General features: G+C 37.3%; 12 protein-coding genes and 2 long non-coding RNA genes across 17 annotated transcripts; 8 read left to right on the top strand and 6 right to left on the bottom strand.

Moving 5' to 3' along the window:
* Positions 1-19487: 19487 nt before the first annotated feature.
* LOC124172589 lies at positions 19488-22801 on the bottom strand. The gene is made up of 4 exons (XM_046552034.1): positions 22414-22801; positions 22243-22317; positions 20196-20297; positions 19488-20054 (listed from the first exon to the last, which is right to left on the bottom strand). The coding sequence occupies exons 1-4, from the start codon at positions 22513-22515 to the stop codon at positions 19572-19574; spliced, it is 762 nt and encodes a 253-aa protein (XP_046407990.1). The 5' UTR covers positions 22516-22801; the 3' UTR covers positions 19488-19571.
* Positions 22802-25248: 2447 nt separating this feature from the next.
* Positions 25249-27190, top strand: LOC124172591. The gene is made up of 3 exons (XM_046552036.1): positions 25249-25606; positions 26234-26307; positions 26388-27190. Exons 1-3 carry the CDS (start codon positions 25318-25320, stop codon positions 26592-26594), a joined length of 570 nt encoding a protein of 189 aa, XP_046407992.1. The 5' UTR covers positions 25249-25317; the 3' UTR covers positions 26595-27190.
* A 6248-nt stretch (positions 27191-33438) lies between these two features.
* On the bottom strand, positions 33439-33995 carry LOC124172594. The gene is made up of 3 exons (XR_006868202.1): positions 33917-33995; positions 33627-33839; positions 33439-33527 (listed from the first exon to the last, which is right to left on the bottom strand). It is a non-coding gene; the product is annotated as an uncharacterized LOC124172594 (long non-coding RNA).
* Positions 33996-48462: 14467 nt separating this feature from the next.
* Positions 48463-61874, bottom strand: LOC124172465 (gastrula zinc finger protein XlCGF26.1-like; the record flags this gene model as incomplete). The annotated part of the gene is made up of 5 exons (XM_046551905.1): positions 61863-61874; positions 58967-59134; positions 55318-55437; positions 52153-52225; positions 48463-49898 (listed from the first exon to the last, which is right to left on the bottom strand). Coding segments are annotated over exons 1-5 (1809 nt in total), but the record flags the coding sequence as incomplete, so codon positions are not given.
* A 20260-nt stretch (positions 61875-82134) lies between these two features.
* On the top strand, positions 82135-103967 carry LOC124172584 (zinc finger protein OZF-like). The gene is made up of 6 exons (XM_046552026.1): positions 82135-82169; positions 84262-84381; positions 85453-85584; positions 94409-94534; positions 95551-95623; positions 101449-103967. Exons 2-6 carry the CDS (start codon positions 84313-84315, stop codon positions 102723-102725), a joined length of 1677 nt encoding a protein of 558 aa, XP_046407982.1. The 5' UTR covers positions 82135-82169; positions 84262-84312; the 3' UTR covers positions 102726-103967.
* An 8532-nt stretch (positions 103968-112499) lies between these two features.
* LOC124172464 lies at positions 112500-115099 on the top strand. Its single transcript, XM_046551904.1, has 2 exons — positions 112500-112772; positions 113490-115099. Exon 2 carries the CDS (start codon positions 113492-113494, stop codon positions 115097-115099), a length of 1608 nt encoding a protein of 535 aa, XP_046407860.1. The 5' UTR covers positions 112500-112772; positions 113490-113491.
* Positions 115100-117079: 1980 nt separating this feature from the next.
* Positions 117080-121121, top strand: LOC124172588. The gene is made up of 6 exons (XM_046552033.1): positions 117080-117587; positions 118115-118468; positions 118612-118829; positions 119071-119230; positions 119823-119934; positions 120954-121121. The coding sequence occupies exons 1-6, from the start codon at positions 117362-117364 to the stop codon at positions 120970-120972; spliced, it is 1089 nt and encodes a 362-aa protein (XP_046407989.1). The 5' UTR covers positions 117080-117361; the 3' UTR covers positions 120973-121121.
* Positions 121122-125083: 3962 nt separating this feature from the next.
* LOC124172463 (zinc finger protein 2 homolog) lies at positions 125084-142697 on the bottom strand. Its single transcript, XM_046551902.1, has 8 exons — positions 142668-142697; positions 141824-141943; positions 140621-140752; positions 139325-139456; positions 137745-137870; positions 136662-136734; positions 126909-128146; positions 125084-125152 (listed from the first exon to the last, which is right to left on the bottom strand). Exons 2-8 carry the CDS (start codon positions 141890-141892, stop codon positions 125084-125086), a joined length of 1839 nt encoding a protein of 612 aa, XP_046407858.1. The 5' UTR covers positions 141893-141943; positions 142668-142697.
* An 11135-nt stretch (positions 142698-153832) lies between these two features.
* On the top strand, positions 153833-186662 carry LOC124172462 (zinc finger protein 260-like). The gene is made up of 8 exons (XM_046551901.1): positions 153833-153858; positions 154572-154691; positions 159219-159377; positions 165943-166110; positions 169882-170001; positions 178460-178532; positions 180859-182500; positions 186611-186662. Exons 4-8 carry the CDS (start codon positions 166054-166056, stop codon positions 186660-186662), a joined length of 1944 nt encoding a protein of 647 aa, XP_046407857.1. The 5' UTR covers positions 153833-153858; positions 154572-154691; positions 159219-159377; positions 165943-166053.
* Positions 186663-199686: 13024 nt separating this feature from the next.
* Positions 199687-214753, top strand: LOC124172582 (zinc finger protein 658B-like). The gene is made up of 8 exons (XM_046552025.1): positions 199687-200118; positions 200233-200370; positions 202255-202422; positions 205257-205370; positions 208424-208555; positions 208963-209094; positions 210137-210209; positions 211010-214753. The coding sequence occupies exons 1-8, from the start codon at positions 199957-199959 to the stop codon at positions 213697-213699; spliced, it is 3609 nt and encodes a 1202-aa protein (XP_046407981.1). The 5' UTR covers positions 199687-199956; the 3' UTR covers positions 213700-214753.
* Positions 214754-231343: 16590 nt separating this feature from the next.
* Positions 231344-254718, top strand: LOC124172587. Of its 2 annotated transcripts, none has more exons than XM_046552031.1 (4): positions 231344-231403; positions 231533-231612; positions 237111-238553; positions 254419-254718. In XM_046552031.1, exons 3-4 carry the CDS (start codon positions 237234-237236, stop codon positions 254431-254433), a joined length of 1335 nt encoding a protein of 444 aa, XP_046407987.1. In that variant the 5' UTR covers positions 231344-231403; positions 231533-231612; positions 237111-237233; the 3' UTR covers positions 254434-254718. The 2 variants fall into 2 exon arrangements, with proteins under 2 accessions (XP_046407987.1, XP_046407988.1); XM_046552032.1 differs by lacking the exon at positions 254419-254718 and adding an exon at positions 241088-241247.
* Positions 250037-250808, top strand: LOC124172593. The gene is made up of 3 exons (XR_006868201.1): positions 250037-250185; positions 250342-250553; positions 250633-250808. It is a non-coding gene; the product is annotated as an uncharacterized LOC124172593 (long non-coding RNA).
* Positions 254719-255025: 307 nt separating the features above from the next.
* Positions 255026-266029, bottom strand: LOC124172461 (macrophage metalloelastase-like). Its single transcript, XM_046551900.1, has 4 exons — positions 265055-266029; positions 259479-259709; positions 258303-258584; positions 255026-255058 (listed from the first exon to the last, which is right to left on the bottom strand). The coding sequence occupies exons 1-4, from the start codon at positions 266027-266029 to the stop codon at positions 255026-255028; spliced, it is 1521 nt and encodes a 506-aa protein (XP_046407856.1).
* A 74-nt stretch (positions 266030-266103) lies between these two features.
* Positions 266104-272539, bottom strand: LOC124172581. Of its 3 annotated transcripts, none has more exons than XM_046552024.1 (3): positions 270693-272539; positions 270302-270601; positions 266104-270206 (listed from the first exon to the last, which is right to left on the bottom strand). In XM_046552024.1, the coding sequence occupies exon 3, from the start codon at positions 269962-269964 to the stop codon at positions 266104-266106; it is 3861 nt and encodes a 1286-aa protein (XP_046407980.1). In that variant the 5' UTR covers positions 269965-270206; positions 270302-270601; positions 270693-272539. The 3 variants fall into 3 exon arrangements, with proteins under 3 accessions (XP_046407980.1, XP_046407979.1, XP_046407978.1); XM_046552023.1 differs by having other exon boundaries at positions 270302-271070; positions 271207-272539; XM_046552022.1 differs by having other exon boundaries at positions 270302-272539.
* Between the last annotated feature and the right edge of the window lie 451 nt (positions 272540-272990).

Genomic DNA, 272990 nt, shown 5'->3' with positions numbered 1-272990 from the left:
ATATTTTACTGTACTAAATTACTCTATATTCTCTTACCGTAAGAATTTAGGATTTCGTTGGTGGAGTTAATAAAATCAAAGTTTACCTACCAAACGTTTCTACGGAGCCTTTTGTTTCAGATGGCTCGTATTCAGGTGAGTAACCGTTATGTAGCTGAAAAGCTGGTTGATCGATGGCGAATCCAGAATTTATTTCTATGGCGGAGTAAAAAGGGTCTGACAGGTAAGCGGTCTTCTCATACTTGAGCTTAAGAACAATGTATATCCATTACGAAATATACTTCTAGTATTAATCTTAAAGTTATTTTTATTAAAACATTAGTAAGTACCTTAAATGTATGATAGCGACAGTTTTCCTAAATGTATCTTTTACACACCTTATATTTATTAATATTAAGTCGTGATCAATGTCAGATAATCCGGTATGGATTACTTTCATCTTTGCATGGTATGCTCTCTACCGCTTAAAAGATTTTCTGAATTTCGCGTCTCACCATCTCCGTTCGCGGCTTTTTTTTCATTTAAATTGGGATTTAAATTTTAATCCCTGAATTTATGTGCGAAAGAAAAGCTTTTGAAGTACCTCTGCCTTCAACTCTGCTTCTGATTGCACGAAGCTTAGGGAACGTAATGATAACGGAACCAAATTAAAGATCTAGTCATTTTTTTCCTATTCGCGCCAAACCCGGGGTGGAGCCGACGGACAGCTTCCAACACAGCGCACCGGACGTCGGGTATAGCTGTCGCTGATTTTTAAACACGGACGCACGCTCCGTCCGACGTGCCTTAATTGTCGGATACATTTAGGCCTGGCCCTAGACCCAGGTTATCGAGTCCTTAGGGCCACTCCTCTGCGATTAAACCCGATCCTCCCACTCATTTATGACCATCCTCACCGCAGGAATCCGATGCAAAGTGGTTACATTTTCAATAGTTCGTTCAACGATGTATGTTGCTGCATACTACTAATTTTTATTTTGAAATGAAGTTTTCGTCTTATCCTATGCGAAAGCAATATTTAAGATACATTTAAGCGTTAAAAAATAACCGACTTCCGGACTTATAGCCTTTTTACTTTATGTTTATTATATTTGATGTAATCAACGGTAGAAATCCGCTTAAAATTCCACAGTGCTTAAAAAATTTAGTAATTTTTTAGAAGAGTAAACTGTAGAAAATCAAAGGCAATGTATATTTGAAAAAAATACTAGCAACGTAACAAGTTAACTGTGGATTTAGGCTGTGATAGGCTTTTGGGGTAGTGCTGAGGCAATTGGGTAAGGGACGAATCTTAGGGACGTACATATATATTTGGGTAACTCCACCCAAAAGAAGTTCCCCGCACATAGATTTTAAATATTATTATGCAACTCGTAATACGTTTACCAATACGGTTATTTCCTATCGTATTTTATTGCATAATTGGAAAGATTATTACTGCTGGAGTTCGTATTTCACGCTTTGAGATACTATTTAAATACTGATATTTATATTTTGCGTTTAATGAAAATGAAAATTTTGAAGCGCACGAAAACACGACAACTAAGTATGAATGCTGGGAAAAGTCCGTCTGATATCATTCTGATTCCGGTTGCCGCTGTGTGCAGGGCTTTGAGCACCGATTGGTTATTCCCCTTATTTTTCTTCTATTTTCAAGTTCCTCCAATATGATTCTTTGTGGAGGTGCTTGGTAGTGATCAAGTGTGATTTTTCCACGATTTCTCCTGGGGTCACTTTAATTTTCCGTCTTCTTCTCTATGGCGAACTCTTGTTTGGATTTTGACGACAGGCTTGAAGATAATTTAAAAAATGAAGCACTTACTCTTGTAGGAGTGTCATTACGATCAATTTTTATGCATCCGGAATTCAACACTAAACTTCTTTGGGTTTGAGTGGCTCCTTGCAACATTTTTCGAACCCTGATATGATGTTTGAGTTCATTTTACCTTCTTCATCCAAAGCACTGAGTTTTTTTTGCGAAAAGTGTTGGAAATGATTTATTTTCAAGACTTAAATAACTAGTGAAGTTCAACAATTTATGGTCTGTCAGTATGGCTCTCCATTAATTTTTTACAAGGTTTGAAGACTGAAACACCAAAGGTTGACATAAATGATTGGACGATGACGTAAGAACACAAAACGAATCAATTATCAATCAATGGCATAAAAAGGCATTCACCGGTCAGCATAAACAAGCACTCGTGGATCTCTTATTACTAATCCTTGCTCAATGCCGTCTGGCGCGCAGGATTCTTTGAATGGCGACACTTCACTTTACTATCAATTTTCCTATGTGGAATATTATATTTCAGGGCTGCTTTTCCATTTCTCATTTCATTACTAATCACTGCAGTGACAGCAAGTTGCAGCATGGTTTCATCACAATTTCGATACCTGCGGCCTCCCAAATTGGTATTAAAGCGTCTTGGCATCGGGACGGTCTATAAAACGAGCATGAAAAACGCACCATTAGGAAAAAGTGTATTAGAAACTGAAAAAAAAACAATATTGTCAGTTAGCAATGTTGTCCCATTTCCACCAAGCTTCCTGGTGAAACATTGCCAACTTACATTAGTAAACCTAAGCACTGCATACATTTTACCATTGAAAGCGATTATGACGGTAAATTATATGCTCTATTGAACGATACCAGAAATTTTTACTTACGTTTGAGAAAATGGGCAGGGCGAGTTATTCAGTTTGGGATTCAGTTATATTATATGGAATATTCAGTTTGGCGCAACGAAAACAAAACACTAATAAATACCTGAAAAAAACTCGTAAGCCTACAAGTGTGTGGAAAAGCTATCACTCAATATCTTTTCTGTGTGATGAAAATATAGGCCCTTTCTCGGATAATTTGGGAACTTAGTAGGGCTCCAAAGATAATTTTTTTTTCAAAATCTGGCAAAGTTTACGGTACCTATTCTGCTGTTTGGTAGGTTTTCAGGCTTTATATGAGAATGTCATCAACTGGCTGTTCGAAATGGTCCGGCAGGTGCTGCCCCTCTGGGGGACGCCGAGGAACTTGGACGGTCGAGCCAGTAAGGAGGGTGACGCGCAGTCAGTCGCGCGGAATGTGTGTAGAGAGACGGTGCGAGTTTTGTTAAGGGAGTACCACTCGAGTGCTGTAATAATCCTTGCTACCTCTGTTAATAAATGAAGCTACCTCACAGTTCAGAAGTGGGATTGACCAGCGAGCTGCGGTGGAGTTGTTCGTGCACATCCAGCCATCAATAGATAGAACGTCAAAAACCCCAGTGCGGACTGAGTAAGGTGAGAGAGTGTGGTTCTAGTTGTAGCAATGACCAGTCCGACGAATGCGTCGTGGGATGGCGAGTGTCGCGTAGGTAGCTTCAACGGGGTCCATTCTGCGGAAGGAAGGGACGCGACTGAATTGGCGGGAACATGTCGAGAGCAGGAGAGCGAGGCTGGCGTGGCCAGGGAGCGTAGTGAGATGCACCGAGAGGCTACCGCCAAGTGGGTTCTGCCTGCGTCGACGCCGTTTGCCGCGAGAGACAAGGCTAAGGAGGATATACAGGCAAGAGGACCCGGTGAGCAACCGCGCGAGGCTACTGTCGTGTGGCCTACTAAGGGCAGAGAACCGTCGTTGGGAAATTGGCGGTATCCTGTCGGAGAGAGTAGCGTCCTTAGAAGCGCAGCGGAGAGGGAACAAGCGCTCTTGCAACACGAGAGAGAATTGCTAGAGAGAGAAAGGAAACTTCTAGAACGTGAACGAGAGCTTTTAAATGGGCAATCGTTAGTTCTTGAGAAAAGTATGGTGTGTTATCGAGAAATAGCAGAGCAATTATTGCCGGAGTTTGAACCTTCGCTAACCCTGGGGTTCACGGCGGTACAGTGGGTCAGGCGAGTAGAGAGCATTGCATCAGCCTACGGATGGGACGAGTCGATGTTGTTAGCCCAATCCGTTAGTAAGTTACGCGGAGCGGCGAAACTATGGCTGAATAGCGTAGCCGAGGAAGTACACTCTTGGGAGGCGTTCAAAAAAGGACTATTATATTGTTTCCCATCAGTGGAGGACCAAGCCGACGTGCACTTGAGTCTTACAAAGAGAAGAATGCAGCGTGGCGAGACGCATGAGTCATATGTTTACGCGATGAAGACTATCGCTAGGCGTGGTGAAGTAAATGAAGCCTCCCTTATCAAGTACATTCTAAATGGCATGTGGGATAAGGAACTAGTGAAGCTGCTGACTATGTGTGACTTTGAAGATGTAGAAGGACTATTACGCAAGATAAGACGATACGAGAGTGTCACTGATAGGGCCAAATTGGGAGATAGGGCAAACTTTCACAATCGACCTCCTGTGACCATTGACAAAAGGGCTGAAGTCAAGGAAGTGAGGGGCGAAAGGACGCCTACCCAGGGCGTTTGTTTCAATTGTGGAAAAGAGGGGCACCTCGCTAGGGAGTGCCGAGAAGCTGCCCGTGAGAGAATTTGTTACCGGTGCAAGCAGACGGGACATATGCAGAAAGATTGTTTGCAGGCAACACCGAGAACGACCCAGAATGAGAAAAAGTGGAACGTTAGGAAAATCACTAGACCCAATTGCATCATAAAGGACGATTACCACAAGTGGATAGAGATAAACGACGACAGGGTGGTTGGCTTCGTTGATTTAGGAAGCGATGTTGTCACCCTGAGAAGAGACGTTGCACAAGAACTAGGAGTCGAATATGAGGCGAGCCAGAAGCGTTTAGTTGGGTTTGGATCAGGGGGTTGTGAAGCTATTGGCACGAAACGAATGATCTTGAAAGTAGACGATGTGAATGTGGAAGTAGAGGTTTTAATTGTCCCAGAAAATTCTCAGGAGGATGCTATCATTGTAGGGTGGAGTGCCTTAGACCAACCAGGAATTCGGGTCGAAAAGGAGTTTGGGAGACTCACCATTTCCAGAGAAAACGCCGACCTTAGTGAAAGAAAGAATTCTCAAGTGCGGAAGGTGGAAGAGGAGTCACGGATCCAGAAAGACGAGATACACATGAACGAGAACCTGACGACGCAAGACGAAGGGGCACTATGCGACCTCGTAAATAAATTCAGGGGATGTTTTGCTAAAAACTTAAGCGAGTTAGGCAAGGCGAACTTCACCAGCATCAGCATTGACTTGAATGACGACAAACCCGTGACGTCACGTCCGTATCGTCTGCCTTACGCAAAAAGAGAGAGCATGCAAAAAGCGGCGGAGGAGCTGATGAGGATTGGAATAGTCCAAGCTTCTACATCAGAATATGCTAGCCCGGCTCTGTTGGTGAAAAAGGCAAATGGAGAGGACAGATTATGCATCGACTACAGAGGGCTGAACCAGAAGACCCGGAAGGAGAAGTTTCCCATGCCGGCGATTGATGAGCAGTTGGATAGCCTCGCGGGAAACCGTTATTTTTCTACTTTAGACTTCGCGTCGGGTTACCATCAGATACCAGTGGCGCCTCAGTCAAGGCATCTTACAGCGTTTGTGACGCCGGGAGGGTTGTTCGAGTTCAACAGTATGCCCTTTGGTCTGGTAAACGCACCAGCCGTGTTTAATCGGGCGATGAGACAAGTTATCAGGAACACAAAACCAGGGGATGTGTTGATATATATGGATGATGTTCTGATACCGAGCAGAACCGTGAAGGAAGGACTTGAGAAGCTTGAAAGATTTCTAGAAGCACTCAAAGAGACAGGACTAACATTGAAGTTGGCGAAATGCGAATTCTTCAAGGAGCGCGTAGACTATTTGGGGTTCGAGATAAACGCAGATGTAATAAAACCAGGCGAACGAAAGATTCGAGCCGTGAGAGAGTTCAAGCGACCGGAAAATGTCCACGAAATCAGGCAATTCATTGGATTGGCCGGGTTCTTTAGAAGGTTTGTGCCAAGATTTGCTGCGATTAGCCAACCGTTGACAAAATTGACGAAGAATGGAGTGGATTTCAAGTGGAATGAGGAACAAGAGGTGGCATTCCAAGAACTCAAGGCAAGACTGGTCGAAAGACCTATGCTGACGCTTTTTGATGTGAGTGCAAAGCATGAGGTTCACACAGACGCCAGCAAACATGGATTAGCAGGCATTCTTATGCAATCGCAAAATGAGGGACCATTGAGACCTGTGGCGTACTACAGCCGACAAACAACGGATGCAGAGAAATCCTATCACAGCTACGAACTCGAAGCCTTAGCGGTAGTAGAGTCAGTTGACAAATTCAGGATGTACTTGTTGGATCGAATGTTCAAGGTAGTAACGGACTGTAATGCATTAAAGACGGCGATGACTAAGAGGGAGCTGTTGCCAAGAATCGCCAGGTGGTGGTTGAGACTACAGGAGTACGACTTCGAAATCGAATACCGACCAGGCAGGAGCATGAGCCACGTAGACGCCCTCAGCAGAAACCCGGTGGGAAAGGCGGTAGAACCTGAGATGGTGGACTCAAAAATATTCACCACCAGAATTCAGCAGGAGGATTGGCTGTTGACCATGCAGCTGCAAGATCCGAGTCTCCAGGAAATATATGCGACATTGAAAAAGCCAGCACAGACAAACGAGGATAAGCAAGTGCACACTGATTATGTAGTAAGAGACCATCGAATATGTCGAAGAGTGGAGGGGGGAAGTCGTTGGGTGGTCCCAAGAGATGCGATTTGGAGAATCATAAAGGGGAGCCATGATGACATGGGACATTACGGAGAAGAAAAGACTCTGGAACACCTGAGAAGATATTTCTGGTTCCCGAGGATGAGACAAAGGATAAAGAGATATATCGCAGCCTATATCGAATGCGCGTACCACAAGAGACCAGGCGGGAAAAGGGAAGGAATACTGTACCCAACTAAGCGCGAGGGTACACCTTTTCATACCGTTAACATAGATCACCTAGGACCATTCCCTCGTAGCAAAAGAGGCAGTGAATACGTCCTCGCGTACCAAGACAATTTTACGAAGTTCATAGTACTACGAGCTGTGAAAAACACGAGGTCAAAACCAGTCTGTGAGGCCTTGAGTGAGATAGTTAGCTTGTTTGGTTGTCCGGACCGTATCATCTCGGATAGAGGAACGGCATATACGTCGAGAGAATTTGAGGAATTTTGCGAAGGGCATCAGATAAAACACATCAAGAACGCCACTGCAACGCCTAGGGCAAATGGACAAGTAGAGAGATCAAACGCCATAATTACTCGAGCTATCACTACGATGAATTCAACGGAGGATGGAAGTGATTGGGATGGGCGCTTGAAAGACATTCAATTTGCCATGAACTCGATGAAGAACAAGACGGTGGGAGCCAGTCCACATGAACTGTTGTTCGCGTACCGCCCGCGGAATGCGTTAAGGAACCGAGTTGTAGTGACATTGCAGGAAGATGAACATGAAGTGAGCAAAGAAGTGATAGAGGAGGTTAGGAAGGAAGCTTTAGGCAGGATGGTAACATGTCAGGAGAGGCAGAAGAAAAGGTTTGACGAAGCTCACAAGGAGCCAAGAAAATACGTGCGGGGAGAGTTAGTTTTAGTCGAGCGAGAAGCCCAGGCTACGGGAACGTCTCGAAAGCTAACACCCAAATTTAAGGGACCATACAGGGTGGAGAAGGTATTCCCCAGGGATAGATATTTGCTGACAGACATCCCAGGAGCAGCCAGAACCCAGAGGAGGTTTCATTCGGTCTTTTGTGCAGATCGAATGAAACCATGGTGCCAACCTCCACCAGACTACGACCCCGATGCTGTAGAAGAAGATGACAACCCACCCCCATGCAGCCCCGGAGACCAGGGAGCCCACGAGCAGATTCAAGAGGACCCCGATGCTGTAGAAGAAGATGACAACCCACCCCCATGCAGCCCCGGAGACCAGGGAGCCCACGAGCAGATCCAAGAGGACCCCGATGCTGTAGAAGAAGATGACAACCCACCCCCATGCAGCCTCGGAGACCAGGGAGCCAACGAGCCGATTCAAGAGGAATCCGATGCTGTAGAAGAAGAGGTCAGCCAACCGCAAGAGCGGGCCGAGGACGGCCCTGAAATCAGGAAAGGCCGACTGTCATCAACTGGCTGTTCGAAATGGTCCGGCAGGTGCTGCCCCTCTGGGGGACGCCGAGGAACTTGGACGGTCGAGCCAGTAAGGAGGGTGACGCGCAGTCAGTCGCGCGGAATGTGTGTAGAGAGACGGTGCGAGTTTTGTTAAGGGAGTACCACTCGAGTGCTGTAATAATCCTTGCTACCTCTGTTAATAAATGAAGCTACCTCACAAGAATATGTTTGAAAAGTCAGAGAACAAGCGATGATCATAAATAAGCAATGTCTTTCTGTCTAGGAGTAATGGTGTGTTTGATAGTTATTTCATTTTATAACGTTTTATAGATTTATTTGGCCATTGATTACTGTATGTAATCTAATAACGACTTTATAATGTCTTCTTATTGTAGTGCTGGATGCTCTTCTATTCCCAGTGGACTAGCGTCTTTTTCATGGAAATCTAGAGTAAATAGTGAAGAATGGAGAAGTCAAACAGAAAGACTGTGCTGGCAGGAAAATCGCCTCCTTGGCATTAAAATTAATCTGCAGAAAGTTTAATGCAAATTCAATTATTCAATCACTGTTTTCCTGTAGCACATACCTTAAAAGATGAAATAGAAACTTAACCCAGATAATAAGGCATTTGTATTACATCAATAATACACAAAAAATACGTGACCAACTACATATGTATAAGATGGAATACGATCGTATTACATCGGTATATTTCACGTAAAAGTGGTTCAAAAGTCCCTCAGGATGTATGTATACATGCGTATTACAAATTGGAAATCTATACGGAATACCCATACATGAATTGTACATAAGTATACGATGGAATAAAATCGTATTACGTCTGTATATTTCACGGAAAAGTGGCTCAAAAGTCCCTCAGGATGTATGTATACATGCGTATTACAAATTGGAAATCTGTATATCCTTACATGTAATATACATATGTATCTGCAGGCCCTCGTACACGAATTATACATATTGATTTTCTGACCCACATCCAATTAATATCAATATGGATCTAACAGATTAATAAATATAAGGAAAGAAGAACATACAGATAATAAAACATTTATTCAAAGAGAAAAATAAAATAATACACACAAATAACAAGTGTGGCCATGAATATTGCTAACAAGCATTAAGGGCCAGCAAACAGTAGGTGAAACTTAGTTTAAAAATGGCACAAAGATAAATCAAGTACAAGCAATGGTATGAGTTAGAAAATAGAAAAAAATATTAGCGCGGAACAAGCGTTGTAACCCATTGCACAAAAAGAAACCTGAATTCAGGAACTAACTCTGCACAATTAGCCACTTTCTGAAAGGAGAAAAGGAGAAGTCAACTTTAAAAGTCATGCAAAAATATATCTTTTTGTAAGATCTGAATAGGAGCTCAAGGCCTTTCAATTTTATTTTTTTTCAATTCATATAGGCAGTCAGTATTCTGTGAAGTCTGTAATTTTAGTACTAATTCTGTATTCTGAATGCAAATGAAAGTTTGGCTTCTCTGTTAGATTCCAGACATAAGCTTTAATTTTTTTCATTTACCAATTATGTCGAGGTTCCAGCTAGCACAGATTTGACCTTGTCCTTTGAGAAATCATATATTTTTGGGATATGCTTTCATTTTACAAAATTAATAGCCTTTCTCTTAAGAATAATGAAAAATATGAGAAAAGATCATTTGACTAATTTAAATATAAATTAACTAGGAAAACGTGAATCCATTGGTATGCTTATTTAGTACATGATACTAATATATTAGTACCATGATTTAGTAGTGGATGACTCACACATAAAAAATATAAACATGTGATATCAAATTTTCAAACAAATAAATTTCATACATAACCGATAATTTCAGGCTTAACTTTAAGAAACCTCTCCATCATGGATATAAAAAAATTTTCCCTCAAAGCTTACCTTGGTATTAACAATTCCACCTGGTCTTCTGGCTTTGCTTCGTCGTTTTTTCCGTAATCCATTCTCCTCTTGTCCAGGCCAAGCTATTTACATCATCGCCTGCTGGTATGCGCGAAAGAGCATGAAAAGAAAATTATAATTAATTCATTTGGCCCGTACGCACCTTTTTCTTACATATAATGACAAACTTTCGCATGAAAATTACGTATTAATCTTGTGTAAATAATAACGACGAAATGCACCTTGATTGACTGCAATTCAAGATGAAAGAAATATTACACTTTGCTTTAAGGGAACCGATATTACACGACCAATACTTCTTGTTCGTTAAATAATTAGAAGTAGAGGGCAAAACGACTCGGAACCTCGAGGAATCTATTAGTGACAAGGCTACGCTGATAAGTCTACGGTCAAAGATGTTATGACTAAAGCATAGGATAACTAGGAATGCAAGTACTACAATACAGTAGGTTGTGGTAATAAACAGCGATAAAACAACTTACACTTGAACGAAAACATTCCTCTAAACAATTTTTTCTGCTCTTAATTAAGAGAAGAAAAAATGTAACTTCAGCCGCGAAGCACGGAATAACTATACGACGCATAATCTATTAATTTATACGTACAAGATTGACATTACTATGTTTTACCATATAATTTCAATGGACACCAGTCTCCTCGATACATAACTCAACAAAAAAGGAAAACAATAGCCAAACATAAACAAAATAATTACCTCTATTGGCGCAATGTGTTGACCGGAAATGTGTTGTCCGTGTTGACCACATTGCGCCAATAGTTGTATCCAAATATACTCAAATAACATAATTAATGTAGTCTATGTAGGCGTAAAATACAATAAAAGATAAATCACACCTTACCTTAATAATCCAGTGACAGGAAACTGCTGGAGCTGGCTTGCACGAATCGCAATAACGTGTGGGATTGAAGCACATTTCCAGCAAAACATGGCACACCATCCACACGCACCGGTTATCGAGGATTAAAACACTATGTCAATTCTTCCAATAAGTAAAATAATACAAACAAATATAAAATTAACTATACATCAGTAGCTAGTTAATAACGGATTTCCTTTTGGTTATTAGCGTAGATGCCGGAGTTCCTCCTACAGCACGTTCTCGTAGTCTCGAACGAAATGCCGAGGTTTACTGTCAACGAGATTATTACTGCATCACTCTCGACAGTGAGCCGCGGAATTGAGAATTTAATTTTTTGTTTAAACAGTTACATTAAAATATTGTTAAAAAATTAAACTTCGCTTTTACTTTTGATCTGTGCAAGTAATATGTTTTGTATTTTTCATGTATTGTGAACCATTTTTCCATGTGTATATTTCGCGGATATAAACTGAATTTTACATATGTAATACGTCTGTATTTCGCGTGCATTTACAAATTAACATAAATGGCCGTCATCTTTACTACCCTTGCTCACATCGACCAGTTTATGATTTATTTTTAAGCTTTCTGGGTATAAATTCGAATGGATGAATGATCATTAAAATAAGGAAATCTGGCGTTTGCTGTGAACATATTATTTCTGGAAAAAATGTTTATGAACATTTCGCAAGACGCCACGAAAATCTACCTCCCAAGTATTACAGGAAATATACATAATGGTGATTTTGTGTATTTTTGACCACATTTACATATGTATTTCCTCCGTATTCATACATATGTAAAAGTGATACGTGTTACACGATAAATACATTTGTATTTTTGTGTATTTTTGACCACATTTACATAAGTATCCAAATTTCAAAAATACACAAAAAATACAAATATATTCCCCTATGAAAAAATTGTATAAAACCGTATAAAATTTCTATACAGTTTATACAGGTTGTATACAATTTGTATACATTGTATACAATTTGTATACATTGTATACAATTTGTATACATTGTATACAATTTGTATACATTGTATACAATTTGTACAATGTATACAAATTGTATAAACTGTATTAATTCACATGCTGTATACAGCATATACAATTTGTATACAATGTATACAATTTGTATACAATTTATACAATTTGTACACAATGTATACAATTTGTATAACAGTAATTCAAAGTAGGCCTCAAAAACTGAAGTCCAAAAATGAACTTAGTAGGGGACCAAAATAATGTTCCACATTCGAGAGTTCAATTGCTTCTAAAGATCATGAATCGCGTTTTAAACTAGATTCTTGGAGATCCATCAATGTCAGCCATTCAATGCCACTTGGAAAATTTTCAACCGAGGCGTCAAAAATTTAAGTCCAAAAATGAACTTAGTAGGGGACCAAAATAATGTTCCACATTCAAGAGTTCAATGCTTCTAAAGATCATGAATCGCGTTTTAAACAAGATTCTTGGAGACCCATCAATGTTAGCCATTCAATGCCACTTGGAAAATTTTCAACCGAGGCGTCAAAAATTTAAGTCCAAAAATGAACTTAGTAGGGGACCAAAATAATGTTCCACATTCAAGAGTTCAATTGCTTCTAAAGATCATGAATCGCGTTTTAAACAAGATTCTTGGAGATGCATCAACACTAGTCATTCAATGCCACTTGGAAGATTCAATGTCACCAGCGGGCGTCCATATCTCCATAGTGTCCCCGTGTCCCGTTTGTACGAAGCGGTACGAAGGTTTTAAACAGTACACTGACAAATTCATATGCAGCGATAAAATTGTATCACATACGCCCAAATTTCCTAAAAACTCGTGATTTAATATATGACACAGTAGTCATTTCGTTTCTGGATACTCTGGATAAAAAAATTCATATCCGGTGTGGGACTATTTTCTTTTGCGGATGGGGCCATAGCCACCGAGAAAGAGAGGCCGCGGAAGGATCGCCCAGGATCGCCGTTAGAGATTACGTGGTTTATGTTATGTTTCACCATATTCCTTGGATTTTTGTGGTTAAGTTGGTGAAAATTAGAGTTTTTGTGAATAGTGAAGTTTCCGTTATTCTTTAATTTCATTCGGTGGGCTTCAGAAACTTGTTTGTGAGGCATTTTTGTTAAATATGCCTTTCTCGTGTGTGGTGCCGGATTGCGAAGGAAACTCCTGCAGGACTATAGACCCAAAGTTCAAGTTTTTACCTTTCCTATAGATCTTCATGGATTGAAGAAGAGGTGTATTTTGGCGATAAGAAGAGGCAATTTCACCCCTACGGAAAACATTAAGGTATGTACCCTTTCTCCCTGAAATTCTTTGGACGTAATTTCTAGATAAAAGTGGCTTCATGATGTTGATGTACAGGACTGAAAGTGGTGATTTAAAATATTGTAGCAGCAATTAATTTGGAAATTCTTGCATTTTAGTTGTGTTCGTTGTATTCTGTCGTTCGGATCTGTCGTGCAACAATTGCTCTATGAAAAATGTTCTTAATTATAATATATGTATTACTAGTATATTTTATAACTTTCATTTATAAATATGTAATATATTAATATTTTTACTTAAAATCTTTTCTTTTTTAAGAAGAAGAAAAATCCAAAGAAAAGTTTCTAAAATGTTTACGGCCTAAAATGGACAGGTTTCCTAATTTTGAAACCTTAAGAATGTTAAACTCGAGACTAATAAGACTGTAGTTTCCTGTCTTATGTAATCTGCTTGTTACCTACAAGAGACAATTTCTTGCTACAATGAAATTTTTATATACTTCATTACTACAGTAGCAGTGCAGGAGAGCATGTCAGTCCCTGAAAAAGATGTGGAGGTGGCTATCAGAAACTCACTAAGGCACGCCAAGTGACAGCAACAACACGGTTGCAGGGGGAGAAGAAAATTAAGTACATAATACTTATGTAGTTTCTTGTGTTGTATTATTTCACCAAAGAAGCCCAATAAATATTGTGTATGGAATTGAAGCCTAATTTATTTAAATTCTTGTCTGGACCTATTATTTAGATACTAGTATCGAACGAAATTCAGTCCTAACCTAAACGTGTCTTAAAGGTTTCCGTGTTCTGTGTGGGAAGTACCTTGTAGACGTTTAATTTTTTATGAGTAAGTGATGTTTTACTTTGAATTAATTACATGCTATTCTTAATTTCCACTGTTTAACTTGAGAATCCCCTATTTATCATTTAAAAATCTGGTATTGAATGGTTGGTTAGTTTTCAGTTTAACAATGTTTAAAGGATTATAATGTTATATTTTGGACAGCATTCACTCCATTTTTATTTATGCCTTTGTATGCATGTGGGTTCCTAGAGGAAGTGTGGTAAGGGAAATGGTCTGTTGGAATAATTTTTATGAGTGTTTCTTTATGACCTGAGATGAAATGAGGAAGAAAATGGGTAGTATTACTCCACCTATTTTGGATGAGGTATTCCTAGGTCTTCTTTCATACAGTTTGTATACAATTCTTATTCAGCCCGTATACAGCCCATGTACAATTCTTATGCTGCCCATGTTTAATTCTTATACAGCCCATGTACAATTCTAATACAGCGTGTATGTAATTTGTGTAAAAATGCATATTTTTATACAAATTGTATATGTACACTCATTTTTGTATATAACTTGTATACAGACTGTATAACATCTGTATAGAGATTTTATACAACCTGTATTGAGACTGTATACAACTTGTATAACATTCTATACAGAATGTACCTATACAAAAATTTTATACAATTTTATACAGGTTTTATACAATTTTTTCATAGGGTAGGTCTTCTTTCATACAATCCGTATGCAATTCTTATTCAGCCCATATACAATTTTATACAGCCCACATACAATTCTTATACAGCCTGTATATAATTTGTATAAAATGTATATTTTTATACAAATTGTATACACTCATTTTTGTATATAACGTATACAGACTGTATAAAATCTGTATAGAGATTTTATACAATCTGTATAGAGACTGTATACAACTTGTATATAATTCTATACAGAATGTATACAAAAATTTTATACAATTTTATACAGGTTTTATACAATTTTTTCATAGGGGTTTATCGTATAACAAGTGCCACTTTTACATATGTATGGATACAAAGGAAATACATTCAATAATACATATGTAAATACGGATGTAATACATAACAAAAATATATATGTATGTGACCCATGAAAATACAATACATATACATATGTATATCCAAATGTGTGTTGTTGGGGATCTCTGCTAATTGGCCTATCTTGATTTAATTCTGCTTCTTGTTTTCAATAAGATATACACGGAATGCAATAGCCACATCAAGACTCAATTATTGATTCATGGAAAGAGTATTACAGTAAAAACTGTGCTATGGCAGCTGAACTGTGGCTGTGCTATGGCAACTGCACTATGACTGTGCTAAGGCTACTGTACTCCCCTGTCGATTTCTGAAACAACAATGCCTGTTCACTGTCCGTTTGAAGTCTGTTGATAGCCTGTTGGAGATTAGTGAACAGAGTATTAACAGCCAACGAACAATCTAGGGTCACACACAAGTAGGAACAACTTACGAACAGCCTTGCAACAGTTTCTACTCTGTTTGCAGCTTGTTCCTTAACAGGCAGGCAACAAGCATTTCGGGAACAATAGTGAACATGCTTTTAACAGGCAGGGGCCAGTTGGTAGTATGTTTCACGGAACAGGGAATGAACAGACAACAGTGAACAATCACTAAACACCCTATCGATTTACGTAAAAATAATGCCTGTTCGCTGTCATTTTGGAGCCTTTTGGAGATTTTGAGAACAGATTATGAACAACGTACGAACAATTGTTTTAACAGACAGGGGCTGGTTAGTTATAGGATATACCTAACAAGGAACGGACAGTGAACAGGCACTAAACAGACAGGGACAGGTTGGTTATCTGTTTCACCTAACAATGAACGAACAGTGAACAGGCAATAAACAGACAGGGGCAGGTTGGTTATAGGATATACCTAACAAGGAACGGACAGTGAACAGGCACTAAACAGACAGGGGCTGGTGGGTTATCTGTTTCAACTAACAAGGAACGAACAGTGAACAGGCAATAAACAGACAGGGGCAGGTTGGTTATCTGTTTCACCTAACAAGGAACGGACAGTGAACAGGCACTAAACAGACAGGGGCAGGTTGGTTATAGGATATACCTAACTAGGAACGAACAGTGAACAGGCAATAAACAGACAGGGACAGGTTGGTTATCTGTTTCACCTAACAAGAAACGAACAGTGAACAGGCAATAAACAGACAGGGGCAGTTTGGTTATTTGTTTCACCTAACAATGAACGAACAGTGAACAGGCAATAAACAGACAGGGGCTGGTTGGTTATATGTTTCACCTATGAAGGAACGGACAGTGAACAGGCACTAAACAGACAGGGGCAGGTTGGTTATAGGATATACCTAACTAGGAACGAACAGTGAACAGGCAATAAACAGACAGGGGCAGGTTGGTTATAGGATAAACCTAACAAGGAACGGACAGTGAACAGGCACTAAACAGACAGGGGCTGGTGGGTTATCTGTTTCACCTAACAAGGAACTAACAGTGAACAGGCAATAAAGAGACAGGGGCAGGTTGGTTATCTGTTTCACCTCACAAGTAACGAACGGTGAACAGGCTATAAACTGACAGGGGCAGGTTGGTTATAGGTTTCACCTAACAAGGAACGAACAGTCAAAAGGCAATTAACGTGGTCCAATAACACAGATAATATTCTTTTTTCAAAAGCACTTGTAAAAATGTACTCTTTATTTAATATATGTATAAATACCCCAACAAAAATTCTTTCATATACTCTGTACAAAAATTATTTCAGAGTAACAGTATTTTTTTAAATCTAAATTACTTTTTATAATCTTGGATCATGGAAATGTTTATGCAGACTAAATCCTCAACCATGGAAAGCATGGCTACAAATTATTTTGTACAGAAATTATCTCAAGTGTAGCAATTTAAAAAATTAACTTAATTTATTGCAAACAACATTAGGGCAATGAATATGCAGATTAATTATTATACCATTGAAAGAGTTACTTCAAATCTACACTACACTAAGATAATATTTCAAGAGTAGCAATTTTTAAGAAATTAACTTCATTAATAACAAACAATATCACAGATATGTATATGCTGATTAAACACTCAACCAGGGAAAGCATTGCTACAAATCACACTATACAGAAATTATTTCAGAGTGGCAATTTAAAATAATTAACTTCATGCATGAGAAACAAGATCAGTGAAATGTATATGCACATTATACACCCAAGCATGGAAAGCATTGCTACAAATCACACCACACAGAAATTATTTGTAACAAAATTAAAAAAAATTAAAACATAGCAAACGAGATCACAGAAATTGAAAATGCAGATGAATGTTTTTACCATTGAAAGAATTACATCAAATCTACACTGTACACTACAGAAATAATTTCAGGAGTAGCAATTTTAAAAAATTAACTCAATTTATTACAAAAAAGATCAGCGAAATGAATATGCAGATTCATTACTTTACCATTGAAAGATTTGCAGCAAATCACATGATACAGAAATTATTTCAGGGTAGTAATAAAAAAAAATAACTTCGTTTATTACAAAGAAGAACAGTGAAATGAATATGCAGATTAGCTATTCAACTGTGCAACCAAACGGAATAATCGACACATAATTATGACACCATTGAGACATGCGAATGCACGGCTGTGCAAGGTTTGCAGGATTTATGCACTGAAGTTTTCCAGAATTTTCATAGAATTTGATGTGATCAGTATTTGCCATGATATTTGAAACCACTCTGGTATTTGAAATATTTAACACCTCTACTATAATCGCAATAGAGCCATCCATCAAAAGGAGAATACGATTCACTGACACATAGCGCCCATCAGATAACAATGCACATGAATCATCATTCTTCTTTCCCTTGCTGTACACAGCTGTGCAATATTTTGTACGGCCACAAAGTATTCTCTGGTAGCATTTGTAATACTGCGACACATTGGCATGCTCTGTAAGACGTGTTTGTTCATCCTCAGTTAGAGCACACAGATCTCCACCCCCTAGGAGAACGAAACCATCCTCGGACTGCAAACACTTCTTCAGTCTTGATGAATTTTCTATTTCGGAGCAAAATTCAAGTTTTTTTTGACTTCACCAGCTTTGATTGCAGCTGTGGTAATGAGCGGAAGACTATGAATTTTTTGGCCATTTCCAGAATAACTGATGATGGACACTTAGGTAATTTTCTGAGGTACCTGTTTTGAGCCTCATACATGAAAGCATTGTGGGTCCAGAGAGGTCCAAAATTTTGAACGCCCGCGGCTACATGTGAGAGGAGATGAACATTATAACGCATTTCCTCTGGGCCAAAGTACTTCTGGAAATAGAAGGTGTAAAGCATCAATAACTTGTGGGCTGCATTAATTTCTTCCGATGTTATTGATTTCTTTAAAAGAATGTATGTGCTACTGCCTAGCATAGCCAGATGACTTAAATGCTTTTCTTTTAACAGATCTTACAGGCTAGGAAACATGTAAAAGAGTAGCCAGGCCCTCCATTTACTCGCTCGCCATGTTGCAATATCAGTCAGAGGGCGAGGGTCCCTAATCACTGAGGAGTTGGACTGCAATCTGGAAATCCTTTTATCAATGATGCACTTTAAGTGCTCCATTCCCATTCTGTCGTTCATGCCAACCCAAAATTTATCTTTCCGTTCTGAGGCCAGAAGCAATTCCATGTGGTGCTTTGTTGTCCCAAGTAGAATGTTGTGCATATAGTCCACAACAACACTACATTCAAAATTAAAATTACTCAAATGCATGAGAGGAGTCAAACCGTTGACACCTCTGTAAGACTTGTCTTTGACCCCAGGCAAATTCATACGTTCAAGAACTTCTTTTAAATCCCCACGGATGCTCTCATTTGATCTCAAAGGTGCAATCTTGCCAATGGGGTATCGAATCCCCTTTCTCGTATTTTCAGCCCGTTTGTAACAAAAAGTACAGCCATGATAAGCATTAAACTTTTTCATGTTGAGTATTTTGTGCCGAGCCCCAGAATCTGCTATGCAGCATAGCGGTATGAGACAGCTTGTCACAGGCTCACCATCTTGGAGCCATTGGACTCCGTGTTCACTTTGCTCATTGGCCTCAGTCACAAATGGTTCCAAAATGTTTTTGAAATTGGGCTCCTTTTTTCCTACATAAAGGCCAGCTAATATTAAATATTTCGACCTCTGACCATAAGGCAATTCATTGATAGTGACATATATATGCCAAACACTTTGAGTAGATGAATCTCCATATGCCAAGCCATCAAGGAAATAAGAATAAGAGAAGTTGTATGGGTTGGACAATATTCCTCCATTATCAAAATATTTCCTGTACACACATCCACCATAAATGTCTGAGTATACTCCATCACAGGTTGGCTTCTGAAACCTATATTTCAGAACCATTTCTATGAAGTTTTTGTCCTTCAGATATGAGAGCAATTGCGACTTCATAGAAAGTGATAAAAAATAGTTCTGGGAACTTTTCATTTTTAAATTTGCCTTACACTCCTCATTAGAACAATTTCCATCTAGCAATTCATCTCTGGGCCCTAAATATTTATCACATACATGGCAAAACATATGAAATTTAACATTTCCTTCATAATTCTCAAAATTCTTGAACAGATTGGATTTTCTGTGGAAATCTCTTACCAGAAATTGACTGGAAAGCTCTCAGAATGTCATTCTGGGCTGCCCAAGTTAATCCATGCCTACAACCCAAAGCTAAAGTCATAAAAATGACATCTCCAGCAGTTACATCAGTGCATGGGCATAACTTTTCAAAGTACTGTTTATTGAATGGGTCATCATCATCACTTTCGGGGGGAACACTGCGGGGGTTCTGAGATTCAACGTTAGTTGGAGAGTGGCAGGGTGACAAGGTGGATTGCATTCCAAGGGGTGTTGGTGGTGCAGATACCGATGACCAGGAATGGTTCAAGCCTTGCGAACCTTGTGAAGAGTAAGAATAGGATCCATCAGAAGAAATGCCACCAGAACATTCTTCTGAAGTATCGGGCTGAGAAATGTCCTTTCTATACTGACAAGGAGGCTCCTTGTATGACTTTCGCTTCTTTCTCCTCCTCTGTCCCTGAAAAATCTAAGAAATAAAATTATCAGCTGTGAAACATATAATAACCATTTCATTATGACATGAAATATTGGTAATCAATTTGGTGAAAAGTTAACCCCCAAAATAGTCAGATTTACAGAAGGAAAGTGAGACACTTACTTCCCTAACTGCCGTTGAAGGAACATCACAATCAGAGTTACTCGAGGATGTTGAGCCATCGTAAGAGACATAAGAGCAACTGGATCTTTCGGAGTCTCCTACCTGTGCATGAGAAAGTGAAAATAAGCAACACACTATCAGCATCATTGGATGATGTCTACCACAGTCATGGCTCATCATTACACTTAGCACTGAAGCAGTCTTCTTTAATCTCTGGGGGATTTCACTTCAAATCAGGCAGAGGGGTGTCAGGTGACCATCACCAATTTCTCCGAAAGTTATATACTTATATGAAAGCAGTATCCTTACAATGAATAATGATCACTTTATGTCAGCTCAAAACCGAACCGTTACAGAGTTATTATCCCTTGAATGTTGATAAGTTAGGCGTCACAGTAAAAAATGAAAAATCACATAAATGCTGATTATTGTTTCATTTAGAAGAATATGCATTAATTCACATTAAGACATAACTTTCAAGTAATTTTAAATAATAATGTACAAATAGGACTTGTTTAGTAAAAATGAGTGATTATTTAACAAAGTATTATTTAAAAAGGCCACCTTTTATTTTCTTTTAAATTTCTCTTATATACTCTGCATAAATATAAATTTGTTAGTGTCACAGCTTGTATGCATGTGTGGTTTGACCCACATTTCTGAATGTACTCCCCAGAATTGAAGTTTCTCAGGTTGTAGTTTGTGGCATAATGCTTGTCCAATTTACAACTCCAACTTATAAATTCAGGTATAAAGACACAGTATTCAATATCCCACCATGAATGACTTCATTGGGTGTTAATATACCCGTACATACATTTAAAGATACCCTAACATTCAATTTTTTTTATGTCCCAATCGTCGTCGGTTCACATACTTAGTTAAAGGTTTCCTCCATTATTCAGTCAGTTTGAATTGCGTTCTTTGTGTTAAGTTCTATGTATAATATTTTTTAAAAGTGAAATATGTGTGAATTTAAAAAAAAACTTTGGGCGCTGATGGGTTAAAGATCTAAAAATATGAACTCTGTTCAATATTTCTTGTTGTCTTTTCCATAAATACTATGGTAACAATATTTTAGGAATGAAGGATCTAAGGTTTTCCCGGTGAATAGATTGGAGGAAGAGTTCTCGGGTTTCCAGCCGGGTCCAAGGGTTTATCAGCATCGACGTTTCGAAGGCTAAGTCTGAGCCTTCGAAACGTCGGTGCAGAAAAACCATTGGACCCGGCTGGAAACCCGAGAACTCTTCCTCCAATATTTTAGGAAACTTGTAATATTTGCAAACCTTATTAGTATCATAATTAACCTCAGCTAATAAAAGTTAAGTGATCAAGACAATAATGCTTATAAAAATACTCACTTTTAATATTGAAATTTGCTATCAACCTTCTGATAAATGTATTTGAAATACCACTTTTCATAACATGAGCCAAACAAGTGGTTGACCCGGCTTGTCCTGTACATAACGGGCACTTCTTTAACTAGCAACAGTAACAACAAATGGTTAAAGCAAAAACTATATCTTGAAAAATGGTTTAGGCCAACACATAACAGTAAATAACCCTTTCAACAAAAAACAAAAATTATTAGTAGAAAATAACATTTTGATGTTGAGTTGAAAAAACAGTACAAATGTCCCGAACGCAATATTGAAATGGCCCTTTCACTTAAATAACTTTCAAAGAAATCGGTGATGGTCACCAGATATGATTCTGCAATATCTGCCTGATTTGAGATGAATAGGCCCCTCTGATTTGCAATTCAGTACCACAGGTTGTTAAAAACGAGGCAAGGGAAAGTATTGGTAATTTTACTTACTTGTAAGTCATATACCTAAGTAATCTAACCTCAAAATAAACTTTAAATGCTATAAATAAAGGCAACATTAAGTTTTTAACGCTTTACTACAATGAAGTCAGCCATTTACTTCAGCTGCAGAGAAATGTTTTGGAAGAGGCAAAAAGTCATAAGAGTGAAAACAACTCTACTTTAATCTCTCTGCCATAACCGTACATGCCCACAATAAGCTTCTTTGTATTCACTTACATTGTATTCATCTTCCAGGGCCCCATTTTCATAATCAGTAGAATTCCTGGTACCTCGTCTCTGGAGGTTCACTCCCTATACAAGAAAAAAGAACTTGAGGCGTTAATTTTTTCTCCTTTGTCTAATTTGCCTTGGCAGTGTAAAACAAAACATCAATTACAAGAAACTCACCTCTTGAAGCGCTGCTCTCCGCTGCTGAACTTTTCTTCTGTTGTAAAGCGTAGTTCTCGGGACTTTCCCTCCATTTAGCAAATACAGCCGGTATTTCGGCATTTTTTTCACTATCAAGCTAAAGTTGTGCTGACCTTGTCGTCAGTTGTACCTCGGGATCGTAATATGTATAAATATATATATACATATATTTAACAGCAAATTTATGAACGCAAATAAATGCCAATAGCACAAGGTGGGGAACGACGATGTTTAAACCATACCAACTTCAACATCCGCCCACTACTATTTCAAAAACTGTAACAAAAACTGTTTGGCGTTCTCACCCTTGCCTGTGCGCTTGTGACTTTCTTTTGTTAGAATATGAGAAATATTCAAGAAGAATATTCTAAAAATTTACCAGCCCCCTCCAACTCGGCTGTTACGCCGCTGGTTGGCTGGCCCCAAAATCCTCCCACGTTATTCAATTTTTTTAGTTCGTTACAGAGTGGCGCTGCGAGCCTGTCGCGCGCCCAGTATCGCGTTGCTGTTACATTCATTTCAATGGTGAACCAGCGAAGCTCATCACTTGGAAGATGTGTTATGTTGCTAAAAAGCTATTAAATTTGAAGATGGTTCGTGCATCGCGCTTTTGATATGTGTCTAATAATTCTACAAGTTACAGGAAAACCAGGAAGGAATGCTGAGCTGAAAATAAAAGTTTTTTCAAAGCAGTGGTAAGTACTCAAAATGCGGTGGGTTACCGATGTTAGTTTTATGGCTCTGTTATCGTTAATTTGGTAATTTTTTCGTGGTTTTAGATCTCAGTGACCTCGTTTTTTATTTGAAAATATGTGTTATTCGCCAAGAATAAATTAGCGGTGCAAATAGATAGCGGAAATACTGCAGTATCTGCAATGGCGGCTTTGTTTACTCTTCCATGCATGCCCTTTCTCTCGTATTTAAAGAGGATATGGCAAAGCATCCGATATTTAATTACGGAAATTTTTATTTTTATCTTCGCGGGAAATCAATGGTTCATGTTTTTCACATAATACCGAGATAATATCATGCCATGTTGCCGTGGAGGCATAGTTCCATCAGTTTTTACTAATTGTGTTATTGTACTTAATTACAATTGTATAACCTCGGTGGTTTCGTAGCTCGCTTTGCAATTAATTGATGGCTTTAGATATTTAGTGAAGAATTTTGTGTCAGTACAGAAAGAGGAGGAAAAATATCGCTCCACCACGAATTGAAAACTTGTATTGTTTCATTCCTATTAGATACAGTTGTGCAGTGAATTAATGTTTTTATGATCATGGTGAAAGTGTTAATGTGCATCCTACTCTAGTTTTAGGACTTAATGACAGTGAAATTATAATGGTAGCTTCTGTTATCTGGTGGGATAAGATTTATGGCGCCCTAGCGATAGTTATGCTTGCATCCATGCTCATTTTATGCAAGTATTGATGTTGTTTAGCGTACAATAATATACACGGACTAACGGTGATCCGCCTACGGATGTTGAAATATAATTAATTTCATATTTTTTTTACTTCTGTGGATTTGCTGCCATTGCAGTTTAGAAATTGTTGTAGTTGTAAACAAAGTGCAACAACAGTAATGTGGTCATGATATTTTTTGCTGAAAAGGGGCAGGGGTTACTATCTGTAATAAAAAAGGAAGTCATGAGAATAGAGTAAATGGTGGTAATATTAAGAATTGAAAGGATGAATTTAGCTCTTGATATTTGCAATCGAAATTTACTCACTATATATATTATATAATGTAAACAAAGTATACCAAAAATGAATTGATCATAACTCAATTTTTAATTAAACAAGTATGACATGTGGAATAGGTATAAAAGATAACGTTGATAATTTATCTGTATGAAAAATTTTCTGTGACACAGGTACATTGCCAAAAGTTAATTTATAAGGGACGTAGAAAATTAAGACAAATCCAATGGTAAATAACGAAACGTACTACTGAAATTTAATCTCTCCAAATTTATTATTACTTTTTTGTAATTCATAAGCTTTCATCTTTACTCCCAAAATGCACTTGGCTTAATCCCGCGCATATTCTTGTGACGCTTGTGACCTCATGCTGCATGACGCCATTAGCACTGATTTTGTTGTCACCATAGAGTCATATAGCTGTAGCTGCAACATTTATCGCTCTTTGGGTTTAGATACTGCGTCTAGTGAAAGATGGCCGATGTTCCATATAAATTAATGTACGCCACCGTGAAGTACAAGGATGGAAAGGTGGAAGATGTGCCCGTTGTGGATATTTCGGATGTGGACCATAGCAAAGGGTATGCAAGAACCCCTTTCCTCCCAAAAAGTTGTGCCGACTTCGAAGCTGGAAAATGGTACAGCGTCAGAACAGCTACGGGCAGTGCTGACGATCGGAAGCATTCCTACTATGCTAGGATCGGAAGGATAGCAGGTAAGGTTATAATATCATACAGGCCCATCCTGTTTTCATGTGTTCACTTTCATGTGAGATAATATTTCATGGTGAATTAGAGATTAGTGGATTTCATTATTATCGTAATTGATTTCAGGTTCTAAATCAGAATTGAGGGATTCGAAGCGTGTAAACTGGCCCGTGATGAGGTCTGAGGTAGTATCCGGAGACCCTTTGACGTCCGGAACGGAAGATGAGCTCTTCAATGCCTCCAAAGAATTGCAGGATGCCAGAATGGTGAAAGTAAGTGCATTTTACTATGCGAAACTGTAGGATTGAATTTACTTTTAACTGTATTTATTACTTAAGCGTGATTTTTAAAAACCATAACGAAATAAATTTTTTTCATTTAAAAAAATATTTTTGCAGAAACATAAGTCGGCGCTGCGGTGGAAAAATAATAAGCTTTCCCTTGAGAAGCTATCGGAAGATGGTTTTTTCTCCATGCGAGAAGGTGTAGGTGACGCCGAAAGTAGTGGGTCTTCCAAAAAGGGTTTAAACGGGAAAGAAGAATTGGTAAGGCTCCAGGAGCGTGTTAAGGTTTTGGAGGGTGAATTAAGGAAGGAGAGGGATTCGTCAAAGCTGAGGGAGGAGGAGTTACGAACAGCTAAGGATGACGAGTTATTTTTTGAGAGAGTGGAGGCCATGATAAGTTCTAAAATGGAAGCCCTTCGCGAAAGCCTTGCGGAGGAAATAGCCGGTGCCGTTTGTGCTAGGATGAGCCCCCTCCTATGTAAGTGCCTTTCCTTAATAACATGTGCGGGACTTGCTTTCCACCCTACCTCACTAATTGTTTGAGTTTTGGGCTCAGAAGAGTACCATTAGGGTAAATGAGAGGAAAGTCATGGTAATAGAATACTTTAATTTCCTTGCTATGTTTCTGTGAACTAGTCCATTGATACATTTAACTCGTTGGCATGTGTCATTGTTATGAAAAAATCTAGTTCTTGCTAATCATGTTTTGAAGGCTACTAAATTTTATTCCATATTTAGTCTTCATTTATGGAATCAGGATATTTCATACATTGCCATTTTGATCAATTATTCCCTAGTAAGTATGTAACCTTCTCTGCAAAAGGGTTATTCCAGGTCAAATCACCATTAATCATGCTAGATTTTGCCCACCATCTAAGAATTTCTCTCGCTGATATGTTGAACCATGTAAATTATTTCCTCTCTTTGCAGTTAAACGTGTGCTTGTTGCCTTGTGGCACTCTTTTCCACTTAGGAGAGTGCTGTAGATTAGTGAGATTGATTCTTGTCAATTTGTGATACTTATGATTCATTTAAATGTAGTCACTTATCTTCTTACAGGTGATAATTTTCACTCAATTATATGCATTCTTTCATCTTCTTACAGCCGACCGTGGTAGTAGCTCAAGTGAGGCCAGCTCTGACAGCAACCTTGCATTGGATGGTGCTGAGTCTTCCAAGGTGAAAGCCTCTTTCAATACGTTATTTCATTATGGTATTTAAAACTATGGTTTCCTTAATGTTTTCCTTTTCTACTATAGGTTCTAATTGGGGACGTCTGGTGCAGTGGGGGAAGCTATAAATTGCTGAAGTGCAATCCAGGCAACCTGAGTTTGTGGCATAATGCCCTCTTAACAGGCTGTTATGCTGAGCCTCATAAAATGAGGGTGCGTAAAACTGCAAATACGGAAAAGTTCTCAAGAAAGTTTTTATTTGCTGCCCAAGGTAAGACAGTGAAATCAAACTGATTACAATCAGGCTTATGTTATTAGGACAATAAATCTAATGATGAATTATCTTTACACAGATTTTCATACGGAATGGCTGGAAGGCTGCAAAGGAGAAGGAGGAGAGAGGAAGTACAGCCCTTCCAAAGTGGTGGAGCTGGTGGCAGACTTGCCTCGCAAGTTGGCGGAGTGTGCCACCAACATGGGACCGAAAAGAGGCATCGATGCCAGAATTAAGGCAGCAGTAGCAGAGGGGCGCCGTCCGAATGAAGTTTTGGCAATGGTGTCTCCCAAGGCAAGAGCTAAATTTGAGGAGCGCCAGGTAGTGAGGCAGGCCAAGAGGACTGCAAATGATTTACTGGGGCAGGCTGAGGCCCCTTCAGATAAGCAGGCAAGGGCCTGTGAGGACCAAGGCAGTGAAAGAGGCAGTTTCAGAGACCATTCCCCAGTAGGGTCCCCTGTCTCACCTCCACCAACGTCCCCTGTTTTACCGCCACCAAAGTCCCCTGTCTTACCACCACCAACGTCCCCTGTCTTACCGCCACCAACAGGTGGAATGAATTTTTTATGTTAAAACAATTTTACTATGGAATTAAATAATCAATTTTTTATCTTCAGTTTAAGTGTTTTGATTGCATCAGAATCCAAGACCTTTTCTTTTTGGTCACCACCTTAACCTAAACATGGTGTGTCTGTGAGGTAAAAATACTTGCCGGTTATCAAGATGGACGTCGTATCACATGATTATTAGCTGGGCTCCTTTAGTAAGATTTAATGCTGCAAAATATGTTGTCTTTTAAAAGGAGAAAACATTGCATCCTGGAATAATGAGAGTATAAGCATAATTTTCATGGTTTAATCATGTTGAAGAGGAATTTGAGTAGAGATTTGTACTAGTTTTTGTGTCACTGTCTTGAAGTATTTTTTGCTGGGGTAAAAAATGATTAGTTGATCAATAAGTGCTTAATACTCCAGTGTTAAATAATCTCAAAGGAGTGGTAAGTTCGTAGTTTCATTTCTGCATATTTTGGCCAGCTATAGTAGACCAACGAACTTGAACAAACAACTCTCAGCTAGAGCACTTGTTACATAACGCCTTGAGAACGGGCTATGAACAGCATATACACCATCAGCAAGCAAAAAGGTAAAAGAATATTACAAGGTAAGAACCGTCTAGTAATAAATTATGTGGCCAGGGAGAGAACAGACAAGGCATTCCAATTTACATTCTACGAACAGTTGCCTGCCTGTTCTCTCTTGGTCAAGGAACAGGGAACTAACAGCCTAAAAAACAGGCAATGAATTGACAGTGCACAGTCCCCCACCTGTTCACTGGCTGTGTTCCAACAAGTAAGGAACAGAGAGTGCTGCTTCCTTAACAGGGAGAGAACAGACAAGTAACCCTTTTCTAACAGACAAGGAACAGAGAAGGCGTTCCAATTTACATTCTACAAACAGTTGCCTGCCTGTTCTCTCTTGGTCAAGGAACAGGGAACTAACAGCCTAAAAACAGGCAACAAACTGACAGCGCACAGTCCCCTACCTGTTCACTGGCTGTTTTCCAACAAGTAAGGAACAGAGAATGCTGCTTCCTTAACAGGGAGAGAACAGACAAGTAACCCTTTTCTAACAGACAAGGAACAGAGAAGGCGTTCCAATTTACATTCTATGAACAGTCGCCTGCCTGTTCTCTCTTGGTCTAGGAACAGGATACGAACAGCCAACTGAACAGACAACGAACAGACATTATTGTTACAGAAATCGACAGGGTCTGACTGTGCTATGACAACTCCACTGTGACTTCGCTATGGTAACTCCACTGTGACTGTGCTATGACAACTCCACTGTTACTGTGCTATGGCAACTGCACTCTGACCGTGCTGTAACTGTACTGTGATGTTTCAATTCAAGTGCAGTTTAAGTAGTCACAGTACAGCCCTTTTAGCATAGTTACAGTGCAGCTTTAGTACAGCCACAGCACAGATTTTTTTGTATGGGACATTATGTATATGGGCAGTCTGTATGCTCTCATCAATAGGCGGTTTAAAATTATAATGCAGACTACATGTAAAGTAGTGCATGCAGGAAGCATCAGCAGAATCGATAGCAATGGAACAAAACTGCAACACAAGTGCAACAAATTAAGCACACAGAATTAAGGTTACGAATACATTCTAATCCTCTCTCACATGATCAAGTGATAGTACCCCTGGGGGAAATTTACATTGAACAGCAAACAGCCATGTTGTTATGCATACCTTGAAATGGAAGTGTATAGTGAACAAATTCTATGTGAAGTAAGTAATTTGAAAACCAAAATAACATTATGATATTATAAAATCGAAGCATTCAGTCCGTCCCAGGGATCTCCTCATCCTGGTGCCAGTTTGACGGAACCACTCTCCGATCTTCTTATTTATCTTGTCTACACCCACATGTGCCAGAGCAGGTTTCTTACCAGCATCTGAAGAAATATGGAAGAACATACATATAACACCAATGGATACAAAATATGCTATGAGTACGAGATCAATTTAATGAAGGAAGGAATAAATGGCAAGAGGATAGATGTACCTAGTATTGCTTTGTGCAATTTGGTATCACAAAACCTTTTTTTCATCACCCCGTCAGCTCCTACTTTTCCTGTAAGGCTGTACTCTTTGGCCACAGAATCCTTCAGGAGAAAGTACAGAAGTTTATAAACAAAGGACGCATCTTCCTCCCTGGAGCAACGAGCAAGTTCTTTCACCTGAGAAGGAAGAGTTTTCATAAAAGTTAAAACTCTTGACAGATGAAGGAAATCTGTAGAGAGGATGCTTCAAAGACCACTTTGAATGGTGCACCTTCAAAATCATGGGTATTCTAAGTAAATAGCCATATGTGTTACTCTCCAATGCTTTATGTAAAGAGTAATTACTCTGAAGCTGCTCCTCCAATTCTTCAAATTCCTCAATTGAGGACAAGGGGAACTTCTCTATGAAGGAAGGCGCCTCTTCACTACTGCTCAGATTGATTAGCACCTTATTCCCTGTTTCCGCCATACTGGTGAGGGCATTAATTTTTTCCTCCAGCCTCATGTGCCTCCTTTCCCACACCACCTCTCTAATCATTAGTTTTTCTACAACAAAGGAATTCCAAAACTATAAATATGAAAATCAACAATAAAAGTCATGGTGAAAGAAACATTTACCTGGCAACTGCTCTATAGATTTCTGGAGAGCAGACACTGACGCCACACAGTGATTTGATTTGCATGACACTCCTGCAAAGAAAACAAGGCTATAAATTTTCTCTCAATTAGCATTAACCCATTAATGCCCAGACGTATCTTTAGATACGTCACACTTTAAAAATTCCTAAATACTCTGTGGTTTGTTGTTTATGCGATTTCTTTACGTAATACGACAAAATAAAGTCTTCAAATGGTATACAAGTGATTTGGATTATTTAAGCCAATATTTGCAATTTTTATGCTTACTTACACATGGCTGGTCATGAACTACTCAGAAATCGCTACGCAATGGTTTATGTGAAAATTAAATTTTCACATAAACCATTGAGTTATCTGAATCCAGTTTTTACCTGTTTTATTTTAAATGTATAAGGAATATTACCTTTTTTAAGATATTCGTTTTTCTTTCAAGCTCATCACAAAACTAATCAGTAAAGTTTTGACGTATCTAAAGATACGTCTGGGCACTTGTGGTACTAAAAATTCAAGTTTTGACTTATAGGTATGTTTCATTCTATTTATTGATTAGATGAATAAGCAATAATTTTATAAACCTAATTATGTGATGGATCGAAGACAGTTTTATATTCCTGCCATTTCATGAAGTATAATATTAAACAATTAGGTAAATACAGCAAAACAGGAATTTTCTCAGAATTGCTGTGCATCCTCATTTGAATTGTGATAAAGTACCTTCATTGGAAGCAGAAAATGAGTCAGTATTGGATTTCTGGAAATGCAAAAACTCGCAATATCAAGTTGCCTATCCTGGCACAGTAGCGGATACAGAAAAGAATTCAAGGGGGGCACAAAAGATATCTTGAGCTATCTTTACTTGTATCGTAATGAAAAATAATCAAGTCACGTGCGAAGTTTAGGAAAGTTTTATTTAAAATGATTATAAACAAGGCATTATTATTATATATATTATATAATTATTTTATATACAAGGCAATGCCATCTTATGATATGAAAGAGTTACAATTGTAGTTCTGCCCTGTTTGGCAATGTGGGCGGCCACGTAAGAGGGGGGCGCGCTCCCCTTCGTCCCCCATATGTATCTGCCACTGTCATGGCATTATTTGTATTCTGTATCGCCGACGGTGGAATGGATTGATTACTTTGTTCCTCGTTCAACTTTCCCCTGGCAATAATATCCAATTTGCAAGCAGGAAATCAGTGCACGAAATAAGCAACTTTGGTGAACATTGATAAAGAAACTTTCTACTACGCTCCATCTCCAAAAACTCTGTACTTTGTATTCAAATTCGAGTCTCGGATAGATATACCTGACATAAGGAGGAATCTGCGCTTTAGAGACTTTTCAACCGTCTCTTCTGTAAATACTTTTTTGTTACTTTTGTTGCACACCGCTTGCTATATAAGTCAAGAAAACAGCATAGGGGCTCCCATTTACCGCTGAGAAGAGAAGACGTACCTTAGTGATGGAACAGAGGTGAAACAAATCTGAAATAGCTCTAACATCAGTGCTGTCAGCAGATAAAATTCAAGACAAATTTTATGAACAATTGTTAAAAAATGTTAGTACATTCTTAGTACGTACAAATCGAAGTGATTTATGAAGTGTTTGGAATATTGCTTCTCTCTGGTCACCGTCTACTTAGTTGATGGCTTTATCGGAGGTCATCTCCAGACTGCACCATCGCAATAGTTTCTCAGTCAATGCGAAGGAACAGGTTTGAAGAAATGTTAAGGTTTCTGCATCTGGCAGATAATTATTATAATGGGAAGAATGATGGCAAGGATAGGCAATATAAAGTTCAACCTTAGTTTGAGGTTTTGAACTAGACTTTCAAAATTGTAAGCGCTGGAGAATACTGTTTGGTGGATGAGTCATCCAACCTCTACTATGGTAGATATGGCTGCAAGCAATGTATTAGAGGGAAACGAGTAAGATTATGGCAAAAATTATGGTGTATTTTCGAATCAAGTCAACCTTTATCATGCTGTAGCCAACCTTCAGAGAACAGATCTTGGTCAAGGAGATGTACTTTTAGGACTAGTGGATGAGTGAAAATTACCACCAGGTACAAACATATTTGCTGACAACTTATTCATATCAGAATTGATTACTATTAGCATACATAAAAAAATGAAAACTCCTGTTTGTTATTCTGTTTCCGAAATGCCAGCGGCGATCGCGGACTACAATTCTCACATGGGTGGAGTGGATCTGTGTGATCAATTCCTGGCAAATTACCGGACAACAATTAGGAATAAAAATGGTGGTTCAAATATTTCAGATGAGACTTGCATGTATCAGTTGTACAGGGATGGATACAGTATAAAAAACTCGGATACAATATCAAACTGCTGTAACATTTCAAAATGCAAATGTAAATTGTTCACGTTATAATACTATAATAATACTCAAAATTATATTCTTTGATGCATAATAATTCTAATTCAAGTATTAAAAACTACTGATGAAGGCATGGGTAATGAATTATATAGCAAAAACGTGCATAAACACAATTAAATGATAATGTGCATTTTTGACCCCTTAAGTGCCCAGATGTATCTTAAGATACGTGTAGGATTAAGTACTATGCAAATGTTAGAGATTTTTTAAAATATATTTTCCCGCATCAGGTATGATGCCTAATCATAATTTAAGCAAAAAAAGTAAAATTTTTAGAAAAAAATCTTCTGGGCATTAATGGGTTAATAAAAACACCATGATATAGGTAGACAAAGCTTCAGATGCTCAATGTTAAATCACAATTCGTTGAGTCTTACTGCACCCAAAGTATAACTAAGGCAATTGTAAGTATTAGGAAATTTGCTGTGTTTAATTTATGATATTTAATGTATCACCAATTGCGTTAAGGTACTAATAACCTTCAAATGTTCAGCACATGACAACTAAAAACATACAATAAAATTAATGAATATTTCCAGCTTTGTGGTTAAGAGAAGTGGCAGCAATAACGTATGTAACCAAAATTACCAAGTCAACAATTATTGGTGGATAACAATAAGAAACCAAAATTTAAGAAATATTTTACTTTCCCAAAATGCTATGGCCATGAACAATCACACTTTACCTCAATACCAATGGTACATCATTCAAATTATTCATCAGGACTCAAAACACTTATCACTTGTCTCCCCAACCAATTCTAAGTCACATCTATTGGTGACAGATCTTGCTTCCTTCCCAAGAAAATTTGGAGGTGGTGCCTGAGTTATCTATGTCTGAATCAACCAAAGAAAAATTGAAAATTAGTAAATTATGTTCATAGCTCTGTCCAGACAATCCATTAGTCACTTTGAAAGATATGACTAAACTTTACCAGCACTAGGGATATTAGGCCGTACTATATTTCCCTTTTCACGCCGAGGTACCTCAGACGGCAATGGAGGAGGAGACTGTATCCTACACGATGCACCACGAACATCCTCATCAGAACTGCTATAAGCTATCAAGGTAAAATAAACCAGGAAATAGTTTTAAAATGCACACCGACTGATTCATCCACAATAATTATAGCAATAGACAATATCACTACAGAGCTGAATAAAACATCAAACATTACATGAATTAGCCATCGCATGTAGAGATGGCAAAGTCTCCACATGCCCAACGATTTTCTCTGGGCGCCTCTTTCCGCGTAAACCCCTTCCCAAAGGTTTGGAGGCATCAATCTCCGATGACTCCATACATTCCTTTTCTAGCTGTGTTGCTAGCTCATATTTTCCTGAAAAGAATGAACAAATAGTTCTTTTACCACTAAGTTTACTACTGACTTTCATGTTCAATAAACCTTGAAAGACTACCTTTCATCAAATATAAATACCTGTTCGAGATTTTTCGAACACTCGACAAATGTGTGTCTCCCAAGTGTCCGTTGGCTCTTCCCCAGTCCTTAGCTAGGAAGTCATCATCTTATATGAAGTACTGTCTGGAGGATAGAAACATATATCCTCCTCTACCCCAGGTACAACCCAGGAAACTGGCACTGCCTTGCACTCCCTCGTCTGAGTGAACTCCACAACTACCCACTCCATTCCTGTAAAAGATGTATATTCATCAATATATTATTCTCGAAAGCCGAAAATTCAAATCCAAACATGTTTATTGTAGTACCATGTTTCAAATTTGGTGCAATACTGTAGCAATGTAGTGCCGAGAGTCCTCAATGGGAATGTTGACCACTTTGCATTCAAAGTCTTCTTCACGAAGTAGGACCTCCACATCACACAAGTTGCTTGCAAGCATGACCCCAACATCAATTGATGGAGATGGGGAGTCAAAATAGGATCCCACAGACAAGAACTTTTTAAATATGAAGCTACGGACACCAGCTTCGCAATATATACCATTTAATAGCCCTACATCACCACTTACTGTTTTAACACAGTTGTCGGGACTTTTGACATTTAACCTCCCAACCTTGGTTTGAACATAGCGGTAGCTTTCCTCATAGCTTGCAGACTTACTGCCACCACCCTTAACTTTGAAGTCACCACCAACACTGTCACGCTTCAATGTATGTTGCCTTTCCTCAATAATCCTACGCAGAACTGTTTGCAGGGGAAGACGAGCATGTGAGATTTTCTTCTTCAACACCTGGAGGTAATTTTCATACTTAAATGCACTGTAAGAGTCCATGGCACCAAATTTCCTTACATCTGCAACCACATGTAACAAACAATGAACATTATATGAGCAATAAGCTTGCCCATAAACTGTAGGAAACACTTGCACAAAGTACCTCAGTAAGGTGTCGGCATAGCTCAAAAATCTCTCACTTATGCACAGAGAGCCACAAGCCAGTATTCTGAGGGCATTGAAGTATGACATGATATGCTTTTGTGCTACTTCATTAGGGAAAAAGCGGGCAATCAATGGAATTAAATATAGAGTGATGTAGCGGAGCTCTGCTGCTTTCCAGCGTAACAGCTCACTTAATGGCCGTGGTTTACGATGAAAGCAATGGGGAGTAAACTTCGCTACACGAACTAACTCATTGTCTATGGCTATCCTCGTTCTTGCTCTCAGCTTTGCCACACTTGCACCCTGAGTTAAGCACGTTAGCATTTTTTTAGTAACACCCAAACAAATTAAATGCATGTACTCAAATGGCACATTTTGTACAATGTCAAAAGCTCTGAGGTGACACAATGGGGACTGTCCTGCATGGTGGTCCTCATCCTCCAACTTTCGGAATGTGTCATCATTCCTTAGCTCACTGTCCGACGTCAAGAAAACCATCCTACCTTCAATCCTTTCTCCCTTCACATAACATCGATGGCATGGATAATAAGAGTTATGACCTTTTATCTGGAGCAGGAAAGCACGGGCAGGTGCATCACATATAAAAGAAGTCACATTCACTTTCACTCTTCTACCATCGAAAATCATGCCCTCATTCATAAGCACAACAAGTTCATTGATGAGGGGGCCGAGATAATCTTCCACAGATACTGGCTTAACTAAACCCCAGTATATGCCGACAAGGAAAGGATCACCGATGAAATTAGTAACAGAAGCCAAGATAGGCCAAAACTGACTTCCAGAACTCTTGGTTATTGGTATACCATCAATGTTGAACGGTAAATCAATTGAGTCTAAGGTGTGTTCCCTGGTTAACTGAGTCTTCAATGATTCAGCCACCCCAAAGTAGAAGAATTCCACAGAACCAACTTTGCTTACAGCTAAGGACAGTGGAGGTTTTGTCACAGTCCTAACATCAGAAGGAAGGTCCTTGAAGCAGGAATGCTTTCTCAATATTTTCAGCAGAGAGGTGACTTTATGACGCGGAACATCTGCAGCCCATGCTGAAATTTCCTCCCTCAAATCACTGCATGACAAGCTTTCATCACAACTGTCATCAAATGAAGAGCTGGGGACAGGTGAATCAGATAATTCATGCGGAGAGGTTATTCCATTGTCAGAATCAGCTTCAAAAGAAACTGCTGGGCCTGTCATGACATCAGTTATGGCATCAGACTCCCCCAAATCATCCTGATGGAGAAACTCAGCTCGCACTCTATTTCTTTGCTGTCGCTTTGACAGCAAGTGAAAGCTCTTGTAGCCTCCTTTAGGCATTCTTAAATGAATGAGCAAAAGAACTGCAAGTAAATGAACAGTATCAATAATGGTAATATTCATCTGACAATGAAAACATCAAGAATAAAACAGTGGTTATGCATCAGACAACTGAACAACTAAGTTTTGCATAGTATAGCTTACAATAAAAATATTGAAATTATTTCTTACTGAGTAGAGGAGCAATAACCTATGAAAAATGCCTAATTGTTAATAAATGTAGAATTATTTACAGACCTTCCGAAAAGTTGACTCACAAAGAATGCCTTCTACAAAATGAAAGACTTACGCCATCCCCACCATCACTTGGGAGAGAACAATAAAAATTCATCCTTGAAGTCTCATTACATCCTATCACCATGATTATATTGTCTTAGAATGCAAAGAAACTGCCCTTAAGTGGTTATCATTAGAAATAACCTTTATTAAGTCTTATATGAATTCACTGGAATAGAGGGATCAACAACTTTGGCATTTCCACATAGTAAGGTATAGACACCGACCATGGTTTCGTTACAGAGTAACATTATCAAGGCGATAATGTTACTCTCTAACTTTGATAATGATAATGTTACTCTGTAACTGTAGAAACACCTTGATGTTACTCTGTAGTGAAACCATGGTCAGTTTCAATAAATTACTATGTAGAAATAGCAAAGTTGTTGATCCTAATTCTACTCCTTTGATTATGGATTTCCGCCAAGTTACGCCCGCTACTTTTAATTAAATGAATTCGTATTAAGGAGTATCTACGTTCTCCCTTATATGTGCATCATGTACTAATTTAATACTGTATAGGTCCATAATTCTACGAACAGCACCACACATTTCCACTGGGAAATGTCATTCATTTCAATATTTCTCTTCCTAATCCTCCCATAACCGTACCTGGCCAAACACCACTTAAGAGTACCTTCAATTAACAATTTAAAAAAGAGTACCTTCACAAAGAAATGAAGCAAAAGTTACTAGGCATAAAAGTTTCAGCTTAACGTAACATTTTACAAGATTGGTTTCACTTAAACTGACACAGGTAGAAACTTGCTGAATTAAATGCTGGTGAACGACTCATCACGGGTGAAGGGATAGACTCATAACTGAGCAGAATCATTCAACATCTACATTGTAGCCTTTAAATAACCTCGGATGGCATGGAGGTCAATCACAAGCATGCAAGCGGATTCCCACATACACACCACACGGTCACAAAAATGTTAGATACACCAGAAAACTTCCACACTCCATACAACTTACACTTACACAGCCATGAAAAGGCAAAACTTGCCAACCACTCAAAGTGATTCGCCCATAAAGCTAAGACAATCAAAACATTGTCAACACTCTCGAATGAGATAACTGAATGCTTAGTGAACACACTCTAATGTATGAATATAATAAATTGGCTTTATCGGAACTGTCTAGTAATACTTCACTATCGTATCTCAGCGAACTACATATATTTTACCTTTAACTTCCTTCACATCAGACCAAAAATGATTTAGAGTTACCCCCTAACCGTCCAACAAGTGTTTCACTTTTAAAATTCGTGAATGCATTTCTGAACGCTTCCTTTTTGGCGGCTTTAGACAACTTACATTATTTAATAACTAACTCGATATAATCAGCATACAAATCAGTGCCGATTCTTACCAATTGAGCATGGCACTATGTAACCTTTTTGATTTTATCACATCCAGGTCATATAATCTCGGCGGGCTACCTTTATTTTATTGGCGACATAAATTTTCATTCCTGAAGTTATAAGCTATGGAAAAGCCCTTCCTTGTACATGAAGCATGTACCCCTTACATTTAACCCTATATTTATTCTTGAAGCGCTAGGAAAGCATTCCCCAAACGATTCTTGGACCAATCATATAATCAGCTCTTCCAATAATGAAAAATTAGTTCTTGTTATAAAAACGAGATACTGAAAGATGACTTAGCTGCTATAACCCAACGGTCACAGATTCCCTCGACCGTGCTCACGTTTATTACCTCATGTGGTATATTTATCGCTAATAAATCAAGAATACTTTCTACACTTAAACGCAGACAAGCTATTGAAAGTCATGCATTTCATGAGAAAGCGTGAACATAGATTTAAGACCAGTGGTTCAACTATTCCTATAACGTGCGTAACAAATTTCCTATTTCACCATTAGTAAAAACAATGTACTCAACATTTTAAAGCTTATTCTCAAAGATTCTACGCTACGACCACGTGGGTAAACAAAACCAAAACTTCATAAAACGCGTCTAGATTCACCATGTCAGAATACCAATTTCGACAAAAGCTTTCCATGTACCCATCTAATTTACCCCTTTTAATGATTCTGAAACTGGGAAAGCATTCCTCAGATGCCCCTTCATCAAAATCGGCTCTTCAGCAATTAAAACATTGCCGTTCCGGAGAAATAATTTTCACAATATATAAAGAAACCTTTGCTATTATATTCCCCTGTCAAACACTAGAGAGGTAGCAAGCGAGCCATTACGAAGACGAACCCTATGGTCACAGATTCTTCGACCGTGCAAACGTTTACTACCTACCTCATGTGGTAAATTTACCGCTAATAAATCGAGAATATTTTCTCCTCTTTTAGTTAAAGAGACTATTTCAAACGACGCCTTTTACGAGAAAGCATGAGCAGCACAGATTTAAGATGAACAGTAGTTCTTTAAAAAAACTTTTAAACCGCAAAATTTTCCTCAGATGCGTTGCAAATTTCCTATTTCACTATTAAAAGCCATCGTTATCCGCATTTTAGAGCTTATTCCCAATGGTTCCTAATCATAACTACGACCACGTGGGTATGAATACCACCACTTAAAACGCGTCTAGATTCACCAAGCAAGAATACATATTTCAAGGATAATAAAATTTAAAATACATAAATGTTATATTTTAAAAAACGAGATGATAAAATTCTTACCAAATGAGAATTCTCGAGAACGAAAGTAGCACTCAGCAACTCCACAAGGTAAGCCGCCTCAGCCAGTAGCTCAGGGATCTCTTTCCAAAGAACTAGGTAACCAGACAACCGCACCAGTACCGCGTCGACAAGAAAGTGAACGAGGGTTGCTGAAACTCGCTTTAGCAGCGTCCCGGCAGCGTGCTGCAGGCATGCTATGCGCATGCGCTGTTGATGCGCTGCACTTGCATGTTTCACCAGCGCGTTGCGAAAAAGCGCTGCACAAGCGCTATAACCGCGCTTCATTCAAACGGAAACGAACTTGCAGCTGTGAAACCCCCGTGCAGCGCTGCTGCAGCTATTAATGTTTACAGGGTCCCTCCCGGAAAGTGACCGCTCTGACTGCAATTTGAAAATCTCTTTATCAATCACTGCGTTCGTCAAAAAATAATTGTTTGCGTCGCACTTCTGCTAAACAAGTACGTCTTTGAACCGTGTTTCCGCGATGAAAAGTGACGATTTCGTTTACTTTGCCAAAATGGACAAGTAAATAAAATTGTCATTTTTCATCGCAGAAACACGGTTCAAAGATGTACTTCATTTCGTCCACTAAAATCTCAAATTGCTGGAAATCGGCCGGATTCCCTTTGATAGCGCATCATGAGGATGTTCTCGAGGTTGGTATTTGATACAACTAGCCTACTAGTAATTCTACTGCTATAATATCACGGCTATGGTTGATCCGTTACGTTATACCTTGGGGAAGTTGCAGCGGATAAAATCGTGGAGGAGATTAAAGGCATAAAAGATGATTTTGAAGAATTCTTGGAAAAAGCAGGAAAGGCAAAGCGCGCAACATCAAACGCCTATATTGCCCTTTTGCATTTTCCGGGGGTCCGCAGGCTCGTTTTTATCATAGAATCGTTACTTTTCATCGCAGAAACACGGTTCTAAGGCGTATTTGATTGCTTCATTGGCAGGTGTTCGATGCAAACAATCCTTTTTTTGATGATCGGATTCATTGATTGATAAAGATGTTCAAAATGCAGTCAAGGCAGTCACTTTTGGGGAGGAAGTCCCCTCGCTTGGAGGGTCGAGGAGAGGGACCAGCGAGGGTGAGCTCGGTGAATGAGCATGTTACACCCTTCCGAGGGTGTACCATGCCCATCCTGGTAGTACCTTCTCCATGGCTCTACGAAACGCATTTTAACCTTTTCGCCACATGAGAGAAGAAAGTTTTTGGAGATCGAACATCAGTGAAAGGGTTAACCAGCACTGTGAATATGTCACGTTACACATTCATACTGCTCCAATGCAAACATTATGTATGTTTTTAACTTCATCTGACTCCCGATTATCCGGCTGCACCGTATCCGTGCTGTGGATTATCCTTGCATGATATTCACTCTCACTCAACATTTTCCGTGCTATTTAAAAAAAATGAAATCGTACGCAAATTCATCGGAATTACTTCATTAATGCTAGGACACATCGTGCTTATTATTTCCGTTAGAATCCATTTCGTAAAACAGAAGCGATATGACGTTACCTGCGTACATGGAAGATCCGTGATCCTGTTTTTTAAGCCTCGCAGTGCGCGACCATGCTCTGTGATCACTGATACACGTCCCGCAGCAGTTGCAACCCATAGCATGGTGTCTGACTGCGTAGTTTCCGACGTCGAGCAGTGGTTTTGTAGCATTCGTGCAAACCAATTTTCTGGATCTGCGAACACAGCCACGGATGTGTGGTTTTCGAAACCAGGCCTTACATGGAGGATTGATAATACGAGTACAAGCATGATGTCGTCGCTTAAAAGATCGCGAACTGGCGAAGAAAGCTGTCAATGAGTCCGGGAAGCACTCTTAAATAAAAACAACGGCATAAATGGTAACAGCATATTCCCGTTTTTTGGTAAATTATGAGCAAAAGACATTAAAGTGAAACTTTGGGTTATCCGTGTTTTCTCTCCCCATCATTTGCCCAGATAATTGAGAGTGTACTGTAGTTCCATTTATGTTCCTTCTTGGCCATCTCTTCACTACAAACTAATATAAATACATTGAATATACATATAGTCGTAGCACTTTTTACACACAACAGTTATTTACCCTCTCTTTACTCTTCAAAATATTTGTTTTTGCATTTTGTTTTGCTCTATACCCTAAACCGCTTACGTCAGCGATCACCTGTCTCATCTGATGACATTTTTGCGTATGTTCCTCTATTTTCCGATGAAAGAGAGTGTCCAGGATATAACTTGGGAGGGGGCAAGCCATGGTTGTTCAAGTAGTAAAGTTTAAGCATGAAACCAACATTTCAACAAAATAAAACAGTGCCTAAATAGTTTCAAAAAAGGAGGGGGCAGCTGTCGCCTCCTGCTCCTTGCTGGGTACGCCCATGTTTGTCGGATCTCCCACAATATGCCTTCAGGTACATTCCCTGGCCATCTAGTATATCCTTTTAAACTCTCTTATATCTCCCCTACTGTCCCATCCTTCTGTGCTTCTTCTTCTCTTAGCTGCCTATCTCACCTCTCATGTTCTTCTGCGAATGTTTTAGTAGTACCTGTATTTCAATTTCTCTCCTCTGTTCAGTCTCACTCATAAATTCATCCATTTTTATATCGAGGCCTTCTTTCACCAGTTTCAATTAATTGGAAATTTACCCCTGAATCACTGATCCTCGTTCCCTCAGCATGTTTTTCAAATCTGATTATTTTTTTCTCGTAAAATCTCTAGTCACGCCTGCTATTATGAATGTTCCACAATCTACGCAACTATAATTCAGCTTTCCAATGGCATTTGTCTGAAGGAGTTGTCGTACCCTACATGTTGTGGTGCCAATAGTAAACATTTTAATTAATAATAATAATAATAATATGTATTTTTTCCACATTATGGTACATGAAATTTTTATAGGTTACTCAAGCATGAGTTTTTACAAAGGTGGAATATAGGCACCCCTGTGGTAAGAACCAGTGTTGGGGTTGCCATCTCTTAAATTAAACATACAGCTGGCTGGTGCGGCCAAAAACAAAAGAATATACCGTAAGTAATGAGTCAAAGTGCGTTTTTCTTTAGCGTCTGTTCCTTTGAGAAAAATTATGAAAAATTGAAACATAAAAATAAATGAAAACAAATACATCAATTACCATGATACATAGAAATATTTCATACACTGTACAGAAATCATACTAATAACATACAATACAATGTAAAAAATAATGTGCAAAGATAAAATTTAGAAGTACACTTCAATATTGTCTATAGAGAATAACCATATTTTTAATTCATGTAAAAACAACGTGAGGGACTTTATTGATGTGATACGAAATGCTAGGAGGTTAAACATCTTACTTGCACAATATAAATAAAATCTTCTGAAAGCTTCTTTATTAGGTTGTGGAATAGATACTCTATTCCGTGACCTCAAGCCATGATAGGGAATATTTGCGTAGCCATTGACATTTCCTCCTCTGATAAAAAACATGCGTAAAACTCTATAAACATATAAATATCTGAGTGGTAAAATACCTAGTAATTTAAATAATGGGTAAGAAGCGTCGTCTCTTTTTGCCCCCATTATCATTCTTATAATTTTCTTTTGTGATACTAAAACTGGATTTAGATTTGAGATATATGTTCCTCCCCAACAACAAAGACCATACTGCAGTTTGGAATTAATCAGTGAGTAATATACACTTTTAGTACAGGTAAATTACAAATTAATTAAACAAATCAAATAAATAGAATGGATAAATTTTCAGGACGAATTATCTTGAGCGACAATGCATTTGACCTAACACCACAATTTCCATTCCTTGACTCCATTTTTGTTAATTTTGTAGTGGACAACAAGAATTGTAGTCAATGACATTTGACCCTTGTTTTTTTTTCTTCCGTTTGACAAGGAGAACTTAAACAATGTTCTTCTTCAATCAAAAACAACTTCAAAGATCATTACATAAGTTGAAATGAAAGCATCGATTTCTAGGACTTTCATTCAAATTTTCAAGCATTGTGTCAATGATATTTTTTCTCGTATTTATTAATTGAACTATTGTGAATGATTTAAATAGACAGTCCTTCACTTCAGCCACCATTTACTGACCTGCTTCAATCTTGCTTCACTCAAATGTCTAATAATTCTATCATTGTGTGGTAGTTTAATATGTCGTACTATCACCATGCAACAATTTGCTTGTCAATTGAATGTGTTCACTTGTTTTATATTCTTCTGTGTTGGCCACGGTCTTAGAAATAGTGGTATTGGTGCATGTGGTTTATTAGTTGCATGTATATATTGGGTCGCAAGGTGATGACACACAAGCAAAAGACAAAGAGCAGTGAGCTAATAACAAAGACATCTCATGCCAAAAGGAGTTGACACCTTTTGACGTATCACTAGCAGAGTAGGCAGCAGTTTTCCAGATACTACAGTTGAAGGAAGGCGTTTACTTTTCAGACCAAATTCGCCAACTCACCAGTGTGAAACCAAAAGTCATGGAAAACTACAAAATAAATTTTTTATTAATGAAATCACAATGAAAATTTATTGGAAAGAAAAAAACGTTCCTTCAAAAAGCACAGTAATCTTTTTAAATTCAAAATAAAAAATTTCAATGAGAAAATTTATGGCATGAAGAAGATCAGTAGGCGTACTTGGTGCATATCACAGTGTTGAGGGGTCAAATATGCCGTATGTGTAACATTTTATTAAAAATAAAATAAATGAACACACAGGTCCAGCCACGAGTTGTCATCCTTATGATATGCAAGGCTCCTCTATTCGTAGGAAAGGCTTCAGTGCATAAGATTCACGATATCCTTGATGTTTCATCAATGGTTTTTTGTTATGTGTAGCACATCAGCGGTTTATTTTTACAGACATAACGAGAAAAATGAAAAAATGCTACAAAAAAATACAAAATACCGCTCCCATGACTTGGGGGTCAGAATATCAAACTACGAATTACTGTGTAATTACCTTTTAAAATATAAAAAAACATTTCTATGGAAAATAAAGAATCTTAAAAAAAATACAACCTCCGCGGCTAGTTATGTATAGTTGGAAACATGAAGAAAACTATTATTTCAAAAAATAAGTAATCTTTGAATCATAATGTTACGGAAGTGTTATCAGAGCTACTTCAAAATTATTTTAAAGATGTATTTTTTTATTTTAGAATGGGTAAATACCGAAACTCTGTACATATTTGAAATGCAAAATAAAATATACACTATAAGCGCTAAGCTTAATAGGAAGGGCCAGGTTCGTAGAAGGCAGAATGAGATGACAAGTCAGACGTCTGGTTCCACAAGTTTAATTCACAGAGCAAAGGTACAATCTCCCCTTCCGACATACAGCCACTAGTTGTCATCCTTAATTATATGCAACACTCCTATTTTCGTAGGATAGGCTTGAGTGCATAAGATTGAGGATATGCTTGATGTTTTATCAAGGGTTTTTGTAATGCGTAGAACATCGGCGGTTTATTTTTTACAGGCATAACGAGAAAAATGCTACAAAAAATGCAAAATACCGCTCCAAATGTATTCGAAATGAAAAATACCAAATACTTTTGACTTGGGGGTCAGAAAAACAAAGTACGAATTACTATTTAAATACCTTCAAAAAACACAGGATTTTCTTTAAATTCAAAATAAAATATCTCAATGAGAAAAATTTTTGCATGAAGAGGATCAGTAAGCGTACTGGGCACACATCACAGGTTGAGGGGTCAAATATGCCATATGTGTAATATTTTGTTGAAAAAAATACATCTACAATCGGGCCTGCAATTTCCAGCCACGAGTGGTCATCCTTATAAAATGCAACACTGTTAAATTCGTAGGCCAGAGTGGACTGCATAGCATTCAGGATATGCTAGGTATTTTGTCCTGGGTTTTTGTAATGTGCAGAAAATCAGTGGTTTATTTTTTACAGTCATAAAGAGAAAAATGTGAGTACAGTCGAAAACAGATGAGTACAGTCGATAACAGATGAGTACAGTCGAAAACAAACAGTCGTTGATAAATAGGAGTTCAAAGGATCGGCCTTATTTTATCGCTTCTGGAGGTTTCTTTCTTACCCAGATTTCCGCATAAAAAGGTTCTGATGAGACACCTCTAATTTACAGAGGTACAAATAAGGGAGTAGGGGGTAAGAGCGCAGGGAATCTGCACATATTATGTATGCAATCATATACACCCTTTAAATTATTCACAATGTTTACAAAGGAAGCTATATAAATAACATTTGTAAAATATAATCTATAAATATCTTTTAGATTGTCCTATGGCATTATTAATTAGTTCTTTCGATCCCATAAATCTCATTTAATTTTTTTTCCTGTTTTAAACAACTCTACAGCACATCTCGATTCACTGGATTCAAAGATTTTAACTATTGAAATTTTCTTCTCATCCCAGCGGTTCCAAACCATTTTTCCTTAAGATCAAAACCTTGTAACTCCCTTCAGAATGGATGTAAGTTAATGATTGCTTCACTAAAGATAACTTTGCAGTCTTCTGCTAATTGGAAACATCACCATTTACCCAGGTCTCCGTTGATGGGGATTCGAAGAAATGCATTTCAGTACACCATAATCATTCATGCTGAGTGGTGTTCTTTCAGGTTGTGATGTAATTCTCCTTGGGTGTACTCTCTGTGTGGGGTTATTTTTAGGCTTGGGGATCGCTATGATGACTTCAACAGGTACAAAAAGATTAGAATTATCAGGTGTCAACAAAATATTGAAGAATTAATTATTTGCAAGTTATTCTGATGAAAGTGCATCTTTGACAAGGGAGGATGTGTCACACAAGGATGTGAGAGAAATCACTGGTATGGTTTCAAGTACTTAACCACCAAAACCATCGCATTAGTCTTCACAACAGATTGTGAATGCAAGAGGAAAACTCACCTCATTCCCTTCCTTTTCAATTACCAGTTCACCATGCAAAGATACCTCAACTTTCTCAGATTTCAACGTATCCTCCTTCAAGGAAAGCACTAAATCATTAGAAAAGAAAAAATTGGAACGATCTCGGAATGAAACAGTGAAATTTGAATAATACTTTATCTCATTAGGGTACAAATACTTTTGGGTATATTCACTAAAGGGAGAATTTCCCTGCAGCATCAGAAATTCTCTGCAATAAAATCATCTACCTTCTCATGGAATTTGAAATGTGTTCCTCCATATTCTGTCAAGCAAGTACAGTTAAGCATTCCCAAGTTGTCTTTACCCTTTGCAGTCCACACAAGAGGAACACGTGACACTCACCTCATCACTGCATAATGAAACACTTGCACTCTTTCACAAACTTAATCACTTTTTCCTACATACCTATTAGTCTCTTGCCAAAACCTAATTTTACTGACTGTTCCATTACAGAATAAAGTATTATATTGCTTTTGCTTGACCTGAAAGGAAGATTTGGTTCCAGGATGATGGTAAAAAATATCCTACACTTCAGCAGATAAATCTTTCTAATTTAGAAGTTCACCATTGAGATATCCCATGCTCGACACATTCCACATTCCCTAAACATGATTATGGCTTCAAATGGACTGAATCTCAAGATAGCTAACTAACTATGCCTTTGTCCTGCAATCTTCCTTCCTTAAATCAACTAAAGAAATAGCCAAATCTCATTTCACCTATTTCTAATTATGTTACTGTTACCTAATTATTATTTACTGTGATGTATCTTATGTGAAATGTTTTAAAAAAACTTTTGTTAAGCTCTCAGATGTCGTGATGGCAAAACCCCACAAAGAGGCACTGCTGTAGCCTGTGTCGCCTCTTGTCAGAGATTGGATCACAAGATTATTTTGGTTGTCTCAAGGAACCTCTCCTATTGGGAAGTAAGGATTTAAATTCAACTACGGTTGCATCAAAATTCATTACTATTTTCTCTGCATAGTGTTTGCGCTCATATACTATCTTACTTATGAGGTAAACATAGTAACTACTAAGTACCATCCATTTAAAGTCAGTTTACCTAGTATGTGCATTTCATGTGGCTCATCATGAAGTACTTCCTCATACATGTAGTCCTTCTCCATATTATTTAATTTTGTCTTAATTATTTCATATCTTCCAGATTTTTTTCTTCTATGAATTGATGCCCAAACTTCATGCTCATTGCCTACTAAATGGTTTATTGCTCCAACATTGCTTCAATTTCCTGTCCCATAGCTGTAGTGAGACATATCTCACCTCATATCCTGTAACCCTGTCTCAACGTGTGGCTTGTTTACTTAGTGATCGTATTGGTCTCCTATCATGTGGAGGTTGTCATTTATCATTTGAGTCACAACAGTTATTTTTGAAATTTTCTGTGATGATTGCATTCCGCTAACTATCTATATCTCATTGCAACAAACTGCTGTCACTGATATATGATGCATGTGCATGTCAAATGTCCATGGAATTGTAAACTTCAAGTGAATTCATTTCCAATATGTCATATTTTAATTGATATTATTTTACTTCTGTTTTCAGTTATCTTATAAATAAATGACCATTCACATAAAAGTAAGAGTTACCAAGATTTCTCATATTATTAACTCCCAGAATGCCAATTAACTAAGGTAAAGCAAACTAAGGTAGGTAAATAACTTAGGTAAATACACTGAGTAATTTTGTCATAAGACTATATTCATGAACATAGTTTCTTATGTTGGAGTAGCATTAGTGAGGATAAATTACACTGTGTGAAAGATCAATACTACTGATATCTTTATTCTAACTTCACAGCAGCACTATACCACAGCGTAGGGATATACAGAGATGACAAAATGGCTGAAGGCAGTAATCAGCTCATTGTGCATTTCACCATGTTCTAAATAAGGAAACGTGGCTTGAGTTGCTATCGTTGCTATCATTCGCCAATACCAATTATGTGCGTGCGACAGTGTATGGTGCGAAATTCAAAGCATTCAAGATTTTAGCTGTAGCATAATTAATCGAGATCTCGAATATGGAATACTTTCTAGCATTTGAGCATTTGCGGATACTGTTTGCACATCTCTGCAAAAACGGTTTCCCTCGAAAGTGTTTTTGCATGTGATTGGAGAGAGAAGAACTCGAAGTGAAAGACTTGCCACAAATCTTGCATGTAAACGGTCTCTTGTCTGTGTGTGTATGCAAGTGTTGATGAGACTTTCTTTTCTATTGAAAGATTTAGTGATAACATGAAAAAGATTTCTATCCTGTGTGCATATGGATGTGTTGGATGAGACTGTCCTTTCTAGTGAAAGTCTTTGCACAATAATTACATGAAAAAGGCTTCTCTTCTGTGTGAACACGCGAGTGTAGGATGAGTTTCTCCTTTCTAGTGAAAGCCTTTGTGCAATAATTGCACGAAAAAGGCTTCTCCCCCATGTGGGTGCGCAAATGCGTCATGAGGGTTCCTTTAAGAGAAAAAGACTTCATGCAATCACTACATGAAAAAGGCTTCTCTCCTGTGTGCACACGCGAGTGTTGGATGAGTTTTTCCTTTCTAGTGAAAGTCTTGGCACAAAATTTACATGGAAAAGGCTTCTCCCCTGTGTGTACACGCGAGTGTTGGATGAGATTTTCCTTTCTAGTGAAAGTCTTAGCACAAAATTTACATGAAAAAGGCTTCTCCCCTGTGTGTACACGCGAGTGTTGGATGAGTTTGTCCTTTCTGGTGAAAGCCTTTGCGCAATGATTGCACGAAAAAGGCTTCTCCCCTGTGTGGGTGCGCAAATGTTTCATGAGGCTGCATTTAAGAGAGAAAGACTTTGCGCAATCACTGCATGAAAATGGTTTCTCTTGCGTGTGCGTGCGCATGTGTTGAGTAATGTGAGACTTCGAGGCAAAAGACTTGCTGCAGATCTCGCATGTAAACGGTCTCTCCCCTGTGTGTACACGCAAGTGTTGGTTGAGTTTGTCCTTTCTGGCAAAAGCCTTTGCGCAATAATTGCAGGAAAAGGGCTTCTCCCCCGTGTGGGTGCGCAAATGCTTCATGAGGTTGCCTTTAACAGAGAAAGACTTCATGCAATCACTACATGAAAAAGGCTTCTCATCCGTATGTGTGCGCAAATGTTTAGTTATGCGAGACTTCGAAGGGAAAGACTTTCTGCAGATCGTACAGGGATAACATTTTCTTTCTTTGTGTGAACGCATGTGATTGCCAAGACCACTCCTCAGCGGAAACGACTTGTTGCAGACGCTGCAGTTGAAAGGCCCTCCTTTTGCACCTCCTAGCGCATCATTTCTGAGGTTTCTCGCGCAAGAGATGGTGGACTTTGAGGACATATTCTTCGTGTATGGTTTCCCATCCTCATCAGAACTTCCCACTCGTTCTGCAGTTTCCCTCTCTCCCATTCCACCACAGATTTCTAAAACAGGCGCATTTACTTTTTGCATTGGCCCTCGTATTTTCCTTTCCAATCCCATCAATGTCTCAGAGGTGGATGACTCACAAGAATTATTACTTCCTTCTATTGATGCAGGGACTGTAAAAGACTCATCTTTTCCCATAGATGATTCATCATTAGGATCCAAATTGCTGGTACCAGAATGAATTTCCATGTGTTTGATCAGATCATCATTGGTGTTGAACTCATATCTGCAGTGGGAGCAATAATATAACTTTTCGTTTGAATTTTTACCATTTCTAGGATTTTTGATGAAGCAATAACTAATCTCTTTTTTGTTTTCCATGACTGCCTCAATGCCAATTTTTCTGTTTTCACTGACACTGATCAACCTAAGGCTACCTGTGATATTTGGTGCATCCCTTCTATCCCCTACAACAGTCATTGTGGCTCCATTTCCACTGTTTCTAGATGCTGGAATGTGTTTCATATAACTGTGTCCATCATCAGGAATTGAGTTAGACCGTACCTTGTCAGCATGATGAGCAATGTCTTCTTTCAAATCTTTATCCATCACATTCGTTCCATCCCCACATGGGGATGCCACAGTCATGGATTGAATGTGTGTCACTGAGGCTGATGAACCAATACAATCATCATTAAGATCAATCCATACATTTCTTTCTGCCAGCAGGTGTGAAGTTGGTGTCGTTTCAACCAGCACTTGGTCAGGAGTTGACAGCCCTAGAAAAGAAAATCATATTACAATCCAGGACTCACAGATCTAATTTTTAAAAACCATTTGATAGATAGGGAACTATTCCTTCCTATACATATTCCTATACCTGTTCCTTAAGGAAAGGAACGCATCCATAATAATTAATATCTTGAAATTGTTGATGAAAAAAGAAATCATACCCTATAAAAAGTTGTTCATTCAAAAGACAAATTTGTATTCAGTAATTTTGTGTTGTGCATATTGTAATGTTCCAAAAGCTGATATTTAAAACGACAATAATATTTCATTTAGGAAAACTTAAGGAGAGAATAATGTTTTCCTTTCACTCCTATGCAAGTAGATCAGATGTCAGTCTTTTTTGGACATTTCAATATTGCTATAATTTTGTCCAAAATGAAAAGTCAAGCATCAAAAATTATGTCATATCAAGCTTGAAAATTGCTGAAGAAAAACGAAATCATGCCCTTTTAAAAAATATTCATTCAAAAGACAAAAACGTGTGTTCATTGGTTATGGATTATACACATCAAAATGTTCCTTAAGTATGTATTTAAAATGGCATAAAATTTTCTTTTGAAAATACCTGAAGAGAAAATACTGTTGCCCTTATCCTCCTATGTGAGAGAACAACAATTATCAAAATCTTTAAGGAATATAATTTATTGAATGTTAAAATTGCTACAGATTTTTCAACATCAGTTTACTTTTAGCAGCTACTAGTTTTGACACCAATAAGTAAATATTTTTCATAAATTACTTAGCAACTGATATCACATATGCCATTGAAGAGGCCACAATTCATGCATTTTTATTTCCAAATTCACAGCACATTGTTGTTGAAAAAGAAGAAATACATCAACCATGAATCAAGTCTAGTTTACAATCAGAGGTAAATTTGATGAAAAAAAATAAAATTTGTTAAAAATTATATAATTTCCTACTTTCGTCCGTTTGAGGATAACAGTTAAAAAGCCATAATGGGAGCAATTACATTTTTCCAGGTTGAATATGATATCCATCTAAATCATTTCCTGATCAACCTCCTGATGAGATCCGCATAAGTACATAGAAATATAAGTGATTATAATTTTTTTATCAATAACAGCAAGCTGCTACACATAAGTTATTAAAATTGAGTTGTGCTGCATCTTAGCTGCACTGATTTGTCTTCTGGTGTTAACTTCTGAAATCCATAATATATCTACTTACTTTCTGTTACAAAGTATTTTCTGACATGATTCACCGTGAAACCTAACACTGTTGCCAAGCCCATGCTAATTTTATGAATTCGATATGCTAATACCACTTCTGGACTTACAGTCTCAGTAACTTGTGATCACTAATTTGGCTGTTTTAATGCTAGAAATCCATTTAAAATCCAACAGTGCTTAAATAATATTAGTAATATACCAGGGTATAAATAATACAAATAATATTCTTATTTGGGACCGGTTCGGTTCCAAATAAAAAGAAAAAGAAAACCAGGGTAACTCAACCCCAAAAAAAACTCCACACACAGAGGTTTCAAATATTTTTATGCTACCTATAGCACAGAAAACGTTATCCTTCTGTAGACACAGGCGGGAAAGAATTCAGAACGACATTTGAGTGTCAAAACTAGGAAAAAAATAGGGAAGTGGAGTAGTACATAAATGGGTGAAAAATACTACTGGTGTTGTATTTCAACATGGACAAATCACATTTCTACCAAAAGAAGTCGGTAACAATTTCATACAGTCATTTCACCGAATTCCACCCACAGGTTTTATACAAACACAGACTTCAGTGTACAGGCACTGGTACCTCATGCTAAGCCCCCGTAATGGATCATTAATAACTAGAAAGTTTTGTCTATAACACCAGCCATAAAGAACTCATTTGTTGAAGACCATTGACTGAACTAGAGAGGAGATCTTATATGAATCTTTCACTGCCATAAATGCAGTATGTCACTAAATATAAATGAAATTTCAGTAGCCAATCTAAGTCAAAAATCGATCGACTTCAGCAGAACAAAATATTTTACATTAAAAGGGCTTATAGTATAAATAAATGTTGAAGGAAATTATAATATTTCTATAGAATACATTACACTTCATATTATTAGAAATCTAGACCACACAAATGTGAAGATAAACGTAAAGATAAACTAAATTAAACAAAAGTTACGCATGGATGACTAAATTAGGTTCTTCATACTTCAAAAAAGTTACAACAACCTCTCTACGCATATAATTGCAAGACCTAGAGTTTACTCACCTATAGCCTCAGTCGTAGAGTCATTGGTCATTTTAGAATTACCAATCAGTTTTTCATCCTCTGTAAACAAAGGCTGAAAGTAGGAATCAACTCATTAATCATGAATGCACATAAGAATCAGTATTATTTTGATAAACGATTCCTTTACAATATAGAACTATCATCCACACATATACAGCAATGAACACTTTGCAATTTCTTTCAACAATGAGACAGTTTTTGAATAACTCTCATTCTAAATTGAATAACTGTGCCTTAAATACTGTGCAATTCATGTAATCATTTATACAATTTTTATGTTGACTTCATTTTCTAAGGATTCATACCGAGTGTAGATTTACTTTAATAGCAGATAGTAATTCCATTACCCAATGGAAAAGTAGCCACTGTCCATGGAAGCGATATACATTAATAACATTACCAACCCTACAAAGGTTATAATTCCTGATTCTTCATTACTCCTGTGGGTACACATCAGACTCCCTTGAGAAAGCGACCAGAATCGGTTGGTTATGTTGGGTCATCCCAGTAATTTATGCGTGACATAGCCCAAAAGTTTTTATTCAACGGTAATAATTCCTGTGCTGCAAAGAATTAAGGCTATAGTTTGGTACAGGGCAATCCTTTTGTAAAGTAAATATCTGTGTAAACGAAGCAACAATTCTTCTTTTTTGAACCTACAGTGAGTCATTGTTTAACATCACTTACCGTTCCTGAAAAATGTGACGATAAACGAAATGACGTTAATCGAAGCACAATATCCCATAAGAAACAATGTAAAAAGTGATTATCGGCTCCTAGACCTCACAATTCCTACGCGAAAAAATTTTAGCGTGTCATATTTGGGCCATTTCTTACGATGAGAATGCCAAACTATGGCATAAACACGAGTCCCTGTCTTCCTTGACGGCAACACCAGCAGCGACGTACATCCTTTTCCATTTTTGTATCTTCCCGCGTTTGTTTTTTCAGCTTCGCTATGGTGGTCACCTGGGTATCATCATCGCTGAAACATCGTCGCAGTTACAGGAACCAACATTATTGAGAACACGGCGAAAAAGTGACGACAAATACTCCGAGTTCTACACGGAAAAATTCCTAGAAATCACTTTTCATGTTCCAGAAAACCGTTATGTCAAGTAAAATTTGCTAAAACTTTACTTGACATTTACGCACTTAACATTTGCGCACCTACCTAAGAATTTATTTTGCATAAAAGTTGCTATAAACGTAATCGAAATTGACAATAAACACACCGTTTTACACTTCGTTCAGACTGACTGCATTACCGCCCACAAAATGAACAACCTGCAACGCCCGCCGCTCCGCATTTTTTTCTCGCGCGAAATTTAAAAGACCTGACCAGACCTGACGTTATCGCGAAGCAAAGGTGCGATAAACGAATGACGGTCTCAAAATTTTCGTGACGTTATCGCGAAATGACGTTAAACGGGGTGACGTAGACGAGGACTCACTGTATATACAACTAGGAGACGCCATATTTATTTAAGAAAATCATTCACTTAATTGTTCACCCAACCGCGGTCTTAACCATGGTCAGTAACACCTTAGGCCTACACCATCATCTGAACAGGAATAGGGTGGTTTCCTATTATTTTTATTGCCTAAATCGAAAGATTATTACCTCTGGAGTACGCATTTAACACTTTTGGATTTTCATATGACAATATCTATTTTTTGGGATTAAATGAAGTGAAAATTTTCAAGTGCGCAAAAGTGTGACAGCTAAGTATGAATGATGGGAAAAGCCCACGTGACTTCATTCTGGTTCACGCTGCCATCGTGTGAGGTGGCCTTGAGGCGATGATATGTGAGCCGCTGTGATGCAGGTTGCTAGCAGGGAGCAGAGTACCCTGCTAGCTAGTAGTGCTTGGCTTAAGTAAGGATTATAATAACCTTATCAAACAAAGAAAACTTTCCAACTTTAGCCAGTTTTAATAGGTGATTTGTAAGACATGTTTCCTTTGAGCTCTGTGCCTCGTGCATGCATTGGTAATCTCAGAGATTGTAAAACTCCTATAAAAACTAGGTCCCAGTGATGTCACATGGATTGGCATCGCATGGGTGCCAATCTGGCCTTTTTCAAATCACTTTATAATGGACCATTGTCATGCGTCTAAACTGGGATTTCTAAAACGAAATAATTTGTATGTTATGAATTCACTAATGGTGGGAAATGAATTGTACCAATGCCTTTCCTTTTCTATGAAGGAAACTACCCTATTGGTTACCTATACATATAACAGTATTTTTAATGCTACCACCAGATTATGGTAAGCAATGTTGGTGTGGCCATAATTAGCTGGAGGTATGAAGACAAGAATGAAATTATCATTTTAAAACAATAAGTGTGATAATGTACACCAACGAGGCTTCAGCAGAAAGGCGGAGATTTTGAAGGAGGAAAAGTTAAGTTATTGGTAAAGTTATGAAATTTTCCCTTGGGATTGATTGGCCACTGGAGTGCGACTACTGCTTCAAAACCCTATATTCCGTTCACATCTGTCATAGTCAGCTCTTGGTACCGTGAATGCAAAGGATGCATGTTCCTTCAAGTGCCAACCGTGCAAAGTTTTCACAGACCCAGCCCCATGAGTTAAGTGGGATTTACTCAGATTAACTCCTGTTACGCCGCCAGGCGGTGCCCCCCCGGGAGATGCTGCCTCCTGAAGGAGTGACCGTGAACCAACTGAGGTGGCTCAAGGGGACGCGTCGAGATGTCGTCACAGTGGAGTCGAGTGAGCCGAGGGACATGGAGAGTCCCGTTTGTATAAGTGCGAAGAATAAAGTGTCATAGAAGTAAAAGAGAGCGAGGATCATTTCCAGAGTAACCCAAGGTCACTTTAACACTCCCATGCCCCCCTCTTTTCTCCCCAGATAAACATTATTCAAATCCAAACGCAGAATTTAAAAGTCAGAGCGAACACTAGTTTGATATATTTATGACATTATCATCAGCAAATAAATGCATTTTACTGCTTCTTCAGGAGCAAAATTCAAACATGAAGGTAATGAACAAAAATGACAGATTACATTACCATGTGAGACAAAAAATGAGTGATTCTACTGAATGATGTCAAGAACGTTCCAGAGAGGAATGAATTTTTGAGACAGAAAAACTTAACATGGTAAAAGTGCACTTACCTCGTCATCAACTTCCAGGGGGTCTACAGCATCACTTGAGATGCCAACTGCATTTGGTGAGTTAAATACAGGATAACTCTCCTCATTGAGGAGCTCTTCCTTCTCCCCTTTCTCATTAAACTAAAAGGGAATGTTGAGTGTCACTCAATAAAAGCTATACAATAATTATAACATCTCTAATGCATAATAATAGAACCATGTTCTATTCCAGAGGCCACTCAAGCTGGTCGAAACTGTGGATGCCTGAGATTCTTATGACCAAACTTAACCCTTTCACTGCCAGCCAATTGCAAGTGGGATGTACGAAGACTGCCAAGGCTATTTTCTGAAATTAGCATCATTTCAGATTTTAAAAAAATTTACAGCTACTCAATTTTATTTAATACGTATAGATTTTTTCCCAATTCTTAAGATATATTTACCTCTTATAACCACAGAAAGATTATGGGGGTTTACATAAATTACAGCCATTGAAAAGGCCACAATCAGGAAAAAAGGGAAATAATGGGGAACATGCATGAAATTTGTTCATCATGATAGTTAGTCTCATTGAATAGGAAATGTTCTCACGAGTCCAAATATATGAGCCAAAACTCTCCTAGTACTCTGCTTACGTCAATAATTGCTAATTAAAAGTTCTCGAATGTCGCTTGAAGTCACGTTACCTGAAACGCCTCCTGACGTCATCGCACGGTACACCATTCACTTCGCTAAAGAGAGTCTTAGAGTGGTAGAGCATTGAATGCAAGATATCAAAGTAAAAATCTTCGTTGAGCTGTGTAGTAGTTCCTAAAAGGACAAATTGACTCAAGAGGGATATAAGAAACCAAAATACTTCAGTTTACTTTAGCTCGATTCCCTTATGGTGGCTAATTTTATTTTCATTCCAAATCTCCCCAAACAATCCCCTTTATTTATTTCAACAACGCCTTGGCAACCCAAAATATTCACAGTCTGCATTTTGTTGTTACAACAGCAATTATTTTCGCCGAATTTGCATTTGAGCCCTCGTAGATCGATTTTCTATCCACTTCCTCAGTGTGTCATCAGTGGATACCGTGCCGTGACGTCACGCTCCGATGACGTCTTGTTTTCAAGCAGCCGATGAAGATCAATTTTTAAAGACTCATAACTCAGCTGAGAAGCATTATTCATAGGCGAAATTTTCGGCAAGTACATTTGAGGTAGAGGCCTTCTTATTCCAGTACTTAAAAAAAATTGTGCATGCTCCCCATTTGGGCCGATACATTGGCCCCTGGCATTTTTCGCTCAACCAGCGAGGGCAGATATATCGGCCCGATGGCAGTGAAAGGGTTAATACACTTGATGACTCAGCAACAGCAAGCAAACATCGTCGCCTGGCAACCCAGGGGTTGTATATTTTGTTCTTCCAGCTTCACCAACCTAGATGTTTCAACATTCTCAATGTTGGCGAAAGATGCTGGTGGTCTTGACACCAATTCTCTTTTCGCTCTTTCATTTCTTTCCACTATTTCCAATTATAAAATGGAGATTCGTAATAACGAAGTTCGTATGAACGAGTCTGTCAGGAATCGTCGAAAACTCCGTGGATGATAAATGCGATTGAATTACGCGGAAATATATATAAACAGGAAAATTGGTTTCAGTTTCGGCATGCGGCATGACGTAATCGAGGGTTGATATCCTCCCGAATACAGTAAGTACCATTTACGAACTCGATGCGTTCCACGACCTTGGTCCTAAGTTGATAAACCCACGGTCCGGCCACCGAGAGTTGTCTGATGACTGGCAGAAAAGTCTAGGTCTGGGCAGCGTTGCCAGGTGAGAAAGTGAAACGCCTATAATGGCTTCCGTGAAGAAAGGAGACGAAAAGTACGACGAGCGTGAAGGACCCAGCGGAAGAATCACTTGCTTTGGGGATTCGAAGAAAAGGCATGTTTTATGGGATAAGGCTAATTTCGCTGCTCTGTTTGCATTTGACGTTATAAGACATTATAAGATAATGTGAGGTGCGTTTGGGGGACAGCGATTGGCTGCAAACCGTGCTGGAGAAGGGTTATACGCACCTCCTATTGTGCCGTCATCGGACCGGTCGTACTTTATGGAAGGCATTGAGAAGTACGGTTATCCTGCACAATGCAACACTTCACAAAAATCATGCGCTAACTCACGATTGTGAAGAAGTGAACTAAAAGGGCGTGCAACGCAGCCGGAGCCGAAAAAATCATTCTCCGCGGCAAGGAACAACGGGCGAAACGCTAGTCAGTTCCTAACTTCACACCGGAATGAATGATACTTTGTTCAGATTATGCCCAGAGTACGATTTCCTCTACGCCACACTGCGTAAAACGGCCAAATCAAAAGGCGCCAAATTCCAAATTTTAATGCTGTCATACCTAAAAATTCGTAAATCGAATGTGCGTAGGAAGAGCACTAACTGTACATCAAATTGACGAGCTGTAATGGGTCTGTCACCATGACCCCCCAGGAATGAAGCTTATGGTATATCGTTGCGCGAATGTTGAAGAAATACCATAAATGACGCTCTCGGTCACAGTACACGAGGACAACTTAAACGTGGCGTGATTATTAAAACTTAGTGTAGTGAATATCGATCTAAATGCCATAGCTTATGCGTGGAACTTCGTAATAAAGTTAATTTTGTAACCACCAGAACCGGGACTGAGGCTCGTAATATCGTAAAAACGAAAATTTCGTAATAACGTTTCTTTTCCTATAGCTAGGATAGGCCTTTTCGTTGAGGCCAACGATTTTCTTTGTAAGAACGAGTACTTCGTAATAACGTTGTTCGTATTAACGAGAGTCTTTGAACATCTAAATCTTTCATCATCATCATCTTTCCATCGGAATGGAAAATTTTTACACCAATTTTAAAACCACGAGCACCGCTAAGGTGCAGCGAATGCATATAAGGGTTAAAGACCTCTGGCGACTACTATCACATGCCTCATGAGTGTGGAGACATACACATTGGTGAAATTGGAATAACTATTTAAACCAAGATATCAGAGCACAAACGTTGCATAAGACTTAGATACCCTGAGGGATCTACAGTAGCCAAACACTGTATTGCATATAATTACGCCATTCTGATTAATGAAGCCATATCTTTCATCTATGCAGATATATATTGGGATCGGCTCAACAAAGAGGTGATTGGAATTGGACTCTCAAAGAATGGAATTAATAGAGATGCAAGGTTTCAACCAGAGGAAAACATAATTAAAGGAATGGGATGGAATCACCTTTCTATGAGAAAATTAGCAGGATTTTACAACAAGGATCTAATCAGGTGAAAAAGATTCGTGTTTAGGCTCTCTGACATAGCAAATACTTTTACCTTGAAAGTAGACAAAATAAAGTTCACCACTGGAGTACTCAATGGAATAGAATTTGAATTATTTTCTGTCAGAAGAATAGTGATGTTGCACAAAAAAGATTGACATAAATGAAAATAGATAAAGATCTCAATGGTTTTGCAATATATTGTACATTTGGAAAAGTTGCACAACAGAAACTCGCGCATTTGAGGGTGACATCCCATACAAACGCATACATACACTCAACGCAATCCTAATTTTGTCATACAACTACGAATTTTACTCAAATAAAGGCCATGCTGCTCCTAGATGAGAATAAAACTTACCACAATATTGGCTCTGGGTAATTGGCAGTCTTGCACGGGAATGTATATTTCAGTCATTTGAACGGAGCATGCAAACTGTGAAGTTTCTTCAATCGCATCTCGAACACATTCTTTTGTGCCAGCAGAAGATCCAGCATTATCATTAGCTGCCTCCTCCTCTTTGATGATCTGCGCAGAAATCAAAATTGGTAAAAAAGTCACCTACATCAAAATTAACAAATGAGTCATTCTCATCAGGCAAGGCCATTGCAAGGGCGGGGATCAAGGGGGATTGATCCCCCCAAAATGAAAAAAAATTAAATAGATACTTTATGCTCGCTTGGTGCTCACACGACGATATGATATAGCTGTGCAGGGACATCTAGTAGTCCAATGCGACTTAAGTCAATAATTATCTAAGCAAATTTGTAGGTGCAGTGTGCGCAGTTGTAGTGCAGTGTGTGAAATAATAGAGTAGTGAATTAGAAGAGAGGTAGGTGACTTAAGGGCCTCCTGAGGGACCGCAGAATTGACATCGACACCGAGGAATTGATTCATCGTTTTACATTCATTACACGTTTTTATCTGAAAAACATCTCTATTTCGCGTCATTTATCGCATGCATAGCGTAAAATGAGACGGTTTGCAGCGGGTTGCCTACCTTGAAAACTGCTTATGGGGCCACGAGAAAAGGTCATTTTCTCGATAATTAGAAGGAAAAGAGCTGTCGCGTTTGGTCTAAATATCAACGAAAGACCAATGTTACACACAATTGGAAAAAATGAGTGCTTGCCAAAACTAAATTTAAATTATTTACATTTATAACGTTTTTTGTCAAAAATTTCGAAATTTCAAGACAAAATGGCGAAAAGAAGATATTAACCGATTTTGAAAAAAAAATCATATCTGTAATACCCACCCGGGTACGCAACTTTTGCCGGGTATTACGATTCGCTCCTAAAAAAAGTGGCAAAACGAGGCACCCTAATGGTCAATCCATTTGAAGTGATCCAAGGTAGGTTGCTTAACCATTTTTCATATTTTTAATTTTTTAATATGTTTTACTGCACAAATGGGAAGTTCAAAACTGATTTAAAAAAATTTCATTCTACACCGTTAACATGGGGTGGACATTTTTGTTTTGAATCATAGAGCGTTTTTTTTTCCTTTGAAGACGTTTGTGTTAAATTGATTATCCCTGGACTGCATCATGCTACAAGATTGAAACTGGCATCATTTTTTCCAGTACTTTCTTCCATTCAATAGAGTTTAATAGCCATAATTCCCCATGCAAATCTTACCTGTCTAAATGGTCTCCAATGTAGGGGGTCGAAAATTGAAGAATTCCACTCTTTAGAAATTTAAAAAAAACCATGAAGGAGAAATTTATCAGAGTTAACATTTTTTTATAGTAAGATATCATTGGGTACACACATTTTATAGAGTATAAGAATTGACAACTCACTCGTTAATTGTTAATGAATTTTTAAAATTTGGTTTTTTTAAATTTTTGTTAAGTTTGAGGCTGCATATCTCAGATGGGACTGGATAAAAATACACGATTTTTACACATTATGTAGTCCTTTGTGATAGCAAAGTGAAATAAAAATTTCAGTTGTGAAAGGGACATCCATCCTGCTCTTAAGAAACCCTATGATGAAAACATGTCCATCATTAATAGAACAAAAAAAAGGAAACCAGTCGTGAGGGCTTGCCTCCCATTCATCTACACTACATCCAGTAAATTATCAAGAATTCTAGGAATAAATTGAATTGACACAATCAATAAGCCACCTTGGAAACTAATGATGTCTAAGAAAAAAGACAATGACAAGCTTGGAATAGGGAATACTTAAACAGGTACTTCAAGTACTGTACTTTAGCATAGAAGAAGGGCTCACCTTAGTTATGAAAACATGGAAATATTAGATAAGGTTGTTAATGGGTTGAGCAGTGCTGAGAAGGATAAAGATATTTGTGCTGTTTGTTGGAAGGAAAACAAACAAAGCTGCTACACAATACATCAAGGATACTGTATATCGTCCATTACAAAATATTTTACTTTTGCCATTTAAATTATGATAAGACATCATATCTAATGGAGGAAAAAATGTTTTAGAAAATCTCTAACATTTGCATAGTACTTAATCCTATGCATATCTTAGCCTCCAGATATTAATAACCTCCTCGATCACATAGGATTTAAATGTTTCATTCATCTTTGAGCGTGTCAAGAGGTGTGCCTACGTGTCTGGATTACCAGAAATTGTGCGATGTGATGTAACAAAAGGCAATGAGATAACGACGCAAAAGATGTGTCAAGACGCAACAAAAAGTTGCACTAGGGGGCTCGGGCACATGCTATGCACCTTTCTGTCTGCTTTGGTTGCGATCCATGCAGCCATAAGGAAACGCAAAAGGGGACATACAAATGATGAGAAGAGACGGCACAAATAATCGGAGAACACGGATAACCCAAACTTTCACTTCATTGTATTGTTATTTTTATAATTTACATAAAACACAAAATATATTATTATTAATGACATAATTCCGCTATTTTAAAGTGTTTCCCTGACACAATTGCAGCTTTCTTCGCCAGTTCGCAATCTTTTTAGCAGTGATAACATGGTTGTACTCGTGTTTTTAATGCTCTATATAAGGCCTGGTTGTGAAAACCATACATCCGTGGCTATGTAATCAAGGAAACAGAAAATTGGTTTGAAATAATGCTTTAAAACCACTGCTAGATGTCTGAAGTTACACTGTCAGGCACCACGCCCCGTAGTCGCATCTGGCACAAGTTTAACTGTTTGCAATTGCAGCGGGACTTGTATCCATGATCACGGAGCGCGGTGGTGCGCTGCAAGGCTAGGAAAACAGGAACACGGTACTCCCGTGAATGCAGCTAGCTCACTATTGCTTCCATTTCGAAGGGGATTCTAACAGAAGTAATATGCTTGGTGTATCCTAGTATTAATGAAATTATTCCGATGATTTTGCATCCAATTTTATTTTTTTATAAAGGTCGCTAAAAATATTGAGCAAGAGTAAAAATCATGCACGGATAATCCACAACACAGATACTGCAGCCGGATAATCGGGCGTCTGTTATATTTACAACCTCCTTGTACGCATTCCTTTTTCTGTCACTCGACATGCCCCTTTTCCGTCCCCGCAATCATCTACAGAGCTGTCTTTCTGCCAAAGAAAAAGTATGGACACTAATAGCAACTATAACACCATGCTTTTAATCAGGGATGGACGGATCCAGGATTTTTTTCTGATGCGGATTCGGATCGGATCCTTGATTCTCGGAGCCGGATCTTTCGGATCGGATATTATCGGATCCAAATGCATTTTATTTCATTAAATACTGAGGGAGAGTGAAAATCATGCGTGGATAATCCGCAGCCGGATTATCGGGAGTCTGCTGTACTTAGTATACTAAAAAAACTGTCGATCAGGGAGTATCTCAAACTCACCACGTTGGTTCCAGCATCACTGCATTCATCCCCTTCATCCGAATCGCTCTCCAGCATTGGACAGAAGCTCTCCTCCTCATCGTCTTCCTGAGATTGCTGCTTCTCAGGAAGATCGCCTTCAGGTCCATCCGCCTCCGCACAACCTTTGAGGGCCTGTCAATGCACAAGGTATTCAGCATTTATTAAAGTTCAACGAGTTCAAAGACCACACCAAAGGTTTTTGGGATTGCCTCACGGGTGAAATGGAGTTGGAACCCCTTATTTGACCATTGGTGGATTGGCGGCGGTTTCTAGAACCATTTTCTGGATAGGTTTCTTCTCTGTTTTTGACTAATTTTAAAGCTTCATATCCCCCAGTTACCTCATGGTTACCTCATTATTTTCAACAAATCTCGGATTTATTATCAAAGTGACCCATTTATAAAACGTTCGAGCATGATTTTGAGAAAATCTGTGGATTATAAATAGAATTTGGATCAATATTTTTTGAAAGAGGTGAAATATTCTAGCGGATATTTCGCATTGTTGCGTGTATAAGGTCAAAAGTATATGTTAGATTTGTGTATGAAAGAAGGGAAAGAAGGTTTCAATGCCCAAAATCAAAGTCAAATTCATTGTTTTTTTCTGTAAAATTATAAATTTCTTATTATTTCTTTTTGGTGTAGGTAAAAATAAAATTATGTATTAAAATTGTATTTTTGCAGTAATTTTACATATTTTTCAAAAAATTCATTGTGCGCTGACCATGGGGTCCAACTATCCTTGCGCCGGCCTCACAAAGGAAGCTATAGAAATAAAGCTGGTGGGAAATAACTTCAAATTTCATTCTGAATACTCCATCAGCAATACCTTATCATGTCACCTGCCTCACATTAAAAATACTTTCTTCTGCTAACCTGCCATAACAGTACAAAAGATTATTAAGGAAAATAAATATTCATTCAACCTTCAACCATTTCCAGATGGTGGAGTTTTCGCCATAGCATTACTGCTACACTGAGCCCAAAGAGGCTCTTCAGTGCCCTTCGTACAGAGCTTTTTTGCAGCTAATTCGTTAAGAAGGGTCGTTTGAGTGGAGTCGCAGAGCAGTGAAACCGGGTAATTGAAACTTAAATCATCATTGGGTCAGTTCATCCAGGCATGACACCCACCGACTCGTATTTTGATGACACTTGAAAATTTTCATCCTTCCATGTAGGAATAAAACAGTGTAAAATATTTCTTGTCTTTCTCTTATAGTTCTTTTGCGACTATCTGAAGTTTGGGTGAAACTGCAGTTTTTCAATGAATGCGGTCTCCAGAGGCACTTGTACCTCCAGAGGGAAATAATTTGTCCCAGCCATAGTTTTCATCAGATTCACTATGAAAATTTACAGGTTTACTATAGAAGTCATGAGGATTACAAAAACTAATTGAAAAATATCCTAAGAATGAAGAAACCTAAATGTAAAGTGATATTCTGCATGGAAAGGATAAAAACTGCATACTGTGAGAGACACAATATACTCTAGAGCCAATGAACCAACAATGTATGTAGTCATAACAATGGCACAAGAGAACTTGGTAGAGGAGAAAGACAACACTATGATATTTGGATGATTAAATAGAAGATCTAGACAATGATGACCTCACAGCAGATGCCCTAACAACTGTAGACTAAAAGTAGCATTGATAAGTAAGTCCAAAGCCATAGTTTTGTTCTGCCATAGTGTGATAAATGTTTGTTTGTCAACATTAAGGAAGCTAATGTGATTAATATTCTACTTTCCAATTTGCTCGATTTGTTACACAACTTTTGCAAATGATAGTACCTACACAGGGAAATAATTTGTCTCAGCCATATTTTTCATCTGATTCACTATGAACATTTACAGGTTTACTATAGAAGTCATGAGGATTCCAAAAACCAATTGAAAATATCCTAAGGAATAAAGGAAATTCTCTAAACTCATCCCCTATGAAAAAATTGTATGAAACTGTTTCAAAATTTTATACAATTTATACAATTACCATGGCAATTGTATAAATTGTATAAAATTTTGAAACAGGTTTATACAATTTTTTCATAGGGGATGCTTCATAAGATTTTAGAAAATTTTTCCTAAAAAAATATGATTCTACTTTGACCTGAGGCAATATTTGAATAGAGCTATGTTATTTTTCTAATATTCCTTAATGTATGACCCACCACCTATAAAAATAAAAGTCATGGCTTTTTGCTTGTTTTGTTGTTAAAAAAATTATTTAAAATAAATCCATTTTCACAACTCTGGCAGTCAGTGTTGGGTTCTACTTCAAGTGTGATGAAATGCTTGTGTTAACTGTTTTCTTTATCTAAGTAAATATTTATGACATGAATCTTGTACATAATAAGTTCCAATATTAAACCATTTTTTATGTGCACGTTGTTTTTCTCCTGATAAGAGAAATATACTTTAGAAACAGGATATTTTAAGGAATTCATAGCACTTACCCATCATTGCTGGGGATAACTTGATCGTTGCTTTATAGAACACATCAAAATACTGGATACATGTCAGTACAAGTTAACTTTCTCCATTTTGTATTGACAAAAACTTCACCAATATGTTTTACTTTATGAATGAAGTGCAACTTATAAGAATAATGTGAGAAGATACATTGTCTAACCTTGACAAGCATTTACTCTAATGAGGATTAGACATTAACTTGTTGCTGTATCTCCTTTGAAGAAATGATACTTTTTAACTTCATAGTGGAGCTTAGAAAATGATCAGATTACATTGGAATATGGCAGCAATGTAACCACATATTTTTTACCTGAACAGGGTTCATTGAACAGAAAGCAAAAATGAGCTGAGTAAGGCCTGCCACTTTCACCATTTCTACAATGTAGTTTTTCTCTCGGAAGGTAGCTATTGTTTACCCTTTGTCTTCCCCAGTTGCCCTCCAACTTTGGCATTGTGATCATCAAGTTTTTTTTCCAACAAGTTCTGTAGTTAATATTTGTGTCCATCTCTAGAAACCAGGAATGTAAGCCTTATGGAAAATATTTTGACAAAATTTGTTTTTTTCTATCTCAGTTAACAATAATTTTTCACTCTCATATATTGATTTATCATTCAGACTGATGTCTTTATAATGGCCCAGTATCAAGAGCCTGGTAACTGTAGTTGAGGAGAACTTACAATTAGTGGTACAGAGTACCATAAACTAGCTACACTAAGTGAATCTCCTAAAATTTGAAGAATTAAGTACACTGGAAAGAGAAATGAGTGAACACAGGCATGGAATAAGTTCTGGACTTCTTTTGAGTAATTGTGAGCACCAAAAAACCTACTTCTTAGAAAAATGTAAAACGTATCAAATAATTTGCTGTGATCCATTTAAATGTCATAGAAAAAAAGGAGTAAATCACTACAAACAGTAACACCAGCATTTTCATTCATGATAAGTAGCATACTACAAACTGTTAAAAGAAATTCCGGGACAAAAGATACGTGATTCATGTAGAGAAAAAGTGAATAAATACATACACCATACATATTGAAGAAAACTGGCATTTAAGAGCTAATCCCAATTGCTGGCAGTGATGATAGCATTGTAGATGTCGACAAAGATTCATCGAAAGAAAAGTATTGGAGGAAATGAATTCATCGTTCAAGGAAATGGATGCATCTCCTTTGAATCTCCATGCAGTTGCATCTCACAGCAAATCAATGTCTCCTAAAGGTAACTGAATGTTGCAACTTCTACTCTGAACAAAAAGGCTTGCAAACTATTGGATAAAGATTTCCTTCCAGAGCATGATTCAAAAGTTGTTGATAAAGCAAGTGATATGGATGTGCTAGTGGGGTTACTAAAAGAAAAACTGGTGACAGCAGGCAGTCGGGGAGAGATAATTCAGATATTAACACTAGCTCCTACTTTGTGGAGCACGAAAAATGTAGCCACCAGATTTAATGTTAGTGAATATGAAATGCTATACCAGATCCAAGGAGGGGCAAAAACTTAGAACAAACTACTGTGGACTCAGTTCAGTCATTTTACCAAAAATAAGGATATTCCTGCCTTATGCCAGGAATGAAAGATAAGATGAGTGTGTACAAAAATGTCTAATAAATATCCAACAATAAGCAAAATATTAAATTCATAGTGGAAGGTTCTCAAGACTATGAACAACAGCAGCAGAAAATTGAGTGAAGGTATACAAAAATTAGTTCGTGTCACTAACTTTTGACGTGTTTTGGTAATCCATTTGAATTGCAAAACGTACAACACCCCATGCAAAAGTGGTAAAGAAGGACAAATCCCTAGTCCTTGTTTTAAACTCCTGTTCACTTTCATCAAAATATCCAAACTTGATCTGATTCCTGTGAATATCAATCTCTCATAAGGAACAAGCTGTGTTGTTAGACCGTGCTAGCAGCTGCATCATGACGTCATGGTCATGCTATGAAACTGTTCCAAACTCAACAGTACTCCACTTAACGCTCAATTCCTAATCACCCATCTACTCTGTCATGAACAGAAGTGAAAACTGTGTTTTATAATCAAGAGAACAATAACTGCTCACCAATGTGAAGACAGTGTGCTCACTCGCTTAGTAAACAAATTTGAAGTGTCACTTTAGAAAAAAAAACGTTCATTATTACGAATAATTAATTTTAAATGACTCACTCATGAAATTATTCTGTAGTTGGTCATTATTGATCAGCTGAGGGAGAATGGTTTCCGTTTCTGCTGAGAGGTGTTGCTAATATTCCACAAAGGAATGATATTATGCAGTAGAAAAATAGAACTGTACAAGGCACAAGTAAACTCACCAATTCATCAGTGGCTAATGGATCTGACACATCAGTTGAAATTCCTGTTGGATCTGATGTGTACAGCACAGGATAATTCCCCTCGTCCTCGTCTTTCACATGAAACTAGGAGAGAATAATGGGCTTCACTCAATAAAAGGAAAACATTAAGAACCTAATTCAATAATAAAAAATCCTCTTTTGCTTGAAACCACTTCAGCTGGCCAATGTAGTCATGAGATTCTTGCCACTCACAGATCAAACTCCAGAATATCAATGTTCATCTAAGGAGGGGGAGTTATATCACAAAGGGAATGCGGTTTGAATGAGAGTTATGGTCACTTAGAGCAGAGGTAAAACAGCTGGAACGATAGATCGAGGTTCCACTGTACATTTAATTGCCTTCATCTTTTGTTACTCAGTCTTATAAAGAGGTGCCACAAGAGTTAGAGCTGGATCCTTCATTGAAATGAAGGAGGAAGGTGGCTTAAAACAAAGACAGGGCAATAATGAGACAAAGCCCACTTATAGCTAAGACAAATGGCTTAAGCAGACATTTCACATAGTTATCAACAAGTCTACTCCATCAGATACTCTATCCGAGGATTTCCGGTGTTGTACAAGTGATATTGACAGAAAAATTTAGTGCGGTCCAGCTTTCTGCCTCATACATTACAACTGGAAAAGACCTCAACTGACAGTGGCATTACTGTGAGTAACTTCCCATAAATATACTCATTTTTATAACAGGCATACTCTCTTTCTTATTGCAACTGAGAAATTTGTATAACTGAAGGTGGTTCAAATCAGGTTTCACTGTGTACTACAACATAACTTACCAACTCATTGTCCCTGGGCAGTACCAAGTCTGGCACAGGAAGGTATATTTCAGTGGTTTGGGATGAGCAAGTGAGCTGTGAATTGTTTTCAATCACATCTTGAATGCAGCCCTTAGTCTCCACATAAGGCCCCGAATTGTCATCACCTGCCCCTCGTTCTTTAAAACTCTGCAGAAAAAGTAATAGAAAAAAAAATTATCTCCTTAAAAATAATTATATATGGGATGCTCTTAAGCAATATGAAGAAGGATGTTCAACATACTGTCCATGCTTTCATATAAAAATAGAGTGGTGTCTGCCTGCCTGTTAATCAATCACTGAAAATCTATCTTTCTGAATGAAACAAATTCTCGCAGGTAGATCCCTAATATTCTGAGTTACTGCTGTGCCTACTTTAAATTTATTTGGGACCATAGTAGCTGGTCCTTCACTGCAAAATATACGATAGAGAATGGGGATCACCCAGCGGTATTATTTTCAGTTTTTTTTTTCAAATTACACGAAATCAAATTAGAGAATGAGGATTTAAAATTTTTGCCGTTCAGAAAATAAAATGACACAGTTTTTGATTTTTATACTTCTGATTCTTTCTTCTGAAGTCATAATATTTGTATAAGTGGCTTCTAAAAGGCTGAAATGTCAATTTATTCTTTTTTCGAAAGAGAAGTAGAGGAAAAAACATGATGAACATAATGTCAATGTATTTATTACATTCTAGACCTTCTGCTAACATTTAAATATTAACTCTGGAAGAGAATACTCGTTGCAATAGGTACTGGGTTATGTAGAAGAAAAGAAACCTTAAAATCATCTTTTCTTACAAAACCATTTCATGAAACTGTTTTTAAATAACCCTGATATTATTATCCTTAAAACTTGCAAAAAAAATCATGCAACAATTATGTATTACCCTCTAAACAAAGTTCCTGCTGTTAGTTAATAGATGGATATCGCACTGACAGATGGTCAATTTTGAAATATTAGTAGCATCATTACTTAAGCCTAGACATTTGGAAAACAAGCTGCTCGACGACCATGATGAATTTGTCTTGGCATTGGATACTTAGTGTTGTGAGAAAATTTCTGGGTTTGAGCCAATTAACCATCATTTGCAGGAGCAGTTGATTTCCTTCTGTCATTTAAATAAAACGGAATAAAGTGCTTCAAGAGCCCTATAAATTTAACCAAGATGCTGATCTAAGAGAGACAATGTGACATGATTGGTATCACTGCTTCAACAACGGTAATTTCAATGACGACAACTGTCCACGTAAAGGAAGGCCAAGCACCTTCAAAGAATCATTATTGGAGACATTTCTTGAGGAAGATCAATGCTAAACTCAAGAAGAGTTTGCTTTTTAGTTGGAGTTACCAACCAAGCCATTTCCTAGTGATTGCATGTGTTGGGAATTAAAGATTAGGCAAGAAACTTGGGTTCCCAATGATTCTATAGTGATTCCACAGCATAAAATGCTTGAGCTAATGTTAGAAAACCTAAAACATTAAACATGAAAACCTATTTGGAAACACTGTAAAACAAAGGCTGAACGCACCAGTCAAATTCCACAGACATTGTACCATCTGATTATTATTTGCTCCGTTCCGTACACACCCTTCAAATTGGTAGCCCAAGAAAAATTAAGAATGCAATAAACCTGTCAGGCATGCATAGCATATAAAGAATTATCACAGGTTTTCCCAGTGTATAGTACTGTGTAACGTAAGTCGGGAATTCCACTGGGTCAGGTTATCAAACTCCATCTAACAATCAGCCAAAGTTTCGATGAACAAGTTGCCCATCGTCATCAGGGCACCTGGGCAACTGGTTCATAGAAAATTGAGTTGAAGAATCTGGCCCCGTGTAATTCCTGGGTAACCCTCTGCACACCATATCCTTAGCCAAGATTTTTAAGGCTGTTATGTAGGATAAGCATCTCAGTACCTAAAAAATGTATTTCCCAACAATGGTAACAACCAAGGTACAGGTAACTTATTAATACTGAGGTCATATTTAAACTTTAACCACAATATAATTTAACATAATATATAAAATAAACTTGTTAACAACAATATTAATAGAATACTTTCACAAATTATGATGCATTTTTAAAACAGGATAGTGTTCATCTATTAAATTATTTACAGAAACCAATAATTTCATAAAAGGCATGAACAGGAATGAATCTTATCTATGTATTTAGCCATATATATTTGGGATGTAATCAATCAAAATTGATGTGAATATTAAATTTATATTCAAATATTAGAAAGTAGTATTTACAAATTAACTAATCAGCTATAGAAAAGATACATCACATCAAAATTCCTGATTTCTTTCTAATTTTACAATTTTGATGAAATTATTTTCATGGATAATTTTGGCGCACTAAAATTAATTTCTAATACTTTGCCAAATCTCGCCTTTGTGGCGCAATATCCGCCACAACACGCAGTAGAGAAAATTGGGAATATTCCAGGAACTCCCAAAGCAGTGTTCCGCGTTTGCCGTAGTATATAAACAAGCGATCTCGGCCAACAATGATTCAGTTGGTTGAGTCTGTACTACGAAGTGAGAATAATTGATTCATAATGGAAATGACACAAGTTCGTCATTTAGCGTACAGAAGTATTATTCAGTGTAGTAAATCGCTACCCCTTCATTGTACCCACCATCTATTCATGTAAGATGAATTGAAAATAAACAACCAATTTCTCAAATGTTGCTAAGATGTTTTTAGTTGTACATAACCTTAGCCTCATAAGATCATAGTTAAACCTAAAGGAGAGGTCAGCAAAAAGAAATATAATATGTTTGCATGCACTCGGGACTATATTTAACAACCGACCAACAAACTATTTTCAAGTTCTCTCACATTTTATTATTTAGCAGCATAGGTCAGGGAATTCTTTGTTCTTAAAAAAAAGGAGTATGGTAGAGGAGTCATTCCATGTCAAATCAACCAATATTTTGTCCAAATGACACTCAACGACTCACATTTTCCTGAAACTTTCCATACTTCCTGGTATAATTAGAAATTGTGTACAATATTTGCCTCCAATTTTCAATTGTTAATGAAATATGAGCAATTGCAATTTGGGAGTGACCCCTTAAGTGCCGCAACGTGCAACACATGGTGATTTTTATTTTCATCCATAACTCCATTCCTGTGAGATGAAAAGGCAAGATTTTTTCCTAAAGCTAAGTGTCCCATAATGATCCCACGATTATCATTAAATATTCACTGCATGAAGCAATTCATGCAGTGAATATTGAATGCATGACCATGGCAAGTTTCAAGAAAATCCGAATCGGTGGGTGTCATGGCCTGGTTGATTTTAAATGGAATGACCAAGAGCCAAGTGTGTGGATTACCTTTCTAAGTCGATAAATGGTGAATTTAAATCCCATTCTTCCTGAATATTATTGTCTAGTAAACACAAAGTTTTGCCAAAAGACGACATGTCTTCAGTCTTTGACACTGAAAAACCAACTGCACCATACATAGCATCTTGCCAAGGGCTCACATATAGGGAAAAACCGTTTCAGGGAAATTAGACTTTTCCGTTTACCAAGGACGAGGGTCTTTCATGTACCCTTTTATTGTAGATTAACAAAATGTATGCTAAATTATCTTTTGATCGTTAATCGAAGTACCTTTTTAGTTAATATTCGATTTAATGGCCACTGGCAGTTCTACAACATTATATTTCTCCATTTGTGTCACCAAGAAGTTAATCGATTACAATATAGAGTTTATCCTCAAAACTTCATACCATAACTATTTCAGTCCGCAAAATTTATCTTTCTAGATTCCTACTGTTGTCGACAAAAGCCGAAGAGTGTCACCTTTAACTGTGCCATACCTATACTACGCCAGTAATCAAATACGAAAAAAGGAAAAGTACTCACCCTGCAACAATTACTCTGCAAACTTTTTCTAAGAACTGCGTCTGATTCTAAACACATCTTTTTGAAGACACTGAATTCCGTAAGTTTCTTCCAACACAGTGCACAAATGGTAGTGGGCAGGCAATCTCCCACAGCAATCTGAGATATTAATATACAAAATATGGGTCAACAGAAGTCGTAATTATCTTGGAAAAAAACAAAATGATATAAGCACAAAAGAAGATCGATAGCATTTGATATGCCACTCACATGTAAGCCGACTAAATCATGTATGGCATCATTTACAGCTATATTGTATACTACATTCGAAGTGAATATGTTATAATAATAATCATGATTCTTCCTACAAAGTCTGCAATTCCTTCCTGAAGATTCCGTGAAAATCCCGCTGGTGCGACTCATGTTTTCACTTCAATATCTCATTCACTTTTTAAATCAGGTCTATCGTCAAAGACATCATCTACTCACTAACAAAGATCACAAAATCTCACAAGGAAACTACATTCACTACATTGGTGTTTGAAAATGATAATGCTTAATAATGCTCAACGAAAGCACCAACGACGCCAACAAAAATCGCCCGAGAGACATATCACTACTCGATAACATGGACTGAGAATATTTTCAACAATATATGACACGATTTTAAATCCCATGAAGACAACATGCACGACAATTATTGATCCGCAACGTTTACTTGTTAATACAAGACCATGCAATCAAGCCTCAGCATAGATTCGATGATATTTAGTTGCCATTTTATCCGCAAACAGCACACCTATAGAACAGGCCAAACATCCGCGTTTCAAGACAAATTTCTTTCCATTTGAAAAAATAAAGGGACATTTAATTCATATTCGTCAATTTTCTTTCAATTTATGGCAGCATTATAATTTATGTTTGATTATTATTCAATGCTTAGGCCAGAAACTGAATTTAAGCCCGACTTCAGCTTCCACACGGTCACAGTTAATTTACGGTCTTTAAATATGAAAAAGGATACAAAATATCTTGAACGTTGAATGATAAATATTATCATAACATTCATGTTTTAAATAATGCAATAGAGCTCAATAACGTATCACCCATCGTTGCAAATACCTCATTTATCGATTGTAGGCCTATTGCGTACGTTATCCTCTAGTGGTCAAAAACGCAACTAAAGTCTGGTATCTGAACTAAACCTTTCTACCCTGGTCTGTTATATTGTAGAACGTCAATAAACATGGAATTTGTCGAAGTATTTGCTGATTATTCTGCTGCGATGTGATTTCTTTTTGAGGTCATATTTAAATGTGAGCTTAACACGCCCTTTATCTTAATAAGTCTGATGTTTTTGCATTGGTGTACTTCATGGAAATGATCGTAATTTAGTTGGAATTTAGTAATCACTGAGTGCTGTGTGGATGATTTTCTTGAGGAGTGAACTGGTTTAGAGACTGAATTAGTTATTGCTGTGAAACCATGAGTGCTACCACTGGGAATTACTCAGAGTCTTTAGACAGGAATTCCGAGGGCACCCCGTGCAGACTTTGCATGAAGAAAAATGATTATTATTATAACATATTCACTTCGATTGTAGCAAGCCAGATAACTGTAGAGGATGCCTTATATGATTTAGTCGACTTAAAAGTAAGTGGCGGGTTACATGTTATCGATTTCCTTACCTCTTGTTTTATTCCGTTCTATGAGTACATATTTTCCTTGGTACGTCTGAAATCTCTTGCATATGTTTTCATTCCTTTCTTAGGTTGCTATGGGAGATGGCCTGCCTGCCACTTTATGTCCACTGTGCTTGAAAAAGATCATCGAATTCTACGATTTCAGAAATATTTGTCATGAATCGGACGCAGAACTAAGAAAATTTTCGTCCAGAAATTACTTCAGGGTGAGTGCTTCATATTTTTTTTCATTGGATGCCTCGTGTAACTTCCACATGATGTTAAATCATTCTCGCAAACAGATATTAACTTGTTCGTGATTATGTACCGTGTAGCCCGGTATTAGTAGTTTTAAGTTTATATCAACGAGAATGAAAAATGTAGCAAGATGTTTGTATTTGTTGGTTGAACTGGTTATAACAGTTACTTTAAAAAGTAACTTAATTGTGTATTTGATGAATCATTTGCTACGACGGGGTGAGTATAATGCTTTATGACTGTAGCAAACTGGTACGTGCAACGTTTGTTAAAAATCGCTTTGATTAGGCATCAAAAGTTAATGGGGTATTAAATTTTTTAATGAACAACATTAGATGGTACTAGAGGCTCTTGTGCAATGATCGACTGAGCAGTGAAAAGAGTCCAATGTCCCACATAGTCCTTCTGAATTAGTTAATCCTGACGAGGCATTAGGTAACGCGCAGTTGGTTACTCAATGGCGACGAGTGAAGTCGTTTTTTTTTGCTTTGATATAACTAAGTGTTTACAATTCAATCATAGCCGAAAAAGTGAATCATTTGAATTCATAAATTCAAATGACCAACTCAAAAAAAAGATATCAATGATCGTGAAAATTTTTGTAGAATATGTTTTCGATGTATTTCTTTTGGTTTTTGCCTCTTGTTTGGTTTTAAATTCCAGCACTTACAGTTTAGATAATTTATAGAATCGTACTTGCGGACTTCAAGAAGTTTATTTACCATTTTGAATTTGAAATGCACGAAGATATATCCAATGAAATATTTCAACAAATCGATCTAAAATGTTTAGAACAGATTAAGAATATTTATTGTACAAACCTGGCTATTTAGTGTACTTATTCGTTGCAATGTTACAATATTAAATATATGCATTTTCTTATATTTGTAACATATCTGATTGATTTAATAACAATATTATTTGCTAAAATTATCTTTGTCAGCTGTTTATGAAAATATTTTATGTCTTTGCTTATATAAACCGTTCATTCATACAATTCTTCAATAATAATATTTTGCATACATGATTTTGGTGCTATCAAAAATCATGTACACAAAAGTGTGTTTTTTATTTATTGAGAGTTTGGTTTTTCGTTATTACACTGTAAAAATGGGTACATTTCTACAGGTATCCAAATTTTAAGAGACGTTTCTCGCTGTGAAATACTATTTTTTATGTATTGAGATGTTTTTCCCATGTAAGAATGGTAATATTTGTGGCTGGGGATATTAAACACTGTATTGCTTTTTAAATCGGTAGGGGTTGTTGCATTACAGTTCATGGTTAAAGGTCTGTTAACTCCATGAATTTACTTGTGCTAGTTATTGTCTAAATATATGAATCCAGAAATGTACACAAGAATGCATTGTGTAACACACCCAACTTGCGTGAATGCATGAATAGAAAATAGAATCTGTCTGATTTGGTCCTTGCATTCATTGTTCATGCATTCACACATTAACTTGCATATGTTATTGTGTGGTGTAAACAGGCCTTAAAAATATGAGGTGATGTTTTGATTCTCGTGATATATTTTTTCGGTCTACTTTTTTGGAAATGCTTATTATTTGTACAGATAACTTTTTTGCAAATAGCTTCATGGCATAGGGAATGGGATGTATTTCATTTTATAGATCTATTTTGTTTAATGAATTTGAAATGCATGGAAAAGTTGTTGGAGTAAAGATTGGAATGAACTACATGAATGGGAAGGTCTTCTTTCCTTGTATATTTTTGGGATATCTAGTATTTTAATTATAATGGCTGTCTTTCCAAAATCACCACCAGATTATGGCATGCACAAAAAACTTTAGGGAGCAGCTTTCCTGAGGCTATAATATCACACTCTGTGATGTATGAGTGTGTTACTTTGCTTTGTGCATTATTTCTTTAGCAGATGCTCGCTTGCTGACATTTATTTTTGCATTGCACGATTCAGTGTCTCTTCTTGAAAGATGCAACCCATGAAGCACTGGCTTAGAATTCAAATCCTGGAGATATGTGCTGAAATCACCCTGAAATAGCCTATTCTTGTAAAGCCCACATCATCACCTGTTCATTCCTGTTCCTGGCTTCCACAAAGCGATCGTATACCCATCTTTCTATCATTTCAAGCTTGTCAATTTTCGTTCTCCCTGATTTTATATCTTTCTCGCTCATGGTACCTGGGCAACTCTTCAAAGATAGTATGTTTAAAATGTTTGGCTCTTAAAATAAGTTCCCTTCATTTTGATGCCAGCACCACAGTTTTACCACTCCTGCTTGGATGAATCTTGACGATATCAGTGTCAATATAGGCCTATTCTCAAGAAGCAGTCAAGTAAAAAAAATGTAAATCGTGTGAAATCAACTAATCTGAAGAGAATGGAACAGATAACAAAATTGGAGGTGGCAGACTGGAAAAAATTTACTCTCTCCGAGTCTTGGACCGTGATCTTTCAAAATGAAAGTGCGGTGGGCTACCACTAGGCCTAACTGGCATTGAAACAATCAGCCAAATTATTTAACTAAAATCAATGTGATCGTATTTTTAAATTTTAAATGCTTTTTTCCCTCAAACCCGGACTTATATGGACGAAAGCCTTCTACAGTATTCATATCTAAATGCGTACTTTCAAATAAAAAAGGTTTCATCTTCTTTCTTGACATCACTTGCACAAAGTCTCCATGAGACTGTCAGAGATACTTCATGGTGTTACCAGGTTGCCTCAGCAGATCCCATTTTTTATTTGAAATCAATTATCTATGCTTTCATTAAACAGCCATAGCAGACATTAACATAAAATAATTTTTACAAATATACTTTCCTCAAAATTGTAATCTGCATTGTTATCTCCTAGTTATCTTAACAGAATTTAATCATTAACTTCAGTTTTATACAGTTATAAGAAGTGATATAGCTTCAATTGAGCAAAGTGTATTTGAGTAATGTAAAGGAACTCTACTTGATTCATTTCATTAGAGAAACCTAAGAAACGTAATGTTGTATCCATATAAGGATACATTAGTAACGATTTTTTAAATGAATTAAACGCTCTCATGAGTAGATCTGTGTATGAAACTAGGAACTGTTTTATGGTCTTTATCCAAATCATTATGTTCATTGGTAGTTTCATTGTTCCTTGAAGGAGTTATTGTTGTTTATAATCAATTTTCTTTGCTTTGAAAAGTTTTTTTAATAATGGGACTTACCCTTGATCAATGTTATGCTGTCAGGTTCTTAAGTTTAACAATGTCAGTACAATTATTTTTCAAAATTTGAGTTTTTTTAATATTTCTTTACTGTAACCATCATTTAAGACACGTGAATATCGCAAAAGCGATATGGATGCGATGTGCGCAAATGAATGCAAGATAGATGTGGTGACTGGACTTTCATGATATTTTACGAAAATTTGCATTTTAGACGGCAAAATTCATACCTTATATGCCATGCACAGTTTGAATGCTCTGCCGACACTTACCGCTTAAAACATGTGAGCCACTTGCCAGCTGCTAGTTGGCTGGGACTCTACATGGCCGCAAACTACAAGTGGGCAGAGGCAAGCTACATATCTGCCACTATATGTCTCGTTCCATAATTTATTATTGTTTTACTACATAATTATTTAAAATATTCTGTAGTTTGTCATATAACTGTGTTTCACTACATTTTATCATCATCTAACTCGATATGAAAATAAATAATAGACACTACAAAATGCAATAAACTGTTATTGAAAGTGCAATAAAATAGAAATGAAGGTGCCATTTTCACGCGATGTCAGTTTTAAGTATAATAATAGTATAATGGTTATTTGAACAGCCATCCTGTTTTTCGAAATAGTTTAGGCATAGGAGATAATTTTTTTGCTTTCAAATTGTATTAATTTGGTCATTGGTAAATAAAATAAATAGAGTTTAGGACATAAGATGCTCTGACCTAGAAAAGTAGTACTCTTAAGTAGCAGGTATTATTTCAGATGCTGCATAAAATCTATCAAAATCATTATTTGTAAATGTATTTTACATGTAAACAAAAAATTGTAATAATTGGTTAGACGAAAGTAGTTTTACCAAACTTTATACCAGTCTAGTTCATCAAAAGTGAAGCAAATATAAAACAGTGTATTATAATATTACAACATATAATCAAGTAACTAACAAACTAAAGGACCTTAATTTTTAGTTCCCATATAACTATATGCAAGAGTTAATGAAATGTAAGGAAAACTTATTCCACATCAATGATCCTATTCAAAGACACCGTAGGTGAAAATAGAGAATTTGGTGGTTTTGACACAAGAGATCTTTGCAGTTTGCAGGGTGTGTACTAATTACTAAAACATACATTCCTGTGACAGACTGCGAACTACCCAAAGTCTATATCTTGGTAAGTTAGTTGCTCTTCTATATTAAAAACAGAGGTGAATGACCTTCAGTTGTGATAGTGTAAATATGTGTTCTTATGGGTAGTCTCTCTAAATTGTGTATCCTTCAGTTGGGCCACTTAAGTAATTCTACAATACTAGGCAAAAAGCATAGCCATGCTTTTTGCCTGGGGCGGAATTCTGTACACGGATACCGATGATCGTCGGTGTCGGTAGCTACCGACGATCGTCGGTAGCACCGATAGAAATGTGATTCACAAAACGGCGCTTCCGACAGATTGTCGGTGCAACCGACAAATTCGTGACGTAATGCTTTTGTCGGTACGAAAGTGGCACCCGCACGCGAGGCTAGGCGCCTCGACCAATCATATTTCTCCTTTGTTTGCATTAAACAAATGAGGCTCCGAAAACGCCATCTGTTATTCGTCAGCCCGCGATGAAGTTAAAAAGAGTTGATCACTGCTTTGTGAAATATTTACGATGTTTAATCACTGTGCGAACACAATTTCTTACTCCCGTTGGTGCGATGTGGCTTGTATTCCGAGATTTTGCTGTATTTACCATCGGATTTTTTCTAGTCCAAGTAAAAAAGCCTTTATATTCAAGGATTCAACGGTCGTTGATAGAAGAACACCGGCAACATTTGGTGGAATTTTCAAGTATAATTGTCTTGAAGAGGACTTTGTCTGCTACATAATTGTTCACCTACGCTTATTATAATTGTATTCTTGCGATTAGCAGTGACGAAATTATTTTTATTAGTATTGTAACAATGTACCTTCATCTTGAGCCACGGCTTGTTTACATCGTTTGCCTCATTGTTCGCCGTAAGTCCGATACTTCCGCAAGGGTAATTATTTAATTAGAAAACATTTTTGTCGCTTGAATTCACATTTTGGGCTATTTAAAATACATTCGTTGAGAAAAACACCGAGATTCCGCGGATGTCACGGAAGGTATCATCAGTATCATCGCGTCAAGTGTAGTGATTGTGAACTTGAGTGACATACTTTACGACATCTATTTGGAAGTGTTAACTTTTGCATTTTGATACCATTTGTGTGTTATTTCAAACTTTGCGTTGATATGACTTTGACCAAATATGCCTGATCAGTGTTAATTTGTGATATACCGTTGAAAGTATGAAGGTTTTCTCGTGTTGAAATGAAATTTTTGTAGTTTTATGATGAATAATTCATTAAATGTTTCCTTGTTTCGTGCAATCATTCTTTTTATTTGCCCCTTTCTACCGATGGAATACACGGTACGTACCTACTCAGTGCTCTTATAGTAATAATAAAAATCTATCTTGAAGTCCCGTACGGTGTTTGGTTAGTATGGTGAAGTAAATTCAGCATTAATTTTACGGGAAGTTTTGTGCACCGGTAACGACGTCAAAGTGAGAGGAGTTAAGTGATGCCATTTATATTCTTCTAAAATATAGTAGCAATATGCTTTTTCTATTTCGTCGTTGCTGTCTGATGCTCTCAAGAGTACTTACGAAGGTAGGAGAGTTATTTTCATTATAAACCCCATTCTCAGATGCCCACATAGGGTATTGAAGTTAATATGAAAGTGAACGAAATGTCCACGTATATATTTCATTGAAAGTGCATCAATAGGCTTTCGTTTTTATTGAAAATATAAATTAATTTCGGATCCAAACTTTACGAATCAACAATAGATACCTATCGTGTCTTGTTGTGAGTAATTAAAAAGCAAAGCAATACGTTACATACTTAAAATTACGGAATATTTTTAATGTAAAATACCTTACGATATTGGAACGCATAATGTAATATACGTGTAACATTGGTTAAGTTAAATACTGCTCCCACTATGTAAATTTTACGTTTCAAGTGTTTAATCAATCATTTTTATTATAAAAAACATACAATTAGAGCGCTTCCACGGATCTAGCGTCGTAGATTATGATTTAAAATCGTCAGCTTAGGCCGAAAAGTGTAAACAAAAGTCCGCCATGTTGCTAAAAATTTGTCGGTAGGTCCTACCGAGCGTTTTGAAATCGTCGGTATGTATCGACGGGTTTACTGACAACTGTCGGTGGTAGAACGACAATCGTCGGTAAAACGTGTCACCGGAATCGCTCGTACCGAGACTTATCGGTAGGACCGGCTTACCGACACCGACAATCGTCGGTACGGTGTACAGAATTCCGCCCCTGGTATTGTAGAATTACTATTGCTATTCTCATTTAAGCAAATCCTAGCTTCACAAAACTGCTTATCTTCTGTCAGAAATATCACACGCCACAGGGAGTAAGCCTATGTTGATCGGTGTCTATTCTATTAAGAAGGTAAATGTCTTCATTTTGGACCCCATATTTACTTCAGTATGACATTTTTAGATATAAATCCGGGTCATCAACAAAAAAAATACATTCCTCTTCAGTTTCTAAGACACCACTGTGTAAAATTATTAGTTAGTGATTTTGTCCTTATAAACGCAACTTCTCTGACAATTATTATTGCAGAAGCAAATTCAGCATTAAAAATTAAGTTTTTTTTGTTCATTTAACAATGATAATTGTTACCCTAAATCTCTATTTTAAGTACAAGCTTGTAACTTAAAAAAAAGGAAGTTGGGATACTTCGCATGAACATGATATTCCAGGGGTAACATGAATTTTCTTTGAATAGGACGATTTGAAGGCCATTCTCCTGGCTCCAAGGATTTTGTGATAAAGCCATAATATGAGCGGAGTTTCAACAAACTTTAGCTCCACCTGGCAAGGTCACCAGGTGCCACACTTTGTTACACTTAAAGAACTGCATTTCATGATCCAGTGCCCTTTTCCAGTATGACCTTTCTGGGCCAGCAAAGGCCTCATTGACTGAAATAGGATCCTTGCCACTAAAAAAACTACCCAAAGCTAGAATGAAGGTACAAAGTCAGGGTAAAGTTTAGGGGTCCTATTTCTTAAAGGATATTTTCTCTCCCTCTCAATACTGGATTCCCTGACTTCAATGGATTCACCACAATTTTCAATACCAAGGAAATCGTTATTGGAGTCTACTTCCCCATCCAAAACACAACCTTGACTTTCTGTCATTGGTCCTTCCATTCTAATCTCATTAAACCCATTTGAACCACAACAACCTCCCCACAACTCTTGAGGAGTCTTACCTTGAATAGCTCTATGTGGTACATAGTTTTTAATGTAGACTGCTGTGTTACTGGTCTCCACCCATAACCCTTTGGTAAGCCTGAATCAAACAACATGCATCTAGTCATTACACATATTGTGCGATTAGCACGTTCTGCCACACCATTCTGTTCAGGGGTGTATTGGGTGCTAGTATGATGCTCTATTCCATTTACCCTTAAAAAATAATCTAACTTTTGATTAGGTAAATCAAGACCGTTGTCAGATCTTACAACCTTAATCCTTTTATCAGTCTTGTTCTCAGCCCAAGCTTTAAATTCATTGAATATATCAAATGTTTCACTTTTGGATTTCAAAAAAACAGCAAAATGGCTTCCTGGAATAATCATCAACAAGCACAAACATGTATATTGCCCCACCAACTTAAACATCACTTATTCGACCACAGAGATCCATATTTACCAGACCCAAAACTTGATTAACAGGCATGCTGACACCACTCCATTTTTATATGCAAGCAAAGAAAATATGTTGAACATCCTTTTTCGTATTGCTTTAGAGCATCCCATATATGTATTTTTTTAAGGAGATGAGTGTTTTTTCTCTCTTTCTTTTTCTGCAGAGTATTGAAGGAGGAGGAGCTGCTGATGACAAATCAGGGCCTTCTGTGGAGACTAAGGGCTGCATTCAAGATGTGATTAAAAACAATTCACAGCCCACATGCTCAGCCCAAACCACTGAAGTATACCTTCCTGTGCCAGACTTGGTACTGCCCAGGGACAATGAGTTGGTAAGTTATGTTCTAGTACACAGTAAAACCTGATTTGAACCACCTTCAGTTATACAAATTTCTCGGTAGCAATAAGGAAGATGATGTGTCTGTCATAAATATAAGTATTGTGGCATCATACCCCCGACTTGCCCGGATACCACAATAGAACCGGGGGGAGACGTCGCACAAAAATGAAAAGAAATATACAAATCCGCAAAAATCCCTTCCGAATGGGACCTACGGGACAAAACTATGCCACTCACTTCTCGTAATTCACATAAATGAAATATATTCCCCTTCTTTGAAGATGATTGTGCGTGGGGGGTTCCCGATTCAAACTGATGGGTGACGTTCGGGCGCTGATGCACTCGTCCAACATGCATTTACGGGAAGGAAAACGGACGGGGCGAAAGGAAGGGCGAAGGATATTTTCCTTGGGGTGACCCGTGGAGGAATCAGAACAAAACACTTACTCAAACACTTTCACTTAATCAAAATATAATTCACACAAATAAGGTTGCATATGACAAAAACAAAAGGAACCCTCTTACACGCTAATGAAATATGAATTGGTGAAAGCCACTTATGAAACATCAATGATAAATAAATAAAAGAAAACAACAACAATATAACTTGGTTTCTAGATGAAAATCAATATAGAAAATGATGACAGCAAAGTAAAGTTCCGTGGTGAACATGTAAATATGATACAAATTCAATGATTTCTTGACTGGGGAGGTAAATGATAGTCCATCCCGCCGAATACAAATTTGGTTGCAAACATTAATTGTACTTGGTGATTAATTTCACTTTCACTAATGTAATGGGTGCATTCCGTGACTGTTTGTCTTAACTTGGCTTGGCAGGAGACACGAGGGGGCTTCGGGGGGGGATAGCTGCAATCTTACTTTATCATAGTCCGAATTTGGACCAGGTTGGATCCAACAAACTCTCGTTCCATTTACTGCACTCCTTTCTCCCTTGTTGGAGGAAGCTGCATCCGGAACGGAGGTAATGCGTCCTCTTCAGCTGGTCCTTAGCTCCTTCGGACAGGGGGGATTCTTCTTCCAGATCAATCTTTCTGAAATAATGTTTGGGCCCCTTGTCTCCTCCTGCCGTGCGTCACACTGATTTTGGGCATAGGCTCCGCCCGACAGTCACTTAGGAATTCTCTCGCTTCTCTTACGCGCACCACCTTTTATTATCCCTCAACTTGGGGTGGGGGTAACGCACAATGAACAAAAAAGGGGGAGTAACATGCCGTTCACTCAGGAAAAACCCGAGCTCCCCTCCTCCCACACACACACACTCACACACAACCATACAAAAATCGGCGAAAACTCATTCATCCCCTCTTACTCATCCAGGCCTTCCTCCACGGGCCATGGTCTGGGGGTGGGGTTTTGGGAAAGGTCGTGGAAAGAGCGGGTAAAATGGTAGGGAAGAAAATGCTCCGAGTAAAAATGCATTGTAATGGGGCTTGAACCATTGCAGTATATTTACGGGAAGTCATTCACGGTAATGCCTCCGTCAGTTGAGGGCTTTTCCAATTGTAAGGTATGAGGCCGAAAGCTGAACCACACTAATCTTTTAATAGTCAATATCACTTGTGCAACACTGGAAATCTTCTGATAGAAATTACTTGTATCTGATGGAGTAGCCTTGTGGATAACAGTGCGAAATGTCTGTTTAAGCCATTTGGCTTAGCTATAACTGGGCTGTGTCTCATTATAGCCCTCTCATTGTTTTTGCCATCTTCCTCCTTAGTTTCAATGAAGGATCCAGCTATAACTGTTGTGGCACCTCATTACAAGCCTGGGTAAAGAAAATATTGAGACAATTCATTGTACAGTGGAACCTCAATCTACCGTTCCAGCTGTTTTGCCTCTGCTCCAAGTGGCCAAAACTCATTCAAACCACACGCCCTTTGTGACATAACTCTCCTTCCCTAGTTGAACGTTGATACTCTGGAGTTTGATCCGGAAGTCACAAAATATCATGAGTACATTGGCCAGCTGGAGTGATCTAAAGGAAATGAGGATTTTTTATTATTTAATGAGCTTATTATTGTTTTTTCTTTAGTTGAGTGAAGCCCATTGCTATCTTCCAGTTTCAAGTGAAAGACGAGAATGAAGGTAACCTCAGTGAAGGGATTTATCCTATGCTGTACACATCAGATCCAGCAGGAATTTCAACTGATGTGTCAGACCCATTGGCCACTGATGAATTGGTGAGTTTACATCTGCCTTGTATAGTTACATTTTTCTACCGCACAATGTCATTCCTTAGTGGAATATTCCCAACACCTCTTAGAGCAAACGTAAAGCATTCTCCTACTCCTTATCAATAATGACCAGCTACAGAATACATTTCATGAATGAATCATTTTAAATGAATTATTTATTGTAATGAACCTTTTTTTTGCTTTTTTTATGCAAAACTGACAGCATAAATTTATTTACTGAGCAAGTTAGAGCACTGTCATCACATCACTGAGCAGTTATTAATGTTTTGATAGTATAACACAGTATTTAAATCTGGTTTTGACAGAGTGGAAGGGTGATTAGGAATTGAGAGTTAAGATGAGTACTGTTGAGTTTGGAACAGTTTAATAATATGACCATGACATCATGATGCAGCTGCTAGCCTGGTCCAACAACATAGCTCGTTCCTTATGAGAGATTGATATTCACAGGAATCAGATCAGATATGGATTTCGTGATGAAAGTGAATGGGAATATATAACAAGGACTAGGGATTTGTCCTTTACCATTTTTGAATGGGGTGTTGCACGTTGGCAATGCAAATCCATTACCAAAAGACATCAAATTTTAGTGAGGTGAACTGATTTTTATTTACTTTGACTCAATTTTCTGCTGTTGTTGTTCATAGTCTTGAAACTCTTCCACTATTGATGTAATATTAATATTTTGCTTATTCTTGGATTTTATTATTTTCTTAGAAATCAGTGCTTATGACTTGCTCATTTTTGAAAATTAATTATAATGCAAGGGGAAATCCACAATTTTAAGAGCTATTTACTCTCAAGATTTTCCCAATAAAGGGGTTCCTTCTTCTTCCCAAGAATTTCATTAGATTAAATTGAAACAATAAGAACTATATTGGCCAAATGTTGTTGGTTGATTAGGTAAATCTATTTCTACTTGGAGGCAAGAATCGTTCATTGGGAATAATTTATTTTGTACTGACATCCTGTAATTAAAGCATTCTTCATTATAACTTTTGCTTCTTGTACCAATTGATTATAATATGTATCAATGGAGGTTCCTCTTTCCAATAGAGTAATCCGGTAACATACAAGTGCCCTTCTGTTAAAGAAGATCATATCAGCGATGATGAAGATGGATATAGACTCAATGATTGCACTGATGGTGCATCAAGCAAACTGATACATCAAGACATTTCTGGTCAGGTAATACTCTTTATGAACTATGTATTGTCTGTTGACCTTGAGTTACATATAAACTGTATTTGCATCTTCCTAAAATTGGTTGTTCTTATATTTAAATATTTATTTTCTTTTTCTGTTATAAATCCTTATTAATCTAACTAATGATTTATGTACATCTAGAAGCAATCTTTTCTCTTTTCCCATCCATTTCTCCATTTCTCTTTTTGACTAATGTCTTTATAAGTCTATCATACCTCACGCTGTGGCTGATAAAGTTTTGTTTTTTTGAAGACTTCTCCATCTATTTTCTGTACTTCCTTGGTACTTCCTCATTCGATCCCTTTTACCTTCTACATTATTCACGAGCAACACATTTTCAATTCTTTCACTTATGACTTTCATGCGGCCGTCGATTTAAAATCTTGCTATCATTTCTAAATATGCTCAGAATGTAGTGTCCGATGAATGTTTTCCACATTTTTGTATTAGTACTCTCAGCTGTGTGGAGATTCCTCTTTTCTCTAGAGTGCTCTTTGTGCAGAAGCTATTCTATTCTCTATTTCTTTCTTGCTTCATCCATCACTGATAATTAGGCCTCCTGTAGCTTGTCTGCTTTTAAGGTTAGAGATATGAAAATGACATTGTGTTGAAACCATGGTCAGGAGTGGAGATATATGTTAAAGTTTTGGAAGTTATCATTTGTTGTTTATATTATATCATAGATAATAAATGCATTTACACCTGAAACAATTTCATACGCTTGAAAGCACTGTTATATAGCTTTTGATCAAATAAGTATGTAAAGGTTTCAGATATTTTTGTGCAAGATAATGACATTCTTCTTAAAACCTCAGTGCTCTTTGCTTTGCTCCTTTTTGGAAATTAATCACAATGATCGGGGAAGTCCACAATTTTAAAACCTATTCATTCTCAAGGTGTGTCCAATGAAGTTGTTCCTCCTTCTTTCCAAGGCTTATATTAGATTATATGAAAAGGAAGAATAACTTAATTGGATGAATCTTGTTCGTCAATTAAGTTATTCTGTTTTTTACAAAGTGATCAGAATAGGTCATCAGGGATTATTTGTTTACTACAGACACCCTGTAATTCAAGCTTTGTTCATGATTACTTTTGCTTGTGCACCAATTGATTACAATGTGTATCAAAATGTGTTCCTCTTTCCAATAGAGTGATCCGGTAATGCACGATTGCTCTTTTGTTAAAAATTATCAGATTAGCAGTGATGAAGAAGGATGTGTGGTTAAATATTGCACTAATGGTGCCACCAGCAAACAGATGTATCAAGACTCTTCTAATCCGGCAATACTATTTATGAACTTTTTATTGTCAGTTAAACTTGAATTGCATATGAACTATGTTGCCATCATTAATCCACAGTCCTAAAATTCGTTTCATACTCTTCAATTCTTGTCTAACATATGCTTATATATTCATGTTTATGTTATTATTTTATATATCCTTAATAACCTGACCTATAAAAACATTCAGAGCCATCCTTTTCCCTTCTTTCAGTCCACCTGCCCTTCCCTTTGTCTGTCGATTGTTCTCATATGGCCATCATATCTCATGATATGCCCGATTAAGTTAAGGTTTTAAGAAGACCTCTTTGCTCCCACTATTCTTCATGCATATTTGTTAATTTGTGAAATTTTTTATTGTCAACATTCTTTGGGAGCAACACCTTTCCAAAGCTTCCACTTTTGACTTTTCTGCAGCTGTCAATTTTAAACCTTGCTACCTTTTATACATATGTTCCATATGTGGTGTCTGCTGTATTGTTTCCTTACTTCTATATTTTTATTCTCAGCTGTGAGTATATTATTCATTTTTGTAGAATGCTCTCTTTGCCTGTGCTATTCTACAGAGTATTTCTTTCTCGCTTCATCCAACACTGGTTTTTATGCTTCCTGTAGTATAACATGTTATTCAGTTGATAAGGTTATGAGAAGTGAAAATGACATAGTGATGAAACCATGGTCAGTAGTGGAGGTATACTTTAAAGTGGTGAAGTTATCATTTATTGTTTATATTTATCACGGATATATTGCATTAAGACCAGAAAAAAATTTCACATCCTTGAAAGCACTGTCGTATACCTTTTGAGAAAATAAATTGCTATGGATTCAATTATTTCTGGGAAAACTAATGACGTTTTTCTTCAATATGCATTATTAAATTTTTATTTAGTCCCTGGAAGTAAAAACACCTCAAGTACACACCACTCATCAATTGTTTGTGCAGGGTAAAATAAACCTTCATATTTTCCCATTAAAGTTAAGAATCTTTTGTCCTAAAAGGAGTTCATATAGTGATAACTTTTTTCATTTACTGGAATTGCCTCCCATTATTTCTATTCTGAGTTACTTATTTTTATTAGCCAAAATGTTTGATGCCTTTAATCCTCCAGCAGGCTCACCATATTCTCTGACACTAGCCGGCACTCGTGGCACTCAGTGCAACACTTGGTTTTCCTCTGATATTAATAACAAAAACTCGAATTAAGAAGCGTACATTCATCACCTTGTTATTTTAATAGAACTTTACATAGTTTTGGCAAAAAGTACAGATTTTTGAGTTTTTATAATTCAAAATTTTTTATTACATTTTTTTAAAGCATTTTTTTTAAGCAATACCAAAAACTCAGTTTGTACGTCTTAAGGTTTTTCACATCATTTATGTACACGTTTTGCAGGTAGTAACTGTTTCACAGTACTATCGGCAATAAAAGTTATTACACCTCCCACATTTTATTGTCGTTGATATGTTCTTTGCACGGCCACACAATACACTATTTATTTCCTTACTTGCTGACTCGCTCAACTGGTAAGTATTCATTTTGATAACTTGACAAGAATAATTTAATGTCAGCTGGTAGAGATAATATGTTTGACCTGTTTTTCAAGTGTGCGTTCATCAATGTGTATGATAAGGTTTTCAGGAATGTCCTCCTGCAATGTTTATCTGTAGGATTATTTGCCCTATATAATATGTGAGCATTGATTCCTGTGATGCCCAAAAATCTATTAAATAAAACTAATGGCCACCTTTTCGTAATTCTGGTCACAGAATACAAACTACACATTTGGTCAACCATGTCGACACCTATTTCCGTTGCATTGTAATCTAATATAATGCATGGTTTATTTGAACCTTCATCAGTGATCCTTTCAGCATGCATTGTTGAAAACAACAACACCACCTTGTTCTTCTTTGCAACATATGATAGGAGGGTAATGTCTTTCTGAAACCCGTAGAGAGATGACCCTATATCGCACGTATTGTTTGGCCAAAATTCAGGTGGAATCTTTTATTTTTTCAGCGTGTCAATGGTTGTAATGTTTTTGTAACAAGATGCTTGGCAAGCAGATAACTAGTACACCAGTTTTCTATGGTAAGATTACGATTAGTTGCCTCAATTGATCCTACAAGCCTCTTGACAATGTCTACTGGTGGGTTTGACACTAAATATGAACCGTTCATCTGCTTCCCGCGATACACGTCGAGATTACTGGTGAAGAATGTTTTCACATCAAACATAGTATATAACTTTATCCCGTATTTCGTGGGTGTGCTCGGTATATATATTGAATGAAACTGCAACGGCCATCTAAATGGTTGTAGCATTTTATCAATTGTCACAAATTTGCTCATATTATATGTTTTTTGACAATTTTCTATGAACGAGTTTATTATTGTTTGGATTGCAGCTAATTTATCTGTTTGTTTTCGGAAATCCCTACTTGCTCAGTAGTCAAATCCTACTGATTGCAAGAGAAACAAAAATTGCTTGTAACTCATAGCTGCCCTTAGCATTTGCATTCCTGAGCCATCTGCACTCCACAATTCTAAAGCATTTGCATGATGACCTTTTTTATGCCAATTAGGAAAAGTATACCCAGCACAGCCATAAATTCTGTTCTTGTCATTTCCTTACAATCCCTATCCCTTGAATAGTGGACAAGAGCTATTTAAGTTTGAATGTACTTGTTTGTTTGCATCACAATTTCATCAATCATGTCTATATCTATACATTTTAGAGAAGCCTTAGCCTTGTCAGGTGTATTTCTTACACAGAGTTTTGTGCCTGGTAGGGTTTTCATGATGTTTTTGCTCTTGATCTTTGTAGCACCGCAAAAAGAAGTTTTTTTCACTTGCAAGATTAATCAACTTTTCCAAAAAATAATTATTCTCACCATCAACATCACTATCTTCAGCAGTTATAGGTTCTTCCACGTCGCCATCAGAGGTAGCTTCATCAGTCTCTTATTACCTAGGGGTTATCACCTATGGAAATATTTTCCTCCTCATTTGTGTCATCACTCTCCTCAATGCGGACTTCCTGTTCCTCGTCTGACAGCTCTTGTAGTACACTCAGATAGTCTTCTTCGGCAACGAATCTTCATGCCCTAAGCAGTGTGATAACTAACTTTTGAATTTTTCTACATCAAAGTTCCATAAAAGGACAACAAAGTATCCAATGAAAATTAATTCTAAAAATGTACTCACATCATAGGGCTCACGTTGGGGAAAATGCCACAGGTTCATTTCTCTCCACAAACAGCTGCTCCTACACACCAAACACTTAGCTGTTAGCTCAACCTGATTCAGAGAAGGAATGGTGAATACTCTTGTGTTCCCACCAACTCACCTCACGCTACATCGTACAGAGAGAAACAATGTTGATCTATAATTGCCACTTCGGGATAGTATTACATCACCGGGCACCCATTGCACTGACAACGACGACCAGCTCAGCTAATTATTCGTTTTATTTCGAAATTCGAGATGCCACGCGCTTCAATTACAAACATAAATCTCCATAGTGCTACAAAGAAGGAATAATTGGTGCGTTTGGTTCACTGACCTACTACAATTTATAAAGTGAGACCGAAACGGCACAATGTTGCACTTTGTGCCACAGCGCCCCCGCTGGAGGGTAAAATTGACTTATAGACCAAAACATAAGAAATTATTCTCCTTTCTAGACCGTATTAATTTTCCATGTTGGTGTGTTATTATAAAACTATCTGCGATAAGTACTCAACAGGAGATTTACATAGTGAATTCGAGAAGAACATCATAATTCCCATACCCAAAAAGAAGAGAGCTGAAAAGTGCAAAGAACTAAGGACCATAAGCCTGAAGACACCTGTGTCAAAGATTCTGACAAGAATCATTTACAGGAGAATTGAATGAAGAACAGAAGAATTCCTGGATGAGGACCAATTCGGATTTAAGAAAAACAGGGGCACAAGGGAAGCAATTTTGGCTCTTAGGATGATCATAGAGAAGAGAATGGAGAAAAACAAACCAACCTTCATAGCATTACTCGATTTAGAGAAGGCCTTTGATAACGTGGAATGGAATTCAAGGCTTAGAATTTTAAAGAAATCGGCATACTCTACAATGATCGTAGAATTATTCATAGTTTGTATAAAAACCAAGCAGCTGTGATCAAATGTGGACCAAACGGTGCAGAAGCTAGAATAAGAAAAAGGGTGAGACAAGGTTGTGCGCTTTCCCCCTTAATTTTTAATGTTTACATAGAGAAAGCCATCAACGAAATCAAGCAGAAAGCTTCGGGTGTCAATATCCACGGAGAAAAAATTAGTATGCTGCGATTGCTGACGACATAGCAGTCAGAGCCGAGGCAGAGAAGGATTTGAAGAAGACGTTGACAAACATGGACAGGACAATGGCCAGATATCAGCTGAAAATCAAAAAAAAAAGACTAAGATATTAGTTTGCAGCGAAAGAGAGGAGGCTAAAACAAACATGAACCTAGGAAAGCATAAGCTTGAAGAGGTGAACGAGTTCTCTTACCTGGGAAACCGAATTACCAGCAAGAAAGAAATACACAGTAGAATAGCGCAGGCGAAGAGGGCTTTCTACAAAAAGAAGAATCTTCTTACAGCTGAAAATACCAGCATAGAAGTAAGGAAACAATTCATCAGATGCTACATATGGAGTATGCTTCTCTATGGAAGCGAGGCTTGGACGTTGACAGCAGCAGAGAAGTCAAGAGTGGAAGCATTCGAAATGTGGTGCTACCGAAGAATGATGAAGGTAAAATGGATTCACCGTGTGAGTAACCAGGAAGTGCTAAGGAGAGTAGGAGAAAAGAGAAGCCTCCTAAAAACATTAAGCAGAAGAAGGGACAACTTAGTTGGCCACATTTTGAGGCACGATGCTCTGATGAAGACAATCGTTGAAGGACAAGTGGAAGGGAAAAAGGGCAAGGGACGGCCCCGAATGAGTTATATAGGACAGGTTATAAAGGATGTAAAAGAGAATAAATATGTAGCGATGAAAAGATTAGCAGATAGGAGAGAGAAATGGAGAGCTGCGTCAAACCAATCTTAGGATTGTTGACTAATGGTGATGATGAGTGTGTTATTATATTTGTGCTCTGCATTCTCATGCAAAGTTCTACCATAAAATAAGTTTCTATAATGAATAAGATTATATCTGGAGTTTAACGTATCCAGAAACAATTTCCCTGAGGATCATCACGTGGCTTTTGAAGGGATTTTGCAATGCAAGTAACCCAGGAAAGAAAAACTGATTTCCAACTGTTTTGAACCTCATTTGAATCTGATCTGAATCCTTAAAATCTGATTTGACTCTGTCTTGACACTGATTTCCACTTGTTTCCAGCGGACAGGAAATGGAAGGAAGTGATTTGAATCTCATTTCCATTGTAACTGGATTCCAGCAGTCTTCCACATGGACTGTATTGACACTGAATTGAATGTCATTTGAAACTCTTTTCCTTATTTATTGGCTTGAAAGTGTTTTCCACAAGTGCTTACCAACAGAGTTGAATAGTAGAATGAATTTGAAATTCTCTTGAAATGAGTGTCTTATAAAAACCTATCTCACACAGGCTTTACGACTGCGTTGATTGGAAAATTACTTCTTCTGAGGTGTCAATGAGTATATTTAGTTCAAAATCATGGTCAGAAATAATGACGTAGAGGAAATATGTACTTTGCCGTCTTGCAAAAATTCACGGGTGATGAAAAAAATTTACTGTACATCATCCACATTTTGTATAGTGCATCATTTCACCTGCTGGAACTCACCGGCCATGCAATTTAAGTGGCTAATACGGCTTAAGCACGTTTAAACCTCACTTTGCGACTTCGCTTTAAAAAAAAATATAGCGGGCATAGTGCTGCCACCTAACTACAAAAGATAGCAAGCCAAAGTAGCAACGCCGATACGCCGATTCCGTTGTAATGTTTACGTGCTTGTGGTTCTGTTTTGTGCTAAAGTTATTGGGCGTGGAGAAAAAATAATCATATCAGTATTATTTAACCAGTGCTAAATTCCCGCAGCGTTGAATTAAGCCATTCGTGCATCTCTTCAGTCTTCAAGCGACACTGGAAGTCTGATGTGATTTCGATCTTTTGTGTTTTCATTGAATAATTTATCTTGTGTCAACAGATTTTGAGCGATTACTAATATTTTTGTATGCAATATGTATAATATGTACTTGCGTTACGTCGCCGAATAGAACCTACCAGGATTTTCAGAGTATTGTGTATCTTGCTGGTTTGTTTCTGCTAAGTGAAACGACCGTGTTCGTGTATTTAAACATTAATGGCAAGTTTCTGTAGTGTAACATACAGATATCGTTGGCTTAATGCTGAACCAAAATTATTTTCATAAGTCACGTAAAGAAGTCTTTCTTTCATAAAGGCATCTGAAATATTTTCTAGTGTTGTGATTTTTCTGTTAATCACGGAAAAATTTGTGCTCTTCGATAATTCAAGATTGTGGAATCTGATGTAAGTTGTTGTTGTTCTAGTGCTGTGACTGTTTCGATGACTTTTCAAGAACTGATAAACAATTACAAAAAGCACAACTAGTTTGTCTAACTCTCCTTTGAATGAGATTTCATCTGTAAATTCTGTGTTTCCCTAAATTATTTCTAACGCATGAAATTGAGATTTTAAGTGTATTCTGCCTCAGAAGTTTACCAAATTAGATGACTATGTATTTTTAATTGAATATGTACTTCCAATAGGATTTGTGCGTACTTAATAAATACGTTAATAGAGCCTGTGTTATTTTGTTGTGGTGGGAGACTTGCATGAAGTTCATTTTGTTAGGCTGTATTTTGTAAACTTTTTTCAGCTGAGTCTACATCCAGATTGATGATAGAGATGAGGTATGTGAAGTTAGAAACGTTGGTTGAGTGCAGCTCTGCGAAACTTGGAACAATTATTTCCGCCTCGGGTATCAGCAGTTAACTCATGTATCCGAAGTTAACCTATGCATCAGCAGGTCATAGGAGGTGAGAATCGAGTCGCAAACAAGATTCAGATAGGTATGAAGGTGGAAAACAGATTCGAAAAAGCTTAAACAGGGAAACCGGATTCAAATCTGTTGAACAGTGGAAACCAGAGTCGAACCACATTCATGGAAATGAGTAGGAAAACAGCCGCCATGTTGGACCTTCACAACTGATTTCCCACTGTCTTCCGACTGATTTCCAGCTGTTTCAATTTTCAAAACAGATTCAAAGGAGAAGGAAATCAGTGCGTCAAACCTGTTGGAAATCAGTGTCAAATTTGATGGAAATCAGTTTTTCCTTGCTGGGAGGTTTTAAGTCTGTAGTAAAGTGGTAAACTTAATTAACATAAGCATAAACATTATGAAATGTTGACGTTAAATACTTTGACGAAGCTTGTAGGGGAGCATGAAGAATGTATCCATCTTGAATGAGCTTTAATTTTATTCGTGAGAAAAATTCTGCAAAGCATTTCTTTTTTTGTATCTCAATAGTGTATGATGATGATTTGGCATTTTGTTGCAGCCCATAACCTTAACTGCTTCCCAAGGTGAAAAGGTGGAAACTCTGGGCTCAGGAGCCGTAGTGGTAGACCTGGAGTGGACGCTGATTGGGGTGAAGAGGGAACCATCTCTGGAAGAGAATGACCAGGTATGTGAGGAATTCTTGTTATAGGATTTAACTTATTGATGAAGGAGATTGTTGGTAAATATCTAAACATTTATCATTCTAAACGATAGGAAGTTTTGCTTTCTGTACAGCTTTAAAGGTAACCCATTCTATTCAAAGTTTCTAATTCCTGAAGTAAGTATTCTTATCTCAAAAGAAGCCATTTTTATTCATCTTAATGGTTTATTTATGTGCTGTAGTTTACTTGCCTTATATTTGGCTAAAGTAAATCCTTGAACTAATAAATCATGTCTCAATAAGAAAATTATAAGTCAAATTCAAATCAAACTTTTTAGTGTTGTAATATGTAGGAAGCTGTCCACGAATCAACCCAATGTGGGGTAACATAACCAATGGTTTAAACTAGAAATGTAGTTAAACATTTACAGGTCTATTTTACTCTCTTATAAATGGTCTGCCTTCATGTAGGAGCGATAGCCCGGTGGTTATGGTGTGTGGCTACTACCTGGAACTTCTAAGCTCAATTTTAGCATTCAGCACTTTTCATAATTAGTTTCTACTTTTCATTTTACAAATGCCAGCTGTTTATTATTATTTTCATGATTTCCACTGAAAAATTTAGTGTTCAGTATCGATATCTGCTTTTGCAATGTAGCTGTGTCAGATTTTAACCCTTTTTTTGACATGGATGCCTAGTTTCAAATATGTGGTTTCGATTACTTCATTACCAAAGAAACCTTAATTCTTTCATGGTATCCCATGAAAATAAAATGGCATTAATTGCAGAGTTAACTAATGAAGATAATATTACAATGCAGGCGTAACCTAAATCAAAGATCACTTTGATGTTGAAAGAAATGTGAAAATATTCAATTCTCTGACAGTGTTGAAAAAGAATTTATTTTGAACAAAAAATATTTGTTAGTAATACCACCTTTTGATGCAATGTGGTGTATGAAGTAGTTTTTGTCAATCCTTAAAAAAATATCCTGAATCATTTTTGCATATATGATTCATCTGTTGATGATTTCTTCCAGCTTACTTTAGGTGAGGATGGGGACCCAATTGAGAGTTCAACTGTTACCCATGAGTCCACTACGGAGGCATTTGGTGAGTACTCTTAATGGTTGAAAATAACTCTATACACGGAGGAATTGATGCTAATGTGGAGGATGTACATGTTAATGCTTTTATTTAGCCAACTTTTTCTGTTATAAGAGACACGGTTGAGAATTCGACAGAGTCCACAATGGAAGCAGTGGGTTAGTGCTCTTAAGGGCTACAAATAGCTGTATATGGATAAGGCTGAGGCTGCTTTCTGACGGGATGTCTTTTCACTGGCCAACATCCCCAGCATGCCGCCGTGCTTTTGAATAACCATATGTCTCTATGGATTCCTTCAGATGAGTCTAATCACTTCATGGTCTGCACAGCACCAATTGCTCTCCGGCCTGTCACCGTGCCATCCACACCATCAACGGGCCATAAAATTCAGGCCGATTTCAGGTGCGATGACTTACTAGATTTCACAATGCCAGGCCGTGAATGGTGGATGATACTGTGAAGACATCTCTTCTTAAAGTGGCCATATTGTGATTGATTAGTCATCAATCCATATTTTCTGTTTTCTTTAGTTTAAGAGCCAAATGGATAGGGAAGGACAGTTACATTTACTTGCTTTTTTTGGTCATCTGTATCATTTTTAATGCCTTATAACAATTTTTTGTTGAATTGAAATTTTTTATTATATAACTAGCCAAGTTTTGAGGCTAATTTATTGAAAAAAATTAGTTACAAATCACCATAATGAAGCACTTGGTTTGAGAATTCACTATCAAAAAGTGGGATATTAGGAAAATATTTTAAATGAGTGCATTCCTTCTTGCCCTTCTTTCCCTAGAATAGGCTATGGTGCATTTTTAGGTTTAACAATGAGACAATAACGTGCTTCCTGGGAGTAGAAAATACTCCTGACATAATATAAATTTGAGAGGCATTCTCCAGTATTGAAATCAGTATGGCTAAGAAAGAGCCAAACTTGATTTCAAACCCATAATTGTAGGAGTTTGGTGTTATAGTTCTGTGTAGTATTGATAGTAGGTGTGATACTAATTTAGCTTAGTAAGGCAATAATTCTAGCTGTAATTTTTATCCACATCACTGCAGGATGTAAATTCAGGGACAGTCACCTTCCCCTTTCAACTCTTTTGTGCCGAACGTGGGCTTGATTTGACGTGGATGTGTCGTGCACCTAATGTCAGGTAAAGCTGTCATGGATTTTTCAATGCAATTGATCGGACATCTGCTGCTGCCAACGTGAGGGAAGGGAAGTAACCCCTGAGTTTGAAACCATCAGATGCATTCAGTGTTCTAATTCTGTATTTCGATTGTATAAGATTAGTTTGCAAAGTTATGGACAGTCACCTAAACTCTTTCCTGCCAGCTCCTGTGGTTGGAAAACGTTTTTGTGCTAAGAGAAGCAATAGGACATTTTAAACATTTCTGTTCGGAGTTCCATTTGGGGTTGAGTTGCATGGGTATTTTAGTCCCTTAGAATTGGGACCCAGCTCATCCTGTCTGTCCCTCACCCCAGTCACTAACCCTGTCATAGGAGTAACCCACAGTCAACTTTTTGCGTTGCTTGTGTTTTTTTTCAGCCAAACATTGCATTCTATTTTCAATAATTTACTCTTTTAAAAGAGTACCTGAGGTGAGGATGATCATAAATGAGTGGGAGGCTTTGTGCTTAATTTCCGAGGGGTGGCCTTAAGTTCTCGCTAAGCTGGATCTCAGGCCGGGCCTGAATGCTTCCAACAAATGCAACCTCAGCTGTAATTCCCCTCCCTCACATCGGCAATAGTCTTTGCATTGAAAAATCTGCGACAGATATACCTGACGTCAGGTGTTCTGCATATAAAAATGTCCGTCGCCTCCACCCAACATCCGCCACATAAGCGTTTAGCCCTATCCACCTACTCATTTATATCCTCAATCCAGTACTCCGTCGCAAAGTGATTTAATTGTCAATGGTTTTTGCGATGATATATTTTGTTGCATACTACATACTGTTGAATTTTGTTTTACTTTGAAATGAATTTTCCATTTTTTCTCTCTGCATAAGCAATTTTTAAGATGAAATTTTAGCGTTAAAATAAAGAATTTCTGAATTTATAGTCTCAGTACCTTGTGTTCACTAACTTTGTTGTCATTAACACGTTCGCTGCCGGGCCCGAATTCTACTGTCATTCCGCATGTGCCAGGCGAATATTTTCGAACCTATTACCAAACGGCAATAATGATATTGAGCCTATCTCCGGGTTTTACTAATATTTCTCGGTATATTTACACTCATTACGTGATGCGCTATCGCTTGTAACTTTATTCACGTGCGACGCCATAGGGCGTCTCCCCACTTTTGACAATGCCTAAAATTTGGTGAGACGCCATTTGGCGGCTCAGGCAATTGGATCTGCGTTCCAACCTTTTAGTGTACACTCAAAAGCTACGACTGAAAATAACGTTAAAACAAATTTTAATTGTTGATAATGCTTTTCATAATATTTGCTATTGTATCCGGAGATGATTAGAGCAATGATTTATATTTGGGAGGCTTAGGTACGGCTGATCCGGAGAGATCATAAATTTTGTAGAAACACGTTTGGCTTTTCTGAGGGCAACTTTTCGGCTCATCGTCTGCAAGAATTCTTTGTAACATTCGCGATAGCCAACACGGGCTTTTCTAAAATGAAGAAACAGTGCGAAAAATACTAATTCTCGATTTTATGTAATGATAATTTTATCCTCTATATTACCAGACTTCGAAGACTTCCTTCAGTGTTATTTGTATTTACCAGGTAGTGCGTCGATTTTTTTAGACCCTATCAACGGAATCCCGAAGAATATGCAACCATTCCTCTATAATTTATCGTCTTAACTGCTGGAGAGAGATCATGTGGGCACCTGGATTCCGTGTTTCATTCCACAGTGTAAAAGCATTAACAATGCAAGTCCAAAAAGAGCATCAACGGCCACCTTGTGGCACCACCTTACTGTTTTTCGATGGGTGCAGTGATACAACGAAAGGGTGTCGAAAATGTCAATTCCTCCCTTTATTTTATTGTACACAATCACCATCTTTGGCTTAATAACCACTTCCCCTCTTCGATTTATTTCCCCGTTGGGATTATCTCCTATCTGATGGCGGTGGAGATCATGAATACGTCGCGCTGATCTTTCCATTTCTTTACCGTTGCTCCACAAGTTTTTCATAGCACTGAAATGCCTTTCTTTAACTTAGCACTCGTTATTTCTCTTGACAGCCCTTTCCTATTTTTCCTAATGGTTCCCACATAATGAGACTTATCTCCCAAATTTCTTTCCATAAGCGTGGGATGAATTACCTCACTAGAAGTATCTAAACATTACAGCAGGAGCAGGGGTGCCGACTTACAAAAAATATAGGGCGGCCCAAACCGGGGACCTTGTCTCTGTAAATTTTATAAGTAGTGAATCTTAAGTTTTTTTAAGCATTTTAGAAGAGTAATATGATCGACATTAGAACCCTGATCACTCGAATCTCGATATCTGGACACTCTGGGGAAAAATTGACCAGCATGACACATTTTTTCCTCACATCTGCAACGAATTTTTGGGGGGGCTCGGGCCCCCTCAGGCCCCGTAGAGTCGGCGCCACTGAGCAGGAGTTATTAGAATGTGAATAAAAAAATTGAATAAGAAATCATACCTATATTAGAAGAAGAATGATTACCTGACTCTGAGGATTCATACGACTCCTCAGACACCCTCACTTAGCGGTGTCTCCTTCAGAAAATCCTTCAAGGTCGTTGGTGGAAGCCGAATTGCCAGAATGAAACATATGCTCGATTTCTTCGTCGTTAAAACATTTCTTTCCCCCAATAATGCGTGACGGAGTACACATGGTATATTCACTAAACTGGTTATCATTTCCGTATCGAAGGCACAGACACAGAGAATAAATTTGGTATACTGATGCGCTCCTCACTCGATTAGGTATGAGCAACAACTGAGGGAAGGAAAATAAACGAAAAAAAGCTCTGCAAATGTAATTTGAAACATTGTGTGGAGATATAATACCTCAAGTTTCCACTTGAAACATAGAATGATATAGCCATTGAAAAATGGCACTCCCGAAAAAAACATGAGAAACCGAAGGCGAAAAAAAATTAAATTCGAGCTGAAATGTGTTACTAATACCCTCCCTTCACAGAAGATAACATTGTCTTGTCAGTCAATAAGGAAATGTAGCTTAAATTTCAAGTTCTATACATCGCTTGATGATTTAACGAAAACGCTACTTTGACGCCCATTGGCGTCTCACTAGTTGCGTCCAGCAGCAATGCGAGACGCCATATGGCGTCTCACCAACTCGGATTTGAAGTTATGTGAGACGCCCTATGGCGGCGCGTGGCAGGGAACGTGTCACAACAACTCCGTTTAAAATTCCACAATGCTTAAAAACGTTAGTAAATTTTTTGAAGGTTAAATTATTGAATACAAGCACTCAATTTGGTTTAAAATGCTGGTAATGCTATAAGTTGTCCATGGACACATGCCAAGATCGAGTAAGAGGCTCAAGTTCAGTAGCAGGTGTAAAGAAGGGCACACTGTTGTCTCCTAACACTGAGGAACGAAGAAACCAGTGTGACTCTACACTTAAAAAGCTACACACAGATACTCTCCAAATATTCTTATTCAACTCAGTGTGGAAAACGTTTTCCATTTTATAGGCGCTGGCAGGAGAGGGTTCAAGTGACTGCCAATAATGTTGCATCCCAACCCTTTACCCTTCAGTAGTGACTGCCAATATTGTTGCATCCCAGCCCTTTACACTACGTGGGGTACATAGGTGGGCGATAGTGTTTCATCTGTTTGCCATTTAACATGTAATGGCTTATTATGCACCTGATTTTCAGTAAGTGTACATTATTAAGTCCTCACACAGTCGTATGTTAGTAATGGCACTTGGTTAGCATAAATAGAACGAGAAAGGAAGCTAGCATGATTTGGCCTCACACCAGTGTTAAAATTTTCTGTCAGCATCTCTTACAGGTATGCAACCAATTTCATATGATTTTCTCTACATTGACAAGGACACAGTGTTTTACACATCCAAGTTACTGTTATAGGTACCTTGGCAAGTGGCCTGCTTTATTGCCTCCTCGGCAGGGAAGGGTAGTGGGGGTGCAAGTGACCAAAAGCTGATGCTTTACCAGAGACAAAGCTCAAATGTGTTCCCCACAGGGAGTAACAGAAATCCGCACTCATAAAATACAGAGTGGCATTTCCCAGCAGTACGATTTATTGAAAGTACACGTCTTCTGGGTTCTTTTACTCCTAGCTTAGCTGATACATGGGTATTATGGGTGTCACTCTCCTGTCGCGTTTAAATATAGCAAATCTTCATCTTAGCATAATTACTAAAAAGTCAACAGAATAGGATGTGTTATATGTTCATTTTTTATTATAGACTGTGAATAAAAATGATATTTTAAATATTGAATTTACAAAATTCCAAGATGAAGAAAAAAGGTTTAAATCACAGTCTGCCATAAAAAGTACCAATTCCTTAAGGGGCCTGATTTCATTCTTCTTCATCAATTGTAAGTCAGATGTGTGGTTTTTATGTGTTTCAACTGATGTATTTATACGATGGATTATAATGGTTCATGTTGCCGAAGTCGTTTTTGTGTTATCTGTTTCTATCCCAATCTCTTCCCCTCTATTGATTTTCTGATTTTTTTCTTGGGTTTCAGGGTTCAAGTACAAGTCAGGCTGCATTTTAACTCTGTGATTTATGGCTTTCTTCATTCATTAAATAGCTTTTGAGTGGTAGGTTTAGGAGACTTAGCTTTCATTTTTTACTGTGACAGTTGTCATTTGAAATTCTTTTCTAGGGTTCCAAAGAGACGATGGAATCCCCATTCAAACAACATCAACTTCATATCTGCCTGCGGAAGGAAATGTAAGGAATTCTTCAATTGATGAATGCACTGGTACCACAGCTTTGGTGACACATATAGATTCCAACACTGAAGCATCCCTAGTAAAGACAGAAAGAAACCTAATGGATGAAGATATGGAAAAATGTGGCGCTGTAGATACTGATAAGAAAACAAATAGCTCAATTCCTGATGATAAACAGTGCAATGCGAGAAACATCGAAACATATAAAATCAGTGGAGGCGGAGGCGCAAAGACCCTTTTCAGGGAAAAAGGTGGTTTTGATGCACCAAATACTACACAAACGGGAGAGAAGCCATATACTTGTAGCATTTGCTCCAAGTATTTTGCTCAGAGAAGAAGCCTCAATGCACACATCCGTTCACACAAGGGAGAGAGACCTTTTTCATGCAACGAGTGTGATAAGTCTTTCTCGAAGAAGTACCAATTAGTTCGTCATAATCGTACACACACGGGAGAGAAACCTTTTTCTTGCAACGACTGTGAAAAGTCTTTCTCGCAAAAGAGCACCTTGGTTAGACATGCACGCACGCACACGGGAGAGAAACCTCATTCTTGTGGCATTTGCTCCAAGTCATTTACTCGGAGAGGCAACCTCAATGCACACATCTGTACACACACGGGAGAGAGACCTTTTACATGCAACGAGTGTCAAAAGTCTTTCTCGAATAAGTACAACTTAGTTACACATATTCGTACACACACGGGAGAGAAACCTTATTCTTGTAGCATTTGCTCCAAGTCTTTTGCTGAGAAAAGAAGCCTCAATGTACACATCCGTTCCCACACGGGAGAGAAACCTTTTTCTTGCAACGACTGTGAAAAGTCTTTCTCGGATGAGAGCACCTTGGTTAGACATGCACGCACGCACACGGGAGAGAAACCTCATTCTTGTGGCATTTGCTCCAAGTCTTTTACTCGGAGAGGCAACCTCAATGCACACATCTGTACACACACGGGAGAGAAACCTTTTACATGCAACGAGTGTCAAAAGTCTTTCTCGAATAAGTACAACTTAGTTACACATATTCGTACACACACGGGAGAGAAACCTCATTCTTGTAGCATTTGCTCCAAGTGTTTTGCTGAGAAAAGAAGCCTCAATTTACACATCCGTTCCCACACGGAAAGGGGACCTTATTCTTGCAACTTGTGTGAAAAATGTTACTCTAAGAAGAGCCACTTAGTTAGACACGTACGTACGCATTAGGGAAAGAAACCATTTTCATGAAACGAGCGTGAAAAGTCTTTCTCGAGAATGGGAGACGTAGCGACATTTTTTCGTACACACTCGGGGGAGAATTCTTATTCGTGCAGAAGGTGCGATCATCCTTTTTCTTTAAGCAACTTTCTGGTCGGACACATTTGAACGCACGCAGGAGAGATACTATTTTATGCAGAATTTGCGAAAACACCCTTCACTTAGTTGTTCTCTCAACTGTCACATGCTAAACCACTAGGATGAGAAACATTATTTGTGCGGTGACAAAGAGCCTATTAAAATGGACATGTGTGCACACCCAATAGGATATTTATTTCTGCAACATCTGCAGCAACTATTTCACTCGTTAATACGACCTAGTTACACATTCGTACAAAAAGAGAAGATTAAAATTATCAATTTCACATTCGCTGTAAATATTTTTATTAGAGTGCTTACCTTCACAGTCACATGTGAGAGCAGCTATTTTTATGCATAACCTGAATCAATCCAGCACTGCAAGGAAAGACCTTGACCACCACATGTGTGCATGATAAGATTTGAGACATTATTCATGAAGAGCTTGTGTTATGTTTTTCACTTTTTGTTTCAACCTCTACTGCCACATTGACACGCAAGTGAGAGACACTATTCATGTTGTGTATGCTGTGATTATTTCACTCGGCTAATTCACCTTTGTGCATGCAACATGTTTGCTCGGGGAAAGGATAATTCATATAAATGTTTCTAATTCAATCTCATGCAAATATGCACCTAAGAGCCAAATAGTTAATTCTTGCCTGCAAATCGAGGAATGAATGATAGTTTAGAGCCAACATGGATTATTGACAATCTATGTGAATGCATGAAGAATGTACCAAGTCATGTATTTTTAGATTTTCAAAGTGAATATTGGAGGAAAGCAGTTGCAGAAAAGGGTACAGCCAGTCTGGCAGATTGGGATAAAACAGCCTGCATTCCACATTTTTGATTGAAGACGACATTTATTTTCACTCCAACGTGTGTTGCTCAAAGCCCAGCCTCTACAGTCATTTCATAATTGGTTCTGAATTTTCATGGAATGTATCATGTGTCCTTTGAATATGTTTGGTTGAAATAATCAGTATTGTATCCACATGTTATAAATAATGTGATAATATTGCACAATAATAGGCTCATGTCCGAGTTTGCTAATTTTATGAATTTAGTATGTTTTAGTTTATTTTCATTCTTAATATATTTTCAATTTTATTCCTACTTTTTTATTTTTGGTCGAGGCTGAGCTGTAAGCCACCGAGTACATCCGCTGTGTTGCGGATGTTGGGTAAAACTTAAGATATAAAGTTTAGTGGCCATATAAGAGAGTTAACTTGTCGAATAATCAGTCACGGACGAATGGCGGCATTACCCCGAGCTGATATGAGTATCCCCAGCCAAGATAGGCCATCTAAATGATACATAAAGCCTGTGAAGATGCCGTGATTTGGCGAAGCGAGGCTTCCCCTTATTGTGCCTTACATCACCTGGGGGTTAGGGCAGCAGCTATTCTTCATATGAGTGAGGGTGGAGACCACTGTGGTCTGCTCGACGACACTCATTTCAATGCAGGCATGAGAACATGTACTTAAACAGCTGTGGTACTACAATGAGGAAGGCAAGGGAAACTGCCACATAACTGTCCCGAGGAATCGCTGCAACTCCAACTTTAATTAATCATGCATGATGGAATTCTCTTAGGTAAAACATGACGGAGTTCAGCTGGACCACCATTCTGATCTCCAGGAGGAGACTGCCCGAGAGGGTTAATTTGTCAACTGTGGTACAGTTATGACGCAAGGTACACGGAACGTGATATCACCAAGTACCTGCGGTGAGCTAGAAAACATTATGGTGGGAATTCCAAATTTAAATCTCATGTTGAATATAAGTCTTTTTATTGAGTTAACTGGGAAAAGAGTGGGCAGTTAAAAATTTCCATGGCAAAAATGATACGTTTAAAAATACAAATATGTATGTGTTGCAAACAGTCTCCCTTTTCTACCCATTCCATTCCATTCAACTTTTCTGTCATGTCCTCTCAACTTCACGCCGAAGACGTCAACTCTTTGTCTAAGAGAAATACCTCTTAAATCCCTCCCAATTGTTTTCTAACTATCCCGTCTACCTCCAAAAATTGTTTAAATTTGCTTGCACCCTGTGAAGTTCTACGTGAAAAGTCACAACCGTTGCCGAAATATTGGTCAGTCAATTTTCAAATTCTTTGAAATACTCTAAGGGTCGGTTTTATCATGTCTATTCAGCATTAACCGGAACATTATACTGTGGTTATCTTAACTAAGAGGTATTTTAGAATTGAAGTAGTGAAAAGTAATTTAGGGTGACGGTTAGTTTAACAGATTACTTCAAGTGGAAGATATCGTTAACTCTGATTTTTATGCTCCGAAAAAACGTAACTAGACATTAAAAAACCGGCCCTAAATGTTATCTTAATGTCTTTTTACCGTAAAAATTAATGTTACAGCCTGTTTCATGCAGCATTTGCTGCAAGTCTTCTTATCAGAGTGCTCACATTACCCAACACGACCGTACAGATATCAGCGAAAAACCTTAATCCTGCAATGTTTGCTGCGAGTTTCTCTCTGAGAAGTCTAACCATAACAGGCACTATCATGCAATACAGGAGATCAACCTTATTCACCTATCTCTCTGAGATTTTGCCTTGACAGTCAAATGTGAACAGAGTTATTGTAATCCCGTGGCAGTCTAATTAATAAGTGCTAATTAGCCTTCAAGATCATTACTCGTTATTGGCTGGAGGACTTTTTGTTTGAAATCGTATGTTTACTTTGATTATGTTGTAGTGCTAGTAAACATCAAATATGACAATGTTTTATAACCTAATCCATACATTCTGGCACTTTTTCAATTGTGAAAACTATTCCCTTTTCTGTAATTGTAGAACATTACATTTCATTGCACAAATTTGAAACGGGAACCAAAAACATCTATTTTAACTATTCCATTCAACATTTTGTCACTGTTCCTCAAAAATTCATTTCTCTGTCACTATCATTTTCATAACTGTATATGATTGACATATGAAGAACAAATGGGTAAATTGATCTGTATGGTGGTTGTTTGCTCCTGGATTCCCTAAGAGAGCTCAATTATTATCACGTTGTAGGTTTAAATGTGCTTTAAAATCACCGTGCAGTGACCTGTTTTAATCATTTGACAAAAACCTGCACGGTCTATAAAATATTGGCAGCCATTAATTATTATCATATGATAATTATGTTTGCACTAGCTTTCTGTGTTATTGATGTCGTTAGTTTAAAGTATAATGATATCAGGGTTATTTGAAAAATATTTTGTTTCAAGAAATATTTAAGCCATGGAAGATGTTTTATGTTTGGTTCCTAATTTTATAAAGTTGGTCATTGGTAAATAAAAAAAATTTTAAAACAAGAAATTGCTCCGACAAAGACCAGAAGTACTTTAATCTTTATAGGTTTTCTAATAGTTGTTAAAAACCCTTTTGATTGTGATAAAACCAAAATTCGAGATAAAGCATAAATTGAATCAAAAACATTATTTAAAGAAAGGACTTATATGTAAAAACAATAGTTTTAATTATGTTCTGACAAGGACAGTTTTGCCAAACTTAATTGTAATCTAGTGAATCAAAATTGAGGAATTATAGAAAATATAATCATATCACAGCATAAAAGCAACTCTCTAAGAAAATTAACAACCATAAAAAGGCAATTTAAGATTTCATTTATTACAGGCTTATTTTTTAAATTTGTTTCTTAATTCGTAATTGCATTTCTTAAAATGTTATGTTGAACATTTTTTGAGCTGCAAATTTAATTTTTAATGCCAGACCACTTCTGTAGGTAAATGTTTTTTTAATAAATTCCCTTAACCTCAAAAGTTCCAATTAAATAGTCAAGGGTTAATGAAACGTTAAGAAAATATATTCCTCATAAATGATCCTATTCGCAATGATACTATCATTGAAAAAAGGAAACTAAGTGATTATCTAATGTCATAATTACAACTATACATACAAATGTAATTCTATGAGTGAAATGAGTCAATGAACAAGAATTTTTTTAATTTACTCAACTGTGAAAATTACAACCCTCAATCTCATTTCAGGTACTTTAAAAAGGATATTGAGAAACGTCTGCATGACCCCCAAATTGTATTACAATGCCGTCATGTATTTTTCAGTGTAATGGCGAACTTGAAACCTTTTCTGGGCTCCAGGGATTTTGTCATGTAGCCTAAATGTGAACCCCAGTACAAGAATTCATACACAATTTTGCATAAATCGGTTTACATAAAGGGTCAGTTTGAAAGCTGTAAAAAAAAACAACTTTTTTGATAGCAATGAAAGTGTAAGCTTGGTAATTTAAGTGTTATTAAGTTACAAAGCTTACTTTGGAATAATTTTAGCTTTAGGAAATTAAAATATCAGCTGTGAGATAAGTTCGACGGGATTCCGCACAAAATATACAAGTCAACCGCCAATGAATATAATTTGTGGATGAATCTGGTTAAATTTAACCCTTTCGCTGCCGTTCAATCTCCGAAAGCCTTCTCCTCATATGCGGCGAAAAGGTTAAAATGCGTTTCGTCGGCCAATGGAGCAGGTACTCCCAGGATGGTCGTGGTACACCCTCCAAAGTGTCGCTAATCCGGTACCCTATCCTTGACGAGCTAACCCACGCAGGACCGTCTCATCGAGCCTACCAGCGGGGGTCGAAAAGTGACTGCAATTTGAAAATCAATCAATCAATCCGATCATCGAAAAAATATTGTTTGCATCGCACTCCTGCCAATCAAGCACGTCTTTGAACCGTGTTTCTGCGATGAAAAATAACGATTTTGTGAACTTTGCCAAAAACGTGGCTGCGGACCACCGGAAAATACCCGGTTTAGGAAAGTTAACAAAATCGTTATTTTTAACGCAGAAACACGGTTCATAAACACACTTGAATGCTTGATTGGCAGGAGTGCGATGAAAAAAATCATTTTTTGATGATCGGATTGATTAATTGATTTTCAAATTGCAGTCAGAGCGGTCACTTTTCGGAAGGGAGGCTGGTAGGGTCGATGAGACCCCAGCAAGGAAAAACTGATTTCCATCAGATTTGACACTGATTTCCAACAGGTTTGACGCACTGATTTCCTTCTCCTTTGAATCTGATTTGAAAATTGAAACAGCTGAAAATCAGTTGGAAGACAGTGGGAAATCAGTTGTGAAGGTCCAACATGGCGGCTGTTTTCCTACTCATTTCCATGAATGTGGTTTGACTCTGGTTTCCACTGTTCAACAGATTTGAATCCGGTTTCCCCGTTAAAGCTATTTCGAATCTGTTTTCTACCTTCATACCTATCTGAATCTTGTTTGCGACTCGATTCTCACATCCTATGACCTGCTGATGCATAAGTTAACTTCGGATACATGAGTTAACTGCTGATACCCGAGGCGGAAATAATTATTTCCGCCAATTCCAAGTTTCGCAGAGCTGCACTCAACCAACGTTTGTAACTTCACATACTACATCTCTATCATCAATCCTGATGTAGACTCAGCTGAAAAAAGTTAACAAAATACAGCCTAACAAAATGAACTTCATGTAAGTCTCCCACCACAACAAAATAACACAGGCTCTATTAACGTATTTATTAAGAATGCACAAACCCTGTTAGAAGTACATATTCAATTGAAAATACATAGTCATCTAATTTGGTAAAATTCTGCGGCAGAATACACTTAAAATCTCAATTTCATGCGTTAGAAATAATTTAGGGAAACAGAATTTACAGATGAAATCTCATTTGAAGGAGAGTTAGACAAACTAGTCGTGCTTTTTGTAATTGTTTATCAGTTCTTGAAAAGTCATCGAAAGGCAAAAGTTTTGCCAAGAGTAACAGAACAGTCACTGCACCAGAACAACAACAACTTACATCAGATTCCACAATCTTGAATTATCGAAGAGCACAAATTTTTCCGTGATTAACAGAAAAATCACAACACTAGAAAATATTTCAGATGCCTTTATGAAAGAAAGACTTCTTTACGTGACTAATGAAAATAATTCTGGTTCAGAATTAAGCCAACGATATCTGTATGTTACATTACAGAAACTTGCCATTAATGTTTAAATACATGAACACGGTCGTTTCACTTAGCACAAACAAACCAGCAAGATACACAATATTCTGAAAATCCTGGTAGGTTCTCTTCGGCGACGTAACGCAAGTACATATTATACATATTGCATACAAAAATATTAGTAATCGCTCAAAATCTGTTGACACAAGATAAATTATTCAATGAAAACACAAAAGATCGAAACCACATCAGACTTTCACTGTCGCTTGAAGACTGAAGAGATGCACGAATGGCTTAATTCAACGCTGCGGGAATTTAGCACTGGTTAAATAATACTGATATGATTATTTTTTCACCACGCCCTATTACTTTAGCACAAAACAGAACCACAAGCACGTAAACATTCAGAACGGAATCGGCGTATCGGCGTTGCTGCTTTGGTTCGCTATCTTTTGTAGTTAGGTGGCAGCACTATGCCCGCTATATTTTTTTAAAAGGCGAAGTCGCAAAGTGAGGTTTAAACGTGCTTAAGCCGTATTAGCCACTTAAATTGCATGCCCGGTGACCGCCAGCAGGTAAAATGATGCACAATTCAAAATGTGGATGATATACAGTAAATGTTTTTCATCACCCGTGATTTTTTGCAAGACGGCAAGGTACATATTTCCTCTACGTCATTATTTTATTTCTGACCATGATTTTGAACTAATTATACTCATTGACACCTCAGAAGAAGTAATTTTCCAATCAACGCAGTCGTAAAGCCTGTGTGAGATAGATTTTTATAAGACACTCATTTCAAGAGAATTTCAAATAGAGTATGTGCACATTTTTGGGAAGTGATCTTAAAAAAGAATTTACACCTCAATTAGGCTAAATTCCGAGTCTGAGAATAGAGAGGTACTTTTTAAGCGAGATATTAATTATTAAAATTTTCAAAATTAATGATGCGCTGAAACACCAGTCGGCCATATTCTCAAGGCTGTGACGTCATTTTGTTCGACGTGTTCTCAGGCATATCTTGTTCTTTAGGGTGAGCCCCTCTACAGCGTATACTGAGTTTGAAAGAAGCCATGGAATGCCCTATGAACTAGATTTAAAGTGTGTGCATGCCCAAGGTCCCTAAAATATAAGGTTGTCTCAGTCAGCACTGCGCATGCGCCAACTGCTAACCCTTGACGTCACTGATGACCCGTTGTACGTTCACCAGGCTTGCCTAACGTGTGCGTCAGTGTGCATGCGACCATTGCGACTCATCAGTATTTTTAAATACATCTCTTCGTGGAATAAGGGTGCTGCAGGTGCCGAGTAAAGTATCATATGGATATTTCAAAAGTCCAAGTCAGTTTTTTGGATAAGAAACTCCTTTAGAACAAGAAGGAAGAAAATGCCGGGGGCCCGGTGTACCGTGGCAACATGCACAAACAGCCTAATTAAAACAAGAAACTCTGGCATGGATGTTTCATATCACAGGTAAGTGTATGAAGATTTATTCACCAAAATTCTATTATTCATGTTTAAATGCTACTTTGTTTCGTATTTCGCCATTCTAAGTCTTTCAGTTTGTCCTCAGTATAGGGTACACATTTAAGTCATGAACAGCTAGTTTATTAGCCTACATTTAGATTATGCTCAGTTTAATTTACAGTGACGTTATATCATTCAATCCTAATAATAATAAGTTAACTGCCTGAACTACTTACGGTGTGGTTTCAGATACACTTCTAATCGCACATGTTTTCTTTTAGAGATATTTTCACAACTAACACCTCGTGTTGTTAATCAAGTTAAAGTTAATCTCAAAGGTGATCACAGCATTTCATCTAGTCAAGGGTACGATTATTTTGGAACAATATCATGTGGAACAAGGCTGCGTATTGAGCTTTTCCATTTCGTGAATATAATTATGCACGGAATATGAAAATATTTTCAGTTCCGGCATTTGAGCTAGAATTCCTCATGTTGTGCTGATGCTTTTACTAAATCAACTCCTTCCAATTTTATGCTCCCTCCTAATTTACTTTGCTGATCATTAAAATGTTAAAAATAGCAACTGGTAAGAGGTGAATTAGGTATTTGTATCTGCTCTATTGTTTGCCAACGAGGTATTACGCACTATATAATGAAATGCAGAAAACTTTGTAATTTCATTTTTTTCAATATATTACCTTATTTTAGTAAATTCCATTTGTCTTCTATCTAATCTTTTAATATATGCCTTGGGGACGTAAAATGCTCTATTATGCTTTTCAAGAAATGTTTTCAGAATTGTTATTGAGTTGGTATATAAATTTTTTCACTGCCTTACATTTTAACTTTTTGTGCTACATGAAATATAGATTTTTTATTTACTTTTGATCCATCATTTCCATGATTGATATGCAACATAATGCTTCCATTTGGCCAATTAATTTTCTTACATTTATGAACTATTGAATTTCTGCATATCATTTGTCTCAGTGGTTCTTAGTTGCCTCACAGGGAGTTGGAAGTAATACACTTAAAGTTGAACAAATGCATTGATAGCGTTAAAAACTATAGACATCCCTAACAACACCGGATATCCTACGGATATCCGTTTCAGGTCCGCTATGTCCTATCTAGGTCCGCGGGCAATCAGGATATCCGTCGGATCTCCCACGGATATCCGAAGCCGGATGATCCGAAAAATGTCCGAATGGGATGATCATAGGATATTCTGTTACAGAGCTATAATAACAATAATATACAATTGTTACCATTATTGCATTCAGATTTGCACAATACCAATGCAGTTACAGCAAATTCATTGATGAAAACTAGCTGAATACAAATAGCAACTCTGACTGCAAAGAAATATTCGAGTTAGCATTTGAAGTTTTTCCTGCAATTTTTGGTTTTCGCTCATTTTTTAATATGGGTTTTCTGTCGAATGCAAGCATATATCAATAAAGCAATGCAAGCAGGATATCCGTTTCAGGTCCGCTATGTCCTATCTAGGTCTGCCGGCAATCAGCAGGATATCCGTCGGATCTCCCACGGATATCCGAGGCCGGATGATCCGAAAAATGTCCGAATGGGATGATCATAGGATATTCTGTTACAGAGCTATAATAACAATAATATACAATTGTTACCATTATTGCATTCAGATTTGCACAATACCAATGCAGTTACAGCAAATTCATTGATGAAAACTAGCTGAATACAAATAGCAACTCTGACTGCAAAGAAATATTTGAGTTGGCATTCGAAGTTTTTCCTGCAATTTTTGGTTTTCGCTCTTTTTTAATATGGGTTTTCTGTCGAATGCAAGCACATATAGTTTGGAATTGGTGATTATATCATTTACTAATTTCCTCCACAATGACAATTACATATTAACTTTTTCTTTGAAAGTAGAATGAATAATTTATACTTTTCACCTGTAGGAAGTCATTTTAATGTTATGTATGCATTAGGGATCCTGTTCCACCTACAATTGTATCTAATATATTTAACCTGGGACTGGGACTGCATAGATTTCAGGGCTGATAGTTCTCCCACTGAGTTTGAAAATAGCGCGGTAGAAATTAAATTCTTAGTGCGCCGAAGATGGAGCAGTAGTCAAAAAATGACGGTCGCTAATCCGTCCCCAACTATCTATCCTCACTTCCCTCACTTCTAAGTTCTTGTTCGACCGCTTCGTGCCAAGACCGGAGAAACCTCGCTGCTCGCTGCTTATTGCTGCATTTCGCTGACGTTCATCGTTGAACTCAAAATAGTCCCATCTGGATTTTAGTTTTATATCATATTCTATGCCATTTTAGTCCATTTAATTTATTTTTGTGGGGACTCGTCGGACAAAGTCATTTCGGCTGTGACCGCTGTGACTCATCACCTCACCTCGTGGTGAAACACGAGACTTTTCTCTTTCAACAACTGCAGACATTTATTAAATATATCTGGTGAGTACATGCTAATTATTCATATAGTATTTAGTAAGAACCGCAAATGTGTAAATAATTAAACGGAAAATATTTAGTGATGTCATCAATTGCCTGTAGCTGAACGTAATTTATTTGCAACAACTTATTTGAAGCACAAAAAAAAGCTTTCTTACTAATTATGGTTTTTATATCGAGGGAAATAACGATTGCAAGGGGAATTTAGGGGTGTGTAATGCACGTGCTGATGGACTTTTTTTTCTCTCAATTTGGGCATCCGTTTATGCCCGTCTTCATTTTAGATACAGGTACATAAATAATGCTTTAATTTAAAAGTTTAGGGTATTCACGTGCGCGGTTGTATTATTACATGCCTTTGTAAAACTATAAACGTCTTGAGTTCAATGGGCATGGGTGACGGGGATCACGGGGTATCCGGTGACCGGGAAAAACTGGAAATATGCATTAATCATAAATGAATTTTTGCTCCTACTTGTAATTTCAAACTCATTAATTTCAACTTAGTTTCACGTAAAAAAATCCGCATCAACGCCCATTTTCTGGCCTAAAATGTGTTATTCGTTATTGTTTCTCGTCAGTGCTTAATTATCGCGAGTAATCACGTAAGATTAACCTGGAATTTTCTTTAATTCCCGTGGGTAACCTGAATTAACGCATGCATTTCTCTGCTTTGATTGGCTGGACACCCTAACTCATTCCAATTTCTGCTTATTTCAGCCATGCCAAAAATACATAGAAAGCCGTACTCTGCAATTAGTCGACGGCAATTAAATAGGAGAATACAGGGGCATATTAACGAATCCATTAGCATCCTCGGTCATACTGCAGAAGTCCTTTCCACTGAAAGTAATTTTATTTCCGGTAGTACCTTCTCGCATCAATCTGAAGAGTCTAATTCTGACCTCGCAGAACATGCTACTGAACTGGGTGATTGTGAAAACGGAGTGGGTGGTACTCCTTTGTGTACTGTTTCTGAAGGAGATAATGTGGACGGTTTGGAAAATGTTTCTTTGATTGAGCCAGACAGTCATAGACCAAGCGAAGGAAATAGTGTTGTGGAAGAAGTTGAAGCTTCTTTTCAGGACAAACTTGCCATCTGGGCAATAGAAAACAATATAACTCAGTCGTCAATGTCTAAGCTTTTAGCAATTTTAAAGGAGCATCCTTGCCATTCTTCCTTGCCCCGAGATGCGCGAACGCTGCTTCGGACACCTAGACGGACTGTCGTCAAAGATATGGCACCTGGCAAATATTGTCATTTTGGATTGTTAGGCGTAATCAAAATTGCCTTAAGTCACTGCCCGTCTGACAACATTCCTGATACCATTAAATTATTCATGTGCGTTGATGGTCTCCCTCTTTCGAAGAGCAGTGCAAGCCAGTTTTGGCCCATACTTTGTTCATTGCTCAGCGAAGATAAGCTTTTTGGCCCTTTTGTGGTGGGCCTCTACCATGGGAATGCAAAGCCAAGTTCTGCTGATGAATTTTTAAGGGATTTTGTGGATGACTTGAAAAATCTCTTGGACACTGGCATCGACTTTAATAATAGAGTTGTAACTGTTAAGTTGAGTGGAATAGTGTGTGATGCTCCTGCTAAGGCATTCATTACCTGCACAAAAGGACATGCTGGTTATTTTTCCTGCAGTAAATGCTCACAAGAAGGGAGGTACATTCGTGGGAGAGTCTGTTACCCTTCTTTGGATTATGCCTTAAGAACAGATGAGGGGTTCAAAAGTCGAGAACAGGAAGAGCATCATGTTGGCAATTCTCCTCTCGAGGAGATTTCAAGCTTTGGAATGGTAACTCAAATTCCTTTAGATTACATGCACCTAATTTGCTTAGGTGTGGTGCGTAAATTGTTGAACCTCTGGCTAAGAGCTGAAGTCCCAGTTCGTTTAGGAAGTAGGGGGGTGAAAAGCATATCAGGTCATCTTATGGAATTGAAGACTTCTATTCCAGAAGAGTTTGCTCGTCAGCCCCGAGATTTGAAAGAAATAGACCGGTGGAAAGCTACTGAATTTAGGCAACTGTTACTCTACACCGGTCCTTTGGTGCTGCACTCTGTTCTTCCTGCTGACAAATACCAGCACTTTATGGCTCTCCACTGTGCAGTATCTATTTTGGCGTCAGAAAAGTACTGCCAAATATATAATGAGTACGCAAACTCACTGCTTCACCATTTCGTTAAAACTTTCTCAGCTATCTATGGACCTGAAAACGTGTCCCACAATGTGCATGGGTTATTGCATTTGTCGGATGATGTTAAAAAAATGGACCCTTGGATGCCTTTAGTGCATTTAAATTTGAAAACTACATGCAGAAACTGAAAAGGATGGTCCGGAAAGCTGAGAAACCTTTACAGCAAATTGCATCTCGTTTGAGAGAAATGCAGAATCTTTCTAATGATAATATTGAGATGTTAGCCCATGTTACTGATGTCAGTTACAAAAGTGCGCATGTGGGTGGTCCCCTGGTGGAACATTGTATGGACCCTCAGTATAAAAGGGCAATGTTCAATTCTTACTGCATAGGTTTACATGATGCTAACAATTGTTGTGGCCTGAGAAATGGCAGTATTATTAAAGTGGAAAACATTGCTTTCAATGAACTCACCAAGGGTATGGTATTTGTGGGGAGGCAATTTTTAGATGTTAATAATCTTTATGCCACTCCATGTGACTCTTCGCTTATTGGAGTGTTTCTTTGTGGCCCGAGAATGTCTGTGCTACAACAATGGCCTGTAACAGATTGTGTTATGAAGTATGTGAAGCTACCTTTTAAAGGCAATTATGCTGTGATTCCGCTCATGCATACTAATAATTAACTGTGTATTGGTTGCACTTCACCATTGAAATTGTTAAATTGTCTTATTTTTGGTTTTGTCCTGTAAATGTGTTATAATTAGAAAGATGTCAAAGAGATTTGCGGTGGTTCACTTCTCCATGACGAATGATGTTTCTACCCTAGTAGAAAAAAGTGTGTTCATTCAGTGTTCTTTTAATGTTCATTTAATGTTCAAATTGTGTTCCTTCTATGTTCACCGAATGTTCACTTTATGTTCTTTTTATGTGTTTTGTGACAGAAAGAACATAAAAAGAACACAAAATGAACACTCGTCTGTGAACATAAAAAGAACATAATTTGAACACAAAATGAACACTTTTTTGAACATCAAAAGAACACAAAATGAACATAAAAAGAACATTTTGTTGAACAACAAAGAAAAAGCTTTCACGGAAGTCCCATCATTACCATGAACACTTTCACATCATTGCGAATCAGATGTCACTGTTTGGGTAAGTTTCAAATCATTTTATTTCCAGCTTTTTTTATTAGAAACGAACTTAATAGTAGAAGCCAAATGCTCAGGCCTTATCCCTGTTTAGTATGCAATAAAGTACATATTGAGTGTTTTCAGGTGTTCCTTGATTGCATTCTCGGATCGTTCAATGTCCATTTTTTGATGATATGCCTTCATTTTGGGATAATTTTCCCGGAAATTCATTATTTTAAATTTCTAGAAATATTATGGAAAACTGCTAAAAAATACAGTTTTGTGGATTTCAAGATGGGGAAATTCAAACTCATTTTTGGTAGACAAAGTCTCCAAAATCATCTGTATTACTTGTTTTGTGTAAAGCTACTTGTCATGACACATGAACTGCAGCTATCCACAATCACCTCCAAGGAATGAGAATTTTTATACTGGTTTATTTTAAAGAACAACAAAGAAAAATGTTCATTTTGTGTTCAACATAGTGAACATAAAATGAACATATAAAAAAATGTTCAATTTGTGTTCACCATGGTGAACATAAAATGAACACAAAGTGAACATAAAATGAACACATAAAAAAATGTTCATATTGTGTTCACCATGGTGAACATAAAATGAACTCAAAGGGAACACAAAATGAACATAAAGAAAAATGTTCATTTTGTGTTCAACATAGTGAACATAAAATGAACATATAAAAAAATGTTCAATTTGTGTTCACCATGGTGAACATAAAATGACAACAAAGTGAACATAAAATGAACGCATAAAAAAATGTTCATATTGTGTTCACCATGGTGAACATAAAATGAACTCAAAGGGAACACAAAATGAACATAAAGAAAAATGTTCATTTTGTGTTCACTGAGATGAACATAAAAAGAACATAAATTGAACATCAAAAGAACACACCAAGAAATTGGTGAACATAAAAGAACACCAAAAGAACATCAAAAGAACACTTGAACACTGAATGAACATATAAAGAACACCAAAAGAACACAATTTTTTCTACTAGGGTACCTTTTAAAGGCAATTATGCTGTGATTCCACTCATGCATACTAATAATTAACTGTGTATTGGTTGCACTTCACCATTGAAATTGTTAAATTGTCTTATTTTTGTATGTCTTGTAAATGTTTTATAATTAGAAAGATGTCAAAGAGATTTGCGGTGGTTCACTTCGCCATGACGAATGATGTTGCTACCTTGTAAAGGCAATTATGCTGTGATTCCACTCATGCATATTATTAATTAACTGTGTATTGGTTGCACTTCACCATTGAAATTGTTAAATTGTCTTATTTTTTTATGTCTTGTAAATGTTTCATAATTAGAAAGATGTCAAAGAGATTTGCGGTGGTTCACTTCTCCTCGACGAATGATGTTGCTGTTGTTCCACTTAATTGGATGAATGGTGGGAAATGTTCATGGCCACCTTACAAGAGCCATGGAAAGTTAATTGAGGCCACAAAGAGCAGATTGGAACCGGACCTTTCATGGAGTGAATATCCTGCTAGAATAATTCAGTCATATGGTATGTTTACCTTAATTGGTACTTTTTAACGAAAAATTATCGTTACCTTCAGGTACCCAAGTAGCAAAATCTGACGAGAGAAATATATTTTGACACATACTGTAAGAATATTTTGAAATTATTTTGTAAAACATATTAGCTCTCTCTTTTTCACTTGACATTTTTTGTATACATATTACCTCATAACAATGTGCATCTAAAAACGCCATGTGATTATTAGTTTCTTAATGTTATAAATTCATACATTCTATTCCACTGGTCTTAACATAACCTTATGACTTAAATTATTTTTCAATATCCTTTTGCTGCTTAGGCTAATTTAGGCTGTTACTACATTTAGTTTTTCATTGCATGTGTAGTTATATAAAATTTTTCATCATCTTGACTGTTGAGAGAGTTGGTGAATAAGAGTAACAACATGGTATGCTCTACCCCTGGCACATATAATGCATGCATTCTTTAAAATAAATCACTTTCACAAAGTTTCACCTGAAAACATCAATTTTACCATGCATTCTTTTTTCCAGACACGTATGAGGGAGCACGTGCTCACTTAAGAAGGGCAGAGGATACCTCTGACCTTAACACCGAAAGTGAGGACATCGGAAGAGGAAAAAGGATGAAGAAAGCTCGACGTGTGTCGAGCAGTGAGGATTCATCGGAGGATGATCCTTTGCAAACTCAGATAAGTTGCAGGAGAATAGAAAACCTCCCAAAACCTCCGTCCATTTCCTCTATTGATAGAGGACATAAGAATAGACCAACCAATCAGATGGCATCTCTCTCTCCTGCCAAAATGTCACCTCACTCGGAGAGAGAGAGGGAATTGCTGCCTTGCTCACCTCCTAAGGGCCCTACAGCATCGGCAGCAAGTGAGATTGGTTAGTTGGGTATTACTTTTTTGAATGTTACTAGGTGCTTAGTTGTTGCTCGTTCGTAGGATTCTTCTAACGATTTAAGCCTACCACAGATTATTGCCTGAAATCATTTAATTTGTGAAATTTACAATTTCTTTCTTCCCTAGATTTCAGGAGACAGGTATTGCGGGAATTGGCTGTGTTGCGAGCCACTGCAAGCAGAAACAGTGATGCTATTCAAGCAATCCTTGATGCTGTTTGCAGTACTCAATCAAGAAGTGTTGATGTTAGTGCAGCCATGCCTGCAAATCTGCCACTGCAGTCTCTTGAACACCTGGAAAAATTGGAGGAAGATCTTGCTGATGAGACAGTGAAGAGAAATATGGTAAGCCTTCTTATAAATCCTAGTTTGTTTCATTTAATATTCATACTTGTGATATGTTATTTTGACTTGATAGTTTTGTATGAACTTAACGTATACCATTTTATGGCATCAAATTTTGGCTTAACCTGGCCAAAAAATTGTGAAATTTGTTTGTATGAGGCTGTACGCTTGTTTGTATGGAAGTGTAGTTGTCTTACTCATTAAGGATTACTCTTTATCATGTTGTTCATTTATATTATAGGTAATTTGTTTGAGCCGTATTGGGGGCAATAATCTCGCCGATGTGACCAAGAGAATGTTGACGAGGTTAATGTCCGACAATTTGGCATCACAATTTAGCTGGGTTGGAGCTAAGAAAAAGAAACCTTTGTCCAGCAAGCTGATGGCAGATGTGATACTAAGTAAGTATATTAGGGTATCCGGTGATCTGGAAAACCAAGAATTTTTGAGGAATTTTTTAGTCATGAGGAACTCAGAGAGTCTTTGTATTTCTCTGAAAACCCCTGGAAATTGTTTGGCAGCCAGCAATTGTGTGCCTGTCCTACCTGTTTTGCTACTCAATGCTCAATCCTACCCAGCTCAATCATTTGAAACTTATTTGCAAAATTATAATGAGTAATACGTGGAGTTTGGTTTTATGAGTGTAACTTTTCCTTAGTGGTGGTGAGGTAACATTGTTTTTCCACTTCCATGGAACCCTTGTTTTGGTATGTTATGAGCATGAATCTTACCCTTGATCAGGCCAGAAAGCATTTTAAATGTTAATTTTCATTCTTTGTGACTCCATTTTCCACATTTGGTATTTATAAATTATGAGACATTCCTATCCTAAGGCCTTGGTCAAGAATTTTGCTTGTAAACAGTGTTCCTAATCTCAGTATTGTTACCATGGAGCCACCGATGCATAGCTGTAGCAGAACCACAAGTGCTAAGTGTAAGATGTACACGCAAAAATTAAGGATGATTGCTCACATTAAAATAAATACATTTCAGGGGCTGTACAAAGGAACCCACTTTTCAAGGATGCCTCAGAGAAGGAAATAGAGTTGGCCATAAAGAACTGGCTAAGACATGCCCCCGAGAGATGTAATGGGAAGAAAAAAAGGTAAGTTTTTTCTTAATCTACTAACTACCATATCTTTTCATATGAACTTTGGCTTTTTTAAATCAGCAGCCAGCAATGTGGCTCATGATGTGTGCATGGTGTGATATCAGTATCATTTTCTCATTTTTTCTAATGATTCGAAATTATTTAAATACATTATACACATTATTTATTAAGATAAAAGGTGCTTGACAATGTTACGTTGTAACAAAACAATGGTCGGCCATAATAACTTACCGTTTGGAAATAACCAATTTTTGCCAGAGCATGTATGAAGTATTATTCAAATATTATATATTTAAATACTTGGGATAAAAGGTTACAAAAAAGAAATGATTAATTGCCTAAATTAATAATTAGACTGTGGAAGGCAGGAAGCTGAAACCCAGAAGGTCTTGTTTGTTCAACTTGTGGCCTGATGCCATTGAGGCGTGCTGATGACATATTATAATTATGGTGGCACTAAGAGGGTTAAGCTGTTGCATTAACTTGTATCTATGAAGTAAAGCATATCATATCTCAACTTCTCAATTAAGTATCATGGAACGGGAGTCTTCTGGCGTATAAATCCAAGGTATGGGACCAGTCGTTAAGAATAACTGTGTTCAATAATGCAATAAATTCAATATATGCGAAGTTCATTTTATGAAGGAAACAAAAAGTTTCTTGCAAATAATTATTATTATAAGACTGCTGACTTCATTTATGAAAAACTATTTCTTTTAGTTATTGTATCTATTTTTTTGTTTTCTTTCATTTATATAATTTTTAACAGCCTCTCACCTGTCTTAATGAAAATTTTTTAATTAGATTAAGCTTGTTGCAAATACAAATGCTACAGAACCAACCAATAAATATGCAAAATACACATATGAGTCATTGTAAAGGTTTCCTATATATAGCAATAAAATGACCTTTATTAAGTTTTTTTTTGATGTTTCTACCTCACAAGTGACTGCGTGACAGTCCTTTGCTCTGAGACCACTTTTTATAACATATCCTTTTTTTGTGTATTGCAGTGACCAGGAAAATAGTTAGTTCCCAAGAGGAAGCCCTGGGCTGTACCAAATTTTGTTCAATTTTTTAAGGGGAAAATAGATATGGCTAAATATGGTGATTGGAGGTGGAATTTTTACCATTGTGTTAAAAAAGTTAACGTTGGAATAGAAATACTTTGTCATTCCTCTTACTCAGGTGTTTATTATTTAGTTGTTAATCTCATTTTAGACTTGTGCATTCCGTGAAAATAATCTACAAAGCATTGCTCTGCTCACATGTTTTCACACTGTATTTACTTAGTCATAAGTGTTTTGGAGTTCAGAGATGAAGTGAATTCATTGGTCTTATCTATATGGACAGTTTATTTTGTGCCAATGTAAGCATGTGATTTGTTTCCATGTTATAACTTATGTATGTTTAATAATTTTATCTTTTAAAGCCATGCATGTTGTATTTGTTCACAGAGAAGTGCCATTTTTGTTAATTTTATAAGCTGAAATTTATATGATGAATCAAACGATTGTTTTATCTGGTTCTTGTCAATATTCAACTGTAACCAAGTGGTAATCATTCTTAACTATTGTTTGCTACAATTTTTCATTAAGGTCACTTTACAAGGTTGAATTTATTCATTGATACGGAAAGGCAAACCCAGAAATTGTATCATCTCAGGTTTATTAGTAGGCATGGTTGGAAGTTTGGGTATATAGATTTTACCTATAAACAATGCCATTGTTGATGTGATTCTTCAAACTATTGAAATCTCAAAGCATAAGATATGTTACGATCTTCCTTGGAAATCATTTTTCTGAACTTTCAGGGTATGACCTGTTCCATTCGAATTCTTGGATTCACTAAATTTAAATTGATCCCATTCCTAAGAGGTAACATTAATTTTGAAAGTCAGTTTGCTTGGATGCAATAACTCAAATTATGTAAAAAGGCCTTACAAATGACAAAATAAGAAAGATTAAATAGTTTTTAATGCAATTTTGTTTCTTTTTATTTAATCAGTAGTCATTAGTTAAAGCATTAATCATTCGAATGAAGGAATCTATTTGGTGTATATTCTTGTAACAATATGCAAAAAATGGTATTAATATCCGGAAGGGGACGTCCTATGGATATCGGATTTTGGGACATGCAGATGGGCCACGGATATCCGAAGGAAATCCGGCGATATCCGTCGGATATCCATAAGTCCCAAAATCCGATATCCATAGGACGTCCGCTGCCGGATATTAATACAATTTTTTGCATATTGTTGCAAGAATGTCGAATTTGGGACATGAAGACTCCTTCCACCTTGATAAGGTTGTCTATCATGTGCAGGATCCTTTTTGGCGTATATTCTTGCAACAATATGCAAAAAATTGTATTAATATCCGGCAGCGGACGTCCTATGGATATCGGATTTTGGGACGTATGGATATCCGACGGATATCGCCGGATTTCCTTCGGATATCCGTGGGCCATCCGCAACGTCCGCCTTGGATATCCGACGGACATCCGTCGGATGTCCATGTGTTGTTAGGGTATAACCATTATTTTGCTTTTTGTCAGGAAAATTTTTCAAAATAATTGTCTACAGGAGCTGATGATCCGAGCTACCTTGGCGTTTCGTGTCTTTATTTCAATATTTCATTCATACGGCACAAATTCACTAAAATCGAGTCAACATGAAATCTCATCATTTATCACGCAAAATCCACAGCAACCTAATCTCTTTCATACACTGCATGGGCATAGACTAATTGCCCTACAAGTGAATAGAATTATTAATGCAGCGTTGAATTAATAATTTATCTACATAATTCACTCAAAAAAAATTATAAATACTAAATAACACTTGAGTATGATAAAACGTATGAGATATTAAATGTACTTACTAAAATTAGTAACGTGAACAGAGCTCTAGAATTGTTAATTGTAAAACACAATACTAAATGCCAAATAAATTCCTTCCTCTTCAATCTTTTTGTTGAAGAAGTTGACTTACATTTTGGAAAGAGTATCACCAAAATGTAAGACGGACAAGTTGTATGATTTAAGTTTTATGACTTCGCTTCCAAAATATCGACATGATAGCATTGCCTTTGCGGACTTAGAAAGCCGGGGCTTTTCATTCCTATTATTATAATACCAATTAACTAAACAATGTAATTATACACAGAAGGCAAGTTATTTGATTCATACCTATAAACGCGACACAGTTACCAGTAAATATACGGAAATTCACCTTAGAAAGAAATTCCTTGCATCGATCATTTTGAGCCTTAACCAGGGCTAGCAATGTTTTCAAGAGGAAATGTTATTGTCATTTGAACAAATAATAGCATGGTGATGGCATTCAAACGACAACCCATTACTGATGTTATCATTGAAAGGAATGTGGGTACATCAACAATTAAAACAGACGAGTCACTCAGTGCAGCATTCTCTTCATCAATCGTGTATTATTATTAACCCATTTACGGCCAACGTTGCGGAAACGCAACATTATTGAGAAATGCAAAATAAATGTTTCAATTGAATTTTATTCATGCTGAATTCGCTTTTTCGATATAAATAAGTTTTAAACTGATTTTTAGTGAGATTATAATGACATTTAATAAGTATTTCGATATTTATAAAAAAACTCAAAATGTGTCAATTTTCTAGTCTCCTTTTAAGCAAGATAAATAATTTTTCCTAAGAGTAACTATTCCTTTTAATAAGTTTTTTATTCGTCCATGTGAACGTAAAAACTTCAATTAATAAATATTAAAGCTTATATTTCGTCAGCCAGTCAACATTAAGCCAAAATCAGATCCTGAAAATAATGTTGCGTTTTCGCAACGTTGGCCGAATCTGGTATCTACAGGCATTTATGCAACCCACATCACCACATATTTCCGTCTCGTAGGATTATGCCGTTTTTACTGTCAGATATAATCCTACGTCTTTTTTTGCCTCGTATTTGACAGATATCGTCATATTTGATTCTTAAAATTCTTAGATATTATGTTTCCAATGAGGTGCTGCATTATTTTACCTAAATCCAATATAAATTAGAGATGCATTACGGCTTGAAAGAAATGAGTCAAAGTGAATATTTTTACAGAAGATAACGTACTTTCCAGTTTTTAATTGTCATTTTCATCTCAACAGAATGAATTACAACAAATAATGACTATTTATGAATTACATGAAAGCATTCCGGGTGCAATGGAACACAAAGCTTTGTACATTCAATCCGAATTAGTCCTTCCTTACTTCACGATTCAGCGATATCACTGACTTCCACAACAAGATACTGGGTGAAATAAGACGATAAGGCGTAGATTTGGTTCGGAAATGATTGAAAGAAAACATATTTAGATTGATAAAAATTAATCTACACTTTTCAGACAATTCCTGTCTGGACAAAAATGACAGATTTCTAAATTATGACCTCAATTTGACGGCTTGAATTAAAAATTATTACAATTCGGAAAATCTGCGCATAGATTTTGAAATAATGACCACATGGTGCCTTACTTAGGTCACTACAGTGCATATATGTTCTTTTAAAACAAGCCTTTAAGATTTTGCTTTTAACTTTTGTGCTAACGTTATTCAGACGGTTTTAGGGTTCAACCAGGCGATAGAAAATTACTTCCATCAAAATTTAGGCTTGGAAGCAAGTGTTAAAAGGGGAGCGTGTGTGTCACCTTTGGTTGCTCTCGAAATGATTCTCGCTCACTTCTACCTCTATGACACTTTATTCTTCACACTTATACAAACAGGACTCTCCAGCCCAGACACTCTCCGTGTCCCTCCTCACACTTGACTTCACTCACCTCAACTGTCCTTACGGCTTCTCGACGCGTCCCCTTGAGCCACCTCTGTTGGTTCACGGTCACTCCCTCAGGGGGCAGCATCTCCCGGGGGGGGGGGGGGGACACGCCGCCTGGCGGCGTAACACATATTTGTATTTTTAAACGTTTCATTTTTGCCATGGAAATCTTTAACTACCCACTCTTTTCCCAGTTAACTCAATAAAAAGACTTATATTCAACATGAGATTTAAATTTGGAATTCCCACCATAATGTTTTCTAGCTCACCGCAGGTACTTGGTGATATCCCGTTCCGTGTACCTTGCGTCATAACTGTATCACAGTTGACAAATTAATCCTCTCGGGCAGTCTCCTCCTGGAGATCAGAATAGTGGTCCAGCTCAGCTCCATCATGTTTTACCTGAGAGAATCCCATCATGCATGATTAATTAAAGTTGGAGTTGCAGCGACTCCTCGGGACAATTATGTGGACGTTTCCCTTGCCTTCCACATTGTAGTACCACAGCTGTTTAAGTACATGTTCTCATGCCTGCATTGAAATGAGTGTCTTCGAGCAGACCACTGTGGTCTCCACCCTCACTCATATGAAGAATAGCTGCTGCCCTCACCCCCAGGTGATGTAAGGCACAATAAGGGGAAGCCTCGCATTGCCAAATCACGGCATCTTCACAGGCTTTATGTATCATTTAGATGGCCTATCTTGGCCGGGGATAGACTCATATCAGCTCGGGGTAATGCCGCCATTTGTCCGTGACTGATTATTCGACAAGTTAACTCTCTCATATGGCCACTAAACTTTATATCTTAAGTTTTACCCAACATCCGCAACACAGCGGATGTACTCGGTGGCTTACAGCTCAGCCTCGACCAAAAATTAAAAAGTAGGAATAAAATTGAAAATATATTAAGAATGAAAATAAACTAAAACATACTAAATTCATAAAATTAGCAAACTCGGACAAGAGCCTATTATTGTGCAATATTATCACATTACTTATAACATGTGGATACAATACTGATTATTTCAACCAAAAATATTCAAAGGACATATGATACATTCCATGAAAATTCAGAACCAATTATTAAATTACTGTAGAGGCTGGGCTTTGAGCAATACACATTGGATTGAAAATAAATGTCGTCTTCAATCAAAAATGTGGAATGCAGGCTGCTTTATCCCAATCTGCCAGACTGGCTGTACCCTTTTCTGCAACTGCTTTCCTCCAATATTCACTTTGAAAATCTAAAAATACATGACTTGCTACATTCTTCATGCATTCACATATATTGTCAATAATCCATGTTGGCACTAAACTATCATTCATTCCTCGATGTGCAGGCAAGAATTATCTACTGGGCTCTTAGGTGCATATTTGCATGAGATTGAATTAGACACATTTGTAACATTTGTATGAATTATCCTGTCCCCGAGCAAACATGTTGCATGCACAAAGGTGACTTATCCAAGTAAAATCATCACAGCATACACAACATGAATAAGTGTCTCTCACTTGCGTGTCAATGTGGCAGTAGAGGTTGAAACAAAAAGTGAAATACATAGCACAAACTCATCATGAATAATGTCTCAAATCTTTTCATGTACACATGTGGTGGTCAAGGTCTTTCCTTGCAGTGCTGGATTGATGCAAGTTATGCATAAAAATAGCTGCTCTCACATGTGACTGTGAAGGTAAGCACTCTAATCAAAATATTTGCAGCGAATGTTAAATTGATAGTTTTAATCTTCTCTTTTTGTACGAATGTGTAACTAGGTCGTATTAACGAGTGAAATAGTTACTGCAGATGTTGCAAAAATAAATATCCTATTGGGTGTGCACACATGTCCATTTTAATAGGCTCTTTGTCACCGCACAAATAATGTTTCTCATCCGTGTGATTTAGCATGTGACAGTTGAGAGAACAACTGAGTGAAGGGTGTTTTCGCAAATTCTGCATTAAAAAAGTATCCCTCCTGCGCGCGTTCAAATGTGTCCGACCAGAATTTTGCTTAAAGGAAAAGAACTATCGCACCTTTTGTACGAATAAGAATTCTCCCCCGAGTGTGTACGAAAAAATGTCGCTATGTCTCCCATTCTTGAGAAAGACTTTTCACACTCGTTTCATGAAAAAGGTTTCTTTCCCTAATGCATACGTACATGTCTAACTAAGTGGCTCTTATTCGAAAAACATTTTTCACAATAGTTGCAAGTATAAGGTTTCTCTCCCGTGTGTGTACGGATGTGTCTATTGAGGCTGACACTCAGAGTAAAAGACTTGGAGCAAATGCTACACGAATAAGGTTTCTCTCCCGTGTGCGTGCGTGCATGTCTAACCAAGGTGTTCTTCTCGGAGAAAGACTTTTCACAGTCGTTGCAAGAAAAAGGTTTCTCTCCCGTGTGTGTACGATTATGACGAACTAATTGGACCTTCTTCGAGAAAGACTTTTCACACTCATTGCAGGAAAAAGGTCTCTCTCCCGTGTGTGTACGGATGTGTGCATTGAGGTTGCCACTCTGATTAAAAGACTTGGAGCAAATGCTACAAGAATAAGGTTTCTCCCCAGTGTGCGTACGAATATGTTCAACTAAGGCGCTCTCATCCGAGAAAGACTTTTCACACTCGTTGCAAGTAAAAGGTTTCTCTCCCGTGTGTGTACGAATATGACGATCTAAGTGGGACTTCCTCGAGAAAGCCTTTTGACACTCGTTGCATGAAAAAGGTCTCTCTCCTGTGCGTGAACGCATGTGGGAAACAAGGTCATTACGCAGAGAGAAGGACGTTTTGCAGACTGAACGCGAATAAGATTTCTCTGCGATTGATGATTCTGCTACAGCATCAAAATTATGAGCAACAGAATTACTTTTTGTGTGTTTGATTAGCTCATTTTTGTCGTTGAATGCATCTCTGCAGTGAAATGAATTTTTGTTTGACCTGTTACTGATCCCAGGATTTTTGATCGAGCAATTAGGCATCTCCTCCTTGTCTCCCACGAGGGTCTCACACCCATTTCTTTCAATTCTATTAAGTCTGATATTCCTAAGGCTATTCATGGTATTTGGTGCATCATGACCACCTTTCTTCCCAAAAAAAGTCTTTGCGCCTCCGGTTCCGCTGATTTTATGTGATTTGTTGTTTCTCGCATTGCATTGTCTATCATCAGGAATTGAGCTATTTGTTTTCATATCAGTATCTGGAGCACCACATTTTTCCAAGTCTTCATCCATCAGGTTTCTTTCTGCCTTTACTAGGGATGCTCCAGAGTTGGAATCAATTTGTGTCACAAAAGCTGAGGGACCAGTGCATTCATCAATTGAATAATTCCTCACATTTCCTTCCGCAGGCAGATATGAAGTTGATGGTGTTTGAATGGGGATTCCATCGTCTGTTTGGAACCCTAGAAAAGAATTTCAAATGACAACTATCACATTCAAACATGATATCTAGGACTCGTTATCCTTCCCCTCAAAATCGATTTAATGGATGAAAAATGCCATTAATCACGGAGTTAAAATATAGCCTGGCCTGGTCTTGAAACCAGAGACAAAAATAAACAGAAAATGAATGGATGGGAAAAGATTGGGAAAGAAACACATAACACAAAAACGTCTAGGGCAACAGGAATCATTATAACCCATCGTATTAATACATAAGCCAAAACACATGCACACCACACATCTGACTTACAATTGAAGAAGAAGAAAGAAATCAGGCCACTTTAAAAATTTGTTTTATTTTAAGGCAGACTGTGATTTAAACCTTTTTTCTTTATTTTCAATTGTCCTAAGGTAGATATTTTAAAAAGAGAAATTAATTTACAATTCGATTGAATATCTTATGATTAGCAAATATTTTGTAAATAAAAAATCACTCAATCAACCAATTAAAAAATAAAAATCGTAAATTTTGTGGCACTATAGATGAACATCTATAAAATATATTTTTAATTATTCCTGAATTCGTTTTCATAAAACCATTAAGCATTCAAAGCTAAAAGCAATAAAATAAACAAAATAACGATCTGGTGAACAATTATTCTTAACTGTAATGAGATAAACAATCGTTTGGAGGCGTATCGGGGCTACATATTCCAGGATTGCACGCACGCCTCAGCTTTTATTTACGTTGGGATAGTAGTGATTCCACTCTTTTTCATAATTAGCGTCTTTATTGCTATCTAAGCAATCTTATGCAGAAAATCACTGAGCCCCATTGAATTTTGTACACAGTTGGTCCACTTCATTGACGCCAATTTTAGTTCTGTTGTAGTATGTACGCACATCAGATTTCTTTTGGCTACCACTTTCAACATAAATGGCAGTATCGTGACGCATTGTGTAATGAACAAGAACTGATGCCATTTATCCATTTGGGCAGTATGACATGAACATATAATTCTTTTGGAAATTAAAGAGATATAAATTCATTGCTCTGCTCTTGCTGGGTCAAAATCCTTTCTTAATTTACATTTAACTACTTTTGATCGTACCAATGTATGAAAGCCTATTTTCCAGCAAATATTTGGGCCAGGGAAACAATAGTGAACTAGTTATCACATGTACTTTTTGGCACCCACAAATCGTTCAACTAACAGAATAACAATATTACAACAATACAGCTGAATTACTAATTCAGTAGGTCCTTTGGGCTGCAAATGCAAAATAATTTCTATAAAAGATAGTTACCATGAAAAACTGTTGCACATGCAGGACCGCTTATTCACAGTTTATAATAGAAAATGAACTGAAAACACTTCCTATTCAGTTGACTATTTAGCAATTCCACTACGAAGAAGATATGTTATATTTAAACGCGACAGGGGAGTGACACCCACAATAAATACTCCCATATCAGCAAAGCTATGAGATAAAGAACCCAGAAGAAGGGTACCTTTAATAAATCGTACGGCTGCGAATCACTGCTTTGTATTTTAGGAGTGCGGATTTCTGTAACTCACTGCAGGGAAAACGGTTGAACTTTGTCCCTTGTAAAGCATCAGCTTAAGGTCTCTTGCACCCCTACTACCCCTCCCTGCAGAGGAGGCAATAAAGCAGGCCACTTGCCAAGGTACCCATAACAGTAACTTAGATGTGTGACACACTGTGTCCTCGACAGCATGAGAATATTTGGAGTCTGTGTTTAGCTTTTTTTAGAGTAGAGTTCACTACTCATTTGGGAGACAACTCAACGGTGTGCCCTTCCTTTACGCCTGCTACTGCACTTGAGTCTCTATCTCTATCTCAACACATGTCCATGGACAACTTATTGTGTTACCAGTATTTTTTAAACCGAATGTAGTACTTGTTTTCAATAATTTAACCTTCTAAAAATTACTAACCTCTTTTAAGCATTTTTGAATTTTAAACGGATTTGTAGTGTTAATGACAACAAAGTTAGTGAACACAAGGTTCGAAGACTATAACTTCAGAAATTCGTTATTTTTAACGCTAAAATTTCGTTTTCAAAATTGCTTACGCACAGAGAAAAAATGGAGAATTCATTTCAAAGTAAAAAATTTCAATAGTATGTAGTATGCAAAAAAATATATCATCGCAAAAACAATTGACAGTGCAACCACTTCACGACGGAGTACTGGGGAGAGGATATAAATGAGTGGGTGGGTCGGGCTAAACACTTTCGTGCTGGATGTCGGGTGGAGGCGATGGACATTTTCATACGTAGAAGACCAGAACCCTCCCACTCATTTATGATCATCCTCACTGCAGGCAATCTTTTAAAAGAGTAAATTATTGAAAATGAAATACAATTTCTGGTTGAAAAAACATTGGTAATGAAATGAGTTGGCTGCGGATTAATGCTATGACTGGGTAAGTGACTGGAGTGAGGGATAGATACCCAGATGAGCTGGGTCTGAATTCTAAGGGACTAAAATACCCATGCAACTCCCCCCAAAATAGAGCTCCATACAGAAATGTTTAAAATGTCCTAATGCTTCTCGTAGCACAAAAACGTTTTCCAACTGGCAAGAAAGGGTATAGTTGACTGCCCATAACTTTACAGCCTAATACTGAATAAATTCGAAATATAGAGTACGGCCACTGAATGCATCCGACCATTTCAAACTCAGGGGTATCTTCCCTTCCCTCGCATTGGCAGGAGAAGATATCTAATCGTTTGCATTGAAAAATCCACGACAGCTATGTTGTAATGTTTGTTTTTTCTGTGACATCATCTTGGCCAATCGCCGCGGTGCATTTTGTTCTTCTTTTTTTTTAACGTCTTCTACCTGCTGGTTGTGTATGACATGTAAGAGTGTTTTTTCGAAGTCCAGATTAAAGTCAACCTTGTTGAAGTAAGAATGTGTGTCATTTCATGCGAAATTCACCATGAACAATAGGTTAAGGGCCCAGACAGGCAACCAAGTAGAGTGCAGATTGAAATACTTGTTGAAGGTTGACGAATTCGAGTGAAGTATATCACTGAGCGACTGATTGTGAGGTTTTTCACTAGTCATCATGGCGGACAGTGAGGACCATAACGGCAATTTTATTCCAAAATTGTCTAATGGAAATTATTTCGTATGGAAGTTGCGTGTGAAGGCGCACTTAATTGATAAACATTGTTGGATTGCGATAGAGCCGGGATATCACGAAATTGAGGAGTTGAACGTTGACCAATTAAGACTTAACTGAAAGGCTATCTCAGTATTATACAAAACCGTAGGTGATGATTTTTTATTAGATATTGAGGACTGTACCCGAGTGAAAGCGGCATGGGCGATTTTAGAAGAAATATATGTCACGTCTACGAAGTTCCATGCTTTGTACGCACTGAAGGAGATGGTCAACGTAAGCAAGACCGAAGACATCAGCATGCAAGAATATGCAGCATCCATTGAAAGACTGAATAAGAAAGTGCAGAGAGGTGGTATTGAGTTCGATGATGAAGTCGTAGCTAATTTTCTGTCGGCGGGACTTCCACTTGATGTATACGAAGTGTTTATTCAAAACGTTCTCCAAGAGCCTCAGCTAACAACGCGGAAGGGGAAGGGACGTTTGCTGGACGAAGAAAGGAGGCGCCTACAACTGAACGGAGAGGAAAATGACCGGACTGCGCTCATAACCTATAAGTAGGAAAGGAAGAGTCGTTCAAGGCCGAAAGGGAAAGGTCAACTTGCTGCAGTGGAGAAGAGGGAAAACAATACCAGGTGTTGTTTTAAATGTAAGAAATCTGGTCATATTAGTAAAGTGTGTCCTGAAGTGCAGTGCTATGCTTGTCAGGAATGGGGACATTGGGCTGCTGACTGTACAAGTAAGAATGTAAGTAAAACTAATAATAATCTTGTGCAAGCGAAGTCAGAAAAGAAAACCATTAGTTGTGTAAGATTGTATGCTTTGTCTGCTCTGAAAGGTCCTAATATGTGGTTGTTAGACTCAGCCGCGACTGAGCATATGACTTCTAAGATGGAATTGTTTTCATCATTCACTCCGGGAGGTGGAAATGTAACTCTTAGTTAAGGTAGTATTAAGGTTTGTGGACGGGGTACTATTGTGCTCAGTATGTCAGAAAAATGTGGTGGTAATGACCTAGAAATGAAAAATGTGTTGTATGTGCCTGAATTAAATTTCAATTTAGTTTCAATTTCCAAACTGAATGGGCACAATGTGAAGGTACTATTTGATAAAGAATGTGCTACTGGTATATTTGATGGGAGCAATGTATTTACGGCATATGTACATGAAGGATTATATGCTCTGGAGGGAGATGTGGTAATTTCTAATGTTGCTCAATCATGTGTAGTGCAATCTGATGATTTCAAGGTCGAGGATGACATTGAAGCAGTGGCATTGAAAGCAGTCAGCATTGATGTTTGGCATCAGAGACTTGGACACTTGCACACAGATGCCATAAAGATAATTCTAGGGTTAGAAAAACTCAAGGTACCTAAATAAAGAGAGAGCTGTGATGTATGTATAGAAGGTAAGATGAAAAACACCATTTTTCCAGTGAGAAGAGACAGAATAACTAGCAAACCATTAGAACTAGTGCACAGTGATTAAATGATTTCTCCCGTTAGATCACACGGTGGAGCAATGTACATGGTAACCTTTATTGATGATTTTAGTAGGTACTCAGTAGTGAAATTCTGTAAGAAAAAGAATGAAGTCTTTTCAAAATTTAAGGATTATAAGGTTGAAGTCGAGAAACTGCATGGCCTAGAATTAAAATGCTTACAGACTGATGGGGGTGGTGAGTATTGTGGGGGTATTTTTGAGAACTTTCTCAGAGAAAATGGGATTGTTCATCGAAAATCTGTCGCATACTCTCCACAACAGAATGGGGTGGCAGAAAGGTATAACCCAACTATTGTAGACATGGTAAGATGCTTATTATTTCAGTCAGGTTTGCCTACATCATTTTGGTGTGAAGCTGCCAACACAGCATGTTTCATATGCAATTTAAGTCCTTCACGAGCGATAAATAATAGAATCCCTTTTCAATAGTGGAAGGGACAGAGAGTGGATAAAGAGTTGAGCAGACAAAGAATATTTGGGTGTGCTGCCTGGTTAGCGAAAAAACAGGGTAAATTCCTACCCAGAGCAGTGCAATGTGTATTCTTAGGATATGAGAACCATGTTAAAGGTTACAGATTGTATAATTGAATGTTAAATTCCAAGAAAACAAGTTTCCCTTCAAAGAAAGGACTACATCAAAAGACAGAATGATGGTTTATGATTGTGACTATGATGATGAGAATTTAGATGTGATTGCAGATGATGATTTTGTGAATGAATTTGGAGATGTGATTGCAGATGATGATTTTGTGAATGAAGTTGGGGATAGGAATGAGGTCATAACTGAAGTTGGGGCCAATGAGAATGATTTGGTTAGTGGCATGAATGATGAAGGTGAGGATTTAGATATTGCCCCATTACGTAGAAGTGAAAGGGAACATAAGGTAAAAAATGTTCTTGTTGCAATTTCTCAGTATTAATATCTGATTTTATTGAGGAACCCTTAAGCCCAGTAGAAGCTTTAAGTGGAGAATATGCTGATGAGTGGAGGGCAGCTATGGAGAGTGAGTTAGAAAGTATTAGAGCTGCAGGTACTTATGTGTTGGTAGATAGACTTGTTGATAAGAACATTCTAGGATGCAAGTGGGTTCTGAAACTAAAGAAAAATCCAGATGGCAGTGTGAATAGGTTCAAGGCCAGATTGGTGGCACAGGTGTTTAAGCAAGTTCAGAGTGTAGATTTTCATGATACTTATGCCCCAGTTATAAAAAAAAAGACAATTAGGCTGATGATGGCACTGGCAGTTCAAAACAATTGGGTGGAAGAACACATTGACGTTCTTACAGCGTACTTGCACAGAGAACTTACTGAAGAAGTGTAAATGGACCAACCAAGGTTCTTTACAATAGATAAGGGAAAGGTGTGGAAACTTTTAAAAAGCTTATATGGTTTAAAACAAAGCGCTAGGGAGTGGCATGTGACTTTGCATAACGTCTTGAATGATTTGGGTTTGAAGAAGCTGGTAAAGGATCCATGCCTGTATGTGAATGAGAGTGAAGATCAATGTATTGGTATTTACGTTGATGATTTGGCATTTTGGGGGAAGATTGAACAAGTAGAACGTGTTAAGAAAGAATCAGGATGCAAACTCGAGATTAGAGTCCTAGGGAAGATGACACATTTTTTGTCAATGAGTATCAAGTATGGGAACCATGAGATGTTTATTCACCAAAATCCTTACATACAACAAATACTAAAGGAATTCAGACTTGAAGAAGGGAAGGGAGGTCGTCTCCATTAGAGATAGATAGAAATGACAGACATTATGATCAAGAATCCAAAAGGTTCAATGAGTATGTGTACAGGAAAGCTGTTGGTATGTTGTTATATGTAGCCACTACTACAAGGCCTGACATATATTCTGCTGTATGTTAAGCTCGTCAAAGCAATAGTAATCCATCTAATAGAAACTGGCAAGATGTAAAGCACATTATGTTTTACTTGAAAAGGACTTCGGATGTAAAATTGAAATTTTGTCGTTCAGAATGTCCTATTTTGCTGTTTTGTGATGCAGATTTTGCCAATTCCTTGGAGAGAAAATCTGTTACTGTTTACATATCTATGTTTGCAAATGCTCCAGTGAGTCTGATTAGCAAATTACCCAAGAAGTCAGACACTGTATCAGCATCTACTTGCGAAGCAGAGTATGTATCTAAAGCTGATAACATGAGTGCAATGTGGCTTGCTAAGCATTATGGGGATACAGAGCTGTCTAAGCATTTGTAAATAAAGTACAACTTATGTAGAGATTATGTTAAAAAGGGTATTTTAAGATATGAATATATATGTAGTAGTGATAACGTGGCAGATGAATTTGTTATGAAGTTACATCAATATTCAAGAGTGGAATATTGAAAGAATTTTTTTGTGTGGACCATTTTTTTGTTTATGATTGTTTGTATTGCGTAAATGATGTCACAGCAAAGGAGGGAGTTTTGTAATGTTTGTTTTTTCTGTGACATCATCTTGGCCAATTGCCGCGGTGCATTTTGTTATTCTTTTTTTTTAACATCTTCTCCCTGCTGGTTGTATATGACATGTAAGTATTTTTTCGGAAGTCCAGATTAAAGTCAACCTCGTAGAAGTAAGAATGTGTGTAATTCCATGCAAAATTCACCATGAACAATAAGCTATACCTGGCGTTAGGTGTATGGCATGAAAATGCCCGTTGGCTCCGACCCACGTTTGACATGAAAGTGTTAAAAGGGGAAAGTGACTGCCCCTGAATTTACATCCTGCAGTGAGATAGATAAAACTTACAGCTAGAATCATTACCTTACTAACCAAAGTTAGCATGACACCCACTATCAATACTATGCTGTTTTATAACACCAAAATCCTACAATTAAGGGAATGAAATGAAGTTTGGTTGTTCTTAGCCATACTGATTCCATTACTGGCGCATTACTATCGATTTTATATTATGTAAACAGTATTTTCTCCACCAAGGAAGCTTCATGCTTGGCTCTCTGTAAAACCTAAAAAAGCACCATAGCCTATTGTAGGGAAAGAAGGGCGAAAAGGAATGCGCCCATTTAAAATATTTTCCATAATTTTCCCACTAACTTAAAATGGGGCAAAAGCAAAGATAATTTTTCCATTCACATGACCAGTTTCCATATTCACATTTTCAATTAAGAATTTTCAATACTCGATTCTCAAGCCAAGTGCTCCTTTATGGTGATATATTTCTATTTTTTTTCAATAAACTGGTCTCAAAACATGGCTGGTTAAATGTTAAAAATTTCAATACAACAAAAATTTTTGTCAGGCATTAAAAATGATACAGATGACCACAAAAGCAAGTAAATGTAACTCTTCTTCCCTATCAATTTGACACTTAAACCAAAGAAAACAAAAAATATGGATGGATGAATAATAAGTCACAAGAAGGCCACTTTCAGGAAATATGACATCACAGTACCATCCCCCATTCACGGCATGGCATCATGAAATCTAGCAAGGCGTCACATTTGAAATCGGCATCAATTTTTGGGCCCGTTCATGGTGCCAATGGCACGGTTCCATTCTGGAATGAAATGGGTGCAGCGGAGACCATGGTATAATTAGACTCATCTGAAGGCATCCATAGAGACATATGGTTATTTGAAAGCATGCTGGCACACGGGATAGTGGCCAGTGAAAAGACATCCCATCAGAAAGCAGCCTAAGCCTTATCTATATACCGCTATTTGTAGCCCTTGAGAGCACTAACCCACTGATGCCATTGCAGACTCATCGGCCACTATCGCATTCTCAACTATGTCCCTCGTAACAGCAACAGTTGACAAAATAAAAGCATAAATATGTACATCCTCTACATGAACATCATTTCCTCCATGTATAGAGTTATTTGCAATCCTAAACAGTACTCACCAAATGCCTTCGTAGCGGAATCATGGGCAATAGTTGATCTCTCAATTGGGTCCCCATCCTCGCCTAAAGTAAGCTGTAAGTAATCATCAACAAATGAATCATGTATGCACAAAGGATTCAGAAATTTTTTTAAGGATTCACTAAAACTACTTCATGCATCATATTGCATCAAAAGTTGGTATTCCTAACAAATATTTTCCACTCACAATAAATCCTTTTTCAACACTCTCAGCAAATTGAATATATTCGCATTTCTTTCAACATCAAAGTGGTCTTTGATTTATGTTATGCCGGCTTTGTAATATTATCTTTATTAGTTAACTCTGCAATTGATGTCATTTTATTTTCATAGGATAATATAAAAAAATTAAAGTTTCTTTGGTAATCACAGAACCAAAATAACATATTTGAAATTAGGCATCCGTGTCAAAAAATGGCATAAAACCTAACGCAGCCACATTGCACAAGAAGATACCGACACTGAAAACTAAATTTTTCAGTGAAAATCATGGAGCCAATAATAAACATAATATTTGTAAAATGAAAAGTAGGAATTAATTATGAAAAGTGCTCCATGTGAAAATTGAACCTAGAAGTTCCAGGTAGTAGCCACACATCATAACCGCGGGGCTATCGCTCCTACATGAAGGCAGACCATTTATGAGGGAGTAAAATAGACCTGTAAATGTTGACCCCCTTTTCTTGTTTTAGCCATTGGTTATGTAAACCTACATTTGGGTGATTTGTGGGCAGCTTCTAACATATTATATCACTAAAAAGTTTGATTTGAATGTAAGACCTGATATTCTTAATGAGATGATTAATACCAGCATTTTCTTTCGTAAAATATAAGGAAAGCATTATATAACACATAAATAAAACATAAAAAGGAATGAAAACGGTTTCTTTTGAGATATGAATACTACTTCAGGAATTAGAAAATTTGAATCAAATGGGTAACCTTAACAGCTGTGCAGAAAGCTAAACGTCCTACCATTTACAATGAAAAATGTTTACATTTTTACCTACTACATATCGCCATCATCAATTAATTAAATTCCATAGCAAGAATTCCTAATATACCTGGGCATTCTCTTCTAGAGATGATTCCTTCTTTACCCCAATCAGCGTCCACTCCAGGTCTACCACTACGGCTCCTGTGCCCTGAGTTTCCACCTTTTCACCTTGGGAAGCAGTTAAGGTTATGGGCTGCAACATTATGCCAACTCATCATCATACATGATTGAGATACAAAAAAAAGAAATGCTTTTGAGAATTTGTCTTTCGAATAAAATTAAAGTTCATTCAAGATGGATACATTCTTCATGCTACCCTGCAAGCATCCTCAAAGTAAATAATGTCAGCATTTTATATTGTTTATGCTTATGTTTATTAAAGTTACCACTCTAATACAGACTTAAAACCTCTTTTTTGCATTGCAAAATCCCTTCTAAAGCCACATAATGATCCTCAGGGCAATGGTTTCTGGAAATGTTAAACTCCAGATGTAATCCTATTCTTATTAGAAACCTATTTTATGGGAGAAATTTCCATGAGAGTCCAGAGCACAAATGTAATAACACACATTCATGAAAAATTAATAGGGTCAATAAAGGAGAATAATTTATGGTGCTTTGCTTTAGAAGTCAGTTTGTCAAACATTTTGATTAATAACAATAAGTTACTCAGACTAGATATAACAGGAGGCAATTCCAAGTTAATGAAGAAAGTTATATATACATGAACTCCTTATAGGACAAGAGATGCTTAACTTCAATGGGAAAATATGAAGGTTTATGTTACCCTGGACAAACAATTGATGAGTGGTGTGTAATTGAGCTGTTCTTACTTCCAGGGACTAAATGAAAATTACATAATGTATATTCAAGTAGAACGTCATTAGTTTTCCCAGAAATAACTGAACCTTTAACAACATATTTGCTCAGAAGGTATACAACAGTGCTTTCAAGGATGTGAAAAATTTTTCTGGTATAAATGCAATATATCCGTGATAAATATGAACAACAAAAGACAACTGGAAATGTATACCTCCACTACTGACCATGGTTTCATCACTATCTCATTTTCACTTCACATAACCTTAAAAACTGACAGACATGTTATACTAAGGGAAGCAGAATAACCAGTGATGGATGAAGCGGGAAAGAAATAGTAAGTAGAATAGCACAGGTACAGAGAGCATTCTATAAAAAAGAATAATCTACTCAGAGCTGAGAATTGAAATACAGCTGTAAGGAAACGATTCATCAAACACTACATATGGAACATATTTATAAATAGTAGCAAGGTTTCAAAATTGACAGCTGAAGAAAAGTCAAAAGAAGAGTGGGAGATAAGATGACTTCTAAAAATCTTAACTTAATCGGCTACATCATGAGATATGATGGCCTAGTAAGAAGAATAGACAGACAACGAGGAGGACAGGTGGACTGAAAGTAGGGAAAAAATGGCTCAATGTTTTAATAAGTCAGGTTATTAAGGATACACAAAAAGAAGAGCATTAACATGAAAAGATAAGCAGATGTTAGTTAAGATTTGAGGACTCTAAGAAATGAATTTTAGGAACGTGGGTTTATGATGGCAACATAGTTCATATGCAATTCAAGTTCACTGGAAAATAAATAGTTCATAAATAGTATTACCTGAATAGAAGAGTCTTGATGCACCTGTTTGCTTGTAAAACCATCAGAGCAATCATTCAACACATATTCTTCTTCATCATCGCTTATCTCATCATTTTTAACAGAGGAGCACTCGTACGTTACCAGATCACTCTATTGGAAAGAGGAACACACTTTGATACACATTTTCATCTATTGGTGCACAAGCATAAGTGATCATGAACGAAGCTTGAATTACAGGGTGTCTGTAGTAAACAAGTAATCCCTGATCAAGTATTCTGGCCTATTTGTAAAAAACAGAGTAACTTAATTGACTAACAAGATTCAGCCAGTTAACTTATTCTTCCTTCTCATACAATCCAATAAAAGCCTTAAGAAAAGGGAGAAACGACTTCATTGGTTACATAAAGAGAATGAATATCTTTTAAAAGTGGGGACTTCCCCTATCATTGTAGTTAACTTCCCAAAAGCAGCAGAGCAAAGAGCACTGAGCTTTTAAGAAGAATGTCATTATCTAGCACGAAAATAACTGAAACCTTTACATACATATTTGCTCAAAAGCTATACAACAGTGCTTTCAAGTGTATGAAATTGTTTCAGGTGTAAATACAATTATTATCTATGATAAAATATGAACAACAAATGATAACTTCCACACTTTCACATATATCTCCACTCCTGACCATGGTTTCAACACTGTCATTTTCATGTCTCATAACCTTAAAAGCACACAAGCTACATGAGGCCTAGTTATCAGTGATGGATGAAGCAAGAAAGAAATAGTGAATAGAATAGCTTCGGCACAAAGAGAACTCTAAAGAAAACGGGAATCTCCACACAGCTGAGAGTAATAATACTAAAATATGGAAAATATTCATTGGACACTACATTCTGAGCATATTTAAAAATGATAGCAAGATTCTAAATCGACGGCCGCATGAAAGTCATAAGTGAAAGAATTGAAAATGTGTTGCTCATGGATAATGTAGAAGGTAAAAGGGATTGAATGAGGAAGTACCAAGGAAGTACAGAAAATAGATGTAGAAGTCTTCGAAAAAACAAAACTTCATCAGCCACAGCATGAGATATGATACACTTATAATGACATTAGTCAAAAGGGAAATGGAGAAATGGATGGGAAGAAGGGATAAGACTGCTTCTAGATGTACATATATCATTAGTTAGATTAATAAGGATTTATAACAGAAAAAGAAAATAAATATTTAAAGATAAGAAAAACCAATTTTAGGAAGATGCCAATCAGTTTATGTGTAACTCAAGGTCAACAGACAATACATAGTTCATAAATAGTATTACCTGACCAGAAATGTCTTGATGAATCAGTTTGCTTGATGCACCATCAGTGCAATCATTGAGTCTATATCTATCTTCATCATCGCTGATATGATCTTCTTTAACAGAAGGGCAGTTGTATGTTACCGCATTGCTCTATTGGAAAAAAGAACCTCCATTGATACATATTATAATCAATTGGTACAAGAAGCAAAAGTGATCATGAAGAATGCTTTAATTACAGGATGTCGGTACAAAATAAATTATTCCCAATGAACGATTCTTGCCTCTTAGCAGAAATAGATTTACTTAATCAACCAACAACATTTGGCTAATAATGTTCATATTGTTTCAATATAATCTAATGAAATTCTTAGTGAGAAGAAGGAACCCCTTTATTGGGAATATCTTGAGAGTAAATAGTTCTTAAAATTGCAGACTTCCCCTGGCATTAAATTAATTTTCAAAAATGAGCAAGGCAAAGATCACTGATTTCTAAGAAAATAATATAAATCCAAGAATAAGCAAAATATTAATATTACATTAATAGTGGAAGAGTTTCAAGACTATGAACAACAACAGCAGAAAATTGAGTCAAATTAAATAAAAATCAGTTCACCTCACTAAAATTTGATGTCTTTTGGTAATGGATTTGCATTGCCAACGTGCAACACCCCATTCAAAAATGGTAAAGGACAAATCCCTAGTCCTTGTTATATATTCCTATTCACTTTCATCACAAACTCCATATCTGATCTGATTCCTGTGAATATCAATCTCTCATAAGGAACGAGCTATGTTGTTTGACCGGGCTAGCAGCTGCATCATGATGTCATGGTCATGCTATTAAACTGTTCCAAACTCAACAGTACTCCTCTCAACTCTCAATTCCTAATCACCCTTCCACTCTGTCAAAACCAGATTTAAATACTGTGTTACACTATCAAAACATTAATAACTGCTCAGTGATGTAATGACAGTGCTCTCACTTGCTCAGTAAATAAATTTGTGCTGTCAGTTTTGCATAAAAAAGTAAAAAAAAGGTTCATTACAATAAATAATTCATTAAAAATTATTCATTCATGAAATGTATGCTGTAGCTGGTCATTATTGACCAGGAGTAGGAGAATGCTTTACGTTTGTTCTAAGAGGTGTTGGGAATAATCCACTAAGGAATGATATTGTGCCGTAGAAAATTAGAACTATAAAAGGCAAAAGTCAACTCACCAATTCATCAGTGGCCAATGGGTCTGACACATCAGTTGAAATTCCTGCTGGATCTGATGTGTACAGCATAGGATAAATCCCTTCACTGAGGTTACCTTCATCCTCGCCCTTCACTTGAAACTGGAAGATAGTAATAGGCTTCACTCAATTAAAGAAAAAACAATACTAAGCCCATTCGATCATAAAAAATACTCATTTCCTTGAGATCATTCCAGCTGGCCAATGTACTCATGATATTTTTGCGACTCCCGCATCATACTCCAGAATATCAACGTTCAACTAGGGAGGGAGAGTTATGTCACAAAGGGCGTGTGATTTGAATGAGAATTTTGGCCACTTACAGCAGAGGCAAAATAGCTGAAACGACAGATTGAGGTTCCACTGTACATTGAATTGTCTTAATATTTTCTTTACCCATGCTTGTAATGAGGTGTCACAACAGTTAAAGCTGGATCCTTCATTGAAATTAAGGAGAAAGATGGCTTAAAACAAAGAGAGGGCAATAATGAGACACTGCCCAATTATAGCCAAGACAAATGACTTAAACAGACATTTCACATCGTTATCTACAAGCCTACTCCATCAGATACAAGTAATTTCTATCAGGAGATTTCCAGTGTTGTACAGGTGATATTGACTGAAAAATATTAGTGTGGTTCAGTTTTCTGCCTCATTTGTTACAACTAGAAAATCCCTCAACTGACGGTGGCATTACTTTGAGTGACTTCCCATAAATATACTTATATTTATGACAGACACACCGTCTTCTTTATTGCTACGGAGAAATTTGTATAACTGAAGGTGGTTCAAATCAGGTTTCACTGTGTACTAGAACATAACTTACCAACTCATTTTCCCTGGGCAGTACCAAGTCTGGCACAGGAATGTATATTTCAGTGGTTTGGGCTGAGCATGTGAGCTGTGAATTCTTTTCAATCACATCTTGAGTGCAACCCTTAGTCTCCACAGAAGGCCCCGAATTGTCATCAGCTGCCCCTCCTCCTTCAAAACTCTGCAGAAAAAGTAACAGTGAAAAAACACTCATCTCCTTAAAAATACATGCATGGGATGCTCTAAAGTAATACCAAGATGGATGTTAAACATACTGTCTATGTTTTCATATAAAAATGTAGTGGTGTCAGCATGCCTGTTAATCAAGTTTTGGGTCTGGTAAATATGGATCTCTGTGGTCGAATAGGTGATGTCTTAGTTGGCGGGGCAAAAAACATGTTTGTGGTTGTTGATGATTATTCCATGAAGCCATTTTGCTATTTTTTTGAAATCCAGAAGTGAAACATTTGATAGATTCAATGAATTTAAAGCTTGGGCTGAGAACAGGACTGATAAAAGGATTAAGGTTGTAAGATCTGACAATGGTCTTGAATTACCTAATCAAAAGTTTGATTCTTTGAAAGGTTACATGGAATAGACCATCAGACTAGCACCCCATACACCCCTGAACAGAATGGTGTGGCAGAATGTTCTAATCGCACAATATGTGTACAGACTAGATGTACATTGTTTGATTCAGGCTTACCAAAGGGCTATTGGGTGGAGACCTGTAACACTGCAGTCCACATTAAAAACTATGTACCACATAGAGCTATTCAAGGTAAGACTCCGCAAGAGTTGTGGGGAGGAAAAATGTCATCATTCAAACATTTAAGGGTTTTTCGGAGTCCTGCATATGATCTTGTTCCAGATCAGAAAAGAAGTAAGTGTGATGCTAAGGGAAAAAGGTTAATTTTGTTGGGTATTGTGAAACAAGAAAATGTTAAAGACAAATTGATCCACATAATCCCACAAAAGTCATTAATGCAAGAAATGTTTTCTTAGAAAATTATGCGAGGCCTAATGTAAGGAATGAAAGTGTACCAAATAAGGGTAAGAATGGTGCAGTGTAGCATTTTTTATCATTTTATTCTAGGAATGAATCTAGTTTGCCTTTAAATAATGTTAAGTCAATTGGGTTTAATGAGATTAGAATGGAAGGACCAATGACAGAAAGTCAAGATTGTGTTTTGGATGGGGAAGTAGACTCCAATAACGATGTCCTTGGTATTGAAAATTGTGGTGAATCCATTGAAGTCAGGGAATCCAGTAGTGTGACAGAGAGAAAATACCCTTTAAGAAATAGGACCCCTAAGCTTTACCCTGACTTTGTACCTTCATTTTAGCTTCGAGTAGTTCTGAAAGTGGCAAGGATCATATTTCCATCGATGAGGCCTTGGCTGGCCCAGAAAGGTCATACTGGAAAAGGGCACTGGATCAGGAAATGCAGTCCTCTAAGTGTAACAAAGTGTGGGACCTGGTGACCTTGCCAGATGGAGTAAAAGCTAAAGCTTGTTGAAACTCATCTCATATTATGGCTTTGTCACAAAATCCTTGGAGCCAGGAGAAGGCCTTCAAATTGTCCCATTCACAGAAAATTCTCGTTACCCCTGGAATATCATGCTCATACAAAGTATCCTAACATCCTTCTTTTCAAGTTACAAGCTTGTACTTTAAATAGAGATTTAGGGCAACAATTATCACTGTTTAATGAACAAAAAAACTAAGTTTTGTAATGCTGAACTTGTATCTGCAATAATAATTGTCAGAGAAGTTGCGTTTATAAGGATAAAATCACTAACTAATAATTTTACACAGTGGTGTCTCAGAAACTGAAGTGGATGTGTTTATTTTGTTGATGACCTCTTTACATATGTAAACATGTCATATTGAAGAAAATATTCGGTCTAACATGAAGACATTTAGGTTCTAAATAGATTAGTTTCCGATTACCATAGCCTTACTCCATACGACATGTGATATTTATGACAAAAGATAAGCAGTTTTGTGAAGCTAGGATTTGCTTAAAGGAGAATAGGTAAGCATGGCTATGCTTTTTGCCTTTTACGATATTTACGTGTTTAAAACGATAGTTACAGTAGAGATATATTAAAAAACTCAAATTTTGAAAAAAAAAATTGTACTGACATTGTAAAACATAAGAACCTGACAACATAACATTGATCAAGGGTAAATTCCATTATAAAAAAAGCTTTTCAAAGCAAAGAAAATTGATAATAAACAACTTGCATGAACAATGAAACTACCAAAAAACATAATGATTTGGATAGAGACCATGAACCAGTTCTTAGTTACATACACAGATCTACCTACTCATGAGAGCGTTTAATTCATTTAAAAAATCATTTATAACGTATCATTATATGAATACAGCATTACGTTTCCTTAGATTTCTCTAATGAAATGAATCAAGTAAGAGTTCCTTTACATTATTCAAATAGACTTTGCTCCATTGAAGTTAAATCACTTCTTATAACTGTATAAAACAGAAGTTAATCATTAAAAGCCGTTGACAAAAATAGGAGATAACAATGCAGATTACAATTACGAGGAAACAAGATTTGTAAAAATTATGTTATGTTAATGTCGACTATGGCTGTTTAATGAAAGCATAGATAATTGATTTCAAATAAAAAATGGGATCCCCTAAGGCAACCTGATATCACCATTAAGTATCTCTTACAGTCTCATGGAGGTTTTGTGCAAGTGATGTCAAGAAAGAAGATGACACCTTTTCTATTTGAAAGTAGACAATTAGATATGAATACTGTTGAAGGGTTTTGTCCATACACGCCCGGGTTTGAGGGAAAAAAGCATTTAAAATTAAAAAATACAATCACATTGAATATAATTAAATAGTTTGGCTCATTGTTTCAAAGCCAGTTTGGCCTAGTGGTAGCGTACCGCACTTTCATTTTGAAGGACCAGGGTTCGAGACTCGGAGAGAGTAAATTTTTTCCAGTCTGCCGCCGCCATTTTTTGTCATCTTTTCCATCTTATTCAGATTTGTGGCTTTCAGACGTTTCACATTTTTTTACTTGACTGCTTCTTGAGAATAAGCCCTGTATTGACACTGATATCGCCAAGATTCATCCAAGCAGGAGTGGTAAAACTGTGGTACTGGCATCAAAATGAAGGGAACTTATTTCCAGAGCAAAAGATTTGAAACATACTGTCTTTGAAGAGTTGCCCAGTTTCCATGTGGGAGAAAGACATAAAATCAGGGAGAATGAAAATTGACAATCTTGAAGTGATCGACAGATGGGTATACGATCGCTTTGTGGAAGCCAGGAACAGGAATGAACTGGTGATGATGCGGACTTCACAAGAATAGGCTATTTAAGGGTAATTTCAGCTCATGTCTCCAGGACTTGACTTCTAAGCCAGTGCTTAATGGGTTGCATCTTTCAAGAAGAGATACCGATACGTGCAATGCAAAATTACATGTCAACGAGCGAGCGTCTGCTGAAGAAATATTGCACAAAGCAAAGTAACACACTCATACACAACACAGTATGATATTTTGGCCTCAGAAAAACGGCTTTCTAAAGTTTTTATTGTGTGTGTTATAACCTGGTGGTGATTTTGGAAAGACAGCCATTAAAATTATAATGCCAGCTATCCCAAAAATATACAAGGAAAGAAGACCTTCCCATTCAAGTAGTTCATTCCAATCTCTACTCCAACAATTTTTCCATGCACTTCAAATTCATTAAACAAAATAGATCTATAAAATGAAATACATCCCATTCCCCATGCCATGAAGCTATTTAAAAAAAAAATATGTCTACAAATAATAAGAATATTCAAAAAAGTTAACCGAAAAAATACACGATGAATCAAATCATCACCTCATATTTTTAAGGCCTGTTTACACCACACAATATCATATGTAAGTTAATGTGTGAATGCATGAATAATGAATGCAAGGACCAAATCAGACAGGTTCTATTTTCTATTCATGCATTCACACAAGTTGGGTGTGTTACCCAATGCATTCTTGTGTACATTTTTGGATTCATTTATTTAGACAATAACTAGCACAGGTAAATTCATGGAGTAAACAGACCTTTACGCAAGAACCGTAATGCAACAACCCCTACCGATTTAAAAAGCAATACAGTGTTCAATATCCCCATCCACAATTATGACGATTCTTACATGGGAAAAACATCTCAATACATAAAAAATAGTATTTCAAATTGAAAAATATCTCTTAAAAATGTACCTATAAAAATTTACCCATTTTAACAGTGTAATAACTAAAATTCAAACTCTCAATAAATAAAAATCGCACTCTCGATAAATAAAAAACACTCTTTTGTGTACATGATTTTTGATAGCACCAAAATCATGCACACAAAATATTATTATTGAAGAATCGTTTCATTAACGGTTTATATAAGCAAAGACATAAAACATTTGATAAACAGCTGACAAAGATAATTTTAGCAAATAATATTGTTATCAAATCAATCAGATATGTTACAAATAAAAAAATGCATAGGCTTAATATTGTAACATTGCAACGAACAATTAGACTAAATAGCCAGGTATGTATAATAAATTTTCTTAACCTGTTCTAAACATTTTCGATCGATTTGTTGACATATTTCATTGGATATATCTTCGTGTATTAAAACTTAAAAATGGTAAATAAACTTCTTAAAGTCCGCAAGTACGATTCTATAAATTATCTTAACTGTAAGTGTTGGAATTTAAAACCAAACAGGAGGTAAAAAGCAAAAGAAATACATCGAAAACATATTCCACAAAAATGTTCATATTCATTGATATCTTTTTTGAGTTAGTCATTCATGAATTCAAATGATTCACTTTTTTGGCTATGATTGAATTGCAAACAGGTATACAAAAAGAAAAAAACGACTTCACTCGTCACCATTGAGAAACCAAATGCGAGTTAACTAATACCTCGTCAGGATTAACTAATTCGGAAACACTATGTGGGATATTGGACTCTTTTCACTGCTCAGTTGATCATGCACAAGGGCCTTTAGCACCATCTACTGTGGTTCATTACTAAATTTAATACCCCATTAACTTTTGATGCCTAATCAAAGCGATTTTTAACAAACGTTGCACGTACCATTTTGTTGCAGTCATAAAGTATTATACTTTGCCCGTCGTGGCAAGTGATTCATCAAATACACAATTAAGTTACTTTTTCAAGTTACTGTTATAACCAGTTCTACCAACAAATACAAACATCTTGCTATATTTTTCATTCTCGTTGATAAAAACTTAAAACTACTAATACCGGGCAGCACGGTACATAATCACGAACAAGTTTGCGAGAATGATTTAACATCATGTGGATGTTACACGAGGCTTCCAATGAAAAAAAATAAGAAGCACTCACCCTGAAGTTATTTCTGGACGACAATTTTCTCAGTTCTGCGTCCGATTCATGACAAATATTCCTGAAATCGTAGAATTTGATGAGCTTTTTTAAGCACAGTGGACATAAAGTTGCAGGCAGGCCATCTCCCACAGCAACCTAAGAAAGGAATGAAAAAAATTGCAAGAGATTTCAGACGTACCGTGGAAAATATGTTCATAGAACGGAATAAAACAAGAGGCAAGGAAATCGATAACATGTAACCCGCCACTTACTTTTAAGTCGACTAAATCATATAAGGCATCCTCCACAGTTGTCTGGCTAGCTACAATAGAAGTGAATATGTTATAATAATAATCATTTTTCTTCATGCAAAGTCTGCACGGGGTGCCCTCGGAAATCCTGTCTAAAGACTCTGAGTAATTCCCAGTGGTAGCACTCATGTTTTCTCAGCAATAACTAATTATTAGTCTCTAAACCAGTTCACTCCTCAAGCTAAGCATCCACACAGCACTCAGTGATTACTAAATTACGATCATTGCCATGAAGTACACCAATGTAAATACATTGGAATTATTAAGAAATAGGGCGTTTTTAAGCTCACATTAAAATATGACCTCAAAAAGAAATCACATCGCAGCAGAGTAATCAGCAAATATTTCAACGAATTCCATGTTTATTGACGCACTACATTATAATAGACCAGATAAGCAAGATTTAGCTCAGATACCGAACTTAAGTTGCATCTTTTAGCGCTAGAGGATAACGTACGCAGTAGGCCTACAATCGATAGATGAGGTATTTGCAACGATGAGTGATAAATTATTGAGCTTTATTGCATTTTTTTAGACAGGAATGTTTCAATAATTTTTATAATACATTGTTAAAGATATTTTGTACCCTTTTCCATTTGTAAAGACCGTAAATGTACTGTTACCGTGTGGAAGCTGAAGTCGGCCTTAAATTAAGTTTCTAGCCTAAGCATTGAATAATAATCCAATATAAACTATAATACTACCATTAATTGAAATAAAATTGACGAATATAAATTAAATGTCCTTTTATTTTTTCAAATGGAAAGAAAATTGTCTTGAAACTCGGATGTCTGGCCTGTTCTATAGGTGTGCTCTTTGCGGATAAAATTGCAACTAGGTATCATCGATTCCATGTTGAGGCTTGATTGCATGTTCTTGTATTAACAAATAAACGTTGCGGATCGATCTTTGTCGTGCAAGTTGTGTTCGTAAGATTTATTATCATGTCAGAAATTGTTGGAAATATTCTCAGCCCATGCTATTGAGTGGTGAAATATCTCTCAGGTGACTGTTGTTTGTTGTGTGCGCTGTTGGTCCTTTCGTTGAACATAATAATCATAAGTATTTTCATTTTTAAACATCAACGTAGTGAATGTAGTTTCCTTGTGAGATTTTGAGATCTTTGTCAGTGAGTAGATGATGTCTTTGACGATATAACTGATTTAAACAGTGAATGAGATTTTTAAGTGAAAACATGAGTCGCACCAGCGGGATTTTCACGGAATCTTCAGGGAGGAATTGCAGACTTTGTACGAAGGATCATGATTATTATTATAACATATTCACTTCGAATGTAGCATGCAATATAGCGGTAAAGGATGCCATACATGATTTAGTGGGCTTACATGTGAGTGGCATGTCAAATGCAATCGATCTACTTTGGTGCTTACTTCATTTTGCTTTTTCCAAGATAATTACGACTTCTGTTGACGCATCATTTGTTTATTAATATCTCAGATTGCTGTGGGAGATGGCCTGCCCACTACCATGTGTCCACTGTGTTTGAAGAAACTTACGGAATTCAGTGTCTTCAAAAAGATTTGTTTAGAATCAGACGCATTTCTTAGAAAATGTTTGCCGAGTAATTGCTGCAGAGTGAGTACTTCTTCTTTTTTCTTATTTGATGACTGGCGTAGTATAAGTATGGCACAGTTAAAGGTGACACTCTTCGGTTTTTGTCGACAACAGTAGGAATTTAGATAGATAAATTTTGCGGACTGAAATAGTTATGGTATGAAGTTTTGAGGATAAACTCTATATTGTAATCGATTAACTTCTTGGTGACACATTTGGAGAAATATAATGTTGTAGACCTACCGGTGGCCATTAAATCGAATACTAACTAAAAAGGTACGTCGATTAACGGTCAATAGATAATTTAGCATACATTTTGTTAATCTACAATAAAAGGGTACATGAAAGGCCCTCGTCCTTGGTAAACGGAAAAGTCTAATTTCCCTGAAACGGTTTTTCCCTATATGTGAGCCCTTGGCAAGATGCTATTTATGTTGCAGTTGGTTTTTCAGTGTCAAAGACTGAAGACATGTCGTCTTTTGGCAAAACTTAGTGTTTACTAGACAATAATATTCAGGAAGAATGAGATTTAAATTCACCATTTATCGACTTAGAAAGGTAATCCACACACTTGGCTCTTGGTGATTCCATTTCAAATCAACCAGGCCATGACACCCACCGATTCGGATTTTCTTGAAACTTGCCATGGTCATGCATTCAATATTCACTGCATGAATTGCTTCATGCAGTGAATATTTAATGATAATCGTGGGATCATTATGGGACACTTAGCTTTAGGAAAAAATCTTGCCTTTTCATCTCACAGGAATGGAGTTATGGATGAAAATAAAAAATCACCATGTGTTGCACGTTGCGGCACTTAAGGTGTCACTCCCAAATTGCAATTGCTCATATTTCATTAACAATTGAAAATTGGAGGCAAATATTGTACACAATTTCTAATTATACCAGGAAGTATGGAAAGTTTCAGGAAAATCTGAGTCGTTGAGTGTCATTTGGACAAAATATTGGTTGATTTGACATGGAATGACTCCTCTACCATACTCCTTGTTTTAAGAACAAAGAATTCCCTGACCTATGCTGCTAAATAATAAAATGTGAGAGAACTTGAAAATAGTTTGTTGGTCGGTTGTTAAATATAGTCCCGAGTGCATGCAAACATATTATATTTCTTTTTGCTGACCTCTTTTTTAGATTTAACTATGATCTTATGAGGCTAAGGTTATGTACAACTAAAAACATCTTAGCAACATTTGAGAAATTGGTTGTTTATTTTCAATTCATCTTACATGAATAGATGGTCGGTACAATGAAGGGGTAGCGATTTACTACACTGAATAATACTTCTGTACGCTAAATGACGAACTTGTGTCATTTCCATTATGAATCAATTATTCTCACTTCGTAGTACAGACTCAACCAACTGAATCATTGTTGGCCGAGATCGCTTGTTTATATACTACGGCAAACGCGGAACGCTGCTTTGGGAGTTCCTGGAATATTCCCAATTTTCTCTACTGCGTGTTGTGGCGGATATTGCGCCACAAAGGCAAGATTTGGCAAAGTATAAGAAATTAATTTTAGTGCGCCAAAATTATCCATGAAAATAATTTCATCAAAATAGTAAAAATTAGAAAGAAATCAGGAATTTTGATGTGATGTATCTTTTCTATAGCTGATTAGTTAATTTGTAAATATTACTTTCTAATATTTGAATATAAATTTAATATTCACATCAATTTTGATTGATTACATCCCAAATATATATGGCTAAATATGTACATAGATAAGATTCATTCCTGTTCATGCCTTTTATGAAATTATTTGTTTCTGTAAATAATTTAAAAGATGAACACTATCCTCTTTTAAAAATGCATCATAATTTGTGAAAGTATTCTATTAATATTGTTGTTAACAAGTTTATTTTATATATTATGTTAAATTATATTGTGGTTAAAGTTTAAATATGACCTCAGTATTAATAAGTTACCTGTACCTTGGTTGTTACCATTGTTGGGAAATAAATTTTTTAGGTACTGCGATGCTTATCCTACATAACAGCCTTAAAAATCTTGGCTAAGGATATGGTGTGCAGAGGGTTACCCAGGAATTACACGGGGCCAGATTCTTCAACTCAGTTTTCTATGAACCAGTTGCCCAGGTGCCCTGATGATGATGAACAACTTGTTCATCAAAACTTTGGCTGATTGTTAGATGGAGTTTGATAACCTGACCCAGTGGAATTCCCGACTTACGTTACACAGTACTATACACTGGGAAAACCTGTGATAATTCTTTATATGCTATGCATGCCTGACAGGTTTATTGCATTCTTAATTTTTCTTGGGCTACCAATTTGAAGGGTGTGTACGGAACGGAGCAAATAATAATCAGATGGTACAATGTCTGTGGAATTTGACTGGTGCGTTCAGCCTTTGTTTTACAGTGTTTCCAAATAGGTTTTCATGTTTAATGTTTTAGGTTTTCTAACATTAGCTCAAGCATTTTATGCTGTGGAATCACTATAGAATCATTGGGAACCCAAGTTTCTTGCTTAATATTTAATTCCCAACACATGCAATCACTAGGAAATGGCTTGGTTGGTAACTCCAACTAAAAAGCAAACTCTTCTTGAGTTTAGCATTGATCTTCCTCAAGAAATGTCTCCAATAATGATTCTTTGAAGGTGTTTGGCCTTCCTTTACGTGGACAGTTGTCGTCATTGAAATTACCGTCGTTGAAGCAGTGATACCAATCATGTCACATTGTCTCTCTTAGATCCGCATCATGGTTAAATTTATAGGGCTCTTGATGCACTTAATCCCGATTTATTTAAATGACAGAAGGAAATCAACTGCTCCTGCAAATGATGGTTAATTGGCTCAAACCCAGAAATTTTCTCACAACACTAAGTATCCAAGTAGCCAAGACAAATTCATCATGGTCGTCGAGCAGCTTGTTTTCCAAATGTCTAGGCTTAAGTAATGATGCTACTAATATTTCAAAATCGACCATCTGTCAGTGCGATATCCATCTATTAACTAACAGCAGGAACTTTGTTTAGAGGGTAATACATAATTGTTGCATGATTTTTTTTGCAAGTTTTAAGGATAATAATATCAGGGTTATTTAAAAACAGTTTCATGAAATGGTTTTGAAAGAGAAGATGATTTTAAGGTTTCTTTTCTTCTACATAACACAGTACCTATTGCAACGAGTATTCTCTTCCAGAGTTAATATTTAAATGTTAGCAGAAGGTCTAGAACGAAATAAATACATTGACATTATGTTCACCATGTTTTTTCCTATACTTCTCTTTCGAGAAAAGAATAAATTGACATTTCAGCCTTTTAGAAGCCACTTATACAAAAATTATGACTTCAGAAGAAAGAATCAGAAGTATAAAAATCAAAAACTGTGTCATTTTATTTTCTGAACGGCAAAAATTTTAAATCCTCATTCTCTAATTTGATTTCGTGTTATTTGAAAAAAAAACTGAAAATAATACCGCTGGATGATCCCCATTCTCTATCGTATATTTTGCAGTGAAGGACCAGCTACTATGGTCCCAAATAAATTTAAAATAGGCACAGAAGTAACTCAGAATATTAGGGATCTACCTGCGAGAATTTGTTTCATTCAGAAAGATAGATTTTCAGTGATTGATTAACAGGCAGGCAGACACCACTCTATTTTTATATGAAAGCATGGACAGTATGTTGAACATCCTTCTTCATATTGCTTAAGAGCATCCCATATATTTATTTTTAAGGAGATAATTGTTTTTTCTATTACTTTTTCTGCAGAGTTTTAAAGAACGAGGGGCAGGTGATGACAATTCGGGGCCTTATGTGGATACTAAGGGCTGCATTCAAGATGTGATTGAAAACAATTCACAGCTCACTTGCTCATCCCAAACCACTGAAATATACCTTCCTGTGCCAGACTTGGTACTGCCCAGGGACAATGAGTTGGTAAGTTATGTTGTAGTACACAGTGAAACCTGATTTGAACCACCTTCAGTTATACAAATTTCTCAGTTGCAATAAGAAAGAGAGTATGCCTGTTATAAAAATGAGTATATTTATGGGAAGTTACTCACAGTAATGCCACTGTCAGTTGAGGTCTTTTCCAGTTGTAATGTATGAGGCAGAAAGCTGAACCGCACTAAATTTTTCTGTCAATATCACTTGTACAACACCGGAAATCCTCGGATAGAGTATCTGATGGAGTAGACTTGTTGATAACTATGTGAAATGTCTGCTTAAGCCATTTGTCTTAGCTATAATTGGGCTTTGTCTCATTATTGCCCTGTCTTTGTTTTAAGCCACCTTCCTCCTTCATTTCAATGAAGGATCCAGCTCTAACTCTTGTGGCACCTCTTTATAAGACTGAGTAACAAAAGATGAAGGCAATTAAATGTACAGTGGAACCTCGATCTATCGTTCCAGCTGTTTTACCTCTGCTCTAAGTGACCATAACTCTCATTCAAACTGCATTCCCTTTGTGATATAACTCCCCCTCCTTAGATGAACGTTGATATTCTGGAGTTTGATCTGTGAGTGGCAAGAATCTCATGAGTACATTGGCCAGCTGAAGTGGTTTCAAGCAAAAGAGGATTTTTTATTATTGAATTAGGTTCTTATTGTTTTCCTTTTATTGAGTGAAGCCCATTATTCTCTCCTAGTTTCATGTGAAAGACGAGGACAAAGGTAACCTCAGTGAAGGGAATTATCCTGTGCTGTACGCATCAGATCCAACAGGAATTTCAACTGATGTGTCAGATCCATTAGCCACTGATGAATTGGTGAGTTTACTTGTGCCTTGTACAGTTCTATTTTTCTACTGCACAATATCATTCCTTTGTGGAATATTTCCAACACCTCTCAGCAGAAACGGAAACCATTCTCCCTCACCTGATCAATAATGACCAACTACAGAATAATTTCATGAGTGAGTCATTTAAAATTAATTATTCGTAATAATGAACGGTTTTTTTTGCTAAAGTGACACTTCTAATTTGTTTACTGAGCAAGTGAGCACGCTGTCATCACATCATGGAGCAGTTTTTTTTATTATATAACACAGTATCTATGTCTGTTCACCACAGAGGTGAAGGGTGATTAGGAATTGAGAGTTAAGGTGAGTACTATTGAGTTTGGAACAGTTAAATAGCGTGACCATGACATCATGATGCAGCTGCTAGCTGGATATAACAACATAGCTTGTTCCTTATGAGAGATTGATATTCACAGGAATCAGATCAGATTTGGATATTTTGATGAAAGTGAACAGGAGTTTAAAACAAGGACTAGGGATTTGTCCTTCTTTACCACTTTTGTATGGGGTGTTGTTCGTTTTGCAATTCAAATGGATTACCAAAAGACGTCAAAAGTTAGTTACATGAACTAATTTTTATATACCTTGACTCAATTTTCTGCTGCTATTGTTCATAGTCTTGAGACTCTTCCACTATGAATTTAATATTTTGCTTACTGTTAGATATTTATTAGACATTTTTGGACACACTCATCTTATCTTTCATTCCTGGCATAAGGCAGGAATATCCTTCATTTTGGTAAAATGACTGAACTGAGTCCACAGTAGTTTGTTCTATGTTTTTGCCGCTCGTTGGATCTGGTATAGAATTCCATATTCACTAACATTAAATCTGGTGGCTACTTTTTTCGTGCTCAAGTAGAAGCTAGTGTTAGTATCTGAATTATCTCTCCCTGACTGCCTGCTGTCACCAGTTTTTCTTTTAGTAACCCCACTAGCACATCCATATCACTTGCTTTATCAACAACTTTTGAATCATGCTCTGGAAGGAAATCTTTATCCAATAGTTTGCAAGCCTTTTTGTTCAGAGTAGAAGTTGCAACATTCAATTACCATTAGGAGACATTGATTTGCTGTGAGATGCAATTGCATGGAGTTTCAAAGGAGACACATCCATTTCCTTGAACGATGAATTCATTTCCTCCAATACTTTTCTTTCGATGAATCTTTGTAGAAATCTACAATGCTATCATCACTGCCAGCAATTGGGATTAGCTCTTAAATGCCACAGTTTTCTTCAATATGTATGGGGTATGTATTTATCCACTTTTTCTCTTCATGAATCACGTATCTTTTGTCCCGGAATTTCTTTCAACAGTTTCTAGTATGCTACTTATCATGAATGAAAATGCTGGTGTTACTGTTTGTAGTGATTTACTCCTTTCTTTCTATGATATCTAAATGGATCACAGCAAATTATTTGATACGTTTTATATTTTTCTAAAAAGTAGGTTTTTTGGTTCTCACAATTACTCAAAAGAAGTCCAGAACTTATTCCATGCCTGAGTTCAATCATTTGTCTTTACAATGTACTTAATTCTTCAAATTTTAGGAGATTCACTTAGTGAAGCTAGTTTATGGCACTCTGTACCTCTAATTGTAAGTTCTCCTCGACTACAGTTTCCACGTTCTTGATAATGGGCCATTATAAAGACATCAGCCTGAATGATAAATCAATACACGAAAGTGGAAAATTATTGTTAACTGAAATAGAAATAACAAATTTTGTCAAAATAATTTCCTTAGGGTTTACATACCTGATTTCTAGAGATGGACACAAATATTAACTACAGAACTTATTGGAAAAAAAAACTTGATGTTCACACTGCCAAAGTTGGAGGGCAACTGAGGAAGACAAAGGGCAAACAATAGCTACCTCCTGAGAGAAAAACTACTTTGTACAAATGGTGAAAGTGGCAGGGCTTACTCAGCTCATTTTCGCTTTCTGTTCAATGAACCCTGTTCAGGTCTAAAATATGTGGTTACATTGGTGCCATATTCCAATGTAATATGATCTTTTTCTCAGCACCACTATGAAGTTAAAAAGTATCTTTTCTTCAAAGAAGATACAGCAACAAGTTAATGCCTAATCCTCATTAGAGTAAATGCTTGTCAAGGTTAGACAATGTATCTTCTCACATTATTCTTATAAGTTGCACAACATTCATTGAGTGAAACATATTCGTGAAGTTTTTGTCTATACAAAATGGAGAAAATTAACTTGTATTCACATGCATCCAGTATTTTTATGTGTTCTATAAAGCAAAAATCAAGGTATCCCCAGCAATGATGGCTAAGTGCTATGAATTCCTTAAAATATCCTGTTTCAAAAGTGTATTTTTCTTATCGGGAGAAAAGCAACCTGCACTTAAAAAATGGTTTAATGTTGGAACTTATTATGTGCAAGATTCATGTCATAAATATTTACTTAGATAAAGAAAACAGTTAACACAAGCATTTCATCACACTTGAAGTAGAACCCAACACTGACTGCCAGAGTTGTGAAAATGGATTAAATAATTTTTTTAACAACAAAACAAGCAAAAAGCCATGAATTTTACTTTTATAGGTGGTGGGTCATACCTTAAGGAATATGCATTTGAAAAAATAATTTAGCTTTATTCAAATATTGCCTCAGGTCAAACTTTGATGTTTTATTGAACCATATTTTTGAGGCAAAATTTTCTAAAATCTTGTAAAACATAGAGTTTAGAGAATATCCTATATCCCTTAGGGTATTCTTCAATTAGTTTTGGAATCCTCATGACTTCAATAGTAAACCCGTAGTTTTTCATTGTGAATCAGATGAAAAATATGGCTGAGAGAAATTATCTCCCTCTGTAGGTACTATCATTTGCAAAAGTCACGTAAAAAATCGAGCAAATTAAAAAGTAGAATATTAATGACATTAGCTTCCTTAATGTTGACAAACAAACATTTATCACACTATGGTGGAACAAAACCATGGCTTTGGACTTACTTATCAATGCTACTTTTAGTCTACAGTTGTTAAGGCGTATGATACGAGGTCATCATTGTCTAGATCTTCTATTTAATCATCCAAATATAATAGTGTTGTCTTTTTCCTCTACCAAGTTCTCTTGTGCCATTGTTATGACTACATACATTGTTGGTTCATTGGTTCTAGAGTATATTGTGTCTCTCACAGTATGCAGTTTTTATCCTATTGCATGCATAATACCTCTTTACATTTCGGTTTCTTCATTCTTAGGATATTTTTCAATTGCTTTTTGGAATCCTCATGACTTCCATAGTAAACCTGTAAATTTTCATAGAGAATCGGATTAAAAATATGGCTGAGACAAATTATTTTCCTCTGGAGTTACAAGTGCCTCTGGATTACTTATTCATTAAAAAACTGTGGTTTCACCCAAACTTTAAAATGTTGCAAAGGAACTATAAGAGATAGACAAGAAATATTTTACACTGTTTCATTCCTACATGGAAGGATGAAAATTGCAAAGTTTCATCAAAATCCGAGTTGGTGGGTGTCATGCCTGGATGAGCTGACATGGAATGACCCAATAATGATTTAAGTTTCACTTATCCGGTTTTACTGCTCGGCAACTCCACTCAAACAACCCTTCTTAACGAATGTCCTGCAAAAATGCTCCATAGGAAGCGGACTAAAGTTCAGGGGAGCAGTAATGCCAAGGCAAAAACTCCACCATCTTGAAAAAGTTGAAGGTTGAATGAATATTTATTTTCCAAACAAATCTTCTTTACCCATATGAAAGGTTAGCAGAAGAAAGTATTTTTAATGTCAGTCAGGTGAGATGATAATTTGAGGTGTTGCTGATGGAGTATTCAGAATACAATTAGGAGTTATTTCCCTCCTGCTTTATTTCTTTATAGCTTCCTTTGTGAGGCAGGCACGACTGTAGTTGGACACCCTGGTCGGCGCACGATAACTCTTTTGAAAAATGTGTAAATTACTGCAAAAATACAATTTTAATACATAATTTTATTTTTACTTACACGAAAAAGAAATAATTAATAAGAAATTTTTAATTTTATAGAAAAAAACAATGAATTTGACTTTGATTTTGGACAATGAAACCTTCTTTCATACACCAATCTAACACATACTTTTGACTGTAAACAGGCAACAATGCGAAATATCAGCTAGAATATTTCACCTCTTTCAAAAAGCATTCATTCAAATTCTACTTTTAATCCACAGATTCTATCAAAATCATGCTTGAACGTTTTATAAATGTTTTTTTTTAATAAATCCAGGATTTGTTGAAAAAAATGAGGTAACTAGAACGTGGAGGATATGAAGCTTTAAAATTAGTCAAAAACAGAGAAGAAACCTATCCAGAAAATGGTTCTAGAAACCGCCGCCAATCCACCAATGGTCAAATAAGGGGTTCCAACTCCATTTCACCCGTGAGGCAATCCCAAAAACCTTTGATGTGGTCTTTGAACTCGTTGAACTTATATAAATGCTGAATACCTTGTGCATTGACAGGCCCTCAAAGGTTGTGCGGAGGCGGATGGACCAGAAGGCGATCTTCCCGAGAAGCAGCAATCTCAGGAAGATGATGAGGAGGAGAGCTTCTGTCCAAAGCTGGAGAGCGATTTGGATGAAGATGATGAGTGCAGAAATAGTGATGCCGGAACCAAGGTGGTGAGTTTGGGATACTCCCTGATCGACAGTTTTTTTAGTATACTAAGTACAGCAGACGTGTGATTATCCGGCTGCGGATTATCCACGCATGATTTTCACTCTCCCTCAGTATTTAATGAAATAAAATGCATTTGGATCCGATAATATCCGATCCGAAAGATCCGGCTCCGAGAATCAAGGATCCGATCTGAATCCGGATCAGAAAAAAATCCTGGATCCGTCCATCCCTGATTAAAAGCATGGTGTTACAGTTGCTATTAGTGTCCATACTTTTTCTTTGGCAGAAAGACAGTTCTGTAGATGATTACGGGGACGGAAAAGGGGCATGTCGAGTGACAGAAAAAGGAATGCGTACAAGGAGGTTGTAAATATAACAGACGTCCGATTATCCGGCTGCAGTATCTGTGTTGTGGATTATCCGTGCATGATTTTTACTCTTGCTCAATATTTTTAGCGACCTTTATAAAAAAATAAAATTGGATGCAAAATCATCGGAATAATTTCATTAATACTAGGATACACCAAGCATATTACTTCTGTTAGAATCCCCTTCGAAATGGAAGCAATAGTGAGCTAGCTGCATTCACGGGAGTACCGTGTTCCTGTTTTCCTAGCCTTGCAGCGCACCACCGCGCTCCGTGATCATGGATACAAGTCCCGCTGCAATTGCAAACAGTTAAACTTGTGCCAGATGCGACTACGGGGCGTGGTGCCTGACAGTGTAACTTCAGACATCTAGCAGTGGTTTTAAAGCATTATTTCAAACTAATTTTCTGTTTCCTTGATCACATAGCCACGGATGTATGGTTTTCACAACCAGGCCTTATATAGAGCATTAAAAACACGAGTACAACCATGTTATCACTGCTAAAAAGATCCCGAACTGGCAAAGAAAGCTCTCAATGTGTTCGGGTAGCACTTTAAAATAGTGGAATTTTGTCATTAATAATAATATATTTTCTGTTTTCTGTAAATTATGAACATTGCAATACATTGAAGTGAAATTTTGGGTTATCCGTGTTCTCCGATTATTCGTGCCGTCTCTTCCCATCATTTATATGTCCCCTTTTGCGTTTCCTTATGGTTGCATGGATCGCAACCAAAGCAGACAGAAAGGTGCATAGCATGTGCCCGAGCCCCCTAGTGCAACTTTTTGTTGCGTCTTGAGACATCTTTTGCGTCGTTATCTCATTACCCTTTGTTACATCACATTGCACAATTTCTGGTAATCCAGACACGTAGGCACACCTCTTGACACGCTCAAAGATGAATGAAACATTAAAATCCTATATGATCGAGGAGGTTATTAATATCTGGAGGCTAAGATATGCATAGGATTAAGTACTATGCAAATGTTAGAGATTTTCTAAAACATTTTTTCCTCCATTAGATATGATGTCTTATCATAATTTAAATGGCAAAAGTAAAATATTTAGTAATGGACGATTTACAGTATCCTTGATGTATTGTGTAGCAGCTTTGTATGTTTTCCTTCCAACAAACAGCACAAATATCTTTATCCTTCTCAGCACTGCTCAACCCATTAACAACCTTATCTAATATTTCCATGTTTTCATAACTAAGGTGAGCACTTCTTCTATGCTAAAGTACAGTACTTGAAGTTCCTGTTTAAGTATTCCCTATTCCAAGCTTGTCATTGTCTTTTTTCTTAGACATCATTAGTTTCCAAGGTGGCTTATTGATTGTGTCAATTCAATTTATTCCTAGAATTCTTGATAATCTACTGGATGTAGTGTAGATGAATGGGAGGCAAGCCCTCAGGGCTGGTTTCCTTTTTTTTGTTTTTTGTTCTATTAAGGATTGACATGTTTTCCTCATAGGGTTTCTTAACCCATTTACGGCCAAAGGTGCGAAAACGCACCATTTTTTAATTAGTTCGTGAAAAATTATTTACTCCGTTATTTAATAGTTTTTCCATGGTAAATTATTCATTAGATGGTAAACTTATTTTTAAAACCATTTTCTTTAATAATTTTGACTTGATTGTTTAGTTATAATTTTTCAAGTTTACTAAATTTCATGCTCATCGAGGGCTATCAACTTAATATTTTTTTACGAGTGCACTAAGAATATTTATGAATCCTATTACTAGTATTATAAGTGTACTAATAATGCTTAATTACTCAGATTTTTTAAACCAAATAATATATTTAGAGATGTACAATTTTGACACTTGCATATAATGGTGCGTTTTCGCACCTTTGGCGTTTGGGGGTATGGCGGATTAGGGCTGAGGCACCGTATCGAGAGACAAATGTAGCAAACCTTGGTCACTAATATTGTACGCCGCCCTGTAATTATTCGGTGAATCAATTTAATCCCTGTTGGGTTTTAAATACCATAAAATGTACTTTCTTATCTTATTGGTCTCACAGCTGTCGTCTTCTAAAATGTGGCTTCTTTTAGCCAATATGTACTAATGAGCAATTTCATTACCCGCCACGAGACCTATCGGTTTTCAACTGTGTGTAATGTACTGTTTCTCAAACAGCGCTGGTAAATCAGAAACGGATCACTGCTACGTATAGTTCAATGGATCTTACCTTCTAACGCTAGAAAAAAGCTTCAAGAAGTTAGTCTCATTGGTCTATTCGCATTCGTTAGGTATGACGGGTGTAACTGGGTGATCCTACATCTTCAATATCAACGTTTCAGGCAACGTAGGAGTGAAAAAAATTATCTTTTTCATCTCATCAAATTTGCCAAGACTACTGTAGGTGGATAATAAAAGAAAGTGTATGTCCACCCAAGATATCTTGACCACTTTAGAGGAAACCCTGGATTCTGTGGATGACGCCACGGATGTTGTCTAAATACCGCCAGACGTTAAGAACTTGACTGATGAAGAAGACGTCGATGATAACATTTGAACTGCGAAGCCGATTAACAATGACATCGCGGTAACATTGCAAACGCATCGAGGCGATGGCATAGTGGAGCACCGGCTGAGTGCGCAAGAAGAAGAAGGAAAGCCATCAGAGTACCAAAAAAGATATTCAGTCGTCTGATAAAAGGCACTAATTTTCCAAAATGGAAAAAGGATATTGATGCTAAGTTTTTGTGTCGTCCAATATCAAAAGAGAAGGAATATGACGAATAAATAAGACGTAAATTTGGAGGTATGTCTCCATCTGACATTTTCCTCCGGTTTCTTGATGACGAGGTTTGGGAGGGAATGGTATATTTTTCAAAAAGTAATATATGTTACTTATAGCAGTAGGCATCAGTTACAATTAGTATTGTAGACTTGAGAAGTGTCTTGAGATTTTGATTCTGTCTAGGTATCATGTGCTCCCGCAGCAGGACTTCTGCTTGTCTAAAGATATTATAAAGATAAATGGGTTGAATTAGTTCGTCAAACTATGAGTAGAAAGAGATAAAGGAAAATATCCACCTTTTCTCTCGACAAAACGGACAAATGTGCAAAGCTGAGACCAATATTTACTATGCTGAATGCTAATTTTTTGCAGTTTGGAGTTTGTCCTCGTAACCTTTCTATGGATGAGCAAATGGTTCCGTGATTTGGACGCCACTCAGCAAAAATGTTGATACAAAATAACCCGGTTTGATTAGGGTTCAAATTATGGTGCCTTTGCTCTTCAGATGGTTACCTCATCCAATTTGTCTTCGTATGCAGGGGCTAAATCAATCAAACTAATGGAGTGAAGGTAGGATTAGGAGCTATCTTAGTTTCCCATCTCTTGAAAATAATTCCCGAAATTACTCAGCATCGGTTATTTTTTGACAACTTCTCTTATACATGTTTCTTGTTCCAAACACTGAAGGAAAGGCGATCCTTTGTAACTTGAACCACTCGGGGAAATAGAACTGGAAAGTGCCCGCTTGAAGACCCTAAAGCTTTTGGAAAAAACCTCTGAGAATTGATTATGCTTATTTGACGAGGAATCTGAATTGTTCGCGGTCAAATGGAATGAAACCTCTGTTACCATTGTGGCCAGCAACAAATAGCCAATTTACCAATTTGAGAGAAAAGGCATAACTATTCCCCAGCTTCTGTCATTCCAATAATCCCACAGGTGGATTATACATCACGATAATGCAAACGCGAATTATAGAATCAAAATCAGAGGGAAAAAAAGGTGGTGGACATTGTTTACCAATTGACTGGAAAGTGTGTTAACTAATTCATTGAAAATCTATAGGAGGGCAAAAAATGTCATCAATTGATTTTTCAAAGATCATATGACGCGCTAACGTCAATAAAAGGTGACCGATTCAGTTATGGCAATCAGTAAGAAATACATGCAGAAGGAGCATCAAATCCGAAAAAAGACAAACCTTCTCGTAATTCTTTACTAGCAGACACTAAAGAAGATAATGCAGGTCATATTATCGAAAAAAAGGTAACAAGGAAAGGTGTAGGTAATGTTAAAATGTTAGTCAGTGTTAGGGCACAGTGTATATATTTTTGGGTAAAATTTAATGTGCCCTTATATTCAAATAATTTTCATTAATAAAAGGGGTTTTTTATAGTATGAACGCTTACTTAATGATTTTAAATAATAAATTATGCGTTTCTATGTGTTTATATATTAAAAAGGTGGAAAAGAATAAGATTTTAGTTTTTCACGGTATGTTAACCGAAGAACCCACATTCCGCCAAAGGTGCGAAAACGCACCATTATTTTTTTGTTATAAATAAATTTTTTAGAGCCTCAAATTTTTCAAAATTTCTTTTCTAGTATCTATTAACCCTTTTAGTGCGGCGGGCCGATATATCGGCTTTTGCTGGTTGGGCGAAAAGTGCGGCGGGCCGATATATCGGCTCTTACATAGTACATTATCTAATTTGCTATATCTTATTACATTGATATATTTTTTTCAGTAAACGGAAAAATATTTTTTTTTGATTAACCAGTTTAACCTCAATAATTAAAAAAAACTGCTTATGGATATATAATAAAATAGCTTTGTATTGTTTTTTTTTCCAAGTTGCTACATTTTATGAAAATACCCTCCGCATTTCTCGCCAGTAACCCAGGAAGAAGGATAGCACTAAGAGGGTTAAGACTAAATATGATGATAAATTCAAATATTTCTACCGAATATTAGCCTTGGCCGTTAATGGGTTAAGAGCAGGATGGATGTCCCTTTCACGGCTGAAATTTTTACTTCACTTTGCTATCACAAAGGACTACATAATGTGTAAAAATCGTGTATTTTTATCCAGTCCCATCTGAGATATGCAGCCTCAAACTTAACAAAAATTTAAAAAATCCAAATTTTAAAAATTCATAAACAATTAACGAGTGAGTTGTCAATGCTGATACTCTATAAAATGTGTGTACCCAATGATATCTTACTACAAAAAAATGTTAACTCTGATAAATTTCTCCTTAATGGTTTTTTTTAATTTCTAAAGAGTGGAATTCTTCAATTTTGACCCCCTACTTTGGAGACCATTTAGACAGGTAAGATTTGCATGGGGAATTATGGCTATGAAACACTATTGTATGGAAGAAAGTACTGAAAAAAAACGATGCCAATTTCAATCTTGTAGCATGATGCAGTCCAGGGATAATCAATTTAACACAAACGTCTTCAAAGGGAAAAAAACGCTCCGTGGTTCAAAACAAAAATGTCCACCCCATATAAACGGTGCAAAATGAAATTTTTTTAAATCGGTTTTGAACTTCCCATTTGTGTAGTAAAAACATATTAAAAAATTAAAAATATGAAAAATGGTTAAGCAACCTACCTTGGATCACTTCAAATGGATTGACCATTAGGGTGCCTCGTTTTGCCACTTTTTTAGGAGCGAATCGTAATACCCGGCAAGAGTTGCGTACCCGGGTGGGTATTACAGATATGATTTTTTTTCAAAATCGGTTAATATCTTCTGTTCGCCATTTTGTCTTGAAATTTCGAAATTTTTAACAAAAAACGTTAAAAATTTAAATAATTTAAATTTAGTTTTGGCAAGCCCTCATTTTTTCCAATTGTGTGTAACATTGGTCTTTCGTTGATATTTTAGACCGAACGCGACAGCTCTATTCCTTCTCATTATCGAAAAAATGACCTTTTCTCGTGTCCCTGAAAGCAGTTTTGAAGGTAGGCAACCCGCAACAAACCTTCTCATTTTACGCTATGCATGCGATAAATGACGCGAAATAGGGATGTTTTTCAGTTAAAAACGTGTAATGAATGTTAAACGATGAATCAATTCCTCGGTGTCGAAGTCAATTCTGCGGTCCCTCAGGAGGCCCTTAAGTCACCTACCTCTCTTCTAATTCACAGCACTATTATTTCACACACTGCACTACAACTGCGCACACTGCACCTACAAATTTGCTTAGATAATTATTGACTTAAGTCGCATTGGACTACTAGATGTCCCTGTGCAGCTATATAATATCGCCGTGTGAGCACCAAGCGAGCATAAAGTATCTATTTAATTTTTTTCATTTTGGGGAGGATCAATCCCCCTTGATCCCTGCCCTTGCTACGGCCTTGCCTGATGAGAATGACTCATTTGTTAATTTTGATGTAGGTGACTTCTTTACCACTTTTACTTTCTGCACAGATCATCAAAGAGGAGGAGGCAGCTAATGACAGTGCGGGATCTTCTGCTGGCACAAAAGAATGTATTCGAGATGCGATTGAAGAAACTTCACAGTTTGCATGCTCCGTTCAAATGACTGAAATATACATTCCAGTGCAAGACTGCCAATTACCCGGAGCCAATATTGTGGTAAGATTTTTTCTCATCTAGGAGCAGCATGGCCTTTATTTGAGTAAAATTCGTAGTTGTATGACAAAATTAGGATTGCGTTGAGTGTATGTATGCGTTTGTATGGGATGTCACCCTCAAATGTGCGAGTTTCTGTTGTGCAACTTTTCCAGTTGTACAATATATTGCAAAACCATTGAGATCTTTATCTGTTTTCATTTAAATCAATCTTTTTTGTACAACATCACTATTCTTCTGACAGAAAAGTGTTTCATTCCATTGAGTACTCCAGTGGTGAACTTCATTTTGTGTACTTTCAAGGTAAAAGTATTTGCTATGTCAGAGAGCCTAAACACGAATCTTTTTCACCTGATTAGATCCTTGTTGTAAAATCCTGCTAATTTTCTCATAGAAAGGTGATGCTTCCCATTCCTTTAATTATGTTTTGCTCTGGTTGAAACCTTGCATCTCTATTAATTCCATTCTTTGAGAGTCCAATTCCAATCACCTCTTTGTTGAACCGATCCCAATATCCATCTGCATAGATGAAAGATATGGCTTCATTAATCAGAATGGCGTAATTGTATGCGATACAGTGGTTGGCTACAGTAGATCCCTCTGGGTATCTAAGTCTTATGCAACGTTTGTGCTCTGACATCTTGGTTTAAATAGTTATTCCAGTTTCACCAATCTGTATGTCTCCACACTCATGAGGCATGTGATAGTAGTCGCCAGAGATCTTTAACCCTTATATGCATTCGCTGCACCTTAGCGGTGCTCGTGGTTTTAAAATTGGTGTAAAAATTTTCCATTCCGATGGAAAGGTGATGATGAAAGATTTAGATGTTCAGAGACTCTCGTTAATACGAACAACGTTATTACGAAGTACCCGTTTTTACAAAGAAAATCGTTGGCCTCAACGAAAAGGCCTATCCTAGCTATAGAAAAAGAAACTTTGTTACGAAATTTTCGTTTTTACGATATTACGAGCCTCAGTCCCGGTCCTGGCGGTTACAAAATGAACTTTATTACGAAGTTCCACGCATAAGCTATGGCATTTACATCGATATTCACTACGCTAAGTTTTAATAATCACGCCACGTTTAAGTTGTCCTCGTGTACTGTGACCGAGAGCGTCATTTATGGCAATTCTTCACCATTCGCGCAACGTTATACCATAAGCTTCATTCCTGGGGGATCATGGTGACACTCATTACAGCTCGTCAATTTGATGTACAGTTAGTGCTCTTCCTACGCACATTCGATTTACGAATTTTCAGGTATGACAGCATTAAAAATTTCAAATTTGGAATTTGGCGCCTTTTGATTTGGCCGTTTTACGCCGTGCGGCGTAGAGGAAATCGTACTCTGGGCATAATTTGAACAAAGTAATATTCATTCCGGTGTGAAGTTAGGAACTAATTAGCGTTTCGCCCGTTGTTCCTTGCCGCGGAGAATGATTTTTTCGGCTCCGGCTGCGTTGCACGCCCATTTAGTTCACTTCGTCACAATTGTGAACTAGCGCATGATTTTTGTGAAGTGTTGCATTGTGCAGGATAACCGTACTCCTCAATACCTTCCATACAGTACGACCGGTCCCGTGACGGCACAATAGGGGGTGCGGATAACCCTTCGCCAGCACGGTTTGCAGCCAATTGCTGTCCCCCAAACGCACCTCACATTATCGCCTAGTCATATAACGTTGTCAAATGCAAACAGAGCAGCGAAATAAGCCTGATCCACTAAAACATGCCTTTTCTTCGAATCCCCAAAACAAGTGATTCTTCCGCTGGGTCCTTCACGCTCGTCGTACTTTTCGTCTCCTTTCTTCACGGAAGCCATTATAGGCGTTTCACTTTCTCACCTGGCAACGGTGCCCCAACCTAGACTATTCTGCCAGTCATCAGACAACTCTCGGCGGCCGGACCGTGGGTTTATCAACTTAGGAACAAGGTCGTGGAACGCATCGAGTTCGTAAATGGTACTTACTGTGTTCGGGAGGATGTCAACCCTCGATTACGTCATGCCGCATGCCGAAACTGGAACGAATTTTCCTGTTTATATATATTTCCGCGTAATTCAATCGCATTTATCATCCACGGAGTTTTCGACGATTCCTGAAAGACTCGTTCATACGAACTTCGTTATTACGAATCTCCATATTTGCGGTCCCGTGACTTCGTAATAACGAGAGTACTGTTTTTACCATTATCAGTAGAAAATTTTTAAATAAACGCTTACTTTGAAAGAAATTAACTAAAAATGAAACACCATCTCTGCGGCACCGTTAATCCTGTGACGTAACTAAATTCGTAAATCCATATGAGGGTTAAACTCTGCACTTAAGCTCCGTAGATTTTCAGGATGCATGTGGATTGTCTCAATGTTTCCATTTTTACGAAATGCATGACAATTTTCCTGAAATAGTGGAAAGAAATGAAAGAGCGAAAAGGGAATTGGTGTCAAGACCACCAGCATCTTTCGCCAACATTGAGAATGTTGAAACATCTAGGTTGGTGAAGCTGGAAGAACAAAATATACAACCCCTGGGTTGCCAGGCGACGATGTTTGCTTGCTGTTGCTGAGTCATCAAGTGTATTAACCCTTTCACTGCCATCGGGCCAATATATCTGCCCTCGCTGGTTGAGCGAAAAATGCCAGGGGCCAATTTATCGGCCCTAATGGGGAGCATGCACAATTTTGTAAAGTACTGGAATAAGAAGGCCTCTACCTCAAATGTACTTGCCGAAAATTTTGCCTATGAATAATGCTTCTCAGCTGAGTTATGAGTCTTTAAAAATTGATCTTCATCGGCTGCTTGAAAACAAGACGTTATCGGAGCGTGACGTCACGGCACGGTATCCACTGATGACACACTGAGGAAGTGGATAGAAAATCGATCTACGAGGGCTCAAATGCAAATTTGGCGAAAATAATTGCTGTTGTAACGACAAAATGCAGACTGTGAATATTTTGGGTTGCCAAGGCGTTGTTGAAATAAATAAAGGGGATTGTTTGGTGAGATTTGGAATGAAATAAAAATTAGCCACCATAAGGGAATCGAGCTAAAGTAAACTGAAGTATTTTGGTTTCTTATATCCCTCTTAAGTCAATTTGTCCTTTTAGGAAATACTACACGGCTTGACGAAGGGTTTTACTTCGATATCTTGCATTCAAGGCTCTACCACTCTACTCTTTTAGTGAAGTGAATGGTGTGCTGTGCGATGACGTCAGGAGGCATTTCAGGTCACGTGACTTCAAGCGATATTCGAGCATTTTTAATTAGCAATTATTGACGTTAGCAGAGTACTAGGAGAGTTTTGGCTCATATATTTGGACTTGTGAGAAACTTTTCTATTCAATGAGACTAACTATCATGATGAACAAATTTCATGCATGTTCCCCATTATTTCACTTTTTTCCTGATTTTGGCCTTTTCAATGGATGTAATTTATGTAAACCCCCATAATCTATCTATGGTTATAAGAGGTAAATATATCTTAAGAATTGGGAAAAAAATCTATACGCATTAAATAAAATTGAGTAGCGGTAAATTTTTTAAAATCTGAAATGATGCTAATTTTTAGAAAATAGCCTTGGCAGTCTTTGTACATTCCACTTGAAATTGGCTGGCAGTGAAAGGGTTAAGTTTGGTCATAAGAATCTCAGGCATCCACAGTTTGGACCAGCTTGAGTGGCCTCTGGAATAGAACATGGTTCTATTATTATGCATAAGAGATGTTATAATTATTGTATAGCTTTTATTGAGTGACATTCAACATTCCCTTTTAGTTTAATGAGAAAGGGGAGAAGGAAGAGCTCCTCAATGAGGAGAATTATCCTGCATTTATCTCACCGAATGCAGTTGGCACCTCAAGTGATGCTGTAGACCCCCTGGAAGATCATGACGAGGTAAGTGCACTTTTACCATGTTAAGTTTTTCTGTCTCAAAAATTCATTCCTCTCTGGAACTTTCCTGACATCATTTAGTAGAAGCACTCATTTTTTGTCTCACATGGTAATGTAATCTGTCCCTTTTGTTCATTACCTACATGTTTGAATTTTGCTCCTGAAAAAGCTGTAAAATGCATTTATTTGCCAATGATAATGTTATAAATATATCAAACTAGTGTTTGCTCTGACTTTTAAATTCTGCGTTTGGATTTGAATAATGTTTATCTGGGGAGAAAAGAGGGGTGCATGGGAGTGTTAAAGTGCTCTTGGGTTTCTCTCGAAACAATCCTCGCTCTCTTTTACTTCTATGACACTTAATTCTTCGCACTTATACAAACGGGACTCTCCAGCCCAAACACTCTCCATGTCCCTCGGCTCACTCGACTCAAACGACTTCTCGACGCGTCCCCTTGAGCCACCTCAGTTGGTTCACGGTCACTCCTTCAGGGGGCAGCATCTCCCGGGGGGGGGGCACCGCCTGGCGGCGTAACAGGAGTTAATCTGAGTAAATCCCACTTAACTCATGGGGCTGGGTCTGTGAAAACTTTGCATGGTTGGCACTTGAAGGAACATGCATCCTTTGCATTCACGGTACCAAGAGCTGACTATGACAGATGTGAACGGAATATAGAGTTTTGAAGCAGTAGTCGCACTCCAGTGGCCAATCAATCCCAAGGGAAAATTTCATAACTTTACCAATAACTTAACTTTTCCTCCTTTAAAATCTCCTCCTTACCGCTGAAGCTTCGTTGGTGTGCATTATCACACTTATTGTTTCAAAATGATAATTTCATTCTTCTCTTCATACCTCCAGCTAATAATGTCCACACCAACATTGCTTACCATAATCTGGTGTAGAGGTGGGTTAAACTGTTCATTTTTATGAACCGTTCACTTTGATCCTGTTCAGTAAAAAGAACAGTTCAAAATATCGGTTCATAGTGAACAGGTAGGGTCATTCGGTAGAAAATATTGTTTATTATGCGTTTAGAGTACATGAAAGCTTAGTGTGGTATCGTAAGGTTTGTGGAGAGTGTTATGGTAATTTCGAGCAAGTTCTGCTCCGAGCCTTTACTTGGTTATCCACGCGCAAGAAAATATCTGCTGTCTACTTTAGAATGAGCCAGAATTAATATTTACATATCAAGTCAGTGCCAGATGTTATTCACATATCTAGCGCCAGAAAAGTTTTAAAATGCTCCTTTTATAAGAAACTTTGACTTTTGCACAGCTAACGATTCTATATAAATATTTTGAGTATACAGATCATTTGTGAATCTCTCTTTTAGACTCGTCGGTAAGATATCAATTTTTTCTCCTCGTTACAGCCAGTGCCTGCAAAGAAAGTTACTCGAAGCCTATGATAAGATGGAAAATTGTGCTTGATGTTATATAACAGATAAAACCAAATTAAAAACTTTGTACCTTTAGTAAAATTTGGCCTGCGAAAATGTTTCTATATAGAGAGAAACAAGCAGACTAACGGAGGTAAACGGAGTATCCTCACGTGTTCCAATATTCGATTTTCCTACTGAATAGCCCACGAGTATTTGAAGTTACTAAACTACCTCCTAGTTTAACGATGGATAGAGGGGATCATATTCAACAAAAGTAATATCAACAATTAACTCATTAACTAGTGTTTTATTATTTAATTTCACTATTTAAATATAAAGGTGAAAAAGGTGAAATTCTATTAACAAGTATTAAAAAACGACATTTTACAATATAAAATCAAATACAATTATTGCCATACTTTTTCTGAAATACATGTCGTTATAATGCCACTGTGAAGTTAATAGGCTGTTACAAGCATGCCAATGTTTTCAGATACAAAAATCAAACATAGTAGTGACAATACAGAAGATGAAATCCTAAGAATGAGATAAATATATAAGAATATACTGAATGTATTAAATGCATGTCAATCATGCATGAGTGGTGCATTTGAGTTCAGAAACAATAGCTGTTCTACATGTTTTGAGTCCAGACGAGTACGTCGATCACTAACGACTGCACCTGCTTTAGAAAATATGCGCTCACAAGGCACTGATGTGGCTAGCACATTGAACTTTGATTTTACCAAACGTGATAAGTTTGGATATAAAACTTGCCGCTGCCGCCACCACTCCAACGGGTCGCTCAGGCGGGGAAGGGGGTCATCTCTAATATATCTTTCCACTTCTGCAACTGCCCGTGATCTTATATCGGCCACTGTGAAATTGAGGGTAAAATACTTATTTGCTACTCATATTTGTGTGCATGCATTCGCGTTTGTAGCTAGATGTATATATTTGATAAACATACCTTGAGGCCGGCTGGCTGCCATTTTTTTGTCAAATTCTTCAAATATGTCGTAACTTTCGCGACTAGTAGAAGGCATTTCCATGCAATCCGCTTCTTCTCTTGCTAACCCTGAGGCAGGATCATTTTTTTCGATTAAATCTCGGACAAGGGAAATTACACTTTCTTTAGTTTTTGCTGCTTCTGCCTCATCTAAAAACACATGTAGTTTAAATCTGGGATCTAAAAATGTGGACACAGAAATAACACTGTTTTGTTCCAACTTCTTGAGCCTCTTTTCGATTCCAGCATTAATTTCTTCAATTACACTTTTTACTTGTGACGGAATGAGTTCATTGCGTAGCATCTTCTGACAAATGGATGATAGTCCGTGGGTAAGGAGTATCATTTGACTCCCGGTGACATATTTCTCTCCGCTTATCTGTTTGGTCACTCCCTCAAATGGCTTTAAAACTTTCAATAGCTGGGCACAAGTTTCCCATTCCTCTTCTGTTAAAACTGGTAACTCCTTGTTGATAATCGCTACAGTCGCTTTAACGGCATTCTTTACGTCAACAAACCTTTCCAGCATATAAAACGTGGAATTCCAGCGAGTAATTATTTGTTGCTTTAATTTTTTGGGATTAGGGTTTCCGGAGTTTCGTTGCATTTCCAATAAACTCTCCATCGCCGTTGGGCTTCGTTTGAAGTATGCGACGATTGCTTTTACTTTCTCCACTAAAGAAGTCACCCCATTCAATGCATCTTGAACAATCAAATTCAACGTGTGAGCAAAGCAACCTATATGGTTCCACCTGAGTTCTTTTACAACTGCTTTTTTCATGTTGGCAGCATTATCCGTCACAACAACCAATACTTTTTCTGAAAGAGAAAACTTTTCTGTTATTTTCCGCACTTCCTCAGCTATATTATTGCTCTTGTGCTGCGTTCCGGTCGATCCACATCCTAAAAGTACCGACTGGAGGAAAAAGTTACTATCGATAAAATGTGCGGTAACTGCCACATATGCTTCGTTGCTTCTAGAAGTCCAACCATCGGTTGTAATGCAAATGCTTTCAACACTCCGAAGCTTCAATTTCACTGCATTAACACACTTTTCGAAAGAAGCCGGTATAAGTGCATTCGTTATTGTCTTTCTGGCAGGTAGTGCCTACGCTGGGTTGAGAGCAGCAACAAATTCCAAAAATTCCCTGTCTTCGACAACAGAATATGGCTGAAAGTCGTAATAAAATAATTTCAGCAAGGCGTCATTAATTTTCTTCTTTTGGCCAGTTCCAATCTTTTGACTTCCGATGTAAGATGAAATAGTAGGCTGGACAAAACTTAAAGTGGAGGCTGATGATTTCAATGGTGCCACACTAGTTGAAGGTACTTCAGTGGTAGGTGCTTCTTCTGGAGAACCCTCATTATCTTGTTCTTCGTGCACAGATAAAGACGGTTGTCTCGCCGAAGGTGCTAAGGTAGATCGGCTCTGTTTTGCCCTTGAAATATTCACATTCACAGTAGGATGTTTCATGTCAAGGTGTCTCTTCAAGTTAGAAATAGTCCCAGCATAGCTCAACTCTTTCCCGCATAAATCGCACTAAGCTTTTCTTAAAGCTTTGCCTAAATTAGAAAAATAGCACCACAAATCACTAGCGCGTTGTCTTTTACTCATCTTGACTCGGTGAAACTTTTATTGAGGCCAAAATGTCTATGAACACTCTTGCGGAGGAACACAATCCCAAGGGATGGATGCAATGGTATACCGAGTCTTGCGGAAAACTGATTTCAACAAACGCACTGTAAAGTTTGATATACACTGTTTGGTTAAAGTGGACTTGCAAACTTGACTCCTCTTCCCCGTGGGGTTGGTTCAGGGGCGTGAGTGGGGTCCTTGTTATTGTTTGGGACCCAAATGACGAAAGCTCTCCTATTGCTCAACTCGGAAGGACCGAGACCCCCACTCACGTCTCTCCACCCACCTTTCTGACACGCCGCCTCAGTGCAGTTACTATCCTTTGCTACAAAGTATTGCGGAGGGAAGGAAACGTGCTCCTTTTGTTGACAAAGAAACTCTCCTTCAAGGCACGAGCCATCAGCTGGCGTTCCATGGTATTCACTCCGCGGTACCAGTTTAAAGGCCTGCCGACAAGGGTGGCCGTTTTATGGCACTGTGCTACCCCCGTGCCGATATTTTCGCCTACATATTCTGTTTTTCCTAACAAAATGCGGCGAGGGAATTGGATCTGTAAAATTGGATCCAGTTTAAAGTAAATATCTGTACGACCAACCTAAGAAAAACATAAATAGTGGATACAATGTACACATTTTACATTGTCATCATATACTCTTTTTTAGTTATAGACTTAGTTTTTGGCGCCTACGATGAAATTTTTTAAGTGCGATGTGATGTGAAATGTGGATGCATCTCCAAAAATATTGTTTAAAACACGATTCATGAACTTAAGAAACGATTAAACTCCTAGTTAGATGATGCACCTGAAAAAACTAAGTCCAAAGACTAATTGTTTCTTAAGTTCATGAGTCGCGTTTTAAACAACATTTTTGGAGATGCATCCACATTGCACAATACAGCGCACTTAAAAAATTAAAATTTCATCGTAGGCGCCAAAAACTAAGTCCAAAGATCATCTTGGTAAGGGGACCGAAAAAAATGTTCCACAATCATGAGTTCAATCGTTTCCTAAGTTCATGAATCGCGTTTTAAACAATATTTTTGGAGATGCATCCACATTAAAAAATTTCATCATTTCATTTCAAAAGTCCAAAGATCATCTTGGTAAGGGGACCGAAAAAAATGTTCCACAATCATGAGTTCAATCGTTTCCTAAGTTCATGAATCGCGTTTTAAACAATATTTTTGGAGATGCATCCACATATCCACAAATGTTCAAAATACGAAATCAAAATGAACGCGATATCCCAACTGAACGCCCCGAGGAAACTAATATTTGATCTAATATTTCGAACGGTTCGAAAGAACTGATATTTTAAATATCAGTTCAAATATTAGTTATTTCGAACGGTTCGATAGAACTAATATTTTAAATATCAGTTCAAATATTAGCTGGAACGAACCGTTCAGTGGCTATCGGAGGGGAATAGTAGAGAAAGAAGGGGAGGGGCTCGGTCGTCTACGACGCACTTCGGCGGCCTTGGATGGCCTCCCTCGTAACCGCCATCTGTTGTACCCACAACGCACTTGCTTGAGTAAGCTGCAGTTCAAAATGCCTCTTGATGATCATACCTACTGTACCGAGTACGAGCAATTGTGCAGTGCCGACATGAACAGTGAACAGGGTGTTTTAGAGAACGGTTCATTTTCGAACCGGTTCATTTCAGTGAACAGTTCGTTTTGGCAGTTCGGTTCTTTTTGACCCATCTCTAATCTGGTGGTAGCATTAAAAATACTGTTATATGTATAGGTAACCAATCAGGTAGTTTCCTTCATCGTAGAAAACGAAAGGCATTGGTGCAATTCATTACCCACCATTAGTGTATTCATAATATACAAATTATTTCGTTATAGAAATCCCAGTTTAGACGTATAGCAATGGTCCATTTTAACCTGATTTGAAAAAGGCCAGATTGGCACCCATGCGATTCCAATCCATGTGACATAACTGGGACCTAGTTTTTATATGAGTGGATAGGAGTATTACAATCTCTGAGATTACCAATGCATACACGAGGCACAGAGCTCAGGGAAACATGTCTTACAAATCACCTATTAAAACTGGCTAAAGTTGGAAAGTTTTCTTCGTTTGATAAGGTATTAATAATCCTTACTTAAGCCAAGCACTACTAGCTAGCAGGGTACTCTGCTACCTGCTAGCAGCCTGCATTACAGCGGCTCACATATCATCGCCACAAGGCCACCTCACACGATGGCAGCGGGAACCTGAATGAAGTCACGTGGGCTTTTCCCATCATTCATACTTAGGTGTCACATTTTTGCGCACTTGAAAATTTTCACTTCTTTTAATCCCGAAAAATAGATATTGTCATATAAAAATCCATAAGTGTTAAATGCGTACTCCAGAGGTATAATCTTTCGTTTAGGCAATAAAAAAATAATAGGAAACCACCCTATTCCTGTTCAGATGATGGTGTAGGTCCAAGGTGGTACTGACCATGGTTAAGACCGCGGTTGGGTGAACAATTTAGTGAATGATTTTGTTAAATAAATATGGCGTCTCCTAGTTGTTTAAAGGACCAAAACCGAAGAACTGTTGCTTCGTTTACACAGATATTAACTTTACAAAAAGATTGCCCTGTACCAAAATATAGCCTTTATTCTTTGCAGCACAGGAATTATTACTGTTGAATAAAATCTTTTGGGCTATGTCACCACATCAATTACTGGGATGGCCCAACATAACCGACTGATTCTGGTTGCTTTCTCAAGGGATTCTGACGAGTACCCACTGAAGTAATGAAGAATCAGGAATTATGACCTTTGTAGGGTTGGTAATGTTATTAATGTATATCGCTTCCATGGACAGTGGCTACTTTTCCATTGGGTAATGGAATTACTATCTGCTATAAAAGTAACTCTACACTCAGTATGAATCATTAGAAAATGAAGTCAACGATAAAAATTGTATAAATGATCACATGAATGGCACAGTATTTAAAGGCCTGGTTACACGGTGCATTAACCCGTACGGGTTAATGTGTGAATGCATGTCTGTTTGCATGTCTGAATTCATGGACGTTTGCGTGAACGAGGAGCATGAATGAGCGGTTACACGGTACATGCGTTCGCACAAGTTTTCACACATTTTCTCGTAACGCGAGGCGTTAAGTTTTTGTTTATTCCCTTTACAGTGCGCAAAATTTAAATGTGAAAACAGTATCATTATGTAGGAAGCAGACGATACCTACCAGAAAATAATTCTCTTTTCGTTGTTTCCTGTAGGACCAGGAAATTTTACATGCTGGTAATACATTTGCGCTGCCGTGTAAACAGTTGTTTTCATTGTAGTTGCCGAAGTTGTTTCATTTCGTGCCAGTAATATTTATTTATATTTAATATTTATCGTTATCGCTCGCTTAATGCTATATCTCAATAGTACTCTATTTATTTCAAACCGTTATCAAAGTTAATACTTAGGCTGAACATTTGTAGACGCATCTTGTTTTTAAGCCGTGTTTACTAGACATTTTTCTGTCATCTGTTTCACTGAGTGTAGATGATGTATGAGAGTAGATATTTTTAATACTTTGTTCTACTTTTGTCCGGGACGGTTATAATGTTAAGAAGATATTTGCTGTTGATGGAAAAGATGTTGGTTTAGAGGTCTTGTCGATTTATGAACTTGCGTAATGTGAGTCGTATTTTTGTGGCGGGCCAGCGCATTCCCACCTCGTACGTATAAAAGGTAGAATTGTCGTTAATTCGTATGATATAAATTATGTTTAAATGTGTTCTATAAGTCGTATGATAGCCGTTGTATTTCACAAATGTCGTGTTGAAAACTCTGTGACAACCTCATCGATTGTTTTGTTCCGGCATAATACAACCAATAAGATACCATAGGCATAAACTTGGTATGTCCGGCATACATACAAGGATAATCTATACGAATATTAGTGTAGATGCAAATGGTGAGTTTGTGGTAGGATTCAAGCAGTTACGATGCAGTGCAAATGAACAAATACATGTAAAGAGTTACTCAATAGCCAAGACTGCCGTGGAATAGCCCTGCAGATGACAACTAAATGTGTCGTTTCCCACCAGGTGGCTCTGTTATCAACTTGTGCGAATGCATGAACGAAATTAGAACAGGTTCTATTTTCTGTTCACGCGTTCATGCATTTGTACATTTTGGGGTGGTTACACGGTGAATTTTTCCGTTCATTCTCGCGTTCATACATTTAGACATTAACCCGTACGGGTTAATGCACCGTGTAACCAGGCCTTAAGGAACAGTTATTCAATTTAGAATGAACATTATTCAAAGTCTGGCTCATTGTTGAAAGAAATAACAAAGTGTTCATTGCTGTGTATGTCTGGAAGAAAGTTCTATATTGTAAAAAAATCTTTTATTAAAATAATACTGATTCTATGTGCATTCATGATTAATGAGTTGATTCCTACTTTCAGCCTTTGTTTACAGAGGACGAAAAACTGATTGGTAATTCTAAAATGACCAATGACTCTATGACTGAGGTTATAGGTGAGTAAACTCTAGGTCTTGCTATTATATATGCGTGGAGAGGTTGTTGTAACATTTTCGAAGGATGAAGAACCTAAGTTAGTCATCCAGGTGTAACTTTTGTTTAATTTAGTTTACATGTCTCTTAAATATGAGAGAACGTTTATGTTTACATTTGTGTGGTCTAGATTTCTAATAATATGAAGTGTAATATATTCTATAGAAATTTTATAATTTCCTTCAACATTTATTTATAGTATAAGTCCTTTTAATGTAAAATATTTTGTTCTGCTGAAGTCGATCAATTTTTTACTTATATTGGGTACTAAAATTTCATTCTTATTTAGTGACATACTGCATTTATGGCAGTGAAAGATTCATATAAGATCTCCACTCTAGTTCAGTCAATGGACTTCAACAAATGAGTTCTTTATGACTGGTGTTATAGACAAAAATTTCTAATTAATAATGATCCATTACGAGTGCTTAGCATGGGAAACCAGTGCCTGTACAAATAAGGGTGGTATTTATATAAAACATGTGGGTGGAATTCGGTGAAATGACTGAATTAAATTGTTTCCGACTTCTTTCGGTAGAAATGTGATTTGTCCATGTTGAAATATACAACACCAGTGGTATTTTTCACCCATTTATGTACTACTCCACTGCCTATTTTTTGCCTAGTTTTGACACTCAAATGTCATTCTGAATTCTTTCCCGCCTGCGTCTACTAAAGGAAAACGTTTTCTGTGCTATGGGTAGCATAAGAATATTTGAAACCTCTCTGTGCGGAGTTCTCTTTTGGGGTTGAGTTACCCTGGTTTTCTTTTTCTTCTTATTTGGGACCCAACCGGTCCCAAATAAAAAGAAAGTACTTATTAATATTATTTGTAATATTAATACCCTGGTATATTATTTAAGCATTGTTGGATTTTAAATGGATTTCTAGCATTAATTACAGCCAAATTAGTGATCACAAGTTACTGAGAATGCAAGGCCAGAAGTGGTATTAGCATATCGAACTTATAAAATTAGCATGGACTTTGGAACCCACTGTCTTATTTATTTTTGTGGGGTTGGCAACTGTGCTTGGTTAGGTGTAACAGTGAATCATGTCAGAAAATACTTTGTAACAGAAAGTAAGTAGATATATTATGGATTTCAGAAGTAAACGCCAGAAGACAAATCAATGCAGCTAAGATGCAGCACAACTCAATTTTAATAACTTATGTGTAGCAGCTTGCTGTTATTGATAAAAAAAATTATAATCCCTAATTTTTCAATATACTTATGTGGATCTCATCAGGAAGTTGATCGGGAAATGATTTAGATGGATATCGTAGTCAACCTGGAATAATGTAATCGCTACCCTTCTAACTTTTTTTACTGTTATCCTCAAATGGACAAAAGGAGGAAGTTATTTAATTTTTTACAAATTATATTTTTTTTACTCAGACTTACCTCTGATTGTAAACTAGACTTGATTCATGGTTGATGTATTCCTTCTTTTTCAACAAAAATGTGCTGTGAATTCCAAAATAAAAATGCAGGAATTGTGGCCTCTTCCATGGCATATGTGATATCAGTTGCTAAGTAATTTATGAAAAATATTTACTTATTGGTTTCAAAAGTATTAGCTGCTTAAAGTAAACTGATATTGAAAAATCTGTAGCAACTTTAACATTCAAGAAATTATATAAAGCTTAAAGATTTTGATAATTGTTGTTCTCTCACATAGGAGGATAAGGCAACAGTATTTTTTCTTCAAGTATTTTCAAAAGAAAATTTTATGCCATGTTAAGTATATACTTAAGGAACATTATGATGTGTATAATCCATAACCACTGAACACACGTTTTTGTCGTTTAAATGAATATTTTTTAAAAGGGCTTGATTTCGTTTTTCTTCAGCAATTTTCAAGCTTGATATGACATAATTTTTGATGCCTGACTTTTCATTTTGGACAAAATTGTAGCAATATTGAAAAATCCAAAAAAGACCGACATCTGATCTACTTGCATAGGAGTGAAAGGAAAACATAATTCTCTCCTTAAGTATTCCTAAATGAAAAATTATTGTCATTTTAAATATCAGTTTTTGGAACATTACAATATGCATAACGCAAAATTACTGAACTCACATTTGTCTTTTGAGTGAACAAATTTGTATAGGGGATGATTTCTTTTTTCATCGACAATTTCAAGATAGTAATTATTATGGATGCCTGCCTTTCCTTAAGGAATAGGTATAGGAATATGTTTAGGAAGGAATAGGTTCCTATCTATCAAATGGTTTTAAAAAAATTAGATCTGTGAGTCCTAGATTATAATATGATTTTCTTTTCTAGGGCTGTCAACTCCTGACCAAGTGCTGGTAGAAACAACACCAACTTCATACCTGCTGGCAGAAAGAAATGTATGGAATGACCTTAACGATGACTGTATTGGTTCATCAGCCTCAGTGACACACATTCAATCCAAGACTGTGGCATCCTCATGTTGGGATGGAACGAGTGTGATGGACAAAGATTTGAAAGAAGGCATTGCTCATCATGCTGATAAGGTACTGCCTAACTCAATTCCTGATGATGGACACAGTTATATGAAACACATTCCAGCATCTAGAAACAGTGGAAATGGAGTCACAATGAATGTTTTTGGGGGTAGAGGTGACGCACCAAATATCACTGATAGCCTTAGGTTAATCAGAGTAGGTGAAAGCAGAAGAAGTGGAGTTGAGGCGGTCAGGGGAGACAATGAAGCGATAAGTAATCGCTTCATAAAAAGTCCTAGAAATGGTAAAAATTCAAACAAAAACTTAAATTATTGCTCCCACTGCAGATATGGATTCAAAACCAATGATGATCTGATCAAACACATGGAAATTCATTCTGGTACCAGCAATTTGGATCCTAATGATGAATCATCTACGGGAAAAGATGAGTCTTTTACAGTCCCCGCATCAAGAGAAGAAAGTAATAATTCTTGTGAGTCGTCCACCTCCGAGACATTGATGGGATTGAAAAGGAAAAGACGAGGGGCGATGCAAAAAGTAAATGCGCCTGTGTTAGAAATCTGTGGTGGAATTGGAGAGAGGAAAACTGCGGAACGAGTGGGAAGTTCTGATGGGGATGGGAAACCATACACGCAGAATATGTCCTCAATGTCCACCACCTCTTGCGCGAGAAACCTCAGAAATGACGCGCTAGGAGGCGCAAAAGGAGGGCCTTTTAATTGCAGCGTGTGCAACAAGTCGTTCCCGCTGAGGAGAGGTCTTAGCAATCACATGCGTTCGCACAAAGAAAGAAAATGTTATCCGTGTACGATCTGCAGAAAGTCTTTCGCTTCGAAGTCTCACATAACTAAACACTTGCGCACACATAGGGAAGAGAAGCCTTTTTCATGTAGTGATTGCATGAAGTCTTTCTCTTTTAAAGGAACCCTCATGACGCATTTGCGCACCCACACGGGGGAGAAGCCCTTTTCGTGCAATTATTGCGCAAAGGCTTTCACTAGAAAGGACAAACTCATCCTGCACTCGCGTGTACACACAGGGGAGAGACCGTTTACATGCGAGATCTGCAGCAAGTCTTTTGCCTCGAAGTCTCACATTACTAAACACATGCGCACGCACACGCAAGAGAAACCATTTTCATGCAGTGATTGCGCAAAGTCTTTCTCTCTTAAATGCAGCCTCATGAAACATTTGCGCACCCACACAGGGGAGAAGCCTTTTTCGTGCAATCATTGCGCAAAGGCTTTCGCCAGAAAGGACAAACTCATCCAACACTCGCGTGTACACACAGGGGAGAAGCCTTTTTCATGTAAATTTTGTGCTAAGACTTTCACTAGAAAGGATATACTCATCCAACACTTGCATGTACACACAGGAGAGAAGCCTTTTTCATGTAGTGATTGCATGAAGTCTTTTTCTCTTAAAGGAACCCTTATGACGCATTTGCGCACCCACATGGGGGAGAAGCCTTTTTCGTGCAATTATTGCACAAAGGCTTTCACTAGAAAGGAGAAACTCATCCTACACTCGCGTGTACACACAGAAGAGAAGCCTTTTTCATGTAATTATTGTGCAAAGACTTTCACTAGAAAGGACAGTCTCATCCAACACATCCATATGCATACAGGATAGAAATCTTTTTCATGTTATCACTAAATCTTTCAATAGAAAAGAAAGTCTCATCAACACTTGCGTACACACACAGACAAGAGACCGTTTACATGCAAGATTTGTGGCAAGTCTTTCAATTCGAGTTCTTCTCTCTCCAATCACATGCAAAAACACTCACGAGAGAAACATTTTTTGTAGAGATGTGCAAACAGTATCCGCAAATGCTCAAATGCTAGATAGTATTCCATATTCGAGATCTCGATTAATTATGCTACAGCTAAAATCTTGAATGCTTTGAATTTCGCACCATACACTGTCGCACGCACATAATTGGTATTGGCGAATGATAGCAACGATAGCAACTCGAGCCACGTTTCCTTATTTAGAACATGGTGAAATGCACAATGAGCTGATTACCGCCTTCAGCCATTTTGTCATCTCTGTATATCCCTACTCTGTGGTATAGTGCTGCTGTGAAGTTAGAATAAAGATATCAGTAGTATTGATCTTTCGCACAGTGTAATTTATCCTCACTAATGCTACTCCAACATAAGAAACTATGTTCATGAATGTAGTCTTATGACAAAATTACTCTTTGTATTTACCTAAGTTATTTACCTACCTTAGTTTGATTTACCTAAGTTAATTGGCATTCTGGTAGTTAATAACATGAGAAATCTTGGTAACTCCTACTTTTATGTGCATGGTCAATTATTTATAAGATAACTGAAAACAAAAGTAATTAATAACATGAGAAATCTTGGTAACTCTTACTTTTATGTGCATGGTCATTGATTTATAAGATAACTGAAAACAAAAGTAAAATAATATCAATTAAAATATGACATATTGGAAATGAATTCATTTGAAGTTTACAATTCCATGGACATTTGACATGCACATGCACCATATATCAGTGACAACAGTTTGTTGCAATGAGATATAGATAGTTAGCGGAATGCAATCATCACAGAAAATTTCAAAAATAACTGTTGTGACTCAAATGATAAATGACAACCTCCACATGATAGGAGACCAATACGATCACTAAGTAAACATGCCACACGTTGAGACAGGGTTACAGGATATGAGGTGAGATATGTCTCACTACAGCTATGGGACAGGAAATTGAAGCAATGTTGGAGCAATAAACCATTTAGTAGACAATGAGCATGAAGTTTGGGCATCAAATCATAGAAGAAAAAAATCTGGAAGATATCAAATAATTAAGAGAAAATTAAATTATAAGGAAAAGAACTACATGTATGAGGAAGTACTTTATGATGAGCCACATGAAATGCACATACTAGGTAAACTGACTTTAAATGGATGGTACTTAGTAGTTACTATGTTTACCTCATAAGTAAGATAGTATGTGAGCGAAAACACTATGCAGAGAGAATAGTAATGAATTTTGATGCAACTGTAGTTGAATTTAAATCCTTACTTCCCAATACGAGAGGTTCCTTGAGACAACCAAAATAATCTTGTGATCCAATCTCTGACAAGAGGCGACACAGGCTACAGCAGTGCCACTTTGTGGGGTTTTGCCATCAGGACATCTGAGAGCTTAACAAAAGTTTTTCTAAAACATTTCACATAAGATACATCACAGTAAATAACAATTAGGTAATAGCAACATAATTAGAAATAGGTGAAATGAGATTCGGCTATTTCTTTAGTTGATTTAAGGAAGGAACATTGCAGGAACAAAGGCATAGTTAGTTAGCTATCTTGAGATTCAGTCCATTTGAAGCCATAATCATCTTTAGGGAATGTGGAATGTGTCAAGCATGGGATATCTCAATGGTTAACTTCTAAATTAGAAAGATTTATCTGCTGAAGTGTAGGATATTTTTTTACCATCATCCTGGAACCAAATCGTCGTTTCATGTCAAGCAAAAGCAATATAAGACTTTATTCTGTGATGGAACTGTCAGTAAAATTAGGTTTTGGCAAGAGACTAATAGGTATGTAGGAAAAAGTGATTAAATTTGTGAAAGAGTGCAAGTGTTTCATTATGCAGTGGTAAGGTGAGTGTCGTGTGTTCCTCTTGTGTGGACTGCAAAGGGTAAAGACAACTTTGGAATGCTTAACTTTACTTGCTTGACAGAATATGGAGGAACACATTTCAAATTCCATGAGAAGGTAGATGATTTTATTGCACAGAATTTCGGATGCTGCAGGGAAATTCTCCCTTTAGTGAATATACCCAAAAGTATTTGTACCATAATGAGATAAAGTATTATTCAAATTTCACTGTTTCCTTCTGAGATCGTTCCAATTTTTTTTCTAATGATTCATTCGTGATGCATTCCTTGAAGGAGGATACGTTGAAATCTGAGAAAGTTGAGATACGTTTGCATGGTGAACTGGTGGTTTAAAAGGAAGGGAATGAGGTGAGTTTTCCTCTTGCATTCACAATCTGTTGTTCAGACTAATGCAATGGTTTTGGTGGTTGAGTACTTGAAACCATACTAGTGATTTCTCTCACACCCTTGTGTGACACATCCTTGCTTGTCAAAGATGCACTTTCATCAGAATAACTTGCAAATAATTAATTCTTCAATATTTTGTTGACACCTGATAATTCTAATCTTTTTGTACCTGTTGAAGTCATCATAGCGATCCCCAAGCCTAAAAATAACCCCACACAGAGAGTACACCCAAGGAGAATTACATCACAACCTGAAAGAACACCACTCAGCATGAATGATTATGGTGTACTTAAATGCATTTCTTTGAATCCCCATCAACGGAGACCTGGGTAAATGGTGATGATTCCAATTAGCAGAAGACTGCAAAGTTATTTATAGCGAAGCAATCATTAACTTACATCCATTCTGAAGGGAGTTACAAGGTTTAGATATTAAGGAAAAATGGTTTGGCACCGCTGGGATGAGAAGAAAATTTCAAAGGTTAAAATTGTTGCATCTTTGAATCCAGTGAATCGAGATGTGTTGTAGAGTTGTTTCAAAAAGGAAAAAAAATTAATGAGATTTATGGGATCGAAAGAACTAATAATTAATGCCATAGGACTATCTAAAAGATATTTATAGATTATATTTTATGTTATTTATATAGCTTCCTTTGTAAACATTGTGAATATTTTATAGTGTGTACATGATTGCCTACATAATAAGTAAATAAGTGCAGATTCCATGCTCTTACCCCCTACTCCCTTATTTGTACCTCTGTAAATTAGAGGTGTCTCACCAGAACCTTTTTATGTTAAAATCAGGGTAAGAAAGAAACCTCCAGAAGCGAGAAAATAAGGCCGATCCTTTGACCTCCTATTTATCAGTGTTTTCGACTGTACTCACATTTTTCTCATTACGACTGTAAAAAATAAACCACTGATTTTCTGCGCATTGCAAAAACTCATGACAAAATACCTAGCATATCCTGAATGCTATGCAGTCCCTTCTGGCCTACGAATTTAACAGTGTTGCATTTCATAAGAATGACCACTCGTGGCTGGAAATTGCAGGCCCGATTGTAATGTATTTTTTTCAATAAAATGTTACACATACGGCATATTTGACCCCCCAACACTGTGATGAGCACCCAGTACGCTTACTAATCTTCTCCATGCAAAAATCTTTCACATTGAGATATTTTATTTTGAATTTAAACAAAATCCTGTGTTTTTTTGAAGGTATTTAAATAGTAATTCGTACTTTGTTTTTCTGACCCCCAAGTCAAAAGTATTAGGTATTTTCCATTCATAATACATTTAGAGCGGTATTTTGTATTTTTTGTAGCATTTTTCTCGTTATGCCTGCAAAAAACAAACCACTGATGTGCTTCACATTACAAAAACCCTTGATGAAACATCAAGCATATCCTGAATCTTATGCACTCAAGCCTTTCCTACGAATATAGGAGTGTTGCATATTATAAGGATGACAACTAGTGGCTGGAAAATGCAGACCTGTTTGTTCGCTTATTTTTTTTCAATTAAAATGTTACAGTTACGGCATATTTGACCCCTCAACACTGATGTATACCAAGTACGCTTACTGATCTTCTTCATGCAAAAATTTTTCTCATTGAGATATTTTATTTTGAATTTTAGCAAATTACTGTGTTTTTCAAGGAACGTTTTTTTCTTTCCAATAAATTTTCAATGTGATTTTATTTATAAAAATTTTATTTTGTAATTTTCCATGACTTATGGTTTCACACTGGTGAGTTGGCGAATTTGGTCTGAAAAGTAAACGCCTTCCTTCAACTGTAGTATCTTGAAAACTGCCGCCTACTCTGCTAGTGAGACGTCAAAAGGTGTCAACTCCTTTAGCATGAGATGTCTTTGTTATTAGCTCACTACTCTCTCTTTATGCGTATATCCGAGTGCATCCAAAATCACCACAGCACAACGAACCTCTTTCACTGTATGTTCAAAACTAAATTCATATATGCATTTCTTTCTGGAAACGGAATTTCCGAAAAAGGTATAAGGGACCGCACACGAGCAACGTGGGGTCATAAAAATACCATTTTCGAGACTACCGTACGAGGTGGACGGGCAAATACCAACCAGCTGTGGGCTGGTCGGCTGGTTGTAAAATCTATTTCGTCTTTGAAGTTAGAAGCAGGCTAATAGAGCCGTTATACCCATCCAAGGGGTACAATTCACGTGCGGAATTGTCATAGTTTCAAGTCAGCTAGTTTGCATTCGGGAATTTGGTAAATAGTCACTAGTCAGTAAAAATTGATAGAGGATCGAATTCATTTACCTAAAGTCATCACAAGCCAACTTGAAATGAAATAGTAATAATTATGTTGGAATCAAACATAACCACAGCAAAGACTTCATAGCCCTTTATCATGTACGCTGCGTCACGACATTCCATCCGCCCAAGGAGCAGCCGCGGACTGCGCGGCACGGTAGAAACATCGATTTTTATTTTGTTTGTTGCAAACGGTCGCAGATTATTTCTGTGGATGGAGACTCTAAAAGACTTGATGCAATTACGATGTAAATATCTGAGAGCAACTCGGTGTCCTTCTTTTTATATAGCCAAACACGGGCAAAAATGTTACTGAAATTAGCGTCCGCCATTTTGTACTGCATCGACTATAAATATTACAAGAGAGTAAATAAATCAGGTTATAACAAAAGGAAAATAAATTTAGTAATAAAATATCATAGCTTTTATACAAAAAATTTGCTTAAAATGATTCACTATCCGTCGAGTACGGCAATTCCCGTGGCCAGCAGCAAATCTCCGGGCGGTGCCGCACGTTCGAAAAATCGATCTTAATTTCGGCGTCGCAGGTGGTCGCAGCTGCACTTCCGATTATCGTAATCTATATACTTTGTTGTATATGTGGTGTAAATATCTCGAGGTAACTCGGTGATCCTTTTTTTAAAATCCTACATAAACCCAAAAATTCGACGAAAAACAGGGTCCGCCATTTTGTATCGTATTGGTCACAAATACAACAACTAAGTCGTGAAAGTTGATGGTAATCAATGCTAACAAACCGTTTAACAATTTTATAAATTTTTGTTGCTATTGAATTACTACTAAAGGTGTGACATTAGTTTAAACATGCTGAATTTCGAAAAAAATTCAAAGCGGGCAATTTGCGCCAAATTTGTTCAACTTTTAGGCTATGTATTTTATACCAAAAATCAGCCTATGAAAAACATTTTGCGTCAAAAACTGCACTAATGCGTTGGCAACAACTGTGCAAAGTTTCAACTTCCATACTCAAAAAAACCATTTTCGAGGTTTTGTCCAGCTTTTTTCGATTTCAGCCTACTGTGCGTCGGTTCCACCCCGGGTTCAGCGCGAATAGGGAAGAAATGACTAGATCTTTAATTTGGTTCCGTTATCATTACGTTCGTTATGCTTCGCGTCATCAGAAACAGAGTTGAAGTTAGAGGGTCTTCATAAGCTTTTCTTTTGCACATAAAATCAGGGATTAAAAGTTAAATCCCAATTAATATGAAAAAAGGCCGCGAACGCAGATGGTGAGACGCCAAATTCAGAAAATCTTTTAGGCGAAAGAGAGTATACAAGGCAAAGATGAAAGTAATCCATACCGGATTATCTGACATTGATCACGAATTAATAATAATAAATGTAAGTTGTGGAAAAGAAACATTTTGGAAAAGTGTAGTTATCATATATTTTAGGTAATGATGTTTTCATAAAAATAACTTTAATAAAAAGAAGAAGTATATTTCGTAATGGATATACATTGTTCTTAATCTCAAGTATGAGAAGACCGCTTACCTGTCAGACCCTTGTAACTCCCGCCATAAAAATACATTCTCGATCCGCCATCGATCAACCACCTTTTCAGCTACATAACGGTTACTCACTTGAATACGAGCCATCTGAAACAAAAGGCTCCGTAGAAGCGTATTGTAGGTAATTTTTGATGTTATCACCTTCACCGAAGAAATCGTAAATTCTTACGGGTAAGGAATACAGAGTAATTTAATAGAGTAAAATCGTTTACGCAACTGTTATTTTTTACTCTGAAGAGCCGAAATTTCTACTAATAAGGCATTACGTTCCGAAATAGGCTTAAGTTGGAAGAATGAACGCAAAATATCGTATTCCATGCAAATAAAATGTAAATAAATGGATCACTCGATCCCAGCGATGAGTGTAGCTCTACACTCATCGCTGGGATAAAAGTCTTTTCAATTACTCCCAACAGAACAACAAAAATTAAACTATAACACTTAGGGTCTAAGGGATAGAGGTACTAGGGTCTCTTATAATTCACAGTAATAATGGGGCATTCGCGATTGATTCATACAAAGTGAATAAAAGTCACGATTATTTAGTGATTCAAATAACCCATTATTCACTGCGAGAAAACAGTGGGTGAACAATCGCTAACAACACTGGATATCCTACGGATATCCGTTTCAGGTCCGCTTTGTCCTATCTAGGTCCGCCGGCAATCAGGATATCCGTCGGATCTCCCACGGATATCCGAAGCCGGATGATCCGAAAAATGTCCGAATGGGATGACCATAGGATATTCTGTTACAGAGCTATAATAACAATAATATACAATTGTTACCATTATTGCATTCAGATTTGCACAATACCAATGCAGTTGTACCATATTCATTGATGAAAACTAAATGAATACAAATAACAACTCTGACTGCAAAAAATATTCGAGTTAACATTTGAAGTTTTTCCTGCAATTTTTGGTTTTCGCTCATTTTTAATACGGGTTTTCTGTCGAATGCAAGCATATAGCAATGCAAGCAGAATATCCGTTTCAGGTCCGCTATGTCCTATCTAGGTCTGCCGGCAATCAGGATATCCGTCGGATCTCCCACGGATATCCGAAGTCGGATGATCCGAAAAATGTCCGAATGGGATGATTATAGGATATTCTGTTACAGACCTTTAATAACAATAATATACAATTGTAACCATTATTGCATTCAGATTTGCACAATACCAATGCAGTTACAGCAAATTCATTGATGAAAACTAACTGAATACAAATAGCAACTCTGAATGCAAAAATTATTCGAATTGGCATTCGAAGTTTTTCCTGCAAGTTTTGGTTTTCGCTCATTATTAATATGGGTTTTCTGTCGAATACAAGCACCTATAGTTTGGAATTGGTGATTATAGCATTTACCAATTTCCTCCACAATGATAATTATTATATTTTTCGTTGGAACCATTACGTACTTATCTAATAATAACGGATTAAAAATCGTATTTCTATTCTAGCGAAACTAAAATATGCTCTAGAAAAATTTGCCCTTACATTTGATAAAACAAATAATGCACTGTTAAAAAATCTTTGGGACTACGAACCTCCGCTGAAACCAAAACACCGCCTCCCCAGATGTGCCCTCAACCCTTTCCATATCCCTATCCCCTAATTCCCTGTCAAGTATTATTATGCCATGACTCTTTTAATCTGTAAAACGTGATAAACTAATCTGCCTGCATTATTACTAAACGGACCCCCCAGGAGACAGCTGCAAAGCTGGGAACTGCGGAAAACAACAACGAGAAATATACTTGGACTTGGAAAATCGTATTTCGAAACTTGCGCCATAACGACCGGCGGCCATAACATGTGACTTACAGCGCCCGCAGCCATCGCCACTAAAGTTGTGTATGGTTGTGTACACCTTGTGTACACATTCGTAGGTACTGTATTTTTGACTTTGTGAATTTAGTTGTGCTGTAAAATCTTATTTTTCAAGCAAATTTACGTTGACGTACGCCATGGAAGAGGAAATTGATCCCTTTTTTTGCAGTGGAGACTGGCAAAAAGGGATTAGAAGAATACAGTTTGTCAGCATCATTGACCCATCTACTGTTTACTGACCATTTAAATGTAAGTATGTAAACGGAAAATTTTTCTCTATTCGATAGTAAACCATCGGACTTGTGTGTATCTAGCCTTTCAGGACTAATTTATTTCTCAGTGTAATTAATATTTTGTATGATCTTTGCGTGATAAAATACAATCCATTCAGACCGATTAAGTTTAAATATCAGTTCTCGCAGTAGAATCCATTCTTTAGCTGTTCTTTATGGCATTTAAGTATTATGCTCTATCTCAATGAACTCGTATATGAAGGGTTTTTCTCACCAATGAATAACTATTGAGAATATGTCGAAGAATTATAGTAATTAATGAGCAGTTCAGGACATAGCCATCAATTAACTCTCTCCGATCATTATCATTTAGGTATTGATTTGTGTCTTTAGTAAAATATTCGCTAATGCCTTACAGTTGGAAGAGGATGCAGAAAAATACATCTTCTGGAAAATGACGTGAGGTCCTTCGAAGATAAAAACAACAGTGTGAATTCCGGAATCAGAACATTCCAGTCTCTCCAGACCGCCCCGTAACTAGGAAGAGAAAAATTCTATAGCTACTGCAGGAGCATGAAGAGCCCAAGGAGGTGCAAATGTACCATGTAATCCCCGGAAATGGTAACGAGGAGGTTGATGAAGATAATTCGTATCTTTTGATCCACATTCTTCCTGAAGGCATGTTTACACTGTACATTAACTCGTAGGAGTCATTGTCTAAATGTATGAATGCATCAATTTACTCGAAAATGCACCATGTTATAGGCACCCAACTTGTGTGAAGTTGTGTGCCTAACCATTGTGTGTTAAAAAAGTTAACGTTGGAATAGAAATACTTTGTCATTCCTCTTACTCAGGTGTTTATTGTTTCGTTGTTTATCTCATTTTAGACTATTGTGCATTCCGTGAAAATAATCTTCAAAGCATTGCTCTGCTCACATGTTTTCGCACTGTATTTACTTAGTCATAAGTGTTTTCCCAGACGGCACAGAACCCTCCGTATCTAATTCGTATGTACATAGTACCCATTGACTAAGGGGATACTATGCCGCTTCGTCGCTTTTCGTCAATGGATAATTTCCGTTCGCGGCCTGTCGACGAAGCGCGTACGCAGCATGTGAATGTCCGCTACTAAGCACGTACGATTGGATACGAAGCGCGCAGGAACACGGCACTCAGGCTAATCTCAATCGATTAGGTCGACATTAGAAATATCGTAACTCGCACGATCGAAAAATGTATCGAACGCAACACAATCGATAGCTACCGACCGTAGCGAGAACCTTGATACGAATCATTATGAATTGTAAGTTCTCAATAGGTAAATAACACCATATCATGAATTCTAATTACCATGAAAGACTCACGACCGACAAAGTTTTGTCGGTTGTGAGTTTTTCATGGTAATTAGAATTCATGATATAGTATTATTTACCCATTGAGAACTTACAAAACTTACTCGGCCACTTAAATAACTCTGCGAAAAATGAGATTCTCATGGCTAATTCACGCACCCCCAGCATCCAGCATTGTTAAGTGGCTCGTACTTACTTGGAAACCTTGAGATGTTAATGAGAGTAAATTCTTATTAATTTTGACACTAAATAAGACATCACATAGCCCACGAGCATTAAAAAGCTTACCCTAAAGCCTGACGAAATAAAATTTTTAAATAAAAATTGCCGATGAAACAGGATTGCTGACACATCTGATATTAGTATGATCGAATTCATCAAAATGCAAGCAAAAATTAACGTATAGTTCAGTCTCAGCTACTAAAACTTACCCATATCAGGCGCTAAAGTATTTGAAAAATTATTTGGGATGAGTAAAAGTCCCTAGGTCACTGCAGTAAATGTATCACCCTATTAAAAATATGAAAGTCCTGCCAAATCACCAGCATAAACACTTGTAAAATAAAACATGTTATCTCTTAGATCACACCTCCGATTTTATACTTACTTTGCATGAAGTCACCACCACAAGAAATTTTAAAGAGGCAGGAAAGAAAAAACCCACAGAAATACAATACATATATTATGTATTTTCTATTGTCAACCACAATAATATTTCCAATTTTCTCTTCTATCCCACATCTAATTTAGCGAAACAATTACTCTTATTCTCTTTCGAATAGAAAATTATTTAAAAGAGGACTGGTCGATACATACAAACTATCGTCAATACTTTCTCCGATGAACGTCCACTATCACTGCACCAACTTGCACAAATCAAATCCACATCCACAAATATGTCACTTCTGCCACAATGTCTGTCTTCTTGGCGACAGGTAACAGTGAAGCAATGGTACCTTCCTCCAATCTGGGCACCTCCAATTCAGCAAGAATTTTCTCCTCGTCTTCTCGTCCAAGGCCACAGATTATTTTCTGATATCACAAGGTGCGATGTGAAGCTCAGACACCTAAAATTAATAAATAATAAAATACCATGTAACTTATTAGGTCAAATCATTTCCAATTTTTGGTATTTCTGCATGAGAAATCAAATTACTAGGCTCGTAAATATAGTAAATATTTTTATGCCTGATATTTTTATTGTTTTAAACTATAGCATAAGATAATTTGAAATGATGAAAGCCGACGTGTAATACACCATAGGGCAAGCTAAGAAGCAATATTCGAACCTATAAACTTGGCAGCTTATTCCTAGTTTCTCCTTTAACCACACGTTTACCGAATGAATTAATACAAAAAAGACAACTAAAATGCAAGAATTTTCAAAAGAATTGCTGCTACAATATTTTGAATCACCATTTTTAGTACTGAATAGTACTATAGTACTTCAGTACTGAATAGTTCGGGATGTTGATGTATCAACATCCCGAAGCCACTTCTAACTTAAAATTACATCCAAATAATTACAGCGAGAAAGAGTACATACCTCACAGCTTTTCGTAGGGGTGAAATGTTTTCTTCTTATCGCCCAAATGCACTTCTTCTTCAACTCAGGATCTTTTGGAAAGCTAAAACCTTGAACCATGTCCCGGAGTTTCCATTACGTCATCCCGACAATAAACACACGAAAGGCATTTTTAACAAAAATATCTCACAAACACGTTTCTGAAGCCCAGTGAATGAAATTAAAGAATAAGGGAAACTTCACTATTACCAGACACTCTATTTTTCACAAACTTAACCACAAAAATCCCTGAAATGTGGTAAGACGTTACGTAAACGACGCGATCTCCAACGCCTTGTGCTAGCTTGTGAAGACATGTGATCTTTCTAGGAGGATATGGCACGATGGCACCAGATGGCACCACCCGCGTAAGAAAATAGTCCCAGACCGAATACAGTTTTATCGATGAGATACAATTTTATCGATGCATATGAATTTGCCAGTCCTCTTGCATCTTTATTCGTCATTAAAGGAAATAAAGAAACAAAACCTTCTAAGTAACTTCTTAAGCGCGATTTTTGTATCTTGATTGTCCACCCTCGTATTTAGGTACGAAAACTTCCTGTGCCGTCTGGGTTTGAGTTCAGAGATTAAGTGAATGTCTTATCTATATGGACAGTTTATTTTGTGCCAATGTAAGCATGAAATTTGTTTCCATGTTATAACTTATGTATGTTTAATAATTTTGTCTTTTAAAGCCATGCATGTTGTATTTGTTCACAGAGAAGTGCCATTTTTGTTAATTTTATAAGCTGAAATTTATATGATGAATCAAACGATTGTTTTATCTGGTTCTTGTCAATATTTAACTGTAACCAAGTGGTAATCATTCTTAACTATTGTTTGCTACAATTTTTCATTATGGTCACTTTACAAGGTTGAATTTATTCATTGATACGGAAATGCCAACCCAGAAATTGTATCATCTCAGGTTTATTAGTAGGCATAGTTGGAAGCTTGGGTATATTGATTTTACCTATAAACAATGCCATTGTTGATGTGATTCTTCAAACCATTGAAATCTCAAAGCATAAGATGTTACGATCTTCCTTGGAAATCATTTTTCTGAACTTACAGGGTATGACCTGTTCCATTCGAATTCTTGGATTCACTAAATTTAAATTGATCCAATTCCTAAGACGTAACATTAATTTTGAAAGTCAGTTTGCTTGAATGCAATAGCTCAAATCATGTAAAAAGGCCTTACAAATGAAAAAATAAGAAATATTAAATAGTTTTTAATGCAAATTTGTTTTTTTTATTTAATCAGTAGTCACCAGTTAAAGCATTAATCATTCGAATGAAGGAATCTATTTGGTGTATATTCTTGCAACAATATGCAAAAAATGGTATTAATATCCGGAAGGGGACGTCCTATGGATATCGGATTTTGGGACATGCGGATGGGCCATGGATATCCGAAGGAAATCTGGCGATATCCGTCGGACATCCGTCGGATATCCATAAGTCCCAAAATCCGATATCCATAGGACGTCCGCTGCCGGATATTAATACAATTTTTTGCATATTGTTGCAAGAATATCGGATTTGGGACATGAAGACTCCTTCCACCTTGTTAAGGTTGTCTATCATGTGCAGGAATCTTTTTGGTGTATATTCTTGCAACAATATGCAAAAAATTGTATTAATATCCGGCAGCGGACGTCCTATGGATATCGGATTTTGGGACATATGGATACCCGACGGATGTCCGACGGATATCGCCGGATTTCCTTCGGATATCCGTGGCCCATCCGCAACGTCCGCCTTGGATATCCGACGGACATCCGTCGGATGTCCATGTGTTGTTAGGGATCACTCAGGCTACCGGTTTAATCATATCAAAAGTAGATCAAACGGTTAAACAATGTTGGTAATCTCCTGGGCTTGGTGACTAATTACAATATATCAGTACCAAAAAGCAGTGGCCTAACTAGGAATATGCTTGTGGGGATGAGAGGGCTTTCGGGGGAAATGAAGGGGGTTAGTGGGGGTAACCCCCCTTGGAAACGTGGATTTTTGGGAAACTTTTGAAAAATATCATGCGTTTAATGAATTATACATCATTTTGGCACTTAAAATTTTAGCTGAAGCAGACACAGTTATGATATATATCAATTCCAAACAAGAAATGTAAATAATTTTTTTATTCCTCAGAGGCTCCCATAAATGGTGAAGGGATGTATCACCTCAAGGTTCTTAGACAGTAAGGTTGCCTCATTCGTAACTGCGCATGTGCCAGCAGAAGTCCTGTTACGTCACTGTAGACCCTGCATCCCAGCTGATCCTAGCCATTTCATTGTTTGCACGCTAGAAATTGAGAGAGAATAAGTTCCTGAGACGAGAGAAAAAATAAAATTGATAGAAACACTTCTTAATTTATTTGAAAACTTTCTCTGATCCATAATCTATAACAATATTTATATTTTTGTACGTCAATAACTTCTATTAATGTCATGTTGCCAAACGGGGCCGCGCCAGGCCAGTGCTGGTTACCAGGAAGTAAAGTTTAGCGAGCAAGACGTGGCAACGAAGCTTTCGTTTGCTCCGGCGTATTTTTTTAATGCCCATACGTAATCTATACTACATAATAATCATATATTTTCGGATCATAGAAAAATTGCTAATAATATCAATTTATTTTTTCTTTCGGGGTAAACTGTAGGATTAGATAGTATTTAAACATTTTCGTTATTTTGCAACAAAATATACGTTATAAAAATACGCAAAGGCTACTTTATTAATCTACATTATGGTTTCAACTTTTTGTAGAAGATGAATGTTGTAGATGTGGTAGTTTTCCCTGGGTTGAGTTTCAAAGTTCATGAAGTTGACAAAACGGCTAATTTTATGGTGCGCGGAGTCATTTATTGCACTGGTGCGTCTACATTTTTAAATTTTTCATAAAGAAAAAAATAAAATAAGAATTGAAAATAAAATGTCCTGTAACATGACGTAATTTAGATAATTATGGCATGCACTGAAGTCCAGATATAAATTTGCAAAGTGCAGCGGCACACCATTTTGATGCCGACCTAAGTTTCTGTTTCAGCAATTGTCACTGAAAATTATCGAATTTGTTTCCTGCAGTGCTTTTTGGTGCCAAGAAGCATTTTTCTTTTAGGTTTTTTGACCAAAGGCTATAGTGGAAACTTTCTGTGGGACTTAAGATAGAGAAGAGTCCTCTGATTCGAAGGCTGTTCTCCACTCAAGCGGGCAACTATTGGTGCTGTTTTGATAACGGCAATTGTTGGTGGTTCATTTTCCATTCCTAGAAATTATTTTACCGGGAAATTCTTATTTCTCTCAGCATAATATTGAAGTTAGTTCCATTTCATCAGTGATTTTTTTGCTTAACGTATGATCACTTTGAATTCCTATTATGAATTATTTGAAAATGGCAATAACAGTAAATTTACAACTCTTTTAACTCTATATGCTTATTTTTTTCTTCTCATTGAAGTAAAGGATTTCAATATCCTCTTGCATAATTTTCTTTACCTTAGTAGCAAGGAAAACAGTGTTTTGAAAGTTACAGGAAGGAAGGGTGGACACGGAATTAACTCGCACACCTTCCCATTCCATCAGGAAATCATAGCGTCTGAATACACGAATTTATCTTTTTTAAATCTTAACATCATTATTATCATAAATCGGCATTCAATTTTAAATTCGAATTATAGTGTTCGATAGAGAGAACTTCAAGAACTCGCTGCGGTAAGCAGTTACGCCCGCGGAAAGGCTAGAATTTGAAATGGCTTGGAAGGTGGGTCTACAGTGACGTAAAGCCAATGGGAGCCCGAGTCGCGAATGAGGCAACCTTTACTCTAAACCTTGGTATCCCCTTTACTATAGTTACGCCACTGCCAAAAATATTGAAATTGCGTTAGATGCTTTAAGATGGGGCCAAAGACTATTTTTGAAAACATCAACAGGTTAATAGCTACCTATTTCTGATGTCACAACTTGAGAATTTCATTAGAAATTGATGCAGTTAACGAGGTAGAAATTTATTGTCATGGAGAAGTCCAGATAAAATGAACATTGAAAGGCCAATTGAAAAATTAGGGTGTGACCTACCGGTGAAAGTGAATTTCGATGAGGATTAATAAGCGATTCTCTAACACTTGATGAGGTGACGGTGCCTCCCTTCCGCCTCCAGATTCCTATGGAAAAGACGCACGGTTTATTGTCGTCTCTATGACAGAATACAATATCTCTCCTTGTTGTTGAGATAATAATTAATGAAATAGAGAATTATCTAGTATTTGGCCAAATTTGAAAATGATCTCGACTTATCACGTGGACTACATTCCGAAAATGACGTTTTCGATTCAAAAATTTTATTAACACCCCAAATGGGGTAGTTTCCTTCATCAAAGAAAAGGAAAAGCACTGATTACGATTCGTTACCCACCATTAGTGTATTCATAATATACAAATTATTTGGTTTGAGAAATCCCAGTTTAGACGAATGGCAATGGTTATTTAACCGCATTTGAAAACGGCCTGATCGGCGCCCATGCGATGCCAATCCACGTTTTTTCACAGGGACCTAGTTTCTATACGAGTAGATAGCAGTTTTACATCTTCTGAGATTCCCAATGCATGCACGCGGCACAGAGCCCAGGGAAACATCTCTTAATAAACATCTATTAAAACTGCCTATGTTCGGAAATTTTCCTTCGTTTGTTAAGGTGTTAATAATCCTTATTTAAGCCAAGCGCTACCTGCTAGCAGCTTGCATCGCAGTGGCGTACATATTTTCGCTCCATGGTCACCTCACATGGCGGTAGCGGGAACCAGAATGACGACATAACAGCTTTTCCCAGCATTTATATTTGCATTCGCGTTTTCGCGGGCTTAGAAATTTTCATTTTTCATTTAATCGCGAAAAATAGATACCGGAATTTAAAGATGTAAATGCGTGAAATGCGAACTCCAGGTGTAATAATCTTTCGATTTAGGCAGTAAAAATATAATAGGAAACCACCTAATTGCAGTAGGTAAGAGTCAATGGCAACATCGTATTAAAGAGAAAATTAACCCTTCAGCTGCGGGAGATCATGATTTTAGCGAGTTTTACGGAGGAAGGGATAACCTTTTTGGCATGAAATCGGAATCGTTTGAAGCGGTAATTTCGGGACAGGTCGTACGAAACCTACCGCCGGTCGTAGGTACCGCCTCGTACTTCGAAATAGCCCTGCTGAAGAAGAAATCATATTACCACAGAAGTCAGAAAATATTTTAAGGGAATTTCATGCCCGTTGACACCACAGTTTACAACAGATCAGGCACAGAAAGGTTACTTTAGATTTCGCACTTTAGTTGCGTATTTTACCACTAGAGTACCACATATACAACAGGCCTACCCGGCCTACGATCGAAAATTGACGAAAACTTGCATTCGCAGGATAAAATCATGTATCATTGAACTTAATTGCATGAGCCGTTGAATGGCTGTTTTTAAAAACTGTATTTTAATTATTGAGTAAAGAAGTTTTGGAATCCATTTTTTGACACAATTATAAATAACCGTGTGGAAGCCACATTGGGCTTAATCCTTTCTGAGCTATCTATTATACATTTAGTAACAAAAACTTGTTATTCCACCATCAATAAAAGAATCATTGATGAAGTGTAACTGAGATTTTCATACATACTGTCAAATGGAAAGAAATTAGTCTTCGAACGCATATGTTTGGCCTAATCTTTAGGTACGCGCTCCGTGGATGAAACGGCAACTAGAAAACCACAATTCTACACCAATCTTTGCTTGCATTGTCTTATATTGACAAGGGCTGTGTAACCGGACGTTATTTTGTAATCGTTTCAAAGAGTCTGAAAATTGTTCATTTTATTTTCAGCCCATGCAGTTAAGTCGTGATATATTTTGAGATGAGCTATTAATTGTTGGCTTTTTTGGTACTTCGTTGAATAATTTAAAGTATTTTCATTTTCGCTCGTTATCAAAGTGAATGTAGTTTTCGTGATGGATTTTGAGATCTTTGTCAGTTCTTTGTAGATGATTTCTATGACTATAGAACTGATTTGAAGATTGAAGTGAAAACATGAGTCGTACCACCGGTATTTTGAAGTCAGGAAGGAATTCAAAGAGTGACATTTGCAGACTTTGTAGGAAGATTAATAGTTTGTATTACAACATATTCACTTCTAATGTAGCATGTAAAATAACTGTGGAGGAAGCTCTGCATGATTTAGTCGGATTACAAGTAAGTGGCGCATTACATTTTATCGATTTTGTTGAAATGGAGATTATTTCATCTCGGGTTATGCAGGATAATTTCGAATTCCTCTGACGTATAAGTTATTTATTGCTATATCAGGTTGCTGTGGGAGATGGCCTGCCCAATACCATGTGTCAACTATGTTTGAAGAAACTCACGGAATTCAGTGTTTTCAAGAAGATTTGCTTAGAATCAAACACAGTTCTGAGAAAATTTTCGCCAAGAAATTACGGCAGGGTGAGTACTTAACGTCTTTTTTCATTTAGAGGCTTCGGAGATTTTAAAGTTATGATAAATGGTTTGTGTCGACTGCATTAGGAAATGGAGAGAGAAAATTATTTGCGGACTGAATATAAATATCATAAATTTGTAAGGATTAACTCAATATGGTAATAGATTAATCGCTTGTTGACACAATTGGAGTTCACAATGCAACACAAGCACAGTAGTTTAACTGCATTAGGCCATTAAATCCAGTTTGAACTATGAAGGCACTCATATAAACAATCAAAAGTTAATTGAGCATTTGTCAATGTACAGTAACAGGGCATGAATGGCTTCGTTTATGGTCTACGGACAAGTGCAAGTGTAACGAGTTCATTTCCTCACGAGGGGTTTTCCCTATCCATTAATCCGTGGCAAGGCGCTAGTTATGTTCCGATATGTGTTTTAGTGGCGACGACTAAAGAAATTTTTGTAAAGAAATTCCTTGCTTTTGAATAATTGACAATGTATGCTCTTGCGTGGAAATGACTTATTGGGTTGCTCGTAAAACAAAGCCAGCTCTTCCTGAGTTTGGCATTGCTCTTCTTTGAGCAATGCCTCCAAAATAGCTTATTTGTAGGTTTTTGTTCTTCCTTCAAATGGACAGTTGTCAGCATTGAAATGACCGTCTTTGAAGCAACGGAAACAATCTCAGCTCATTTTCTCACATAAGGGGAGCATCTCGGTAAACTTTTTGGAGCTCTCAGTGCACCTTGTGCGCTGTCTTCTTTGAATGAAAGAAGAAAAGGTATCTTCCTGCAAATGGGGGTTAATTGGCACTAAATCAGACATTTTCAAAAACAAAAAGTGCATATTGCCAGGAAAAATTCACCATGGTTGTTGACCAGTTTGTTTACCAAATGTGTATCCTTTAGGGGTCATACCCAAATTTCAATTGCTCATATTTCATTAACAAATGACAATTGGAGGCTAAAATTGCACACAATTTTTAATCATACCAAAATGTATGACCATGGTAAGTTTCATGAAAATCCGAGTCGGTGGGTGTCATTTGGTCAAAATATTGGTTGATTTGACATGAAATGACCCCATGGTTGTTGAGCAGTTTGTTTGCCAAATGTGTATCCTTGAGTCATGATGTAACTTATGTGTCAAAATTGACCAGTAATCAGTACCATAGCCATGTATTGACAGACGGGGGAACTTAGTTCGGACTTAATGCATAATTGGTGCATGATCGGTTTTGTAAGTTTTAAGGATTGTCATCCTTAAAACTACTATATGTGTCAGGGTTTATAAATATAGAGTTTTATGAAATAATTTTGGCATTTTAGATAATTTTCATGTTGCTTTTCTTTCTGCATAAATATGATGCACCATAAGAATCCACTGATGAGAATAAAATAAATAGCGACTCTGGCATTTTATTAACAACTTCTCCAAATATCATACATAAATACAGATATTAATTAATTTTTTGATTAACAGAGTTAATTTTATCATATTCTTAGTTGTAAATATTGTAATCCTGAATCTTTATTTTGAAAAGTCTTAATTTTTAAAAAGGGAATAATGTTATTTATAAACAATCACCATTTTCTCTTAGAATGCTTTCATGTATTTCGCATTGAAGGGGAAACTTCCATGACCCCAAGGAAATTTTTAAATTGACACCGTTTAAGCTCAGTAAATCAATGATCTTCCTGGCAAATTACATTTCAGTCGTCTGTGTAGCTTTTCAGTGATTGGTTAACAGACATGCGGACACCACTCCATTTTTACAAAAAAGGTAGAGGTAACATGTTTAACATCCTGTTGTAGTAATGGTTAGGAGCATATTTTATTTGTTGATTTTTAATGAGATGAGTTGTTTATCACTGTTACTTTTTTCCCAAGAGTATTGAAGGAGAAAGGGCAGCTGATGACAAGCCAAGGCCTTCTGTGGAGACTAAGGAGTCCATTCAGTATATAATTGATTGCAGCTCCCATGTAACATGCTCACCCCAAATGACTGAAATATACATTCCTGTGCCAGATTGCCTACTGCCCAGGAATGATGAGTTGGTAAGTTTTAATCTCATGCATAGTAAAACCTGAGTTGAATCACCTTCAGTTGTAAAAATTTCTAAGTTGTATGTGGAAAGAGAGTCTCTGTTGTAAAAATAAGTATTTTTATGGGAAGTCACTCACATTTAATCCACCCTTCAGTCATTGGGCTTTTCCATTGGTAACATATTAGGCAAAGAGCCTAGCCGCACAAGTTATTTTCAAGCAAATCAGTATCAGATGCATAATAGGGTGGTTTGGAAACATTTTTTTTTTTTTAATGCATCTGGCTCAGCCAATAAGAGTTTTGGGACTCATGAAAAATAAGGCATAAACATTTTTAGACCTCCAGTTGAACTCCTTAACCAAAGTAAAATGTATTTTATGGCAGGGTCATTAATCGAAAATTTTAATGTCATTGTCATACCCTATAAATTGGGCCGAATTCCTGTTCATAAGGGCAAACATTTGATTAATTTTGACATACTGACATCGCTAAGCCACAAAATACCAAATTTGATTTCACGTGCACTAAGAAAATATTCCAACACCCAAGTAGTGTGGCAAATAGAAGAGTGGCAGGCTGGTGGGGTTTCCTCCCTGCGTGCCTCTCACACCCCAAATACAGCAAAATTAATCCTGCATTCACTGCTAGGAGGGTGCCATCTTTGATGATATACATCGATAGATACTAGGTGGTAAAACAGAATGCATAGTGAGGTGACTTGTCCCTTTTTTGGCATCTGGTCGGCATTAAACAAATAAGCTTTATCTTTTAGTAAATTTCAAGGCCGTTTTCATAGGAATTCACTCCTAAAATTTGGCATAGAAAACTAGGAAAAACTCCCCATTCCCATAGGCTTACAATGGCCACTAGGCTACTGAAGCACCAACCCTTCCTCAGAAATCCAAATGCCAACAATTTATTAACTTTCATTCAAAATGTGTATATGCCCATCTAGTTTTTAGTGAAGTGGGGTCATTTCATGCATGATGGTGCTGGAAATTTTGTGGAGTGAGTAAACTTCTCTCGGGTTTCCCACCGGGTTAAAGGCTTCGTTTCGAGCTCCGACTCGGCGCTCATCATCAGGGCTACAGGATGCTGTGATGCGGGAATGGGCCTGCTTATATGCTGCCCTTCTCCGGTCAGGCTCCTCGGGATTGGCTGGTAGTTTCCCGCCTGGTGGGGTTGGCTCCGGATTGGTCTGTCCGTCTTATCGTCCTTTCCCTGTATTCGGTCAGTTTTTTCAGAACGGGTTTCCAAGTGCTGCTAAGGGAATACCCTGAATCGCGATTAAAGTTCTTCCTCTCCAGTTTAATTTCGATGGCCTCTTTGGTGAGACGGTCCCAAAAACTTTTGGCATGACAAAGTATCTCTTTTTTTTCAAATTGAATTTTATGGTCGTGTTCGACACTATGCTCAGCAATTGTAGATTATTCTAACTGAGCAAGCCTCAGATGCCGCTTATGTTCTTTAAGCCTTGTTTCGATGGCTTGGCCAGTTTCTCCAATGTATGCATCACCGCACTCGTAGGGGACACAGTAGACACCAGGAATCTTGAGACCGGCTGGGTCCTTCGCTCGTACCAGCTGTTCCTTCAATTTCATGGGAGGATTGTGGATGGTCTCAATGTTGAGCCATTGCTGAGCATAGTGTCGAACACGACCATGAAATTAAATTGGAAAAAACATAGATATTTTGTCATGCCGGGAAAGCATCAAAACTTTCTTCAATTTTGTGGAGGCTCTTCTGGTTGAGAACCTGCCAAATGAGCTAAAAGGAATCATAAATCTGGCTATTCAAAGGAAGGGATTTTTCAGTCATCCTGACAATGTACTGCTTGCTATTATAGCTAATTATTGAGGGCGGGGAATTGGGACGAGATGGAGGGAAAAATATCAGCAGCAACCGAGAACACATGTGTGAGGCAACCAACCTGAGATTTTTTCAATTATCAGATTTTGATTTTGAAGCCTGCTGATGATTAATTGGGTAGAGACCATGGTACTTCTGGTTATATCTGACGTAACTTGTGTGGAAATTCCAAAATTGTTTGGTAAAGGTTCAATGCTGAAATTCAATATTCCTTGCATTGCACATGGGATTGAAAGATTAGTGAATGAGGTCACCCAAACTTTGTTGACAGCAGCAAAAGATGAGGAACTACACAAACATAAGAAATGCTGCAAATAATGTAAAGCAGAGCGAAGATCCCAACCTTTGAAACTTCTTGGTTAATGCTTAAGTTTCATTATAAAATTTCAACTTTCTTTTGAAATTTACATGCAGATAGAAATAAAGTTAAATTATCAAGAGATGGAGGAGCCAAGTTATACCCATAAAAATGATGTCAATGTGAAAGCATGGTGTTGTTATTGAAGGATAATATTATTTAATAGAGTATATTCCCTGGTAAAAATATCACTAAAATTGTAAAAAGTTTTGGTAGGATATGCCATCAGAAACAATACCTCATTTTCGGATCTAATTGTAGTTTTAGTTTATGTGGTAATTACCAATTTGCATGTTCTTTAGGAATTACTAAGTATGCACAAATTTCAAAAGTACAATATATTACAGAAATTAACTGTACATATTTTCATGGTCACATGATTTTATGAGAAAGAAGGAAAGGCGTGGGCATAACTATCTGTAAGAAATAATAAATACTGGAAAGGACAGGTATATACTACTGGAGTTGAACTGCAAGCAAGGAGTCAAAAAAAACTTATGAGTACATGCTTTTGGCTAGCTGAAGTGGTCTCAGGAAAGAGAGGAGGTTTTATTATTATTTTTAAACGGGTTGTTTTGGGTTGACTTATATTTAGTGACACTCAACATTCTCTTTTAGTGTCATGTGAAAGAGGAGAACAGAGACCATCTTATGGAAGAGAGTTATCCAATGCTGCATATACCTGCTGGAATTCCAACTGATGTCACGGATCCATTGGCAACTGATGACGTGGTGAGTGTACTTCTGCATTGTTAAGCTCAGTTGTGCGATGACACTTATCCATTCCCTGGGGGAACATTCTCAGCACCACTCAGCAGAAAGGCAAGACATTTTTCCTCCCTTGATCCGTCAAAAGCAGAAAAGCTATGTTTTTTTGTGAATGAATCTTTTAAAATGAAAGAATCATTGTGACAAATAATAATGTGTATTTTACTATACTGGCAGCTTATTTTACTGTTGTTCATAGGTTTGGAACTATTTCTTTGATTTTCATCAATTTTTTATTAGAAAATCACGAGGAATTTTCAGAATTCAGTGATCTTATAGTTTTTTTTGTCAAATTATGTTTTAAGTAGTAATAAAGGTAGTGTTTACTATTTAATTTTATGAGGCATTGAGTCACAAGGTATGCCCGATAATGATATTCCTCCTCACTAAGGCTTTCATTTGATTAAGTGATAATGAAGAGGATATTTATTGGACAAATATTGTTGGCCAATTAAGTTATTTGGTTTTCCCTAAAGAGGCCAGAATCGTTCTACATCGATTATTCATTTTCTACAGACACCCAAGGGCATACCCTGTATCACAACTAGGGGTGGGCAAGCAATGGTCTAGGAGGGGTTGGTCAAGCCAGGTTTAGACATTTTAGCATGGAAAAGGTTAATGAAACCAACAGTTTATGAAAATTATAGCAGCCCTCTATTAGTTTATGAGATTAATTACTGGAAAAAATAGTTTATTTTAGTTACATATCTTCTACTAATGCTAATAATTTTATGTGGTCTAAATGAAAATTTGATGAATACTTTCGTTTCAATGCAGCACTGATTTTTCTGAAAAAACTTAAGATTTTTGCTTCTAGGGGGGGCAGCTGCTCCCATTGCCTCTGGCTGGATACACTAATGCAGTCACCCTGTAATTCAAGCTTGTTCATGTTCACTTTTGCTTGGTGTAGCAATTGATTGTAATGTGTACCACTGTGTGTTCCTCTTTCCAATAAAGTGATATAGTAACATGCTAGTAATCTTCTGTCACAGAAGATCAGATTAGCAATCATGAACAAAGATATGTATACAATGACCGCACTGATGGTGTCTCAAACAAACTAATGCACGAAGCCTCTTCTGATAAGGTAATACATATTACATACATTTGAGGACCTCAAATCCAGAAAACCAGAAGTCCAGAACATTTGAAAATTTATCTGTGTGGTGCTTTGACTTGCCACTTCATGGCACCACTCTCCAAGCCTAGTTCTGGGACGAGTAGGAAGTTAGCACATGCTATGAGCATATGCTAGGAACCTAGGCAGGGACATGTAGAGATTTTGAATGTATTTATAAATTAAATATTAGTTGTGCAACTAACTTTTCCCTATATTTTCAAATGAAAATGCAACTTAATTGTGAAGAAATGGTTATAAACGAGTCATCAAAGAATTGTCCATCGCTAGCCATAACTTTTACGTATCATTGTTGTAGAGCTCGAATATCGTAACAGGAAAAGTGTGCATCTTATGGGGCTATCTACCAATCATGCCAATTTGGATGTCTTCAAATTAGTGGAGCTGCTGATCATGCAGACTATGTGCCATTGAGCAGAAAAAGTAACGATCGGAATGTGTAATATCTGGGAAATATTGGTGGTGGGTAAGGACTCCCCATTTGGGTCTTTCGAGGTAGATTTTAACATGTTTGGCAGCATGATGTCAAGAGTTATCACGCTGTAAAATCACTTAGCCGAATCATAAGGAACTCAAGCTCTTTACTATTGCATGGAATGGCTTGGTGGGTAACACCTATTACATAAGCAAGTTATTCTTGAGTTTGGAATGAATCTTCATTGAGTAATGCCTCAAATTCTGCACTATTGATGGTTTTTGGTCTTCCTTTTCATGGACGGTTGTCAACATTGGAATGACCACCTTTAAGGCAATGGAACCAATTAGGGCATGTTGTTTCACTTTAAGCAGCATCCTTGCAAATCTTTTGGAGCTCTAGATGTGCTTCAGTCACTGTTTTCTTCATGGAAATGAAGAATAAAACCCTTCCCACAAATAGCCGCTACTTGGCATAAACTCAGACATATTCAATTTATGATTAGGATATGATGCCCCAACAAACTCACCATTTATATATATAACGGTTTGATTGCCAATTGTCTAGGCTCGGTTCATGACATTTCCTGCATGCCAATATCGGCCAGAATTCACTGCTATATTCATCTACTAAAAAGAGTGAGAACTTAGTTACACACCTAATAAATAACAAAATACAGAAGCACTTGCACAGATTTGCTGTCCAACTAAGGAAGGTGTCGATAGATATCGCAGCGTCTGCTAATGAATCCTATCAGTGAAAGCCTTAGAACAATGAAGAAGGTTTTTTTTATTGCTCGTTGTCATCCAGCATTAAGTACATATAGTTGATAATGGGGGAGCAATGGTTATGATTTGGTGACTTATTTGGCAAGGTTTTTGCCTCCTTTAATGTAATGTTCTTGAGTCCATCTAAGGGGACGAATGGTCTTGTAGGTTGTTTGATGGACCATTCACACATTCACATGCACCTCTGCTCCTTTTACACAGCTGCGAGGATTGAGGCTGTATATTTGCTATCGATTGGTTCCATTATGTAGTTGCAAGGCGTACAGTGAATATTTCACAATTAATAACTAACATATGGCAGCGTACACCTGTCTTTATGCCGAGTCTGCGTTCACACAGATGACATTGCTTAGTATACCAATTAATATTAAAATCCCTTTCATGTGTAACTTCGAGTTATGGTTTTATTATATTAAAATTCTCAAAAACTGTGTGCCACTTTTTCCGCATGCTGAAGACCAGGAATCAAAAAAAAACCTTGGAATCCGAAAACCCTTTTTCCCAGGCTTACTGAATGTGAGTCTCTCAACTGTAGTTACAAAGAGGCCAGAATCGTTCATCAGGGATTATTTATTTTCTACAGACACCTTGTAGTTCAAGCTTTGTTCATAATCACTTTTGCTTGGTGTGCAAATTGATTAAAATGTGTATCAATGGGTATTTCTCTTTTTAATAGATGGATCCGGTAAAATACATGTGCTCTTCTGTAAAAAAAGATCAGGTTAACGATGATGAAGAAAGATATGTACAAAATGACTGCACTGATGGTGTCTCAAGCAAATTGATGCATGAAGCCTCTTCTGATCAGGTAATACATATTATGACCTATTAATTGCACCTTTAATTTGAAATGCATGTAAACTCTGTCACCATCATATGTCAGCAATCTTAAAATTGGTTTCATTTAGCCTTCCATTCCTCTCTCCTATCTCCTTATCTTTTCATATTAATTATATTCTTCTCTTTTACACTCTTAATAATCTGGCCGATGAAAAACATTGAGAAGCACTATCCACTCTTCCCGTACAGCTGTCCCTTTCTTTTTCTGTAAATTGTCCTTATTTTCATTCGATTAAATTATTCTGTTTTCTACAAAGAGGCCAGAATTGTTTATCGGGGATTTTTTTCTACAGACACCCTGTAATTCAAGCTTTGTAATGATCATTTTTGCTTCTTGTACCAAATGATAAAAATGGGTATTCCTCTTTCCAATAGGGTGAACCAGGGACATACAAGTGCTCTTCTGTTAAAGAAGATGAGATTAGCGATGGTGAAGAAGGATACGTAGTCAATGATTGCACTGATGGTGCCTCAAGTAAACTCATACATCAAGACTCTCCTGATCAGGTAATATTATTTATTAACTGTGTATTGTGCATTGTACTTGAATTGAATATGAACTATGTAACATTCATTAATCTACATTCCTAAAATTGCTTTCTCACAGCCCTGAATTCCTGGCTATCATATGCTTATCTTTTCATGTTTATGATCTTCTTTTTTATATCCTTAAAAACCTGACCTTTGAAAAACATTCAGAACTAACCTTTTCCCTTCGTCCTGTCCACCTCTCCTTTTATTTTTATGACTACAGTATTTATAAGGCCGTCACATCTCATGATGTGGTTTTTTAAGTTAAGGTTCTTTGATTATTTTTTTGTCACACTTCTCTCTTTACTTCTTTGGTATGTCCTTGTTCAATCCCATGCATCTTCAACATTCTTCAGGAGCAACACGTTTCTTAAATTTCCGCATTTGACTTTTCTGCAGCTGGCGATTTTGATTCCTTTTTAAACAAATGCATTTTTTAAATTTATTGTCAGATGTATTGTGTTCATATGTAGTGTCAGATGTATTGTGTCCTTATTTTTGTATAAGTATTCAGCTTTGATTAGTTTGTAATATTTTGAAGAATGCTCTCTGTGCCTGTGCTGTTCTACTGATTTTTTATTGTTGCATCCATCACTGGTGACTAGGCTTCCTATGGCTTAACATATCAGTCTGACTATAAGGAATTGATAGCTTAAAAATGACATGGTATGTTGTAACCTTGGTCAGTGGAGGAGTTTTATCATTATTGAGAAGATTATATGTTGAGTTTTACATATCAAGAAGCTATTTCTCTGAGGATCATCACATGGATTTAGCTTGTATTTTGCTATGTAAATAAGAGTTAGTTGGTATATTATAGTTTAGTGGTTAATTTATAAACGTATTTTTTAACCATTTAAATTCTAGACATTAATTTCCTTGAGGCAGCTTGCAAGAGAATATGAAAAACATACCCATAATAAATCATTCTATGAAATAAGTTTTGGTAAATGGTTTCAAAATAAATGTTCTAAATCTCCTGTTCCCTCATTAATATTATTTTGATTCTTATTTTCAGTCTACCACAGGTGAGGACATGGTGCCAATTGAGAGTTTTACTATGGCTCAAAAGTCTTCCACGGAGGAAATTGGTGAGTACTCTAAAGGGCTTGAAAATAACTCTAAAGATGGAGGAATTGAAGTTAATAATTGTGGAGGATGTATGTATATGTTAATGTTTTTATTTAGCCAACTTATACTGTGACCAGAGAACTAATAGAGAATTTGACCGTGGCCCATTATACAAATGGAAGCAGTGGGGAAGTGCTTCCATGGGCTACAAATAGCTGTGTAAGGCTTATTGTAACTGGTTCTGAAGGATGAAGAACCTGAATCAGTCATCCATCCATATTTTCTGTTTTCTTTGGTATAAGTGCCAATTGTATAGGGGATGAGAGTTATATTTACTTATTTTTTAGTAGGCATCTGTATTTCCTTAATGGTCCTCCCTAAAAATTTTTTGCTGAAATGTTTGAGTGTTTCTCTACTTGGACTAAATAATTGGAAAGTTTTCTTCATTTTCTCTCTGTGGCTTTTTTGACAGTTTAAAATTCATATAAGAATGCTGTCATGGTTCAGCCAACCTTTGAGACCAGTTTATTTAAAAAATATTAACAAATTACCAGAATGGAGCACTTGGTTTCAGAATCAAGTATACGAAAGTAAATTTCAATGCTCACAGGAAATGTGAACATAAGACTTGCTCAAACGATTGAAAAAAAATTGACAGAGCTTTTTCTCCATTTTAAGATAGCTAAAAATAATTTAAATTGGCATATTCCCATTCACATTTCTGGCTTTTCTATCCATTTAATTGATTGTAAATTAAGGATGTCGGAGTCTTTGATTTCATGTTTTAATGTGATAGTGGTAATTTGAAATTCTTTTCTAGATGTCCCGGCTGCCGAAGATATGTCCATTGAAGCAACATCAACTACATGTCTGCCAGCAGAAGGAAGTGCAAGAAATCATTCAATTGATGAATGCATTAGTCCCACAGCTTTGGTAACACAAAATGATTCCAAGACTGTTGCAACCCTTGTAGGGGTAGGAAGAAATCTGATGGATAAAGACTCGGAAAAATGTGGTGCTCTTGATACTGATGAGATAACTTGCTATTCAATTCCTGATTATACACAGTGTAATACAAAAGACGTTGAATCACTGAAAAGAAGCGCAGGTGGAGCGGCAATGACTGTTTCTGGGGATAGAGATGGTTGTGATGCACAAAATGTCATGGATTCCCTTAGGCTTATCAAAATCAGACGAAACGACAAAAGTGGTAATGAGACTGTAAAGGGGAACAATGAAGAGATACTAAATTGCTTGACCGCAAATTCTTGTAACAGTAACAGATCAAACGAAAATTCATATGATTGCTTCAACTGCAGAGATAGGTTCAGCGGCAAAAATGAGCTAATCAAACACATGAAAATTCATGTCGTTTCTCGTAATTTTGATGCTGTAGCAGAATCTTCTGTCGGAGACATGTCTTTGAAACCCCTTTCGTCAAGCGACAATAGCAGCTCTTGCTTGACAACCACATCCAGAGCTTTAGGTGGGCTGAAGACAAAAAGACTAGGGCCGAGGCAAAAAGGAAATGTTTCCATCAGGGAAACCGTTGGAGAAAAAGGGGATACGAAAAGTGTGAGGCGAGTGACGAGAAGTTTCACTGCAGATGAGAAATCAACTTCACAGAGTTTATCCCCAAAGTCACCTTGCACGAGAAACCTGCGCGATCACGTGGCTGTGATGAAGAAAGGGAGATCATATTCATGCAGCGTGTGCGCTAAGTGCTTCCCTCAGAAAAGTCACCTCACCGTACATATCCGATCGCACACAGGCGAAAGCCCTTACTCGTGCAATCAGTGTGAATTGTCTTTCTCGACAAAGAGCATCTTGGTTAATCATGTACGGACGCACATCGGGGAAAAACCCTATACGTGCACATTCTGCAGCAAGTCCTTCGCTCAGAAAAGGGACCTGACCGTACACATCGGAACTCACACAGGAGATAGGACTTTTTCATGCAATCAGTGCGAAAAGTCTTATTTGAAAAAGAGCTGCCTGGTAACTCATCTACGAACTCACACGGGAGAGAAACCCCATCAGTGCACAGTCTGCAGCAAGTCCTTCGCTCTCAGGAGTGGACTTAATTCCCACATGCGTAGACACAACGGAGAAAGACCTTTCTCGTGCAATGAATGTGGAAAGTCTTTCTTGATGAAGGGCGAATTAGGTATACATATACGAACTCACACGGGAGTGAAACCCCATCAGTGTACAGTCTGCAAAAAGTCCTTCGCTCGGAGGAGTAACCTCGATACCCACATCCGTAGACACACCGGAGAGAGACCTTTTTCTTGCAATGAATGTGGAAAGTCTTTTCTGTCCAAAGGGCATTTAGTGAGGCACGTACGTGCGCACATGGGAGAGAAACATTATTCGTGCACATTCTGCCGCAAGACCTGCGCTCGGAGCGAAGACCTCGATCTCCACATGCGCAGGCACACGGAGAAGAAGCCTTTCTCGTGCGAAATTTGCGGAAATTCGTTCACTCAAAGAAGCGGTTTGGTCGGGCATATGCGGACACACTCGGGCGAGAGGCCTTTTACGTGTGAAATCTGCTCCAAGTCTTTCAGGCACAGTTCTGTTCTCTATGGTCACATGCTGACGCACTCGGGAAAGAAGCCTCATGCCTGCGACGTGTGCGGCAAGTCCTTTGCTCGGAAGAACACCCTCGCTTGCCACATGCGTTCGCACACTGGTGATAGACCTTTTTCATGCAAAATCTGCAAAAAATCTTTCAAAATGAAGCAGGCTCTCAAATATCACATGAAAACACACACAAGGGAGAAGCCTTTCTCGTGCGACATTTGCTTCAAGTCTTTTCCTTTTAGTTTTCACCTCAAAAGTCACATGCGAATGCACACAGGAGAGAAGCCTTATATTTGCAACGTATGCAGCAAGTGTTTCGCTCGGAGGGAAGGCCTTGTCTTACACATGAGAACACACTCGGAAGACCGGCCTTATTCATGCAATGAATGCGAAATGTCTTTCTCGACGAAGCGGTACTTAGTTTCGCATATTCGTACCCACACGGGGGAAAAACCTTATTCGTGCACTGTCTGCAGCAAGTCCTTTGCTCAGAGGAACCGCCTTGTTTCCCACATGCTAACACACACGGGAGAGAAACCTCACTCCTGTAACATTTGCTTCAAATCTTTTCGGCTTAGTTTTCATCTCAAAAGTCACATGCGAATTCACACAGGAGAGAAGCCTTATACTTGCAACGTGTGCAGCAAATCTTTCGCTCGGAGGGAAGGCCTTGTCTTACACACCCGAACGCATACAAAAGAGAGACCCTATTCATGCAGAATCTGCGATAAATCTTACATTAATAAATGTGGTCTCAACAGGCACATGCTCAAACACTCGCAAGAGAAACCATATTCATGCAACGAATGTCAAAAGTCTTTCTCGAAGAAGAGCAACTTACAGACACATTTGCGAACACACTCGGGAGAGAAACCTAATTCGTGTGAAGAATCCGAAAGTCTTTCTCGACAAAGTTCCTGTTAGTGTAGACATGAGTACAAAATAACCCGAGAGGATTCTTATTTCAGCAACGTCAGCAGCAGCTTTTACACATTATTGCGACCAAGTAAAACATTTTTACACTCACCGCAGGTAATTCTTATCACTGTAATTGTTCTTGTAAATATTTTGCTATGCGTGGCTACCTTGACAGCCACATGCATGCTCAGTCATGATGATAACCTTATATCAAATGAAATATAGTGTATGATTTACAGAGATAGTCAGTGACATCAGCTTCTATTTTCAGACGTGTTTTAATTTTTTTAAATATTTTAAATGTATTTTGGGATTAATGAATGGTGCAATAGTCGTCATCAAGTCCTTCTCTGCAAGGAAGGGCCTTGACTACCCCTTTTGTACACGTACATTTGTAAAAAGTATCATGATAAGTCTTCCGTGGGACGTGAGATAAGACGTGGAAGGCAGACTTGACACTTTTTCTGCATTACCATATAGTCTCAGAAAATAACAACATCGGCAGTCAGATCCCGAATATCACTCTCGCGATGCCTCCTGGTCAGATAACTCATCTTTGCGCATGTAACATGTTTGTTTGCTGACAAGATAGGTCATAAAAATGGAATATATATTCTAATTCAACCTCATGCAATTCTATAGTGAGGAGCTTAGTAGTTGAATCTCGCTTTCAGACCGTAGAATTTGAAAGTATTGAATGATATAGTGTCAAAAGGGATGATGGGCTATCTGCATATTTCCTTGAAGTAATACCAAACTGTCTTTTTGAATTTCCTTAATTCATATTGAAGAATAGCGATAGCATAGAAGGACACGCATCTAGTCTAGCGGATGGGGATCAAAAAGCCTTGCATGCCAATTTTTGATTGAGACATCTATAATTTTCAGTCAACGGTGTCTTGCTCAAAGTCCATTCTCAATTGTCACGTCCTAGGTGGTTCTGAAATTAATAACGATTGCTGGCAGCGTACTTTGTTCAAATAAAAAACTTGTGCCTTAGTTGGAAATAACATATTATTTGTGCATAATAATAAGAATGAGACTGAGTTTGCTAATGAAACCAATGTGGTATGTAATTTTTATATTCTCGGTACTGACAATGTTATTCCTAATTTTCTATTAAAAAAATGAATTAAGACATCACTAAATAAATTAAAATGAAAGCATTGTTTTCTAAGACTTCCTTCAAATTTTAGCCTTGTGTCAGAAACTTACTGTTCTTAAGATGTATCAATTGAAATATAGTGTATGATTCACAGAAATAGTCACATCAGCTACTATTTTCAGACGTGTTTTAATTTTTCTTTAATATTTTAAATGTATCTTAGGATTAATAAATGGTTCCCAAGAAGTCGTAACAACGTCTTATTTCCCATTTTTGTAAAGATTGAATCCTTAAAATATTCCAAGGGAACCAGCCTGCCATCAGAAAGTTTAGCCATAACATCCCGCCCTGGTGTACTTTGCTCTACAGGGGTGGAGGAGGACTGAGGAAGATCAGATGAGAAGAGGGGGCATGGCAGATAGTTGAGGGGCAGGAATACTCGAGGCAGGGGCAACAGGTGTGGAAGATGGTTGACGATTAGTTTGTGGTGAGAGGCTGAGGGATTATTGAAGGGGTGTGTGTAAACCGCGCGTGTGTCCTGTGGTGACTTGCTTGATTAACGGTATTTTGGGGAAAGCTCGTTTAGACACGGGCAGTGAAGTGTCTGCGCAGCCTTTCAACGAATTGAAAGGTAGAGGGACGCTTCCCACGTTCCCCGTAAACTGATCACGCGTAATTTTCGCAAATAATCGTAAGTCTTTACTCGTTTCACAACAGGTATTGATCTCCGTGGAGATTAAAGGTAATGAATTTGAAGTAGTGTGGTGATTTGGGATTTGTGGTGCAAGGAACTGTGATACGGCAATGGATAGTGAGAGGGAAAATTGGAAATGCGGCTTTTAATCAATACGTCAACGGTGGCTGTGAGTTGCTGAATCTGAGGTAATATTTTCTCTTCCCTCTCCTCCATCTCTCCCTGTCCCCCTCCTTCCCCCGCTCTCTCAACCTAGTCATATCGTCCTCCGATGTCGAGGAACATCTCTTTCTCCTCGCATTTGGAGTGGCCAGAGAAGGACCTACTCCCTTTGGTCGCTGCACCACTATCCATGTCTGGCCTGTAGTGAATTAAGTAATATGAAAGAATTTATAAGGTATTTATTTGCCCGAAGAAGTCCATTTGGTATGTGATGTAGTACATGAAATATTAAAGACGAAAATCCTTGAATGACAAAATAATGACTGAGTTTCTGATGCAATTGCATAGACTTACTATGTATTATGAGCACACAACACTTTGTTCAAGGTAGATAAATATTCAAAATACAATAGATTATATTTATGAAATTTACATTAAGGACTTCAAAGGATAGTATGAATTCACAACATAAGCAGAGCTCATGAAAAATTGGGGATAAAAATTTGAAAAAGCAATTTCTTGGCTAAATTAAATGACTGCTGGGCATTCCAAACACCAATGCTTAGGGGTATTTAAGAATAATAGACAAGAAATAATATAACAAATTACAGTCCCTCTTGTGATCACATTTACTGTGACTGAGAGTTGTCATGGATGAGGAAAGGAAAACCTGAGCATTATTTTAATGAGTAATGATCAAAATGTACTAAATTTATTGCACTACTAATGGGTTGGAAGTAAGTTGATAAATGCTATCAACACAAGATCCAAAATACGATCTTTTAAATGAATAATTAAGCAGACATATCCGAAGTTATTAACCCATTACCGGCCGAGTAAATAAATACCTAAAAATATAATTTTTCCTCTTAATTTTGCTTAATAACATTCTCAATAAGGCAAATTGAAAATTGAGGCCTTCAAAAAATTTTATTATGATAAAAAAATTAATGTTGCGTTTTCGCAACTTTGGCCAAATTCTGTATTTATAGGCAGTTTTGCAACCCGAATTACCATATATTGCCATTTCATGGGAATATGCCGCTTTTACTGTCAAATATAATCCTACTTCTTTTATGCCATGTATTTGATAATTTTTTTCATACTTGATAATTATAATCGTTATATATTGTCTCCGATTCTAACATAATTTATAAGGACATGAATTATCAAGTATGACAAAATCTGTCAAATACATGGCATAAAAAGGAGAAGGATTATACTTGACAGTATAAACGGCATATTTCCATGAGATGGCAATGTATAGTAACCGTGGCGCCGACTCAATGAGGCCTAAGGGGGCCCGAGCCCCCCCAAAAATTCGTTACAGATGTGAAGAAAATATGTGTCAGGCTAGTCAATTTTCCCCAGTGTCCAGATATCGAGATTCGAGTGATCAGGGTTCTAATGTTGATCATATGACTCTTCTAAAATGCTCTTCTTCTAAATTTAAAATTCACTAATAAAATTTACTGGGGCAAGGTTCTCGGTTTGGGCCCCCCCAATATTTTTTGCAAGTCGGCACCCCTGTATGGTAAGGCAGGTTTCATAACTACCTACAGATACCTAATTCGGCCTAAGCTGCAAAAACGCACCATTACGTTCCCGATCCGATTTTTACTTAATATTGGCTTCCCGACAAAATATAAGCTATAACATGTATTAATTGAAATTTTGACGTTTTTTATGGACGATTAAAAAACTTAATAAAGGGAATAGTGTAAGTTGCCGGGCGCTCTCGTCCGAGCCATCCGCAGGAGTATAAGGAAAGTCGACCGGTAAAAAGGGAGAAGTCACATGTCGGGGAAATCACACTTTATTCTTCCTTCATTGGGATTCACTGCGACGTCGACTGCCCAGCGTGCTGTCGTCTCCCACTGGTAAGCGTTTTTTCTGTTATTCTCTCGACTGCGCCGCTGGCTCACGTTCTTAAGAAAGATGTCTTACCTTGCATGGCCATGCGAGCAATTACTGTCGGTGTTGAGTGGTGGGGGAATCGTGGGAGCCGAAAGGAAAGGACTTATAGCCAAGTTTGGATGGGAAAGGAAATGCGGTAAGGAAGAAGACAGCCGCCTCTAACAATAGCTACTTTTAGGAAAAATTGTTTATCTTGCGCATCAGGTGACTTGATAATTGACACATTTTGAGTGTTTTTTAAATAGCAATACTAATGAAATGTCATCGTTATCTCACTAAAAAATAGTTTAAACTTTATTATCTATCGAAAAAAGTGAATTTTTTATTAATAAAATATAATTGAAGCGATTTGTATGCATTTCTTAACAATGTTGTGTTTTCGAAACTTTGGCCGTAAATGGGTTTACTCACGTATTCAAAAACCAACTTATTTGTGTACCATCACGACGCCAGTAACTTTTTGAAATAAAGAGATTTTGGCACTTCAGGTGTTGTTTTCATACAATGAAATAAACATTTCCTGTGGGCAAACTGCAAGCGTTTCCTTCATCACTACACTATGAGTAAATATCCTGTGCCCAGCCTTTCCAGTGTGTGCTTAGCATTATACTTAAGAGAAATTGTTATCCGAAATTAGTGAAGATAATACGTCGGGCACAAACGTCAATTGAAATCTTCATCCAAGTGTGGAAGTGTGAGAATTTCTGAAAAACAACACAAAAGGGGGAAAAAGATCTTGGGGCAATAGATATCATATAATCATAGCATGCTTGGAGATGATAATTGAACCTGGAGGTGAAGTGTCAATCCTACCAGAGGACAAAGCACAGGATACAAATGCCAGACGAAATGCGATTCACAAGTACTTCAGGCGCTGTTGCAAAAAAAACAAGTAACCGAAAGATGGATAAACTAAGGCATCACCGATAATGTAAGCTGATGGCAAATTTCCGGTGGTCCAAAGCCACGTTTTTAGCAAAGTTATTAAAATCGTTATTTTTCATCGCAGAAACATGGTTCAAAGACATATTTGATTGCTTGATTGGCAGAAGTGCGATGCAAACAATCATTTTTTGATGATCGGATTGATTGGTTGATTTTCAAATTGCAGTCAGAGCGGTCACTTTTGGGCCGCTCGGAGGGTCGAAGAGAGGGGCCAGCGAGGGTGAGATTGTCAAAGAAAGGGTCTCGGATTTGCAACCCTACGATTGTGTACCATGCCCATCCTGGAAATACCTGCTCCATGGCCCAACGAAACGCATTTTAACCTTTTCGCCGCATGTGAGGAGAAGGTTTTTCGTAGATTGAACAGCAGTGAAAGGGTTAAAGCAATGTAATCACGCAATAATGGATAACTCAACGAAATGCATACATAGAATGCATTCTCAACTACTTACCACATGGGTTTGGTGTATGCATCGTGGGATGAGGGCCTCTGTCCTGTCTTCCCCCCTTTTCCGCCTCACGCCACCCACCGCCCACGCGTCGCCAAGTCCGCAGTTTCTTCTTCGCTTCTCACCTCTCCACCCTCCCCGTTCCCCACCTCACCTCACCAAGCCTCAAACGTTTGACCAACGCAACGTCGACAGAATGGACGATGGATTGGAAGAAGATAGAGAGCGCCTAGCATGCTAAAAGAGGACGCTTTGGAGAGTGTGAGAGAGGTTGGCGGCTGTAGTGCACGAGGCAAATAACCCTGCTTTGTGTAATGTTTTCAGGTTTTCGTTAACCCATTAATGCCCAGAAGATTTTTTTCTAAAAATTTTACTTTTTTTGCTTAAATTATGATTAGGCATCATACCTGATGCGGGGAAAAATATTTTTAAAAATCTCTAACATTTGCATAGTACTTAATCCTACACGTATCTTAAGATACATCTGGGCACTTGAGAGGTCAAAAATGCACATTATCATTTAATTGTGTTTATGCCCGTTTTTGCTATATAGTTCATTACCCATGCCTTCATCACTAGTTTTTAATACTTGAATTTGAATTATTATGCATCACATAATATAATTTTGAGTATTATTATAGTATTTTAACGTGAAAAATTTACATTTGCATTTTGAAATTTCTCAGCAGTGTGATAATGTATCCGAGTTTTTTATACCGTAACCATCCCTGTACGACTGATACATCGAAGTCTCATCTGAAATATTTGAACCACCATTTTTTATTCCTGATTGTTGTCCGGTAATTTGCCAGGAATTGATCACACATGTCCACTCCACCCATGTGAGAATTGCAGTCCGCGTTCGCCACTGGCATTTCGGAAACCGATTAACAAACAGGAGTTTTCATTTTATATGTATGCTAATAGTAATCAATTCTGATATGAATAAGTTGTCAGCAAATGTGTTTGTACCTGGTGGTAATTTTCACTCATCCACTAGTCCTATAAGTACATCTCCTTGACCAAGATCTGTTCTCTGAATGTTGGCTACAGCATGATAAAGGTTGACTTGATTCGAAAATACACCATAATTTTAACCATAATCTTACTCGTTTCCCTCTTATACATTGCTTGCAGCCATATCTACCATAGTACAGGTTGATTGATTCATCCACCAAACAGTATTCTCCAGCGCTTACCATTTGAACGTCTTGTTCAAACCTCAAACTAAGGTTGAACTTTATATAGCCTATCCTTGCCATCATTCTTCCCATTATAATAATTATCTGCCAGATGCAGAAACCTTAACATTTCTTCAAACCTGTTCCTTCGCATTGACTGAAAAGTATTTCGATGGTGCAGTCTGGAGATGACCTCCGATAAAGCCATCAACTAAGTAGACGGTGACCTGAGAGGAGCAATATTCCAAACACTTCATAAATCACTTCGATTTGTACGTACGAAGAATGTACTAACATTTTTAGCAATTGTTCATAAAATTTTTCTTGAATTTTTTCTGCTGACAGCACTGATGTTAGAGCTATTTCAGATTTGTTTCACCTCTGTTCCATCACTAAGATACGTCTTCTCTTCTCAGCGGTAAATGGGAGCCCCTACGCTGTTTTCTTGACTTATATAGCAAGCGGTGTGCAACAAAAGTAACAAAAAAGTATTTACAGAAGGGACGGTTGAAAAGTCTTTAAAGCGCAGATTCCTCCTTATATCAGGTATATCTTTCGGAGACTCGAATTTGAATACATAGTACAGAGTTTTTGGTGATGGAGCGTAGTAAAAAGTTTCTTTATCAATGTTCACCAAAGTTGCTTATTTCGTACACTGATTTCCGGCTTGCAAATTGGATATTATTGCCTGGGGAAAGTTGAACGAGAAACAAAGTAATCAATCCATTCCACCGTCGGCGATACAGAATACAAGTGATGCCATGACAGTGGCAGATACATATGGGGGGTGAAGGGGGAGCGTGCCCCCCTCTTACGTGGCCGCCCACATTGCCTAACAGGGCAAAACTACAATTGTAACTCTTTCATATCATAAGATGGCATTGCCTTCTATATATAATAATTATATGATATATATAATAATAATGCCTTGTTTATAATCATTTTAAATAAAACTTTCCTAAACTTTGCACGTGACTTGATTATTTTTCATTACGATACAAGTAAAGATAGCTCAAGATATATTTTGTGCCCCCCTTGAATTCTTTTCTGTATCCGCTACTGTGCCAGGATAGGCAACTTGATATTGCGAGTATTTGCATTTCCAGAAATCCAATACTGACTAATTTTCTGCTTCCAATGAAGGCACTTTATCATAATTCAAATGAGGATGCACAACAATTCTGACAAAATTCCTGTTTTGCTGTATTTACCTAATTGTTCAATATTATACTTCATGAAATGGCAGGAATATAAGACTGTCTTCGATCTATCACATAATAAGGCTTATAAAATTATTACTTATTCATCTAATCAATAAATAGAATGAAACATACCTATAAGTCAAAATTTGAATTTTTAGTGCCACAAGTGCCCAGACGTATCTTTAGATACGTGAAAACTTTACTGATTAGTTTTGCGATGAGCATGAAAGAAAATGAATCTCTTTAAAAAGATAATATTCCTTATACATTTAAAATAAAACAGGTAAAAACTGGATTCAGATAACTCAATGGTTTATGTGAAAATTTAATTTTCACATGACCATAGCGTAGCGATTTCTGAGTAGTTCATGACCAGCCATGTGTAAGTAAGCATAACAATTGCAAATACTGGTTTAAATAATCTAAATCACTTGTTTACCATTTGAAGACTTTATTCTGTCAAATTACGTAAAGAAATCGCATTAACAAAAAACCACAGTGTATTTAGGAATTTTTAAAGTGTGACGTATCTAAAGATACGTCTGGGCATTAATGGGTTAAAGTGGGTTCACTTAGGTTTGTGAAATGTAAACTCAACTTCTTAACAAAAATGGAGATACTTGTTTCTCGATGGGTACGATGGACTCGAATTATTAATGGCTCTTGTTCAATTTCAGTTACGGACATAGAAAAGTCCATGATGTTTAAAATCAAGGGAGGAAATATGAAAATATAGAGCAACGTTGATCCTCATGCATTCGAATGCCAGCCAAGAAGACAGTGTTTTCTTCTACTGTCAACGTCAAAATGACTGTACTTTAAAATTAATATCCCGGCTTCACTGCATGCTATCACAATGAATTACACGTCATTTTATAGAAAATTTTATCCTAAATTCTGATTTATTTTATTGCAAAGAATTAAAAAATGCAGACACACCAGTGCATAAAATAACTCCGCGCACCGAAAAATTAGACGTTTCGTCAACTTCATGAACTTTGTAACTCAACCTAGGGAAAACTACTACGTCTAGAGCATTCATCTTCCACAATAATTTACACTCATGAGTGCGAATTAATAAAATAGCTTTTAGGTATTTTGAAAACTAACATTTTCTTATAAATTAATGAAAATATTTAAACAATATCTTGTCCTATGGTTTACTCCTAAAGATGAAATAAAACTGATAGAAACACTTTCTATTTATTTTTAACTTTTCTATGATCCATAATCTATGAAAATATTGATATTTGTGAATTTAAATCAACTCTTTAACGGCTGGGTCAATTTGACCAAAAAGAGAATATTCACGTTGATTATTTTGAAAGGAAGAAATATTTCAAACTCATATTTCATGACTTTTAATTATTTAGTTTGGTTTACGACTGTGCCAAATTTAGGCCTGATATTATTATTATTAATATTTTCTCTCATCACTTATACCTGCCATGCACGGATGGCTCATTTTGACCCAATATATCAAATAATTCATTTTAAGCCTTTTTACTTTTCCTTTGTATTCAATGTAATGGTGAGTTTTATACTGATATTTTGTCAAAATGTTCCTGTGCTTTTTTTAACCTGATACGATTGTAATTCATTGTACCTCCCAAACCCATCAGAAGAAAGGTATTCACACATCTGTTGAAGCTATAGTTTCCCATAACACCATAGAAATTGTTGAACAACAACAATTTTAAACTTTTTTGTCTAGTTACATTTTCTACTGCACTCCAAAATGCTTAATAGATAATATTTATATATAAACTGGGAAGGAATTAAGTATTTTGAGTAAAATATGCAAACATGGGTCAAATTGATCCACTATGGCATAAAAGGGTGTTAGGATTGGTCGGGCATGCTAGTGTTAATGCTATGCTGCCAAACGGGGCCGCGCCGGGTAAACAAGCAGCTGCCATGAGAATGTATAGGAGACGCATTAAAAAGGAAGTTGTAGATGGAAAAAGAATGGAATCCAGAGGTGGCCACAAAAAATAAATCGCAGCATTCTTTGATTTTATTCTACGCCGTCGCTTGCTGTTCAGAAAAAGTTGAGTCACAAGAGGAATGTTCCGCGGCCCTTTAATTGGAAACTGTGGAGATAAGAAGAAGACATGTTTGGATCAGAAATTTCCATTTAGTTGGTTGTCGGGATAAACATAGCATCCATTTAAAGATTGTCAGGCCATCGTATGAAGTAGGACTGATGTGCTAAACAGGGTAAATGGGGTGTTTGAGGGAAAGTCAAACCCAAAGTTGCCCAAAGAATGTGCACTTCTCTCTTTCCCCAGTTAAAACCAAATAGAAATTGGATTGGAAGTAACTTGTGATCAGTCCACGTTGAAGGAGTTAAAAACCTCAAACCCATAGGGGCCAATGTAGTAGAGTAATAATGCCACCAGTGGCGGCGCGTGCGTATACGCATGTTAGCAAGTGCACACCCAAAGATGAATGTTTACAAAAGAAAACTATTCCTTTGCTACAAGAAGGATAAAAATCCTGTCTGCATATGCAAGAAACATGAAGCTCCGAACGCTACAACCTATCTCCTTTTCGAAATCACCGCTCTACAAGTGTGCGATCCCGTGGCATCGCGCCGGGCGCATTTTCGGTCTGTGCGATCCCTTGAGGGTGCTCTGGCGGGACGAAGTAAACGGGGGGGTATGTACAGTTCAAAAGGGTGATAGGAGCAGACTCAAAATGATGCGAGTGCGCACGCGCATATTATTGGTGAGTGAGTCGCAGGTAGTGTAGTGGTGTAGACGCCACCTACACTACCTGCGCCCAGGATCCTAGTCCGTCTACAGAGTCATCTGTATGGCCGTTTTCTACACTACTTCCTCATAGGGTGTTTGGAAAGGAGAATGAATTTTACCTACCGTCACTTGTAAAGGTGTGTTTAGAATAATTATTTTCATGCATGCTAATATTATTTCTGTTCATGCAATTTTAAGGATAGAGTATACCAGTGATATGTTTTGCTTGCTATGTAGTCTATTACGACGAAATATGATGCTCATGGATTAGTATTAACATAATGTAATTAAATCATCCTATATCTGCTCTAATGCACTCCCTAGATAAATTACCACCAGCCGCCACTGAATGCCACCCGTCGTTCTTCCTTTTCTGACTCGAGACCACTGGCATTTAGATATATTTCGAAAGTTTGAAACCAGTGTTTCCAATTCACTGCGATATTGCCCTGTCTCCATCGGACGCACGTGGCCTGACATGCCGATCGTAGCCTGTGGTCGCGGTTGAACACCCGTATTTGATTCAAGCCGGTCGAATTCGTCGGTTTTAGGCATTTCGATCTACTTTTACTTGAAACATAACTGTTGTAGCACAGACTTAAAGAAACTGGTACCTCGCGACACTTCCGACACCATTTTGTAGATTTATTGGTCCGATATAATACATGGTCTTGACAATGTAGTCACCACAGAAAGAGTTCCTGGTTTTTGTACAGAACACAACACTTCCACAAGTGGCAGCACCGACACATACGTGGCGACATCTATACGACATATATACAACACTCCCCTTCTCCCAATCATCCCCTCAGAATCTTTCCTGGAAATTCTCTGTTGCCTCCGTACTCTGTTGTCGGATAGAATCTTGTGTATGTGACCGCCTACGCAGGGGTGCGGACTTACAAAAAATATTGGGGGGCCCCAACCGGGGACATTGCCTCAGGAAATTTTATGAGTGGTGAGTTTTAAGTTTTTATGCATTTTAGAAGATTCGTATGATCAACATTAGAACCATGATAACTCGAATCTCGATATATGGACATTGCGGGGAAAATCGACAAGCCTGGCACATTTTTTTCCTCACACCCATAACGAATTTTAGAGGGATCTCGGACCCCTCAGGCCCAATGGAGTCGGCGCCACTATGAGTGTAACGATGACCTGATTAACATATATTTGGAAGTGGAAAGTTCGGAAATTTTTATTACTCACATTGAAGAACTAAGCGCTCGTAATATTCAGCCTGATAGCAGTGCAATTAATTATACAGAATCGTGCTTAAAAACTTTGAATGTTTAATAAGTAGTGAATTTAAAGTTTTGTTAAGCATTTAAGAAGTCATATGATCAGCATTAGAACCCTGATCACTCGAACCCAGATAGCACAAAGTAAGTGAGTTAACCGTTTCTTATGGTTTTCTTACGGAAAAAATTGATAAGCAGCTTATCGTAAGCTAAGGGACTTATATAAGGCAAGGGTAAGACGTTAGGGACGTTTAGGTAAGGAATGCCGTCAAATATCCTCAGGCAATGTAAGTCACTTCTGTTGGAGCGCCAAAGGCGGCTGAACAGCGTACTACACATGCTACGCGGCTCATCTTGACATGAATTTAAAGGCTATTGGGGATATTTAGCTAGTTTTTATAAGGGCTGAACAACTGATAACAGATTTTCCCGTAAATAGAAAAAATTAATAACTGCAAGCAACCGGCTAGTGAAGATATAAAGCATAGTACAAATACTCTATCCATGCGGCGGAAAGAAAAAAAAAATAACACCAGGATAGATCCGAACGTGCGACCCTCGGAACCGAAGTACTACACGCTAACCACTACAACACGGCAGTTATTGAGGCTAAGTGGAGTAGTTACTAATTAAATATCCAATTATGTAAAAAAAAAACTTGTTTGGCATGTGCATGAAAAACTGAATTTATTCAAGGTCCATACATTTTAACATTTATGAATTTTAAATTATGGTTTGATAACCCGATGACTACAATACGTATATTAGGTGTTCCTTCCGGCATTTTTATATTATTCTACGTTGGTATTCTTGTGAAATTGTGTTTTTCTTACGACCTTCGTTAAGCTATCAGTTCATAAATGTGAATGATTTTCAAATTATGGCGGTATGATGTTATTTCTCCTCATAGTATAGAAGCGCCAATAATAAAAACATTGTTTTAATGCATAAAGGCCTTAATTAACACTCTGTAACGATGGGATAATAACAGCATCTACGGAAGTGCTGAAAGTTTGGCATCCATTTTGCCATTACTCTGGATGTTTGTCGCCCTGGCCGTAAGAAACCCATAACAAGCTTACTTGAGAAGCGACTTCCTTATTTCTTCCTTTCACCTTATCTCAATGACTTATAATGTGCTAGCTGGGGAATCTCTATATCTGGACACTCCGGGGAAAATCGACAAGCCTGACACACTTTTACCTCGCATATGTAACGAAATTTTGGGGGGCTCGGACCCCCCAGACCCTAAGGAGTCGGCGCCACTGCACCTACAACTGTGTCCAACTGAACATGCTATGATACCGAAATGGGTCAAACGCGTAAAATCTTAGGCAATTCCAGTTATCTGGTTATCACTTCCCACACCGTGATTTTGTTTCCTTAAATCCGTCTTATGAATGGCACGCGCATCCATAAAATACCATGTTTCTGCCCTATAAAGGTATACTTTACAGATATAGGAATGTATCTCGCCTTTTATTACAGTTAGCAAATGCTTAATATATACTTCAAGGAAAAACATTCGACAAAACTTAAAAAAGGAAGTTTCCTATAGGAATACAATGGAAATATATCGCTCAATATAAAATGTAAACTAAACATTTTAGTGGTGAACACAAATGAATAATTTAAAGCCTAAACATAGATAAATAAGTAAAAAGAATCCAGAAAAATGTCTTTTTGTAACTGTTAATTGTCCGTTTAGACTCTTCCTGATGTCAATTTTTATTTGATTTCATCTGGATTAGATTTAATATGCATCGCGCGGTGTTATTAATACCCTCTCGTCCATCTTCTCCTTCACCCGCATAAAATTCATTGTCAATTTGTCCATCAGCATCACAAGTGGTGACATTTATAAACTCATTTGGATGCGCAGCGGGTGACAGCACTTCAGTTGTCTTGTGCGTTGCATGGTGCGATTCGTGCTTGGCGGGAATTCCACCATATTTCCTTTTGTACTCTGCCGATTAGTAAACACTATTCTCATGTGTGTTGGTGAACAATCAATCCCTGCCATCAACCTTTAGTTATTCCAATGCAGAAAACTACGTAGCTCTGGAGGATAACGTACCTGGCCTCACCACATGACCTCATGACGAACCGGCGGCAAGAGAAGCTTCAATGATATACCGCGTAAACTCCTGAAATTTAAATGTAGGATGTGATAAAGTCGTTGGAGGGGAGGTAAATGCTTCCATAATCTTCTTCTTTTCCTTTCATAGTGACCCAAAACATTGCTATCAGATCACGGAATTCTGGAAACTATTTTCATTTCATTTATTTACGGGATACAACCCATTAACTATATTCTTACATAAAATTTCACAGATGATAGACAAAAAATTTTGAACAACTGTACAATAAAACCATTAAAAAATAAATAATTTTATAATTCTTTACATAACTGCTTATCAGTGAATAAAATGTGTTGGCAGATACAATAATATAAAATTTAACGTATAAACATATTTTCATTGTAGAATTTTTAAATTGAGTTCACCTTTACCACAAGTGACTTAAATCTAGATAGAGACATAGAGAAATCATAAATTTGTCCTAGATCATTGAAATTCCTCATTATTCTGGATGGCGGGAGTCAAAGGCATAATTTGTTCTGTGATTATTAACATCAAATGGGAGTGATTTCTAGAACTATGGCGGGGTGCATTAAAATTTACTAAAGAAAGGAACAATCAATATAAGAATTTAGCTTTCATTGTATATGAGAGCTCATCTTCGCAGTGACTTGTCCTCGTTTAAGTCTCTTATATTACGAGGGGCATATGAAAAGTACACCCTCCAAAATCGTTGTGTTTCCTCCTGACATTTTTGCCGGTGCATATTACATGGTTAGAAGCCTTGATAATTCAGCTGTTTTTCTAACTAGTCGCCCTTGCGCTCGACGACTTTCCGCATCCGCGAGACAAACTTTTGTACTACCTCCTCTAACCAGTTTCCCTTAGGTAGGCAAGAACCGCTTCTTGAACTTCGTTGTAGTTCGCGAATCGTTACCATTCTAATTTTTTTAAAGAGATGATATTTACCGGGAGTGATATCTGGGCAGCAAGGTGGGCGATTAATTACCCTCCACCCAAATTGCTCGATGAATGACGTTTTATTGGCCAGACCCTTGTCCCTTGTAGGCATCACGCCTTCTCCTGGGGCAATCGAACGCCTTTTGTCAACCTGCCGTGTCTTAGCCCTCTGAGCTTTGCTCAGAATCTCATACAACTACACAAGACCCAGCGAGCCAACTCTAGGGTCTTTGGCAGGGGGTGACAAATCACCAACATGCAGCATGCAAGAGGACCGCCACATGCACACCGCACCGTCATAGATATATTACGCATACCAGGAAAATATACATGCATATTAATAAAAAATTACCAATGGTTAGTAATTCTTAAAGCAAATACATGCAAGTTTAGAACAATGCAAAAACATGCAATGAGTCATCCGAGCGAGTGACGCCATTATTCCTATCAATTGAGACACCGTTGTTATCCTTAATAGTAAGAGAGAAGAATGACATTTTAAATCTCCCTATTTTGCAGTCTATTTCTTTTATTCTCATAATCACGTCTACCATGGTACGACGGTGAACGAAGTATATGATTCTCGTCGTCTAATAAAATATCTTCTTCGAATTTACTATGTAAATGAACACTAGGAGGACGGGAGCTTCGCGCTACCTAGGACGGCTAGGTGTAATTCGAACCCTTCAACTTTTTTTAATAGGTAGTCATTTGAATTAATTAATTTTTCATTAGAAAAGTTAATTAAATCTTTGAAGAAATGCAGAAAAGTGAATTTGAATTCCGTAAATTGGTCAAAATGACCCCTGTCGTCCATAAAGTGTTTATTTGACCCATTAATTAGATTTATTCCATCAAAAATGAACTTATATTGAAAAAATCAGTGCACGAAACGAAAGCAAATGGAAAGTAAGAGCCGCATCAACGTCTATAAATGTGAGAAAAGGCTTCTCGTCACACGCGTCGAGCGGAGAAAATAAACGAGATTTTTCCGCAAGGCGCTGCAAACGCTGATCCCCTGCACGACAGAATCGCCGTATGTTTTATTAGTCTCCTATTGCCTATAATTGTATTTGCCTCACCCGCGCATTCCGTGAAGTAATATAGAGGCACCGTCAGCCTGTGTGAGGTCGGCTCAAAATCTGTTACCTTCACCTGTTGACCCCATATCCCCATCAGCTGATAAAATATTGCAATTGCAGTCCAGCCGCGAGAGTTATCCGATGGAAGTTCAAAATAAGGAGCGGAGAACCCTGCGACAGAACAGGTTGCACCCAATCACTTACCTCCAAACGCACCTCACACCCTCGCCCAGTCATACAGCGTTGTCACTTTCATATGAAGTACTGAAACAACCTTGAGCCACCAAAACAAGCCCTTTCTTTGAATTACCGAAGCAGGGGATTGGAAACATAATAAAGATACACTTTTGTATGTTTCACAGAAGTTTTAATAACCGACCCAGGTTTTGACAATACACTATCATTTTTAAGGTTGAAAATTACACCTATTTCAACTTGAAAATGACAGTGTTATATCAAAACTTGGGTCGGTTATTAAAACTTCTGTGGAACATACAACAGTGTATCTTCATTATCTTTCCTGTCACCAAGTTCCGCCAAATATCGCCGTCCACCCTTAAAGCCCGTATGACACTTGCCAATTTATTGGCCAATCCATTGGATATTGGATTGTGGACCCACTGACACACACCAATTTCTAGCCCAATCTCCGTTTCACAATATTGGGCACAATTTCTTGGCCAATCTAGATTTTAGAACGGGTTCTATTTTCTCGAGGCCAATCTCCAATCAGAACTCAGTCTTGTCGACTCCTAGTGGCCAAATCTAGAAGCTCGTTGCAAAACATTTCACCTCGGAATTTTAATATCATATATAATAACTTTAGAAGCATAGCAATCCATGGAATAGCTCAAATAATTAATATGTACTTTGAGAGAACATAAATTCACAAACATCAACTGTCTAAAGTGGGTAATTCGGAAATAACATTTCGGATATTTAATGAATAAAAACGTCGTGATTCTCCTCGATTGCGTCTATATTTTATTTAAATTACAATTATTAAACTATTTTTCATGATTTGAGCGCTAAAGTTTCGGGTGAAAGTCCCAATTGATGACACAATCTCTGTTTATTCGATGAACATATTCCAGCCAAAACGAGCCGCTACGTTATCTTGGCTCACCTACGAGATCACAATATTTCCTATCTCTCATCATTCAAGGAACTCATCCGAATGAAATTTCGAGCAATTCGAGAATATCTTTGCAGCCCCTCGAAATAGTTATTAAATTTACAATTATTATGCCACCTCCCATTCTGTAGCTCATTGGCAATGAATCTGCGTCTTGAGATGCTCTTTTGTCATTTTGTGTTATGTGGCGTTCTCTAGTGGGGTATTAGAACACTATAACGGCCAATATTGGTGTAAATATTGGTACGTGTCATACGATGCCTAAAGCCCAATATTTTAACCAATATTGCGCGCCGATATATTGGCCAATAAATTGGCAAGTGTCATACGGGCTTAAGTCAAAGAGAAGGGGATTCTTCATTTTGGTCCTTCAAGATAATCGTCCCTTCCGGCTGCTTTCTTCCAGGAACCCTTTCGTTTATGTGTGATGTGGGCGTTTCCCTTTCTTACCTGGCAACCTTGCCCCCTACCCCCAACTAGACCCTTCGAAATTTCACCGGGAAACTTTCGGCGGCCGGACTGTAATTCAATGAATAACAGTTAAAACATAATATTAATCCTTCATATCAATTACGTTCGAATGAGTGTCGCAATTATCTTTGCTCAAGCGTTGACTGGCAGAATCGTTACATGGTAATATCTAGACAACCGTCTTTTTATATCGCATATGTGATAAGATAAGCCCGCTGTGTGTGTATAAAGGCCTCTCTCTAAGGAAAAGGCTGCATATATTTCGTGGGAGATGCATATGAGGAATTGATCCTCCACTTTATCCTTCACGCCTTGTTAATTGAGAGGTATTACTCCATCATTTCGGGCTCAAGTTGCTGAGAGTTGAATGGGGCCATTCAGGGAGATGAATTGCCTCCTATGAGTATAGATAATATTCCAAGATACTAAAAGAAGTAATTTATTTTGCATTTCAGTGTAGCCCTTTCTGTTTTGGGAATAGGAAAGTCAGAGAAGAAGCGAGTACCTATTCCAACCAGATTGTCTAACCAATTAGGTGAGTAGTTACGCACGCGTTTAATCCATGCTTGTATTTTACTTATCAATTACTGTGTGATAGCCATGTTTTAAATAAGCATGTCCGTCGAGTGGAGGGATTTATTTAATGCAATTGCCGCCGTATACCGAGCAGTGGCGGCGCGTGCAAATACGCATGCTAGGAGGTCCCATACATGACTGAATTATAATAGAAAAATATTCCTTTACAACGAGAAATATAAAAATTGTGTCTGCATATGGATGAAATATGAAGCTCCGAACGCTACAGGTATCTTGTAAGCGAATTCACCGCTCTACCAGTGTGCGATCCCGTGGCATCGCGCCGGTCGCATATTTGGCCCACGCAATTACTTGTGGGTGTTTAAGATGTTTTTTATCTATATTATATTTCATCTATGGCATTCTTTCATATTACTATCGACGAAAGCTAAATTTTTAATTTTAAAGAAACCTTTTAAAAAGGTCTTCCACTTTTGTCAAAGTTAGGACATTTTGGACAGAAACTCTCAATCATTTCTTGATAGACAGTGTATGTATCATTTAGCTGCAAAGTTTACCACGTAAATTAGATGAGACGTACCTCCGACTCTCCATTTTACTATTTTTCCCTAGCCTTTCCTAAAGAAATTTTCCCAGCCTCTCATTTCTTCATCCTCTTTCAACATCTACAAAAGAGTAAACCTACGTTACATATTCTAGTCATTTTGGTAACGTGCTCTGTGTATGTCGCATAACCTTCCCGGAATGTGATCGTTGCGTGAAGGAATCACTCCTGTTAAAATTTTAAGACTGCTTTTGATGTGGTATGGTGCGATATTTAGGGGATTACCTCATTTCTTTCTAGTGGTTTTATGTTTCACTTTTGAGTTCGTATGTACTTGACTATATTTCCTAGTGTCCTTACGTTTATGAAGCAAGAAGGTTACTGTAGTAGGCTCCACTTTTTCAGGTACTGCTGGAGCTTGAGCTCACTGCGTTCCAAAGTACCGTTGTTCGATGTGGCATTTTCGTTATAGGAAGCTAGATCTTCATTTTTAGTTCATGAGATCGCAGGCTTGTCCATTAATAAAATATTTAACCGTTTTTTATTGGCAGGATGTCGTGCATTGGCAAAAAATAAGAAAGATAATAGAACATTTTTAGCGGAAGAAATCGAAAGCACATCCAACGAATCTTCAGATTCCAAAAGCGACCATAAGAGTGATGTATCAGAACAAGCTGAGTGCAAGGAAGGCACGAACACATATGATCACCATTTAGCCACAGGCGTAGTACTAACACTGACATAAGTTTCAAAGGGAGTAATCATAATATTACTTGTATAAACTATTTAACAGGCCTTGAACCGGCAAAGATACGCCTACCAAATGGGGTTTCTACAGTCGGGACAGTTATAAAGAATATAAGTAATTTCTATCGTATGCTTTTCTTCAAAGTATGTGAAAACTAGAAGGTTCAGTACTCATTGGTTTTAGGAAGAACGCTATTTTAATTTCGTTTTTTCCGAAATAAATTAGAGTATAGTACTTCTTCCCGCGAAGCACTATTCTGGGGAGGTAAGTCAGAATGGGATATCCAAAATGATCTCGAACCACAATGAAACAAAGGGAGGAGTAGATTTCTTAGAGCAGTTTGGTCACGAATATACATACAAAAGAAAAACGAATCGATGGCCATTCGTAAGCCTAATGAATGGAATAGATATTTGTGGAGTTCCAAAATACGTAAGCTGGTGTTTGCTTATTCAGGATGGGAATGAAAATACGTTTAATTAGAGGCTATTATTCATCCTTGGTCTTGTTTAAGGCTTAAAAAATCTTATCTACTTTTCATTTTTTTGAAAATATATTATATCATTTAATTTATTTATCTCCATTCCCTGTGTCGATTTGTACATTACTGTCAACAAGGCATTTTTTCAAGGAAAGAGGTTTCTTTTTTCCGAATATAGAAATTACATCATTACTTTTTTGATGCACCCTTTTATTAAGGAAAGTAAAGCCAATAAGGAGTGGAATATCTTTAGTAGTCATGAGTCTCTTTAAGTATGGACAAACCCTCTATTCATTTGACGTTTACGATATAACTTAATACTTGCGTGACATCCTTTTCAGCGGTTTTAAATAAAGATTTCTCAGTCGGGGTTCCATGGCATTTGCAAATGTTTGACGTTTTTGCGATAATTATTGCACTGTAAGAATCCGTTGGGTGATTGAGTAGTGCAACAAAAAATCGCGCTCAAAGCGGAGAAAAACTCATTGCATAAAAGCTAAATCTCATCAAAGGTGATGAAAAAGATTCTTTCTGAATTTTCAAATTTCTTTGGGCGATAAAAACTTATTTCTACGGAATTATCGGTCATATCGAATTCGATACCCACTCATGTGGTCTGAGTGTTGTGCATACATGGATTTTACTCCTAATTAGTGACAGATTTAATTTTTTTCTTAATTTGATATTTATGGAACTAAGTAAAACAATTTCAACGTGTATTATGTGATATATGTACAGTAGACAAATGCTCCAAATCTCATGGTTTAATGCTAGCTTTGACAGTGTATAATTATGAGTAATGCATTTTTCCATAGGTCAGACAGCATTTGATTTCTTTATTTCAAATACATTTTGTATCAGTTAATAACTAACAAACGCACTTTGTCCAATTGACGTACTATTCACGTTTCAAAACTTAAATCCCTACTCAACTCAGGTAAGCATCCACAATATTTTTAAATTTCGTTGTGTACGGTCGCATGAGTTTTGATTTTGGTGAATATTACGCGTTAAATATATGTAAAGAGGTATGCATTTCAGCGCTTGAGTTTAAATTCCTTTACGATCATCAAACTATAATCTCAGCATGTTTTAGTTCTTGTGATTCCACCAATCTTCAATGGTGTTATACTTGTTTTATTCTACTATTTTCGTGGCATTTGCATGCATTAATCTGCATTTATAATAAAATAGTAGTTGTTGATCAAGCAAAGAAAACATTCACCTGTTGAGTGGACTGCATGTGAATCTGATAGTTTGGGTGGCAACGCGGACATATAACAAAGACTTGAATACTTTTGATGAGTGTTTTTCACCATGGCTGAATGAGAAAATTTCTATATTCAACAACGAGAAGTGACATTATCTTAGGTCACAATCATTAGATCTCTTTTGATATTCTTCTTTGGAGTTTTTAGTTTTAATTAAAAGAAATTTCCTACACTGAGCGTATATTTTGGCGTCATCCGCAGTGAAAATGTGGGTCAATTTCTGTATTACTGCAAGTAGAGTGGGACACAGATGTAGATGGTCACGCGCACAGAATTCATTCTTGTGAGGGCGTATTTCCCAAGCAAGATCAAAAGTGGATGTCGGAGAGATAAGAGATAGTCGGAAAGTGGATAAAAGGGAGATAAGAGACAAACTGGAGGGAGATCATTGGAGTGACGGTGCATCCATGAAGCATGAAATCTTGTGAGTGGAGGTCTCCACCATCGTCAAAATATTCCATGGTTTTTGGGTTTTAGTCCGATGGCATGGCATTTTGAATAGATCATTGAGAGGTTAGGTAACTTGTATTTCCAAGAGAAAAGAGGATGCGTGGAGGGAAACCCAGTGTCAGCCCGGCTTCAACGGACAGCAACAAGGGGACTAAGACTTCACGTTCAATCCGACGGTTGGGTTTTAATACTGTTTGTGTCCTCCAGAAAGTAGTGTAGAAGATATTAAGAGTTTTCTGACAAATTTCTGCCACTATCTCTCTTTGCTATTTATATGTCACTCAGGAAGATTTGTATGGCACTAATTTGTTTTTACCATTAACTTTTGTTATCCTATTATTTTCGCTGCCAATCGTATCATCTTATCATGTCTGAGCATGAATTTTTGTATACGGTACAAGTTATTGAACGATCTACGGTAGTTGAACAGTTGAAAGAAAATAAATTCCCCAATGCCGTACTCTTTGGTGGGCAAGGTGAGGGGGTGGGAAGTTACAAGGCTGTCAGGGGGGTAATACACGGAAATCAAGCTAAAACACTATGAAACAAAACAACTCACTCACTCACCTTGCAGATTGGCTCTAAAGAACACATTTCCGCAAGGGTCTCAATCACATACACATTCAGGTTTGCGAAGCTTCCGCTTACAACAGTAAGAAACAGACAAACTTATAAAATTAGGAAAACCACGCTCACACTCGGGCACCTCTTGGATTTGTTTTATTTTCTTTTAATTTCCTATACAGCTTCAAGAATTTCAAACCTGAGCATTCCATCTTATTCTGGGTTGCACAGCGAATGACACATTCGCTATTTCTTTCACGTTCAAAACTTTCCCTGAAATAGTTTGCCAGCCAGCCAGAACGATTCCCTCTTCTGCAGATTCGTTATTCATTCCATCGTACTAAGGATGATTGGCTGTGAAGGCATTGCATAAATTTCACTCTTGGGCAATTTTCCTTTTATTTTTCGTTGCGTATTATGCAAAAAATATATTTCATTAAAGCCCGTATGACACTTGCCAATTTATTGGCCAATATATCGGCGCGCAATATTGGTTAAAATATTGGGCTTTAGGCATCGTATGACACGTACCAATATTTACACCAATATTGGCCGTTATAGTGTTCTAATACCCCACTAGAGAACGCCACATAACACAAAATTACAAAAGAGCATCTCAAGACGCAGATTCATTGCCAATGAGCTACAGAATGGGAGGTGGCATAATAATTGTAAATTTAATAACTATTTCGAGGGGCTGCAAAGATATTTTCGAATTGCTCGAAATTTCATTCGGGTGAGTTCCTTGAATGATGAGAGATTGGAAATATTGTGATCTCATAGGTGAGCCAAGATAACGTAGCGGCTCGTTTTGGCTGGAATATGTTCATCGAATAAACAGAGATTGTGTCATCAATTGGGACTTTCACCCGAAACTTTAGCGCTCAAATCATGAAAAACAGTTTAATAATTGTAATTTAAACAAAATATAGACGCAATCGAGGAGAATCACGACGTTTTTATTCATTAAATATCCGAAATGTTATTTCCGAATTACCCACTTTAGACAGTTGATGTTTGTGAATTTATGTTCTCTCAAAGTACATATTAATTATTTAAGCTATTCCATGGATTGTTATGCTTCTAAAGTTTTTATATATGATATTAAAATTCCGAGGTGGAATGTTTTGCAAAGAGCTTCTAGTTTTGGCCACTAGGAGTCGACAAGACTGAGTTCTGATTGGAGATTGGCCTCGAGAAAATAGAACCCGTTCTAAAATCTAGATTGGCCAAGAAATTGTGCCCAATATTGTGAAACGGAGATTGGGCTAGAAATTGGTGTGTGTCAGTGGGTCCACAATCCAATATCCAATGGATTGGCCAATAAATTGGGAAGTGTCATACGGGCTTAAGTCTCATATGCGCCAGTGCGCTTTTTTGGCACCGTCTTTGACTATTTTTAAGGTAATAATTTGATTTTAATTTTGTTTCTTTGCAGATAAACTTCATTATTTCGTGTAGACGCTGATATTCTGCAATTCCCTTCGGCGACCCTTGGAACCACTTCTTGTTTCCATTGGCATATTACTGTCAGCTTAACCCAAGAAACACTTTCGTAATAATGTCAGTCAACGGTGCTGATAGAGTCGCTAAGGAGTTTGTTGAGGAAAGGCTCTTTGCTGGATTGGTGACTGGTTCGTTTCTTCAGCATAAAGAGCTGCTGGACATGCTGGAAGATGTGGATGCAAGCGGCGTGCGGCAAAAAACCCTCTTGCATGTTGGGGTGAGTCTTGGGAAGGCCGATTGCGTGGAGGAACTACTGGCGAGAGGGGCCAAACCAGAATTGACTGATGACAATCAAGTGGATGCATTGTCTTTAGCTGAGGAGATGGCTCGTCGCTTCCCTGAAGACATGGAGCGCTCAGAAGTTCTAAAGTTGGTGTCCTTGGTACACCGCAGGGACCAGGTGATAAGGCGTCACCTTCAGTCGTCATTCAGTACGAGCGCTACCTACCCAACACCCGTGGCCACACCAGATAAAGACATTGCATCTTTGAAGTCCTCCGTGGATGCATTGAGGAATGAAATGAAATTTCTACTGCGTCAGTTGACCTTCTCCTTGAAGGGACTCAAAGCACAGGTGTGTGGACGTGACGAACTCTTGCAGTGCTTGGAAGAGGCAATTACCTCAACTGCAGAGCATGTAACGTCAATTAAGTTTGGCCTGGGAGAGGAGACTGCCGTGATTGCGCTTCCCTCTGATGCGGCAAAAGCTAGGCAGGAGTGCGTGAACGCCATGTTGTGTAGGACTACTATTGTATATGGAGATGGGGTAGACACCATGCGTACGTATTATGAGAGACTGTATGATGAAGATGAGATCACTAAGTGTATAATGAAGTATCTGAGTGGTCATGATCGGGTGAAAATAGTGGTGGACTGCGAGTCTAATGACATTGGAAGGATGAAGTATAAGTTTGCGGACTTGGGCGGGACTCAATGGTATGGGACTGTATGGCGTTCATTTTGTGATTTGGAGACTGAGACTGTGTATTTCGGCGCGAAGGTTTGCTCGGGTAGTAGTGATAAAAGTGTATGTACTTATTTAGCTTGGGCCCTCTCGAAATTATCTCTCAAGTTAGTCTTTGGAAATGAGGCGTTGCCGTATGGACAGAGCGATGCAGATTGTGAATGTGAGTGGATGCGGGCTCTACAGGAGGTGGGGAGGAGTAAGAGGGGCGGGGCGTTCCATTGGGGTATGAGATATGCATTGGATCGGAGGACACATGCGGGTAAGGTGTGTTACCTGGCAGCGGCAGTGCCTGGAATTATCACTTATTATGGATCCACATTAGGAAGAGCTCTTCTTCATCAGCATGTCCCTCTCCTTCACTCTTTGTACTGTAACCACGTGGTGCCAACACTGATAGCCAAGGCGACGGTGAGTCCTCTTTTTATTCCTCAGACAAATTATTCCCCTTTTCTTTCGTCGTATAATATCATGTATTCGTGTCCTATTCGTTAGCTTCCATTTTGTACCTATTTAACTATGAACACTGTCCATATCTGCACTAAAATACATTTCAGTGTTTTTTCTCTTTGTCATTGGGTAGGAGAGATCAATTTCATCTTAATTTTAAAAATGATGGGAGCGTTTTTCAGAGCCTATCATAGTTTCAATTAAAATATTCAATTCGTTACCCAAAGCACTCGTCTGTTGGCCATTAAGTCATTTTATAAATTTTTAATGTAAACTATTTTGAATATCAACAAGATTTAGTCATAATTTATCTTCCTACTCTTAGAGATATGTTTGGCAGTAATGAAATGATATTTGTTTGTAAAAAAAACAGTGTTCTTATTTGTTTTATATAAGAATTGCCTTTGAAGAGTAGAGAAGCGTTTCACAAGGGGAGACCACGAAACCTTGCGCCGCTTTTCTCAATGCCGTATTTTTAATGGCCTTGGGATGATGAACACATCTCTGAACTAGTAGTGGTTCCATTTTATGGGCCTTAGTTTGGCTCTAATTAATTATTTTTCATGCGATATATTCACAAGCCGTATATAATTTCAAAATTTCGCTCCACTTAGAAGATGGGTCAGGTGGGGTTGTGGTAGCGAACGTCATTCCACCCAGGGGGCCAGGGTTCGGGGCTTCTTCTTGGTAATTAAATTTTTTGTCTTCATTGTGATTATACGGCGTCAAGTTTTTCATTAACTTTAATTGCGGTAAGCTTAGGCATGGCACAATTTCTTATCATCATAATGGCGTTTAGATATTTAAACATGCCATTTCAACCGCGGAGAAATGAAGGCTACACTTACTACTCTCCTCAAAAACATACCAAAAGATCAAAGGGGGTTTAAAAGTGGCGTTTTTTCGAAGAAATAACATTAGTTGGTTGGCCCCTTGGAAGGGTTACGGAATATTTTTGGAAGCTGCGAGCACAAGACGCATTTGGCGTAATTGTTGCTAATAACCCTATAGCAGGCTCGACTGTTATTTTTACACAACCGGGCGAATAGCGTACTTTGCTCATGATATGTGCATATATGATAACACTCCACTTTTTAAATTAATCTTTATTTGTAGAAATTAGGTCAATCTTGTATATTTATAGCTAATAAAAATATAAAGGTACCGGTGGTGCACGGCCGGTCACGCGGCGTAATTTATACGCCACGTGTGACGGGTTCCTCTTGCTGATCTAAAAAAATTAGCTACAATACCTCCAACTTTGAACACTTGCAATATAAACAGTCAAAGTACATTGTAGGAATACACCAAATAATTCAAGCCCAGTATGTACGTACAATGATGAAATCCTTGGTTTTCGAAAATTGACGTATTTCATACGCCAGCGCGCGTGGCCCAGGGTAACCAAATTTTATTTCATCCTATTTGTTAATTGAAATTGTATTTCGGAATGATTGTTGAAGCACATAGGTATTGTGTAAGTAAACTCCCTTTGGAGTAAAGTGATCACTTAATCTCGAACTCTTGAAATACGAATTAAAAGTGCCCGAGAAATATGGCATTTTATATTAGTTTTGTGTTCGTATTAATTATTTCTGTACCCTTATTGCTGCTCGCCGCAAGCATTTCATGATATTTGCTGTCGCAAGAGTGGTTTTCATTTTTAATGTGGATGTTGATCAGCATAAGAAAAGAAAAAGTGAATATTTAGTGCACACCAACCCTAGCTAGTGTAGTCGTCGTATCTCATCGCTTGAAATGACACTGATGAAATACCTAAACGCCATTACGATGATAAAAAATTGCCTGTCTAAGACTGCTGCAATTAAAATTAATGAAAAACTTGACGCCGTATGATCACAATGAAGACAACAAATTAAACTACTATGAAGAAGCCCCGACCCCCGGCCCCCTGGGTGGGAATTCGTGCGCTACCGCTTCCCTACCTGACCCATCTTCTGAGTGGAGCGAAATTTTGAAATTATATACGGCTTGTGAAAATACCGCATGAAAATTAATTAATTACAGCCAAACTAAGGCCCATTCAACGGAACTACTTGTAGTTGAGAGATGTGTTTATCATTCCAAAGGCCATAAAAAATACGGCATTGAAAAAGCCGGAGTAAGGTACGTGGTCTTTCCTTGTATTTTTTCCTTCATTTCAAAGCAATGATTCTTACGAACAGATTCAAAAACTCCATATTCCGAATCCCGAAATTATTTCCGATGTATAACTTTTGTTAAAGCAATAATATACTAATTGATGCCAAACGAATGTTAAATTTTAAATCCAGGAAAGTACTACTAATCTGACTCACCAAAACATGGATTTCTATCAGAGCAGAGTTTGTTTTAAGAAAGTTGAAAACTGTTGGCATAATTTTGGCAGTGGTTGTTTATGGACCAAATATTGATATTTAAGTTGTATTTTCGGTTAACATTCCTTAATTTCCTTCAAAGATGACATCCATTTAGTTCATTTGTTCTCCTTTCAGCGATGAATATGGCTGCATATACTTTGGAGGATACGATGGGGACATCCCGAAGAGGAAAATTCCGTTTATATTTACCACATTATTATCAAGCATTCCAGTGCTCTGTAAACTGATTGGGTTTACCCTATTACTCACACATATAGAATAATGGTAACACTTTGATTAACACATTCGGTGCGAACATTCAGGACACGACTTTACTTAGGACCGGGAATCTTTTTCTTTTGTTTACCAACCGTTGCTTTACATAAACAAATTTTACACCAATATTTTCGCTGAATTTCATTTTTAAACCGTTAATTTTTAAACATTATCTCCGCCGCCTATCGGCGGCTGCCCGATCGGCGAGATTGTTTTCAAAAATAGAAGTTAGCGCATATCTTTCTATTTCCTACTATTTGTTTCGGATAATATTTCTGTAATGTAATGAATATCTATGACCAATTTATTAATATTGACGACAATTTTACCAACAATTTTTCAGGTCATTACCATGCCGCCTATCGGAGGCGACCCGCTCTCCGTGATGTTTCCTATTCTGCTAATGTCGGCAAGCAAGCTCTTTCCTCGCATAGCAATTTAATTTATTGGTCTCACGATTAGACTAATGCAAGCCAGAGTAGCAAAAACTTTGAACATAAAAATGTATTTAAGTATACTAAAAAAATGTGTATTTCAAAATAATTACACGATATTTTGTTTCAAAACTTAGACTGAAATATATTTCTTCTTTGAATACAATTCACATTCATTATTAATTCAAACAGTAATTGGATAAACATTGCAACAGTTGTAATTGGATTTTGCAACATATTTACCGATTAATAGTTATGGAACACTCTAAAATAGGGTTCAAGACATAGTCCTGGTTCACCATCACACATTGGGCAGTACGTGACGACGTCTCTTCTTATTCCTGTCGGTGAGCAGTTACGACATCTTTTTCTTTGTGCTCTTGAACCCTTTTCACTTTGTATTTGTATTGGCAAATGGATCTTTTCCTTTCGCTGGATTGGCGCTGGAATTTCTGCCGGCTAGTTTTTGAAAATAAGACTGGCGATTACACTTTCACGAAAATTCTGAAGCCTCATGTGTTGGCTACTAAATTTATTATGTAGTATTTGCGAGTTGTTTAGAAGTATTTGAAACATGTGTATCCCTAATTTTAAATACCATCTCAGGCTTCTTCTCTCCACTGGATAATAAGAAATAATCTGGTCCGCCCTATCTATTCCCCCCATAAATTTGTTGTATTCAGCTACAACGCTTGGTTTTTGAGAAATTTTACCCCTTCTGTTTGCTACTTCTATCATCTCTCCACAATGCTCCGAGGAAATCATTAAAACTTCTCTTCTATCCTTCCATTTGCATATGAAAATTCCGTCTTTCGTATACTGGCCCACTACTTCTCCTTTTGCCAATTTTTTATTTACAACATTATGAGGGTTGCCTTTCCTAGTGTTTCGGAGAGTTCCCGTGGAATATACTTTCTTTCCCAGCAGTTCTCGCGACAATTTATAGCTTTTATAGAAGTTGTCCATGTACACAGCATGACCAACATTAGTATAATCAGATAGAAGTGAATGTACAACTTTTTCTGAGTGACCAACTCCCCCAACATTTGGATCCTTGGAACCTGCGTAAACCAAGCAATTCAAAACAAGCCCATTTGGTTCCGTTAGCATATACAATTTAATACCATATTTATGCCTCTTGTTTCTTATGTACTGCCGGAAATATAGTCTTCCCCTCCAAAGTACCATAGATTCATCTAAGCTAAGTTGTTTCTGAGGATAGTACACTTTTTACATATTGGTCTGGATAAGATTCAAAAGAGGGCGGATTTTTGTAGCGTGGATCACTTGGCTTTGGGTCGCCATCAGGAGCGTTACGGCCAAAATGTAGGCACCGCAAAATGATCATGAACCTGTCTCTTGGCATGGCCTTTGAAAATGTGGGAAATTCATAAAGCCTATCTTTTCGCCAATAATATTGAATTTTATTTATTCTGATAAGCCCCATATGAAAAAGTAGCCCTAAAAATATTTCAAACTCCCCTCTTGTCAAGTCTTTCCATGGTTTCATTTTAGATTTATCAGCTACTGATTTATTCTGCAATTTTTGGGCATAAATATATGTTTCAGAAATTATGTGGTTGAAAAATTCATCGTTTGCCAAGAGCATGAAGAATCCTATTGGATCTAAAACATGAGGCCGTATTTTGAGTCCAGAATTTCCAGTAAAAGCAATAGGAGTGATAACTGGCCGTTCAGTTTGCCATCCTGCCGGGGATATTCGTTTACCTGAATCACTTGAGGCCTGACAATCGCCATTTGCACCACTATCATCCTCGGAGCTCGCGTCGGTTTCCTCATCTTCGGAGGAGACATCAAAATCCGAATCTGTTGCACTTCCATCCGAAATTTCTTCTTCCCTCTCAAAGAACCGAGCGATGTCTTCGTCGGAGATAGACACAGGGTGATGAAGTGCGCTCCTTGTCCGCTTTCTTGATGAATTTGGTTTATTCTCCATGAAGTCTTCTTAGAGTAAAATAAAGAAAAAGGTTAAATTATTTCTCATTATTGCTGTAAACATTGAAATCAAACATTTCAAATAAAGTCGTACATACCAATTGGGCTGGTTCTAAGTTTTATCTTAAGTATACTTGAAGGTATTTTACGTAATTCGAAGCGAATGGTATTTATGAAGCAACTTCTTATTTATCCTGCGGAAAACAACGAGACCATAATCATTCTCGGTATAGCAGCAACAAATAGAAATTCATTTTTTATGAATAAATAGTAAATACTACTGTTGAATTCTAAAGATAATATCAATAAATAGAATAATTACATTTATTTTTAAAATTGTACTTACCTTATGTATGCTCCGTCTTTCCAGTAATGTCCTGTTTTGTAAGCTTAAAAAATCCTCAAACTGGAGTGTGAAAACAGTGATGAATTAAAAGCGATCGTAATACGTGTAACCCATTGAAAACGACGAGTAGTTATGCGGACGAGATTGCCGTTTCCCCTTTATATATAATGACAATTGACCTTGAATAACAATGTCGCGAAAATAAAAATGAAATAGGTACATTGTACGATGCACACAGCCAAAAAGTGTCTCCAAAAGGCAAACTGATGGTTTGCTACATAGGAAGAGTTATCTTGACTGTTTTGAAGATAGCGACTTGCAAGATTGTATAAATATAATTGTGGAAATATGATAAACGGAAAAAGGGTAAAAAACGCGTAAGGAATACACGGAATCAAATGACATTCTGAATGAAAAATAAGAAGGCTTCAATTGTATTTCTGAAGCATGACATTTGAGAACGGGGGGCAGATTTTAGAATGTAGTCCTATGTAAAGACCGGGTAAAATTCAGGAGACAGCAGTGACGAGCGGGCGACCAAAAAATTTCATTTTGGATCACCAGTGTTTCAAGACGCCGAAAGGCGACGGCCGATCCTTGGGAAAACACGGCACGCCGCCTATCGGCGGGGCCCGACGCGAATGTGTTAAAAAAGGATTTTGCTAAATTGTATTACATCTGAATAAAATATGTATGCATTCCTATTCAATTGTATAAAATATTTATACGTTGTATGCAGACATGTATATACTTCCAATTGTATTGAGCCATGACTTTATACAACTTACTACAGGATGTACACTGATACACAATCTGTGTGCCAATTTATGAAATTTTCATTATGCCTCTATAAAGTTTAATACATTGTTTCATATGGCTGAGTTCAAACTATGTTTACGAGGTATGTAATTAACTCAGCCTTAAGGAAGCTAATATACAAGGTCAAATGTGAATTAATACCTCAAAATTGCTATTTTATACCATGTAGATCTATACCCAATTTTGTCTTCCTTTTACTATTTCATATTCATATCTCGTGCTTAAACAGCTTGAGATACAGTACTGGAAAATTTGAAAGGATTCATTAAAAAGTACTCGTTTCATTTAAATAGCTACCGCGCCAAACGAATTTTTTGTAGTTGGAAAATACAGAAATAAATTGACAACATATTACCATTGGCAAAATGGTTTAGTACATTTATTTGAAGATGAAATTCAGTTATATGTCTATCACTATAACATATCTGAAAACATTATTTTCATCATAAGAACGCAATTTCATACTTCCAATGAAAAAACCCTCCTTGCATTCAATATTATTTCAAATTTACACAAATTCTAAGTGATGAAGAATCTGACAAAAGAGAATGCACTATGGTTTTCAATGATATTACCTAAAGTTTCCAGTAATATATGGACACCCACGAGTCCCACTTAACTCATTGTCAGTAGGCTGGTTCGGTGAAAACTAGGAAGGTTGGCACATGAAGCACGTGCTCTCCGCTTCCCAAAATCTTCTTTAGCCCTTTCAGCATAATAAGAAGAGGACCACCTGCAAATGTCATTTCTTAAAAAAAAACCACTGCTATTACTCCCCGTTATTCTTTCGGCATGTTTTAAGGATGGTAGCACGCGTAGTCTTCGTATCTCCGCGTTCGAAATGACACTGCTTAAATACCTACGCGTCATTATGATGATAAAAAATTGTCTCGTGCCTGTGCTCGTTGCAATTAATTGTTGCAATAATTTCCTTCATTTGATAGTTTCATTATCTAATGATGGATGATTAGCCACGAACTAACTTATAACAAGTAGGAATCGTTTGCTTTCCCGCTCGTATGTTATTAGTAGAGCGTGGAAAATAAGTCTTTCGACTTGTTGTAAAAGTGGGACTAATGTGGTTTTAAATACAAATCTTCACTAATCTCATCCAATAAAACCGTTTTTAATGACTTTCTTAGAGACTTTTTGGGACTTTTTTGCTGTGGCGGGACTTTTTCGATTAAAAGAGACTTTTTCGGGACTTTTTATTGAAAATACCTGCCTAAATTAATATTTTGATGGTGATGGTTTTCCGGGTTTACACCGCGTTGATACATGTTTTGCGGACGACAGTTTCGGGCGCGTTCCAGCTCCCGTCTTCGGGTCCAAATGATTTGCAGATCTGTGATCCTTATTTATTTACAGCTAGTCAGACGGATGTTGATTTTTAATTCCATTGTTGGAAAAGCCGTTTGAAAGATGAGGATAAAGGATAGCCGTCTTCCCTATTGAAGTTATTTGGGTGACTCGCTATTTCAATCGCCTCCCTTATCAGCCTAGGGTAATATTTATTTTCCCTGGCGATGATTTTCGATTCCTTGAAAAGTATGACGTGCCCAGGTTCCGACCATGCATGCTCTGCAACCGCAGAAAGACGAAAATTTTTCTTTTCGGTTGCCTTAAGATGTTCATTTATTCTGCATTCGAGGGATCTAGATGTTTGCCCGATGTATGATAAACCACAGGAACACGTTACTTCATACACTCCTTCATATATATCTGATGGATGACGATCTTTTTCACTCCGGAGGAGGTCAGAGGTCTTCTTCAAACTTATAAATCGCGTCAGAACGTCATGTTTGGCGAGAACTCTAGCAATTTTTTCCGACGTTCCAGCCACGTATGGCAACAGAGCATGTGCCTTTGCCTTTTGCTGGTCTTCCTTTGCAATGTCCAAGGCCACATATCTTTTCTCTTCTTCCCTACGCGCGATTTTTTGAATCAGTACCCGATCGTAGCCATTTTCTTGGAGCGTGGTAAGGAGGTGTTGTTTCTCTCTAGCGAGCGAATCTGTATCCGATATGGAATATGCCCTATGATATAGAGTTTTAATAACTGATGCTTTTTGCCTGGGATGATGGTGTGATTTGGCATTCAAATAGCGATCAGTATGCGTTTCCTTACGATAGACTGAATGTCCCAATGTGCCATCTGATTTCTTCTTGACGAGAACGTCCAAAAAGGGAAGTTGGTTATTTTCTTCCATTTCCATAGTGAACTGGATGGAATTATTTTGGCTATTAAGATGTTCAAGGACAGATAAACTGAAAAGATTCCTTGAAAATCTTAATAGCCAAAATAATTCCATCCAGTTCACTATGGAAATGGAAGAAAATAACCAACTTCCCTTTTTGGACGTTCTCGTCAAGAAGAAATCAGATGGCACATTGGGACATTCAGTCTATCGTAAGGAAACGCATACTGATCGCTATTTGAATGCCAAATCACACCATCATCCCAGGCAAAAAGCATCAGTTATTAAAACTCTATATCATAGGGCATATTCCATATCGGATACAGATTCGCTCGCTAGAGAGAAACAACACCTCCTTACCACGCTCCAAGAAAATGGCTACGATCGGGTACTGATTCAAAAAATCGCGCGTAGGGAAGAAGAGAAAAGATATGTGGCCTTGGACATTGCAAAGGAAGACCAGCAAAAGGCAAAGGCACATGCTCTGTTGCCATACGTGGCTGGAACGTCGGAAAAAATTGCTAGAGTTCTCGCCAAACATGACGTTCTGACGCGATTTATAAGTTTGAAGAAGACCTCTGACCTCCTCCGGAGTGAAAAAGATCGTCATCCATCAGATATATATGAAGGAGTGTATGAAGTAACGTGTTCCTGTGGTTTATCATACATCGGGCAAACATCTAGATCCCTCGAATGCAGAATAAATGAACATCTTAAGGCAACCGAAAAGAAAAATTTTCGTCTTTCTGCGGTTGCAGAGCATGCATGGTCGGAACCTGGGCACGTCATACTTTTCAAGGAATCGAAAATCATCGCCAGGGAAAATAAATATTACCCTAGGCTGATAAGGGAGGCGATTGAAATAGCGAGTCACCCAAATAACTTCAATAGGGAAGACGGCTATCCTTTATCCTCATCTTTCAAACGGCTTTTCCAACAATGGAATTAAAAATCAACATCCGTCTGACTAGCTGTAAATAAATAAGGATCACAGATCTGCAAATCATTTGGACCCGAAGACGGGAGCTGGAACGCGCCCGAAACTGTCGTCCGCAAAACATGTATCAACGCGGTGTAAACCCGGAAAACCATCACCAAATAACTAACCGCGGAAGCCTCCGTATTAATATTTTGATGTTGTGACCACACTTGATCAACTTTGTGTCGGACAAATCTTGTTTTTTTATGTGGTACATACTACACGGAACAGATATTTACCGTAAAATGTAAGCTACTAACAATTGCTAATGCGGAATTTTATTGATAGCTCCGGAAACAGCAATGAATTATTTAGATTACTCCACCCTTCATGAAGTAAACCCATGCAGTGCTTCAACTCGAATGTGGTTTGGAAATGTGACGGTAGAGCTCACCACGTACTTATCCAATTGCATCTTAAATTCACACATTGTTTCATTCCCTGGGCCACCTCACCCTTTTTTTGCTAAGGGTGTCCAAAGACTTTACAAAGGGACATCATGAACCAACTTATTTGAACCCGGGTGGTCTGCTGACAAGAGAACAGCGGTACACTGTAAGCTAGCACCCTGCTTTTTGCAGGAGATTAGTGGAAAAATGATACAAATATATGAAATGTTATCTAGAATTTCCGACGAAGTGAATGTCTCACGTTGAGGGTAGATAGTTACAAAATGAACCTACATTGTAGAGAGGCAAACTATGCGCTCTTGGCACTCGGTCGAAGAGAAAATATGAAGGTTCAACAAGGACTGGTGAGTGTATACACATTGTATGAACACAATCCTATATATTGGAGTGAGACGCGTAAAGTTTCAGTCATTTGCTGAGGTCCCCAAGCGTTGCAAGACCATCGTCCGCTCGATTGTGCAGCCCAGCCCAAGAAAATGTACAAGGTGAAAGGACAGGCGTCTTCAGAAGCCAAGCTGACTGCGTATGCTTCACTATGCAAGTACCTGCAAGTTATGAGCAACAGTATTTACTGCAATGCTCGTGAAAAAACCGTCAGTATCTATACAGTTTTTGAATCTGACGACTTTAATAATTATAATTATTATTAAGAATTTTTTTGACATTCCCGAATAAATCAAAATTGTGAGATAAATCTTTAACTGTAAATTGTGTGTGCTTTTTATTATAATTCTTTATAAAAATACAAAGACCTATTTTGAGCTATGCTCAAAAATTAACATTAAAAGTAATTCTAATAATAATTTATCTTTCTCATTATTTTTCAAGATATCATCAGGCAAAAAGTCACATGTAAAACAGCACATTGACAGCTCATCGCATCTATCTCAAGTGAAATTAAAGGAAACCGTGAGCTTGCAGAGTTAACGACAGAGCCAACTATTGTTTGCAGCCACCGGCGATGAGTTTGCTGTAGACTTGTGCGAGCTATTTGTGGCATTGAACATTCCTACTTACAAATCAAAACACCCTCTATTCACATCGTTTATGGAAAAATATTTAAGAAGGACAGTTCCATCTGAGAGTTCTCTTCGGAAAACTTACTTGCCGAGACTCCATGAAAAAGTATGAGTTTCTAAATACTTTTACGTAGTAAATGCTGTAAAAATCTTTTTCATGCCTGCTCTTTGGATATAAGCGTTTAAAACTTTGGTATGATACGATTTCAAAGAAATATTCGGCTGTATCAATCATTGTATTACATAAATAGTTCACTAAAATATAACACATATGTTGAATGGGCATTCCCGAATAAGTCAACATTGTTCGATACATCTTTAACTATACATTGCGTGTGTTTTTAATTTTAATTCTTCATAAAATATAAAGACCTATTTTCTGCCTGCCTTTCAAGATGCATAGTTTTCGTCGGAAATAGTATTATCCATTGAAATACTTTTACTATTTCCTGGTCGTAATCCAAATGGAATAAGATTAAGAACGAAAAAGTATTACCTATTTAATAAGAAAGTAATTATGTTCCCTGGCCAATTTTTATTGCTCTTTTAAGTGTTTGCCGTAACATAAAAAAATGCTCTTGTGTTTTAGATAACGAAAATTATCACGGATGACCTGAAAGTAAGCAAGTTATATGCCATTGTTGATGAAACGACTGATGTTAAGGGCCGATATGTGTGCAACATATTGGTCGGAAAATTGACACCAGATGAGCCCAATAAACCCTACCTCATAGCATCCAAGGAACTTGAAAGAGTAAATAATGAAACGGTCGCTCGTTGCATTGACGAATCTTTGAGTAAGTGATGATACCTAATTTGGTATTGTGAAATTTTTGCTGAAAAGGCTAGCATATTCAAATTAGAACTGAAATAAATTAACGGTATAACGTATGTTGATGAGTTTTTGCCGCATATTTACCTTATTTATCGTAATGTAATCATTTTTTTTACAGCTTCCTTGTTTGGAGATAATAGTGATAGAGAGAATTTGCTTCTTCTCCTAACCGATGGAGCGGCCTAAATGGTTAAAGCCACCAAAGTTTTGGTGATTTTCTACCCTAAAATGATTCACATCACTTGCAAAGTGCATGCTCTTCACAGAGTATGCGAAGAAATTCGCAAAAGATTTCCCACTGCAAATAAGTGGGTCTCTACCATTAAGAAGGTAGGTACTTGCCATTAATAAAACTACAAATAAATTTTCCAATATATTACTGTAGAACTAATATTTAATATTTTCGTAGGTATTTTTGAAAGCACCATCGCGCGTGGAAATATACAAAACATATTGCTGCGATCTGCCATTGCCTCCAGATCCAGTCCTCACGAGATTTGGAACATGGCTGGAAGCTTGCGTGTTCAATGCCCAACACTTCGAGAAAATTAAGAATGTAAGTAATTTTTTGTAGTTATGATTGTGACTGATGAATCAATTTCATTATATGAAATAGAATACCTGCAATTTTGCTGAGTAAAAAATAACTAAAAGTGTACGTTCTACATTAAAGGGGAAAACTGTATTTTAATCTTTTACTTCAGGTTATACAGAATATTGACCCTGAAGACGATGCAGAATGTATAGAAAATGCTCGAGAACTCTTAGAAGATAGCACACTCTCACTGGAAATGATATGTATTTCAGCATCCTTTGGGTTTTTGGTAGAAAAAATCAAATATCTTGAATCTTCCATCCTGAGCCTCAGTGACTCGGTGTCTACAATAATGGATGTGAAGAAGAAACTTGTATGTGTAAAGGGTGAACAAGCCGCAAGTGTTTGTGGCAAATTGAGCAATGTTTTGGATAAAAACAAAGGCTTCAAGTTAATGACTGATATAGCTCAGATTCTAAACGGAGAGGTCAAGGGGTAGACATCTACTGTTTTACAAAAACTCACCTTAAGTGAAGTGGCTACGCTGCGATATGCTCCCATTACAACATGTGAAGTTGAGCGATCGTTTTCGACGTATAAACTTATTTTGACCGAACGTCGCACAACATTTACCATGGAAAACATAGAAAAATACCTTATCTGTCACCATTCCATTAAATAATGTTTTAGCAATACAACTCGAAGTGAATGAATATATGTTTTTTTTCCTTTATTTTACATCATGCAATTAATAAATAAAACGTGTTATCCATAACCTGTAATTTGACTTTAATTTTCCTATTTCAAAATAAAGATAGACATTGATCAGCTAAAAAAATTACAGGGGTCAACTATATTCTTAAACAATTGCTGATCATCAAAGAAAGTGTTATTCAGAATTTAAAAATATATTTTATAAAATTAAGGTGATCTCCTGTCTTAAAAGACCATAAAATAACACGTAAACTTAAATCCCGTAAACCCGTAAATCCGCAACTCTACCATCTCTTCTCCATCAATTCTGTTAAATCCAGCCACTTTCTCATGGAAATAACTCAGAATTTTAAAGAGACATTTTTTTTAAATATTGACGACTTTTTAGGCGACTATTTTTGAAAAATTGGAGACTTTTTTCCGCATAATAGTTTTTAGATATAATGATTTTTATTGGTAACTCAAAATAAGTTACGCAATCACCGGCCTCGGATTCAATAATATTCATACCAATCTGCCGTTCCTATCCGATACCGAGAATTAGCTTTCTCCGGTAGCGGCCAGGAACTTTTCTTTTCTTCGCCAAGTTACGGACTTCAGTTGGGAGAAATCTACGGTAGAAAACCAATGAGCAACAAAAACATCAGGAAAGACCTCAAACTATGTCCAGTTCTAACTTATCTAAAATCGCACTTGTCTAAATTCGAAAAATCTTTCGCTGCTACTAAAAATCCATTAATAGAAAATCTCTGAGATTACGAAATACCTGTTAAACCAAAATACCTTTATCCCAAATCTGCCCTAAACCCTACCCACATTCCCAATCCCTAACTCCCCCAATTAACTATACCATGACTCATGTAAATATTTAAAAAGTGATTGTCTTTAGTTGCAAGAAACAACAAGAAAAGGGAAACACCCAGGAGACAGCCGGATTGGCTGGGAACTGCGGAATAAACAATGAGAGAGATACTTGCGAGGACTTGCGAGGTAGAAAACCATTTCGCCGGAGAAAGGCACGATCAATTTACAGATTTAATCCCCAGCTTACCGTCAGAGGTGTGACGCGCGGCAGTAGCTCGCGGAAAAGTATTTTATTCCTTGAATATTGTTGAGTGGACAAAAAAGTGGGGCTAATTTTGGTACCTAATAACAGAAAAATTGTGCGTTAGCCTTGGTTATGAGGATATTTTTTTAATCGTGAAAATTGATGTTTTCGCATTTATGCTCTTTGAGCGACCTCTTAATGTAAAAAAATCTAGCTCAAATTTTTAGGATATCCATTCTGCACCCATTAGCATATTTCAAGAGGTGGAAATAAAGAAACCGAGAAAAATATAACTACTTGTAAGACGACTTACTATATACAGAAACGGTGACAGTGCAAATGTAATTGGGGTGAAAGATTACCGTGTCAACTATTACAAAAATGGTTTTCTCTATGCAAACAGATCCCAGCGATTAATGAAATTGTGATTAATCGTTTAGTGCTAAAACGAAGTCAAATAAGATCGTTGGAACTACTTGCATTCTCAGATGCATCTGAGAGAGACTATGGGGCATGTATTTACATCCGATGTACCAATAAAAACAATCAGCATACAGTACATTTGTTGTGCTCAAAGTCAAGGGTAGCCGAAATGCTACGTGACTGTCCCTTATGGTGGGCGGGTCCAGATTGGCTTAAACAAGTTCCAAGTAATTGGCCGCAAGGACATCAGGAAGAGTGCCTTGATGATATTCCCGATTAGAGAAATGCTATCATTCGTTTAAAGGCATGCAAGGTTGGAAGGCTATTCATTCATAAGTATTCAACCTTTACCAAATTACCGAGGGTAACAGCCTTCATGCAACGATTTATTTCCGATTGTCAACGGAAAAAACAGCATTCCTCTGCATCACAGACCCTTCATGAGTTGAATGCAGCAACAAGAAAACTTGTTAGAATTGCACAAGTTGATTCATATTCATCTGATATGACTTCATTGAGAGAAAACAGCATCGTAAATGGTAAGAGTTAACTCAAGTAGCTACATCCTTTTCTAGATGGTAAAGACATATTGAGAGAAGGAGGGAGATTGCATGCTGCAGCATTACCATACAAATCTAAACATTCAATGATACTTACACCAAAGCGTCATATCACAAAATTGCTAATTGAATATGAGCACCAGAGACTACTACACGCAGGACCTCAGCTGACGATAGCTTCACTTAGAGAAACCTTTTGGATACAAAGGATTAGGCCAGCAGTCAAGGCAGTGATACACTCCTGTATAAAATGCTTTAAGTTGAAGTTAACCACAGTTAAGCGGCTTATGGGCAGCTTACCAACATCTAGAATTGAACCACTTCGACCCTTGTCCAGCTCTGGAGTTGATTATGCTGGACCAATCTATGTCAAGCTACGCAATTCGAGAAGCAAGGTGCAGACGAAGGCATACATTGCTATATTCATCTGTCTTGCAACCAAGGCAATTCATATTGAACTAGTTAGTAACATGACCACAGCAGCATTTATCGCTGCATTAAGGAGATATATAGCCAGAAGAGGAAAATGCAACCACATCTACAGCGACAACGGGTCACATTTTGTTGGTGCTGAGCGAGAGCTTAAGATACTATTTACCGACAAAGAGCGACGAAGAGGATTTACTGATTTCTTAAGGCAAGAAGGATGTCAATGGCATTTCAATCCTCCAAATTCACCACAACAAGGAGGATTATGGGAAGCCGGGGTAAAATCAATTAAATATTATCTAAGACGAGTAGATGGCGCCTTTGAAGAAATGCTTACGGTTTTAAATAAGATAGAAGCTTGTTTGAATTCACGTCCACTATGCCCACTATCAGATGACCCATCTGGCCTTTCCTTCCTTACTCCTGGACAATTCCTTAGAGGAGGTGCCATGACCTCACTACCCGAACCTGATCTTTGTGATGTAGTTCTCCACAGGCTAACCAGATGCAGCGGGTGCAGCAGATAGTCCAGAGGCTATGAAGATGCTGGTCCAGAGAGTGTCTACATACATTACAGCAACGTCAGACGTGGACGGAAACATCTAAGAATTTGCAGCCGGGAGATTTGGTCCTCATCAAAGAAGATAACGCCTCTCCTCTTCACTGGAAGACCGGAGTTATCAAGGAGACTTACCCAGGAAGTGATGGACTTGTTCGAGTTGTGACCCTAAAAACATCAACCGGTCTATTGAAACGATCAGTTCAAAAACTATGTCCGCTCCCTAAGGTTTGTGATACGTAAATATTATTTTAACTTGTGTTTTTCTAAAAAGAGAGACCCTCTTTTGGTGGGCGGCATGTTGAGAAACCATTTCTTTTGTTTTTATCCATGCGCTCACTTCAAGGGAGCCATTCAGCCTCGCGCAACCGTCTCGGATGGACGTGTGGAACAGTTCCCAATCCTTTCAAGATCCTTTTTTACTTTGTGCTCTTCTTAATAGTGTAATTTCATTAAAAGATTCCTGATAGCAAACCAACATTTAATTTAATATAGTCCACAATAATTCAATACCCAAACAGAGTCACTTCAAATTCAAACTAATGATGGGTAGTTGGCGATTGATTGCTACAAAGTGAATAAAAATCCCCAATAATTAGTGATTCCCATTACTCATTGCGCAAAAATAGTGTTTTATCAATAACTCTTGAAATAATAATAAAATTTATATTATTTTTGATTTCTCTGAGGCTCCCATATATGGGAGCCTCAGAGAAATCAAAAACTCACTCAGGTGAAGGGATGTATCCCCTTAACTATAGTTACCATCGTTACGCCACTGTCAAATAGATAGAAGTTAATTGATCGAAAATAATTGAGTGACTCGAAAGTTAAGAAGCAGCAGTGACATAAAATACTTGAAAATTATAAATACCTAATTAATTATTCTTAAATGATAAGGTTTCAGGTAAACATAATTCTAAAAAACTTTGTCGGTGATTGAGCTTTATTGAAATAGGAAATGCCACTTTATTTCCATTATATGCTTTAAGATGGGGCCGAAGAGTGTTTTTGAGAACATTAACAGGTGAACAGCTATTTCTGATGTCACAACTTCACCATTTAACTAGTAGTTGATGCAGTGTGCGAGGTAGAAATATATTCTAATGGAGAACTCCAGAAAATATGAAAATTGGAAGGCCAGTTGAAAAATGAGGGTCTGACGTAAAGATGAAAGTGAATTTCGATGAGGATTAAAAAGCGATTCTCTAACACTCGATGAGGGGGCTGCACCTCCCTTCCGCCTCCAGATTCCTATGGAAAAGGCGCACGGTTTACTGTCGTCCCCATGACAGAACACAATATATCCTGTCGTTGTTGAGATACTAATTAACGAAATAGAGAATTAACTAAGATGTAGCCAATTTTGAAAATGATCTCAACGTATCACGGGGACTACATTCCAAAAATGAAGTTTTCGACGCAAAGATTTTGCTGAAACCCCAAATCGGCCAGTTTCCTTCATCAGAGAAAACGACAGGTATCGATTACGATTAGTTACCCAACATTAGTGATTCAAATTAAACACATTATTTTGTTTTAGAAATCCCAGTTTAAACGAATGGTAATGGTCATTTCAACCGCATTTGAAAACGGCCAGATTGGTGCCCATTCGATTTAACTCCACGTAACGTCACAGGGACCTAGTTTCTATACGAGAAGATAGCAGTTTTACATCGTTTGAGATTCCCAATGCATGCATAAGGCACAGAGCTCAGGAAAACATCTCTTAATAATCACTCATTAAAAGTACCAATGGTAGGAAAGTTTCCTTCGTTTCATTAGTAGTTAATAATCCTTATTTAAGCCAAGCGCTACCTGCTAGCATCCTGCATCGAAGCGGTGTACATATTCTCGCTCCACGGTCACCTTAAATGGCGGTAGCGGGAACAGGAATGACGACACACGGGCTTTTCCCAGTGTTCATATTTCGCCATCGCGTTTTCGCGCGCTTGAAAATTTTCACTTCTCATTTATACGCGAAAAATAGATATCATCTTTTAAAAATTTAAAGGCATGAAATGCATACTCCAGGTGTAATATTCTTTCCATTTAGGCAGTAAAAATTTAATAGGAAACCACCTTATTGCAGTAGGTAAGAGTCAATGGAAACAATGTATTAAGGAGAAAATTAACCCTTCAGCGGCGGTAGTTCATCATTTTAGCTACCAGCCTGTGCGCAAGAGAAGCAATACATATTCCTCCCTCTAGCCTGGTGTCTCCAAATCCACAGCCGAGTGCCTCGCAAGGAGTGGACTCAAATAATCCGGGGAACTCTTCTTCCTTTCTCATCAATAGATAGGCCTACATTTGAACAATTTTCCTAGGCATATTAACAGCGTGGAGCGGCAAGAAAACAATACGAAATGGACAGTAGGATAGAAAATGCAAAGAGGAAAATAACGCCAAAAATGACGAAATCATAGAATGTCACTTATTGCGCAAAAAGAGGGAATAATTACTTAGCATGGGGAAGTATAATGGGATAGGGCTAATTACCTAACAGGAAAAATGTCATTAGTTTCCACATTCCATAGCACGTAAATATTATGTAATTTTAGTAATGCATTACTAAATTGATATTTTTCGTATTCCTTAACCACTGGCATGGAAAATAACCGAAAGACCTTCATTTTCGCACTTGTTGCAGGCATATTAACGTCGCGGAGCCAGAAAGAAAAAATGTGAAATTGGCAGTGCGATAGGAAATGCCGTGAAGCATCCATTACAGAGAGGGATGGCCAAAGAAGCTTAAGCCGCATTAGCGATCCCTACAGTGAGGAAAAGTCACTTAGGCTGTACCCGGGAGGCAATAAAAACTACGGTAATATGACGTATATAGTCCACCAATGATCAAACTGCTAAAATCTTTTTTCCCGCAGTCTGAGGCTTAAGCGTTGCGACAATATATCCATGGTCTTTTGTCGATTTTTTAGGGGGGGTAATTTAACCCTTAGACTACCATTTTTTTCTCCTTAATTTCCAAACTTTTTATTTATTCCTATCTCTTTATCAGAGTTTCAAGAGGCTATACTGTCATTTTCTTACATGTCAAGTTAGGTATTTTCGGCAGGGGGGTGAGGGACATATATGTCCCACTGGTACTAATGGGTGGGACACATATGTCCCACTAGTACTTACGGACGGGACACAAATGTCCCATTGGTACCTATGGTTGGGACATGCATTTCCCATTGGTATATAAGGTGATGCAACTTTTCATACCAATGCAAAGGAATACACACGTTTTTGAGAAAAACGTTTATTTTGAAATTGGCATACGTGTAGGTACAAAAAAGCAATACATATACACAAGAAAAGAGACTGAGCTTGAAACTGTTATGAGGGTGATAATTGAAAAAAGTAGATAATACAGAGTTGAATAAAAAATTCTATTATTTCAAACAAACAATACATCATTTTGACAAAAAAATGTGATGAAACAGACAAATCAAGGTTTTGAACCCTAGGTGTGATACGGCGTAAAACAATTTTTACATAATGGTACATTACACATACAGCAAATAGTTTTTGTTCTTTTTTCCATTTTGTTCTCCGCGCACCTCGAACAGCGTCTCCTGGTGTTACCCTCAATAGGCAGATGGTCACCCACATTTATCATGAGCTTAGCTGCTTTTGATGGCGTCCCTCTGCATCTTTTGCGTTTTACATGGCTTTTTTCTTTCCCAGTTGCCATCAATTTTTCGGCCAGTGGAACAACGACCTGTAGCAGTTTTACATTTTTCTTTGTTATTTCCTTGTGTAAAATCCATGCATTCACCACTGCTAGCATTAGTAGTTTGTAAAATACCTTTTTCCACCACTTCTTAGACCGCCTGTCGAAGTCATACACGCTAACCTTTTGGTCGGAGAGATCTACTCCTCCCATGTACCTATTGTAGAAACAAATAGCGGCTGGACAATCTACCACCAACTTTGTACCATCTTTTTGTTTGCGATAAGCAGTTTGCACTGTAGTATCGTGGAAGTTGCTAAGAACAGTAACTTCTTTGCTGTCCTGCCACCTTGTTGCTATTGTCCCATGCTGATTCACTACAAACTCATACTCTCCCCTTTTCAATTTTCCTTGGAACTTCGGCATATGTTTTCTTGAACTTATAGCGGTACCCACTGATGGAAATTTCATGGTATTTATCAGTTGTACACTTGTGAAAAATCTGTCAAAAATTAGTGTGACATCTGGTTTTCTTATTGTCTTACATAGAGACAGAACAACTCTCTCTCCGAGAGTGGTCAAAGCAGAATAGTTTTGTCCGGATTCTTTCCCAGAGTAAATATTCAAATCATATGCGTACCCAGTTACTGCATCGCAACGCTCCCAAATTTTTATCCCTCTTTTTATTGGTTTCATAGGAAGGTATTGCTTGAGAGAGGATCTGCCTTTGAACTTTGTCATGGACTCATCAATGCTCTGGAACGGACTTTCTTCCCTTGCCTTAGGAAATGTATGTTTGAGGCAAGAAACTACCTCGTCAATATAATACGTTTTTGAAGAACCCATAGGTTGTTCGGGATCATGGAAATAGAGCTTTGTTACTAACAATTGGAACCTATTTCGTGCCATTGATTTTTTGATGGCCTCATTTCCCATAGAAATGTTGTGCGACCAATAATCTGAAATATTTGGTACTTTATTGTAGCTCATTACGAGCATAGAACCAAGGAGCAACATAATTTCCCCAGGATCAGTGTCTCGGATAATATTATGTTTTCCTTTTTTTCGCAATATATCCAAACGCTTATTCGTACATTGACTGATGAATATAAATAAGCTGTGAGGAAATAATTGGAGAAAACAGTCCATTTCATCTAATGGCCTATTAACCGAAATCAATGGCATTGTAGGTCGATCAGGTATGCAACAATGTCTCGGAAGGACTGGTATCTTTGGAGTAGTCCACAAAATCTCACTCGGAATGTCACTTGTAGATAAGAGGGTAGAATTATTGCTTTCCTCTGCACTTACATTGTCTTGGATGTCGTCGGGCTTTTCATTGCTGTCTTCCAGAGAGCTGTCATCAGTAGATTCACTCCCCTCACTATTTTCCAAATCAACCCTGTAGTCGTCATCCGATGTATCACCAGATGACACGTCTTCGTTTGATGATTCACCCACCGACATTTCGTCGTCAGATTCATCCAATATCTGGAGTAATTCTTCTTCATTGCACTTTCTCTTGTGGCTCATTTCCTGAGACTAAAATGAAAATGAATATGTAAAGGCTGTCATGGAAGCAATTATGTAGAAGGACACCAAATTACATTTTGACATGTTTACTCACCTGGTATCAATCTACTCCACAGGTTACACAGAAGCAGTTGTAAATCACTGTAATCCTCAAATAGCTTCAAAGGACTGAAAGAAAGAGCCTCACCTAGAAGTGCTCGTCGCAGTAGTCAATATCACATGGACACAAATAGCAGATTATTATTTATCAGACAATGAACATAACCTAAAAATTTACCATATGGTTCACTTTTACGACGTCATGGCACCAATGATAAATCTGGGATATTATATCAAAACGTCAGCACTCATAATTGCAGATGTGAAAAAGATAAAGCAATGCGCAAAATGAGGAGTGGTAATATTGTGCAAAAAACAAGTATCCTAAAGTAACATGAATATATACTTATCATTGTAGAATTACTAGTTAAGTCCAAATTTCCTCTGCTATAAAATCAGAGGTGACAATAAAAACCTAACTGAACTTGTAAAAGTACTGTCATCTGTGGGGAAAATAAGAACTAAAAGTCTAATAGTCCCTCCTATACCGATGGGACAATATCGTAGGCGTTTATAATAGGCCTACATCCCAAAGGTTGTTTTGCAAATCTACCTGGGACATATGTGTCCCGTTGGTAGTCTAAGGGTTAATGGCTCTTTATCGTATCTCGTCTCGTTTACCGTAAACATCGGTGTGAGTGAATGCGTCAGTCAGCCAAACGTCGGAAGTCCGTCTCAATGTGTACTGCCTTTGTGACAAGGAATTCTTTTCCAGGTGAACTCACCTTATATTGCATGTTCTTCTAACTACTCGATGGTCGCGTGAGCGTTGGGTACTATGATCCCATGCCAACTCATTTCTTTCATTCTTAACCCTCACGAGTAATCCCCTACTTTAATTATCAACAGAGGAACACTTGTAAAACTGGCCTCCTATCCGAGGTAGAATAAAAGTATCCGAAATACAAGCTTACAACAGAAATGAGACGTTTAATTAACGCTAAATGCTTTTGAAGTTCACTTTAGACAGAAAATTCAATTTTTCTTTAATGGTATTTCATTTTGGAGTCAGAGAGGAAATCCAAGTGCAAATTTATTTTCCACTCGGGTGCATCGAATTCACCGTGAAATTAGAACGGAGAAGTGTCTAATAGAATTCAGTAAAAACATCCGCATAAGACCGAGAGGAAAATGAAAATAAGCATTTGATGAAGCTGTAGGTCTTAGTATTGTTCAATGGAATGATAACTCGGTTGTCACTGTAGACAGCAATACAAGTTTTGCGCTTCCATTGGGCGTAGGGAAACGTTTAAGTAAAAAAATTAAATACTTACCACAGCCTCGAGTTATTGGAGAGTATAGTAAATATATTGGAGGTGTGGACCTACAAGAAATGCAAATGCAAAATACCACACTAGAATCCGAGAGAAAAAAGGTCCTATGTAAACAATTTACTGCACAGCGTTTGTTCTAACGCCTGGAAATAGTACACGTTATGCAACGGAAGTAAATGTCAGCGGTAGACTTCAATTCGTATTCAGTTCAGTGACGCATCTAAAATGTGAAGTGAAGGAGTCAGTAGATGACGTACCCCTATGCAATTTAGGTCCACAAACAGAAAGGCCATGTAATTCTTCGCGGATACGTTAAGAAAGAATGAATTTTGCCATAGAGTTGAATTTCAATGGCTTTATCTGATATGATAAAATTAATGTCAATTAAAAAATGTGAAAGGCATGGTCTCCTGTGAAAATATTCGCTATGACTAATTTCTTTCAAACCGTAAAGCATACCAATTTTATAGAGACTTTAGGTTAAATTACGCAACATCTCATTGGAAACATGATATACATGAATAATAATTATCAAATATTACGATAAAAGCCTATACAAATAAAAATAGCGTAGGATTATACCCGTAGCATATACATAAAATAGCGTAGGATTATATCCGAAAATAAAAACGGTATATACCTACGAAAGAGCAATATATGGTAATGTGGGTACACATAGCCTTTACATACTAAATACCGCTGAAGTTGCGATAACTCAGCATTTATTTTTCACCATGAGTAAATTTATTTAATTTCAATTTAGATTATTTAGCGTATTATTAAGTAAAATAAAGAGAGAAAATTATATATTAGGTATTTATTTACTTGGCCTAATGGGTTAATAACTACCCATATTCTGTCAAAAACACCATGTATTTTTGTAATTTTTATTTTTTTAACAGTTTTAGATTATTGAATTCTGATATTTTATTGTTTATTTTTGTTCATATTTTTTTAAACATACATGTATATTTTATGAAAACGTTAAATTATAATAAATTTTCTCTCCATTCTGATCCTGGGAACTCATACCTTAATTATTAAACCAAACGCAAAATAAGTAATATAGGACTAGGTAGTGTATAAACATTTTCTTTAATTTACAACAAAACTCGCACTCGCGTCTCTTGAACTTTGAAATTTTAATCAATAAAATAAATCTGGATTTGGAATAAATATCCTTTAAAATGACACTTTATTCATTATTGCGGCATGCACAAAGATCCAGATATAAATTTGCAAATTACAGCGGCACATCATTTTGACGCCAACAATAAGATATTTGCAAAGCGGTGAATACGGATAACCTCTTGAACGTAATATACTATCGCGCATGCAATCTTCGCTCCCAAAATATCTACGTGATAGCAATGCCCTTGCGGACTTAGAAAACGGGGGCTTTTCATTCCCTGCGATAAAAATATGTATATTGACCACATTTATTACGTGAAATATTTTTTGCATGATAAAATCATCTTCCATTGATATATCTCGGCACGCAAAACCACGCGTCTAATACGATAAATTAAGTAAAAATGTTTTATACACAGCAGGGAAGTTATTTGTTTCATGCCTATAAACGGGACACGGTTACCAGGAAACATATGGCCATTCACCTGAGAAATAAATTCCTTACTTGATCAGTTAAGCCTTAACCATGGCTAGGAATGTTTTCAAGGGGACATATTATTGTCATTTGAACAAATCATTGCATGGTGATTGTGATACAGGCATTCACACTACAACCCAATAATGATGTAATCATAGAAAATCCGGTGGGTTAGGCCGACCCTTATTTTTTAGAAATGCGAAAAGTTATTGTTTCCTAGTCTCAAAATGAGGTTTATACCCACGTGTTAAAATTTGGTTACTTTAAAATTACGGTAACGCGTGCCCCAAGGGCCCTAAATACTGAGGACCCTCAATTGAGTTTTGTGGAGCAGATAAAGTGCTTTTCCTACGTAAAACGTAAAAGTAAAGCCCTTTAGGGCCGATTTTCTGTTTGTTCTGAATTATCTCCAAGCGTTTAGGAGATATCGTCCTACGATATGCAATCCACCCCCGAGGGCGCCACCCCGCACCGCGGCGCCGCTGAGGTACGGCTCGCACCACTTAATAGAGAATTCCCCTCCACCCCCTCTCTTCCCTCGAAAAAGACTTTCCTCCAGATGACAATATTTACATGGTAGTGGTACAGAATTGAACAAGTTATTCGTCCTGTGTCATGATTAATGCAGATAAAGCCTACAATGTCAATTTTAACCCTTCCACGCCATCCCATGCACTAGGCACCGACCCCATAAACCTTACTTTGTTCCCACCATACGGCCGCGAACCATTCCAGCAAGTTCTAAAATGCTCTTAATGCACAAATTTCTGTAAGCATGTCATACATTTGTGTCTGAGAATTTAAAAAAGAAGAAAGGAGATGAGCAGGGCTTCCAGGCCTCCAAAAGTAGATAGAAATATTCAAGGAAGAAGAAACGTGGCTGTCAGTTCACGGACAGTGGAAGTAGGGTAAAAAAAAGCGTCCTGGAGCACCTGCCATTTTTAATTACCTCCCCCCTACACTTAATTACGCTCCGCCATCTTTAATTACGCTATCACGTGACTTTTTAATCGACCGTCACTTGTTTTATTGATCGTCATTTGTTTCCCTTTCATCTTCTTTATCGTTATTCACCTATTTCTATTTTCTCTGACGTAATTTACTTTTACGCTTCTCATTTGTTTTCTCTCGTCGTTTGTTTTACCAATAGCAAATGATTTTCGATCGTCATTTGTTTCCCTTTCATCTTCTTTATCGATATTCACCTATTTCTATTTTCTCTGACGTAATTTACTTTTACGCTTCTCATTTGTTTTCTCTCGTCGTTTGTTTTACCAATAGCAAATGATTTTCGATCGTCATTTGTTTCCCTTTCATCTTCTTTATCGATATTCACCTATTTCTATTTTCTCTGACGTAATTTACTTTTACGCTTCTCATTTGTTTTCTCTCGTCGTTTGTTTTACCAATAGCAAATGATTTTCGATCGTCATTTGTTTCCCTTTCATCTTCTTTATCGATATTCACCTATTTCTATTTTCTCTGACGTAATTTACTTTTTACGCTTCTCATTTGTTTTCTCTCGTCGTTTGTTTTTCCTAATATAAGATTTTCGATCGTCATCTTCTTTTCCCAAGCTGCTTCCCCCACTCCAACCCCGCCAACCTCTCCCTCCCCCTTAACCGCTGGATGTTCTGGGTTCGATAGGAAATAATTCGACAAATGAAAGGCAAAGAGGTGGTAGATATTTTTTTTTATTGTATGTATGCATGTTTACAAACATTTTATAAATTTCAATTATCGATAATATTATCCATTCGGGAAACTATAGTTTTCAAGTCATTTGCTATGCTCGATAAATCTGAAGGGTAATTCTTGGGACATGGGATACCAAAGAGATTGAGATCATTTCTTCCAGCCCTCACCATAGTGTTATTAAATTCACTGTATTCGTAAACATCTTTCTCTCTAAAAAAGTAGAGGATCCCATTGGTATGTCTAAATGCAGATTGTATACCTGTAGGTATCTGTGGCATTAATTTTATGTGACGAGCTTGACTCTTCGGTCTAAAAGTGCACTCATCCATTTCAACAATGAATTCCCCACTATGAAATATTAGTGTGCGGGCAGAGTATGTATTAACAATTGCTTGAATTCTAGCGTTTCTAGGAAGGCCGGCGGATATAATATTCATAGGACGACCTTCAACTAGCTCCATTGTTGGATAATTAACCATGTATATCAGGCCCTTGATAAATATTACAATTTCTCCACTAGGCCTGCGATAAAGAGCATCAAAACCATTGAAATCTTGCTCAGGTAAAAATGGTAACCAATCTGTGATAAGCTGAGGGCCAACGATGTCTATTCTTTCAGTCACTTCCATATCCACATACCAAAACCATTTTTCATGAAATAAATACAGCAAATTATTGATTATGAGTAACTGGCGTACATTATCAAGTTCACACAAAGTCGGACGGTGAGTATTATTTTTTGCAACATTCGGTTCTGCTCTGAATCTATCCTCCGGATATTCAGGTGCTCCCTCAGCATCATCATCGTTCCCCTGAACTGGATCATCTTCCTTCTGAGGTTCCAAGGGTGGTCCATAGAGAAATTGAGCTGCTAGTATATCATCTTCATGTAGTGTCAGACGGTAATCATAATGGTTATAATACGCAAACATCAGAGAATTCTCATAATTCGAATGTGTAATTCCTAGAGTGTGACCAATTTCATGGAGAAGAACGGCGAGCAAACTGACTTGAAATTCAGGAAGTTCAGGATGATCCATTCCTAAGTACCACATTTCATCTTGATCGATGTGAATTTCAAGTGGAATATCTCGACTTGATGGTAATTGCGCATGAGCTAATTTTCCACCAATCCCATCCAAAGGCGTAGAACAAAAATGTCTATTTAAATATTGTTTATGATTGTACCGTGTATTCATTATGAAGATATCCGGATGTTTAGGATCATGCTCGAACTTTAAATTAGCTGCCTGACTCCATATTTCAAACGCTTTCCGAGCTAATTCCATGTACGTCGAGTTCACAAATCCATAGTGCCATTTTATTATATCTTTATTCCATTTGTAATGGTATACAGAAAACGCAGGATCATCAACAACTCCGCAGCGTGGTCTATTGGTTAAATTCAGAGTCATTTCATTCAATTCCCCATCTTTTGTAATGTTATAGTATTCTTGAAAAATTTCCAAAGCCTCTTTCAATTCCGTATGGTCAATGCTAGTAATTTCATTTTCGGTCACGTTCAAATATCCATACTGTCGAAGATATTCTGCTACGCAATACGTTTTATTGGTGTGGGTATTTTCACTGGATAACACCTTTTGTACAGCAAGCTCAGTTAAGAGCAAAAAGATATAGACTGCTCTCATTTCAGTGTGAAGCGTAGCACGTGAGGGAATGAAATGAGATTCACAATTTAATACGAACTGAATTTATACACTTTTCAACGATGAGGGAGGGGGAAGGCCTCATCATAAGTCCGTTTACGTGATTCTTCTCTTATCCTATAATCACCCCAGGCTAATGTCGTGATACCATCTCTACATATATAGCGTTTATCATCGTTTGCACTCAAGGCTACTTTATTTATTTTTAGAGTGTACATTTCATGTTTATTAGATCGTAAAATGTACATCTGTCGATACTCTACGGAATTATCGAGTAAACACTTTTCGTAATGTTCGAAATTAATAGATTTTCGAATGACGGGCTTGGCAATACCTTTAGCCTTCTTCACTTCTTTAGCATTTTCCATACGATAGGAGTAAAGTTTGCTTCTCAAGCCGACAAAATTCGTCATAATGTCACCATTACATTCATCCTTCATCTTACCAACCACTTTTTTATTAAAATTTGAGAAACACTTGTGATCACAGGGATATGCAGATGTATCGTACAGTTCTAAGTTTTCTTTCATGTCTTCGTATATGTCATTAGTCTCAACATCAATAATCATACCATCTGTATCCATTTGATTGAGCGATATCTTATTCCCATACTTCACTTTAAGGTGACCGTAAAAAAAATCGTACATTAGGGTTTTGCTTAGATCCAAAACTGCTTGTCCTGCATAAATTGGCTTCACCATTTTAATCGTTGACATTCTACTGTGAACAGCCACCAAATTTTCAGAAAATATAGTTCTATCTAAAAATCTCGAACTGGAGATCAATTTATTCAGTCTTTTTTCGTTACACACCAATTCAAGGTCAATTCTTCTCCTTAAATTCTCCATCAGCTTACCAAATACACTATTTACCATAAGTTTGAAGAAATCCCTGTCAAAATCATTTTTTGCCAACTTCCGTTTTTCGGTATTAATGTTTATGTAAGGATCTAACCATCTCGATTGATCAAACTCGATCACTCGTCGAATTCTATTCAGCTTCAGACCATATCTAAGGGCTTGTTTTAAATTAACATAATGAATTACATATTTTTCTTTTGGCTCAAGTGTTGTCAATAATTTTCTGAATTTACCAGTAGGAGGTATTTTATTTTCTGGACAAAATGGAAGATCCGAGTGAGTTTCATGTATATTATCGGGATAATCTAAATCAACCTCGAGAAAATATCCTTTAGGATTGTCATCTGAAATATTCAAATTAAACTCTCGAATTTCCTCTTCACTAAGCCATTTAAAACTACCACGAGGAAGAGGTTGAGACATTGCCCACCCATAGAGATTGTTAGCATCCAAATACAAAAGGTATCTATTAGGAATTGACGCATCATATTCCCTCATATATTTATTATTTGCCTTACTGTACCTCTTACAGCATTGACTAATACCTCCTCGTATTCCATTTTCTGTCATCAGCAGCATATCGTAATCAGTCATCAACTCGAGAGTCACCCCTGTATGCTTTAACATAGCATCAAACGCTAACCCCGGTGATGTATAATACCATGCAGGGTCAAGCTTATACGTTTCCATGCAAACATCCCGAAAATTTTCAAAAATATCGGATAAAATCGTAACATCTGTTTTCAGGTATAAGTCGGAGTATTCACCGAGAGTCTGGCAATTGAATTCAAACCAAATTTTTTGAGCAAATTCATAATCGTCATCGCTTACTGTTTCTCCATTAATATGACTATAAAATTTCTCCTTCGGTGGTAAACATTTTTCCTCTAACTTTTCCCAACTGTCAACATATTCGTATGGAAAAATTCCTTTCCTCGTAACAAGGTTCAACTTATCTCCATAAACTCGTTTTGTATGAATAAATTTCTCTCGGGGGAGATTGTCAGCTAATTTTGATAGGGTCGAAGCCATAAATCGAAATGTATCCACAAATCTAATGCTGAAATTGTTACCGATACTTTTGCTAAAAGATATATACTTTTCCTCAGAATTCGCTATGCAATTAATTTCTTTATTATCGTAACCTAAATTTGGTACAATAAAATGAGCATCATATCCGCTTAGGTTATGAAAAAATACAGGGAGAAATTTGGGCATTTTAAACTTTAAATTACATTGTGAATGTAAAGCTGCTCTAAACTTTCCAGTCAAGTGACAATGATCTTGAACGCGATCAGCACCCAATTCTTCTCCACAAAGATGACAATACTTAGCGGATTCAAATGCCTGTTTTTCTTCTTGTGTTAACGCAATCATCTGTACCGTATTTTGATACATATTTTGTACTAGTTCGGCTACCTCTTTGATCCAATTCATAAAAACTTTCGCAGCATCTCTCCCTCGATAAGAAATTGGTTCAAATTTTAGATTATTTGTACAAATAAGTAAAAAACAAAAAGACATTATTTCATGTTTTTCTATTGCACACGTATAAGAATGCTCATCATTCGAGCAACAATGTTGAACCTTCGGAAGTATTGACTCAAAATCGGCTACAACTATGGCAGGGACACGCATTGCACGACCAACATTTTTAAATTTCAACAATTTTTCATCATCTCCCGGCATAATTATTTTAGAAGGAGCATTTTTCATACAATCTAAACGATGTATTTCGAGTTTTTCATGCGTATGAAAATGACAGAAGCAGCGTTTGCAAACGTATATAGAATTATGATTTTTCGTAATTTGTGAATGAAGCAATTTATTAAACGATTTAATCCAACAATAATGTGATTTATTTTCTTTAACTAGATAAAGTAAATCTCTATGATCAGATAGTTCTTCATCCACAACTTTTAAAGGATACACGTTATTTTTCTCATCTATACCGAAAACATTAATAGAAATATTATTTTTTATTTCAAATTTACTAATATCTCTCAAAATAACCGGATATTTAATGCAATTCCAATCATACTTTGTTTCAAAATTTTTATCCTTAATATATTTTATAACTCTAGAGCATAAATATCTAGGTGCTGTTTCTGCCATGTATTTGGAATAAATCGCATATTTAAAGCAGTATATATCATTATTCTTAACATTTATTACTGATTTGGTATCATAAATTCTCTTTGGGAGTTCGATGAAAGTGGATCCGCCCAGAGGACGATATTTATTTATTCGTAATTCTAAACCTGAAATTTCACGTAAAGTCCACCCTGATCCCTTTGCTTGATGTTCGGATTTTTCTTTTAGTAATTTAGCAAACAGATGCTCTACAATTTCATCTACATTGTCAGTCTCAAATATTCTAACATTTTCCGTTTTAAACCATCTTTCATCCGTAAGTTCCTCTTTAGAAAAATTACACTTGACCAAAACATTGATTTTTACCGGAGAAGATTCCAATACATATTTAATTTTCTCAATGACCAGTAACCTGATATTATTCAGAAATGTGATTAAATCACTTCCCTCATCCAACCCACTAACCCAGTAAGTCTTTAATCTATTTTTCGCTGCCGATTGAACTTCAACCATTCCCTTTACATTTCCTGCTCCAACTTGTCGTAAAACATGTCTTCTATGAACCTCACTACTCTCATGAGAGACTTTGTTACGAAAATATGTGTAACAAATTTCACATAGTTTATCTTCTATTGTATTAGCTCCAACACTAACATGTCTTTGGTGTACTTCACTAGCTTCATGTGTAAGTCTATCTCTAAAATAAGTGTAACAAACTTCACAAAGTTTATCTTCTATCGCATTAGTTCCAACACTACCTTGTAAAACATGTCTTTGGTGTACCTCACTAGCTTCATGTGCAAGTCTATCTCTAAAATAAGTGTAACAAATTTCACAAAGTTTATATTCTTCCGGATTAACTCCAACACTATTCTGTAAAACATGTCTTTGATGAACGTCACTAGCTTCATGAGCAAGTCTATCTCTAAAATAAGTGAAACAAATGTCACAAAAAGTGTCCATGTTCTCAATGAATGTTATGTACACTGATGCTTCACAATACCTAATCTTCTTATTCACTGCTAGATAATAAGCTACTTACCGTTATATATAAACCAGAGCTCCGACCAGCAGGACGTAACAAGCAGGAAACCGGGGAAAGTGTTTTCTATTTCTAATATTCTCTCAAGAAAAACTTATTCCTTCTCCAAATTATTTCTTTTATTTTAAAAAGGTTTTTTTTACAACACAGTGATGTGAATAATCTGTAATTAAAGAAAGATCAAAATTTAAGTAAATATAATTAAACACAAAAACCTAATTTAAAAAACAAAATTAAATAATATTAAATCATAGATACCTTTTAATCTTCCAAGGACAAACGCTCTCCGTCCCAGGTGAGCGTGAGAGGCTCCCCCTCCCCCCGGTTCACAGCATCCACCGCTTCCCTGTTGAAAACCTTTAAGTATCTTTTAGGGAGGAAGAGCCTCCCTCGCTGACCAGCACCCTCAATCATTGCCGAAACCCCATCCCCATACCTAGTTTCAACCACCCATAGATATGTTATGGTATATCTAAAACCTACAACAAGGTTTTCTTTTTTTAGGAAGGGAGGGAGTTCATTGTTCACCTTCTGAATTTTCCTTCTCAAGTTCTCCATCTAGAAAGAAAATACATGTTAAGTATTAGGGAAATAATCGTATATAACGTTAAATATATACATGTGAGGAAGAAAACTAAGCCCCACTTACTGCGTTCGGTTTTGGATACTATATATTGGATCGCCTCTGATGTACTCTACCGCCGATCGAATTGAAGTGGTGAATTTGGAGGAAGATGCGAGCTCTTATATACCTAAAAGAGGGGTAATACTTTCGAATCACTTAGGGGGAAATAACTGGGAGTAGGTCGTAATCATCCAAGGAGAACTGCACTAAGTGAGAGGATGACCTTCCAGTACCGAAGCATGAAGCAAGAGGTCTGAAAATGTCCTTGAGAGCTGCACGTGGTATTTATCCTTTCATCATCACTGCGGTGAACCACTGAGGCGGATATGGTAATCACAAGATGAATCAGCATTCATCAAGAGTGTTGGAAATTCTCTCAAGGATTCCGCGTGAGAGGCCGACCTCGGCACGTGCGTGTCGATCAGCGGTGAAGTGGGTGGAGCAGCGCAGATTCCGCGTGAGAGGCCGACCTCGGCACGTGCGTGTCGATCAGCGGCTAAGTGGGTGGGGCAGCGCAGATTCCGCGTGAGAGGCCGACCTCGGCACGTGCATGTCGATCAGCGGCGAAGTGGGTGGAGCAGCGCAGATTCCGCGTGAGAGGCCGACCTCGGCACGTGTGCGCTTAATAGCGGAGGAATTAGGGGATGATGTAATACCACTTGATATTCCAGAATTCCTAAAATTTTCCCTATTTCCGGTACCAACAGGTTCACTGGGGAAAACCTAAAATGGCGCCCTCGATGGTCTTTGAACCCCTTTACCCTCCCTACTTGCGACACTATCCATATATATATATATATATATATATAAATCGGGCGAAAATTCATTACAAAAATCATGAACAGCCTTTTAGCACAGCCGGTGGGTTCTCTAACCCTTTGGAAAGAGATAGAGGAATTCATATTCAAATTAAAAGAAAAAGCAGACGAAGAATTTAAAAAAATCCTCCAAGAGGCGGAAATAAGTCCGGATCCGAGTGCTTTGCACAATGTCTGTGATCAATATGAAGCATTTTATGAGAGAGAAGTCTTTCAAAAATTAACTGAAGATTCGTTAAAGTCAACTATAATAGAAAGGCTGCGTTATTTAAACAAAGATGTTTATGATTATTACATGAGAATTTACAACTGGTGTGATTATTACTAAGCGATTAGTCACCATTATACACTCATATAGCGTCTCCCTGTTCACTCGCAGCACAAACGGCTTTGATAGATTAAAAGACGCATTCCCTATCCTAACTCACACGCCGAAATCCAGTATCCGCCGCTATATACCTTGTTGGATATCTCAGGCAGGAGACCGAGCACAACAAACGGCTGTTTAATTACCTATTAAGAAACATGAGTCAGCAAAGGAATTACAAACTTAAATATAAGAAACTTACAGAAAACGCGCGTGATTTATACAAGGGTTCTACTAATGCTGCTGGTTTTGACCTTCGAAGCGCATATGACTACACCATTTCACCAGGAAGTCGTCTGTTAGTAAAAACAGATCTCCAAATTGAGCTGCCATGGGGGTGCTATGGGAGGATTGCCCCGAGATCTGGTCTGGCCTTAAAATATGGAATAGATATTTCAGGGGGAGTACTGGATTTCGATTTTCGCGGAAATGTGTCAATTATAATTTGTAATAATAGTAGCGTCGTCTTTAAAATAAATGCTGGTGACAGAATCGCACAATTAATTTGTGAACAAATATTAAATCCTGATTTGGAAGAAGTGGATTATATGAATGAAACTGAGAGAGGATGTAAGGGATTCGGTTCGAGTGGAGAGAATTGAAAGAGTAGCCTCTAATTGTATGAAATTAAATTATTTGAATAATAATGTATAATATGATGTTTTTAAAAAATTAAAAAAATTATTTAAAAAAATTTATCTCTACTTTTTTTTACCTAAAAAAATCTTTCAACCATAGAGAATACTAATTAAGAGAAATATTAAAGAAATTGAGAAATATCTAGAATTTCCCCGTCTTCATTGAAAATGAACACTGTCCCGAACCCAAACGCCTGAGGACTCCCTACGTACAATGCAATTGCACTCGGCATGTCCGTTACGAACCAAACCACTCCCCATGAACGCCCCGTCCCCGTGGGATCGAAATACGAGCCTGGGGGTAAACCGTATTGTTCAGCGGTAGCCGACAATTGTTCAGCGCTCAAAGGTGGTAGATTGTCCGCAACTGATAATAACAGTAAAACTGCATACGTACAATTATTTGTAGGAGTTCCATCATGTATCTGGATCTCAAACGGTGGCATATCCAATAAGGCGGGGTCTTCATTCAAAACATTGTCCAATTCCTCCATTAAAA

The sequence above is a fragment of the Ischnura elegans genome (genome assembly GCF_921293095.1).
Source record: "Ischnura elegans chromosome 13 unlocalized genomic scaffold, ioIscEleg1.1 SUPER_13_unloc_1, whole genome shotgun sequence".
NCBI classification, from domain to species: Eukaryota; Metazoa; Arthropoda; class Insecta; order Odonata; family Coenagrionidae; genus Ischnura; species Ischnura elegans.
This window is presented reverse-complemented; position numbering and strand designations above follow the sequence as displayed.

Excerpts from the sequence above, each read along its gene's own strand:
- LOC124172581 (XM_046552022.1), bottom strand. The coding sequence starts at position 269,964 with ATGGACACTTTTTGTGACATTTGTTTCACTTATTTTAGAGATAGACTT.
- LOC124172462 (XM_046551901.1), top strand. The coding sequence starts at position 166,054 with ATGACTGAAATATACATTCCAGTGCAAGACTGCCAATTACCCGGAGCC. Across the intron at positions 170,002-178,459 it reads CCCTGGAAGATCATGACGAG|CCTTTGTTTACAGAGGACGA; the intron begins GTAAGTGCACTT and ends TCCTACTTTCAG. Across the intron at positions 178,533-180,858 it reads CTCTATGACTGAGGTTATAG|GGCTGTCAACTCCTGACCAA; the intron begins GTGAGTAAACTC and ends TTTCTTTTCTAG.
- LOC124172584 (XM_046552026.1), top strand. The coding sequence starts at position 84,313 with ATGCTGTACACATCAGATCCAGCAGGAATTTCAACTGATGTGTCAGAC. Across the intron at positions 84,382-85,452 it reads CATTGGCCACTGATGAATTG|AGTAATCCGGTAACATACAA; the intron begins GTGAGTTTACAT and ends TCTTTCCAATAG. Across the intron at positions 95,624-101,448 it reads GTCCACTACGGAGGCATTTG|GGTTCCAAAGAGACGATGGA; the intron begins GTGAGTACTCTT and ends ATTCTTTTCTAG.
- LOC124172464 (XM_046551904.1), top strand. The coding sequence starts at position 113,492 with ATGCCAAAAATACATAGAAAGCCGTACTCTGCAATTAGTCGACGGCAA.
- LOC124172582 (XM_046552025.1), top strand. The coding sequence starts at position 199,957 with ATGAGTCGTACCACCGGTATTTTGAAGTCAGGAAGGAATTCAAAGAGT. Across the intron at positions 200,119-200,232 it reads ATGATTTAGTCGGATTACAA|GTTGCTGTGGGAGATGGCCT; the intron begins GTAAGTGGCGCA and ends TTGCTATATCAG. Across the intron at positions 209,095-210,136 it reads ATCAAGACTCTCCTGATCAG|TCTACCACAGGTGAGGACAT; the intron begins GTAATATTATTT and ends TCTTATTTTCAG.
- LOC124172591 (XM_046552036.1), top strand. The coding sequence starts at position 25,318 with ATGCGAGAAGGTGTAGGTGACGCCGAAAGTAGTGGGTCTTCCAAAAAG. Across the intron at positions 25,607-26,233 it reads TAGGATGAGCCCCCTCCTAT|CCGACCGTGGTAGTAGCTCA; the intron begins GTAAGTGCCTTT and ends ATCTTCTTACAG. Across the intron at positions 26,308-26,387 it reads ATGGTGCTGAGTCTTCCAAG|GTTCTAATTGGGGACGTCTG; the intron begins GTGAAAGCCTCT and ends TTTCTACTATAG.
- LOC124172587 (XM_046552031.1), top strand. The coding sequence starts at position 237,234 with ATGTCAGTCAACGGTGCTGATAGAGTCGCTAAGGAGTTTGTTGAGGAA.
- LOC124172589 (XM_046552034.1), bottom strand. The coding sequence starts at position 22,515 with ATGCCGAAATACCGGCTGTATTTGCTAAATGGAGGGAAAGTCCCGAGA. Across the intron at positions 22,318-22,413 it reads GGAGAGCAGCGCTTCAAGAG|GGAGTGAACCTCCAGAGACG; the intron begins GTGAGTTTCTTG and ends TTTCTTGTATAG. Across the intron at positions 20,298-22,242 it reads CCCTGGAAGATGAATACAAT|GTAGGAGACTCCGAAAGATC; the intron begins GTAAGTGAATAC and ends TCTCATGCACAG.
- LOC124172588 (XM_046552033.1), top strand. The coding sequence starts at position 117,362 with ATGTCTTGTAAATGTTTCATAATTAGAAAGATGTCAAAGAGATTTGCG. Across the intron at positions 117,588-118,114 it reads TAGAATAATTCAGTCATATG|ACACGTATGAGGGAGCACGT; the intron begins GTATGTTTACCT and ends TCTTTTTTCCAG. Across the intron at positions 118,830-119,070 it reads AGACAGTGAAGAGAAATATG|GTAATTTGTTTGAGCCGTAT; the intron begins GTAAGCCTTCTT and ends TTTATATTATAG.
- LOC124172461 (XM_046551900.1), bottom strand. The coding sequence starts at position 266,029 with ATGAGAGCAGTCTATATCTTTTTGCTCTTAACTGAGCTTGCTGTACAA. Across the intron at positions 259,710-265,054 it reads GCCAGTTACTCATAATCAAT|TCTCAGGAAATGAGCCACAA; the intron begins AATTTGCTGTAT and ends TTTTCATTTTAG. Across the intron at positions 255,059-258,302 it reads CTAAGAAGTGGTGGAAAAAG|CAATCAATCGCCAACTACCC; the intron begins GTATTTTACAAA and ends TTCACTTTGTAG.
- LOC124172463 (XM_046551902.1), bottom strand. The coding sequence starts at position 141,892 with ATGCTGTACACATCAGATCCAGCAGGAATTTCAACTGATGTGTCAGAC. Across the intron at positions 137,871-139,324 it reads ATCAAGACTCTTCTATTCAG|CCCATAACCTTAACTGCTTC; the intron begins GTAATACTATTT and ends ATAATGTTGCAG. Across the intron at positions 136,735-137,744 it reads CTCTAGAAGAGAATGCCCAG|CTTACTTTAGGCGAGGATGG; the intron begins GTATATTAGGAA and ends GATTACTTACAG.